General features: G+C 35.1%; 14 protein-coding genes and 4 long non-coding RNA genes across 48 annotated transcripts in view; 9 read left to right on the forward strand and 9 right to left on the reverse strand.

Moving 5' to 3' along the window:
• LOC125663824 (protein-glutamine gamma-glutamyltransferase K-like) overlaps nucleotides 1-8,157 on the reverse strand; it is a 62,457-nt gene extending 54,300 nt beyond the window's left edge. For 5 of the 6 annotated variants that reach the window (XM_056154167.1, XM_056154110.1, XM_056153912.1 and 2 more), the window contains exon 1: nucleotides 8,132-8,156. The gene's annotated coding sequence lies outside the window, so the exon portion shown is untranslated. Of the gene's footprint in view, nucleotides 1-8,131 lie in introns of all 6 variants that reach the window. The other variant, XM_056153936.1, reaches the window with a different exon arrangement.
• LOC125663827 (PH domain leucine-rich repeat-containing protein phosphatase 2-like) lies at nucleotides 1,580-39,851 on the reverse strand. 3 transcript variants are annotated; one of them, XM_048896216.2, is made up of 19 exons: nucleotides 39,528-39,851; nucleotides 39,310-39,374; nucleotides 35,726-35,838; nucleotides 20,287-20,945; nucleotides 13,038-13,172; nucleotides 11,967-12,148; nucleotides 11,404-11,579; nucleotides 10,721-10,867; nucleotides 9,861-10,312; nucleotides 9,178-9,238; nucleotides 8,972-9,067; nucleotides 8,234-8,392; nucleotides 7,943-8,137; nucleotides 7,569-7,731; nucleotides 7,127-7,257; nucleotides 6,631-6,765; nucleotides 5,636-5,830; nucleotides 4,817-5,036; nucleotides 1,580-3,870 (listed from the first exon to the last, which is right to left on the reverse strand). In XM_048896216.2, the coding sequence occupies exons 3-19, from the start codon at nucleotides 35,776-35,778 to the stop codon at nucleotides 1,873-1,875; spliced, it is 5,157 nt and encodes a 1,718-aa protein (XP_048752173.1). In that variant the 5' UTR covers nucleotides 35,779-35,838; nucleotides 39,310-39,374; nucleotides 39,528-39,851; the 3' UTR covers nucleotides 1,580-1,872. The 3 variants fall into 3 exon arrangements, with proteins under 3 accessions (XP_048752173.1, XP_048752174.1, XP_048752172.1); XM_048896217.2 differs by lacking the exons at nucleotides 39,310-39,374; nucleotides 39,528-39,851 and adding an exon at nucleotides 26,696-26,958; XM_048896215.2 differs by lacking the exons at nucleotides 35,726-35,838; nucleotides 39,310-39,374; nucleotides 39,528-39,851 and adding an exon at nucleotides 23,004-24,209.
• A 16,123-nt stretch (nucleotides 39,852-55,974) lies between these two features.
• Nucleotides 55,975-57,399, reverse strand: LOC125665637 (probable G-protein coupled receptor 45). The gene has a single exon (XM_048898390.2). It carries the CDS (start codon nucleotides 57,397-57,399, stop codon nucleotides 56,143-56,145), a length of 1,257 nt encoding a protein of 418 aa, XP_048754347.2. The 3' UTR covers nucleotides 55,975-56,142.
• Nucleotides 57,400-58,562: 1,163 nt separating this feature from the next.
• LOC125663830 (von Willebrand factor D and EGF domain-containing protein-like) lies at nucleotides 58,563-74,259 on the forward strand. Of its 2 annotated transcripts, XR_007365656.2 has the most exons (20): nucleotides 58,563-58,744; nucleotides 59,084-59,287; nucleotides 62,790-62,954; nucleotides 64,710-64,751; nucleotides 64,897-65,144; nucleotides 65,257-65,343; nucleotides 65,436-65,810; nucleotides 66,219-66,368; nucleotides 67,437-67,643; nucleotides 68,080-68,285; nucleotides 68,611-68,679; nucleotides 68,802-69,081; nucleotides 69,290-69,439; nucleotides 69,669-69,861; nucleotides 70,048-70,232; nucleotides 71,865-72,122; nucleotides 72,305-72,338; nucleotides 72,443-72,539; nucleotides 72,797-73,055; nucleotides 73,513-74,259. XR_007365656.2 is itself a non-coding variant. In XM_048896221.2 (19 exons), the coding sequence occupies exons 1-19, from the start codon at nucleotides 58,696-58,698 to the stop codon at nucleotides 72,990-72,992; spliced, it is 3,195 nt and encodes a 1,064-aa protein (XP_048752178.2). In that variant the 5' UTR covers nucleotides 58,563-58,695; the 3' UTR covers nucleotides 72,993-74,259. The 2 variants fall into 2 exon arrangements, 1 of the variants encoding a protein (XP_048752178.2); XM_048896221.2 differs by having other exon boundaries at nucleotides 72,797-74,259.
• On the reverse strand, nucleotides 62,976-65,583 carry LOC125663831 (uncharacterized). The gene is made up of 3 exons (XR_007365657.2): nucleotides 65,445-65,583; nucleotides 64,879-64,998; nucleotides 62,976-64,725 (listed from the first exon to the last, which is right to left on the reverse strand). It is a non-coding gene; the product is annotated as an uncharacterized LOC125663831 (long non-coding RNA).
• Nucleotides 67,978-68,935, reverse strand: LOC130052091 (uncharacterized). Its single transcript, XR_008800454.1, has 2 exons — nucleotides 68,791-68,935; nucleotides 67,978-68,233 (listed from the first exon to the last, which is right to left on the reverse strand). It is a non-coding gene; the product is annotated as an uncharacterized LOC130052091 (long non-coding RNA).
• LOC130046545 (von Willebrand factor D and EGF domain-containing protein-like) lies at nucleotides 74,202-91,329 on the forward strand. Of its 2 annotated transcripts, none has more exons than XM_056153153.1 (19): nucleotides 74,202-74,308; nucleotides 75,473-75,676; nucleotides 78,786-78,950; nucleotides 79,680-79,721; nucleotides 79,858-80,105; nucleotides 80,234-80,320; nucleotides 80,427-80,801; nucleotides 81,180-81,329; nucleotides 83,522-83,728; nucleotides 84,192-84,397; nucleotides 84,691-84,759; nucleotides 84,889-85,162; nucleotides 85,340-85,489; nucleotides 85,722-85,914; nucleotides 86,101-86,285; nucleotides 89,816-90,073; nucleotides 90,258-90,291; nucleotides 90,395-90,491; nucleotides 90,763-91,329. In XM_056153153.1, exons 2-19 carry the CDS (start codon nucleotides 75,568-75,570, stop codon nucleotides 90,956-90,958), a joined length of 3,045 nt encoding a protein of 1,014 aa, XP_056009128.1. In that variant the 5' UTR covers nucleotides 74,202-74,308; nucleotides 75,473-75,567; the 3' UTR covers nucleotides 90,959-91,329. The 2 variants fall into 2 exon arrangements, with proteins under 2 accessions (XP_056009128.1, XP_056009086.1); XM_056153111.1 differs by lacking the exon at nucleotides 74,202-74,308 and adding an exon at nucleotides 74,409-75,210.
• A 3,839-nt stretch (nucleotides 91,330-95,168) lies between these two features.
• On the forward strand, nucleotides 95,169-117,193 carry LOC125663828 (von Willebrand factor D and EGF domain-containing protein-like). The gene is made up of 19 exons (XM_048896220.2): nucleotides 95,169-95,428; nucleotides 102,390-102,587; nucleotides 104,964-105,122; nucleotides 105,235-105,276; nucleotides 105,513-105,760; nucleotides 106,279-106,365; nucleotides 106,459-106,836; nucleotides 108,600-108,749; nucleotides 109,014-109,220; nucleotides 109,729-109,934; nucleotides 111,196-111,264; nucleotides 111,427-111,706; nucleotides 112,704-112,853; nucleotides 113,322-113,514; nucleotides 113,706-113,890; nucleotides 114,423-114,680; nucleotides 114,863-114,902; nucleotides 115,533-115,629; nucleotides 116,110-117,193. Exons 1-19 carry the CDS (start codon nucleotides 95,383-95,385, stop codon nucleotides 116,312-116,314), a joined length of 3,198 nt encoding a protein of 1,065 aa, XP_048752177.2. The 5' UTR covers nucleotides 95,169-95,382; the 3' UTR covers nucleotides 116,315-117,193.
• Nucleotides 117,194-122,729: 5,536 nt separating this feature from the next.
• Nucleotides 122,730-128,389, forward strand: LOC130052108 (uncharacterized). The gene is made up of 2 exons (XR_008800475.1): nucleotides 122,730-123,802; nucleotides 127,119-128,389. It is a non-coding gene; the product is annotated as an uncharacterized LOC130052108 (long non-coding RNA).
• Nucleotides 128,390-130,938: 2,549 nt separating this feature from the next.
• On the forward strand, nucleotides 130,939-140,343 carry LOC130052026 (frizzled-7-like). The gene is made up of 2 exons (XM_056155846.1): nucleotides 130,939-131,083; nucleotides 139,423-140,343. Exons 1-2 carry the CDS (start codon nucleotides 130,989-130,991, stop codon nucleotides 139,853-139,855), a joined length of 528 nt encoding a protein of 175 aa, XP_056011821.1. The 5' UTR covers nucleotides 130,939-130,988; the 3' UTR covers nucleotides 139,856-140,343.
• Nucleotides 133,447-163,953, forward strand: LOC125663832 (uncharacterized). 5 transcript variants are annotated; one of them, XM_048896230.2, is made up of 11 exons: nucleotides 133,447-136,341; nucleotides 152,774-152,941; nucleotides 156,643-156,810; nucleotides 158,236-158,342; nucleotides 158,615-158,796; nucleotides 159,028-159,181; nucleotides 161,160-161,216; nucleotides 161,359-162,079; nucleotides 162,612-163,406; nucleotides 163,581-163,672; nucleotides 163,766-163,953. In XM_048896230.2, coding segments are annotated over exons 1-11 (2,565 nt in total). In that variant the 5' UTR covers nucleotides 133,447-136,339; the 3' UTR covers nucleotides 163,885-163,953. The 5 variants fall into 5 exon arrangements, with proteins under 5 accessions (XP_048752187.2, XP_048752185.2, XP_048752186.2 ...); XM_048896228.2 differs by lacking the exon at nucleotides 133,447-136,341 and adding an exon at nucleotides 144,155-144,354; XM_048896229.2 differs by lacking the exon at nucleotides 133,447-136,341 and adding an exon at nucleotides 150,606-150,694.
• A 7,448-nt stretch (nucleotides 163,954-171,401) lies between these two features.
• On the reverse strand, nucleotides 171,402-176,692 carry LOC125663834 (sphingomyelin phosphodiesterase 3-like). Of its 7 annotated transcripts, none has more exons than XM_048896233.2 (7): nucleotides 176,562-176,692; nucleotides 175,130-175,935; nucleotides 174,249-174,321; nucleotides 173,868-174,008; nucleotides 173,336-173,425; nucleotides 172,370-172,605; nucleotides 171,402-172,174 (listed from the first exon to the last, which is right to left on the reverse strand). In XM_048896233.2, the coding sequence occupies exons 2-7, from the start codon at nucleotides 175,910-175,912 to the stop codon at nucleotides 172,091-172,093; spliced, it is 1,407 nt and encodes a 468-aa protein (XP_048752190.2). In that variant the 5' UTR covers nucleotides 175,913-175,935; nucleotides 176,562-176,692; the 3' UTR covers nucleotides 171,402-172,090. The 7 variants fall into 7 exon arrangements, 5 of the variants coding, with proteins under 5 accessions (XP_048752190.2, XP_048752191.2, XP_048752193.2 ...); XM_048896234.2 differs by lacking the exon at nucleotides 176,562-176,692 and adding an exon at nucleotides 176,410-176,455; XM_048896236.2 differs by lacking the exon at nucleotides 176,562-176,692 and adding an exon at nucleotides 176,360-176,404.
• Nucleotides 176,693-176,721: 29 nt separating this feature from the next.
• On the forward strand, nucleotides 176,722-194,070 carry LOC125663833 (glutathione synthetase-like). The gene is made up of 13 exons (XM_048896232.2): nucleotides 176,722-176,753; nucleotides 176,879-176,989; nucleotides 179,773-179,959; nucleotides 181,015-181,090; nucleotides 182,898-183,073; nucleotides 184,108-184,150; nucleotides 185,001-185,074; nucleotides 185,373-185,537; nucleotides 186,140-186,209; nucleotides 187,180-187,371; nucleotides 188,049-188,130; nucleotides 189,885-190,074; nucleotides 192,435-194,070. Exons 2-13 carry the CDS (start codon nucleotides 176,902-176,904, stop codon nucleotides 192,559-192,561), a joined length of 1,470 nt encoding a protein of 489 aa, XP_048752189.2. The 5' UTR covers nucleotides 176,722-176,753; nucleotides 176,879-176,901; the 3' UTR covers nucleotides 192,562-194,070.
• Nucleotides 194,071-197,564: 3,494 nt separating this feature from the next.
• LOC125663836 (enhancer of filamentation 1-like) lies at nucleotides 197,565-231,167 on the reverse strand. 6 transcript variants are annotated; one of them, XM_056153308.1, is made up of 3 exons: nucleotides 230,793-231,167; nucleotides 212,460-212,738; nucleotides 197,565-200,954 (listed from the first exon to the last, which is right to left on the reverse strand). In XM_056153308.1, exons 1-3 carry the CDS (start codon nucleotides 230,805-230,807, stop codon nucleotides 198,483-198,485), a joined length of 2,766 nt encoding a protein of 921 aa, XP_056009283.1. In that variant the 5' UTR covers nucleotides 230,808-231,167; the 3' UTR covers nucleotides 197,565-198,482. The 6 variants fall into 6 exon arrangements, with proteins under 6 accessions (XP_056009283.1, XP_056009262.1, XP_048752195.2 ...); XM_056153287.1 differs by lacking the exon at nucleotides 230,793-231,167 and adding an exon at nucleotides 226,777-228,922; XM_048896238.2 differs by lacking the exon at nucleotides 230,793-231,167 and adding an exon at nucleotides 214,339-215,199.
• Nucleotides 215,083-225,522, forward strand: LOC125663838 (uncharacterized). The gene is made up of 4 exons (XR_007365661.2): nucleotides 215,083-215,118; nucleotides 221,876-221,972; nucleotides 224,370-224,440; nucleotides 224,581-225,522. It is a non-coding gene; the product is annotated as an uncharacterized LOC125663838 (long non-coding RNA).
• A 9,424-nt stretch (nucleotides 231,168-240,591) lies between the features above and the next one.
• LOC125663840 (polypyrimidine tract-binding protein 2-like) lies at nucleotides 240,592-265,167 on the reverse strand. Of its 2 annotated transcripts, XM_048896240.2 has the most exons (11): nucleotides 265,101-265,167; nucleotides 264,868-265,000; nucleotides 260,300-260,677; nucleotides 259,440-259,573; nucleotides 258,530-258,563; nucleotides 254,506-254,598; nucleotides 252,089-252,183; nucleotides 250,962-251,068; nucleotides 248,913-248,987; nucleotides 248,007-248,073; nucleotides 240,592-245,250 (listed from the first exon to the last, which is right to left on the reverse strand). In XM_048896240.2, the coding sequence occupies exons 3-11, from the start codon at nucleotides 260,664-260,666 to the stop codon at nucleotides 245,125-245,127; spliced, it is 1,098 nt and encodes a 365-aa protein (XP_048752197.1). In that variant the 5' UTR covers nucleotides 260,667-260,677; nucleotides 264,868-265,000; nucleotides 265,101-265,167; the 3' UTR covers nucleotides 240,592-245,124. The 2 variants fall into 2 exon arrangements, with proteins under 2 accessions (XP_048752197.1, XP_048752196.1); XM_048896239.2 differs by lacking the exon at nucleotides 265,101-265,167 and having other exon boundaries at nucleotides 264,868-265,047.
• Nucleotides 265,168-265,223: 56 nt separating this feature from the next.
• On the forward strand, nucleotides 265,224-283,870 carry LOC125663839 (ankyrin and armadillo repeat-containing protein-like). 6 transcript variants are annotated; one of them, XM_056153670.1, is made up of 12 exons: nucleotides 265,224-265,326; nucleotides 265,893-265,991; nucleotides 266,779-266,919; nucleotides 267,198-267,321; nucleotides 267,562-269,532; nucleotides 270,001-270,043; nucleotides 272,064-273,661; nucleotides 279,564-279,808; nucleotides 280,253-280,409; nucleotides 280,870-281,017; nucleotides 281,517-281,636; nucleotides 281,961-283,870. In XM_056153670.1, exons 6-12 carry the CDS (start codon nucleotides 270,021-270,023, stop codon nucleotides 282,259-282,261), a joined length of 2,592 nt encoding a protein of 863 aa, XP_056009645.1. In that variant the 5' UTR covers nucleotides 265,224-265,326; nucleotides 265,893-265,991; nucleotides 266,779-266,919; nucleotides 267,198-267,321; nucleotides 267,562-269,532; nucleotides 270,001-270,020; the 3' UTR covers nucleotides 282,262-283,870. The 6 variants fall into 6 exon arrangements, with proteins under 6 accessions (XP_056009645.1, XP_056009595.1, XP_056009692.1 ...); XM_056153620.1 differs by having other exon boundaries at nucleotides 266,783-266,919; XM_056153717.1 differs by lacking the exon at nucleotides 265,224-265,326 and having other exon boundaries at nucleotides 265,435-265,991.
• A 4,147-nt stretch (nucleotides 283,871-288,017) lies between these two features.
• The window catches only part of LOC125663841 (cytosolic iron-sulfur assembly component 2B-like), a 9,385-nt gene continuing 9,044 nt past the window's right edge, over nucleotides 288,018-288,358 (reverse strand). Inside the window, exon 5 of the mRNA XM_048896241.2 lies at nucleotides 288,018-288,358. This exon is cut by the window's right edge and continues 208 nt beyond it. The gene's annotated coding sequence lies outside the window, so the exon portion shown is untranslated.

A 288,358-nucleotide genomic window follows, 5' to 3' on the forward strand; every position in this document is an offset into this window, starting at 1 on the left:
TAATAGCTAAAAGGAAAACTAGAGTGCCAAAAACTGGAGCCAAATTCGTCCAAGGTTAAGAGCTACATGTATGTATGTATGTATGTATGAGGGAGATAATCCTTAATTTTGAAATGAATTTCCAAATTTTATCCCAGCAATTAAATATACACCCGTATTTCCAAGCTAGTAACGAAGTACTTAGCTACTGGGCTGTAGAGACCCTCGGGGACTAACAGTCCACCAGCAGAGGTCTCGACCCAGGGGTCGTAATGTAAAACTTATACGTATTTAATTTTCCCGCGCAACGCGTACGCCACCGAAAAGAAAGATATTTTATTCGAGACTACATGCAAGTAGGACAAACGTTGATTGTGTATGCATAGCATGCTGTTCTGTCTGACGTATTTCATACTTATTGTTAGGCCGTTTTTTCTTACCAATTTGGCACTCAAGCATGCACATTAGCTGCAAAAACGCTAACGTTTATACTACGCTAGCAATTACATCACATAATGGCATATCTGAAAATCTGTCAGAGATATCTTTTTGAGAGATATCTCTTACATCGATAAAGATATACTAGTGTCTCTTAACGGTAATGAGATATATCTAAAGGTTTAGAGATATCTATGTAAGTTAAAGAGATATCTCACTAGCATTACAATATACACTACAAGGGAAAACCCTTTTCAGAGACAGACGATGACTGACATTGATGGTTCTCTGTCAACTTATCAGTGGAATATGCGTAACCTTTGGTAACTTCTTAATTAATGTTTTGCTGATCATCACAGTCTAATACATGTATATGTGTCTATGGGTATGCAGCTGTTGCCAAACCAAAAAAATAAGCAGGTTGTAGCAAAGCTACAAGAGGTCACTGGACCAAATCACTCACAGGAGTCACCATGCTCATAATTTGGGACACTAGTTGAAACTTTAAACACTGTGGCATCGCCCAGACCAGGTTCCATGAAAATACATACAGTAAATTACGTGAGGACCTTAATGAATACAATATTAAAGAATACAAAATTAAGAGTAGGGCAAACACGGACCCCTGGACATACCAGAGATGGGATCAAACGCCTAAGAGGAGCAAGCATCCCGTGTCGACCGGTCACACCCGCCGTGAACCCTACATGTATATCTTAATGAGGAAAACGAGAGTTATCCTACTGGTAATACAAATGCTCTGTAAAATAAGAAGGCCCTAACTTAAAAACTGTGGGAGGAGTTAGACAGACAAATCATGTACCCTCCAATACATTTCAAATAAAGGGGCAAAACTCCTGCAAGAGAGGTCAAAATTGCAACAAGATCTAGAGTGATCCACAACGAAGCTACAAAGCAAGTTTCAGCTTGATATGTGATAGAGAAATGAAAACAAAACAAAACTCCAAACGGACATATAGAAATCGGTGTACCACAATATATCTTGTCTAAAGAAAAGCATATTACAAAAAACCGCAAAATTTGCAAACATGGAAATGAATGATGTTGATTTATTTGATCAACATTTACATGTAATAGTAATAATTATATAAGATCATCTTTCCATAATACATGTACATATCAAATAATGATAAAATGAGTATTTCCTTTTTTTACTTTTTTATTTGTCGATTTTCATCTTTTGCAAGAAAATCATATTGCACAAATTTTTCAATGATACAAAATAAACATATGTTAATAAAAACAAGCAACTTGTATGAATCAAAGCCAATTGCAACCCCAACCATTTCCAGCAGTTAATCTTTTACTTTTTATGCATATTAAAATTTTCCATCACTTTTCACCGTTTTCAGTTTAGAATGAATCAAGATCATTATGCATTTAAATGGCAACAGTCTGTTTGCGTAAATCCGAGATAAGATGGTGAACTCTTGGTCATAAGTATGTCTCTATCACACTCTGCTGGCTGAGAGTCGTGTGTAGGAGGGACTCCATGGATGGAGTGTTTAACGGATTACTAGCCTCATCAAGACACTGGCTGGTGGTGTGAGTTCCGTTTTGGAGAGCAAAGTAAAAGTTCTGGAGACTAGTCAAAGAGTTTGAGTTCATATCAGGCTCATGTTTCAGAAAACCCTTATCTTCACTCCTCTGTGTCTCCTCATCCTCCGACGTCAAAATATAGTCCACATTCCTCTCAGGAAGTTTTGAGGGTTCACTTTTACCTGCTTCAAATTTAGATATCTTGGCACGGATGTTTAACACATCGCCCCCTTTTAAGGCTAGAAGAGAATCAGTCAACTTCTTCATCTGAGCATTCTCCACTGGCTCAGACTTTGACAGATATGTCCTGGGAGGAACACATGGTTTAACAGTTGGAGGTGTTAACTTTAACTCATTCTCCTGACCATTCACTGTAGTTTCCTCTTGTGGTGTCCTATCAGTTGGAGGTGGGGGTGGAGCTCTCCTTTCTTTCTTTTGTGGTTTTGCATACAGATCATCCATTCTGGGTGGGAGGGGTGGGGGAGGTGGTGCTCTCTGTTTCTTTTCTTTAATTGTTGGGGATGTTTTGTAACCACTCACAATAGTTTCATCCTCATATATTTCTAAGTCTTCTTTCATTCCTTCATCAGAACCTTTCAATGATATGAGAGGTTCTTGGGAACCACTTTTTGCTTGAGTTTCAGTCTCAAACAAGTTGTTCATTGAAGCATCAAAATTCCTGTCCAGTTTATGAAGTGCTACGTGTTCCATCTCCACTGACTTTGTATTGGGACAGGAGCTAGGAACATCCCAGTCAAAGTCTTGTAGGGAAAGATTCCGCTGATGGTTTGGTAAGTAACTTGGCTGAGACCCACCTAGTCTTTCCTCCCATGATCCATGGAAGGGTTTGTGAATGAGGACCTCTATGCTGTGAGACGAACTCTTAGTTGCCACTGGAACATCCCTGAATGAGGAGCTACTTGCATTAGGAACAGACTGTATGGAATCCATGCTATCTGTACTTTTGCTTTTGGAGCGAGCTATTTGCATCTGATGAAACAACACAGCATCCCTGTCCACATTTGTAGAACCACTGTAGTCTTTTGTAAATTCCATGGACTCTAGAGAAGGACTAACATTGATCAAAGCATTTGGTTGATAGTTCACAGGACTGATAATGTTCACATTTGGATCTGGTGCATAGTGCTTTTTCTTATATTGTTTCTTGTTAGTGTCTTGTGTGTTCCCAGTGGAGTCTACACCGTTGTATCCCATCTCAAATGCTGCATTCATAGCATTGGTTTCTTTGTGCTGATCATCAAATAGGTGTCTCAGCTCTTTGCTCTTCACCTCCTCTGCAAGACGTTTCTGGAGAATTTCCTCCCAGTTTTCACCAGAAGAATTGGACGAAGTTCGAGCCAGACTCACATAATCACCCCCTTCTTCATGGAACACATCAAATGCCTGCATTCTCTTTTTCCCATGCTTCCTCAGCTTAAGGATGTCCATAGGTACATTATCTTCCTCAAGAGCGATTTCCTCCTTCTTTTTCCTCCTTTCTTCCTCACGAACTGCATCCCTCTCTTTAAGAACTGCCAGTAATTCCTGTTCTGCCTGAAACTGCTTCTGTAGAATGGACTTCATCTTGTTTCTTTCCTTCTCTGACAACAACAGTCTGATCACAAGAATCCCAATGCTTTCTTTTGATCCATAAGCTTGTGCCAAGTCTTGAAGGCGTTTGGCAGCAATGACAGGATCAGGAATATTTTTAATTTGACTGACAGCATCTTCGTAAGGTACATATTTCCAAAGACCATGATTGGCTATAATGATGAACTGGTCATCATGGTGGAGATTAAATTGAATCAGATGTGGGTCAGGAATAACATGGGGGTACAGAAAACTGCTTCCTAGGAGTCGAGTTTGTTGGGTCACACCATTTACTCTGCCATCCTGAAATAATAAAATAAAACCTGGTCAATGTCTGCTTTCACTGATACAAACATAGACAACAAAACTCTTGATACAAATACATTTCATGACTGTCTGATTCATTTTCAAAGAGATATTCTAGACATTCCGCCTATCTCCTTAAATGAAGAGTTCCAAAAAGAAATTATGTTAACAGGGAGCTGAAAAACACATATGCATGTAACGTTTAGTTTTTCATTTAAAAAGTTTCTATACTATTACAATGACCCACACTACAAGGAGTTCAGTTTTAATCTGTGCCTGTACAGCTGTGTACTTTTACCCTACTGCCAATAACTTTACGTTTATGAAAAGAAAATACGTTGTTTGCACTATAAAGTCTCTTGAAGCAATTATTCTACAAAAATTTTATTTTCAAAGAGAGATAACTCAAGCACTGTGCATTGAAAGCCTTAAAATCAGGAAATGCATGACAATATAATTTCAGTGTTATCCTCACATAATGCTGATCTATTTGGGTTTAGCATACCATACAATAGATATTTTCTGCAGCTGTCCATTTTTTGCAGAATTTTGTGCATGGGAAAAAATCACAACAATTACTGTACGGTAGCAAAATATATAAGATCATTTTTTTTTATCATATTAAGTATATAAATGCAAGCATAAAAACTGGAAACAATATAATTTTTCGACCTTTTAGAAATCAAATCACAAAACTAGCCACAGAAAATACCTATTCTATGGTATCACTTTTAAAAAATAAGCTATTTATTTTCTATTGAATTTTCTTTGAAGAACACTGCTACATTTTCAACACCTGAACAAGATCCATGTATCACACTATCACTTGATACGGGAAGTACCCAGGGGAAAATGTGCGACCTTAACACTAAAACTGGGGACTCCTGTTTTTCATGAATCTGAATAAAACATTTTGCACAAGCTTTTCTATGTATATATATACCTCTGTAATAATTCCGTCAGATTTGCAGATCCGGTGGCACTCATCTTGATCACTCTGTACAAGGAACCGCCTGGAAACAGGCACCACCTCCCCGCGGCGACAGATCACCACCTCCACGTCCCCGACGTTAGCCATACACATGCTGTAATGACTGCTCTCTTTCCTCAGATGACAAACGGCGGCAGCCGCTCCTACTTTCTGCCCTGTGGCCTGCAGTTTGCTAGAGAGACAAACAATCAGAGTTAACTGTTATTCTGGTCCAACAAATGACATGTAAAGCCTCTGTATTCAATATTTGCCTGTCAATATATTGTAACCTAAACACTCGCACAAGAATCTATTACTAATACAGATGAAACAAGATGTGTTTGTGAAACACTCATGCCCCTGTAAGACAGCAAAGTAATTACGGTACTAAAAGGAAGATCCTGTCACAAAGAATACACATGTGAAATATGAAAGCCATAGCACTCAGTGTTCAAAAGTTATGGCCATGGTTAAAGGTTTTGTGGACAAACATACAGACCAAAAACTATATGGCTCCAAATCTCTGATGGGGGTTGGGGGGGGGGGGGGCATAAAAATGCTTAGTTCTTTTCACTTGTGTGTATTGTACAAAGCTTAACTTAAAAACTGGATATTAAGATAACTATTTTTGTGATTTTCTTAAGAATCCATGACAAAATGTCAAATGATTCTGTCCACTTTCAAGTTGTTGGTAGTACATGTATGTATATTCATATCAAATAGTCTCTTCATTTGGCATTGCTTATGCTTGTTTAACTGTTTTTGATACTGTGGTGACTGACTCCTCCTTACCTGTGAACAGACAGCAGGGCATATTTCAGACTCTGCTGACTGGCTAAGCTCTGCTTGGATTCCTCCAGCAAAGTGTCACTAAACACGTCATCAATAATCTTGGTAACTTCATCGTTACGACCACCATCAAAAACTCCAAATAGACCCTCCACTTCATTAGTGAACTGGGGCTTGTTTAGGATAGATACACACAGTCTGCAAAGGACAGAATCACCAAATCAATAAACGAAAGTAGAGAATCACTGAATCTATAAACGATAGGTCTCGTCATCGAATCAATAAATAAAAGGTCTCGTCATCGAATCAATAAACGAAAGGTCTCGTCATCGAATCAATAAATGAAAGGTCTCGTCACCGAATCAATAAATGAAAGGTCTCGTCATCGAATCAATAAACGAAAGGTCTCGTCATCGAATCAATAAATGAAAGATCTCGTCACCGAATCAATAAACCAAAGGTCTTGGACTGATCACCGTCGCTTTACAAACACTGCCTTATAAGCCAAATGGAAAGGTAATCTGTCTTATTCATATTATGTGAATGTAAATACTACATCTTTTTTCACATTTCTATCAACAAACACACATACTTCATCATATACGCCCATAATTCATTGATAATGCTATGTTCATGATACAGTATATATATATATATTTGAATATAGCCCACATAAAAAAAGCAAAATTCCCACCCCCACCCACAAAAATAAGATGCAACTTAAGTAACAATTTTATTGATAAAATTTATAAACAAATGAGATTGCAGGTTGTTAACTATTCAAAATATTGATGATTTTGTCCATTTTAAAAGTAAATTAGTCAAATTAGCTATAATGACGTACTATAATAATGTCTAAATATAGACACTAAATCATAGTCACAAATCTTCAATCATATTATTCCCTCAAAATATCTCTCAAGTTAAAAAGTGGAATTTTATTGAAACTTTTTAAGTCCAAATAAGACACTACATCAACAAACACATGAAATATTTACTTGTTTCTCATTCCTGATGTCTGAGACAGTCCTGTTTGCCAGGGACATCCGCCACTCTCGAACGGAGCCTGCCTGAGGTCCAGTAGTGACCGATTCTGTCCACGCATGTCCACTGTGCAGATCTTTTTAATGGTGCTGAAAGAGACACAAAATGCCACTGATAAAATCCATCATAATGTAAATTTTGCTAAAGAAGTACAGTTGCCAGCAATAAATACAAACAGATGATCCTTCAGGACCATTTGGATATACAATATTGTATATATACTCCATTGCCAATTTTGGAAATTTTTTACAGTATGCAACTCACCTACGAAACTCTCATATGGTGTGATATCATTTGTTTAATCTAAATTGTACATCGTTGTATCATTGTTGTCTACTCACTCTCCACAATGCCATTTTTGTTTGTTTGTATAATTGTATTTATGTATATGATATCCAATGATCCTGGGGCTCACGGAAATAAAGAATCAGAATCCGCTGCTTTTATTACCTGAGTCCCTTTAGTTCACTGCTTTTGACCATTATGTCTGGATTTCCAGAAATATCCAGCAGCTGGACTTGGGAGCCCATTAAACTTGTAACAGACACATCAGACAAGCGATTTGATCCAATTTCAAGCACCTGCAAATAAATCCATATACATGTACAGTAAAACATGGTTACAGCAAACACACTTACAAATGAATTCATGCTTACAGTGAACTGATTTTCATTCCCTGTTGTTTTTAAAACACATTATGAACATCTTGGGATATAAAGATCAAATAACATCTATAACAAATCAAATTTGTTCATCCACAGCACTTCTTACTGTATACCTGTACAAATTCATTTATGGAGTTCAGCGTTTCAACTTTCAGTACTTGACCTCACAAAGAAAAGATTTGTATTCTACTTGACATCTATTGTAAAGGAAAACACTTTATACTAACCTTGAGATTGTTTGCCCTCTTGAAGTCTGGCAGTTCCTTGAGATAGTTGGCATTGGCGCGGATGACCTGTAGTTTGGTGTGTTTTCCGAGGTTGGAGGGCAGTGTTCGGAGGTCATTTCCGGACAGATTTATCTCCTGTAGGTTCTCCAGCTTAGAGATGTCTCTAAAGTTCAATACATCAAAATGTGGATCTTTGATGCCAACCATTGAAGAAGTGATGGTATATTGTTGGTTGTCATTATATAAATGCACTTATTCATTTTAAAACAATTCAACTAAATTTGATGGTTAAGTTATAAGTAAATAACATGATTGATCACAAGCTTACAAGTATCCTATAACCCTAACCTCTCAAAATGCACGACACAAATTACCTGCTCTTGATCTCAGTTATTCTGTTGTGGGCTATGTGTAAAACTCGGAGCTTCGTGAATGAACATACAAATGGAATACAGTCATCCTCCAGCTTGTTGTCAGAAAGGTACAGCTCAAAGAGTCGAGAATTGTGGGTAAAACTGAATTGTGGGACAGACTGGAGTTCATTTCCTGTCAGGTTCAAATACTTCAACCTACCAACAGAAAAACCAAAAAAATAAACCCTGCAATCGATCTGCTACAGCATCCAAAGTTAAGTAAAATAGAGTTTGTAGGATTGCTATACTGACTTGTTGGCCTGTAGCATGAGATGCCCTGGTAATAGTGTTAGCTGATTGTGTTCTATATGAAGCTCCTCCAACACACAATTTTGGGTGTCTGTGGGAAGTTCTGATATTTTATTGTGACTCAAATTCAGCACCTTCAGCTTCCGTGCATCACAAAACAACCTGGAATCATTAGATACATAATGTTTCAAATTTGCCTTCCCTGTTCCTAGTAAAAAGTCAAAACTTTTAAAACTCACTATAGCACATCAAAGTGCAAAAACATTCATTTAGAGGATTTGTGTAGTCATTGCACAATGAAATAATATTGAAAACTTAGAATTTTTTTTTAATTTGATGGAAAAAATTACTCATTATTAGTTTTTCTTTGCATACTTTGTATCATTCAATAGAACCATTGAAATTATATCAATTATCTTGATTTTAGAAAGAATTTTTTAAAAAAGAGATCTAAATTTTCAAAGGTTTCTGCATATTTTAGTCATAAAAGTTTATAGGATTAATTTTACATTTGGAAGAAAAGACATTGATAGTGAGATGTTCTGTTAGATCTCACAGTTTTATATCAATTATGAATAGATGAATTGAACAAGCCATGATGAATGTGAGGTCTTCAAATTGTAAGTGCACAGAGCTCTAAATTGGTAGTCATTATTTAATAAAAGCCCTCCCCCTTTTACCTCAATATTGTTAATATGCCTTATGAAAAAATGTGTTTTAAGGGAGACAACTTTCACTTACCTCGTGGGCAGTTCTGTGATTGCATTGTGACTAGCATCAAGTTTGACCATGAAGAAGCACTCAGAAGCCCATGAAGGGAGACTCGATAGTTTGCTCCTATCAGATACAAGAAGAGAGTACATTATTGTTCTTTAACACATCTATTTAACTGTTTCAATACTGAAATTAAGCTTAAGGTCCTTTTATTTGAAGTGTGTTGTCTTTACCTAGATATATCCAAATTGACTAGCCATTCAGGTTTGGGATTGATTGAGAAAGTTTCCAGTTCTAAATCAAAGACAAAAAAGGTATAGTATTTAATGCAATATTAAGGATAACATCCACTGGTTTGTAAACAAATCATACAGGCAATGAGATCATACATATGTCAGGCCTAAAAAATTAATTACTTGTTTCTGAGGCTCACTCGTATCTGTTTAAACAATGCACATTAACCATTCTTATCCTTAAATGAATGAAAGTCTTCTCATGCACTCATCAGATGCAAAAAGAATAAAATTCCAGAATCCCTGAATGCATTTTAAATACTCCTGTCTGTACAATGTTTGATAAAGTTTGGGTCATCCTGATGTTTGTGTATCGACAGCTAAAATTTTGCAAATGACCAACGGTGTTATGTAGTTCCAAATATTTCAATGCGATGGCATTATATCTGTACAGATAAGAAAAGACAATGGTTATGCTGCCATGGCACATTGTGGGAGGTTTTTCATTTCTTTTTGTAAAAAGTTATGAGTTTTGAATTTTAAATGAATTTCTTGTATGTTTTTTATGAGATAAAAAAAAAACCGCCCTTCCCATCTTATTTTGTTAAAACTAGTCCGAGAACCAAGTAATAAAATTTTTTGGCCTAAGAATACAACAATTTTCCTCATACTTGAAGACTTACCATTATCTGCAGCATACAAGTTTTTTAGGGATGACCCGTTGACCTGTAAACTCTGCATGGCGTTCCTCTCACAGTTGAGATACTCCAAGGATCTTAGTGATCGGACATCCAGGTCCTTGATTTGATTGTCTCTCACATCCAGATGAGTCACCAATTCCAGGAAGTGAAACTTGGCTGTCTCGCTTGGAAGCAGCGATAAACTATTCATTCTCAGATCTATTTTCTTTATGTGTTGCATTCTACATAGCACCTCATGTGGTAGTTTCTCAACTCTGTTTCCTGCCATGATAATGCTGTCCAAATTGGATTTGGAATTCTGGGATTGTAGTAGGATCTCTGGGATTGTGGTGAAATAGTTGAAGGCAAGAACAATGATTTTGAGAGAAGTCATCTCTGTCATTTCAGTCGGCAGTGAATGAAGATGGTTGTTATGGATGTGTAACATCTGAAGGCTAAAAAGAAATCGAACAAAGTTAGATCTTTTAATCAGAGAGTTTGATTAGATTGCACTAGTTATCTGAATTCATACATTCATATTTCCATGCTTTAACTGTAAACAATTATACTTAACACCAAATGTCATCTGAGCCAATCCATACACGTTTCCAGTCTAGTAAAATATTTCCGATGTCAATTTCTTTAAGCATCTTGGTCATACAAATTATTTCTTGTGGGAATTTTTTTTAACGTTCCTAGTCATGTGAACTATATCAGATGAGATTAATTAGACCTACCTGGTCATGTGAACTATATCGGATGAGATTAATTAGATCTACCTGGTCATGTGAACTATATCGGATGAGATTAATTAGATCTACCTGGTCATGTGAACTATATCAGATGAGATTAATTAGATCTACCTGGTCATGTGAACAATTTCTGAAGGGATTTCCTTGATTTTGTTGGTGGCTATGTTTAGTTCTGTCAAAGTCTTCATCTGGCAGATAGCAACAGGGAAGTTTGCTAGATTGTTGTCTGCAAGGTTCAAGCTGCACAGACTGTGGAACCTGTGAATATATATATAAAGTATATACACTCCTTACAATGAAAATATGAGGCAACATGGCATCCTGATAATAAATGTTCTCTCTTCTATTTGTGTTCTTTCCTATTCAATCGCTCTCTTCATCCTATTCATACCCTTTTTATTATTCATGCTCTCACTATGCTATTCATGCTCTCTCTATCCTATTCATGTCCTCTCTATCCTATCTTTGTCCTCTCTGTCCTATCCATGCTCTCTCTATCCTATTCATGTCCTCTCTATCCTATCTTTGTCCTCTCTGTCCTATCCATGCTCTCTCTATGCTATTCATGCTCTCATTCCTATTCATTCATGCTCTCTTTCTTTTTCATGTTCTCTCTGTCCTATTAATTCTCTCACTTATTCCTGCTCTCTCTCTCTCTCTCTCTCTCTCTCTCTCTCTCTCTCTCATTCATGAACACAAGTAAGCTAGTGTAAAAGGTATACATTTTCACACTTTACTCTTCGTCTTATGAAAGAATACAACTAAAATCAGGAGGCCATTGCTTCAGGACTTACTTAGGGAGGTCATCCAGCCAGCCGATGGTGTAGATGTCCTCCTCAATAGGTCGCTCTTTGAGGGCATTATGTCTCAGATTGAGACATTTCAGGTCCTCATTGATGAATACTGTTTCTGGCAAGAACTCCAGGTGACAGTTCGAGAGATCAGCCTTTGAGGGCAGCTTGGCAGTGGCCTGGAAAGGTGAACACCGAGGTAAAACTTTATGTAATACTCTCTGCCTACTTCAAACAAGAATTTACACAAATCTTAACCAATAATCCTAAAATTGTAAATAAAAATCATATAGCCTTGAATGGTCGCCACAAATTTGATAAACTTGATTTCAATTTAATACCATTTACTCTTTCTACAATGTACTGCATTGATGTAAGACATATCTACATGTATCAGTTAGATTTAATTAGCTACCATGTAGCCGGATGACAGATGAAAATATCAGGTCGTGAAAGCGTGCAATACCAGGATGAAAACTCTAATCTAAGAGCTATAATCAACCATCATCATCAATCTACAGCTAGTGCTACTAGATCATTATAATGTCTTTCAAAACATCCATCACCTTTTTGGCTTTCCTGAGCCACTTGGAGTAGTCATTGTCACTGTCAAAGGACAAATAAACTGACCGGTCCCCCTGCTGGGTGGAGGTCAGCTTCAGGCACCGTTCATGGCCTTTGACAGTCACCTCCTCCACTTCACCTTTGGCCAGCTGGACAACCGTGGGTTTGGTGGTCTTGTTTTTGTCTACAGAACAAAAGGAATAGAGAGTGTAACTATTGAGTTTTATTGTTGTCAGTTACAATGTATGTGTAGCAAAGATATCGCAGAATACTTTCAACATAAACTCAGCAGCTGTCATTAGCTTTTGTGATACTGTTAAATACTGTATGTCTAGAAGAGAGTATGTAATACCAATTGATGTCAATGCACATGCCATGCTTTGCTGTTCACAAGTCAACATGATTCAGGCAAGATTTACACAATACAATTCTGTATCACTAATAGCAGTTCATCTCAAAATTTACCAACTTAGTAGCACAAAATGTAGAATGCATTGGGTGATCTGTAAATGATTTCTCAACAATTACACACATTATTTGTCTATGAAACAAAATCCTTTATATTCAACTTTGATACACAAACAATCACTGTTTCTTCATAAAGTTCAGACTCCAAATCTAATCTATGATTTGATGCCCTATCTAAAATGGTTTTACATGTGTCCTTTCAGAAATTTGTCATTCTTCTTTGTCCTGGGTAGGAGTTATTCCCCTTACTAGTTTCCTTTACAGGAGTTATATCATTTACCAGTCTCCTATAGAAAAGTAAGTACCTCCCATCCCCCCATCCCTAAGGAGTTATTCCCCTTACCAGTACCCTACAGAAGTTATTCCCCTTACCTGTCCCCTTCACAAATCATATCCCTTAAGACGAGTTTCCTCCTACCTATAATACCTATAGAAATGCTATTCCCCTCACCAGCACCCTGTAAAATAGTTTTTACCAATCCTTTCTAGAAGAGTTATTCCCCTTACCATTCCCAAGTAAAAGAGTTGTTCCCCTTACCTATCTCATGTACACATTTTATACCCACTCCCCCCACCCCCCTGTGTAGGAATTATTGTTCCCTTACCTCTGTATATGAGGAGCCTTGTCCCTGACACCACACACAGTCGCCTCACCCACTGGTACAGGAGTTTACCCTTCCGTACGTAGACATACGACGTCAGCTGGTTCCTGGAGTATGTACCGTCTGATAAAGGCTTGCCTGGAAAATCAACAAATATTACATTATGTAAGTGCTGAGAAGGCTTGAATGTAGAATGCACTTTCCTGACTGGAAAAGATGGAATGAATGCAGAGGGCATTGTGATTTTAAGTGCTTGTCATGAATATTCATCACACACTGAAGTTTGATGGACAGGTGAGCTACACAGAGACAGGGGTCACTATGTAGTGACCTCATACATGCACTACACTTTACAGCAGATATGTAAAGAAAATGATGTTGACTCACTTTAACTACCTGTCCAATCAGACACCAATGTAACCCGCTTAAATGTCAATCACAAAGCTTTTCATTGTGAATTCTTTTGCCATATTTTATACACTTTGCAATCTGACATCTTGTCTAATCCAACATGTCAAAATCTATCTTCAGATTAGGCAGGTACCACTGTACTAAGAATTTGCTTGAATTTGTTTTTTCATCATTGGCAATATATCTGAGTTATTATTGAGAGGACAGTTACATGACGTATTTCATTACAAATTGTAATGATACAGACATTGTAGCCATTTCCTCATGAACCAGTAGTGACTATAAAATGTAATAGATTGTGCTTCATGAAGTCTGCTGGCGTACAGCAGCACAGTTCATCTTCACATTATCATGTATTAATTTTCAAAAATGAAATTATTTAGATATACCCCTCTTTTCAAATTCTAATCTGCATCATTCTTGTTACACTTTTAATATATTTTTTACAGAGTACAGTTTTTCTTACCAAGTGACCTCACATTAAAACAGCAGACACTGTGGACAATAATTACCAAGTCATTAATTAATTTGAAACAGACATATAACTGTTGAAAACACCATACATGTACTACAGTTTTTCATAAGTAAGAAAATTTGAATTTATTTCTCATATACAACAAATGTTAAGTGCAGTTTGAGGTTTCAAGGAAGGAATCATTAATGGTTTTAAAGCCCCAAGGTAAATTTTATTTCCTATATGCGAACGTAGGTTATTATCCATGCCTATATTTCTGGCCGATTAATGAACGCAGTTGATTAATAGATCCTTGGTATAGACCACTGCACACAGTCTGTTATAAGTCTGATCAACCATGCTGACCGATTTACGCCATATAAATCATAAAAGTCGCAGTTATGATTTTTCAATGTGGTTGGAAAGAATTAATGATATATACTTATTGTTTCACTGTTTACCTGTTGAAATCAGTCAAGTTTTAGGTTGAATTTCTGTTTTGGAATGGTTGAAAATGATGTGTGTATGGCATCATGGAAAGTAACTTTATCAAACTGTGTTGTTGTACTGTGAGGACGGAAGGGGTGTTGTTGTACTGAGAGGAGGGAGGGGGTGTTGTTGTACGGAGAGGAGGGAAGGGGTGTTGTTGTACTGAGAGGAGGGAGTGTTGTACTGAGACGAGGGAGGGAGTGTTGTTGTACTGAGAGGAGGGAGGGGGTGTTGTTGTAGTGAGAGGAGGGAGGGGGTGTTGTTGTAGTGAGAGGAGGGAGGGGGTGTTGTAGTGAGAGGAGGGAGGGGGTGTTGTAGTGAGAGGAGCGAGGGGGTGTTGTTGTACTGAGAGGAGGGAGGGGGTGTTGTTGTACTGAGAGGGAGAGGTGTTGTTGTACTGAGAGGAGGGAGGGGATGTTGTTGTACTGAGAGGAGGAAGGGGTGTTGTTGTACTGAGAGGGAGGAGATGTTGTTGTACAGGGTGGTTTGTGTATCTGCCCTCCTGTCTTTTACATTATTTTTTCAAACACTAAATATGATAGCCTTTTCCTGCATGTATATATACACTGTACATGTATCTGTGGTATCACAGTTCATTATTAAATAGGTACATATCATGTGACAAATTCCAGAACTTAAGCACATTATAGACGATCTCTCTGGCATACAGTATCAGTACACTATGTTTTGTACACTCATCTACTTGTGCCATCGTCCAGAGCATGATCTGTGTCTGATTCTTCCCTAAACTTATAAAAAGTAATAGTCGGGGTATTGTGTAAGTGAATCTTAGCTAATACATGTACTGCAATTAGACTAAGGTATTTGATTAAAATCAGCTGGTGAGGTCATTTCTTTAAGTCTACAAATAATCACAACATTGCGTTAGAAGTTAACATTATTCCTTATGGCAGTTTGACACATTTTTGATGCTGTATGATATGTATCTATGAATAAAATGTTGAACAAAACCACAAGTCTGATAAAATTTTTGTGTAGATCTTACTATCCATTATCCATGGTTAAAGTAACTTTTTTAAAATCAAAATATCAAATAAGACACATCTAGGTTCAACATATTTTCAGTACAAAGTTTAAATGAGTCACAAAACCTACCACAATGTTACTCATTTGAAAGAAATTCATTAAGTGTAAAAGAGAATTTGTAAAGTATCCCATATTTCTAAGGGCCAGATCATATTTGTAAAATAAATACAAATGCATATGTTCATATGAGTGATTGATGTAACAAAACTACTTTGCTTAACATATACTTTTTCTTCAATTCAGAGGCCATGGCAATTATTCTGCTCCAATGGTCTTTATGATCACCATTTAATTCTATCACAATTATAAAAGTTAAAATTTCGGCTGGGCTAACTCTTTAATATTCTAATGCATTGTGAAGGTTTCACAACAGCTCATGTATTCCATTGTTAAAGAAAATATCTGGTTTCTTAAAAGAATGCATATGGCATGAGAAAATTTTCAAAGGTCTGTTTTTAATTTTCATACAAACAATGTGTATGAACACCGAAGAATGATCCCAAAAGAATCGTTTTTACATCAATTCATTCAAAACATTAAATTACAACAGATTTTTTTTTCCATAAAGAAGATTGATAGAAAAAGCTTTATTGAACAATCTTTTTCAACACATTTCAATTTGTCAATTTTCAAAAACTAGATCAAAGGACAATATATATGATAATATTTTAAAGCTTAACAGGGACATCAAAATTTTTGCCATTTCTCAATACAATAACATTTTGTCAAAATGCTAATTTTTCCAAATATTTTTCTTTAAGAAAGCAGAGTGAAGCTTTGGACAAAAAAAACAATTTCTGTCACTTGAGCATACTGGAAAAATAAATCTATGGCATGGATATAAAGTTTGTCCCAGCCTGTATTTAATGTAATAGTTGCTTGAAAAATGAAATTCCACATTGTCAAAATTCTTTCCTAATGTCACATAATTCTAAATCTATGACAATTTGAGAACAAAGCCTGAGTTGCAAATGGAATATCTAAAACACACTTATTTCAAAAAAAAAAATTGAGTGTCAATTTTGGGGACCAAACAGAATCTTTATCAGTAGAATACACTTATATGGAGGTGCTGGGGGATGAACAATTTTGATTCATAAATATTAGAAACTAATCTAATAAGTTCATATGTTTTAATGTTACAGGGATTAAAATCACTTCACTGTAAGTGTAAATTCATTATAAATATGTTCGTTGTAATAATGTTTTACTGTAAGTGTGAATTCATTACAGTGGAACCCCGTTATTACGTTTTCCATTTTGTCACGATAAAATAACGTAATACCGGGGGCAACGTAATAAACGTTCCCAGTTAAATCCGTTAAAAATATCATTTGGAAATTGTATATCGTCCGTTGGTACTCTGTGAAGGGGTGTGTGAATATCTTTACTGTTTCTTTGTTTAAAAGACTATGATACTTTGTTTTATTTACATCTTATCTTTAATGTCCGTAATTCTTCATGTTCTTATCCCTTTTCTTTATTTCGGTGTAGGATACATAAGGATGTTTTGATAAACGTTGCTTTTTCTGCATTCGTTTGGACCGCCATTTTGTTCAACTTTAAAACAATGCGTTCATGTAAATTTCTTTCAATAACTCGTTCCGGTTCGTATTCAACATTCGTATTAAAAAATAACAAAACATCGTTTTTATTAAGTTCTCTAATTACACAATACACAACAGAATAAAAAAAATCCCACCCAAAAAACAACAAAACTATAGACACAAAACACACACGATACCCAACACTTGCACACTTCTCACCAACGATAAACATGCACGGAGAACAATTTAAGCGCAATCCACATAAAAAAATATATAATGATGCACGAAGATTTCATTTATAATGCTAAATGATGGCACTAAAATCACGTGCGCATCAAGGGATTTTAAAATATTCACTGAGGTAAATGCCGTGCACAAATCGGCCGATAGATTGGTGTATGTATGGACGAGATTTACGAACACCCAAGCTGCATGTCCACACAACGAACAATTTTTTTAATTGAACACCTTTAGTCACCTATGTCCAAGCAGTTACCCAAGCGGTTGTAACATTGCTACGATAAATTTTGTCTTTCTTGTTTGGTACCAAAGCTGTCCGTGAATAGAGTTTTAATAGCGAAGGTAATCACACTATGCTGAACACGCAGGTGGTTGAGAAATTATTTCTTTGATTATCAAAATATGAAAAATGAAGTAAATTTCATAGAGTACAATTTCTAAATAAACATTATTTAATTGTTTATCACTGGCTTCTATACGGGGTATTCACCAGTATTGATGTCGCTAGATCTATCGAAGCGTGATCAGTCAAGCGTCTCTAATCCCCAAACAGACCAGGAAATTTACGTGGTGACTGCCTCAGGCAGTCAAGGTGTGAATGGCTTATTATTTTGAGAATCACTATTGAATAATTAGGGGTTTATTACGTTTTTGTCGGAATATTTACAACATAATACCGAGTCCCGGCATTTTAGGACAACGTAATAACGAGGTCTATCTTATATAGGTTTGTTAAGAAATGGTTTTGTGCTTTGAAATTCCAACGTAATATGCGAACTAACGTAATAAAGGGGGAACGTAATAACGGGGTTCCACTGTATAAGTGTGTTCGCTGTAACCGTGTTTTACTGTAAGTGTGAATTCATTATAAGCGTGTTTGCTGTATTCGTGATTTACTGTACATGTATATATATATCTAGCACTTTCTGAAAATAATATAAGCTTCTCATGTAATCTTACCTTTTTATCAAAATTTATGGTGATATTCTTAACTCCTTACCATCAGTATTAATCATACATTAAAATATGTATATAGATTACTCTACAATTTTATTGTTCATTGGATTGTGGAAAATATCAATAAAATATATGTACGAAATCTCTTTATACTTTCAGTTTTACATTTATAGTAAATGAAATCTCTTTAAACTTTCAGTTCTAGTTCCACACTAAGTAGTAAGTGAACCTTTGAACCTTTTACATCTTTGTTTGTAAATATATATTAGAATCATTCCCATCCTTGCTAATATATAACCTTTCACAATATTTAAACGTTTAAATCATGTAGTCATGAAATCAATATTTCTATCTTAAAAGCAGCATACTTTAAAACATTTATATATTTATTTATATTAAAATCCACACTTCATTCAATAATCAGATTCTCTGTATCAGCTTAACAAATGTCCCTTTTCTTATAAACACAATAATTTGGTCAGATAAACACCTAAATGGACACACGGAGGACATAAATTTGACAACCCAGGAATGTCCCCCCAAAGTAGATATGGTTGGTGCCAGCATTTCACTGGAACACCCTTAAATCCAATAGATAACTTTCTACACTAAAACTCCATCCGCTCATATAGGAAAATGAACAGACCTTTATTTATCTGAATCACAATCTGTCTTGACCCTTCTTTAATGTACCATTTCCCTACAGATTTTAGCTAATGGACGGTAATGATTTTGCGTGTTTTTTCCCCAGAAGTGCTGATAAATGTTTATATACAGTCATGCTGCTATAATTAAAGAAGAAAGTTGGTCTTTTTCCTTATAGCTTTAATTTCTTGTCACATTAGGTATCCGTATTTACTCTAGACTAATATTATTCCATAATTATGATGATTCATGTTTTTCTAATATCATAAACCTGTTCAGTACCCGGACAGGTGGTTTTAATGGTCCATTATTACCATTGCATAATTGCATATATATATATGCATTTAAAATGCATTTGAATTTATTGTACAATAGAGGACTAAATTCAATTCAATGCAGGTGGGGAATGTGAACTGTTTATTAACAACAGTTGCTACAAACAAACTTTTTTCAAGAATGAAAACTGAATTTATGTTTTTGGAAGTAAAATTCATAAAATTTCACCACATAGAATGTAATTTATTCCCATTTCTCAATGAAGTCCAAAGCAGTGAGGAAATTCTGTATAGAGTTATATAGGAAGGGGCCGGTACATAATATACATGTAAATTCTGTATAGAGTTATGTAGGAAGGGGCCGGTACATAATATACATGTAAATTCTGTATAGAGTTATGTAGAAAGGGGCCGGTACATAATATACATGTAAATTCTGTATAGAGTTATGTAGAAAGGGGCCGGTACATAATATACATGTAAATTCTGTATAGAGTTATGTAGGAAGGGGCCGGTACATAATATACATGTAAATTCTGTATAGAGTTATGTAGGAAGGGGCCGGTACATAATATACATGTAAATTCTGTATAGAGTTATGTAGGAAGGGGCCGGTACATAATATACATGTAAATTCTGTATAGAGTTATGTAGGAAGGGGCCGGTACATAATATACATGTAAATTCTGTATAGAGTTATGTAGGAAGGGGCCGGTACATAATATACATGTAAATTCTGTATAGAGTTATGTAGGAAGGGGCCGGTACATAATATACATGTAAATTCTGTATAGAGTTATGTAGGAAGGGGCCGGTACATAATATACATGTAAATTCTGTATAGAGTTATATAGGAAGGGGCCGGTACATAATATACATGTATATATATATATATTTCAACTTTTGAACATCACAGAAAATTTACAAGTCCTTTATCTTTTTTAAAGAATCCAAACTAATCCAAAAATATATATATCAACCCATGCCTCCATTTTTTTGTTCGTATCAAGTACGTACCCTTAAATGATAAAACATCACTACACGTTGATCATGTCAGTGGGGACTGGTATAACCACTTCATAATGTAAAAAAAAAACTGTCTATACAAGATCTTGTGTACACTTAAAAGGGGTTTAAAAAACTTACAGCAATATCAACAAAAAACACCCACCCCTGAATCACTCTACCTGCATAGAACTTGACAAGCCAGGGGAGATCAGGACACAGCCCCATCTGTTGTATCTTCCTGTTGTCTTTGTAGCCCACATTTTGTAGATATTCATTCTGAACAGCTAATGGACAATCAAAAGGTTCCAGTCTCCTAATGATGTCCCCATTCAGTTGTATGTGCATTGAGTTTGGAGGTCTGCCACATTGTAAACAGAGTTTGTGAGCTGTGGTGGAGAAAGTACATGGGAACACTTTAGACACCTCAGAATCCGGCTGAAACACTCGTACAAATCCATTGTTTGTGTCTTTCTCTAACCATTTCTTGTCGATCTCAGTCTTGGAATCCTTCAGTTGTTCTGCTATTTTGTCTTTTTCTTGCTTTTCTCTTTCGGAAGCCTCCACGTAGAGATCGGCGATGGAGTCGCTCAGATCCCACGTGTCATCATCATTTTTTCCATGCAGGGACAACCCCACGCTCTGGTGAGTAATCCCCTGGTGTAGAAACTCGCCCACACTCCACCAGGCCTCCGCCCCGTGGTACTGCGCCCCGTACGAACTCGACCCAGACTCGCTCCGGGACTGAGTCTGCACGGTGCTATTACTGGAGAGAGAGCTCATACTCTGGTGCCCTGCGGTTGGCTGGTTTCCTTGTGGCACCTCCAGTGTGACATTAGATCTGAAATTCACAAAAGTAGATACTATTTACCTAGTAAGTAAAAGAAAAACAGATGATCAATCATACAACAAAAGACTTGCATAATAATGACAGTAATGATAAATTTTTATGCTGAAGATTCCCACCACTGTTAGGGTTCACTACATGAATCGTTCATTAGGGAGGAGTGCAGAAATCTACGCATTGTGCATCTAGTAGCACCTTATTCATCAGCAAGCCAGACGGAGCCTTCCACAACCTGACAGGGAAGTCATTTTATCATTTAAACACTTCACACTGTTTACCTATGTTCACAGACATGCCATTAATTTCTCAAAAATGATTAATCAACAAATTCATCTTAGAAACCTGAATTACAAATTTTGATTTATTACGCATTAAAGAAAGTAAGAGTTCTATTCTATAATTTAATGTACATGTACTTCATACGAAATCAATTCTTTTCTCATTTTGACGTTCTTTTTAAGGAAAATTAAATCTAGAATTCTACAAAAAGTATTGAAAAGTTACAACCAGCTTGAAGCATTTATCAGTGAAGACCAGTAAACGACATTCTTGAAATATTTCACAAATTATACAAATTATGAGTTATCCATCATTTATCATAGTTTTCGATTGTATGTACGCTAAATTATGATGTATAGTGTCCCAATTAGCATTTTATCACACAGCCAAATAATAGAAGAAGTGGGAGTCAAAAATGTATGAGTCATTTTTTCATCATCTAAATTTTCCTTTTTGATACAGTATATATCTTTAACACCTCATAAATTCTGAAAGAGACCAAGGTGGACTTTAGGATATATTTTGAATAAACAATTTTCTTCCTCGGTGAAAATGACAACTTTATAAATAACCAAGCCTTAATCTTAAAGTGTCAGGTATTTACTACTTATATACCTTTAATAAACATCTCAATCGATACTTCAAACATTAATTTGTCTATAACTTGTCTGTCGACTATTATGAAAACTTAGCAGTTTTACACCACAATAACACATTCATTGTCATTTAAAATCTTATTAACAGTGTCTGAATATGCACTGGAAAGAACTAACGTCTCCAAGTCCATATACATTGAGAGGTTTTTAATGATCTTCGACTGTATAATGAAAGTTTTTATCCTATCTTAAGAAAGCAAACATCTTGGTTATAATCATGTTGTCCAGCACACTAACACTGTGACTACACACCTCTTTAGTCAGGCCAGCGGACGAGTACACAAAGGCCCGGTAATACTACACCCTTTGAATTCAATGCCCGTCAAATGAACTCGCGTACTTCAATGACTAATTTTATTTTATATTTATACATTTTCTCACGAATTCATAAGAATGTTTGATTTATAAATAAAATTGTGCAAGTGGCAATCTGATCGACAGTGACTTCTTAAAACAATTCATAATATGACAGCTGTACCAGCACAGGGATTCTGTTCGACCTTCTGTATAAGACCAACATACTCAATAAAGATAATGTATCACACAATAAAACAAAAACCAGACTAAACTTTCAGAGATTGATCTGCCGGGTCTCGGAAGATTCTTGGGGTCTCTCTTCCTGGTTTAACTTGCACGCGACTTTTTAACTTGAAAGACAGCCTTTTCTACATAAATGTAAGTAGTCCAATTCGAATATCCAATCAAATATGGAGTGCCTATATGAATATTTTAAAAATAGTGAACATCTTAAAGTGACCCTTTTAAAAATTTTCAAGGAATACATCCTATCTGTATCATTCCTGGGGATTTTCAGTAAGGAACACAAAGAGCTCAGGACTAGTGGGTCCCCTTTTACTTAATGAATATCACCATCTAGTTCAAATCCTGGGTATAACCTAGATACGAAATGACTGTACAGCAACAAATGTATAACCAAACAGAAATATACATGTATACTTTATTATTCAAAACACGACACTATAGTCGACACAATGAAGTGACGCAAGTATAGTCTCAACACACCTGTACACACCAATCTAGTTTGAAAAAAAATGCAAAAATTCATTTCCTCTGTTTATGGAGTCTTCAAATCTAGATGAGACTCCAACTTACTTACTTTGGAAATGGGAAGACCATTTTGGAGAATTGAGGGGCTTGTCTAGGTACCTCATACCCAGGGTCCTCCGGTACCTCATCCATCAGATGAGCAGTCTCCGAATCCTCATTCATATCCTTACTATATCCAGGAAAGAAATGTCACTCTAATTAAGTCCACTCATTAAATATTCACCACACACACACCGAAAGTGTGCCTTTAATGAATGACGTGTCCCCTCTAAACTGGACGTTACGCAGACTAAAATATTCACAATAATCCTATTCCATGGCTGATCAGCTGGTACAATGGGACCAGGGTTATACCAATCACAACATAGGTGTTCTAAAGACTTGTCAAAAGTCTGTCACTGCATCTCAAGGTTTGACTATCACCCCTACACAGAAATTCCACCGGTAGGCTAATCTACCTCCAGGATAATCTGACGGAAATTATCTCCTTAGAATAACAAAGACAGAAAATTGTTCATCCATTGTTGAATGTGGATGGCTGTGGTCAATGGACAAGCTGAACATGTTCTGTTAGTAAAACCACTGTTGTGTGTATTTTGTCAAAGAAATACACAGTTCAAACAGCGTGTACTCTGTGATACAGAGAAGAATTGCTTCTGGTTGTGTCCAGGTACAGTGTGTGACAATGGCTAGAGACTCCATCAACAACAATAGCTTCACGTCAACTTCCAAGTATATATTCAAAACAGCAAAAACATCCAAATATAAAAAAAATAATAAAATCAGGTACTAATTCAAATGTTCCAGCTGACTTCACAGACCAGCGGATCATGAAGTCTGGGATAAAGTGACATCTTTGTGGATCTGTTTACACCGATTTCACTTCACTAACCTATCCACTCCTGTAACTGTATGTAAATTGACTCACTGCTCAAGTTTCTTTCATCAGAAAACACAGACAGGTGCTGAAATATCTCTTACAACAGGTAAGGATCCATCTACATGCATCTTAAGACCAGAAAAACTTTCACAATAACTGTCGATAGGAATCACTGATGCATACTTATTGATTACATTATCCCATGATATAAAGGAATTGTCAACATGGTCCTGTCTAATTTGTTCGTTAAGCTATTCACTTTGCATAACTTGGGCTCCATAAGGAACACCATTGGCATTTAAACCCAATTATCCAATCGTTTCTCACACTACAAAATACTACCCGAAAACCGACCCTCATGCACTTCCTTTACAGCTTTCTAAAAACATTTTCACTATATCTTTCATGTCTTTAAAATAATCCTTTTCATATGAACAATGACATTATATCTATTAAGCATATATGCACATTTTTAATACCTGGCAGAGAACCAAGCATATCCTCTAACAACAGTCCAATTATTTCCTCAAAACTCGACCCCAACTTAAAAATCCATGAAAGTTGTCAAATTAGAGATAAATTTTTTTTGCCAGAAGCCACAATTTAAAGCATTGTCTGTTGTCAAGAGCTACGGAAGGCATGCGATTAAATTGAATTTAGGACCCATAAGAGTTTATAATTTTGTCGTTCAATGTCCCTCCTCCATCTCAAGGACTTAAATAGCCCAGAAAAAAATAACCTTTGGGGTCATGTACTACTATCGTACTTGCTGCAAGATTGTAATTTTTTCAGCCTAAATAAACCTAAAATAAAACTAGCTAATAATGAATTTTATATATATTTATATCTACTGATTTACACCTAAATATATAATAGGCCAAATTTACATTTATTTTGTGTCACTGTACATTGATACTCTTGACTGTATGGTTGCGGTAGCTCAGTGATAGAGTGGTCGCTTCATCACCGGGAGGTTGATATGAATTCGAACCCCACTTGTGCCATGGCCGCGTCTGTTGGAAACCTTAGAGATGTCAACAAAGGTAGTGATTGCTCCTTTGTCAAACACTTGGTATTTAGAAGTGAAAAATCACAAGTCTCTTGGATATTAAAGTCTTAAAAAACGGATGTCCCTTGTCGCAGCAGGCGTTGGCAAGTTAAAGAACCATCACTGCTATGGACCTGAGCGCTAAGCATAGGTCTAAATTTGAGGAACTTCACCTAACAGCTATTGATGTCTCAATATGAGGGGGAAATTCTCGATGGGACGTAGAACAAACAATCAACACTAACACTCTAAAGTTATAATAAAGTCAAAGAGCATTCCACTGAAATACACTTTGGCATCATTGAAAATGACATATATTGGCATGCCATTTTTTAATGCTGTCTACATGTATGTATATTTTTAAACACAGAATAAATATTACATAGCATAATTATGTTATCCTCAGTATTTGTTTTATATTTAAAACTTATATTACAGTTCAAAATAAAAAAAATAAAAACGAGAGAGAAAATTGTATGCATGCACACATACATGTAGAAGTATAAAATATTAATATATACAGTGTATTCATTACTTGAATGTAATGTATTCTCTTAAAAATATTACATATACCTTAAATTAGGTCCCAGAAATCTCCATGCAGATCTTCAGCTTCAAACTGTCCTAATTGAAATATTGCAACTCTACCCTGAGTTCTTTAAAACTTTGATTACTATTTAAGATACATGACAGTTCCTTTATATACTTGCATATTTAAGATCAGATTTAAACATCAACAATTTTTTACTTTGACAATTTATAACCTGAAGTGCTATAGATCATAAAGTTCAAAAATCACTTGTACAAACCGGTAGGGATTAGACGAGAGGATTTAGGTGCGACAAGTAAAATATCAGCTGACAGTTACAATTAGGGGTGACAGTTATAGAACAATGGTTCCCCCAGGGTCTGCCTATCAGTACACAATCTTGGGAAAATATTGCGGGCCTTAAACAGGTATTAAATTAAATGTGTATATTAAGCTTGATCTGTAAATGGAGATTTATAATGTGTAGCTGGATTTATTACATTAGATTAGAACATAAACTAATGGTGTGTAATGGTCATTTAAATATATGTATGGTTGAGACTTACTTAAGAAATTTAATTTATATTATGTACCTGACATTTAAAAAAAATGGCCTTGGGATATATACATTGTACATTTTATTAATTGACCAAAAAAAAATTTCTCTTTTAAAATATACAATAGCTAGGCAAAATAAGACAACATTATCCATTGGTTTTAAATTAATTGACTTGCATGCTCAAGACTGAGTCACTGTCTACATATATATGTACACGTACATGTATGTACAATATATATTTTGTCATTGCCCAGCACCCCCATAATACAATCCAAATCTTTAGATCAAATTACATGTAATCATGTACCCTTACATATTTTTATAGTAAAAAGACAAACATACATTGAAATTATTATTTGTTGGTGCACTTTTGTCTGGTCGATATATCAATTATTCTCCACAAAAACGTACATAATTGATGCATTGTGACGTCATCAGTTTCAGAGAGATGAGATCTGGATTCAGATCATGACAGTGCAGTGATCCATAAAGTTGGATCACACTCAACAGGATGAAAACACGAATGGGTATATAATAAAATCCAAAAATTTACAATCAGGATCATCTCATTCAACACCTCTCCCTATTGATTGATTTGTATACTACTTGCTATACATATACATGTAGATGGAAATTCAAAATCTTATGAAAAGATTTAAATTATGCATTACCTACTTAAGATGTATTGTTCATCACCAGTTCGTCCCCAGTCACCAATAACTCACCAGTCAATCACTAATCAGCAACAAGTGACCACAGTCCAGCCCCCCTTAACAACACCAAAGGGAAAGATTGTCCAAACATTGCAAGATGCTCAAATGAACCCTGCCCTCTAAATTGGTCTCTCTATCTGATTACATTGGCTATTGTGTGTCCTTTTAGAATGGAGTCTCCATTAGATAATTCGCACATCAAAGTGGTGTAGCGGCAATAGAAAATGTCCTGCCCTCAGCTACGCCAGTGTTTTAGTGTGTTTGTTTTATCATCTCTGTCAAAAAGCAAGCTACATTCATTTGTATCCATTTAAAGAGTACTAGTGCTATCTTATCAAAGTACAAATGAAGCTGTCTCTAGAAAGTTGAGCAATTAATTTCAACACAAGTTTTGCTTCAGAAAAAGTAGAATGCACAAACAAATCAACATGAGCTGTAATATATCATAGTATACTGTTCATATTTTGGAAAATGCCAACAGTGCTCTCTATTTTTTAATTGAGAAACTTACCATACAAAGATCTGTATGTTTTTTTAACACTAATTTTGATTAAATTTAAAAAATATATATCTTTATGTACAAAATGTTCTAAAAGAACATGAGGTGATCCCTGGCATCAAGCAAAGAACATGAGCTGATCCCTGGGATCAAATGAAGAGCATGAAATGGATCAAACAAAAAACATGAGCTGATCCCAAAGATCAAACAATACATGAACTGATCCCTAGGATCAAATGAAGAGCATGAAATGGATCAAAGAGCATGAGCTGATCCCAGGGATCAAACAAAAGAGCATGAGCTGACTCCTGGGATTACACAAAAGAGCATGAGCTAATCCCTAGGATCATACAAGGAACATGAGCTGATCCCTGGCATCAAGCATAAAGCATAAGCTGATCCCAGGGATCAAACAAAGAGCATGAGCTGACTCCTGGGATCACACATAGCATGATATGATCCTTGGGATCAAACAAAACATGAGCTAATCCCTGGGATCTAACAAAGAAGAGGAGCTGATTCCTGGCATCAAAGCATGAGCTGATCCATGGGATCTAACAAAGAACACGGCCTGATCCCTTGCATCATTAATGAATAATACCGCTAGATGATTCTAGGGACCACTAAAGCAATATTTCATGATTTATGCCAGGTATAGTGATATGGCATGTAGATATGCTCTAGTCATGAAGTCTATCTACTTTCAATTGTCTCAGCCAATCAAAACCTATGGCAGCCATATTGGATTCAGAACACAAAACATAACTAAAAAATGCAACAAAACGATGTAATACTATGTAGGACCATACATGTATGAGGAGCAGTGCCTGCATATGCAGCAACTTTACTAAAGTCAATTTGTCTCACAACCATGTCTGCTCATATCAGAATGACACTGGATTGTTAAAAAAAATTAAAATAAAATAAAACTTTGATCTGTGGGACCAGTACAGGAATACCAATGTAACAAGTATGTTGACTGCGGGTGTTTATTGCAGTAACATTCTGAAGATATTAGTTCAAAATAATAATAGTTTATAGACACCACCAACAGAAATACCCACTGATGGTGATAGGTGAGAATGCTGACCTTTAGCCAGTTGAGCTAAAAATCAAATCATGAAATATCTGCACCTTGATACACAGAATTAACCATGCCTTCTTCACTGTGATAAATCTGCTGTAAATCCAGTAGATAATAACAGACTATTCTACCTTCATGGCTTCATTAAGTATAAAAATTGCCAAGATAAACACAAAATTGAAGCCTCTATAATTTAATGATAGTCTGCTATTAAGATTTCAAATGCATGTATGTTGTTCCAAAAATTATCTTTGATAAGTATCAAGGAAAATTTTTACAACCAGTCAGTTGTTGCATAATTATACCACAGACATAGATTCCGATATTGATAATATTTACAGACACAATCACCACGGAAATTTAAGCTTTAATTACGGCCAGTACAAATAATACGTTCAATACAATTTTTAGCAGTTTCCCCACAGCAATAAACTTTTACATGAACTTTAATACCAGATTGACTATATAATTATATGTAGAATATTTTGGACTAGGATTAGTGATTTTTAAAACTTTAAATAACTAAATATAATCAACAAACTTACCAGTTTTTATTAGACGGTACCGAAACTTTGAAGTGTTTGTAAGAAGTGAAAGTCATTAATTAATTAACAATTAATGATCTTGTCTGAAGTAGTAAATATTACAATATCCAATCAAATTGTGAATTATAATAATATACTCATAATCCACAGATCAACTTTTCCAATGTAATCTTCCAGTTTTAATCTCTGTATAAAGAGAGGCTTTCAGTGAGTATAAGACATTTTCTTTATGTCTAAAAGTCACAGAGCTGATTTACAGGAATCGGAGATTAAGGAATTTATTTGGGATCTGACCGAGAGTCAACAAAAGGTTGTTGGAACTGGTCATTTATATATTTGTCCCATGTCAGCGTTAATCCATGAGCAAATAACAGAATTCTTCTTCAGAGGAAAATGGAAATTAATTGTACTTTTATCAAAATATTTGAATCACTTGAAATTACCCAGGTATTTTAATAGTTCAGAGATATTTCAACAGTTGAGAAGACTTCTGCTCACATATTTCTATAGGGTACTGTATTTACATATGAGATCACTTAGTACAAAAGTTAAAATTGAAATTCCAGCAATATTAGCAAATAAACAGAGACATGCTTATTATTTGACAAATCTCACTATCTATTTTTTAACCTTTTTTTAATTCACAGCTTAAGGGTGCATCGACCTATCTACACTGTACATAAAAATTTACACACCACGTATCATATATTTCTGCAAACTATGACAACATTTGCACAATTTTTTTTTACAGCCATCTTCTGCAAATTTTTCTTTGTGTTTCTGCTAATTATTATTTTCAAACTCCTGATAGCAAAGTTATGTAAACATTATATCCACTGCCTTTTATTTAACTTGGGGTTACCACGCACTGCATCATAATAACATTATTACATCCGTCCACAATGTCATACAATATACTATATCACCAATACCTGATGATCAACAACCATTAATCAACAACAAATTTGGACAAGGTCCAATTTTGCTCAACGTGTTTAAATACCTAGTGCTTTGCACATATACTTTAAAAGAATCAACTCCATGAAAAAGTACTCAAATTCTTTTGAAGAAGTTCATAATGTGTATGAAGCAGTGACAGATATTGCATCAATGGAGACTTGAACCTGGGACCTCTGGTATGGTAGTCCAGTGCATTAGAAAACTAAAAAGGGTGAACTCACTAGCCTGACCTATAGAGAGGTCACGTCTCTAACACTCACTTCCACCTCATGTCGAGATCCACACTGTTAATTACCAGCTGCTACTCGATCATATATGTATTATAAACTTGTGGAAACGAAAAATTACCACATGTTACTTCATTTGCAAAAATGATTTTTTTCCTAAGCTAAATATACTGTTTATGTACTTCTTTTATCATGTTTGAAATTTCTTGCAACCTGAGTTCATTTGAAATAAACATGATTCAGCACTTCTTCTATGTGATTAATGGATGAATAGATATTTATTTTCATGTTTTGGTGCAACCATACATTAGCACTCTTGCTTCACTGTCAAAGGTGCTAAAATATGAATCCAATAAAGATAAATACATCTACAGTATTCTGCAATGAAGACTGCAGATCTAATATATAGATAATTAATATTAATTGTCAAAAAAATAACACACACCCCCCCCCCCCCCCAAAAAAAACCGGATTCTGTAAAATTGACACAATTAAATTATAATTAAATCATTTCATGTCATTTTGATATGACATATTGCATGGTATCACATGATAATTAAAATATTATACATGTAAATATACACAGAACTTCAGTGACAATATACATGTAATACTGCAATACGTCATGCACTCAGTGACCTGTAAAATTGTATTACTAAGATGGGATGATTAATCACTTGATCTTGTAAAATATCCAAGAAACAACTTTAAAAAATTGTGATAAATTAAATGTTCATGAAATTTGTTGCATCTATACATGGGCAATCTATTTTATTAGTCATAAAAAAAATCTTGACATCACTCAAAAATGCTTTAAACTTTGACGGATCTACCAAAATAATATGCTTATAACTACAATCATCTGTATTAAGGGAGACAACTACAACTTATACACGTACATAATATCATAGCCTTACCAAATCACTGTAGCATTCCTCTGAAATTTGCACACTAAATAAATTCCTTGTATATATCATCTTCAGTATGAATGTTCACAAAAATGAAGCTTTTATGCTCTAAAAATTCGAGGAGGTACAAACTTTACAAATGAAAAATTCACGCTTCATGGACACTTTCCATTTCCTTCACACAACAGATGGAGTGATTGTATATTGAGCCAGTAATGCAATGTTACACAGACCTCGGTAACAATATTATGAAATCTCCGCCACTGTTATTGTCTAATTTGTTATTGTTGATTTTAAACGTCCTCAAAACATGACCCTCGCCACCAGCTTTTTGAACACCCAACCACAAGAAACACAATCATCATTCCTCTGTTGTAAGCAAACTAAATTAATTCTCACACGGAGTAAGTTTGGGTGTATTTAACCAATAACATTCCAACAAAAAAACCTTAATACGTCTTCCTTCTCAGAATAAAAGGTATTTCTGAAACTTTATTTTATCTCTGACCTTCAAAAGACTCAATATGAGCCGTGTCAAAGTTTACATTTATAATACAGCTGTCAACCATTGAGATACCAGGCCAATCAAGTTGCTTTGTGACTGCATCACATAAAAATGTTTAAGTGTATGTAAAAATTCGATAAAAAATCTGGAGAAATGGAATTCAATTAAAATATTTGCTAGTATACCGTAGCAATGCGAACTGTGTCACTGAGACACGCAGGTCAACAAGTGGAATTTAGAATTACTGGGGTACTGTACTAAATTTATGACTGATTTGACCTAGTGCTTGAATCCAAGATATGTAGTAGGAATTGAGTCGTACTGCACATATAAGTATTATCCATTGTAATAGTCACTTTACGTCCACAAGAGACCTGTATCTCGTTCATATTGAATTAACAACGTCTATGGGTGAGCACGGGGACAAATTTCCCATCCTGTTATGTGAAATATGGCACATCATAATGTACGGCATTAATTTATTAACTTAAGGTTCATCTGAAAACTTTACAATTTTCACTACATTAAATGATGAGAATATATGTCAAAGGAATGGGTATATTCTATTGAAAGCCTCAGGTTTCTCAGACCTTATAGCCAAGATTTAAACTCAGTAACACTCAATCTCAAAGCCTAAAGGATCCAGACTCAACCAACATTCAAACTCAGTAACACTCAATCTCAAAGCCTAAAGGATCCAGACTCAACCAACATTCAAACCCAGGATCACTCTAAATGTCAAAGCCCTAGGATCCAGACCTATAATTAAACCACAAGCCTGGATTTCTCAAAAAGAATTTAGGTCCAAACTTGGACTTAAGTCTGAGGTTTTACTCAAATTTTGACTGCTCAAAATAACTCAAACTTAAGTTTGAAAATTTTTGAGAAATCAATCCAAGCCTGGGTAACTGAATCTTGGCAAGGTCTGAGACACAAGACTTTGAGATTAAGTGGTCCTGAGTTTGAGTCTTGGCTAGGTCTGGAACTCAAGGATTTGAAATTATCAGTCTTGGCTAGGTCTGGAACTCAAGGCTTTGAAATTATCAGTCTTGGCTAGGTCTGAGACTCAAGACTTTGTTTTTTTGTTTTGAGTTTGAGTCTTAATGGCTTGTATTTCTCAAAAAAATATCAAACTTAAGTTTGTGTTTTCTTTTATTGGACCACTCGATCAATCTCAAAGTCTTAGGATCCACACCTAGCCATGATTCAAACTCAGGATCACTCAATCTCAAAATGTAGATTCTAACACCTGTGCATGAGCAATAAAGGTGAGGAGACACGTAAAATATAATCTAAACCATGATCATGTTCTAAATAAAAGTTAAGCTGTAATAAAAGTCTGCATCAAAGATTGAAGAGTGAAAAATTTCATTTTAATTTAGTGAATGAAATTTTAATAATATGGTATTAAGCAATAAGATACGATCTTTAGCTCATTAAAAAGAAAGTACTCAAATCTCATCAGATGCACATTTTATTCCGAGCAATAGATATTTTGTGAATTGATTATACTGTACATTTGAAAGGTCCATGGGTACCATGAGATATAAGTAATAAAACTCAAAATGTCTAATTTTCAGGAACTTAGGGGGAAAACCTTATAAAATTCTGATAGAATTCTAACATCCTGCACTCTTGTATATCAACCCAACTCACAATGTCCAGGTTTTGTGATTACATACCCTCCACACAAACGTGTACGTAATAACAAAACCTTGACATTGTGAGATGCGAGTATCAACCTTGCATGATGACTTAATTTGTAGGGTAAAATATCTGTTGAGTGTTTGGCGGTCCAAAGCCCTGTTTTGTTTGAAAAATTTTCACTAAAAAGGTAGCATATTGTCTCAAGATTGGGGCTGCAGACCCTATTATGGGGAGAAAAAGTATATTTATATTATAAGATGCTGTCACTGCCCATCCTGAAATTTCTCTAGATTGATCCACCTTCACCCTTTAAGTAGAACTAGGATACACGTATCAACAAAGAGCCGCTGTTTCAATTAAGGCTTGCTTCTAGATTTGTCTCTAGATGTTGAAAATCAAACTTTATCTTTTTAATCTGAAAATCCACAATTTGAAATTCAAAAGCTAGGTGACAGGGTAAGCAAACTTGGTTGGCTGCAGGGCATGGTTAAGCAAACATGACTACATGGACAGATAGTTACAGAACAGGTTTAAACCCTATGGTTATAATTTGAATTTAAGATATTTCTGCTTGTGATAATAGCTTAATTGTCAAACCCTCAGGAAACAGAACTGACTGTCAAGGACAAATTCTGAAATGCAAATGTTTTATTTAAAGGTTGATCATGAACTTGTGAGGGTTGCAATTAAGTTATAGAAAATTATTACCCTCTATGATGTATTGTTGTTTTAGTATTGCATATTATGTACTGTAATTATGTCTCCTTACGCTTAAATTAATACAATATACTAGACAATATGTTAGGTACGTCATCATACATGTAGATATACACGCGCATCAGTTAAGCTCTAAATCAATATATCATAATATCATGCTTCTTACAATTTTCTGGAGTTAATTAAAGATTATAGTATATAGCATTCACAGCTGAATGTGTGGGCCCTTAAAAATGTCAGTTGGTATTTGACCTCTGACAAAAATTTGTCGACTTAATAGTCTGTGGCACACAAACTTATAAATACAGTATTTATTACTTCATTAAAGTCATGTCAAAATGTCAGCGATCTCTGATACATAAAAAAGGCTGAGTGTATAAGTAGTATTAGCTAGCCTTCAATCGAGGCATTGATGAAACATGGTCCCAATCTCGGGTGAAATATGCACTTTTTATCAGGTAATTTTTCATATTGCAATATCAAAGTCAATCTGGCATCTTGATTATCATCTGATAAAGCCAGAGAGGTGTTTTGCACAATAACAGCTGCCAGTAAGTTAACCTGCAGATTATAATGACACAGCCACTAAGACCATGTTATCTTTACAGATTGTAATAAAAGTATAATATTACAACAATCAAAAGATTTACCAATAATATTTATCAAAGCCATACTGTAGAGGTGACACATTTTATTAGCCATATATTTCAAACCCAGAATTTAAAAGGTTTGTCAGGGATAATTAGCCATCAGTCATTTTCTGAAATCTTGAAATATTAAAATCTTAACTGAAGGTGTTCTTCTAAATGTGTTCATTTTAAGTTAAATACCTTGATTGTGACAGAAGGATGTCTGACAAAGCAGTATTGCTCCAATAAGCTGCGACTATGATGGGCAGAAAAATGAAACAGCAATATATTAATGTGCTGATGTTATTGAAATGTTAGTTTTTGAAAGACTGATCAATGTACACTGTACATCTAGTTAATTTACACATGAACCCCCCCCCCCCCCCCCCCCAAAAAAAATAAATCCAAAAAGGCTCAAGTTATAATCATAAAAATACAGTCAACAGAAAATATCATAAGAACTTTTTTATAATAAATAATAATTTGAAATTCATAAACAAAGATGAAAATATTGCTATTAAATCATTAAAAACCACTTGTATTTGTCTAAAACAAATCACACATTAAATAATCAATTGATTATTAAATGAAATAAAAATTATGAGCTCTGGATCGACTCCTAAATCCAACACTTTGAACAAGTATTATAAATAATAAAATTGTATTATGTTTAATGCAAGTCAATTTTAACCTAGAAATCAATGTATTATGAAATCAACAATACATTACAACACATCAGCTAGGGTTTCACTACTTTATGATTTTAAGATGAATCAAGAGTTTCTGTTTCAGGCCATATCCAGTAAATGTTTGTCCATTAACCATCATCTAGATTGCCTTGCACGTTTGTAAAAAGTACCCATTTGCTACTATAAAACCTGACGACCACCTACATGCATTCTAGCCAGCAAAAGGGTCACTGTGTGCTGTACCTTTGATTATTTGAGTGTGAGGACATCAACTGAGGAATAGATGGCCACCACTAACTTTGTAAGCCCTGGTCAGACCTCAGCACAAACGGTGTCCTAACAGGACTAATACCCCCCCCCCCCCTTCCCAGTTTTTGTCTGACCTGTCACAGCATTCAAAATACTGTTAAAATAATGTTTCTTCAATAATCTCTTGAATAAAATGTTGAAAATTAAATTCTAGGGTAGGCAGTATAAGTTAGAGTTTGTTGGATTAATGGAAACACAACAATTTTTATGTTCAGTGCATTTCAAAAAAACTTAGCATATTATGTAATGTTTCAACAACAATCCTAAATTTCCTCTGATATATATAAAGAAAATTGTTGATGGTAATTAGTTATAATACATACAGTTCAATGGTGGACTCCGATCTCATTTCCTCATCAGCCAGTTTTTCATGCATATCTTGAAAATCTTGGGGACTCTTAGTGCCAGAGCAGGGTGGCTGTGATCAATTTTCTACCTACAACGTATCATCATGGAGTCAGTTTTCTAAAACTCAGTGAAATTCTACGCTTATCATCATTAGCAATCTTCTGAATTCTATAATAGAATGTAAACTGATGATGGCAATATACAATAGCTCTAGTGCCTGCAAATGAAAGTGTGTGCAGTGATAACATACACGATCCAGTTTTAGGAGAAAAGTATCAGGTTCAATTATTGTTGTCATTTTGCTGAAATTATTATAGATCAGCTAAATATGACTCAGTATAAGCACTAAGTAGGAAAACTTAACCTGGGCACATTGCCACTGTTGTAGATATATAGCAGTCATAATGTGTAGATAAGATTTCAGGATCTGAGCAGAAATTTCCAATGGTTTGCCTTTGATATCTTTACAAATTGTAATGATAGCCATATTCCCTTAAGGTATTCATTTTCCTCATGAATGTACTGCAGTTGTGAACAATGCAGAAATAAAAGTAAAAAAAGAATATAAAATTAATATAAGAAATAAACTTCATTATTGAAAATATATGAGAGTATAAACTGCAACACCTTATATGCTGCCAGTTAGGCCTACTTTTCACGAGTGCTAATGAAGTATGCCAGCATCACAGTTCATATACTCTCACTTATTTTCAAAAATGAAATTTGTTTCTTAAAATAACCAGTCACTTGAGTCACAACCTTTGACCTTAAAATGTGAATTTGAAAACCAGTGGGAGCCATCTACATGTACTTTTTTGGGGGGTGCCAGTGTACCAAGTTTAACGTATGTCATAGAAACAGTTCACATGATATTGAGCGGACAATATCTTCTTTCGTGTACATCAAGAGTGGCTTGACCCTTGACCTTTTAATTCTGTGACCTCAAAATCAAGTGCTGACATCTACTCCTTAGGATATACCAGTGTAGCAAGTTTGATGTCTGTCAAGCAAAGGGTTCTAAAGATATTGAGAAGACCATATCTTGCTACATCTAGTTTGACCCTTGACCTTGCGACCTCAAATCAATACTAGGGTACATCTATTATTTTTAAGAAGGAATCAGTGCATGAAGTTTGACATTTGTCAATCAGAGAGTACTGAGCAAGATATTGAGTGGACAATATCTTCTTATGTCCAGTGTAGATTGGCCCTTTGACCTTAAAATAAATGTCATCTACTCTTTAGGGCAAACCAGTTTAACAGGGTTGATATCTATCATACAAAGGATTTTTATTATCACATTATTGTCACATTGGGGTGCTTAAAGTGTGAACATGCAAAACTTCATCATAATTTGAAAAATTTGTCAGTGCTTGGATACACAAATTAATCAGTTTCTGTAGATTTCATGAAAACATACACACATATATATAGCAAATAGTCACATTCAGGGTCACCCAAGTACAACAGTGATGCAAATGAAGTGAGAACAAAACAGATTCATAGAGTCATAAAAAAGTCAATCAGTACCTAGACATTGTCACACGACGTGTCCATATATAAACGTGACCACTATCTGTACAGCGCATAATAATACACATCTTCACAATCTATATGTATCTCTTTACCATTCCGTCCCCCAGTTACACAAGATATAAAAAAATGTACTCAAAATCTATCCATGTGAAGTTTGACACTTGGGAATTAATAGATACAATCCTTGAAGATATATATGGATACCTATACAGTATATTTACCCTATGCACTGTTATTTTAACAAAAGATTTTTTTAAAAACTTGTGTAACTGAACACTTTCCAAAACATTTTTCTCGTGTTTTCTCAAGGTGATAGAATGACAATTCAACAGAGAAGTGTCTCAGACTTCCTCATAAATAGACAGAATGAAAACACTTGTCACACCTTTAAATTGTAGCAGCAGAAACCACGAATTATAAATATATAAACTAGTAAAACGAGAGTCAGTACTACTGTATAGTGAGGTCATAAATCTTAATTACTGGTATATTATAATTATCAAAATATTAATTACAGGTAGATTATCAGAAAATGTGTATTATGGGATTGAAATATAATTCGTAAGTCCCTGAATATGAAGTTTTTAATTTGAAACATCCTCAATTTAAGTTATAATCCTATTGACCTTGACCTTTAACCTTGCTTTCTCCAATTCTATTGGTGTCTTGATTGCTGACTATCATTAATTTACATATTGAATATAGTCTGCATATGATAATTAACAAAATACAGTGCAAGAAACAGGAACATTCAAACTAAATAATTCTAAAATTACCACACCTGGCACTCGACGTTTTAAATATCTATATTAAAATAAATTGTTTTCCTATACACAAAATATTCTAGGAAGACAATATTCTTTATAGATATTTAAAATGTTGAGTGCTGTGAAAATTACTGGTGAACTCTCACAAAAAGATAAAAGAATAAAACTGTTTATACATGTTAGTATTAATAAGGATTTATTTTGCAGTGCTTTAGTGAGAGTATTGATTGATTGATTGAATATTGTTTAACGTCTCTCTCGGGAATATTTCACTCATATGGAGACGTCGCCACTGCCGGTGAAGGGCTGCAAAATTTAGGCCTATGCGCGGTGCTTATGGCCATTGAGTAGGGAGGGATTTTTATCGTGCCACACCTGCTGTGACAAGGTACCTCGGTTTTTGCGGTTTCATCCGAAGGATCGCCCCATTTAGTCGCCTCTTATGACAAGCAAGGGGGTACTGAGGATGTATTCTAATCCGGATCCCCACGGGATTTAGTGAGAGTATTATTACAGAATTACTTGGTTTCGTATTCAATAGTATTCAGCAAACAGAAACTGCTGCTTCATTAAGAATAAACCAATAAGAAAATCAATTGTCAAATCACATAATTTCAAGGGGTCAAATTTTTTGTGGTTTTTGAAAAATTAGCACGTATATCAATTGACTAGACTTGCCCATTTGGATTCAGGAGATATATAAATACACTGTGAAATTACAAAGATAACATATTTGATCTCTCTGCATTAAAGCATGTCGCACTGCTTTCAATTCATCAAAATATTTAATTTTTTTTTATGTTCAAGGATGTGCAACTGATATACGAGAGAAAACATCAATTTCATTGAAGGTTTTTTCAAGTCAAGTACTCTAATAATTAATTGTTTTAAAGACCTGCAATGTATAGGCCCAGTCACCCACCCACACTTATCTGTGTGTGCATATGTGTCTATACAAGCTAGACTAACACGTGACAAACAGTCTAATTAAGAAAATATGTTGATGATCTATTACACAGTCACGTATATCCAGCAGAAAACACTTTTCCTAACATAGTTCTTTTAAAAGTCATGTTTTATGATTCATAGATTAGAATTCTAAAAAAAACCAATTACTCCTCATCTATGACCATGCAAGCATTTACTATAAATGAGCAAATGAAAGACAACAGTTGACCTGTGAGCTTTTATAATTTGTGCATCCACACACTCACACACACACAGAGAGAGAGAAAGAGATAGAGAGAGAGACTTACCAGTGTCAGTGTGTACCATTGGTCTCCTCCATTGACATGGCAGCCACTTGATGTCTTGTACTGTCCTGTTCAAATGATGAAGGATGATAAAATCAACTGATACAAAATGAAATCCTGCAAAATGAATCAAAAGTTACGACAAGCCCACAATAATAAATCCCGGGGCGCTGTATACAGATTAATCTTTTTGAAAAATATTTTTGTTGTTGAATACATACGTTCACCCCTCCAGGATTTTGATAACCAGATCCTTTTTGACAAAAATCACAAAAGATTTATTTTAAATTCCATGGCAATATAATGAATCTTTCAAGGTATTAATTCTCATACCACCACGGTGTTTCATATCCCCTCACTTTATAGTGCACATATATACATCTAGTCAGGCGTGGTGGCTGAAATCCTGAACTCACTCAGGCGTGAAAATGCACAGTTACATGGAAATAAACTGAAAAGCAAAAAAGCAATAAAACAGGTGCCTCATCCTCTTTTGAAATGATCCAGTTCAGTGGATTAGGTGCGGGTTCACATGTACGCAAGTTTGACAGCATATTGACATCATCTGTATATTCATTATTTAATCAATGTTCAATAATTTTAAAGAATTAACCCTTTAAATTATACACATCAATGTACATTTTAAAATTGCATTCTTGAATCATTTACTTAAGGTACTCGATGATACATCAAAATAATTGTTTATTGTTAAATATGGATGGAAGTGAAGTATATCAAATTCACATGTCTGGTATATAATTATAGAAATTGACCCTTTTGCACTTAAGAATTTTCGAAGAGTTATTCACTCTTGGTGAAAATAAGAAACATCTCCTATTTTCATAATGAGAAAGTGAATGTTATTTTTTACAAAGAGATATGTATAAAAATATAATTTCTTTAAAACATTTTTGTTTTAAACATTGCTCTTCCAACAGACTTTGATGCAGTGTGAAATTTTAAAGAATTTTGCAGACACAAATTTAAACTTTTAAATGTCACACTTTGCCTAAAGAATACTTAAAATGTGATATATATAATAAAGAAATATCTATAACTAAACATTTTCAGAACTTTGTAAACAATAACACACCCCAATCTTTGTTTATACACAACAAATAATAAACTCACTATAATGAGCACCTATCGTGACCTTAATATTTTTTGTGAAACCTTTCAAACACATATTAGACAGTAGATTTTGATTATTATAAGTGAAAAACAAAATTGCGTATCAGTCCCTTTAAGATGAAACTTACATATGTTTCATTATCATAATTAATTTATCATATATAGCAAGTGGACAATTTAATATTATTTTAAAAACCAAAGTCCCAATATGTATCCAGAATTTATAAACTGGGCCACTTGTTATTGGTTAAAACTAATAAAACCAATGAAGTTTTATAAATAATCATCGATAAATTAAACATCTTGATTTGTCAGAAAATTATCAAAATAACTTGTATGTTGTAATAATTAACACAATTTAATTGCACGCTTGTTAGCTCCATGCAATTAAGAAACACCTACAGCACAGCGAGGTATATAAAGATTTCCACATCACAATAGTCATGTGAACGTTTACACCTTTCTTGTTACTTTAATCTGGTTCTCATCTTCAGTTCCACTCTGGGACATGCACCAGCACATAAATGTAATGCTGTATTACTTTACAATGTCATTCATCACGCTGGTCTCACCAAAACACTGGCGTCTTCCTTGTACACTGATTGGCCTATGGACAGTTAAAATCAATGCAATGTTTATATCTCATTTTCCCTCATATTTCCTGTTTGCATGGTTACCAAAATTTTTTTTTATCAAGGTATATGACTATTAGAACTTCCTGAAAATTAGATTTTAAAGAAATCAACCTTATTATGATAAAAAAGGACTTTAAAGATTAAACGAATGGAAAGAAACCCTTAATTAACATTCTCCTCTAATTTTTAGCAATCAATAAAGAAATTCTATACTTTTCTTCACACAATTGAAATAAAAAGTTTCATCTGAAATTACATGCACATGAGTAGGTAAATATAATGCATGTTGGAATATATATATCAACACCAGAAAGTCGATTGTTTCAAATGTTTATTTTTTTTTTTTTTTTTTTACATCTAAAGTCGGACTTTTTATTAAAAACATAACAGACTCAGTGTAAAATATTATTTAGTAATCCAACAATTAATTAGGGAATAATCCAACAATTAATTAGGGAATAATCCAACAATTAATTAGGGAATATCATTGTTTTAAGCTATTATGGTATATATAAATAATGGAAGTATTTAGTAATTTATATAAACTGCATTTCATACCCACATAAAAATATGCATTGCATGTGAAATGCACATTTTCAATATAAAAACACATACAGCAAAATGCACATCATCAGTGCACATATATAAACTCTTGAGGTGCACATTTTCAATACCCACATAAACATTGTGAAATACACATCTTCAATGCCCACATACACACTTAATTGAGGTGCACATTTCCAATACCAACATAAACACTATATGAAAAGCAGATCTTCAATGCGCCAACATAAACACTGTGAAAAGCAGATCTTCAATGTCCATATAAACACTATGAAAAAAACTTTTCAAATACATACATAAACACTGTAAAATATGCTTCTTCAATACACACATATCATAAACACTAATATTTAATGCACACCTTGAATACACTCATAAACACTAAAGTTTTATACCACCTTAATAGTCCAGTCATTCTAGCCAAAAATGTTGCGTAACCTCAAACTAATTGCAACAGAAATGTTTTTGTCTTCAAACAGTGAGTCAAGGGATGCTCTAGCGTACAAAAAAAAATCGAGAGCACAGAACAAAGGGGAAACATGTATTTTTGGGGCAAAAACGTACGTTTTGATAAATAAAAAATCACCGAAAACCAGGAATTATCATTTATCTTAACACATGACAGAAATAAAAGAAACACAATTGCTATAATTATCGGGAACGGTGTTAACATTCACAAACTACTTTATTCATACCAAAATTTCAAATGAATGAATTTTTGATGAGGTGTAATGCCTTAATTTTGGACGAAAAATCAATGAAAATGAGAAGACTTAATATGAAACCCGTAAACATTTATTTTGGCACAAAATGAGATACTATTTATATGAGACAGTTAAAGAAGTGATAATTATAATTTATAAGAATTATTCAACAGTTTGAGATTTTAAGATCATGAGTGTGTATCTGAGTGGTGTATTTAAGTGATGTCCAGTTAGACTTATTATATTGATTCACACATGTTTAGTAATGTTGTTTACTAGCTGCGGTGACCTTTCTCAGCATTAGATATCTAAGACAAAAACATTGGAAATCAATAAATGAATACCAATATACATTGATGAAACCTAATTGCATGAACAAACTATTTTATTTTTCATGGTATTACTGGAGATTGAATTTTAGAATGTTCATCTGGGGCATTTCTTGCCAAGAAACTAATTCTATTAAGATGAAGGATGTGTTTCCAAATATAGATTTGTTTACAAACACATTTATTATACCTCATAAATATTTTGGACGTGAATCTATATTTTGCCCCCCTGCAGCAAAAAGGACAGACCACCGTCTACATTCTCCATAAAATTTGTTGTTTTTATGAGGACAAATTATTTGCAGTGTATTAAGTGCCCAGCATTTGCAAAACAAAATGGGGAAAACACTGGATTTATATCTATATCTGGATACTTACAGCTGCTCCGATAGAAAACACTCATTGTGTATATCCAGGTAAAACCTGAGATTACTGAAATAATCAATCAGTCCCTGAAAAATATGTATGTATTAGTCAAATATCACAATAGCAGAGCAATTGGGGGGGGGGGGGGGGGGCATTGTATTAATTTATCCTTTCTGATGCTACATGCACCTAATGGTTGGTTGGAGGGTTAACTGAGCTTGACATTAAAATGTCCTCATTTGTATATCTGTGTCCATTTCTTGTGTTCCTGAATGAGCAGCACTTAATAAGGTATTCTGTGTTGATGAATTAGGATATAACTGAACAACCAAACCAACTTCTTTAAATGTTATTACAGAGATACTGTTACATCAATTATACATTAATTTACAACTCATTATGACCCAATAAATTATGGAACTTTCCACCTACAAGATTTCTTTATATGCAAACTTTATTTCTGAGTTATTGACAGAATTTGCAATTCCCATAGATTGATAAAGCCATATATACACGTGCATTATCATAGGGAAAAGTCTTTATTTTAGTCTTATTTTTTCAAAAAAATTCTCCCAATAACTTCTTTTTATTTGTTAAAACCTTCCAAAGGATCCCATACTTGTAGCCATGTCATATTCAATTACTTTCAGCTGTTGCATTGGGCAACCCATTTACATTTCATTAGCCATTAGGATATTACTAGATTTAAATTCAGGTACCCAGTAGTTGTTGAATGACTCCTGAAGGGAAGTAACTCGATCAAGCTAAAATAAGTTTTGTATTCAATTAATTTGAATAAAGTAGTCATTAATTCATAATGCAGCACTCAGACCATTTCGATTACCATGCAGTTACAATGTATCAGATTGCTTAGATAGAAGGTAGAGCACCTGAACCAATCTGCTCCACTCTTCTCTTTCCATAACATCATGTGCACCAGGATGTGACACCTAAAAGTAAACATGAACTGGACACTAAAAGGGAAGCAATCATCATACCAGCTCGACTACTGAAAATCAATGACTACACCAAATTTAAAGCTCTCTGCTTGTTCTGATGCATTCATTATCTTGCATTGAAAAACACCACAAAAACTGTGTCTCATTATTTGTGCTATTATTTGATAATGACAGTTTGCACCTCTTACTTGTTTGGAGTGAGCTCTTCCAGAACAGACTTTCCATCAAATGTATAATGATAGTTATCCCATAGAATGCTGTGCAACTGAACCGTTATGCTAGACAAAAAGGCATTTACTTCTGTAAAGGGGGGAAACCCAGCCCATGTCTACCACTTATCACAGTTCACTTCACACCATAAACATGATAAATATTCCTTACACATATCCATGCATCCATTTTCATGCATTAGCATTTTGTGTTCACAGCTCTTCTTGACAGAGAGGCAATACCTATAAAAGGTCATTGAATGGAACAGTTAAAGCTTTGTTAAAAGTGATGCTAGGAGGAGGATGCTGGGAAAAAATGTTAATCACATACGGAAGCCATGCGTCACTTCCAACAGAACACCTTCCAGGAGATCACATCATATTCAAGAAATGCACATATTTATTATGTCCGATCAAGAATACGCTTATTCCATATTCTGTTGCCAACAATGATAATTTATTTTATCTCAAGCTTTTGCGGTAGCCTAGTGGTTAGGGTGCTCACTTCGCAACCAAGAGGTCAGAGTTCAATTTTTTTTTCATCCTGGCGCCATGTCAAACCTATGATGTTTAACATAGCTTTGTCTAGTGCCCAGTATAGCAAGGGAAAGTCACAAGGCTTTCAGATATACGACCTTGAAAATGATGGTCTGCAGATCCATTTACTGTTGCATTGAAGTGAACTGAAGAAGATAATACAGAGATAAAAAAAAACCCAATAATACCTCATGATTCACAAAAATTCAGGTTAAGGGGTAGGCTTTAAATTGATATTTAATTGCAACCTGGTAATTAACTCCGTATTTTTCAATCATTATTAACATTTTGGATTAAGAACGAAAGCAATAAAACAGCATAGCTTGTTACTAACACATATAGTATTGTACGTAAAAATAAGGACATAGTCTGTGAAATGTGCTTTCTCTGATTCTCAAAGTTTTCTTATAATGTTTGTTTACTTATAAAAGCTCACTTGATGTTTTGTTTGTTTGCTGTTTTTACTTTTCTGGGTATTATTGTGTTTGTTTGACAAGTATAATATTGGGCTAAGTTCCATTCAAGAATATTTCTTTGATATAGTCGAGACATCACCAACTTAATACTTTAAATATTGGTTGTTTGTTTTACACACCCTTGAGAATTTTCTCTTCTTATTTAGATACCGTAGGCCATAGGTGAAATGCCGAAAATATCAGCCTAAATGCATGCATTACACCTACGCCTGTTCTTTATCATGCCAACATCTACCATGACACCTGGCTTGGGATTTCTGGAGAAAAATAACTTAACCGAAACTCGGACTTCGTCTGATATTTTGATTGCTCAAATGAAAAAAATCTCAAAATCATGTATTAGACACATCAAAACAAAAGTTTATATTGTACATCTATCCTTCTGTGTTTAGCAAACCAAAAGTGATAAAAGAATTATGTAGGTTACATGAGGAATATGTTTTCATTTCTGCTGACAAAGCTTGTAACAACATTGTCTTTGTTTTTAGGGCTCTTTATTACAACTGTATTTTATTTTTAAATGAACCTGACATTAATTCCACATTGGTAATCCTATTCATACTCAAACTGCCCTTTGAAAAAATGAAATTCTTCAAAACCATGCTTCAGTTTTAGACACATTTAATATCCCAGTCAATGGGTCGGATGAATATGAGTTACCATACCTATACTGGACTCCTAAACTTCACAAAAACCATTACAAACAAAGATACATTGCTGGATCCAGTAAATGTTCTACCAAACCCCTATCTTTGCTCTTCACGAAAATATTAACAGCTGTGAAGGAGAAACTTCAAACATTGTGCCACAACATGTGCCAGAAGTGGAGTAAATCAATTGTGGATTCTAAAAATTTCTAAAGAATTTTTAGTAAATTTGAATTCACATACCTTTTCTGAAATCGACAACATCAAAATGTATGACTTTTCAACACATTACACAAACATTCCTCACGATAAATTAAAGACTAGACTTTTTGACATCATAGTCAGTTGCTTCTTCAACATAAACGGAAAAAGGAAATATTCATATCTATTGATCACTCATTCAAAAAAATTACTTTGTTAAATACCACTCTCATTCTAGGCACAAGTACTCTGAAGTTGATATTAAAAAGATGCTGGAGTTTCTCATTGACAATATCTTCGTAGTCTTTGGAGATCAAATTTTCCAACAGTCTGTTGGAATTCCCATGGGTACAAATTGTGCTCCTTTATTAGCTGACCTGTTTTTATGCTCTTATGAGGCAGAATTCATTCAAAAGTTTCTACTTGAGAAGAGTAAATCTCTTGTTGTGACCTTCAACTGAACATTCACATGTAGATATATCGACGTTTTACCTATTAGCAATAATCATTTTCATTCATATGTCAATTTGATATATTCTAGTGAACTCAACATAAAAGGCACCATTGAGTTTTCCACATCTGCTTTGTACTTAGATATTTCATTGAACATAGATGTCACAGCAAACTAACAACTCAACTTTATGACAAACAGGATGATTTCAGCTCCTCCATCACATCAATTTCCCATATTTATGCAGAAATATTCCATTACCACCTGCATATGGTGATTATGTCTCTCAACCAATCTAATTAAAATTAGATCCTTTGATCTGCTCGTGTATATCGCTACACTTGTATAGCGATATATGCAAGTGGATTAAAGGATTTATATTTAATTAGATTGGTCTCTCAACTGATTCGATACACAAGAGCTTGTTCTGCATATGATCAGTTTTCAAATTGAGGCAGGCTATTGACAAATAAGTTGATGCTATAGGGGTTTCAACAGTCTCATTTAAAGTCAGCATTTCACAAATTCTAAGATTATAATAATGACCTAGTTTCTCAATACAACCTGTCATTGAATCAAATGCTGTCTGATGTGTTTCATAACAATTGTTAGGCTGTTCTTTACACACTGATTTTGACTATATGGATTATTTTGTTTACCTGGTCATGATATAGAGCTCACTGCGGGTGAGACCAGTCGACAGGGGATGCTTACTCCTCCTAGGCACTTGATTCCATCTCTGAAATGTCCAGGGGTCCATGTTTGCCCAATTCTTAATTTTGTATCTCTTCATTCAGGAGTTATGAGATTGACCACTGATCCTTATCTTCATCTGTTCAGATACAACCTTCTGTAAAACACATGAGCTTACTTTTTAAAATTTACATTTTAACTTGCTACAGCCCGAAACTATCAAAATATGCTATCTCTTAAATACCCCAAGCTTTTTGCTTTTTTTGTAGAAACAAGATTGCAAGTGTACTGAAATGTCTCAAAAACCTATAAATTATATTGAGAAATGTTGTGTATGACCTAATAATTTACTGTAGCAATGTACATGTAGATTATAATGTATATAATAAAAACAGGATATTTTCCATTTCACATTTTATATGCCGTTTACACATGAAATACCTTCAGGGACATTATAAGTTAAAATATCAGGGATTTATTGAGATTCTTTTTACTACCGGTAATTAAAGGGTACCAAGTTCCCCCTTAAATTTACAACAAATGAATATTTCCCCTTACACATGTAAAAATTCCCCTTGAAATTGTACGGGAATTTTAACAAGACTCATTTTTATACGTGTATATTTTGGGTATTTTTCAATAATTATCAAAGTCTTACAATATGTACACAAGAATCATTAATCAATCATATTGATATGCATTAGCCTATCTGAGAATGTCCTAATCTCAGCGAGATTCGTCGAGGCTGGATATTTGGACTGACGCCTCTTCGTCAGTACAAATATTCACCCTCGACGAATCTCGCTGAGATTAAGAATGTCCCTCTGCACCGCCTCTCCTGGAAGCTCACGACTGCATTCTCAAGAATTTCCCTAAAATATATGAAAAGGGTAGTAACATCCAAAAGCTGGATAAATTCCTGAATATGCACATAAAGCTTTATATCCAAGCTTACTTCTACCGACTAACACGTAGGATAGAGCAAATTCGAGTACAACTCTATTGAGATTAATATCAGTGAGAAATAATTAATGACTCTAGATCTAGTGATTGCTTCCGCACTCACATATCGGTGCATCTCGTTGACATGAGGCGGCAAGATACATTTTACATATTTATAAACTGGATTTACCAATCCCTTTTCATTACACCAGAGACATATAACAGTTATATCTGTTATATGTCTATGATTACACCTCGAATCCGCTAGACATTTAAATCAGGGACCTATATATAGGTCCCTGATTTAAATATGCTGTTTTCTAATTTATCCTAATTTGGACAACTGACACAAAGTGGGGTGCCTCAGCAGAGCCTCTGACACGATCTATTTTAGTCGATCCCTCACTAAAGTTTTATCACCTCTACCAATCGAACTAAAAGCCACAGAAGGTTAACTCACTTGGCCCTAAACAGGCATTAGTATGTATGTCCAGGGGCGGATCCAGGAATTGCGGTTACGGGGGGGGGGGGCACTTTATGAGGCTGGGGGCCGCCTTGAGGCCCCTAGTGTGTCCAGGGCGAAGCCCTCGAAAGCTCCTGGAATTTACAGATTTCATAGGGCTTAAATATGTCTCCTATTTAGTCATTTGTACTAATTTCTATCATTTTTAATAAGGTGAAATTAATAAAATGACGCAAATTTTAAGGGTTTTTGAAAAAAATTATAAGTCCTCCCAATAAAGTAATTCCAGGAATTAAAAGATTTTGTCATTTATTTCTCCGGGAGTGGAAGAAATTATTGCTTCTTTTATCGTTTAGAACATTTTCTAAACAAGATACCACGATTTACCTTAAATTTGAGAATTTTAAATCCGCCACATGTAAATCCACTTTTTTTTTTTTTTACGGCTAATAAAACTAAGAACTATTTCATAAAATATCGGGAAAATGTAGGACAAGCAACTATTTGCAGATTTTTTTCCATTCTCCATGTACCTATGTATAGGCCTGGTGCAATAGAATTACCTAATATCTATGGAGCGCCAAATTAACATAAACTCAAATAATTGAAGATATCTTCAATAATTTGAAGATATCATCAATTCAATTATTGCTCTCTTTAATTGAATTAATGCGTGCATTAAATCAATTATTGCTCTCATCAAATGAACTAATGCGTGCTTCCATTCAATTATTGCTCTCATCAATTGAATTAATGCGCGCATCAATTGAATTAATGAGAGCAATAATTGATTTAATGCGCGCATTAATTCAATTATTGCTCTCTTCAATTCAATAGCACATTTTCGAGTTACTGCCAGAACACCGTTTTTATCCGAATTTTAAAATGATGCAAACAACTCCTTCAGTCGACTTTTTTTCAATGAAAGTACCAGAACTTAAGTGTTTTCTTTCAGATCGCGGCGTATCATGTTCGTTTTGTAGAAAACTTGATTTAGTTAAGTTGTGCGAGCTGGCAATCGAACTGAAACTTGAGGTAATATCTACTTCTGACTACGCCCATGGTGACTATAAAGTGCAGATGGACATTAATCGTCGAACTATCGAAGAAAACAGGATAAATACAGTCATTCCATCACCCACTGAAGGCATAACCTGGAACAAGAATCTCAATTCTTTGCCAGATGTTCAAACTTGCGATATTTTAATATTTTTTATGACTTACTGCAAGTGGGACAATCATCGTTTACAATCATACAAAAACGAAAATGGATTCAGATTATTTTCTTCGAATCATATTGAAAATGTACAGCTGTCTGAAATACTTCAGAATAATTACCTCTACATTAAATCAGACTGCATTCCAGAAACAAGACAAACATCGGATCCTTACAAAGTATGGGTGTTGGTACACCAGTCAGGACAAATTGTGTCTGGGGGTTAAGTTGTGTTGCGTAAGTTTTTCTCTTGTATAAAATTGGTCATATTTCATTATATCAGAAATAAATTATCAGTGTTTGAAATTGGTTTAAAAATTGGTATAGACCAAGGGTCTATGCCAAAAGAAGATGACAGAGACCTCATCGAATTGGCATAGATCGCAACATTGAAAAAAATAACACAAAATTAAAACATTGTTAATTACTTCTAATGTACTTAAAAAGCATATTTTCTTTAAATTTCCATAACAATGTCCTCCTTTCCTCATAATGTTTATCAGACGTCAACTTTCGGAATAACTCTATCGCTATAAACCTAGAAAATCAGCATAGACAATTTGGTCTATCCCTATTACAACTGGCATAGACCGGTGTCATTTGACATAGACTCGGTCTATCAGTCTATGGTTAATTTCGAACACTGAATTATATTAGTGGTAAGCAAAAATATATAGCACCATGAGAGATAAATTATTTTATTGCAGATATCATTCCTATTGTGGTATTATTTCATCCAATCATCCATTGTATATATTTCATTTTTGTTTTAATCTTTTGTTTTTAGCCATTTCTCATTTTCCACTTGCTGTTTAGTTCCTTTTGTTTTTGTAGTTGTTGATCAAAGTGCATAATATGTCTTGATATTTCAAAGCAAGCATTTTGTGTACTCTGGTTGGTGGCTATGTTTTTATCATCATCATCACTGTCATTTTCATGTTACGAATTGATCATGGATTGGTAATAATATCCAAGCAACTGATATTAAAGTAATCCAAGACGGCAAAGAGCTTCATCATAATTATTCCATGAAATAAACAAATCAAGTTAAATGGTGGACAATATATTTTATTTGAAATATTACAGTAGTACAATGTACTACTTTGCATTTGAAACTTTTAAAAAATAAAATTTTCCAGTGCAATATGTTTTAATAAAACATAGATGATAACATTCTATCAATAATTTATAATGCACAAATATAATTTAAAAACAAAACAAAATGCATTTTCATGAATATTCTCAAATCTTTTGTAGTGATAATGGAACATGCAAACATTGTGTTGCGCTTCTCTTTGCTGTCAATGGCTTTTGCACTTGACACAAAGATAGAGGAACTGAAGTAGGAACCGATATTGAATGTGTATGGGACAAACCCAGGAATGAATCTACCCCCATGGAAGTAAATGAAATTGACATAAGAACAGATACAAGTGTCACTGTGCCCAAAAAGATAGTCCCACCCATCTAAACTATAAATCAACCAAGAACATCCCATCTTCTAATGAAATCAAGATTAAACTAAAAAATATTTGTAAAGGTACAAATGCATTACTGCTACAAACATTATATGATGAAGGTGACCAATCTGATGATGAAAATTGTTTAAATATTCCAACAATTTTAGATGTGACAAAATCAAATCCTTCAAATATTTTTGATGCTTTGAAAAGTATTTTAACTAAGGATGTCATAAAGGAAATAGAAGAAAATACAAAGGATCAAAGTGACAATCCAGAGTGGTTCAATCATCGCAAAGGTAGAATTATGTACAGCATCAAAATTTTCTTCTATATTGAGTTTCAGATTTACTGAAAATGAGGAAAATTACATTTCAAAGAGAGTTATGGGCACAACAGCCCATTTTGATACACCATCAGTGAACTTTGGAAAACAATATGAAAATGTGACACGTCAATTATATTCTGTGAATTATAAAAAAAAAAGTCATCAAAAATCAAAGGTAGAACTCAGTGGATTACATGTTGATGAGTCACATCCATTTTTAGGGGCCTCTCCTGATGGTCTAGTTAGTTGTAAATGCTGCGGGGATGGACTAATTGAAATAAAATGTTCATACATGTATCAATTAATTCAATTATTGCTCTATTCAATTCATTTGATGAGAGCATTAATTTAGTATTACTCGCAAAAATTGATTTAGAGCTCGGTATAAATAATTTGATGATCTCTTTAATTCAATTGAAGATATCTTAAATTATTTACAATGTTTTTGTATAAGGAATTAATGCCCGAATCAATTCTTTTAAAGAGAGTAACGATTCAATTAAAGAGATCATTAATTCAATTGTGGATATGTTGAATTGAAGATATCTTTAATTATATAGTTGCTCTCTCTAAAAGAATTAATGCTCTCTTCAAATGAATTAAAGATATCATTAATTCAATTGAAGAGAGCAATAATTGAATTAATGCGCGCATTAAATCCATTATTACTCTCATCAAATGAATTAATGCGCGCATCAATTCAATTATTGCTCTCTTCAATGGAATTGTAGCGCGCATCAATTCAATTGTTGATATCATTAATTCATTCGAAGAGATCATTAATTCAATTAAAGCGCGCATCAATTCAGCAGAAGAATTAATGCTATCATCAATTCATTTAATGCGCACAATAATTCAGAATTGAAGATATCATTAATTATTTGAAGAGATCTTTAATTAAATTGTTGCGCGCATCAAATGAATTGATGATATCTTCAAATAATTGAAGATGTCTTCAATTATTTGAGTTTATGTTAATTTGGCGCTCCATAAATATCCACGTTTCAACCCAAATCAATGCTTCTTGTGTCACAAAAAGATTTGACATCTGCTCAATATTTATTTATTTACGTATATTTTTGTAACTGAAGTCAAAACCATACTTTATTTGAGCACACGTGCCACTTTACAAAATCTTGTAAAACCCTCGAGACGTTGACAGAGGTGCGAGTGTAAGGAACGATAACTCTGGGTAGAGATTGATGAAGAATAGTAATCTCAGCACAGAGATTCGTCGCGGCTGGATATTTGGACTGGTCACGCCTCTTCCGTCAGTCCAAATATTCAGCCTCGACGAATCTCGCTGATATTAGGAGAATAGTAGAACAGCGAAAAGGAAAGAGCTAGTTCAACTAAATCAAAGAGACAAAAAGATCAGCTCCAAGCAGAATACCGGGTCCAAGATAAGGAAGTAAAGAAGAGTGCAAGAGAAGACCCGGAAGGTATACACTAAAAAAAAAAAAAAAAAAAAAAAAAAAAAAAAAAAATCAAACTAGCTCATGAAGCGATACAAACTGCATCTAAACAAACAAGACATGCAGACCCTGTACCGAATAAGAAAAACAGATTGATCAGTTAGAGATAGGAAAGGGAATATATTATCAAAAGAAGAAGAATCCAGAAAACGAGGCACTGATAACACCAGCCATGGATACACCAGCCATTATTAATTCAGATCCACCCAGTGTAGAAGAGGTAAAAAAAAAAAAAAAAAAAACAATAGCAAAACTAAAAAATGGAAAAGCGATAGGTATAGACCAGATAAATGCAGGGCTTCTCCAGGACGAAGAATACTGGACACCTACCATCTTGACAAAATATTCTACAGATATGGAAATCGGAAGAGACACCAACTTTCTGGAAAACGGGCCTTTTATATTGTTAAACTACCAAAAAGGAGACCCCTCAAACTGCATCAACTATAGAGAAATAATGCTGCTCTAGGGCACCATGAAAGTTCTAAACAGAGTTATATTTTATAACAGAATCACAGAAATATATGTAACAGATCCCCTACTGCATAAAAAACAAGCAGGTTTTAGGAAGGGAAGGTCTATCCTCTTTAGAGAAGTCGAGAGGCATAGTCTTCGAAGGCTATGCCTCTCGAATTCTCTAAAGACAATAGGGAAGGTCATGTGCCGTCCAGAGTTCACTCTCAGACAAATACTAGAACAGAGCCATGAATGGAACTCTACAGTTACATAAATTTTACCGATTTTACGAAAGTCTCTGACAGTGTTAACCGCCTTGCCTTCGAAAGAATTCTCAGTCATTAAGGGGTCCCAGATAAACTCATCTCCATCATTAAGATATTGTACACAGACCTAGATGCCAGATTGAACTGTGGATCAAACCTCTCAAAAGAGTTCAAACTAAAAACGAGAGTAAAACAGGGATGTCTGCTCTCCCCTCTTCTCTTCACATTCTGCGTTGACATGTATCATGCGAGAAAGCACCAAAACAAGCGAACGGGAATCAGTTGAACTTTAACAGAAAGACCTAGATTTTGCAGATGATATAGCACTAATATCCCACCGACACTGTGACATACAAAAATCAACCAGCTTGTAAAACAGCAGAAAAAAATGGCCTGATAATCAATAACACCTAAACTGAGATCATGAAGGTCAACACTGAATAAAATGAACCTATCACCCTAGATGGTAAAAAAAGATTGAAGATGTCACAGACTTCGTATACCTAGGAAGTAAGCCCACTACAGATCGGAACTCAAAGGCAGATGTACTAGCTCGGATTTCCAAAGCCACAGGAGCGTATGCTGCTTTGCGAAATATCTGAAGGTCAACAAAGATCAGTATAAACACCAAAATTAGGATTTTTAAGAGTGATGTGCTTAGATCCCCGGCACTGGAAGAAAATGTCGGTTTATACCCACCATTTTATAGCTGTCTTTTTCAATCATCCTCACGTGTCGTCTGCATAACATTCAGTTTCATATATATATATATATATATATATATATATACATGTAGTATCATACTTGTACAATATCATCTGTTTTATTGATTATTGTGTCTTTGTATACGTGTAATTGTACACTCAAGGGTCAAAAGTATTTCTGCACTGCTAATTTTCACTATGTACATGTACATGTATATTCATTACAACTTTCATATTTTAAAAACTTCACCAAAATTTGATAATTAATGCTATCATTTATGAAATTTTCAGAATAAATGCAGAATTCACTCAAGGTTCACGACAAATGTTACTTTTATCGTTATCTTATATATCTGTGATGGGTTGATTATGAATTATGAGGTAGACCTTTTGAAATGCTAATTAATATAAAATGTGTAAGAATAATTTCAAATACAGTTCTTACAGCATGATTATCCTAGTGGGTGTTAAAAACTGTAACATAAATAGAAAAAATAACAAATACATTGAAATCTAGGTGATTATGCATGGTTTGTGAAATTTTTATGGTGATGGTTGCAGTAGAAATATTTTTATCTATGCTTTAAAAATTGTATAATTTAATGAATTATATACATGGAGTGAAAATTAGTAGTGCGGAAATACTTTTGAACCTTGAGTGTACTTTACATTGTGTTTGCTCAAAGGACTTCCGGCAATTTAAAGTCAAGAAGAGCCCGCGATTCTCAACTCCTAAATACAGAGAGAGTTTGGCGTGGGAGTTTGATACGGTCAGCAGTGGCGGTTCCAAGATTTCTGAAAGGGGGGGGGGGTATGAAAGTCAATATAATTTAAAAAAACCCAACAATTTGAGAATTTTTCAACATATGGCATGTATATTGTACCTGTGACCGTTTCCAATGCTGTAAGACTTGTATACTGTGTCTGTGATCGTTTAGTTTCCAATGATATATTTGCAAGTGCATATTCAAGATGGACTTCGGTTTTCATTGCATTATAGATATAATTCTATTTCGAATTACTCAGAATAGATTAAAGTTAGATTTCTATCTATCACATAAACAGAGTTTCTAACACCTTTCGCTGTCACACTTTAATCTTAGTTTTTACATCTACCCAGTAATAGCTGCCATGTTGTAATGTGTAGCTGTAGACACAAAAAAATTATGTTGTCATATTGTAATTTTTATATATACACCCACCCCGTAAATAATTTAAAAAAAAACAACCCAATATGTTTACGTTTAATTAGTTTGACCATGATCATGTACATGCATCCAATTTTTTCTCTCCCAAAAATGTGAAAGGATATCTTTAATTTTCATTCATTGCAGATACTTTCAACAGAGTTGTAGCTCTTTTTCTTTTGACTGTACATATAGGACAGCTGTAAATCGGAGCATGAAATTTTTCGTAGAACCCCCCCCCCCCCCCCCACACACACACCGTTGAATGGAGAAAAAAAGAGACGTTTACTGCGTAGAATACAAAATGCAAAAGAAATTGTTACAAATTCAAATTCCTCAACAAAAATACGCAATGTTAAAGACATTTAACAAGTCTGCACTTTAATTTATTGCTGGGAAGTTGGAAAACTAGATATACCGAAAATAAAATCAGTTCCTCACTGTTCGTCAGGCGTTTTCTTGTTTGTCTGACTGGAGAGTTTTTTTGAAAACGATTGCTGGAACGTGTCCTTAGTGATCGATGCCATGGAGGCGTTAAAATTCCTACTGAAGGATGCTCGCCGGGCCCCGTTTCTTTGAAGCATTCCTTTGAACATGGTAGAAAATCGATCATCAGATAGACCGTATATGAACGGGTTGGAAACATGGTTCAGGAAAATAGTCCACAGAAATATGTTATACAGAGCACCGCCATAGAAACCCATAGAACATTCCAGGTTTTCATGGATGTGCAGAACAAGTGCTAGGACATCATGAATCAGAGCGTTGATTAGGTACACAACAGAAATAATCAAAAATGTCATCGTTGTTTTCCCGATGTTGACGTTTTTCTTCTGCCCTTTTTGGCGGTTTTTTGTTCGGACTGTGGAGTATTTTGAGTGAATTCGGATTCTTCGCAGAATTAGAGAATACAGGACACAGAGAAAAAGAGTCACAATGACCAACATGGCTGTCAGGGCAATGTAGTTCCACTGGGCGATCGTGATGGTCAGGGGGTCGTTTTCTAGAAAACAGCGCGTTCCTTTGACATTGTTAATTTGAGTGTTAACTTTGGAATTCCCATACAGCAGAGGTGTAAACCAGGAGAAACCAAGAGCGAACACACAGACGAACAAACAGCTAAGTTTGGCCTGTTGCTCCGTTAGTTGTTTCTTCAGAGGTCTGCAGACTTTCTGGAAGCGATCAATGGCAATGAGGACTAAGACTAGCGATGACGCAATATATACGAAAAATCCCAGGAAATAGCCCGCCTTACAAATAAAGTTAGAAGGGAAATTAATAGGATAATGCAAGTAAAGAATCGCGAACGGCATCACAAAGAAACAGCTGATAAGGTCCAGCACCACCAGACACAGAACGTACACGCGGTAGTTGGATACCCTCGACTTCTGGCTGTACAACAAAAGAACAAACACATTTCCGATGAAGCTCAGCACCATCTGAAGACTGATAAAGTAGATCCCAGGAATATTCCTGCGCATGAATACATCATTAATATCCTTCAGTGTCGTTTGATTGTTCCATTCTCTGTTAACAAGCCACTGAGGACAGAAGAGGTTTTCTCTATGTCCATGGGTGTGGTTTGTGTGTGTGTTGGAGAATGGAGCGTTAGGCTGAGGACTGGGCAAGTGGTCAATAATTAGAGGTTGATCCGGCATTGGAGGGGGCATATCATGCAATCCGTCGGAATCCATGTTTAAAGGAAATTGCCCGGGCTGTTGATTTTCTCTGAATGTGTTTGACCACAAATAACTGCCTCCTCACCGAATATTTGGTGTTCGATCCGGGTGTTTGAAGTAGAACGACTGGGAAGGGAGCGGAGGAGACGTGAAAAGCTCGCACCCCTTCCGAAATGTTCCATGGAATTGTAATATTTTATTTCATTTTTACCGTCGTCTTTCCCGAGATAATATCGACATTACTCATTTTCTACTCTTAATGGAATACACAGTCATTAAAAATAAATATAAAATGATGGTGATTTAATTGATATGTATTACACGATGCCCTTTGGTCAGATGAACTGCGAATGACACATACACGAAGCTGGAGGCGAACGTATGGCCGTACTTATAGTAAATTAGCTGGGATACTAAATAGAGTACAGTAAATACACGTATGATAGATATCATTAAATATCTATCATTAAATATATTTTGGATTCCTTTTCACCTGATGTCTATTTTTGCTAACTGCTCCGTCATAAAATGGTAAACTTTGTACACTGTTCACTTTGATGTCGTCATGAGACAAACCACACTATCCACGTACGAGTTAATATCATCATATTGTTTTGAATAGTTTGTAAAACACAGGAAAATCATTTTCAATACAATATACAAAGAATAAATTCTATGTAGTTTTTTAATATTGTATTGTTAATGCAATTGTTTAAATTCTTCAATGTTCTTTTCTTGTCGTAATAATTTCTCAATTAGCGTTTAAATTTAAATGCTCACATGACAATTTATAAGAATTTTAAATTAAATATGCTTTGAATATTAACAATTTAAGTCTCGTCTGTCTGTATAAGTATTGATAAATAACAATTAAATAATACAGACAATACTTTTGCTCGTCTGTCGGTATAAGTATTGATAAATAACAATTAAATAATACAGACAATACTTTTGCTCAACAGATGTATATACGTAAATACCTAAATTTTCCAAATTCAAGTTTTTACCTGCAGTTGACAATAACACTTAAATCCCGCTATTGAATCTCATGTTAGAAATGTTTGGGAGTTCTGTGGAAAAATTTCAAAGTTACTTAGCTCTATTTATAGACAGTGTTGTGAAAAATGTCAATATATTTTACTTCCTGCTTTTAAAAATCCTTTATTGGAATCAATTCATTTGCGAAAAATTGGCATCCGCACTGCATGGGTTAGAATACTGAATAGAATATTCAAATGATTACCCGATCGATACGATTTAAAGAGTACTTCATTAGAATCTATCTGCATACTAACATAACATAACAACTTAATGAAAATGATTGGGCTCGTTTTCTTGCTTCTCCTCCAGGGATCTTATGGTATGTATAATATATATATATATATATATATATATATATATATATATATATATATAAAAGAAGATGTTGCTATTTTGTGTCGAATTTTAACAAATAATCTATTGGCACCAGTACGAAATGTTTTGGTTTTTCACATGCATGAATTAAATGCTGTTGGAAAAGCGCTTTCGTAATGATGTTAATTCAGAAACGTAATGACCATATTGTACAATGACAGGTTGAAAGTCAGTGCTTTTATCGAGATAAATATAAAAGAAACCAACCAAACTTTGAAACAGCAAAGGTTTATTACTGACCAAACATCGGTGCATCTTGATCAATACTGTGTTTTAATTTCAGGATGGCAAAGCTTGTTCGAACCCGATCCGTGCACGTCAGAGGATACATCTACAGTAATAATCGACGAAGAAGTGTCGTGTATCAAGATTGTTGACATGTCTAATTTGTCCTTCATCTGGATCCGCCCCCAGCTCTCAGATGGACGCCCACTTGTACTCTCTGATGAATGTGCCTGCTCCTCTGGTTGTTCCTTCGTCTTAAACGGTTAGTGTTGCAGCTGACTGATTCTTAAATCTACTGATCGTATGTCGATTTGCTGATAATAAATTGATCCGAAATGGTCAACAAGGTCAAAATTTCAGTATCTGAAAGTCTTAATGGACATTTCAACGCCCCTTCTAATGAAGTACTAGTTGTAAGACGTATGTCTGAAACTTCACGAAAGTTGACATTGAGTTCACTTGTCTTTCGTGGTCTGATGGATGAACGCAGTAAAATGAATTTAGAATAGCATTACCCACCCCTAGGATCCCGTGCAGAGAGCTTCTGTCCAACCACTTTCCCCGCTTCTCGTTGACCTGATAGTTATTGAGGCCAAATAGAAAATTAGTAACTACTTTTCACAGTGACATGCAGTTTTCAAGTTTTAAACTCGAATGTCACATATACCGTGGTTTTGACAGTCTGATTACCCCCCCCCCCCCCCCTTCTCCTATCGTCGTAGTTTTGAGAATATTCCTTGGATTGTGTCTATTGCACATTGATTTGTCAATATACATGTATCTCTTGAATTGTTCACATGACTACAGATATATTCCAAAACATATTTTCATTTTATTACATATATTTAGATATAATCTTTCACATGGTATGAATCAATTATTTTGGGTTGAACTAAAATTATACTCATTAATTAATCTTTAACTGAACAAATGTAATTGAGCTCTTTCTTATTAAATTCATCTCGGAATCTCCAGTTGAATTCTGAAACAACATTGCTTGCTCCCAAGGGACTAATAGAATCTTAATTGGACAGAAGTTAAACTGCTTCAAAGACCATCATCATTCCAATGAAACAATTCCTCTGTCTGTTCCGTGATGTACTTGTTTAGTCTTTACAAATTTTGTAGTTCAATACTGCTTATATTTACATCATTAATGTTAGAAACAAAATAAGTATTCATGTTAAATGTTATGTCGCTACATGTTATGGCAAAAATTGTATTGTATTTCTTGAAGTAATGATTATTAAACATTTACTGAAGTACATTGGTTGAACAGTCTGAATAAAATCAGACCCCATACTCAATATCATACATGTATCTAATAATGAGTATGGGTCTGATTTAAGCAGATTATTGGTTGAAATGCTGTTCTTCGCAAGGAAGATAGTTTAGTGCTGGTCTAATTTACATACAACTTTACGATCTTACAAGCTTTCTAATCTTTAAAATCTGGGGGGAGGGGGCAAAGTTCTTTTCTACTCCCATGTATATTTGAGAAAAATCCAAATGCATGTTTAAGATGTCCATGAAGCTTTCTACTCAAATTGGGAAATTCATGGCTCCTGGATCAGGGATTGAGGTCCTAGGGCGGGGCCAATATGGCCATGTAGTGAAAATACATCACATGTATCTTAAATCTTAGAAACATTTCTCTACTCTCATATATGTTTGAGGAAAAGTAAATACATGATAATTATGGCCACAAAGCTCTCTACTAATTGTGAAATCAGGGCTCCTGGATCGGTGGCTCAGGCCCTTGGGTAGGACTAATATGGCCACACATTAAAAATATAAAAATTATTTTTTCTTCACTATTTTAGAATTAAACTAAATGCATGGTCATGGTGATGTCCGTAATGTCCTCTTCTTAAATTGTGATATTCACAACCCAGAGGTCAGGGGTTCAAGAGGGGGAGTAGGAGGGGGTCAAAATGATTTATATATGTAACCTCTGTAAATTAATTATCATTAATCATTTATTTCTCATTGTTGCATAAGTGTAAATGTGTTTTTATTTCTGCGCTCAAGTGTGACAGACCACGTGTGTGTTTTTATAACTGACCACTGGACTTCCCTATACTTGTTTAACCGGTTTCTAATACTCACTCACTTTCCCGCTTTTACTAAACCAGGGACTGCACTCTCGGCGCTACCCTTAAAGGGAACAGACGTAAATAGCTACTTAGCATTGAGTTTTCATATTTCTTATTGAGAAAATATATGTACCGGTGTTTGGTAATTATTCATGATAACTTTAACTATATGTAATTGTGATATTCATTGTCATATTTAAACGTATTTCTAATTACTCATTTTATTTCAGGTTTTCACTTAATAGTTTTAATAAAACATATCCCTTAGACTGATGGTATTTGTCTCTCTAGTTGCATATACTTCAAACTTCCATTTTTCCTTCTTCTGTAAATGAATAGGAATTATATGTATATTTTGAAAGATCATAAACATGTGCACAAAAGACTCCATATTGAGGCTTAAAAGCAAATGTGAGATTCCCTGTGTGGGCTATGATACTCAGGTGATCGTTAAGGCCCGTTGGGCTCTTGTTGAAAATGATAGAATAATTGTTTATAAATACGACCTAACAGTAATATCTGTGGCTTCTTCAAATAACGTATGTAAAACTCTCAATGGAACAGAGTAAAGTTTTGTACGAATATGATGTGAACCTAATGATCTGTTAATGTAAGGTAAAAGTGAATCAAACGTGACATCATTTTTTTTTATATGAACAATGCCCATGACTGCGTTTTCGTCTTTAAGTATTGGGAAATAGTCCTATCACTTTCACGTTATTTCCTTGTCGACTAGTCAAATTCCCCACGTCATATACATTATCATTGCATACATATGGAAATGCAGTATCTAGGGACCTGATCCAATGATCTTCTCGTTGTATTTATACTGGGCGACGTGCAAGCCAGTATTGTAAACAGAAAATCCTTAATGGATCGACAGACAGTGCTGTACCATAATATGTCCCGTCTAAAGACGAGCATAAAAAAATATCAATCTTAAGTTTCTCAGGACAAAAATTTAGTATTTGATTTCATGAAACATTTATGTGTAAAATGGTTGAAAAATAAAACTGAGTTATTTTCAATGGTGATGAAAATGATTAATGTTGTGGTGTCTGAGAAACTAAAGACACTTCATTTTGATGAAGGAACATATATCGAGCGACAAGTATTGTCGGGTGAATAGGCAAATATTTCTGATATCTATGTTTTCATCCATGTTTTAAAAGGAAGTCAGCCATCATGACGACGTAGAGTACCTCCTTGATTAAAATTTTGCCTAATTTCTATATTTTAGAAAAAATATATCTATTCTCATTTCAACCTGATGATGGTACGAACTCTCTTCACCGGCGTCTGTATTGCTGGTGACGAAACAGCCATGTAATACCTGTACACTTCTATATTTAGAGATTGTTTATTCTTATTCTGTCTATTAGTGTATCATTTCTGTTAGCGAGGTAAATAAATATCACATACTACACCCTGCGAAAAAACGACATGTATTAATAATCGACATCGATAACAGAAATGATACACTACTAGACTGAATTAATGCGGTTAAATGTGTTAATTATACTTGTGAACAATTTCAAATTATACAAATATGTATAATAACGAAAACAAACATTCAATGATCAATACAATTTACATATATTTTCCTATTCCAAAGTTTGAAGTGACATGATATTGTTATTATTTCTCACATTCGAGTACATTTTTCAGACACTCTTCCAACCAATGGGACGCAACTAGTGAGCATTCGTTCGTCATGCTATGGGTATTGGTATTCGAGTGTTAGAAAATGTGACGGATTCTTCATCTTCTCCGTTGACGCCATTGCATATTTCGTGCGGTGGCTTTACTATGTCGAGATGGAAGCATGTTTTGGTAAAGATTAGCTCCTTAAAAGTCACTTCACATGGTGCTTTTTATTTCACCTATTATCAAATTACACTTTGCATTAATGATCGAATTATAAACAGAACTTGTAATAACATATTTCTAATATCACATTTTCCAATCATATCACATTCTCTTATCATACATACATCGCATTCTCATAACACATCACATTCTCATAACATATCACATTCTCTTATCATACATACATCACATTCTCACAACATATCACATTCTCATAACACATCACATTCTCTTATCATATCACATTCTCATAACATCACATTCTCATAACATATCACATGCTCACAACATATCACATTCTCATAACATATCACATTCTCTTATCATACATACATCACATTCTCACAACATATCACATTCTCATAACACATCACATTCTCTTATCATATCACATTCTCATAACATATATTTTAATAACATATCACATTTTCATAACATATCACATTCTCATATCATACATACATCACATTCTCTAATTGCTGTTATAAAATTTAGAAATTCATTTCAAAATTAAGGATTATCTCCCTTTAGACATTATTTGTTGAAATGTGCATCTGGTGCATCAAAATTGGTACCGTATAAGTTTTATATTATGACCCCTGGGTCGAGGCCTCTGCTGGTGGACTGTTAGTCCCCGAGGGTCTCTACAGCCCAGTAGCTAAGTACTTCGTTACTAGCTTGAAAATACGGATGTATATTTAATTGCTGTTATAAAATTTAGAAATTCATTTCAAAATTAAGGATTATCTCCCTCATGCATAGCTCTTATCCTTGGACGAATTTGGTTCCACCTTTTTTGGCACGCTGTTTTTGGCTATATTTAGCTCTAAAGCTTCATAGTTATTTCGGATTTCAAACATTTCGGTTGAGCATCACTGAAGAGACATTATTTGTTGAAATGTGCATCTGGTGCATCAAAATTGGTACCGTATAAGTTTTATATTCTCATAACATATCACATTCTCATAACATATCACATTCTCATAAAACATCATATTCTCATAATATATCACATTCTCATATAATATCACATTCTCTTATCATACATACATCACATTCTCATAACATATCACATTCTCATAACATCACATTCTCATAACATATCACATGCTCACAACATATCACATTCTCATAACATATCACATGCTCACAACATATCACATTCTCATAACATATCACATTCTCTTATTATACATACATCACATTCTCATAACATATCACATTCTCATAAAACATCATATTCTCATAATATATCACATTCTCATATAATATCACATTCTCTTATCATACATACATCACATTCTCATAACATATCACATTCTCATAACATCACATTCTCATAACATATCACATGCTCTTATTATACATACATCACATTCTCATAACATATCACATTCTCATAACACATCACATTCTCACAGCATATCACATTCAACATATCACATTCTCTTATCATGCATACATCACATTCTCTTATCATATCACATTATCATAACATATCACATTCTCTTATCATACATACATCACTTTCTCATAACATATCACATTCTCTTATCATATATACATCACATTCTCATAACATATCACATTCTCTTATCATATCACATTCTCTTATCATACATACATCACATTCTCATATCATATCACATTGTCTTATTATATAACATTCTCCTATCACATTCTCTTTATTACATGTATTATACGATATTGTTTCCACAGCTCCTTACCGCGGTTCCTGTCAGAAATCGTCGAATATAACAGGTGAGTGTTAGTTTGTAGAAATCAACAAAAGCAGAAACAAAGCAAACCATAATCTACTCAACATAGAGCAGTATATCATGAAAAATGAAGAAAATACTTTTGTAATTGAATATACATTCAAACTTACATTATAAATATAATCTAGATAGCGACCTCCACGTGTGTCCGGAAGTGAGAAGTTTCCACGAGGAGACCGAGGACGGATCAGCCATGGAGGCCATCTTTAAGTGTCTATTCCAACCAGTTCCTGGAAACGTAGAGTATGATGTAGACTGGTACATTGATGGGACACTGGTGAATAACGCCAGATTCTCTAGGGTCAGTTACAGCAACATAAACGACACCGCACTCCGCCCACGACACTGGACCAACAACTTCACTATGAGTTTCCAGGTAAGCAAATGTCGTAATAAAAACAAGTCAGATACCTCATTAGTCTCTTTGATTGCTACCTTCGACATTATATATTGAATTTTTCATTTCATGTTTGATATAACGTTTGCAGGTCTCTTGTGCTGTAAAGTCACGTGATACAATTTCTGGAAACCAAGGGGATTTTCAGGAAAGTTATCCATACTTTGCTGGCATTAAGGTATTTCTATGTCATGCCTTTCTCATCGTCAAGAATAGTACTATTTGTACAAAAAGACTAATAATCAAATTAAATACCATCCCCTTTTACAGTCAGATCACCTTCAGTATTCAGTGATTGAGGGGGAGACAATTCAAATCGGTCTCCAGGCAACAGTTCCATTCAGTTGTCCTCCAGTTTTGAGTGACGCAATGAAAGCCTCTCATTGTAATTTCCAATTCTACATCTGGACCCCAGGAGAGGGACAGTGTGTGAATGGACAGACCAACAACGGAGTTGCCTTCAAGGATAACCCCTGTGGAATTGTATTCGGCTACAAGGACAGAAGGACATCTCTCAGTGTTACCGGCTATATTGACGGATTGGTCAATTTCAGAGAGAGAAGATCAATCTTAAAAGTGGTCTCCACTCGAAATCCTATGGACTCATCTGGGATATGGGATGATGTGAAGATCCCGGAGATTACAGTAAGTTAAAGGTCTTGAGCTTTATTTGTAGCTGAAATGATCCTTTCTTTGATGTTTTGTCAGGTGATTTGTAGGAACGGGTGTGCGAATGATATTTAAATTTTGTTCTAAAGTTGAGGACTAAGTTAAGGAGTTCGTTAATCATTAAACTTCGATCTTTTTTCCGCGGCACGTTTAGTTTCATGTTTGCACATCTTTGGGAATAGAATTCGTCAGATTGTTATATACCTCCGTCATATTCCAGTTCTTTCTTTAAAACTTCTCAGACGCTACCAATACCTTTAGGTACATGCTGGTGTTTTACCTCCCCTTTTCTGGTTGAAATTATATCGTGTTGTGGAAAAACATTTTGGGCAGGTTGTACATAACATGTTTTTTAATTGATTTTGACCTCTATTCTAACAACAGGTTATTGTGAAAGACAAAGACATCCTAGTGTCTGGTAAATTCTGTGCTTCCTATACAGATCCACACCAGAGGACGTTTGACGGGAAGTACTTTTCCAATCAACGGGCTGGGGAATTCCTGCTGTACAGACACAAAACCTTACCTTACACGGTATTATATCCCGGTCGCATACAGGATAAAGAAATTACAAAATAGACATTAAGCGTCCATTAAGCTGAAAGTTTTCTATCTGTATCTTTTAAAATATATTATTTTTACCTGAAGTGAATACAGTATTGTGCACATGATAGGTTGTTCGGCTGTCGAAGTAAATCAAGCACTGCATATTGCATTGCCAGCATTTGATATACTGGGATTAGTGTTTACCCCTTTTTCTCTTGATGGTTACCAAGTATTCCAACAATAAGAACTATTTTTATCTGTCATGAAAGTAATGCTAATAATAGTATTACATCTTTGGTGTACTCAACATTGAACACAAAGGAAATAAAAATGGTGTTGTATTTCTTTTAACAAAAACCTTACTTGAAAACGTACTTTTAAAAAATAATTGATTAAGCACACACATCATACAAAACTGCAAATTTTATGATTTGCCGAGTGCAAGGCCCTTAAGACTTGGAAAAATAAAGATCGGACACCCATATATATATCTGAAATTCATTTCATTTCACAAATAAATTAATAGCTAAATTTGACATACGAATATCTTTGTTTGATGAAGTCTAAGAATCATAAACTCTTCATTTTTTATCCCAACATTCCCGTTTCTTCTCTTCTATCATTTTAACAATTTTCTCTTCAAGGTGTCAATTCAATATCAGTGACGTCCAATTTCTTCCTCTTTCTAAAGTAAAAAAAAATACACTTGTTGATAGAGAGATTAACACAATTATCACTGAAGTTACGTTATATCCACGTAGAGAGATATATAGATAGGCAGAGAAAAGTCCCGTTAAATCCATTACATGGGTCATATCCATCAGTTTTCTTATTTCACTTGTTACCTGAAGACATAGGTACAGGTATGTTACAGTTGCTTGTATCTTTCTGATGTCACATCCCTTCTTAAAATGAAACACGATTGTCATTAGAAATTATTTCCATATATGACCTACCATATTCGCTAGCCAAGGGTGACGCTCCACGGTGAAACACCGTGGAGCGTCACCTTTGGCTAGCGAAGAAAAGGACCTACATGTATCTGAATTTTGTTAGGTGCACGTGTTGTTTTCCGCATGTGTTTGGGGACGCGCCACGTGTAATTGTGGCATAGCCATCAGAAGTGGCGGAAGTCTCTTTTCAGTCCGCACTTGCACCGAAGTTTCTACAACTTGGACTAAGACGTTGTCAGTTCCAGAAGAGAAAAATGACATATGTAACGAGGATGATATGCGTATCCAGAAATACTGGCGCTATTATACGGTAAGGAAGAAGAGCCCTCCGAAACATTGATGTTGTATAAATGTCAAATCGCATTACACAAACCTAATTAACAAATGTGAATAAAATTTAAGTAGGTGTAGTTTCTGTGCTTTGCAGACAGAAATTAAATCACATTGTTAAGATCAATCGTAGTATAAAGGTTATGACAGAAATTAAAACCATTCTTGAAGGATATTGGTTATTGTTGAGGTTTGCCTCCATTGTATAACCTCTAAAAGAGCGACATAGAAATTGACTTGACCGTAGAAGCATTTACAACACATGATTAAATGGTTTACAGCCTATCACTATACATACAGTGTACCAGAAATCCTTTATCAAATCTTTTCCTTTTCATCGTAACCATGAAAATTCTCAGCTGGAATAATGCTTTTTACAAATCTTATTCATTCACTGGTTAAAATATATCATTCAGGTAACGTTTCCGAGCGGCACCGTGGTATCGTTTTCGGTGTCCTGGTGGAGTAGCTGGATCGGCAGTATTCGTATCCGAGCCTCTGTTTCTGACATCGGAAATACAGAGGGGCTGTGTGGACTTCTTAATGATGATGTCACCGATGACTTCATTCCTAAAAATGGACAAAGTGCGACTGATACGGATAGATTTGCAGAATCATGGAGGTATGTCTTTCTATTCTATGAAGTCCTCGTTTATTTTCATCAAATCTGATATTTGTAAGCGTGGATATTTCCGCGTGTTGTTTATTACGCGGATTTCCTTTGCAAAAAATACGTGTACGCGATATCTAATAATTTTGATATATGGAAATAATACACGTTGGGGTAATTTACACGAAAACTTTGTAATCACGTATTTAGTATAAATACCACCACGCGTAAATTTACAAGATTACAGTATTTGCAGGTACATTCAACCTTGGTAAATACTCTCGAATGCTGCCATAATTGGTCACATTATTACAACAACTTACATTTTCTACTGCAGAATTCCAATGAATTCTCTGGATGAAAGTCTATTTGTGAAGAATCCAAAAATCCTGAGCGAGTCATATTCGTAAGTAAGATTTTGATTTTGCATGTTAAGACCTAAATATGGAGAGCGTTGTCTTGAAAATTTCATTAACAATATGTATGCAATATGTTTGTGAACATCCAATACCAATACCTCATCCACAGCTACACTACAGACAGCAATACAGACAATGAGAACTACTGCACGTGTCCCTCCGATGAGCCTGTGAATTCTTATAGTCCGGACTTTGAGACACGTAATCAGGCCCACTGCAACCAGACGACACCAAGCTCTGTGTGCGGAAGTCAGGTTTCCATGGTGACGGATATATCATCGTGTACAACCTCTAAGCATCGACGGAAACGTTCGGTTGATTTGGACGATATTGGAGACGCCACGACGTTAACATATGCTACCGACTTCGATGAAACAGCCGTTTTCAATGTACTTTCTAAGCGCATCCTTTGTATCATTTTGAACTCTGAAAAATATATTCTGAGTTTCATTAACGTGGACTCGATTTGAATGCTATAAAATGTCAAATAATTTACAGATCATAATTCACTCATTTATCCTTGGTCCTTTTATTGTTGACCCTGTTCTATAGGTAGTACTTGTTTTAGTAAATCTTGATTTGTAAGATACTTTTCAGGCGAGTGACTGGATCAATGGTTGGAACGCAACATCGGCCAGGAAGTACTGTGAAGACGCTTTCACCTTTGACCCCGCCGTCCAGACCTGTAATGAACTTGTCAACATATCTGCAGAATCCTACATTGACAGCTGCGTAGAGGATATCAAGGTCATTTATATTTTTTCAGCTTCACTGGATTTTTTTCCTCCAAATAAATGATGCCATATACATAACATGAATTTAATCCACCGTACCATGTTAAAAAACTAACCTCCCTCTTCCTTGATATTCATTATTAGAATATGAATCTCCCAAACAAATACTAAATCTGTTTTTCGTACTTGATGTTTTTTGCTTTCGATGATGATTAATAGGCTACTAATAAATGTGTTGGTAGATGTCCGGTAACACAACTTGGGTTGAGGATACATTGGACACACTTAAAGGGGCGTGTCTTACAGAGGCCCAAAAGCAGGAGGTGTTTTATACTAACTCCTCCTCTAACTCCTCCGAAGAGCTGTCAATCATCCAACTGATCACGGCCCAACTTTGCCCCGCAAACTGTTCGGGAAACGGACAGTGTAAAGAAGGTAGGTTGATTTATGCTTATAAAATGCAATCATTAATAATAGAATTATTTAACATGAAGGCAAATTCAAAATTAGATTTACGGAATGACGGAATATCGTTCAACTGATTCTTATCATAATTGTATTTACTGTAAACATTTAAGACTCATACATTGAGTGAATCTGATTTTCTTGTATTACTGATAGCCATGTGTTCCTGCAATGATGGATTCATCGGAAGTGATTGCTCTGTCCGGGAGTTCATGCCTCCTACCGAATTTTTCTTGCCATCGAGTGGAGTGTGTGACACAAGACAACGGTTATGTCAGCATACCAATATTGCTGGGAAATTCTACTCCGAAAACGTGGTCGCCAACTTCACATATTTTAAGGTAAGACTTTTTTAAATATACTATACTAGTACATGAAACATATACCATCTGTTTACACATATACATGTATCATACAAAACAGTCGCGTTAGCTCAGTGGCAAAGCATTCGCAGCATCGCAACCGAGAGGTTAAACTTATCAACACTAAGACGTAGACATAAGGAATAATTACTTTTTCGTCAAATGCTCGGCATTTAGAAGATTCACGGGTCATTCGGATAAGACCCTAAAAACGGAGGCGCTGTGTCGCGGCAGGCGTTAACACGTTAAAGAACCCTCACTGCTACGGCCATAAGTGCTCAGTTGTGGTATTTCACCTATAACGGGTGATATTTCACCTAAAGCTGGTGGCGTTTGATTATAAGTTAAAAATTCTCGACGGGACGTAGATTAAAGAAACAACTAATCATATCTCATACAAAACCGACACCTTTATATACAAAAGGACCGATAGCCCAGCGGTTGATATTGGTCAAGGGTTGATATGGGGTGTAAATGACAATATGGTGTGTTTGTTTCTGTCTATTGTGTTTTATTTGATACGATATATAAAAGGGTCAGCCTACTACTTACTTTCAAGCAACGATATTTTTATCGCAGCCAAAAAAAAAAAAAAAAAAAAAGAAAAAAGAAACACAAACACTGAGGTGTTCCACATAAGGCCTACATGTAATAAGAAATATGTACCAAGTATGTTATGCATTCAATTATATAACCATTCATCACGACAAATTAAAGAGTAGGGTTTTTGATATTGTAGACAGCTGTTTCGTCAATAAAATTGGAACGCAGAAGTATTCATAATTTGTGTTCAGTCATCCAAAAAATACATTTTACTCTGATTCTACGTACAAGTACTCTGAAATTGATATTAAAGATGCTGAAGTTCCTCACTGACAATATTTACCTAGTCTTTGGTGATCTTCGGCTGCGTTCAAGGTCGTGGCGGCTAATCTTGGTGCTAGTTATGGTGGCTGATTATGCCTTTGTACAATTTGTCGTCTTTTCGCTATTTTGAGGTGAAAGTAAATAACATTTACAATTTGTCGTCTTTTTGTTATTTTGGGACAAAAAGTCTCTAAACATCATTTTGTTGTTTTTTCACCTCCAATTTACGAAAAGACGAAAAAACTGTAAAGTGACACAAATCAGCCACCATACCTAGACTAGTCGCTACGATCTTGAACGCAACCCAGGTCTTCCAACAGGAGTCCGTGTTTGCTCTTCTCTTAATTTTGCATTTTCTATTGGATTTATGGGGTTGATCCCTGTTCGTTATCTTCACGAGTTCATTCACCTTACAGATCTGTAAAACCTAGATACTAGATACCTATTTTAAGCATTTAAATAATCTATTACTGATGTATATATTTTAAAAAATTTCTATGTCCTTTATGTATCATGAATCACGAAAAGAAATTTGAATAATTGTATGCTATCTCCATCTCCTCAGATGATGACAAGTGTGAGTAAGTTATCTGGGTAATAAAATCTCAATAACATTACTCACCATATCTCTAGACTCCCTTCATACCAATAACTTATAACTCAACGTGGGATGGACTCGGTCGGTATTTCTGTGATATTTTTATATCACTATTCACAATGGTTACTTGTCATTTTACATTTAAGGTAGGAGAAACGGAATCTTCTAACCCTTTCTCCGTGATGCAGAATGCAACGTTTCGTCATTTTAACCTGATAACTGTGACGTTGCCGGAAATCCCTGTATCCTCTCGACGTCGACGCCGTTCGGTGATGGATGGTGTACACGGTTGGAATATCACGCTGAGTTATGATGGTAAAACCTTCAGTGATCACGTGACTCTACTAGTGTATGACAGTCAGCAATACTCCTGTGACACACAAACTCTGGTCTGTCAAAAATTGGTAAGTTTACAGAAGCTGATGTTAAAAATAGCTAATTACAGATAACTTATACTAAAGAATTTATCGTCATTCACAATCGTTAATTCTGGTACAACTGGATGAAACAAAATAAGCCATCAAAACAAAGAAGTTAAAATGTTAATATAAAATGATTTCTATCACACCATGTCTATTTATTCTAGATAAGTGAGAGCAATTCACCGTCCTCCACGTCAGGTACACCAAATTCTAAACATTGATTTTTTTTTAAATTCAAGCATGATTTAGAAAGATGTTACTAAAATGGCTACGTCACTGTGGGGGTTTATTTGCTGTTACAGATGCCGCTGTACAAGTCCCCGTTATTGCTGGGGTTGTTGTTGGAGTCGTTATAGTAGTTGTTATCGGGATCCTTATTGTGCTCATTAAAAAGAAAAGGTTCGTATATCTGCATCACATAGCATACACATTCATTAAATAATGATAAGTGTCATGCTAAAATTATTTTCCTTTTGATCATATACTGATGTAGATTACATGTGCAAGTTCAGCTGATATGAATGTAACACATTTTGTATAGTTTCATGCAGAAATGTTTGCTCATCGTTGGCGAAGTGCTGATCAAGCACTGAATACTTTAATGTCGTATTCCTGTTGTAAAAGCTTCATTTCATGTCTATGTATCGGTGTTTCAGAATTCCCGAGGGTCGAGCTCAATCTGTAATAGGGATACAGAAAGATGAACATAATACAAGCTACGACACAGGGACTGAATTCGTTGGAGATAGTGACTACGGACCGGTCATTCCGTCCTTACCTCCGATTCACTATGTACCCCAACAGAAACGGACTGGAACAAATATATCTCTGCATTTTGATAATAAAGATTAAATGAATTGTTCATATATGAAAATGAGATTAAAATTATTATCTCCGAAAGCGTTAGTAAATAGGGTAATTATATTATACGAACTCTTCATAGTGATTTTCACTCAAGACAATGCACTTATCATCTCATTTTATACTCAAATGTACATTACGATGAATGAACAATGAATTTCGCGTGTGACGGAAATAAAACTGTAGTATGCCATACTATACTCTACGTACATCCAGAGAGAGAGAGAGAGAGAGAGAGAGAGAGAGAGAGAATACAATACATAAACACTTAATTTGGAGAATATACATGTATATTCCAACATAATTTTACTATGAAAAGTAGCTAAGTACTTCGGTACTATCTTGAAAATACGGATGTATATTTAATTGCTGTTATAAAATTTAGAAATTCATTTCAAAATTAAGGATTATCTCCCTCACACATAGCTCTTATCCTTAAACGAATTTGACTCCACTTTTTTGGCACACCATTTTTCCCTATAATAGCTCTAAAACTTCATTCTTATTTCAGATTTCAAACATTTTGGTTGAGCATCAATGAAGAGACATTATTTGTCGAAATGCACATCTGGTGCATCAAAATTGGTACCGTATAAGTTTTACATGAGCTCGAAATAAACGACACCAGAGTCGTCCACTGCTGCTTCATACTTGGATATTTTATTGAAATTAGACATTAACGGCAAATTAACTGACAACTCAACTGTATGAAAAACGGGATGATTTCAGCTTCTCCATCGTCAACTTCCCATATTTATGTAGCAATATTCCATTATCACTTGCATATGGTGTTTATATCTCTCAACTGATTCGATACGCAAGAACTTGTTCAATCGGTATGAAACACGTCAGGCAGCATTTGACCCCATGATAGGTTGTATTGAGAAACTAGATCATTATATAACGACCATAGAATTTACAAAATGCTGACTTCAATCGAGACTGTTGAAACCCTTGTACCATCAACTTGTTTGTCAGTAGCTTGCCTCGATTCAAAAACTGATCATGCGCAGAACAAACTCTTGCGTATCGAATCTGTATAACATAATACAGTTTAATTAAAAGGTTAATGAAACACACACACACACACACACACACACACACACACACACATATATATATATATACTTTTCTATTTTGGTTATCATGTGTACACGTACCTAGTTTTTCTTGTTTGTATGTATCTCTTATTATATCGATGTCAATGTATTTTCTCTGTAATCTCCTAAGGGGGAAAATAAAGTATGAATGAAACGATGCCCTCTGGTCAGATGATAATCTACAGAGAATCACGAATGACACACGAGGTAAATGTTCAGACATATTTATAGTTAATCAGCTGGAGTACTAAATAGAATGCAATAAATACATCAATAATAGATATCTTCATTAAATATTTTTTATTCCTTTTTACCTGATGTCTATTTTTACCAATTGGTTTGTTATGAAATGTTGAATTTGATACACTGTTCACATTGATGCCGACATGTTCACAATAATGCCGACATGAAACAAACCAAACTATCGACGTACAGGTTAATATTAATCTATTATTTTTCATTTGAATAGTTTGTAAAGCACGGAAAGATCATTTTTAATATAATGTACAGAGGATTTATCCTATTTAGTTTTTACATATGATATTGTTGATGCAATTGTTAATTTTCAATGTTCTTTTCTTGTCGTAATAATTTCTAAATTAGCAATTTATATTAATTTTAAACATGTTTTGAATATGAAGAAACACTTATTAAGTCTCGTCTGTCTGTATAAGTATTGATAAATAACGATTAACTAATACAGACAATACTTTTGCTCAGCAGATGTATATGCGTAAATACCTAAGTTTTCCAAATTCAAGTTTTTACCTCCAGTTGACAATATACATTTAAATCCTGCTATTATGAGAAACGCTTGGTAGCTCCGTGGACAATTTTCAGTTATTTGTCTCTGTGTATAGATAATATTCTGAAAAATACCAATATATATACTTCCTGGTTTTAAAAATCCTTTGTTGTAATCAATTCATTTGTGAAAAATTTGCATCTGCACTGCATGGGAGAGAATACTGAATAGAATATTCAAATGATTCCCGATGGAAACAATTTAAAGACTACTTCATTAGACCTAACAAAACACACGTCTTCATTTCACATCACAAAAATGATAGGGCTGGCGGTTTCCTTGCTTCTCCTTCAGGGATCTTATGGTATGTATTTATATAATTCCTCCAGTACCTTATACATGTATATATAATGCAGACTTAATAATGCGGTTTTAGTCGAACTTTATTAATCTACTGGTACCAGTAAGGACGCTTTTGGTCTCCTCCTACATGAATTATGTTGTTGGAATAGGGTCAATATTTTTATCAGGAAATAAAAAAACACCTTTGAAATAGCAAAGGTTTACTTACAAAACATTGGTACATGTAGATGTAAATCTTGATCAATACTGTGTTTTAATTTCAGGCTGGAACAACTTGTACGACCCTGAACCGTGCACGTCAGAGAATACCTCTACAGTAATAATCAACGAAGAAGTGTCGTGTATCAAGGTTGTTGACATGTCTGATTTGCCCTATGTCTGGATCCGCCCCCAACTTTCAGATGGACGCCCACTTGTACTCTCTGATGAATGTGCCTGCTCATCTGGTTGTTCCTTTCACTTGAACGGTTAGTGTTTCTCGCGTAAAGACACAGCTGACTGATTCTTAAATCTACTGATTTTGTGTCGATTTACTGATTATAAATTTATCCGAAATTGTCAAAAAGCTGAAAATTTCAGTATATGAAAGTACTAATGGACTTTTCAACACCCCCTCTCATAAATTACTGGTTGTAAGACGTTTGTCTAAAACGTTGAGTTCAATTGTTTTTCGTAGTCTGATGGATGGACAGAATTAAAAGAATTTAGAATTGCATTACCCACCCCTAGAACCCCAAGCATGTTTCAAGATTGATGAAAAATTTGTTTTATTTCAACCTAGAAAAATAAGTCTTTGTTAGAAACACAGGGTTCACTGCAGTCCCTATTTTAAAGGGTAGTGACTTGTTTAATACTTCAAAGTCAAATCACACACACACACTCTCTCTCTCTCTCTCTCTCTCTCTCTCTCTCTCTCTCTCTCCAATCTTAAAACTGATGTTATTAAGAAGGCAGATTAAGGCCCCATTGCAGTCGTTATGTACAATGAAGATTATATAGAAGCAAACAGACAATTGTCAAATTGATTATGTTATTAAAAGAATTGATGTTAAAAGTTGTGGTCTTTTCCTTATTTTGAGGAGAAAAGTAGCTAAAAGTATGATTTCGTCGTCTTTTCGTTATTTCGGGAAGAAAATTCTTTAAATATCGTTTTAGTGTCTTTTCACCTCGAAATAACAAAAGACGTTAAAGTGTGAAATGGTGCAAATCAGCCACCATACCTAGCCCCAAGTCCAGTCGCAAGGATTTTGAACGCAGTCCTGAACAATTCTACCTTCTACTAAAAATACATAAAGAAGGAATTCCAGGCCCTATTATATTCGTCATCACTTTTGCAGTGTAAGGAGAAAACAAAAGGCTGTAGAGTACCTCTGGTCACCACTTACCACCAATCCTTTGAAGGACCTAAACAAAATCCTAAAGGATAACGTTCCTAAATCCTTCAGACAACACAGGAATATCAAGGATTTTGTGGTAAGGGCCAGAGTAGACAACCCTCTACCGAATGGAGGCTTTTCAACTTGTTCTGACAACCGCTGTTTGCTTCCCAAATTCAACAAGGATTCATAAACGTTTGAAAGCTTTACTAACAGCAAAAGTTATGAAATATTAGGGCAACTCTCTTGTAAAACCAACAATTGCATATACCTCATCAATTGCAAACAATGTGGCCAAATATATGTTGGGGAAACTACAAATATTATAGACCCACCAATCAACATCAAAACCAAACGCGTAAAAGAACGTATAGGAGAACACTTCAGCAAAGAAGGTCGCGTTTCGCAAGACATGCAAGTGGTTGTTGTTGATCATATCCAAATATGAACCAATGCAGAGAGGAAGAGCGCCACGGAAAAACCCTGGATGCATCGTTTGATGATAATCATTCCGTCCAGTCGGAATGAATAATTTGAATCAATTCACGTGCATGAATCTAGGATAAATCACCAGCCTAACCAGACTCCACAGCCCATTCACCAATGCTTACCCGACGAGATATTTGATGGAAAATACACTTTGTCTCCCTCCCTGCAAGGCTCTGACAATGAACTCCTTTTTTAAAACCACAATGAGTATTCCCAAAATTGCGACTATTTCAAACTTCTAATTATGTTAAAAACATTAATAGAAAAATTGTGAACTTGTGTGGATTTATATAACTCTGTTTTTTATGATTTTGATCTCAAGCTTGTGGCTTTAATTTCTTTGACCTCGAAAGGGGAAAAATAGTACACTATCTTCATTTTAGACTTATAATTTGTGTTATAACATTATTAGGATAATTATTCGAACGGATTTATATGGTTCTCTATTTGGAGCTTTAATTTGTTTGACCTTGAAAAAATAAAGGAAAAATATATTGACACACTATCTTTATTCTAGACTTCTCTACCACTGATTTTTGTGCGAGATTCCTTTGTTTATCAATTGGTTATCTTGATATTGTATTTCAATCCCACAGGAATCTCTTTGTCATTTGTCGGTGCATGTCAGAACAGTTCATCGTTCCGAATCACAGGCACTTATTTCTGTAAATAAGTTATGACGTCTGCATACTGATAATAACATGTGTTATTTAGAGAAACAAGTGCCTATGTTCCGAATCTACAATGACACTAATTACCAACGACATAATTCATTGTTACCTAAAGGAGGTATACTACACCAAAGTGATTTGGATGAAAAGTAGAGGATATGTACAACAATATTTTGAAATTGAAAACTTTCATATTTTCTTTATTTAATCACAAATTGCAGGTTTAGTACATCGTAATCTGAAACAAATTAAAAACCCCTGCTGAACTCAATCCCGCGATCTACAGTTCAGCAGTCGACGCACTAACCTATTAAGCTACTCAACTAGGGGATGGTTGTTTCAATGAATAGACAAATACTGCTGATATTTATATTTTCATCCATGTTTTAAAAGGAAGTCAGCCATTATGACGATGTAGAGTAAACCCTTAATTAATTACAATTATTATCATTATCTACCGTCATTTTTATTTCACAATCACATTGTTTTGTGATTCTTCTCCGTAATTTTGCCTAATGTCTATATTTTAGAAAAAATATATCTATTGTCATCCCAACCTGATGATGGTACGAACTCTCTTCACCGGCGTCTGTATTGCTGGTGACGAAACAGCCATGTAATACCAGTACACTTCTATATTTAGAGATTGTTTATTCTTATTCTGTCTATTAGTGTATCATATCTGTTCACGTTGTAAATAAGTATTACATACTACACCCTGCGAAAAAACGACATGTATTAATAATCGACATCGATAACAGAAATGATACACAACTAGACTGAATTATTGCGGTTCCAAGTGTACTGGAATTATTATCATGGCTGGTTCGACACCAGCAATACAGACGTATCTGATCAAATATAAGTGTAAATAATTCAATGTGGATCGTGCGAATCGTGTGCACTTAGTTATATATTTTTTCTACTTATTACTTATACCATGGACTTTCTGCAATCATATATCTATAGTTTCCTATTCCAAATTTTGAAGTGGCACGATATCGTAATTCTTTCTTATATCCGAGTACATTTTTTTCCAGACACTCTTCCGACCAATGGGACAAAGTCAGCCAGATTTGTTTCGTCATGCTTTGGATATGGGTATGCGAGTGTTAGGAAATGTGACGGTTTCTTCGTGTTCTACATTGACAGCACTGTATATACCTGGTGGATGTTTTACTCTATCGATATAGAAGCATGTTTTGGTAAAGATTAGCTCCTTTTAAGTCACTTCACATGGTGGTTTGTCTTTCACCTCTTATCAAATTACACTTTGTATTAATGATTGAATCATAAACATAACTTGTTATCACATATTTCTCATGACACATTCTCTTATCATACATACTCTTAACATATCACATTATCTTATCATATCACATTCTCATAACATATCACATTATCTTATCATATCACATTCTCATAACATATCACATTCTCTTATCATACATAGATAGCATTTTCTTATCATACGTACATCACATTCTCTTATCATACATACATCACATTCTCATAAAACATCATATTCTCATAACATATCACATTCTCATAACATCACATTCTCTTATCATACATATATCACATTCTCATAACATATCACATTCTCATAACATGTCACATTCTCTTATCATACATACATAACATTCTCATAACATATCACATTCTCTTATCACACATAGCATTCTCCTAACATATCACATTCTCTTATCACACATACATCACATTCTCATAATACATCACATTCTCTTATCACACATAGCATTCTCCTAACATATCACATTCTCTTATCACACATACATCACATTCTCATAACATATCACATTCTATTATCATACACACATCACATTCTCATAACATATAACATTTCCTTATTATATAACATTCTCCTATCACATTCTCTTTATTACATGTATTATACGATATTGTTTCCACAGCTCCTTACAGCAGTTCCTGTCAGAAAACATCGAACATAACAGGTGAGTGTTAGTATGTACAAATCAACAAAAACAGAAACAAAGCAAACTATAGTCTACTCAACAGAGATCAATATATCATAAAAAAGAAAATACTTTTGTAATTGAATATAAATTCTATATTATGAATTTAATCTAGATAGCGACCTCCACGTGTGTCCTGAAGTAAGAAGTTTCCACGAGGAGACCGAGGATGGATTAACCATGGAGGCAGTCTTTAAGTGTCTATTCCAACCAGTTCCTGGAAACATAGAGTATGATGTAGACTGGTACATTGATGGGACACTGGTGAATAACGCCAGATTCTCTAGGGTCAGTTACAGCAACATAAACGACACCACATTCCGCCCACGACACTGGACCAACAACTTCACTATGAGTTTCCAGGTAAGCAAGTACCGTAATAAAACAAGTCAGATACCTCATTAGTTGGGATATGTCCCATTGATTGCTACATTCGACAAGGAGAAATATATATTGAATCTCTCATTCGATATTTAATATAACCTTTGCAGGTGTCTTGTGCTGTAAAGTCACGTGATACAATCTCTGGCAACCAAGGGAATTTTCATAAAAGCCATCCATACTTTGCCGGCATTAAGGTATTTTTGTGTTGTGCTTTTCTCATTCCTCAATCATAGTACTATTTGCACACAAAAAACCTATAATCATATTTTTAAATTAAATATCACCCCCCCCCCTTTACAGTCAGATCATCTTCAGTATTCAGTTATTGAGGGGGAGACCATTCAGATTGGTCTCCAGGCAACAGTTCCATTCAGTTGTCCTTCAGTTTTGAGTGACGCAATGAAAGCCTCTCATTGTAATTTCCAATTCTACATCTGGACCCCAGGAGAGGGACAGTGTGTGAATGGACAGACCAGCAACGGAGTTGCCTTTAAGGATAACCCCTGTGGAATTTTGTTCGGTTACAAGGACAGAAGGACATCAATCAATGTTACCGGTTATATTGACGGATTGGTCAATTTTGGAGAGAGAAAATCAATCTTAAAAGTGGCCTCTACTCGAAATCCTATGGACTCGTCTGGGATATGGGATGATGTAAAGATTCCAGACATTATTGTAAGTATTTTTGAGATATTTTTCCTTTTGATTCTCTTGAAATTATCATTTCTTTCGTATTTGTCAGGGAATTTGTAGGAATGGATACGTGTAAATTTTGTTCGACAGTTGATGCCTACTTAGCGAATTCGTTATTCATCAAACTCTGACCTTTCTTTCCACTTTACATTTATTTTGCACATTTTTGGGGGAAATAATTCATCAAATTATTATAGCCAGCCAATTTTTTCTTCAGACTTCTCAGACGCTGTAAATACCTTTAGGTAGAGGCTAGTGTTTTACCTCTCTTTTCAAGGAGTTGAAATTTTACCGTCTTGTGGAAAAATATTTTGGGCAGGTTGAATGCAACATGCTTTTGACTTCTATATTGTACTACAGGTTATTGTGAAAGATAAAGACATCCTAGTGTCTGGTAAATTCTGTGCTTCCTACACAGATCCACACCAGAGGACGTTTGACGGGAAGCATTTTCCCAATCAACGGGCTGGAGAGTTCCTGCTGTACAGACACAAAACCTTACCCTACACGGTATTATATCGCATTCACATACATCCTAAAATTACTTTGTTAAATGCGTCTCTGGTTCCACGCCCAAGTACTCTGAAGTTGAAATTAAAAAATGCTGGAGTTCCTCATTGACAATATTTTCGTGTTCTTTGGTGATCAGGTCTTCCAACAGTCTATTAGAATACCCATGGGCACGAATTGTGCTCCTTTGTCAGTTGACCTGTTTCTATATTCATATGAAAATATGTTGCTTTGGCCTTCAATTCGACATTTAGATATATTGACGACATATTATCACGTCTCATATCCAGGACCTCTCGTTACAACCATATCACTCCAATACTTAGAGAACTACACTGGTTACCTGTGCAGTATAGGACACAATATAAGGTACTTACTTATACTTACAAAGCCTTACATGATGAGTGCCCAACTGATATCAAACAATTACTAGAGGTATATAAGCCTACCCGAAATCTTAGGTCTATAAAACAATCAGTCACTCTAGTTGTTCCAAAAAGTCGAACCGTAACGTACGGGAATCGGTGTTTCGGAACAATAGCTCCAAAACTGTGGAACGCCCTTCCAGAACATGTAAGGGACTGAAGAACACTGTGTGCGTTCAAGAAGTCACTGAAAATACATTTTTTCCATAAAGTTTTTCAGGACTAGTTTCTATCATTTCAGTCATTCGTGTAGGTTAGATTCTGTGAAAAACTGTGAAAACTAAAGACTGTGTGTCTTAGTTTTTGAGTATCATTTTGTGATGTTTTATTAAAAGAGAGAGAGAGAGAGAGAGAGAATTCTATGTTTTAATGTATTATACCTGAGACATTATATGCTGTGAGAGCGTGTGTGTATTTCATTATTATTATTATTATTTTAATACGCCCTGAAACTGATGTTTATTCTTATCTAGCATATTTATGGTGTCTTTTGTTTTCATGTTTTATATGTACATTCAGGATAGTTACAGCTTTTAATGTTTTATTCATTTTCTATGTATTATGTGTATAAAATTCTATTGTAAGGTATATATGCATTGTAAAGCACCTTTGAGCGTACATAGTGTATGAAAAGGGTGCTATATAAATATGGTATTATTATTTATTTTTATTATTCTCTATTAACAATGATGATTTTCATTCTTATGTCGATTCGATATATCCCAGTGAACTTGAAATAAAAGACACCAGTTGTCCACATCTGCTTTATACTTAGATATTTTATTGAATGTAGATATTAAAGGCAAAATAACAACTCAACTTTATGACAAACAGGGTTATTTCAGCTTCTCCATCGTCAACTTCCCATATATATGTAACAATATTCCATTATCACCTGCATATGGTGTTTATATCTCTCAACTGATTCGATACGCAAGAACTTGTTCTGCTTATGGTCGGTTTTTAAATCAAAGCAGCCTACTGAAAAACAAGTTGATGGTGCATGGGTTCCATCAATCTCGTTTAAAATCAGGGGTTTCAACAGTCTCGATTGAAATCAACATTTTGCAAATCCCATGGTCTTTATAACGATCTAATTTGCCAATACAACCTATCATTGCGTCAAATGCTCTCTGACGTGTTTCATACCGATTGTTAGGCCGTTCTTGGCATACTGATTTTGACTACGTATAACTCCGTTTACCTGATCAAGATATAGGGCTCACGGTTGGTGTGACAGGTTGACAGGGGATGCTTACTCCTCCTAGATATCTAATCCTACTTATGTTATATCCAAGGGTCTGAATGTCGAATTAAAGGCCACAGCGAATATTTTTATTTAATGAAATCTAAGAATCACAAAATCTTCATTTTTGTTCCTAACATTCCCATTTCTTCTATTCTATCATCTTACTTTCTCTAATTCATTTATATGTTAATTTAATATCAGTGACGTTCTAATTCTTTCTCTTTCTAATGTGTAAAAAATCTTGTTGATAGATAGATCGACACAATTTTGACTGAAATTACGTTTTCAATATTATATCCACATATATAGATAAATACATATCCAGGGAAAAGTCTTCTTAAATCCATTACATGGGGACTATTAATCTGTTTTCTTATTTCACTTGTTACCTGAAGAAGTAAAGTAGGTACAGTGCATGTTACAGTTGCATGCATCTTTCTCATGCCATATACCCTCTTAAAATGAAACTCGATTATCATTAGAAATTATTTTCATATATATGTATGTGAAATTTTTAGGTGCACGTGTTGTTTTCTGCATGTGTTTGGGGACGCGCCACGTGTAATTGTGGCATCGCCATCAGGAGTGGCGGAAGTCTCTTTTCCGTCCGCACTTGCGCCGAAGTTTCTACAACTTGGACTAAGACGTTGTCAGTTCCAGAAGAGAAAAATGACATATGTAACGAGGATGATATGCGTATTCAGAAATACTGGCGCTATTATACGGTAAGAAAAAACCCACGAAACATTGATTTTTGTATAAATGTCAAATCGCATTACACAAACCTAATTCACAAATTTGAAAACAATTTCAGTAAGTATTGTACAGTATGTGTAATTTCTGTAATTTGCTGGCAGAAATGAAATGACATTTGTGACGATAAATAGTAGTATAGAAGTTAAGACCAAAATTAAAAGCATTCTTGAAGGATACTGGTTATTGTTGAGATTTGCATTCATTACATAACCTCTAGAAGAACGACATAGAAATTGACGTGACCGTAGAAACATTTACAACACATGATTAAATGGTTTACAGCATATCACTATACATACAGTGTACCAGAAATCCTTCATCAAATCTTTTCCTTTTAATCGTAACCATGCAATCTCTCAGCTGGAATAATGCTTTTTTTTTTTTTTTTTTTTACAAATCTTATTCATTCACTGGTTAAAACATTTCATTCAGGTAACGTTTCCGAGCGGCACCGTGGTATCGTTTTCAGTGTCCTGGTGGGGTAGCTGGATCGGCAGTATTCGTATCCGGGCTTCTGTTTCTGACATCGGAAATACAGAGGGGTTGTGTGGACTTGTCAATGATGACGTCACCGATGACTTCATTCCTAAAAATGGACAAAGTGCGACGGATAAAAATAGATTTGCAGAATCATGGAGGTATGTCTTTCTCTGCTATGAAGACCTTGTTTATTTCCGCAAATCCGATAATGTAAGCGTGGATATTTTTGTTTATTTCGCGGATTTCCTCTGCAAAATATACCCGAAAGCGATATCTGATAAATTTCTGATATATGGAAAGACTGCACATTGGGGTAGTTTACACTAAAACTTTGTAATAGCGTATTTAGTATAAATACCACCACACGTAAATTTACAGGATTGCAGGTACAATCAACCTTGGTAAATACTCTCGAAAACACTATTACAGCATCTTACATTTTCTTGTGCAGAATTCCAATGAATTCTTTGGATGAAAGTCTATTTGTGAGGAATCCAAAAATCCTGAGCGAGTCATTTTCGTAAGTAAGATTTTGATTTTGCATATTAACATTTAAATACGGAGAGTGTTGTCTTGAAAATTTCATTAACAATATGTATGCAATATGTTGTGTGAAAATACAATACCAATATCTCATCCACATCTACAGTACAGACAGTAACACAGACAATGAGAACTACTGCACGTGTCCCTCTGATGAGCCTGTGAATTCTTATAGTCCGGACTTTGAGACACGTAATCAGGCCCACTGCAACCAGACGACACCAAGCTCCGTGTGCGGAAGTCAGGTTTCCATGGTGACAGATATATCATCGTGTACAACCTCTAAGCATCGACGAAAACGTTCGGTTAATTCGGACGATATTGGAGACGCCACGACGTTAACATATGCTACCGACTTCGATGAAACAGCCGTTTTCAATGTAGTTTCTAAGCGCATTCTTTGTATCATTTTGAACTTTAAAAATATATCCTGAGTTTCATTAACGTGTACTCGATTTGAATGCTATAAAATGTCAAATAATTTACAGATCATAAATGACTAATTTATCCTTGGTCCTTTTTTTGTAAGATAGTTTTCTTGGATATTTCTTTAACAGGTGAGTGACTGGATCAATGGTTGGAACGCAACATCGGCCAGGAAGTACTGTGAAGACGCTTTCACCTTTGACCCCGCCGTCGAGACCTGTAATGAACTTGTCAACATATCTGCAGAATCCTACATTGCCAGTTGCGTAGAGGATATCAAGGTTAATTCTATTTTTCAGCTTCACTGCGATCCCCCCCAAATGAATAATGTCATTTGCATAATATGAATTTGATCCACCGTACCGTATTAAAAAATTATACCTCCTCTTCCTTAATATTCAGTATTAGAAGAGTAATCTTCCAAACAAATACTAAATCTGTTTTTTGTACTTGATGTTTTTTGTTTTCAATGATAATCAATAGACTACTAATAGAAACTAAATATATTGGTAGATGTCCGGTAACACAACTTGGGTTGAAGATACATTGGACACACTTAAAGGGGCGTGTCTTACAGAGGCCCAAAAGCAGGAGGTGTTTTATACTAACTCATCCTCTAACTCCTCCGAGGAACTGTCAATCATCCAACTGATCACGGCCCAACTTTGCCCCGCAAACTGTTCGGGAAATGGACAGTGTAAAGAAGGTAGGCTGATTTGTGCTTATAAAATGCAATCATTAATGATGGAATTATTTAACATGAAGGCAAATTCAAATTTAAATGTACGGAATGATGGAATATCATTCAACTGGTTCTTATCATAATTGTATTTACTGTAAACATGTAATACTCATACATTAAGTTAATCTGATTTTCTTGTATTACTGATAGCCATGTGTTCCTGCAATGATGGATTCATCGGAAGTGATTGCTCTGTCCGGGAGTCCATGCCTCCTACCGAATTTTCCTTGCCATCGAGTGGAGTGTGTGACACAAGACAACGGTTATGTCAACATACCAATATTGCTGGGAAATTCTACTCCGAAAACGTGTTAGCCAACTTCAGTTATTTTAAGGTAAGACTTCTTAAAATATACTATACTAGTACATGAAATATTTACCATCTGTTTACACACATCATATAAAAAACCCTCACTGCTACAGCTGTAAGTGCTAAGTTGTGGTATTTCACCTGAAACGGGTGGTATTTCACCTATAAGGGGTGGTATTTCACATATAACGGGTGGTATTTCACCTATAACTGGTTGTGTCTCAATATAAATAAAAAATTCTCGTCGGGACGTAGAATAAAGAAACAACTATTCATATCTCATTTAAAACCGAAACTTCTATAGATAAAAAGACCGATAACCCAGCGGTTGATATTGGTCAAGGGTTGATATGGGGTGTAAATGACAATATGGTGTGTTTGTTTCTGACTATTGTGTTTTATTTGATAAGATACATAACAGGCTCTACTAATTACTTTTAAGCAACGATATTTTTATCCCAGCAAAAAAAAAAAAAAAAAAAAAAAAAAAGAAGAAACAATCACAAACAAGGTGTTCCACATAAGGAGCACATGCGATAAGAAATATGTACCAAGTATGTTATGCATATCAATTATATAACCATTCATCACGACAAATTAAAGAGCAGACTTTTTAATATCGTAGACAACTGTTCCATCAATAAAATTGGAACGCAGAAGTATTGATAATTTGTGTTCAGTCATCCAAAAAAAAAATACATTCTACTCTGATTCTACGCACAAATACTCTGAAATTGATATTAATGATGCTGAAGTTGCTCACTGACAATATTTACGTAGTCTTTGATGATCTGGACGGCTTTCAAGATCGTGGCGGCTAATCTTAGTGTTAGGTATGGTGGCTGATTGTGACCATGTACAATTTGTCGTCTTTTCGATATTTTGAGGTGAAAGTAGCTAACATTTACAATTTGTCGTCTTTTTGTTATTTTGGGACAAAAAGTCGCTAAATATAATTTTGTTGTTGTTTTCACCTCCAATTCACGAAAAGACGACAAACTGTAAAATGACACTAATCAGCCACCATACCTAGTCCCTAGACTAGTCGCTACGATCTTGAACGCAACCCAGGTCTTCCAACAGGATTCCGTGTTTGCCATTCTCTTAATTTTGCATTCTCTTCTGGATTTATGGGATTGATCACTGTTCGTTATCTTCACGAGTTCATTCACCTTACAGATCTGTAATAACTAGATACTAGATACCTATTTTAAGCATATAAATAATCTATTACTGATAGATGCCGTCAACATAAGCAACATTCTTCGTCATAAAAGGGTTCAGTCGTGTATTCCAACTTATTTCAAGTTCAAGTCTACACCCTGTATTTCCTACAGCTATACTTCTACTATTGCATCCAAACTTTTTAATTATAAACAAACTTTGCAGTGCTTAGATATAGACCATCTTATACGTAATCCACCAACATGTTCTTGTTCTTCATCTTCTTTCAACTACAGTCCAGCTGGGCATGTCATTACTGGTGATGTTGATATAGTTGAAAATGAGGACCTCAAATCACTTATTCTTAAAGGTCCTAAATACAGAGAACCTCGGTCTTTTAATTGGGGACAGAACTTCATCTCTATTATGAGTTCTGTCGAAGATTATGCCGGACGATGTGCTAAATATGAAAAAGAAGAACTTGATACATTGTCAGAATGGGTTAAAAGCATAAGAGGGATATTAAAATCCCGCATTAGACACATGAAAACAAAAGTACGTACCATCTATCCTTCTGTGTTTAGTAAACCAGAAGTGATAAAAGAATTAGATAGGTTACATGAGGAATATGTTTGGTTCCAGCTGACAAAGCTAATAACAACATTGTCTTTGTTTGTAAGGCTCATTATTACAACTGTATTTTAAACGAACTTGGCATTAATTCCACTTTTGGTAATCATACTTATACTCCAACTGCCCTTTCAAAAGACGAATTTCTTCAAAACCATGCTTCAGTTTTAGACACATTTAATATTCCAGTCAATGGGTCGAATGAATATGAGTTACCGTACCTATACTGGATTCCTAAACTACATAAAAACCCATACAAACAAAGATACATTGCTGGGATCCAGTAAGTGCTCTACCAAGCCCCTATCTTTGCTCCTCACGAAAATGTTAACAGCTGTGAAGGACAAACTTCAAACTTACTGTGCGACTACATATGCCAGAAGTGGTGTTAATCAAATGTGGATTCTAGAAAATTCTAAAGGACTTTTAGTAAACTTGAAATCACAGAATTTTTCCCAAATCAATAGCATTAAAACCTATAACTTTTCAACACTATACACGACCATTCCTCACGATAAATTAAAGAGTAGACTTTTTGAAATCATAGACAGTTGCTTCTTCAACAAAAACGGAAATATTCATGTCTAATGATCAGTCATTCAAAAACTTACTTTGTTAAACACCACTCTGATTCCACGCACAAGTACTCTGAAGTTGAAATAAAAAATATGCTAGAGTTCCTCATTGACAATATCTTCGTGGTCTTTGGTGATCAGGTCTTCCAACAGTCTGTTGGAATTCCCATGGGCACAAATTGTGCTCCTTTGTTAGCTGACCTGTTTTTATATTCATATGAAGCAGAATTTATTCAAAAACTTCTACGTGAGAAGAAAAAATCTCTCGCTGTGACCTTCAATTCGACTTTTAGATATATCGATGACGTTTTGTCTATTAACAATGATAGCTTTCATTCATATGTCGATTTGATATATCCCTGTGAGCTCGAAATAAAGGACACCATAGAGTCGTCCACTTCTGCTTCATACTTAGATATTTTATTGAAAGTAGACATTAACGGCAAACTGACAACTCAACTGTATGACAAACGGGATGATTTCAGCTTCTCCATCGTCAACTTCCCACATTTATGTAGCAGTATTCCATTATCACCTGCATATGGTGTTTATATATCTCGACTGATTCGATATGCAATAGCTTGTTCTGGGTATAGTCAGTTTTTAAATCGAGGTAAGCTACTGACAAACAAGTTGATGGTACAGGGATTTCAACAGTCTCGATTGGAGTCAGCATTTCGCAAATTCTACGGTCGTTATAACGATCTAGTCCGTCAATACAAGCTCACATTGGGACAAATGCTGTCTGACGTGTTTCATACCGATTGTTAAGCCGTTCTTGGCACACGAATTTTGACTGCGGATAACTCCGTTTACCTGATCAGGATATGGGGCTCACGGCGGGTGTGACCGGTCAACAGGGGATGCGTACTCCTCCTAGGCACCTGATCCCACCTCTGGTGTGTCCAGGGGTCCGTGTTTGCCCAACTATCTATTTTGTATTGCTTGTAGGAGTTATGAGATTGATCACTGTTCGTTATCTTCACCTTGCATTCAAGGATTCTCGGATGATGATAAGTGTGAATAAGTTATCTGGGTAATAACATCTAAATAACATTACTCACCATATCTCTGGACTCCCTTCATACCAATAACTTATAACTCAACGTGGGATGGGCTTAGTCGGTAGTTCTGTGATATTTTTATATCCCTATTCACAATGGTTACTTGTCATTTTACATTTAAGGTAGGAGAAACGGAATCTTCTAACCCTTTCTCCGTGATGCAGAATGCAACGTTTCGTCATTTTAACCTGATAACTGTGACGTTGCCGGAAATCCCTGTATCCTCTCGACGTCGACGCCGCTCGGTGATGGATGGTGTACACAGTTGGAATATCACGCTGAGTTATGATGGTAAAACCTTCAGTGGTCACGTGACTCTACTAGTGTATGACAGTCAGCAATACTCCTGTGACACACAAACTCTGGTCTGTCAAAAATTGGTAAGTTTACAGAAGCTGAAGGTAAAAATAGCTAATTACAGATAACTTATACTAAAGAGTTTATCGTCATTCACAATCGTTAATTCTGGTACAACTGGATGAAACAAAATAAGCCATCAAAACAAAGAAGTTAAAATGTACATATAAAATGATTTCTATAACACACCATCTCTATTTATTCTAGATAAGTGAGAGCAATTCACCGTCCCCCACGTCAGGTACATCAAATTCTAAATATTGATTCTTTTTAAATTCAAGCATGATTTAGAAAGATGTTACTAAAATGGCTACGTCACTGTGGGGGTTTATTTGCTGTTACAGATGCCGCTGTACAAGTCCCCGTTATTGCTGGGGTTGTTGTTGGAGTCGTTATAGTAGTTGTTATCGGGATCCTTATTGTCCTCATTAAAAAGAAAAGGTTCGTATATCTGCATCACATAGAATACACATTCATTAGATATTGATAAATGTCATGGTAAAATTATTTTCCTTTTGCTCTTATGCCGATGTAGATTTCATGTGCAAGTTCAGCTGTTATAAATGTAGCACGTTTGTATAGTTTCATACACAAATGTCTTAGGATTTGGACCTGCTCGTTTTTTGGTGAAGTGCTGATCAAGTACTGAATACTTTAATGTCGTATTCCTATTGTAAAAGCTTTGTTTCATGTTTATGTATCGGTGTTTCAGGATTCCCGAGGGTCGGGCCCAATCTGTAATAGGGATACAGAAAGATGACGAGAAAACAACCAACGACACAGGGACTGAATTCGTTGGAGATAGTGACTCCGGACCGGCCATTCCATCATTACCCCCCATTCACTATGTGTACCAAAAAAAACGGAGTGGAACAGATATATCTCTGCATTTTAACATTAAAGATTAAATTGATTTTTCATATATTAAAAAGCGTAAATAAATAGATACACCGCTTGTGAACATTGTTGTCAAACCGGAATTGAAAAAAACAACATTTTGAAGGCCTGCCAGCAGGATTTTTCTGTCTACTCCACTCAAATATTGTTGGTATACCGCAACAGGTTGGGGTCATATGACCTCCAACAAATTGTTTCCTCTTCATCGAACAACAAGTCAATCACCAAATGAGCTTGCGTTTGTACTCAGAATGTATATACCTACATGTATAAATGGGCGATAAAACTCAATTATGCTTCGGATGTTGACAGCTACAAGTGCAGCAAGAATTCATGTCTTGTATTCATTATATTCAATGTATTAAAATATTCTTGTCATGCTGCATGGCCTCTCCTCTTCTTAAATGTAGGTCCAGGTTTCTTAATCCAAATGAAAAACCCTCCTAATCACACTTTATGGCTCCACAGCAGTAGATGTCATTTTGTAGTCATGTTCTCAGGAGCGAAATTGTTGTGAAAAATCTGTGTAGTAGAATATTTTTACATCATGACCAGTATCAATGTATTTACGTTTGAATAAGTAAATCCATGAATATCTATATCGATCATTTGTCAATAAAAAAAAAAAATAGTGAAGTGGTTTATTTCTCCTTTTGCTCTAAAAACAGTTTTGAATGATAAACCAGATGTCTCAAATATGTCACCTGATTATTGTTCCACAGCTTATCTTTTGTGAAATTTGATTTTTTAGCTAGCACGTAGTTAGTTATGACAGTACCTTTCAAAGAAATCATGGTGTTGTTTGAATCTATTATCATCCGAATGACCTCCCCATTTTGTCGCTTTTTACGACCATCAAGGTGTACTGAGGACTTAGTCTAACCTGCATCCTCATGGGAAATAATATTAAGGATTGGAACACCCTTCCAAATGAAATTTAATCTATCAATAACAAATTTCAATTCAAAAAGGAAACACAGAAAAAGGGATTTAATGACAAATACTTATGAATATTGCTGATAACGAAGTTTTATACTATTAGTTGTTTATCATACTCATTATACACATCCATTCTTACTTTTTCAATTTAGAAAGTTTACTCAAGAATATCCTTGTAACTTAAGTTTTGGTAAATAGCAGGAAATAAGATGAATATGAAATAATAGGAAAGTTCAAATTAAGGTTTTCATATGTTACATGTATCCTTTAGTCAATGGCTCCATATATTATGTTGGCAGTCTAGGCTTATCTTAACTCAGGGGATCCTTACTCCTCCTGGGCACCTGCTCCCATCTCTAGTATATCCAGGGGTCCGTGTTTGTCCAACTCTCTATTCTGCATTGCTTATAGGAGGTATGAGATTGATCGCTGTTTGTTATCTTCATCTTTCATAGGCTTGTTTTATATATATATCAGCTTAATGCTACATGTAGTTTTAAAACACGTGATCATTTTATTGGTAACTTTAATGTATCAAGTGAATTCGAATTCAAAACTCACAACAAAATGTGCGACATGCATAGTTTTATTACTATTATGCATGAAATTAGCTTCCTAGAATATTGCATAAATTACTGTATGAAATGAAAACTGTACAGATTAATTAAAAGGACAAAAAATGTAAGATTTTTTTTAAAACTATAATTATAGTACATAACACAATTACGTAGCGTTACATTTAAAGACTCGCATATCAGCTCAAAATGACTTTCTGGAAAGTCTGGGCATGTCACCACGTAAATTAAATCACTTCATTGTTCACTAGGCTTCACCACATGTGTCTGGGTGTTTCCTATGTAAAACATTATTGGATAATGGCTCTGTGCATATCCAACTACCCTTTAATGTTTCATGCATGATCAAGCACATTGAAATTAGTGTGCTATGTCCTTATTCCTATATATACTCAATGAACGCAATGTGTTATGGTTCAGAATAAACTCAGCGGAAATCAATCACAAAGAATTCAAAGATTTAACAATTTATTTGCAATTAATTTCAGAAAAAAATATATCATTTAAAAAATGACTAACTTATCTTAGTTCACAAAATTGAGTGTCCGATGCTGGATTATCACCGAGCTGATTCACTCACGAGAATATAAACTGTCTCAAATCGACTGTTAAGTCCATTCAATCCACAGTCCAAATGTCCGCAGAATGCTTAAAGAGTGCTTAATACCACCAAATGTACAGTTTATGTATACTAAAATGATGATTCCAGGCCCTTTACGACTCCAAGAAACAGGGTTACATCAACACTGACAAAATAGAATCTTGTCTGTGTCACGTGTATCAATCAAGTACAATGTATTACACAACAAATGTTGCATTGTTTTCCTTCTGACCACGTCTGAAGTTTGCGCGTGCAATACATAATTATACAAAGAACAAAGTACAGTGTTGGCCAAAATTTGCCCTGTCAAGAAAATTCACCAAAATACTAAATGATATTTGAGAATGTGCAATTTAAAAAAAGGGTCATTATCTATTTTTATTCTCAATAGAAACTGTAATATATTAAATGAAAATCTTATATTAAATTGAGGTTAGTGTTTTGACGTACATTTACGAGAGTTTTCCCACAAACGTCGTAGTCAATCGGTTTTTTGAGACGTCCGATATCGTAGAAAAATAAAACTTGTACCACACATATAAGTAGAAAGTTTCATTGAACACATATCTAATTATTAGTTTTGCTCTGATATGAATTAGTGTAAATTGGGCATTAGAATAACAAATCAGGAACCAAAAATGTCCTAAAGAAGAATGTACTAAATTTCGTCTTATCGTTGAAATCAACCAGGTTAGAGTGCATAAGTTGTTATATAGCGTCACTGTACACTGCGTACATTAGTTTTGAAACAATTAATTCTTATTATTAGTACGTACCTTTACTGCATAGATCTAAAAATTAAAGTACATGTTAGAAAGACGAAAAACCCATTAAACATTAATTTTGATGCAGTATGACGAATACATATACATTGTATGTCCCAAGGGTAGGGTGCTACAGGGTTATTGAATTCATATAATGAATATTGGCGTGGTTGGGTTTCAATGTTTACGAACTGGTATGTGATTTTTAATAACCAACAAGTACCAATATGAGTTCAATAGCTCCTTTATTATATACATGTAGCTAAACTATATTATATACATGTAGCTAAACTAGATTTCAGTTGTGTTTTGTCAATATTTTGTTCATTTTCTCATCATTTTGAGAAACTGATGGTTTATTGGCACTGAATGCATGCAATCAACAGTTACGCACGTTCCTCCAATGCATCATCAATGATGGTGAAACGTTTCAAATCATAAAAAACTAAATTTCAAGTTATATTACCATTTACAGTGGTTTCATCAGTCTCGTTTAAAGTCTGAAATTTTGCAATTGATATGGTCGAAATAATAATCTCATTTGCAAATACAACCTGTCGTTAGGTCGAATGCTGTCTGACGTGTTATTTTGACTACGGATTACTCCGTTTACCTGATCAAGATGGAGGGATCACATCGGGTTTGACCGGTTCACAAGTGATACTTACTCCTCTTAGACACCTAATCCCACTTCTGGTGTGTCCAGGGGTACATGTTCGCCGAACATATAATTCTGCATTTTTATGGGATTTATAAGATATGATCACTGTTCGTTATCCTCACGTTTCCTTAACTGTAAACCAGGGTCAAAATATAGCAAAAATGAAGTGAAATTGATAGATAAAATATCAAAATCAGCTTTCAGAGCTAACCAAACGAGAACTGATCCGATCTTTGTTCACAACTTAGCATGCGATGATAGTAACTTGTACCGGGGCGTTTCGGCACAGATCCTGATATAAAAAGCGAAGCTGACATTCATAATGTGTCAGGTATTGTACTTTAAAATTCTCTATAACAAAGTAACATTTTACTGCTGAAATTCACTGTACTTATATATAATACAATGTAATAATTCAATCATGTCTCCCTAGAGTTCATGAACGTTTTGTAGTCAATTCAATAAATTATCGCTATGTTTTATAAAAAAAAACAAAAAAAAACAACCATATCAATATTTTCTTGATAGTAAGCTTTCGTACTCTAAATTTTGTATTTTTTAAAGGAATTATGAAATTGATAACTGTTCGTTATTTTAACTTTTTAATTCAGGAAAAAACTTTAAAATTTGATCGATAATAAAACTTGGTTTTCCCGTAAACATTTAGAATTAGTTGGCTCTATTATTAGATCATCAAACCTGTATTTTGCTTCCTGCTTGAATCTTTGATTTTAATGACATGCGTCTAAAGAACACCTGTCTTGCATGCAAAAGATCATTGGATATATTATTCATTAAGATTTATCTGATCGATGTGATTTAAAGACTATTTTGGAAATGTTCTGTGTATTAGAACACCTTGGTCTGCTGAACTGTCAGAACACATATACACACAATGATATTAGGGCTGGCTGTCTTGCTTCTCCTCCAGGAATCCCATGGTATGTAGTTATTTAAGAAATGAAAGTAAATATTCTTATTAATTTTATACGCTGTACGTTAACTGGGACAGTTTAGGTCTGCTTCATAATATGCGCAAATTAAATTGTCCCAACGTACTTTATATCGTATAGAATGAGCATAAAATATTATAGTTTAATTTTAAAGGACACTTTCAGTGCGATTTAACAGATGAATATCAAGAGAGAAAAAATAATTCTATGCGGAGCATTATTGTTCACGTGACAAAAACAGAGGAACCAATAACATTGAGACATCAGCTGTCATTCCCAGGACGACTTAAACGTAGCTGTAATGACTACTGATAAAGTCAAATGGAGCAATTGAATTGTCGACTTCATATTTCTGACATCTTCTCAAGAACCAAATGCAATTATCCAAATTCAGATATATTTGGAAGAAAAGATCATTGCGAAAGAAAATGTGTGATATCCCCTTACAAGAGAAAATCATTAAGAAATTGCGAAAATAGATTACATGTGTAAAAAAGTCTTTTTCTCAAGGATGACAGACAGGGCAATAATAGGTGTTTCATATTCTACCCAAAGTCGTAGGAATCACAAGGGAAAGATTCGTCTTATTGGTATGAAATCATCCTTAGGTAGTATACATTTAATTTTATATCTATAGAAACTCGCCCTTACTGACAAAATTTCAACAAATTAAAATCTACACTAAATTGCTTACATACTAGTCTCAAATTGCCAAATCTAATAGTACCTTTGTGAATTTTGAGATTTAAAAAAAGGTGGTCCCTGTCCAACTCTTAGAATGTCCGTCGGAAGGGACGTTAAAGGGTGTCCTGTGTCAAGGATCACAACCCCCTTGACACGCAAAAGATCGTTTCCCTGATGTTCGAAAAAGAGTAGGCTCACTGAGGGCCGTCAGGAAAACTCAAACACTCACAATCAAACATAATCCTATTACTTAACCGCTGTAAAATGACTCAAATATTGAGATCACTGTGAAAACTTGAAAATGGAAATCACGATTTTTTCAGTTTAGAAAAAATGAAGTATCTAGTAGTTAGACGATAAATCATATACACACAAAATAGTTTGTCGTCTGCCAGTGACTTTCATATATATTCATTAAATTTACAGTTTCTTAGTAACAAGTATTTATCCACCATGATTCTATCAGAAATTAATTTTATTAGTATAGATTATTTACCTGAAGGCTCTTTTGATATTTAAGAAAATAAGTTGTTTACAGCTAGCATTGCTAAATTCAGAAATCCATACATCTATATATCTTATTTACCAAAAACAACTTAAAGTCTGTCAAAATGTATCGGTGAAAGGAAAAGTGAAGATAACGAACAGTGATCAATCTCATAACTCCTATAAGCAATGCAAATTAGAGAGTTGGGCAAACACGAACCCTTGGATATACCAGATATGGGATCGGGTGCCTCGGAGGAGTAAGCATCAACTTTCAATTGGCCACACCCGTCATGAGCCCTATGTCTTGATCAGGTAAACGGAATTATCCGTAGTCACAATCAGAGTGCCAAGAACGGCCAACAATCGGTATGAAACAAGTCAGACAGCATTTGACTCAATGATAGTTTGTATTGGCAAACTAGGTCGTTATAATGACCATAGAATTTCCGGAATGCTGATATTAAACGAGACTGTCGAAACTCCTGCACCATCAACTTGATTGTAAGTAGCCTGTCTCGATTGAAATACTGACCACACGCAGAACAAGTTCTTGCGTATCAAATCATTAGAGAGACATATACACAATATACAGGTGCTAATGAAATATTGCTACATGTACATAAATATGGGAAGTTGACGATGGAGAAGCTGAAATCATCCCGTTTGTCATAAACTTGAATTGTTAGTTTGCTGGTAATCTCTACGCGTATTTCCAATAAAATATCTAAGTATGAAGCAGAAGTGAACGACTCGGTGGTGACCTTTATTTGGAGTTTACACGGATATATCGAATCAACATATGAATGAAAATTATTATTGTTAATAGCTAAAACGTCGTCAATAGATCTAAATGTATAATTGAAGGCCACAACAAGAGATTTTTTTCTTCTCACGTAGAAGTTTTGAAGAAATTCTGCTTCATAAGAATGTAAAAACAGGTCACCTAACAAAGGAGCACAATTCGCGTCCATGGGAATTCCAGCATACTGTTGGAAGACCTGATCACCAAAGACCACGGAGATATTGTCAATGAGGAACTCTATCCTATATTTTATTTCAAAGTACTACAAAGTACCTTTGCGTGGAATCAGCGTGGTGTTTAACAAAGTACATGTAGTATTTTGGATGACTGATCACTAGACGTAAAACTTATACGGTACCAATTTTGATGCACCAGATGCGCATTTCGACAAATAATGTCTCTTCAGTGATGCTCAACCGAAATGTTTGAAATCCGAAATAACAGTAAACTTGTAGGCCCTATTTTAGGGAAAAACAGTGTGCCAAAAAAGTGGAGTCAAATTCGTCCAAGGATAAGAGCTATGCATGAGGGAGATAATCCTTAAAGACCCAACTTTAAGTTAACGCCCCCAAATTTTACCTGTGTCGCGATCAATGATAAGCCGCTGGTCAATCAAACTTTTAACAATAGAGCTAAGGTTGATTGACATTTGCAGAGACCGTGGTCTATAGCTACCTGAGAAAGATGTTTTGATAACAATCATGGCTAATGATGACCGGAAGTCTTCAGATCTCGAGGAAAGTCCCAGTATACCTGAGTTTTGATAGCATTGACTCGCACCTAGAATATTTTAATTTCTAACGTCCCCTATACAATGCAATTTATCATCGTATTTTCTCTCTCCGTCTTTATACATGTATTATAGATTAAACAATCAGAAATCAAACAATAATAATAAAAAAAAACCAAACAAACATAAGTTATTGGAATATTTTCTATTAATGATTTATTGTGGCTTTATATTTATAAAAAACATGAACAATTCTTTATTGGCGCAGCACAGTAACATGTATAATGGTTATATTGCCCATGCGTAAAACTGTTACAGTAGTTTAAAAAAAAATGCTTCTGTTTGAGATACCACATGGATTATAAATTACACAATCAGAAATCAAACAATAGTAAAAAAGCATAAATAAGTTATTGAGATATTTCTATTTATAATTTATCACGGCTTTATATCTAGAGAGAGAGAGAGAGTTACTGAGATATTTCTATTTATAATTCATCACGGCTTTATATTTATAGAGAGAGAGAGTTATTGAGATATTTCTATTTATAATTTATCACAGTTTTATATTTATAAAGATAAAGAGAGAGAGAGAGAGAGAGTTATTGAGCTATTTATAATTTATCACGGTTTTATATTTATAGAGAGAGAGAGAGAGAGAAATGTGTAAAACTGTAGCAATAATATAGATGAAATGATATGGCATGGCAATAGTGTTGCATACTTATGACAATAATTACTCATTTAGTCAATGATTGAGAGTAAGGGAGAGAGAGAGAAAGGGGGGTTAGACTAGCTATGTGTCAGCTTCTGTTTGGGATACCATCGTTACACAAACACTACGTCCACAGAAACCCTAAAGAGAGAGAGAGGGGGGGGGGACTTCGTGTCAGATTCTGTTTGGGATACCACCATTACGCAAACACTACAGCTACAGAAACCCTACAGATGGCCCATATTGACGGGTATCTTGATCATTCTTCATTTGGTTGTACATGTACACAGATCTACTAGGATTTATTCATTCTCTCGAAACATGGATATTTTACCTACTACACCCACGACACCGCGAACTCGCAGGACACCAGGAAGTGCCCGGAAACGCCGTGTAATATTATATTTCGGAAATTATTTATATACGATATATAACAATTTAATTAGAAGTTTTAAAAAGCAAAGGTTTAGAAATGGGCTAAACCTGTCATTTGCAATATATAAATATGACCAAGTTTGAAGGTTTACGGGAAATATAAATGCGGTATGCATGTAGGTAGAAATTTTAATTATTTTTTTTGTTGTACAAATCAAGACACTAAGCATAATTTGTAATAACCTGAGAAATTTCCTGTGTATATCATAAAAATATACACAACAACCGATCTCTTGGCCAGGTAAATTCCAGGTAAATAACATTGACCATGGAGAAGCTCCACCCACATTCAGTCATCCGTGGAGCAACCGTACGGTGTTTTTTTTTAAATGAATTACTAAATTTTATCACAGCCATTAAATATACATCCGTATTTTCAAGCTAGTAACGAAGTAGTCAGCTACTGGACTGTAGAGACCCTCGGGGATTTCCGTTTTCCTTATTTTTGTTGAAGAAGCAACTGTCTATGATGTCAGAAAGTCTAGCCTTTTAATTCATCGGGGGGAATGATTGTATAAAATGTTGAAAAGTCATACGTTTTGATGTTGTTGATTTGAGAATAGTTTTACTAAACTTTCTTCAAAATGTTTTAGAATCCACATTTAATTTACACAACTTCTGGCATATGTAGTCGCGCAGAACGTTTGAAGTTTCTCCTTTACAGTTGTTAATATTTTCTTGAAGAGCAAAGATAGAGGCTTGGTAGAACATTTACTCAATCCAGCAATGTATCTTTGTTTGTAAGGGTTTTTATGAAGTTTAGGAATCCAGTATAGGTACGGTAACTCGTATTCATCCGACCTATTGATTGGGATATTAAATGTGTCTAAAAATGAAGCATGATTTTGAAGAATTTCATCTTTTGAAAGGGCAATTGGAGTATAAGTACGATTGTCAAAAGTGGAATCAATGCAAAGTCCGTTTAAAATACAGTTGTAATAATAAGCCTAACAAACAAATATAATATTACTACAAGCTTTGTCAGCTGGAACCAAAACAAGTTTCTCATGTAATCTATCTAATGCTTTTATCACTTCTGGTTTACTAAACACAGAAGGATAAATGATACGTATGTTTGTTTTGATGTGTCTAATGCGGGATTTTGATATTCCTCTTATACTTTTAATCCATTTTAACCATGTATCAAGTTCTTAAACTTGCTTAAATCATCTTTGATATACATTAGCTCTTTCACATGCCGGTAATAAAAATAGAACAAAACCAGATGACCATCTTACCCATAAAGTGCAAAATGGGGAGTATTTTATTTTAGTTGGGATTTAAAAATGGCAGGTTTGGAACATTCTTTGAAGTAATTGAAATTGTCACAAACGAAATTTAGACTCTTGTAACTTTTAAAGAGAAATTAAAAACTTTTTTTAAAATCTCAATCTCATAATTCCTATGAAAAATACCAATATAAGAGTAGAGCACACACGTACCTCTTGACACACCAGAGATGGGATCAGGTATATAAGAGGAGTAAGCATCCCCTGTTAAAAGGTTACACCCACCGTGAACTCTATTTTTACGTAGTAATAGTCTATTTTCACCTGCATGCGTGTTATGTCTCAACTGATTAGAGTATTTGTGCATGGTCAGTTTTAAAATCAAGGCAGGTTACTGGGTATTAAGTTGATTGTACTCGGGTTTCAAAAGTCATTTTCAAAGTCAGTATTTGCAAATTCTATGGTCGTGATAATGATCAACATGGGATGATTACTCCTTCTAGACACCTTATATCACCTCTGGCATGTCAAGGGGTCCATATTTACCCTTTACTTAATTTTGTATTCTTTATTGGATTTATGTTCGTTATCTTTACTTGTTCATTGTTTTATATAACATATGATTTCATTTTTAAAATCTCTGCTTGATATCATTGTTCTTTATCTTGATCATCATTTCTCTATCAGTGATAAGAAATAAAGCTTCTTACAGTGGGTAAAGCGTTTCAAGGTATCAAAATCGTAAAAATCGACTGACTTCATTCCACATAATTGACTTTTTTCCTACCATTTACAAAAATTCATATCAGAGTTTATCAACATGAAAAGCGATAAGAAATAATATATCGTAGCAACATATTGCATATCTTTTGTTACGTCATCCGTCCGCTATAACAATCAATGGTTAACGACATCACACGGTATATATAGTATTTCATTAAATTTATGACAGAAAAGTTTTTCTCATCTGATTAGCTAAAACATCACTTCTGGTGAGAAAACAAAATGTCTACCACGCAATTCTGCACAAAAATGAGCATATCAATTTATCACTGTGGTCATCTATTCTAATATAGAGGATTTACATGTTTTCCATGTGACGTCATTTAAATCCCCTATCTTCTGCTGTGACGGCAATGTCTAGAATACACTCCAAAAATTCATAATACTATCACTTTTTTGACAATACAAAACAGTACGTATATAAATGTAGAGTCATTTCATGAAAAAACTGTTGGATTTTTATATGGTAGATTGTCTCGGTAAATATCACTGCCCTGGGGTTGACAGAGGTGTCAATCTAACTCAAAGTCGATGATTGCACATAATCCCATGACTGAGAGTTTTCTCTGTCTTAATTAATTAAAACAACACACCTATTGTTACTAGAAAAATAAATATTCTACACGAGAGGTGAGCATTGAATTCATTCATCGTGTGACGTTCTAATTACCAATTTGGAATTATGACTTAAAAAACCTCCTGTCTCGCACTATCATGGCACATGTCTAGGATGGATTAAAAACTACGGTATTCTGCAAAACAGTTATTGATGAATCATATCATCTTGCCATTGTCACTTCCGTTGTTTGGGAAGACAAGGAAGCATTCTCACTTCTTCACATGTACAGAAAGCAATACTACCAATGTAAAGTCAATTTAATGAAAGAAATGTTACCTTTGGATAGCAATCGACAGCTCGATTTATAATATCTCAAAAAGTAATATGAAACTCGGCTATTGGCCTCAGAATATATTACTTTTTCACTGTCAATCTTATTGAAAGTAAACAATCGTATATTGGTGAATTCAAATCCAATCATGCTTTACAACTGCAATTAAACTACTGATTTCAAACATTTCAGGATTTCACAACGACCCCGAGCCCTGCACGTCAGAGAATACGTCTACAGTAATAATCAGCGAAGAAGTGTCTTGTATCAAGGTTCATGAACTTTCCAATATGTCTTACTTCTGGCTCCGCCCCCAGCTCCCTGATGGACGCCCACTAGTACTCTCTGATGAATGTGCCTGCACATTTGGTTGTCCCTCCTACCTTAACGGTTAGTGTATCTAGGAATAAACCTGATTGCATTAAAAGCTAGAATATGTAGATAGAGAGCTGCCTCCATATGATTTCTCGTTAAAGACCCACTTAAAGAAAGAAAGAAATCCGTCAACTGTGACTACCACAGGCAATTGCATCGCTTGGGGTCGATTTTACTATTAAATAGTACTCTTTAATAGTAAAGTCGACCCCAAGCGATGTTATTGCCAGTGGTGACTAAGAGAGAAAGAGGTATAGTGAATGGGAGGAGGAGGAAGAGATGGATCTTCTTCATGTCACAAAAAGGTTACTATTGTGCTTCGTTTATCTGGCCAATGCCGCGATGAATGGGAGAAATATCAAAAGAGCCTAATATTGATTTTGATGCATAATTGGTTGGCATGTCCCATGGAGAATCTTTAGAGGTATCAAAATTGTTCCTCACAAAGTTTGGGGTGTATAGGAATTACAAAGTTCGTATGTCCATTATTCATCCGTCCATCTTGACTGAACCTTAACTTTGTATTACAGGGATACATTAGAAGCACACACTTCACACAAATTGTGTTTATAACCCTATTAAAGAAAACAGAAATATATTTTCTACGCGATAACTTTGCAATAGAGAGTCTTAGTACAAGTTTTGCTTATCACCATTGGTTATAACCCCAAAAGGTCATTTGTCCAAGGTCAGGACCTGTCATACAATTTTGAAATATTTGCCTCTGTGGTTTCTTAGGTAATGATTAAGGCAAAACAGGATAATCAGATGGTATGTCAAGACCATGAACCAAGACATAATAATCACGTTCACCAGTAAACAAAATAGATGTTTATATATCAACTCTGTAATGGTAAGACATGAAGAGTATATTCTTCAGTCTTGACACAAAGATTACTTAGAAAGAGAGTGTGTATTGATCCTGAACCGAGTTCATTTGTACTTGTCTTGACCCTGAACATGATAATTGACAACTGGTCAAGATCGCAGAAATTCGAGTCTTGTCCATACTGTAATGAATATCCCTCTGTTTAGATGAACCTCATGGAGGTATTAGACCTGTTACATGTAACACAGGGATAGATAGAGGCCCAATTTATATAAACTCAAATACGTTCAAATATGATATTTAACGATATCTTCAATTCAATTATTCCGTGCAATAATTGAATTAATGCGCACTCATTCAATTGATGATAGAAATAATTGATTTGATGCGCACATCAATTAAGTTGTTGCTCTCATCAATGCAATTGATGTGTGCATGAATGTGGTGGAATTGTTGCTCACAAAATTGTATTTGGAGCTCGGTGTAAATTATTTGAAGATATTTTTGATTAATTACAACGCTTTTGTATAAGGATTGAATGCGCGCTTCAATTCTTTTACAAAGAGCAACAATTCAATTAAAAGGATTATTAATTCAATTTTCGATATGTTGAATTTAAGATATTTCTAATTATATATAGTTGCTCTCTCTTTTAAAAACTTCGAAAAGAGCAATGGTTCAAGTATTGCGCGTATTAATTGAATTCAAGGGAGCAATTATTCAATTATTGGGCACATTAACTGAATTGATGCATGAATTATTGATCTATTCATTTTAATTTTGATGCGCATCAATTCACTTGTTGGTATCAATTAATTTGATGAGAGCAGCAATTCAATTCTAGCGCGTATCAATTCAGCAAAATGGTCAATGCAATCAAAAATTGAATTCATGCCAGCAATAATTCAGAATTTAAGATATCATTAATCATTTAGAGAGACCTTTAATAGAATTGTTGCATGCATTAAAAGAGATGATGATATCTTCAAATATTTGAAGATGTCTTCAATTATTTGAGTTTATGTTAACTTGGCGTTCCATATAAACCAAGGTGATCTCATCATTATTTGGCATAAATACTCAACTAAAGGTCACATGAATTAGAAATTTCATCTTGTATTCATATATGTGGAATTTAGAATCCCCTGGGGTTGTTTTCCTGTTTGCTCTAGTTGAACCCCCTTTACACCCAGTGTCAAGAAACGTCAAACATTAAAGTGAAGCTCAGAGGAACCCGATTTTGTAAAAAAAAAAAAAAAAAAAAAAATATCAACACATTGACTTACGGAGAGTCATGACATAAGCAAAAAATCCTACATTGATTTTGGGGTTTAAACTTTAACCTTGGTGACAGATTTACACTGATTTTCTTCCAATGTAAATACATGTGGTAGTTAGAGATGCAGCATTTCAAATATACCGAAATTGTTAGGATGTCCTGTGGGAATCAGCTCAAATTGCCTTTGTAGGAGCCACAACAGAGTATCCACTGGTTGCTTTTAATGAGTTTATTTATAGATGATATTATCATTGTTGTAATAATAATTATTATTATTATCAAGACACTCTTCCTGCAAACGGTACTGAGAAGATCAAACTTTTTTCGACATGTTACTCACCTTGGAGGATGATGGTCAGGAAATGCGACGGTTTCTATGTGTTCTATGTGGATTCTATAACTCATTTCTATTCCGAATTCCGTCAGGAAACCATATGTCTAGGTAAAGACCTCAATGTTTTACTGTGTTTTGAAGGTTGTCTATTTTTGAAATGTAATGAATAATGTATCATTTATATTTTTCTTGTTGGTTTTAATGATCATGTTTTCTTCAGCTCCGTATCAAGAATCATGTAAGAAATCGAAGAATTCTACAGGTTAGTGAATATCTACAGTTGTAAAGTATTTCAGTAACCTTTTAATGTAATTGTAGGTTTAAAGTATCTTAAATACTTTTTACAAATAACGATGGAGTACGTTATCATTGTATGTTAATTGCACCCTCAACTAAATTATCAGATACATTTTATATTAATGGTTGTACCAAATATGACCTAAATGCTTACAACAGATATTAAGCTATGCCTTCAACGATTCTATCCTCAAAAATTAGATAGTGACCTCCACGTGTGTCCAGAAGTGAGAAGTTTCCACGAGGAGACCGAGGATGGATTGACCATGGAGGCAGTCTTTAAGTGTCTATTCCAACCAGTTCCTGGAAACATAGAGTATGATGTAGACTGGTACATTGATGGAACCCTGGTGAACAACGCCAGATTCTCTAGGGTCAGTTACAGCAACATAAACGATACTGTACTACGTCCACGACACTGGACCAACAACTTCACTATGAGTTTCCAGGTAGGTAAATATAGTGAGAGAAAACTTACCTCTCCGAATATTTCCCCTTTCTACTACTATCTACAACAGAGAGAGAGAGAGAGAGAGAGAGAGAGAGAGAGAGAGAGAGAGAGCAATAGAGAACTAATCTTTTCCCCGTCTACTCCCTGCAATGAATTACAGTTCACATATATAAAGAATGCATCCTTAAGGTTAAAGGATACCAGAATTTTAGCCACATCCAATGAAGTACGATTTTACTGTGCCCATATGGGATTTTTATCATTTGATCAAACAGCAACAATGTAATCCCGTCTTTGATATATAAAAGACGTTTGTGAAGGATTTCAATTTTGAAGCAGTGTTTTACCATTGAATTTACAGGTAAAAATGTGTTAACAATGCGAAAATAAAATGGTGTAATCGGACAATTTTGTGGTAAACTAGGGGTTTTAACAATAATAAAGCATTTGTAAATTGTCTCTTTTTTTGACATCCTGTCCATACAAATGTTTAGTGTTTTGCTGAACTCTTTACAGGTATCTTGTGCTGTACAGGCAAACGATATGTCGTCTGGAACTGAAGGGGATTTTCATGAAAGTTATACATATTTCGCTGGCGTTAAGGTATTGCTACATGTGTCTTTGTTATGTACATGCGTATGTATGAACAAATATCCTTTCAACATGTGCTCACGTCAAACCTCATCTCCATTTTAGTCGGATCGTATACAGTATTCAGTGATTGAGGGGGAGACCATTCAGATTGGTCTCCAGGCAACAGTTCCATTCAGTTGTCCGCCAGTTTTGAGTGACGCAATGAAAGCCTCTCATTGTAATTTCCAATTCTACATCTGGACCCCAGGAGAGGAGGGAAAGTGCGTGAATGGACAGATCAGCAACGGAGTTGCCTTCAAGGATAACCCCTGTGGAATTGTGTTCGGCTACAAAGACAGAAGGACATCTCTCAGTGTTACCGGCTATATTGACGGATTGGTCAACTTCAGAGAGAGAAGATCGATTTTGAAAGTGGCCTCTACTCGAAATCCTATGGACTCATCTGGGATATGGAATGGTGTTAATATTCCGGATATTACAGTAAGTCCTAATTATCTTGAGGTTTGGTCCCATGGGGATCTGGGTTATAATGGGTCCTCAATGCCCCTTTGCTTGTCGTAAAAGGCGACTCAATGGGACGGTCCTTCGGATGAGACCGCAAAAACCACAGCAGTTGTGGCACGACAAAGATCCCTTCCTGCTCAATGGTCATAAACGCCGAGCATAAGCCTAAATTTTGCATCCCTTCACCGGCAGTGGTGACGTCTCCATATGAGTGAAATATTCTCGAGAGGGACGTTAAACAATATTCAATCAATCAATCAATCTAGCAATTTGTTGGGGGAGGGGGCTGAAATTATTCAGGTGTGTCTATGGAAATTTGTTTAAGAGTTGAGCTTTGTTTAAATTTGAGATTTCGTTAATCATCAAACAAAGTTCGTTGTTCTCTGTACACTTACTTACTAGTACTAAAGCTTTCATGAAAGGTGAAGATAGCGAACAGTGATCAATCTCATAACTCCTATGAACAATGCAAAATAGAGAGTTGGGCAAACACGGACCCCTGGATATTCCAGAGATGGGTCAGGTGCCTAAGAGGAGTAAGCACCCCCTGTCGACAGGTCACACCCGCCGTGAAACCTACACTGTATATCTTGATCAGGTAAATAGAGTTATCTGTAATCAAAATCAATGTGCCAAGAACGCCTAACAATCGGTATGAAACACGTCAGACAGCATACTTTAAGACATTACTAAAATACGAAATACCTGAGGTATGGAAGACCTGAGCGGACATGTCCGTGGTCATAAAAAGCGAAAAGTTGTACGAGATATCGAACTACACAATCCGTTCCCGTGATTTACAAAATCGTGAGCACGAATTACTAATGCCTTCCTAAGGATTATCAAATCCTTGTCATGTATTGTCAATTCGACAAATCATTCCTTTGGATTATGAATCTTTCCTGATGAATTACCAATCCGTACCTACGGATTACCATCTCGTTACCAACGCTCTAAATTAACAGTTCCACTCGCAAAATGTGGAAAGGGAGCATCCCCCCAAAAGTAAAACGCATGAAAATAAAAATACGTATTTGTAATTACTTTATTTATCGTTCGCCATGATTTTTTGTATATACGGGTTGTTGAATTTAAGGAAACAAAGTATTAGATCAAAATTGGTACCGTATAAGTTTTACATCAAGGGAACGAATTGGGTTATCGTTGGTAATGGATTGTTAATCTGTGAAAATGATTTGATAATCCGTGATAATGATTTGATTATCCGTGATAATGATTTGACAATCCGTGATAATGATTTGATAATCCGTGTGAATGATTTGATAATCCGTGTGAATAATTTACTAATCCGTGGATACAGTTTATTCGAATTCAGACATGTTTCTAAAGGTCTGTTGTAGTACATACCGACATTTATCCCCATTTGCACGACAGAGAATTGTCACTGCTACTGTTTCTGTACGCCATGTATAAGTCTAAAATTGCGTTACTTCATCACATATGATAACATTTCATCATAAGGAAAATATTCTTGACGGTACCATTGAGTAATTTGTTTTATATAAGGCGCTATATAAATTGTATCATTATAATTATTATTAAAAGAAAAAACAAAGCCTAACGTTTCCTGTGTAACAGGTTTTAAGCACATATTGGTTTTTAAAAATTATTCCCGTTTTCCCCATAACGTGAAATATCATCGTCTTGTGGAGATATTCAATTTTAGGATTGCCGCGTACAAAGTATGACTTGATTTTGACCTTTATTCTGCACTACAGGTTATTGTGAAAGATAAAGACGTCCTAGTGTCGGGTAAATTCTGTGCTTCCTACACAGATCCACACCAGAGGACGTTTGACGGGAAGTACTTTTCCAATCAACGGGCTGGGGAATTCCTGCTGTACAGACACAAAACTCTACCTTACACGGTATTATCTCCGGGTAATATACATGTACATGACAAGGAAATTACAAAATAAACATTTAAAGGATATAAAAATGTCTAGCATGCTTATATGAAGATCAATATAAGCCTAATTTAAAAACAACTCACTTGTAACGAAGATATAAATCTTAAAGATCATTGAAGTCAAAATTACTTAAAGTCAATTTCTTTCTTGCGCTGTCTCCTAACTTAGCTATTCTTATTCTGAACCATGGTTGTTATAAATCACTGTTTCTGACAATTCTAGGTACATGTGTTATATTCCGCATGTATTTGGGGACGCGCTACATGCAATTGTGGCATCGCTATCAGAAGTGGTGGAAGTCTCTTTTCTGTCCGCACTTGTAAAGAAGTGTCCACAACTTGGACGAAGACCTTTCAAGTTCCAGAAGAGAAAAGTGAAATATGTAATGAAAACGATCTACGTATTCAGAAATACTGGCGTTATTATACGGTAAGAGAATGAAATATTCAGCGGAATGCTGACTGCCAATACAACCTATCATTGGGTCAAATGCTGTCTGATGTGTTTCATATCGATTGTTAAGCCGTTCTTGGGTTATAGGCTTTATATTGCTCATAGGCGTTAAGAGAATGATCACTATTCGTTATTTTCACCTTTCATCCATCCCAATTGTTATTCTATACGAAAACAGTAGGCATGATAACACAAGATATATGGTGTCTTTGAAACGTAATGATTTGTAATAATACTAATATCATGCACTTGATACTTCTAATATATACCGAGGAACTTGCAAACTTCATAATTGTTTACCAACATTATTTATTCAGGAACCATTTATTTCCTTAATTCAAAGGATTGAACGTCAAAGAATTGTAGAAATGTTTAGGACAATGTTGGAAAAGAATTGAAAAAAAACCCTGTTCAGCATTATTATTTTTCCTGATTTCTTTGGGTGGCATACCATGTACTAAATTGTTGAAGACGTTTCATTCAGGTAACATTTCCGAGCGGCACCGTGGTATCGTTTTCGGTGTCCTGGTGGAGTAGCTGGGTCGGCAGTATTCGTATCCGGGCCTCTGTTTCTGACATCGGAAATACAGAGGGGCTGTGTGGACTTGTCAATGATGACGTCACCGATGACTTCCTTCCTAAAAATGGACACAGTGCAACTGATATAGATAGATTTGCCGAATCATGGAGGTATATTTTTCCATTTTATCCAGAGAGAGAGAGAGAGAGAGAGAGAGAGAGACGTCAATATATATATATATATATATATATATATATATATATATATATATTTCATGTTCCTTTGAAAACATTTCACTCAACTTAAAACGTCTATAGCTGTTGATGTAGTGCCAAAGAATTTGAACTGTGCTTAGCGCTCAAGGCCGTAGTCTAAGTGAGAGTTCTTTATCGTATCAATGCCTGTCACGACACAAGACTTCCATTTTTAATGTCATACCCGAAAGACCTGTGACTGTCACTTCTGAATTTCGAGGGTTTGGCGAAGGAGCTATCACTACCTATGTTTACATCTTATGTTTGATATACCATGATACGAGTATAGGGCTCGAACTCAAGAAGCGAATGCTCTACCAGGGTTTTCGTTAGAACTCCTCTTAGGTTTTAAAGGATAGCAAACAATTCTCTTTGAATATATGTATGGTCTTTCTTTTAGTCCATAAATTAAATAGGGATCAAACGGGGTCTTATTCTAGTAAATGCTGAGTATTTTACCCCACGCCATTGAAAATTTAGTAACCTACCTTTGTGATATCATGATTGTGTTCAACAAGCTGTAGATATGCAATTTCATTTTCGGGCATTTCGTATGACTGTATTTTTCGGGGGAGTAACCAAATAAATTTATCAATGATAGATTCTATCCAATTACAAGTAATCATAATAATAATAATAATTGGTTTTATATAGCGCTTTTTCCAGCGTATGCTGATCAAAGCGCTTTACAATGCATTAGGGTCAAGAATAACATCAGGTCTGTAAGAATGAATTACAACAAACATGTTTAGAAACGGCGATGAACTTGTGCGTGTGATACCCATAGTTATTGCTTTATATACCGCAAATGGCCTGAAATATTCCGGATGAGAGAGAGAGAGAGAGAGAGAGAGAGAGAGAGAGATTTGGGATTCACGCTTGATTCATTGTAACTGTATATATTTTATGCCGTTGAAACATTCATGGGAGAAACATTGAATATTGAAGAATATCTTTGATCGGATGTTACCGTTGGTTTATGATTTTCAGAAAAATCACATTAATTTCTTTGCGCCAGATACACATATAGTACTGTATCCGGAAGATCGTCTCATCGAAGTTTAATTTTACTGTGTGGTTTTATCTTTTATTTTTTAGTTTCGTTACGTTAGTAAATACTCCATCAACTTGTCAACATTTCTTTCGTAACAAAAATGGTTTTCATTTCATTGTACAGAATACCAATGAACTCTGCAGACGACAGTTTATTTGTGGAGAATCCAAAAATTCTAAGCGAATCCTTCTCGTAAGTAACATTTCGGGTTTTTATATTCTGTATCTAGCATTTTAGAAATTGAACGTTTTTTTTTTAGAATTGTATTGTTCTTATTAACCCTAATGAAGTTTAAAAATACAATTTGCATGTAATGCATATTGTGAAGATCTCGTGTCATTTTCTCACCCACAGCTACACTATAGACGACAACACAGACAATGAGAACTACTGCACGTGTCCCTCCGATGAGCCTGTGAATTCTTATAGTCCGGACTTTGAGACACGTAATCAGGCCCACTGCAACCAGACAACTCCAAGCTCCGTGTGCGGAAGTCAGGTTTCCATGGTAACGCATACACCTTCCTGTGGCTCTGCCTTGCGTCGACGGAAGCGCTCTATTGAACCAGATGATGTTGTAGATACTACAGTGCTTACCTATGCTACTGACTTCGATGAAACAGCTGTTTTTAATGTACGTATAAAATTCAATTTTCCTCGTCAAAATCTAAAAACTAAACCCTGACATTCCACAACAGATACTCGGCTACAATGTATATCGAATCTTATGCAGTAAAGATTGTGGTTTTCATGCGGAGGTTTTCCCTAAAGAATGTTATGGATGAAAGGTGAAGATAACGAGCAATATCAATCTCATAAATCCCATAAGCAATACAAAATAGATAGTTGGGCAAACACGGAGCCCTGGACACACCAGAGGTGTAATAAGTAATACTCACGATTCCACCGCTGATGAAACAGCGTGCAGTAGTTCTCATTGTCTGTGTTGTCGTCTATAGTGTAGCTGTGGGTGAGAAAATGGCACGAGATGTTCACAATATGTATTACATGCAAATTGTATTTTTATATTAACCAACTGATAATAGGTTTCCTAATTAATACGCAAGATCGCGACTACTTTTTCCGTCTTGGTTTTAAATTTTACTTTCCGCTTTCAAAGTTTCGTGATACCCAGAATATACGAGAATTTGGGCATGTTGGTAAATAATACCAGTTCTTCAACTTATCGTGATCGATTCACCTGATTTTAACAATGGTGCACTATCACTGCATTGCAGTATACTGAAGTAATGATTCAAGAAAGAAACAAAATACGTAGAAATATCCACAAATAATAGATTTTAATGGAAATGTGGTGGATTTTCTCCCACTGCTGTCAGCCAGGATATTCCCAAAGCTGAGAAGAGCTTGCGTCAAAACATATATCTTCACGAGCTAAATTCAGGAGTTCGTTTTTCCTGTACCCAGACGTTTTTACACACCTTTCATTTAAAAATGCTTTTAATTGTGGAAAGCACGGGTTAAATCATCTTGCGATGCCATGTTTGAATAATATAAACACAAAATGCCAAAGATGGACATGCTTTTCCGGACTTCTTTACAAGAGAGTTGCGCTAACTCGATATTTACGATCTTGCGTATTGTTCTTGGGTATTACTGTATCCCAACAGGTGAGTGACTGGATCAATGGATGGAATGCCACATCGGCCAGAAAGTTTTGTGAGGACGCGTTCGCCTTTGACCCCGCTGTGGAGACCTGTAATGACCTTGTGAACATTTCTTCGGGATCCTATATTGATAGCTGCGTGGAGGACATCAAAGTACGCTTATTATGTTTGTTTATATATCTCACATTTCTTCATTTCTCACTGATCTCTATGCATATTAAATAGTGTTCTCCTTGAGTATTCATGTGTCGAAGATCCAGGTTCGATTTCAGGTCGAAACGACTTAAGTCGTTGAAATGGGTAATTACTGCTCATTTGGCAAACACTCGGGATCAAAAGTAAGAGTATTTGAATGGGGCCTCTTGTCATGGAAGGCATCAGCATAAAAAGAATATATTGAATAGCTCATAATGCCTAGCATATATCTTAATCTAAAGCAAGTGATGTCTCCTAATAAGCAAAATATTCTTGAAGAGACATTAAACTTCTACTAACCAAGTTCAATGTTATATACGCTTTTAATTGTAATTGTACACACATTTTAATATTGGCTTTACGTATTGTTGTCGACTGATCATGATTAATCAATCAATCACTGATGGACACTAAATATGTTGGTAGATGTCCGGTAATACGACTTGGGTTGAGGATACATTGGATACACTTAAAGGGGCGTGTCTTACAGAGGCCCAAAAGCAGGAGGTGTTTTATACTAACTCCTCCTCTAACTCCACCGAGGAGCTGTCGATCATCCAACTGATCACGGCTAAACTTTGCCCCGCCAATTGCTCTGGAAATGGAGAATGTAGAGAGGGTAAGAACTAGACATATTTACTAGATAAAGCAATATCTACTTTGACGACAAAGTCGGTTTCTAATAATGATGGCATGTCATTCAGCTGCTACTCTGCTGCTTTGAAAGGTTCATTCATTGGATGAAGTGAGGATAAGTGAGTGTAATAAAATGTGTGTACAATTATATATTTGTAATAATTTCATCAATAGCTGTGTGTTCCTGCAATGATGGGTTCATCGGAAGTGATTGTTCTGCCCGGAAGTCCATGCCCCCTACCGAATTTTCCTTGCCGTCAGGTGGAATTTGTGATACAAGTAAACGACTATGTCAGCGAACGAACATTGCAGGGACATTCTACTCGGAGGAAGTGTTTGCCAGATTTACTTATATTCAGGTAAGAAGTTTAGTTATTAATGCGTCACAAGAATCTGATATGAATTTTAACGTAGACGGTAAGAGAAATATATCAGAAATAGGGCTTAGACCATAAGGGTTTTAGGTCACCTGAGTCACTCACGTGACCTATTGCTATTGGTCTACGCCCCTCGTCATGCGTCAACAATTGAACATTTTAACTTCTTCTAGATATATTTCAACTCATGGCGTCGTACTTCTGATTCTGTGTACTCCAGTTAATTGATACATGCAATTTTTTCTGATATTTTCTCAACATCGATTGGAATTTTTAAATAATAAAATATCTCGAGTAAAATAGTTTTAAATCTCATATAGTATCAGTAGTAGTCCTGAAACATTACGTTTCTAGTTCTAACGCCAGCATCAACCTCAGTTTAGTGATATACGGTTTGGTTTTTAATTTGTCCCGTTCTAAGGCCATTATTTACGTCAGTGAATTTAATTATCGAGATGAATAGTTAGGAATCTCTGTTATGTTTATAAAACAGTTTTTCATCTTTCTTTTTAAGGTAGGAGAAACGGGGTTTGCAGATAACTTTACTGTGACGAAAAACGCAACCCTTCGGCATTTCAACCTTATAACGGTGTCATTGCCGGAAATTCCCGAATCTTCCCGACGTCTACGTCGTTCGGTGATGGATGGTGTTAACGGCTGGAATATCACACTGAGTTACGATGGTTTAACCTTCGGGGATCAAGTGACTCTATTGGTATACAATAGTCAGAAATACTCGTGTGAAACGCAGACTTTAACCTGCCAAAAACTGGTAAGCAAAGATATTAACCAAGCAATTAGAGACAATGTACAGTGTATATGTCAACTAAAACGGGTTTCAACAAATAATTAGTATATACCTATATATGCAAGTAGAAATTCAAATGGAATACGATTACAAAATGGTATCTACTAGTATATGTTATAATATACTACAATGTAATTCTATTGTAGAAAATCGGAACTGGAATTGATTCTTTATCTTCGAAATCAGGTATGTATATTGTTATAACCCTTAAAGAGTTTGAATTCTAGGTCGTGTGAACTAGACTAAACTCTAGTTTATAATTTACACTGATGAATATTGATGCCACTCTATGTTGCATTAATATAGAATCAATACTGACAGATATATGTGACACTATGTGTTGTATTAGTTTATAATCAATACTGACAGATATCTGTGACACTGTGTTGTATTGGTTTATAATCAATACTTACAGATATCTGTGACACTGTTTTATATTAGTTTATAATCAATACTGACAGATATCTGGGACACTGTGTGCTATTAGTTTATAATCGATACTGACAGATATCTGTGACATTGTGGGCGGTATTAGATTATAACAAATGCTGACAGATATATGTAAGAATGTGTGTTGTATTAGTTTATAATCAATACTGACAGATATCTGTGACACTGTGTGTTGAATTAGTTTATAATCAATACTGACAGATATCTGTGGCTCTGTGTTGTACGTATTAGTTTATAATCAATACTGACAGATATATTCATTGTATAAATGACAGAATGTGTGATACTATGTAACACTATGATTTAGTTTAGAATAAATACTAATGGGTTATTTTTGGCTCTTCCTGTTACACTTTGCCTTTGTAGGTCCCTCTGGGCATCTGGCCGCCATTGCTGGCGTTGTTTGTGGAGTTGTTGTTATAGTAACCCTCATGATCATCATTATCCTCGTGAAAAAGAAGAGGTTTGTAAGCTATATCTATAGTTAATTCATAGTGCTATTAAACTATATGAATGCACTAGTAAAATCGGGGATCGATAATTATATTTGGAAAAATTAAGTATATATTCCTCCCACAAGTTTTCCAGTTGCGGTAGCTCAGTGTTAGTGCGTTTTCGTCGTTACCGTGAGGTCTTAAGTTCGAGCCCTGTTCGTGCCAAGGTCTACGTAAACATACATAGTGATTGCTCCTTCGCCTAACGCTCGACATTTAGAAATGAGAATCACGAGTCTTTCAGATATAACTTTAAAAACGGGTGTCTCGTGTCACGGCAGGTGTAGACACGTTAACAAACCCTTACTGCTAGGACCGTAAGCGCTAAGCATAGGTCTATTTGTGGTACTTCACCTACATATGTTGACATCTTGCTATCTGTGAAAAATTCTACATTGCACATAAAACAAATAACCAACCCACAACAAGTTTCAATATTGATGTTTCAGGATTCCCAACGGTCGGAACCAGGCGGTGATAGGGATACAGAGAGATGACATAAAACAAACACCAACCAGTGACACAGGATTCGTTCTTGGTGGGAATGGTGACTATGGGCCGATCATTTCGTCTCTGCCCCCGATTCAGTATGTGTACCAACAAAAACGGGCAGGGACAGATATATCCCTACATTTCGATGATAAAGAGAATTAATATATCATTGAGACAGTTTTACGTCTTCAAAGGAAATCTAAAACACTATTGTAATAAAAATGGATCAATATAATGTTACTTATAGAATATCTCCGTTACCGAGATGTTTTTAGTAGCCACCTATTTGCATTTCAATCAGAATATAGGAAGAGACGTATGTTGTCATCAGTGTTAGTGATTGGTTTGTTTATATTTACTTGTTTCCTGCAAAATATGTACCCACTTGGAACTTCTTTTTGTTGTTGTTGTTGTTGTTAATTGACTTGTGGAAATCTGGGTATTGTGTTGTTTCAAGAGTTCCCTTGTCTACAACTTTAAGTCTTGTATCCACCAGTATATTAATCATTATTATGCATGTAGTATACTGGTGATACTGTTAGACGATATCTAAATGATGTTGGGGTATTTTACAATGTTTTAATTTGTTGTTTGAAGTACAGCATCAATTCCGATGTTATCCAGGGAAGAAAGAGACTATAACAAGAAGACCTCCACGATAATTGATTGCATAGCAACAAATCAAAAGAAAATATCCCCTTTTCTCCTTGCTGCCAATGATTTAACATTCAACTCAGTAGGGGAAAAAACCTTTCTTCAGCATCAAGATCTAGAAGGCGTAGGGAATTCCAGCACTTTTTTAAATCATCGTCAATACTACTGCTTGATTTTATATGACCTCGAGCTTATTATTTTTTCCGCATTTTGATAGCTATTTTCAGTTGCTACATTTGTGATGTTTTTATCGTAGTATATGCTAAAATAGACCAAGGTTTCGTCTGTTTGATTGGGATTATTGTTTTGTTTTTATTTGTCGAAGATTTTTCAGTGTTGGTGTTATAATTGTATGTTACCGTTTTTCAAAACATGATAGACAAATTCTCTGGATCTTTTTTATTTTTATTGAAATTAATGTATGCCATTGAAAGGTAATTGCAATTACAATAGAACTTTATATGTTCTTTGAATCATTCGATTACAAATACATGAATTCAATTATTTATACATGAAATTACTTAGCAAAAGATATTTCTACATGTATCTAATTCCTTCCCTTTTATGAATGACACACTTTAAGGTACCTCATTACACTAAAATTGTATTTAATGGCTCGTTAAAACATTTCTGATGAAGTATGGTTTCACCATCGAAAGAGTGACACCAGCTATCAATTATTTTATATGAATTTTTTGTGATTTTTTTTTACCGGAATGATAAAAGATGTGTTTTGTTTGTAAATAAGAGATTCTAGAGTCCAAATTTCGCTGTGACTAGGTGCATAATATGAATATCTTAAAAAACATGCCGAAAAGATTCAGATATAAACGTTCTAATTGTTTTAGAAAAAAAATATTTATGAAAATTGAAAACGTTATTTGTTCATATTGTTTTTTAATCTACGGATAAAATCTTCAGCAAACATGTCAGTTAGAAAACAGATATGTCGAAGAAATGTATTATTAAAAAAATTGAAACGAAATGGACAAATTTCAGATATAATTACTACATGTATATTTAAACGAGAAAAAAAAGTACTGATCCCGATCAAACTTGATAGAAATTACTAAAATTATCATATTTTTCCTATTTGTATCCACTGTTCATTAAGTAATTAGTTTTCTTTATAACTTCGTTTAATTTGTAAACCATTTTACACCAAGGAAATGTAGTTTTCTAATTATAATGTTCCCTATGAGTACTTCTTTATAATTCCGATCGGGCTTGGTTCAAATTCGAAAAATCGTAATATTTCTGAATTTTGATCATTTCAATTCAATTTCTTTTTAAAACATATTTCTTTGACATATCCTGTCTCTAATTCACTTGTTTTTTTAAAGATTATATCCTTAGATTTTAAAAATACTAGCAAATAACATTTTCAATTATCATAAACATTTCTTTATTTAAAAAATTAGAACGTCTATCTGAGTCATTTAGGCACATTTTCCTAGATATTCATATTATGCATCAAATCACAGCAAAATATGGACTCTAAAGTATCTTCTTTGCAATCAAAGTACCTTTTTCATTATTCCGGGATAAATCACAAAAATTCCTTAAAAATAATTGAAAGCTTGCATCACTCTTTCGATGGTGAAATCATACTTCATAAGAGACATTTTAACGAGCCATTAAATAAAAAAAATTTGTGTGATGAACTACCTTATATGCAAATAAACTTGACAACCGAAAGTTTCGTCAAGCATGGCGCATAATATGAATCGAAAAACTGGAGCATATCGAAATGATCAGAAACGGTAGAATAGAGTCTCACAAACTGTAAGCTGCAGGTTGTAAATTTATATATTGACTAAGAAACATAAGGCATCATTTGTATTTGCGTAAAGAAAGACAGCAAATGTTTGGAATGATCGAAAATGATGCGAGAGTGAATCACTTTCGCATCTGCACCATTAGGGAGATCCTGAGAAGTTCTACCCTTCTCCCAAAAATAAAAAGTTGGATATGGCTACATTATTGTAGCTATCCAGACATCAATGCTGGAAGCTACTATAATCTTGTGCGCCAAATTGCGCCCTTTTCATGCAAAGGAAATTATTCACAGACAACGCCTTTTCCCACCGCCTTGCTTAAATAGAAAAAAGAGATAACTCTAACAGAAAAAACATCTACAGTTTGCCAAAAATTAATTTATTTTAGAAAACCAATTTTTTGTCTTCATACTTTTGTTTAAGAAATAACAGATAATGAAATGCTCCCAATGGATATCTATCTATCTATCTATCTATCTATCTATCTATCTATACATTACAAAATAACACAATTCATTAGTATCATACTGCAGTCACAAAGGATCAAGTTTAGAGACTGAGTGACCTTAGCTAACAATTCTGTTGCTTTCCGACACAACCTTAAAGTTTGTCCTGAATACCAACTCAATATTACCGATCAAAATACCTCATTCAAGTTCGTGTACCAACATACTAACTGAAGGTGATAGGCTGGATTTCTGTGTATCCTCCGGGTTGATGAACACTGATTGGCTACTTATACTACGATTGTGATTGGATGACTGTACAATGCTAATTGGATTATATTGTTTCAATTCTACAATCTACAATAGTTTCATCACAATATCTCCTCAATATGAAGGGTTCTTGTTAGATTTCCAAAATAGGTTTAAATTTTGTATTGCAGTAATATTACTATATATTTCATATATGGGCCTTGTTAGCTCAGAAGTTAGATCACCTAACTAGAACTGCAGGAGTGCAAAGTTCAATCTCCGATTGACCCAAAGCTTTTTCTCCCCTTCTTACTTAGTACTGTCCATATATACAACCTTCTGTATTGCACACGAGGCCACAACCAGGAACTATCAAAATATACTAATTCTAAAACAGACCCTGATAATATACCCCAAGGTTGTTTTGCTTTTGTTTGAAAAAGAAGATAGGATATAATTAATTGACCCTGAAATATCACAAAAAATTATATATTGTTGAGAAACGTCGCGTTTGACCTTAAATAAGCATGCATATGCATGTGCATATTGACGATTTTGCTTGACGAAGGATATCGAGGCAAATACCTGTTTGCACACAAAATCAAAGGTTAAAGGTAGCTTATAGTTTGATTTAATCAATAACCAAAGTAAATATTTATGTTGCAACCTTTTAAAAGATATTCAACATACATAAACAGAATTATATATACATGTATAAACATCGGAAAATGTCAGAAGATAAGATACTTAAAGCTGACATGAATTATTTTTTTTGAAAGATGTAGTCTCATAACTACAACAGTGAGTTCAAACAAATTTTCAACAACAAAAAATTCATTGCTTAATTATTTTATCTTCTGACCCAATGTTCCCCCAATTATATAGTATATGTATACTTCGATCCTAGGTACCATCTGTTGCCAACCACGTGTTGGTCAGCTCTCAGCACATAATGCCTCCAGTGGCTATTTCTCACTGTTCGGTAATTTGTTTACGCCAGTAACATATTGGTCAGTTCTCTGCGGTCATTTGTCAATGTTCAGCATCTGGCCGGTTTCCATTTCGCAATGTCCGTGATTAGTACAAATACAATGGTTATTCCGGGTTAGTTAACATTGGAATGAATAGAAAGTACATACAATAAATGGAATAGCCAACTCCAATACATTATAACACAAATATCGTTCTACACAGATATCAACAGGCATTTTCAAGTATGTGCTTAGGAAGTTTATTAATGGCAAGGTACATAGAGGACGTTAGATTAAGAATGTATGCGTGAACTAAAACACAGTAATATCTAGATCCAAAGTATCACAGTCTTAGATAGCAGGTATTAATTACAGCCATGAACATCATTCTAATCTAGTTTTGAAATCATGGATCAACTTGACAACGTATCTGAGAAACTCTTCTCAAGAACATATAGAGACTATCTCATAATCTCAGCACTATGCATTTAAACAAGAATCAATCTTTTCCCAAAATTTCGTTTTTCGGGTTTTTTCTCTCCAAATATCCCAAAAGTCTACTTCCCTTAGTTTTCACTGCTAATCGAGCCTCTCGTTCATGTGAGGGGGGACCCAAAATTTGATATATGGTTCGCGACCACTATATCCTAACAGCTAAAACAAACCCCTTTGAAACACAAAATATGAAAAATGGATCCGAAGCTTTATTGTAATCATGGTTTCGAGTTGTGTAGTTTAACGATAGTATTGTCCCGTATTAGAAATACAACATTGCATCAATACTCTTTCATTTTTACATTTTTCCCAATTCAATTTCATAACAGATACATACAAATATACACGCCACAAACTGAACAATGCTTTTTCACCAACTCTACAACATTTGCTCTACTACATGAACCTAAATACAATAATAAAAATCGTTGAAATGTAAATTCTACAGGACGTTGAAATCTCCTATGACAAAAGTAATAAATTTCTCGAAAACTTTACTTCCAATATTTTTTCAATAACCTTATTTGATATTCTTTTTAAAGATGTGTTCCTAAAAAAGTAAATTAAAAGCAGCTCAGCACAATGTTGCTTTGAACAATCAGTGCAATCATTACTATATAAAAAACGTTTATGTGCAACCAGTATTAGCCTAGATCGATTGGTATGAAAATTTTACGGACTTGACCTACTTCGTATCGATCAATACAACATTTTATATGCACTGGTCATTCAAATAATCTCAGTAGATATCCTGTATAGTTTTCTTTAACAAAAACTTAATATTGATGGAGTGATTGAAAAGAAAGTTAAATACACTTTTTTCTTTATTAGAAATCATCTATTAAATACCTTTGTTAAATGATAACTTCGAAAATCTTTTAAAACTAGTGGCGATTTATGGCGTGGATCATGGTTGTAAACCCAACAGCGTGATGTAAATGAATATATGGAAAAGTAGAGCGATGTATCATGCAGTAGCTATGATCCAAACTATCTCAGCAAAAAATCTTCCCTGATACATGAAACTACCAAAATTCTAAACTGTGCCTAATTTAAGAAAATTGCACTTTTTGGCGTGCTTCACTACAACAAACTATATATTTGGTAGGAGTTATTTCACTGATTATCATATTGTCTTCACAGAAGCGCGAGAACAACGTTTTCTCCCAGAATTCTCTTTAAGATCAACAATAAACAAATACATATGCAGTGTAGTACAGTGCGTTCTAGTTATCGGATGAATATTTTCATTGCGTATCTAATGTAAATGAGTTTCAGTTTGGTATGGAATAACTCAAAAGCAATGCTGATAAACTGAGCTTTTATCTTAGTTAGATAAACATCTATTTGCAGAAGAAATAATTACATTCCCCATCAACTATGATTTTAGAGCAGATGGTTAAAAGTGAACAAATCAAAAATCGGTAATTTTCGACCCAATTTTCACTACTTACAGGGGCAAAGTTTTTAACAGATCTCAGTATTGTCTGTCATAATTCGGTGAGAGATAGTTTGTATGATGATGATAATTATAAAATTCATATTCATATTTTCTTGGCACACTGATTTTGACAACGAATACCGCCGTTTACCTGATCAGGATATAGGGCTCACGACGGGTGTGACCGGTCGACACTCGACAGGGGATGCTTACTCCTCCTAGGCACCTGATTCCACCTCTGGTGTGTCCAGGGGTCCATGTTTGCCCAACTATCTATTTGTATTGCTTATAGGAGTTATGAGATTGATCACTGTTCGTTATCTTCACCTTGCATTGAATTGCTTTGTTGTTGCATTATTCTTCTTACCCTTGTAAAGCGCCTTAGGGTAATTGGTTTTATATAAGGTGCTATATCAAAGGTGAAGATATCTAACATTGATCAATCTCATAACTCCCACAAACAATACAAAATAGGTAGTTGGGCAACCACGGACCCCTGGACACATCAAAGGTGGGATCAGGTGCCTAGGAGGAGTAAGCACCCTCTGTCGACCGGTCACACCCGCATGAGCCCTACATCTTGATCAGGTAAACGTACGTAGTTTGTGGGAGTTATTAGATTGATCATTGTTAGATATCTTCACCTTTGATATAGCGCCTTATATAAAACAAATTACTCTAAGGTGCTTTACAAGGGTAAGAATAATAATGCAACAATAAAGCAATTCAATGAAATTAAATGACAGTATGACATTATATCTTATATATGTAAAATTTTCTAAATAAAAAACTATTTTTAAGATTGATAGCTAAAAGGTTTTTAATATTTTTTGTTTGATAATTAAAACAGTTCAGCTTCAAGATATTTTGACTTTTTGATGTCATCTGGATGGTGTTTTTTTTTTTTTTTTTTTTTTCTGATTTTTGTCACCACAAGTCACGACTGCGATTCTGACCGTAATAGTCGAATTGGCTTGTATTCATTTAAAAGACTTGCGATGTATAACGGCGCATATCCGTAGAAGGAACAGTACACATTGGTCAAAAATATGCAGCCGTTCACCGGCAGGGTGGTGTCTCTGTATGAGTAAAAATTCTCTAGAGGGACGTTAAACAATATACAATCAATCATTCAATCATAAACGAGGTTGACTACGTCACCTTGTAATCAACACACAAACACCTTTGTGCCAGAAAAAACAAATCCAAGCACTCGTGTTCCAGATTAATTTATCTACAAACCAAGGTCAGAAGTGACGTCAGCTAAAACCAGGTAAAGGTGATCATTCACGCACATTTCAATCATAGATAGCACTAATGCTTTATTTGATACAAAAAATCTAAACTCTTTTCTTATTCATCTAACACATATTTGGGAATCTGTGTTCCGCCATTTTTCTATTATGCGACCAAATTAGTTCAGTGATTCACCGATTACTCCATTGACTGCTTACAAGGTAACTAGGGAAAAGGCCGAGTAGTTACATGTACGATTGACAAACAACACATGGGGAAAGGAATTTCCGGTGAGTGTCTGACGATATAAATTGCGGGAGCGGGACGTTGGGCGGCAGAAGCTCCAATTGTTCGTTCTCGCTCTCATTCAATTTACTCAGGTAAGAACTTAAAGGTCAAGTGTAATAAAAATAGATTTGAAAATAAAGTTTATAATTCATTAAAACCCGTTTTGGAAAGTTTATTGATGTGTTTATTTTTTTTTTAAATCCAGGTAAATGCGCAAAATACCTATTCCAAAATCGTTGTTTATAGAAACGAATGAAGGGATTGTCACCCTTTCTTATGACGTCATCTGAGACAATTGTAGTTGTTTACGCCTGTATATCATCGTTTTAATTTCTGTGAGAAATTGCCAGTTTTAGCAACACCGTGGATAGTGACGATGAAATACCGTAGATACACTTAAGTTTAGGGATTCAACCTTTATAATGTTTGTACCTACACCCGTTTCGAAACCATCAGATAATAATATTTATATGATATATGTAAAACTTATACGGTACCAATTTTGATGCACCGGATGCGCATTTCGACAAATAATGTCTCTTCAGTGATGCTCAACCGAAATGTTTGAAATCCGAAATAACTATGAAGTTTTAGATCTAAATATAGCCAAAAACAGCGTGCCAAACAAGTGGAGTCAAATTCGTCCAAGGAATATACATTTTTATGTTCGACAAATATCTCATTGGAATCTCATTTAGAAATTATTTACCGGGCCAGTCCATAGAAAATTGGGAATAATATTGAAACAAAATGTTCTATCAAAATATAACCTTTGTATTTTACACAATCGAGGCTAATCAAAATCAGACTTCATAGATACTCGCCGTATACTCTATTGTAGCGATTGTGAGCGTATTTAACTAGATTGATTCTCACGTTTGTATTTTTTTTATTATGGGATTTATTTGTATGAGATTGATCAGATTCAAATTATAATGTGTTTAGCTAGATATATATTTAACTGAAAAATGCCTTTTTGAAAAAAGAACAACAAAAGACAAAAGAAAAAAAATTATTGTGCACAACGTTATTTGTAACCCCCCCCCTTTTTTTTTTTTAAAAACACATCTACATGTAGATACAATATCATAAAATGTAAATTAGGCCTATTAGTACATGTAATTTCTTCACAACACACGTCAAATGCGAAATTGATATATTACGACACAAAGTTAACGAATTGTAGCATTTTGAGGTGTGAAATTTTGCCTTAATGATTCATGATATATATGTAGCACATTAGGAATGTAGCATATTAGGAAAAGGAAAAACTTGTACTTGTTTTCATAATGAACTTGAAAAAAAAAGCTTTGGAAATTGGACTGACCTCGCAATAAATAAGGTTTTATCAAAATGGGTTTTTAAAATTAAATTCATTTCCATTTTTACTATATTTTATTTTTTCAATATTATATATAGTGAAGAAATGAAATGATGACGATGAGTCCCTTATAAGTATAGTATGAGTACGACAATATTCGAAAGATATTTCATTTAATAAAAGAAATAAAATCAATTCGAACTAGGTAATGGGTGACATTAATTTTTATGTGCAATCGCAAACCCATTGAATACAATGTCGCATTAAAGCATTCAGTGGTGGATGTAGAGAGGGGTGGATTGCGTGCATCCCCCCTTTTTGGGTTGAACTTTTTATATAATTAAAATACATCCCTCCACTTGTTTTGTAGGATGTCCAGTTAATCATCACTTTTCACTTTGTTTGGAGTCAAACAGGATGATGGAAACCTGATCCTCGTTAATTAAAGTGTCACTCACTGATCCTTGTGGCTTGTCACAAATCTCAGTGTCTCTTTTCAGTTTCAGTATCCAAATTCTTCGAAATTTAGTATCGTTTGAGAAAAGAAATATACTTAATCCCTGTCCCGATTTCACATTGCAGTTCAAAGCAGCGCATTGTACCATAAATACAGGACTTTTCTATGTAAACACTATAAAACCCTATCAATGCAGTCGAAAGTTGTCTCAGATGACGTCATAAGCTACGAACTCTAACTCACGTCACAACACATTTATCGATCGCTCAGGTAAAAGTTTGATAGCGCCGTGTAATTCACGCCAAGTGATTTTTATCAAAATTGCCATGGAAATTAATCCATAAGTGTACGACAGACATTTTTCTGTATAAAACTCAAGTTTTAGGAAAATCACCGTACTTGACCTTTAAAAGTAGTAGGAGCGTAAGGTACAAAAAATTAAATGACTTTTAAAAAAAAAAAAGTATATTACACAGTTAGTATTTTGCGTATTGTCTATTATTGTTAACAAGGTAATGCCTTTGTTAATTAGTTTAGTAAAAATATTGTGAACCATATATGTTTAAAACTTATCATTACAGTATGTATGTCGTCATAAAACATTGATTTATTTAATGATTGATTGCAAAGCTAAGAAAAGAAAAGCCCCGAATGTTTGTTCTCGTTCTCGTTCAGTTTCCGTGTATAAAGATTGGGTACTGAGACTAAAAGCTATGATGCAGTTCAACCAGATCCACTCGTCGAAATTAAAAACTTAAGGAGTTTGAGACCTCTCACCAAGCCAAATTGATTTAGAAATTCCGAACAGAGATAGCTAAAGTTCTACATGATTTTCCCCCTCACCTATCAAGTATCATTGTGAGATATCACCTATCAAGTATCATTGTGAGATATCACCTATCAAGTATCATTGTGAGATATCACCTATCAAGTATCATTGTGAGATATCACCTATCAAGTATCATTGTGAGATATCGACGGTGTTCTATCAATTAACAATATTCCTTTTCATTTATATGTCGATTCGATATATCCCAGTAAATTCGAAGTAAAAGACATAACACAGTCTATTTTATTGAACATAATCATTAACGGCGAATTAACAATTCAACTTTATGACAAACGGTATGACTTCTGCTTCTCCATCGTCAACTTCCAATGTTTATATAGCAATATTTCATTCTCACCTGTATATGGTGTTTATATCCCTCATTTGATTCGATACCCGAACACATGTTCTGATCAATTTCTAAATCGAGGCAAGCTACTGACAAAAAAGTTGATGTTCAACAGTCTTGTTTAAAGTTAGCATTTCACGAGTTTTATGGACGTAATAATCATTTCATTTGCAAATGTAGCCATTCGTTAGGTTGAATGTTGTGTGAGATTTTTCATACCAATTCTTAGACCGTACTTTACATATTGAGTTTACTATGGATTATTCCGTTTACCTAATCAAGGCAGAGAGCTCACGGTGTGTGCGACCAGTTAAAAGCGATGCTTCTCCTAGACACATGATCCCACCTCTTGGGTGTCCAGGGGTCCTCGTTTGCTCTACTCTTAATTGTGTATTTTTTATGGATAATCCTACATCATTACCATTCAAACTGTTTTGTATCTTATTTTCCAGGTGACCGATAAAGATCATCAACCTGATATCGTGATAATCGCATAAAGACATCTAGATATTGCTTCAAAAATACTGGTTAAAACAATCCGACTAATTCCCTGCAATATCTTAGACACGATGTCTTCTAAAAGCACTCGTATTTTGGTATTTATTTTGTGGGCATCCATCTTTCATTTTGGACACCAAACACAACAACCCCACGAATCATGCGAGCCGATTAGGATTACTTTATGCAAAGACTTACCATATAACATGACTGTCATGCCGAACCTTTTGAACCATCGTAATCAAGAAGATGCCGGACTAGAGGTGCATCAGTTCTTTCCCCTTGTGAAAGTCAAGTGCAGCCAATATTTGAAATTGTTCCTATGTGCAGTATATGCTCCAGTATGCTCGGGCTCTGGGTACGCGATTCCACCATGTCGTCCCTTATGTAACGAAGCTAGAAATGGATGCGAGCCATCAATGAGAAGATTTGGGTTTCAATGGCCGGACAATTTAATGTGTGAACAGTTTCCACAGATGAACTGTGTCGAACCCTCAGGATCAACTACTGTTGGATTAGGAATGCTTTAAAACACTTTGTACGTTTCATATTGTAGTAATTTCAATAAAAATAACAATATACATATAATCAAATTATATCAAACCTGTAAAGCTTTAAATATGAGCCTCTCAGAGAGGAGGAAATTGTCGTTTGAAGGAAAAACATCTTGAAACACTGTAATTACGCTGTCATTATCGGTTTTAGTGTAAAGTTTTCCTGATATCTAGTTGGTTCGGGGTTTTTTTTTCGTATAGGAATATGGATGATTTCATGTACGGAAAAAGTCAAAAGTACAACAATTTCAATTAGTTCAATACGTGAAGATTAAAACTCAATGACGTATAGAATATATCTGGAGAAACATGATTCACATCTTTCGACCGCAAATAGTAATCTTTTTTTCACAACTCTTGTGCGTTACATCAAGTTGACCCAAACATCCGCCAAACGTCAAATAGAAACTTTCCCAAAACCACAGATAACAGGCAAACTAACTGATATGCTCGTATACGTGTACCCACACAATTATGTTATGTCATTCCAGCCAGGCATATACAGGTTCAACAACTCTTGATCGTTCTGCAACAAGAGTTCGCTATTTCATATTGTCTGCAACACAAGACTCAAGAGTTGGAATAAATAAGGTCAATAATGGACAAACGCTGCAAAACCTGTTACATTGATTTCACCCTTTCAGAATAACACAGTATAATCAAGTGAATATAATCACACGAGAGATATATACACTATAAAAAGGAAGAGGTGTAACATACAGCGGCAACGAGAGAGAAAGGCATGTCGTTAGGTGATTCATATATGCATACGTCAATAATTCTGTGTGTATTTTGCTTGGCCTAGATTGCGGAGAAAAATTTATTACGCCAAGGATTTTCGGACCCCTTAAAAGTCACCACGGGGTCAACGAGAACACCCTGGTAGCCACCTCAAAGAACCTTGGTTTTAGAATGGCAGGCAGTTTTCAGTACCGCTTCACAAAAGTTTAATCCTACATGGTTTAGAATATATGCCACGAGCGGATAGTTTTTCGACAAGGAGGTGCATCTGCATATCAGTAAATAAACTCGCAAAAGACATTTTTAGTTATATTCACGGAAATAGAAGTTCCGAGAATTTAACATACAGTGAATAGGTCTATAAAGAAAATTGAAATACTGCTGTTATCTGTCTACAAGATATGCTTTATATGAGTCTACTCTGCTGTAGACTGTTTGTTAGTTTATATATAGTTTAAGATTATTTTGTTCTAAAGAGTATTTATTAGAAAAACCAATATTACTAAAAACAATTGAATACTGTCAAATATGTTTCAGGTACATGTACCAATGGCCACTCCAGTAGTACATACATATATATATTAATGTATACATCTGCCAGATTTCCTACAGAGCAGCAGATAACGGAATTTCTGTTTAAAAGAGATGGGGTAAAACTTGAAAATATTGTATACTAAAACATTAATGCAAAAAATATGAGCTGAAACCTTCACGTCCATTGAATTGATACCACTTACAAACATTTGTAAAGTGATTGAAGAGCAAGTGTGTTAATACTTTTCTTTTAAAAATTAACTGATTCATCATGCCTGTAATTAATACAGAAATGGTGTAAATTCCTTTATCATTTCCAAAGTTATAAATATCTCCGCGTCACAAATCATGTAAACAAATAAGAATGTGTTTGCATATCGACGAAAAATATATGACGAGTAAGAGTTTCTTTAGTACTTCAGAACTCCAATTGCTGTCCATCGGTACAAGAAATGACATGGTCAAACATGGTACTGTGTCGTTTGGACATTCCAAGGGGAATATATTGAATATTCTCCCAGGTAACCATGTGTACAGAGGCATCGCACATGCAAAGGGAAGATAACGAACAGTGATCAATCTCATAACTCCTATAAGCAATACAAAATAGATATTTGGGCAAACACGGACCCCTGGACACATCAGAGGTGGGATCAGGTGCCTAGGAGGAGTAAGCATCCCCTGTTGACCGGTCACACCCGCCGTGAGCCCTATATCCTGATCAGGTAAACGGATTTATCCGCAGTCAAAATCAGTGTGCCAAGAACGGCTTAACAATCGGTATGAAATACGTCAGACAACATTTGACCCAATGACGAACTAGATCGTTATAACGACCATAGAATTTGCGAAACGCTGACGTTAATCGAGACATGTAATTTCCGTACAAAAGTTCAGATGTGCATTGACTCAATATTTATGATGATTAAACGATTTATAATAAACGACATTCAAATGATTGCTGAAGTCAGTATGTAAAGAACGGCTTAACAATTGATACAAAACGTGCCAGACAGCATTTGACCCAGTGATTGCTTGAATTCAAAATGATATAATTATAACAAAAGAATTTGCCAAATCCTGACTTTAAAGTGACTGTTAAAACCCATGCAACATTATTTGCATTGCACAATGGGTTGCCTAAAGGAAACTGAAAAAATATAGATTTCACGCCTCTCAATACACGGCAGTCGTTAAACATATGTAGAACATTATTTTCCTAGTCCTTAACTTTAATTAGAAATATTTCAAAAATGAATAAAACAAAAAACATCGCTAATAAAGTAAACGGTACATTATAGTTTCAATATCAATATCATTGTGGACATGGCGTTGCTATCACGTCAACAACTTTGCATATTCTCACTCACTGGAAAATAATTTTCCCCTTCCTACATTCTGTACATGGTATGGACATTTCACCCATCCCTTCTACAATGTCCACGTGCTCGAATTGCATAGCTGCTGTGAGTTTTCGTTACCAGTTGAATGTCTACTTTTAATTTCGTTTTCTCGTTTTCAGATATCCGTTTCTCATGAGATAACTTTGAAAATAAGCCTACCAGTCTGTTACCTCTTAAAGGGATATATGATAGGAGACCGATTTAGCCTGATGTCTTACGGATTTCAATGCCAGTTAAAGAGTGTCCCTGCTATTAACCATTTAGTTAAATAATACGGTACTATTTATGAATCGTGCAGTGAAATATTCCATGATAATGATAGCAGGAATTCTGAATAATGCATTATAAATGTCCCAACCTTTATGTACAACAACAAAAATATTTCGAAATACAACGAGATTATGTTTGTGTCCAATATTCTTTGTACATACTCAACAAAACTAATCGTCGACATTTATGTGACATTTCAAATAATGGTGCACATTTAGTTCGCATTTTACAGGAGAGATTATCACGACTACCATTCATTAGGAGTGCAAATTATGTGACAATTGAGCTACAATTATACAGTTTTAAGTGGTATGACGTTTGGATGAATTATATAGATGCATCGCATATAGCTGGTTTGAGGATTGTAGATGACTTTACTGAATTTCAACCAGATTTGAATACATCATCGAAGAAACCGTAAGTGTTTTCTCCTTGAATCTGTTTAAATAATTGATCATATTATACTTTTGTTATATCTTCATAGGCTAAATTGTATTGAGAAAGATGCTAATCTTGGGGAAGGTATCATATAAAAAAGATAAAAATAGATAGGAAACATAATATACTAGAAATTAATGTTGGAACTTCCAAGATATATAAACATTTGATTTTTAAAAACGTTGAATTGCGGAACAGAAGTGATTGGCATTTACAAATTTAACAATTACAAAAAGATTTCCCAGTCTGAACAAAGCAATGATACTGACCATTGGTCATTAGATAGATATACGTTATGATTACAAGGAAAATTATCCAGGTTATATAAAAAATAAAATACTTTTGGTAACGTTCAATAACTATTTAGGTTCTTTTAGGTTGAACACATTGATGATAAGGAAAAGTGATGAATCTCATAAATCCGATAAAGAATACAAAATTGAGGGAAGGGCAAATTTAATACGGGCCCCTGGAAACACGAATTGGTATCCATCGGTACAAGAACCATATCCCTGGGAGGAGTAAGGACTCCCTTTTGACCGGTCTAATCCTTCCTGTGACCTCCATTTTGATCAGGTTAACGGAGTAATTCATAGTCAAAAACAAAAGTAAAGAAAGGCCTACAATTGTTATAAAAACGTTAAACAGCATTTCACCCAATGACAGGTTGTATTTGCAGCTTTTATCCTTACACGAATTTGACTCCACTTTTTTTGGCAGACTGTTTTTCCCTAAAATAGCTCTAAAACTTCATTGTTATTTCGGATTTCAAACATTTCGGTTGAGCATCACTGAAGAGACATTATTTGTCGAAATGCGCATCTGGTGCATCAAAATTGGTACCGTATAAGTTTTACATTATGACCCCTGGGTTGAGGCCTCTGCTGGTGGACTGTTACTCCCCGAAGGTCTCTACAGCCCAGTAGCTAAGTACTTCGTTACTAGCTTGAAAATACGGATGTATATTTAATTTCTGTTATAAAATTTAGAAATTCATTTCAAAATTAAGGATTATCTCCCTTACGCATAGCTCTTATCCTTAGACGAATTTGACTCCACTTTTTTGGCAGACTGTTTTTCCCTAAAATAGCTCTAAAACTTCATAGTTATTTCGGATTTCAAACATTTCGGTTGATCATCACTGAAGAGACATTATTTGTCGAAATGCGCATCTGGTGCATCAAAATTGGTACCGTATAAATTTTTACATCCAGTTCGTCATGAAGTTGAGTTGTTATTTTGCTGGTAACATCCATGATCAGATCATATACCAATCCTCAATGCAAAATGAATAGCACATAAATTTACAATTAAGTATCATGTTACTGATATATCATCTTTAAAGAATCTACCTACAGTGTGTAATATTTTCTTTTCTTACATAATTACCAGTGTGAGACTGACATTACCCATGTAAGACAACTATTCAGGAAATTATGTCATACACTGCTGCGATGTCATTAATTATTACGTAATAGACTTACGTTACGAATTTAAAAATATGTATCGTTTTCTTTTAAATTCCGATTTAATATTGCTTCATGGGTTTCTTATTTCTGGAACAAGCCTTGTCCAGATCAAAGCTCCTCTTAGACTGTAGATTTTGTCCTTTCGGTGGATTCAGTCATACGTATACTAATGCAAGGTGAAGATAACGAACAGTGATCTATCTCATAGTAGTAACTAGTAGAATATTGATGGAGATTGATCACTGTTCGTTATCGTTAAAATCACTAGCATTCAATCCAGTAAAATTGTGTAACTCAAAAAGTTTAATTGAAGTGTAAAACCATATTGGGAATTAAAAATACAGTTAGGATCAAAACGTCAGGTGCCTGTGATCAATAACCAAGTTCGCCTAATCTACAAACAAGAAACAACATTAAACAGAGATGAATTGTTCCAACAACGATACAGAACTTTAACTTCTAGCGTTTCAAACTTGTCTTTCACATCGAAATATCAACACAAATTGCGACTTTGGGGGCGGTAAAATTTGGCTGTAACTATAATTCATATACTTTCTTTACGACTTATTAATACAACTGTTAAGTGGAATCAGAAAAAAGAACAACTTTCAGCTATCATAGTATTTTCATATTAACTAAATAGGCAAGATTCTGTTATATAAACATTGTATCACAGCCAGCCTGAGATCATATACATGCAATCTTAAGACCCGACGTGGGATTGCATGTATATGTTATACATTTGATCATTTTGTTTGTTACGTTTGCTTTAAAACGGGAGAAAGTAGGAACGTCTTCACCGATAATAGACCTATTCACTTCACTCCAAGATTTTATCATTCAAACTGTCGTGTATCTTATTTTCCAGGTCATTGATAAAAACACTCTCAAAACCACCACATGTATCCTGAAAATCACAAATAGAACCACAAGATATTGTTTCAAAAACACCTGCAAAACAATCATCTCTACAATACCTAAGACATGATGTCTTCTAAAAGCACTCACATTGTGGCATTTATTTTGTGGGCATGCATCTTTCATTTTGGGCGGCAAACACAACAGCCCCACGAATCATGCGAGCCGATTAGGATTCCTTTATGCAAAGACTTGCCATATAACATGACTGTCATGTCGAATCTTTTGAACCATCGTAATCAAGAAGATGCCGGACTAGAGGTGCATCAGTTCTTTCCCCTTGTGAAAGTCCAGTGCAGCCAATATTTGAAATTGTTCCTATGCACAGTATATGCTCCAGTATGCTCGGAATTTGGATACGCAATTCCACCCTGTCGTTTCTTGTGTGAGGAATCTAGAAATGGATGCGAGTCATTAATGAGAAGATTCGGATTTGAATGGCCGGACAATTTAAGTTGTGACCAGTTCCCAGACAATGATTGTATATCTTAAATCATAACTTTTCATTCTCTTACTAGTTACTGTTGGATGGCGATTGTTTAAAAACTCTTTGTATGTGTGTACCGTATCAATCCAGTAAATCAATATCAAAATCAAGTAAAATACGCATGTAATCAAATGACTTCAAACCTATGATATTAAATCTCTATTGTGGGCCTCTCAGGAAGGAGGAAATTGTAGCTTAAAGAAAAACATCATATACATCCATTCTTTGTTTTAATATATGTCTGTCCTGTTATTATAGTATTTATTTTTTCGTATACGAACATCCATGTGTACCCAAAAAAATTCGAAGCACAACAATTTTAATTATTTTAGTACAATTCAAGATTACATCTCAATAATATAGAGAATATCTTCGGAGAAACATGTTTTCACAATTTTCCACCGCAAATTAATTAGTAACTATTTTCTAAAGCTCTTATTACAGAGCTCGCTCTGTTTCTGATATCGGTTTTTAAACTATGTTTGTGTTTCTGCGGAATGGATGCCTTCGCTTCTGCGCCATTAAGGTGAATGAATTTTTAAAAACATATTTCAAAAAATTCATATCATACGTACATAATTGGGGGTTGGAAGTTATTGTCAATATTAGCCTTCAAATTGTATAATCTCTAGAAATAAATCAAGCGTATTAAGATGAAAAAATTAATAACCATTAGAGCTGTCAATCTGCACTCTGTATCGGTTTCTATATATTTTATTCATTATTTTCTATCTATTTATAGTGATACATAAAAAAAGTTCTTTAGTGTTTTGTGAATTCAAGACTATGTTTGCGGATTCACACAACTATGTATTCAAGTTGTATTCAAAGCATATTCAAGTAGTCTTGAGGTGATAAGGGGAGTTTAGTTCAAACAATTGAAAACACCAGTTTGAAAACATGTACTTTCAAAATCGTTATCCTCCTTAGAAATGTTTCTAGTAATTTTGTTTACTATTGTAAATTAAGACAGGGGATACTTACTCCTTTTGTGTTGATGTTGCTTTTTGTGTGGGTTTGCCCATATGAGTTACATTGTATTATTGAATGGCATCCCACAAATTCTTGCTTTATGCCAATACTCGCCAAATAAAGTTTAAACTGGTTTTGCCTGTCTTTTTCTCTGTATTATAAATAAAAGGAAATGAATATTCTTTAACTTCGGAAAAAGATGCTTAAATTGTATCGTCATGGACTATTTATTATTCAACTTTATTTATTCATTGCTCTATTAAATTCAATGAAAAAGTCGCGTCTGCATCGCTATTTTGTACATTCAATCTGAGTGTCGTTAAAAAACGTGTGCAAATTTGTATTTCACGACCTCTTTTCAAAGACAGATCTTGAATAAACCTATACATTTTTACATACGTGTATGACAACAGATAAAATGATTTTAAAAATATCGTAAGACTGGAACATATTCTCGGGCGGGAGGAGGGATGCATCTAGACATAGAATTAGCCAGTCGATAAGAACCTGTCACCTTGGATAAGAAGGGAAAATACAAAACCAAAAGGAAACAATCAAAATATGATTGAAATAGATTGAGAAATAAATCATATAACTATGAATAAATAAAACAATAATGACTAACTACAGTAATAATCAACAGATATGCGAGTGGATCTAACATACCATTTTAATTAGATTGTTGCATTTGCCTCAATTTTAAACCTATAGAAAACTGCATTCATGTTTTGAGAGACAGAAGATATAAACACCTTTTGTCATATTTCAATTGCCCCCGCCGATTTTCACACCTTCTGTGCGAATGTTAATTTCAAATACACTGATTAACTGACCTCTATTGTGGTAAAAAAAAAAAAAAAGAAGACCTTGGAAATTGCGTAGAATATACAAGTTATACACAGGTCAGTCTTTGCATTATGCAGATAGTTCCGATAAACAATTTTGATGAAAATATTTTTTATTTAAAAAGAGAAACTTGATCATACAAATGTAACAAGACAAATAAATTATTCCTATACAGGGGATGCTTACTCCTCCTAAGCACCTGATCCCACCTCTGGTGTGTCCAGGGGCCCGTGTTTCCCCAACTATCTATTTTGTATTGTTTATAGGAGTTATGAGATTGATCACTGTTCGTTATCTTCACTTTGCTATATACAAATATAATAAAGATAACGAGGGCAGAGATATACGTGTCTCTGCACTTCCTAAAAAATACCAAGGGTGAGAAAATGGTATCGGATTTCGCTCTGCCTAAAACTGTTTTCTTTCGATTATTTGCAGATTTTTACTGTTGAAAGCCCGTCTTAGAGACATTTTGAAATAACTGGTCAAATTCCCAACAATGTTTACCTGTCCTACAGCCCATGTCGAAATGATTTGCACGATATGTACGTTTCTAAGGGTGTGGTTTGAACGATCTGCACGTTTCTTTGGGCGTGGCTTGATCCTGCACGGAACGATTCTTGCACGAAACGATTTGCACGGAACGGTGAACGGTCTACACGGAACGGCGAACGGTTTGCACGGAACGAAACGAAACGCTTTGGGGGTTTAGTAGCACGCTTCAGGGTCTGTTTCCATTTTCTATTGCTTATAGGAGTTATGGGATTGATCACTTTTCGTTACCTTCACTTTTTATTTTACATCACGTATGACTTCACAATTATCCTTCGTCCTGAAAGGATGTACAAATTACCTATCATCAATGTTGTCTAATCTAAAAGAAAGGTGAAGATAACGAACAGTGATCAATCTCATAACTCCTATAAGCAATACAAAATAGACGGTTGGGCAAACACGGACCCTTGGACACACCAGAGGTGGGATCAGGTGCCTAGGAGGAGGAAGCATCCCCTGTCGACCGGTCAAACCCGCCGTGAGCCCTATATCCTGATCAAGTAAACGGAGTTATCCGTGGTCAAAATCAGTGTGCCAAGAACGGCCTAACAATCGGTATGCAACATGTCAGACAGCATTTGACCCAATCATATGTTGTATTGACGAACTAGATCGTTATATCGACCATAGAATTTGCGAAATGCTGACTTCAATCGAGATTGTTGAAACCCCTTTTCTAAAAGAAATAACAGAATAATTTGTTTCATTTTCTGAGGTCTAATATCTTTGACGCTTGCGTCAAGTTAAAATTTTTTTTTTAGGTTTGTCAGGTTGATGAAAAAAGAGCGACATTAAGCCAGTTGGAAGTAAATAGATATAAGATTTAGTTTCACTAACGGACATACTCATACACTTAATCCTTTTCGTATATGTCTACACCTAAGGCGGCTAAAAGGGCTCTGAATTGGCCCCTGTCTTGCGCTGCTTGTCCTATGGTGTTCGAGTTGTATCCAGTCTCTTTCATTTCTGTCTCTATACTTCTTTTCCAAGTCCCGTTCGGTCTCCAAGATCTTTTCTTTCCAGGTGGTGCCCACTTCATAGCTCTTCCAATGTTGTCTTCCTTCCTTCTAAGTACATGTCCCAGATATCTCCACCTTCTGTGCTTTATCTCCATGTTTACGTCTTCAGTTCTCGTTCTTTCCGCTACCTCCTTGTTGCTGAGCTGACTTACCACCTCACTCCAAAAATCGTTCTTAAGCATCTTTCTTCAAATATTTCAAATAGATAATTTATGCAAACGATTGACCTCTTTTCCTGACCAATTATATATTTACAAAATGTATGCAAAATAACCCCCAAGAGAGCCCCATTGCGGTGCAAACTTCTCACATTTGTTTACGAATTATTTTTATCCCTAGCGATTGTCTATGTATACGATGCTGCAATTTTTGTTTCACTGTCTGTTTTCATCGCGCAAACGCCCGAGTAGTTACGATTGACAAACTACATGTATATATATGGAAAGTAATTTCCGGCGAGTGTCTGGCGATATAAATTGAATGATTGGGATGTTGGGCGGCAGAAGCTCCACACGTTCGTTCTCGTTCTCATCCAATTTACATAGGTAAGAAGTCAAAGTAGTAGTGTAACGTATTTGCCGAAGTGCTAACTATACTTTAGATTCGTACCTGGTCAATTCCAGTGTTTGGTGTGAACTAAACAAATGTATTTGCGAACTATATCTACATGTATATATAATGATTTCCTATTGATTAGACTAATAATTTTAATGGCCTGCCAAAGTTTACAGATACTGGCGCCTAACCTTACCTCATCTTCACAAGTCAAGGTTTTGTGATTACGTAAAACATTGACTTGTGAGGATGGGGTCTGTGTGGAGAGTACGTAATCACAAAACCTTGACTTGTGAGGATGACCTTACCTAGGTTGTAATCAAATGTTTGATAATCACAATATTCAATTTATTGGGAGGTCTTAATTTCTAAATGAAATGCCGAGCCCTGCCGACCTCGGATTACCACATATACTGAGTGCTGCCTTGTTCAGGACGGACAGTATATGCGATAGCCCTTAACCCACTGCACTCACTGTAGATTGCCTTATTCAGTACGGACAGTGGGCATAGCAGCCTGGACAACGAGTTTGTTCAGTCAATGCAGACGTTAACTATGGCTAGCCTCTCTACTGATATCAGCCTCTCCGTGGCAGGCCTTATATAAATAACGAAATGGCCTTCGAATTTTCTCTCTAAACCGATGAACGGGCGAGGAATTATACTTTCTTTAATTGATAAAACTTACACTGTTTTCTTCGTCTTCTTCCCTCGGCTGAACGCTACCAACAATTGTCATATTATGTTTACACTTTTATCTGTACGCGTAATCTATTCTGAGTTGGGGAATCCGCATTCATTTGTATAAATACATTTTGCTTAGTGCGCATGCACAGTATTGTGTAACCAATCAAATTATTCAGCAGTATTAAATGTGGTACAGTTATGTCGACTTGTGTGTATTACAAGCATCACAACAATGACACATGTGATTGCTGATGTTCGGTATTTATACCCTTTTTATCACGTGGCATTATACATTGACTAATGAAAGAATCTATTTGAGTAGACCACAAAATTCCGGAATCATTACAGTAGGATGCGTAAGGTATAAGAAATTAAAATGACTTTTTTCAAATATATCTTTTATCTTGCACTTACACATAGAAATTAGCTGAACTATCAAATTCAAAGCCAAACTGAAACTTTATGTATCTTCAAGGGTTATTTTCTTTTCATCTATAAATGTAAGTAAAGTTAATGATTTAAGGTATAATAAAAAATTCAATTGCAGATTTGGAGAAAGAGGCGAAACTAATACCAGGTTCAATCAATGATATTGTTATTTAAGATGTTGCTAAATCACAAAAATTACTTCTAAATCTTTACCGAGCCCTAAACCAGACTCCTGGCCATTATTCTAGAAAATATACCTACAAAAGATCTTGCATATGTTAAGATATAGAGGACTAGATCTTGATATCGTTAAGATGCATTGGCATAGGTTCTATGAGCAATACTTTTAAATTGTTTCCATTCATATGATATACAATTTTAGAATGGCATCTTCAACAACTGATCGCCTACTGACATTTATTTCGGCGGTGTGTGTGCTGGGGATGGGAACACAAGTGGATCAGACCCACGCTTCATGCGAGGCGATTAGGATTCCTTTATGCAAAAACCTGCCATATAACATTACTATTATGCCGACTATTTTGAACCATCTTAATCAGGAAGATGCTGGATTAGAGTTGAGTAGGTTTTCATCACTTGCTGAATCCCAGTGCAGTCCTTATTTAAGATTTTTCCTCTGCGTAATTTATGCCCCAGTGTGCACAGTACTTGAGGAGGCCATACCGCCCTGTCGTTCTTTGTGTACTAAAGCCAGAGATGGATGCGAGTCATCAATGGAAAGACTGAGGATGGGATGGCCGGCCAGGTTAGCGTGTGAAAACTTCCCACCGGCAGGACTGTGTGTCGGAGAATAATCTCATCGTGTTCATCCCTACATTGATATATGGAATTGAAACTGTTGATGACCTTCCCAAACATGTTACAATTTAATGCTTGTATATTAATTTGAAGCAATATTGAAATGAACATGCATATATCACATATAGACTTCTGAACTCTAGCAAAAGATTTACATTCTCCTCTTCAGAAAGAGACTCATCACCCCCACAATAGCCAATGAATACTGATAATACAATTCTCCTCTTCAGAAAGAGACTCATCACCCCCACAATAGCCAATGAATACTGATAATACAATTCTCCTCTTCAGAAAGAGACTCATCACCCCCACAATAGCCAATGACTACTGATAAGACAAAAGTTTTTCACAATTGTTATCCGTCGTGAAAAATCTTGTATTTATTACAAACAAAAACGAAAGGATAAGTATCCTCTAGAATATCATAAATACAGTTTGGACTAGGAATGATATTGTATCTAAATAAATCATAATTCAATATACAGTTAGGCCTTAATTTCTTATGAATCATATTTGGAAGTCGCCTCTTTACAGCAAAGTAATTTGGGTGTTTCTTGGGTATGAGGGTCATTTTTCAAACTACTAATTGATGCTGTTTCTCTTATTGCACCACTTATTGAATTGTATCTGCGAACAGCTTGTGGTATGGATATTTTTCTTCAAATATTTCTAATTTATAAAAAGGTATATTGGCCTTTGGTTTTGGTGTGAATGTGATACTTGGTTACAATATTAGTTTGTGGCTCATACCCTATTTTTAAGTACAAGGCATTTCTTAATGCTGTTATTTCCACTTCCTCTATTTTTTCAGCATCTTGTACGGTGCAATCATACCAGAGTTCAACTGCAGATTCTAGTTGTGGTCTTATAAAAGCTATATCATATTTAGAAAACGTTTCTTATAGGCTTTGTTTACAATTTCATCAATATGGTTAGACCAGCATAGTTTCCAAGACAGATTGAAAAGTCATCATTTTAACAAGGGAAGTAAATGCAAGGTGAAGATAACGAACAGTGATCAATCTCATAACTCCTACAAGCAATACAAAATAGATAGTTGGGCAAACACGGACCCCTGGACACACCAGAGGTGGGATCAGGTGCCTAGGAGGAGTAAGCATCCCCTGTTGACCGGTCACACCCGCCGTGATCCCCATATCCTGATCAGGTAAACGGAGTTATCCGCAGTCAAATATGTAGTTTTCCAGTAACTCGGATACACTTTTAAAAGTAAGGATTTGTTAAACAACATAAAGGTTAACAGATTATTTCTTTGTAGGCTTCTATCATTTTGTGGCTGGTACAATCCGCTCCTGTTGCTCTAGTACCTGGGAGTACTGACAAAATATCAATAACTTCATTCTAATCAATTCCTACATCAGTAAGACTTTCTTCATATTTAGAATCTACATAAGGAATATAAGGTTGATGACCTATGTCATTAATATTTGAAAATGAAGTAAGAAAGGGTTATTAAGTAACTAAACTTTCTCCTAATCAGAGAATGCTGATGATAAACTGTCATTATCATCCGTGTATTGAATGGGAGGTATTTCATTCTTGGGTTTGGCATGGAAAATATCTTTCAACAATTTCCATTATAATTTTTTTTATTATTCGTACCGGTATCATTTAAGTATTTTTATATGTTGTCATAATAGTTAGAAATAGTATATTTCTTTATCGTGTTAACTATATTTCTGGTTTTCCTGAAAATTGCAATATCTGATTCTTTCCGTGGGACTTGAACCTTCTTTCTTAATCTATTGTGCATAGGTGTTTTTCGTAATTTTCGTGTCTTAAGATTATCAAAATCTGCATTCTTATAGACCCATGCTTTTATTTTATACATGTTTATTCAAACATTTTGTTGAATGTATATCTACGTTGCCTCGTTGTCCCTGACCAATGGCTCAACGCTCATAGTTTCTGAATTGTGTACCATTAAATCTTCAGTTAACAGAATGGGTTCGATAAGTGTTTCACTATTATTTGTAGTTATTGTGGGTCTTGTATTGGGTTTGAAAAGCCAATGCTGTTAATGATGTTAAATATAAACTTTAAAACGATCAACATTTAAATCGTCTAGGATTATATCATTACTTAATAAATCACTGACTTTCTCGACCGACTATGAAAATTGTTGCCAACAAATGATTGACAATGCCAGAAAAAACAGTTAATGTTTGGTAGTCATAATATGTCGGGTTTGTTTTAACTCTTGGAAGGAAAATTTCAAAGGCCAATCTAAGAGCACAAAACAAATTAAAACACCACTGAAAGATGCAAAGGAAATTTGGCCAGAATATAACCATTTACCCTCAGGTCATTACACTGGGAAACTTTCGTTACTATCATCTTCGCTGTTTTTTCAACGACGAATTTTCTGTTCATATGAGCCGTATAAAAGATAAAATAACACCTGATCGTAATTGTTACTAGTGTATGATATTTCTTACTTACATATCATTCGCAAATAAACAATACAAATAGATATGATAAGTAAATGTGGTCTTTCCGGAATTTCCTTCCACCATCTTGGGATGATAGTAACGATCGTTGCTATCATCAGTTTAATACCAGTGAATACAGAGTCTTCTGTATCTGCTTCATATTTGGATATTTTATTGATCATAAATGTCAACAGTTAATAAACAATACAACTTTATGACAAACTAGGTAAGTTTCTAGAGTTCAATTTGAATAAAAAGTTTCCAAGTGCACAGGGTGCAGATGATGTGAACTGGTGAGTTGCTGATATCTAAGTATATCTCATACACCTTTCAAGTTCAACTTGACGTCACTTTCAGTGAGTTTAGTAAATTTAAAATCAATCTTGGAACTAGTGTTCAAGGCCACAGCTCTCATACATCTTTCGAGATCCAAACTAGTAGACCTGTTCAGCAATGAGCTCTTGTTTGCTTTTATTTTTGACCATATATCTTTCTGAAATCGACCATCATCCAAATGGTGTTGTAAACATCCACGGCAGCTGGTATTTAAAAATTCCTGAAATGTTGTATTTTGTGGAACTACGACCAATTTTGTTCCTAGGCTACACTGTTATGTCGTTACAAAATTAGCATTTCGATTTGACTACATTCACTACAATGTATATTAACAATATTTAGTACAATATTTGTTAAGTTTCATTCAATGATCTTGAAAATACAGTCCGATTTGGACATTTTGTGGCGCTAGCTCTTCGTTTTCCTTTTTTCTTCTTTAGATTTCCGGTAAGGAAAGAGCTTGTATCTACACTAGTTAAGTTTATGCCTTAAGATAAAATGACGATACTTAATGTTGTTTTTCTTTTTCTTAATTAGGAACACATCTATTAAGAAATGAGAACATGCACTTTAAGAACAGATAGATGAGAAAATTAAGAACCGTTCAATAAGTGTCCAATAAAGCTATTCATTGTTAAAAGAAAGGGCAAAGATAACGAAGTGATCAATCTCATAACTTCTATAAGGAATGCAAAATTAAAAGTTGGGCAAACACGAACCCCTGGACATACATGTACCAAAGGTAGGATCCTATGCCCAGGAGGAGAGAAAGCAGCCCCCGTCGACCTGTCAAACCCAACACCCGTCGTGAGCCCTATATAATCATTCAAGCTCCTGGCATTAATTAAGAATCAAAGAAATTAAAGTCACAGATCTTTTGGTTATGCCATTAAAAACATAGGTACTGTGTCAGACATTGATACCTATAAAAACAACCCAAAATGTATAGCAACTTACCTAAAACTGATCACTACATGAGTGAAAAACAGTCATATTGAGATGTGAAACACATGCAAAACACACAGTTTAACGTTCTTTTAAGTGACGTCACAATATTTCACTATATTATCCAATGACACATTTCAAAATGTAAATGCCATTCCAGTTTATAAATGATGTCAGCATTCAATACAGTGTGTGAAAAAAATCATATTATAGTTTACAGTTAAATTGATATCTCTAGAAAATCTTGCAGCTATTTGAAATTTGCGTTTACCGTCAATCAATATTATGAGATACAAAGATTATGCTTGCTGTTTGATATATATATTCTATCATAACATATAAGTCACTTAGTCGTTGTGTCCGTCTAGACTGGAGGATTTTTTTTTAAAAATGGATTTCCATTTTTCACATTTATATACCGATTGTGCTTATAATGTTGAAACAATTGCAGATACCGGCGTTTGAACTGCTTATATCATTTAGTCGTCCCAGTGTAGACAGGCATGTGTTCTGTTGGCGAGTGTTCTACGCAAAACTCAGCATGGCAGCTATTAAGCAAATATGTCCTTTAAGCTGAATTCAGAGAAGTTAAAACTGAAGAGGTGTAATTACCCTCGGGAGGTCGAGATGTTACGTAGTGAGAAAAAGAAAAATGGGCGACATGCATCCACGTGGACAACCCTTTGGAAAGAGTTCGTGTCATCCACCACTCTTCATGGAATCCGATTTATATTCTACCAAGACACGTATATATTTCGAAGGTATTTCTTACTCTTCTACGTTCAGAACCGCGTGGTTACATTAATTTAATAATTAACGGATTTTTCTTTCCGAGGTAATGGTTAGCTGATGTAAAACATACACAGATAGATGGTAAGAAACAGAGGTTGGGTTCTTCTTGCGTTGATTGGTATTTTGATTGTTTGTTTTGAATATATTTTACTGATACTTTATCAAAGGGATCGAAAACACATTCTGATAACTTTCTAGATTTTCTTTCTAAATATAACAACGATAAATTAATTAATTAACATGCATGAAAATTATTACATAAAGCACATTTACACTCGTGTTGTATAAGATAGTACAAATATAAACTATTTGAATCTACATGATTTCTTCATGAAATTTATGTACAGCAGAAAGCATATCGTGATTGAGCATTAAAGATAAGTTTTCATAGCCCCAAAGTAAGAGGTAGGTATCGATAATGTTTAAATCAGGTCAAAATAGATTGTTGAAAAGATAGTTTCGGGCATTAGAATATTTTTTACATTCAGCAAAGTAGTGATCTTCAGATAAGATCAAAGGCGAGTATATTTTTTATGAACCAACACGAAAGGCAGAGTTGGAAGTGATCCGATGTTATAACAGAACGTCGGGAAGGGGAACATTTTCATTCCAGTCTTCGGATTGTTTGAGGTTGTTAGTTTTTTACTGCATACATTTATATACGAAATCTTGAAAAGTATGTGAGGATCACGATAAAGAAAATAACCAGCGAGAATCTCTATCTTACTACATTTAGACCATAACTTTGATAAAATGCTTGGCATTTTGAAACTAGTAGCAAGAATACGTCGGAAATATGTTTCATTACAATAACACGGTCATGTAATTACAATAAATTGAACCAACACCACATTCTCTCCATGTTATTATAACAATTCATCGGGTTAAATGTAAATATCGCAGAGTGTATGATATTTCTCGAAAATCAATTTTCGTTTTTGTTGTATAGGCCTAAATTTCAATTTCCCCACTTTTTAGAATATATAAAACGTCTTTTTTCGTTTATCGTGGTCTCTGTTTTTGAGAATTCATAGTCGAATATTTATGATGTGATGACGCGGTTAATATATTTCCAAATCACTTTTTCGAATTTACAGTTCAAGAAGAATGTGTGCTTGTTTGACCCTTAAAACTGGAAGGGTAATTTATATACGTGTACTTGTATTGGAATGCCTCTGTCTTGCCTTATCGACAGCTCCTGATCCATACACCAAAACAGATTTTACGTTGCTCTTATCTATTTTAGATTTAGCTGCGGTTTTGCAAGGGGTTTTTTTTACTTCCAGATTTTGTATTTTCCCATTATTTTTATATAAGAATTAAAGTGGTTGGGTTGATAAATTCTTCTACACTTTCTACAAGGTTGATATTGATAGCGATTAATTCTGAGAGTTTGGTCTTAATTAGCATGGATTTGGTCATACTGACCTTTTAAGAGATACGTTTTCTTTGCATATTCATTTCAGGCGTTAGTTTTCCTTCCTTGTACATGTATTTGTTTCTTTGTAGTTGGGGTTTCTATATGGTATTTCATGAAAGGTGAAGATAACGAACAGTTCCTATAGTGGGTTATTGAGATCAAACATATTTTTATAATCTTTTGCTCAAATTCACAATACAGTAAACATCTATCTAGTGAAATACACAAACCTCTTTTTTTTTAATATTTTCTAATCAGAACTTGACTACCTGTGCAATTCTAAGTTTATAAAAATTGTCACAATTAATTTTACAAACAGAATGAAAAAAGTTTTATAGAAAAAGGGCAGATACTGAAGATACATCAGATTAAGTTTATGGGTTACATTAAAGGTAATTTTAGCAACAATAGGCAGTCGTGTTATTACTAATTTCCACAGATTTTATGACGTGTTTTATTGAAAAATTGCAATGGAATTACGAACGCTAAAAGGCTACCGAACGCTCTCACGATTTATACAAACGAAACTGTAATGTTAAACCATTTTCTTTGGTATTTACATTATAGCTTTACCATACGTACTGGAATTAAGGCTAATTTCATAATGCAGTGTCATTGATTTAAATCTGTTCTCTTCTTTCTGAAACAAAAGTATGAAAGCACTTGTTGGACACCATAACTAGAAGACTGAATCAACAGTATGTAACCTGTGGTAACATTTACAATATGCCTCTCACTGAAGATGAAACTGATAACTCCTGTAGAATTACAACTCTAATAAAATATTCATGTTGTTATTTAATTATTGGTTGATTGACAGTGCCTGATGTAAATCAATTTGTCGATGTCTAAAACTTTGTGCTGCCGTTGAAGTTACTTCACATTAAATTAGGTCCAAGGGTCGAGTTGGTCCAATGTAGAAGGTGGTATAATGACTCCGAAATAGGAAAAACCGTTTGGTAACCATTTGGTTATATAATTATGATTTTGTAATTTTCATGACTGAATTCAGAAATGTAAAGTAGAATGCCCTGTAATATACACCATTATTTCTATCTTTTTGTGGAAGATTTGAAGTATCATAGAATGCTATGATTTTACCTCCATAATTGAAATCAATATGTAAAATTGGCTCATGCAAGACCAGTAACCTGGTAAAATGATATTTTGTTAATTTGTTTGTATATGAAAATTCATTTTCTCCTCAATCGATTTTTTCTGAGATTAAATCGCTTAATTGGTAACATTAATAAATCTCATGGGTAAAACAATCATAGGTTTTACACCCACCATTTCCTGTTATGATTTCTTGAGCAAAGCTCCATGTCAATTTAGACTACCACTACGGTGAATCATAGTATAAAAACAAAGCAGAAAATAAGGTTAGTAATGTCATGAACATTTCACTGCAAAAACCAGAAAATCAAGAACTTGTATTAATCACAGTTTAGAAATAGATTTCAGTTTTCAAAAATACTTGAAGGTATGAACTGCAGTACCACACGCCGACATACTTCATGGAGCTTGTTTTTAAGGTCATATCTGAAAGACCTGAGATTTTTTCTTAATTCCGGACAATTGGCGAAGGAACGGTGTCTTATTTAACGCATCGCCGAATCGAGAATAGAAGACGTCTTGCTCTGACACTTCGCCGGATCGAGAATAGAACTACATGTAAGACGTCTAGCTCTGACGCGTCACCGGATCGAGAATAGAACTAAGACGTCTAGCTCTGACGCGTCGCCAGATCGAGAATGGAGCTAAAACGTCTAGCTTTGATGCGTCGCCGGATCGAGAATGGAATTAAGACGTAACTTTATCACGTCATCGGATCGAGAATGGAACCAAGATGCCTTTTTATATACCAATCCCCCTTACCGCGAGGTTACCAAGACTGGTGTATATCAAAATATAAAGTTATCATTCCTTAAGAAAATTCGTATTCATTATATAAAACAAGATGAATTATATATTTGTTACCCATGGCGTGAGAATTGTCACATAATCGAATAATTGTTTGTCTTCTGCATTTGTATTTTGAATTGCAAGTACAGTTGTACGTACATGCATATAATTTTTAACTTGTTCTATTTGTCGAAAAAATCCTGATTTTAAAGATACATGTACATATTACGGCAAAGATTAAAATTATAATTGAAAATCAATTTTTTCTTCTTTCTGTCTTTTTTTTTTGTTTTTTTTTTTTTTGTTGGTTGTCCCTTCGAGAATTTTTCATTCAAGTTAATATGTAACCAGGTTTAGATGAAGTATGACAAATTTAAACCTATGCTTAAGCTTTCATTGAGGGTTCTCTTTAAAAACGTGCCAGCGCCTGTTACGACACAGGACCTCCGTTTTTAAGGTCGTATCCGAATGCCCCGTGATTCTCAATTCTAAATGTCGAGCGTTTGGTGAAGGAGCGATCACTACCTATGTTTCATTATGAGACATTTTTTATTATTCTTTTTCGGGCAACATGCGCTCTACATCTCTCTGTCAAAACCTGTAATATCTTGATCAATATGAATTCATTTATCAATAAGTTTACTGGACGACGTTTCTATACCACAACCTGTATTGTATACGCATTTCAGTGTAACCTTTATGGATATCGGGAACACTCTATATAGGATCACTAAATAAAAGAATTTCGGGGCATAGGTTTCAAATCAATAATGGGCGTAAGCAACATCTCCATACAAAAATATAGCAGTCATGGGCATTGTTCATGCATAATTGTTGTCTCAATTTATTCACTTTTACCTTACGTCAACAGATAATTGGGTCTACATCATATCTGCAAAAAACTCAGATGAGACCACAAAAAACCGAGACTACGTGTCACAGCAGGTGTGGTACAATAAAGATCCCTTTCTTTCCAAAGGCTGTATGCGCCGACCATAAGCTTAATGTTTGCATTCCTTCACCGGCAATGATGACGTCTCCATATGAGTGAAAAACTACACAATATACAACCAACCAATTGATGCCGATCTTTACGTATTAATTTTAGGTACGGATTACTCCGTTTACCCGATCGACATTTAGGGCACATGGCGGGTATGACCGGTCAACAGGGGATGCGTACTCCTCCTAGGCTGTTGATTTCACCCTTGGTATGTCCAGGGATCCGTCTTTACCCTACTTGTAACCCTGTGTTCTTTATAAGATTTATAAGATTGATCAATGTACATTATCTTCGCCTTTTCATTGACAATATATGCGTAGTCTTTGGTGATCAGGCCTTCCAACAGTCCCTTGGAATGTCCATAGGCACGAATTGTGCTTCTATATCTGCTGACCTGTTTGCATTCTTATGAGAAAGAATTTATTTAAAAACTTCTTTGTGAGAAAAATATGTCTTAATGTGGCCTTCAACTCGACATTTAGATATATATCCAATAACAATCTTCGCTTTCATTCATATGCCAACTCAATATATCCCCGTGAACTCGAAATAAAAGACACCAAGGAGTCTTCTACTTCTGCTTCATATTTGGATATCTTATTGCATATGGACAAACAACTCAACTTTATGACAAACAAGATGAATTCAGCACTTCTCACATTTATGTAGCAGAATTACATTATCACCTGCATGTGGTGTTTATAATTTAATTGATTCGATATGCCAGAGCATGTTTTGAGTATAATCTATTTTTAAATTGAGGCCGGATATTGAAAAAGAAGTCGATATAACCGGGTTTTTCGTCAATTTGTAATTACGAAACTTTTTCTAAATCTACAGCATCAAAATGCGCGACTTTTCAGCCCGACCACTTCTCACTATAAAATAAAGACCAGGCATTTTTGAACACGGAAATATTCAGATCTTGTGATCAGTTGTCCAAAATTACTTTGTTAAACACCACTCTGAATCTACGCACAAGTACTCTGAAGTTGATATCAAACAGATGCTGGAATTCCTTATTGACAATATCTATGTAGTCTTTGGTGATTAGGCCTTCCATCAGTTTATTGGAATTCCCAGTGACATAAATTCTGTATTCGTTTGAGGCAAGGTGAAGATAACGAACAGTGATCAATCTCATAACTCCTACAAGCAATACAAAATAAATAGTTGGGCAAACACGGACCCCTGGACACACCAGAGGTGGGATCAGGTGCCTAGGAGGGGTAAGCATCCCCTGTTGACCGGTCACACCCGCCGTGAGCCCTATATCCTGATCAGATAAACGGAGTTATCCGTAGTCAAAATTGAACTAGCTATCGAAATCGTAATAACGACCATAGAATTTGCGAAATGTTTACTTCAATTAAGAAACCCCTGTACCATCAATTTGTTTGTCAGTAGCTTACCACGATTTAAAAACTGACTATACGCAGAACAAGCTTTTGCATATCGAATCAGTTGAGATATATAAACACCATATGCAGGTGATAATGGAATATTGCTACATAAATATGGGAAGTTGACGATGGAGAAGCTGAAATCATCCCGTTTGTCGTACAGTTGAGTTGTCAATTTGCCGTTAATGTCTACTTTCAAAAAAAATATCTAAGTATGAAGCAGAAATGAACAACTCTGTGGTGTCCTTTCATTCGAGCTCACAGGGACATATCAAATCGACATATGAATGAAAGCTTTTATTGTTAATAGACAAAACGTCACCGATATATCTAAATGTCGAATTGAAGGTCACAGCGAGAGATATTTTCTGAAGTTTTTGAATAAATTCTGCTTCATATGAATATAAAAACAGGTCAGCTAACAAAGGAGCACAATTCGTGCCCATGGGAATTCCAACAGACTGTTGGAAGACCTGATCACCAAAGACCACGAAGATATTGTCAATGAGGAACTCTAGCATATTTTTTATTTCAACTTCAGAGTACTTGTGCGTGGAATCAGAGTGGTGTTTAACAAAGTAAGTTTTTGAATGACTGATCACTAGATATGAATATTTCCGTTTTCCGTTTTTGTTGAAGAAGCAACTGTCTATGATGTCAAAAAGTCTAGTCTTTAATTTATCGTGAGGAATGGTCGTGTATAGTGTTGAAAAGTGATAGATTTTAATGTTATCAATTTGGGGAAAATCCTGCGATTTCAAGTTTACTAAAAGTTCTTTAGAATTTTTTTAGAATCCACATTTGATTAACACCACTTCTGGCATATGTAGTCGCACATTAAGTTTGAAGTTCCCCCTTAACAGCTGTTGATATTTTCGTGAGGAGCAAAGATAGGGGCTTGGTAGAGCACTTACTGGATCCCAGCAATGTATCTTTGTTTGTAAGGGTTTTATGTAGTTTAGGAATCCAGTATAGGTACGGTAACTCATATTCATTCGACCCATTGACTGGGATATTAAATGTGTCTAAAACTGAAGCATGGTTTTGAAGAATTTCATCTTTTGAAAGGGCAGTTGGAGTATAAGTATGATTACCAAAAGTGGAATTAATGCCAAGTTCATTTAAAATACAGTTATAATAATGAGCGTTACAAACAAAAACAATGATGTTACTAGTTTGTCAGCTGGAACCAAAACATATTCCTCATGTAACCTATTAATTCTTTACTTCTGGTTTACTAAATACAGAAGGATAGATGGTACGTACTTGTGATTTCATGCGCCTGTTGCGAGATTCTAATATCCCTCTTACGCTTTTAACTCATTCTGACAATGTATCAAGTTTTTTTTTCATATTTAGCCCATCGTCTGGCATAATCTTCCACAGAATACATAATAGAGATGAAGTTCTGTCGCCAATTACAAGACCGATGTTATCTGTATTTAGGACCTTTTAGAATAAATTATTTGAGGTCCTCATTTTCAACTATATCAACATCACCAGTAATGACATGTCCAGCTGGACTATAGTTGAAAGAAGATGGAGAACATGTTGGTGGATTACGTATAAGATGGTCTATATCTAGGCACTGCAAAGTTTGTTTATAATTAAAAGGTTTGGATGCAATGGTAGAAATATAGCTGTAGGAAATACAGGGTGTAGACTTGAACTTAAAATAAGTTGGAATACACGACTGAACCCTTTTATGACGAAGAATGTTGCTTATGTTGACGGCATCTATTCCTTTGTTTGTAAATTTGAGCTTAAGGAACTGGCGGCTGAATTCATTCAAAACCTTCTACACGAGAAGAAAAATCTCTTTCTCTGGCTTCTAGCTCGACATTTAGTTACATGTATATCGACAACATTTTATCTATAAACAATACTCATTGTCTTTCATATACAGTCACAGAATCCTCCATATCTACTTCATATTTGAATATTTTATTTATCATAGATGTCAACGGCAAACTAGCAACAACATCTTATGATAAACGAGATGACTCCAGCTTCCATCGTTAACTTCCCATATTCGAGAAGCAAAATCCCATTATCAACTGCACATGGTGTTTATGTCTTTCAGCTGATTCAATTCGCGAGAGTATATTCTGCATGTGAACATTTAAATCGAGAAATAAGTTAAATTTCAACAGTGTCGTTTAAAGAGACAGCATTTTGCAAATTCTATGGTCGTTATAATGATTTAATTTGCAAATACAAGCTATCACTGGGTCGAATGATGTCTGACGTGTTTCATACCAAATGTTATGCTGGGTTTTTTACATACCGATTTTGACTACGGATTGCTCAGTTTACCTAATCAAGATCTAGCCTGATCAAGATCTAGGGCTCATGGTGAGTGTGACCGGTCGACAGGGGATGTTTTCTCCTCCAAGACACCTGATCCCACCTCTGGTATATCCAGGGTTCTGTATTTGCTCGTCTCTTAATTTTGTGTCTTTTATAGGTTTTATAAGATTGATCACTGTTCGTTAGCTTCACCTTTCATTGATCACTGTTCGTTATCTTCACTTCTTCGTGTACGTCTTCAGAAGGTTGATGAAAAGACTTTTTTTAAATATTCAAGTTCCTCATATCCTTAGTATAATTAGTACGGGCGTTTTCGTGTGTTGACAGATTTCATTATATTTCACTAGGCTGCTATGGACGGTATTGATGTTGGTCGGCATGACGGTTATGACGTATCAGATCATTGATAGAATCCTCTACTTCGCCAGCAACCCCATCAGCGTTAACGTCAGAATAAACCACAACCAATCGTTAGCATTCCCAGCTGTTACAATCTGCAATCAAAACGCCTTCAAGTAAGAAAATACAATTACCATTTTCTTTCTATTACCATTTTCTGACATTTGCATTAATGAATAATTTTCCACGTTGAAAAAAAACCTATCATAAATGATTTGCAGAATAACCAATTGGTATGTCTGAAAGTCGAAGGATGACCAAACCCTGAGGTTGTGCGTCATCACTTTTAACGGTTACTCAATACGTCTAACGAAAAATAGACATGTACGCATACGTTTGATCAGATTTTCTAATATTTGCATGTATGAATATTCAATTGATTTATCTATTAACGAATTTAAACTCGAAACATTGGGCATTATCTTTTTCTTCTGTGAAATGAATTCTTTACAAATGAATTCTTTACAAATAACTGGAAATTAGAAAGACATGCATCAGACACGAGCACACAGATGAATTCACACACTGATTTTAGCTACTCTACCGACGTTACTGAGATCGGATGCATGAAAGATACAGGTGTATAGTGTTTGGTACACATATAGTGTGAATTTCAGAGTAACATGCATGAAAGGTGAAGATAACAAACAGTGATCAATCTCATAACTCCACCAAGCATTACAAAATAGATAGTTAGGCAAACACGGACCCCTGGACACACCAGAGGTGGGATCAGGTGCCCAAGAGGAGTAAGCATCCCCTGTCGACCGGTCACACATATTTTAACATGAAGGAGGGCTGATGATATTAAGGTATGGAATATGAAACAAAACAAATGCACTACTCTTCACAAATAAGTAACCACATTTATCAATAAGTATCCACTTTAATTTAATTTCCTGACTTTAAGTAAATTGTATTATTCTCGAGAGGGGCGTAAAACAATATTCAATTTCTGAATAACACTTGCATGTTAGAGTATGAAGCAACATAAAACAGTCCTATTTCATTATTGAAACAAAATTGATCAAATCAAATGATTCAATCTCCTATGCGTTATCTCAATACTGTGTGCTATATTCAACGTGGTATTCTTTGTTTTAATCATTGAATTATCTCACTACATTTAATTATGCCCATTAATGCAACACAAAAGTTACAAAGAATTCCTTATAAAAGCTGCTATTTTCCCCCAAGATATTAAACCACCCATTAAAAGGTGAAGATAACGAACAATGATCAATCTCATAACTCCTATAAGCAATACAAAATAGAGAGTTGGGCAAACACGGAACCCTGGATATACCAGAGGTGGGATCAGGTGCCTAGGAGGAGTAAGCATCCCTGTTTGTATTGCACGAAAAGAAAACTTTTGAATATTTTGAGAACAAAACCATGAAAATTTTTCACTTTAAAAGAGAGTGTAATACTACTTTTAATTGTATTTATAAAAGGATGCAGCACTTGCCAAAATCGAAAATGAGTGTTTAATGATTCAGAATGTCTATGAAAAATTGTTTTAATTTATAGGCAAAATAAAAATCCAGTTGAAGTATTGATGGAATTATCAGATTATCCCTGATGTAAAACTTATACAGTACCAATTTTGATGCACCATAATGTAAAACTTATACGGTACCAATTTTGATGCACCATACATTACATTATTTTAGCAACACATTTAGGGAAAATTCTACACATTGCATTGAATTTATGTCAGTGATTAATTAAAATGAAAAAGTAAAGATAACGAAGTGATTGATTTTATAATACAAAAGAAAGAGTAGAGTAAACACGGTGCCCTGGACACGTCAGAGGAGAGATAAATATAATACAAAATAAAGAGTAGGGTAAACACAGTACCCTGGACACGCCAGAGGAGGAATCAATATAATACAAAATAAAGAGTAGGATAAACACGATCCCTTTACAACATATGGGAAATATTTAGTATGTATATCATTCCTTTAGAAATCATAGGACACGTGTATTTTCACAACGGTGAATACTGGCTGGTAGAAAACTTTGAAATTAGAGAAGAAATTACCTGTTTACTCTCATTGTACATATACAATGTAGGTACATTGTAACTGTCTCAGCTATTATTTCTAATGACAAGTGTTGAATGTTCAAATGAAATATTATCAAAGGGTTAGATATCTAAAAGATAAGTAATGATGCATGTAGAAAAGAAAATACGTGAACAATGCAATAAGCATCCATGGTAAAATTGCTATAGCTATGAATGTTTAAGAATACGATCGAGATTTTCCCCATCTCCTTTATCTATCATCATTTATCCTTATTGCACAGAAACCAAACTGGAAGAATTGATAAAGAAACAGTCCTAAAATCAATGATTAAAAAGTCTCAATAATTCTCAGTAACAGATCAATATCAGACAGGTCAGCGCCTCTCTGACGTCATACCGCATGATTCTGAACAGAGTTTACACGTCTTGTCAGCTCACGCTTTGAATTTGTAAAACTTTTTAAATAGCTTATCAAAGAAGGATTTGGAAATAGGAGTATTGTGCCATGTGTACTTTAAACTGCAAAATACCAAGTTTATTTATAAAGCCACTTGCTTTACAAACTATCACCTCTTTGGGGATCAACATTGATGCCTATATCCATTGCGTGTTGCAGCCCGATCATTGCATATAATCATATTCCTCCTCTGACCTTGAAACAAGAGACAACATTAGAACTATATTGTCTCTGTGTCTCGCTGTTGTCTTAACCAGATGTTACACAAAGCGACATTGCACTCGTGTTTTCGCAGATTGATTAATTACTCGCAGTTTGATAAAAAAAAAAATCAAACAAAAAAACAGCAGTTATTGTACATAGTCTATTTGGATTTTGACCTACATCTATGCTAAGACCAATCGGTCATTGTAGAGTGATTTTTTTTATACATGGAACCAGACTTCTGAATGAAAACGTTATAGGTGTTTGTTGGGGTTGCATGATTTAAGAAGACTATATTAACATTTACAACATTTAATGATTGAAAACGATTAACACTTATAAGTTTATTTATGACAATTTTAGACAAATTATAAGATATTTAATTGATCAATCTAATCGAAATTAGATCCTTTGATCCGCTCACGTATATTGCCACATATGCTGAAGAAAGGATCTAATTTTAACGAGATTGCCATAGTTGCGTCTTTTTTCGGATATGACCTTGAAAATTGATATTCCATGACGTACGTCATGCTATAGCAAGGCGTTGGCATTTCTCATGCTAAGACTATTTTAAACTATGCGTGACCATGAGCAGGTGATAATGAAATATTGCTACATGAATTTGAGAATTGACAAAAACTAAAGTCATCCCGCTTGACATAAAGTTGAATTGTAGGCTTGTCCTTAATGTCTACGATCAGTAAAGTATACAGATGAACAGACGTAGAAGACTCTATGGTGCCTTTTATTTCGTGTTCACTGAGATATATTAAATCAACATATGAATGAAAGTGAATGTTGTAAATATACAATAGATATAAAATGTAATCGACGTATCTAAATGTCGAGTTGAAGGCCACAGCAAGAAACTTTTTCTTCTCACAAAAAAATCTTTTGAATAAATTCCTAAATTCATTATCATCATCATATCCGAAAGACTCGCTTTTCAAGCCCCGTGAGTACCAACATTGATACAGAGCACATGTATGGTTAGAACTATAATAAATAAAGAAACAAGTTGCACAAATGATATAAATTCTTTTTCATAATTCAATGGTGATATGTAACTCTACCGGTATACGTTATAACTCAAGCTTTGCATTTATATTTTTTCCTTCCAGGGCTAGTACTGCAGCCCAAAAGGGCTGGTATCGCCTGATAGAAACCATGTACAATGGGAGCTCCAAGTCCTTATCACGTGAAGATATAAAAAGGTTCCAAATTTCCAACCTCACATTCAACCAGATTTTCCAGGAAGCCTCGCACAGAAAAGAGGACCTCATTGTAAGGTAGTGTGATAGATATGTCCCAATCCGACGGGAAATTAGTTAACGGAACGCAGTTACTTTGAGTTGGTAGTTTACCTTAGAAAAAGACTAGAGTGGGCTTTATTTGGTCATGTTTTTCCCGCGTTAACATTCCTGTCTAGAATAAACTTTTCACATTATCATCTTCTCAAGAACCACAAGGTCAATCAATTTCATCTGAACTGTCACTGTTGAAAAAGTCTTGTATGAAAACTTGATCATCTTTTGCTTGCTCAAACTAAGGTTCCATACCCAAGGCCAAAAGACAAAGGAATGTACATGTATACAGTGTGCAAATGTAAAAATGTTCCTTAATTTTCCACAAGAGTATCAGATGTCAAATTAAAATACAAGCAACCTCATGTAGCATAGAGTCACTTTTGACCCCTGGTGTTTGAATGGGGCCATCGGGGGGTTTTAAGTAAAGGGAAAATCACGATGACCGTCTCAGGAACGACGAAAGCACATTAAAAAGGCAAATCATATGCCATCTTTGCTAGCCAAGGGTTTACGATCCGCTCCGCTTCTCTACAAACCCTTGGCAGATTTAGTGCGATTTTCGTAGCTTTGAGTGGCGCCCTCTAGCGGATGGAGAAAACATCCCTGTTTGGATTACATCATACTTATCCAATGAAAATGCGTGTTTCAGCTACTGTTTAAAAGTTGTTTAGAAATGGCTGTGCTCGTTGTTTCGATATGGCTGCGCTCAGTGAGTAAAGCGATGTGGTATGCAAATCATTCAAAATATTAATAATGAATTTAACTATCTCTTAATTGCATACTTGAAAAAGAAATCAGTGAGAATATTATTTAGAATATAAACATGTGGTGAACCCATGAAATACATGTAGTCTCTAAAAATAACCTCACGCGTGTAAGGTGAATTCCAAATCCAGGAAAATAGCTCTGACGCAACTGTCTAAATCTGGGATAGATTAAACATAAAACAACAAATTACAAGAGATGTTTGATAATAAACTTATGGTACGGCACTGTAGTAAATAAAATGCACTTCTTTACGCAGATACGAGTCTGAACTGCGCACGTGACATCATTGGTTTGAATATGTATTTGATACACGGCCGAGTGACAGTTGTAGGTATTTAAATTCCTTTGTTTTGCACGTGATCTAACGTAACACGTTCTCTGATTGAGCAGTGGACTTTCCCTGTGTCCAATCATATGCTGAAAGTTGAGCGGATCGTTAACCCTTGACTAACGAAGATGATCATATGCAAGTCTCTCCTTGTTTGGTCCCTGGGCAAGCTAGGACCACAGTCGAGAGTTAATATCTTACATAGGAATTTTTTCAAATAAGCTGTTTCCCACTTTCCTCGTATCTGTCTTTTCCATATCCTTTTCTGTACCTTCTTCGATCAATCGTCCGTGTTTTTCTTTTCTTTCCAGTTGCCGTTGGTCCGGACTCCCATGCGGACCAGAAAATTTCACCGAGCAGTTGACGGATCATGGCAACTGTTACCAATTTGTGGCTCCCGAAAATGCCCGATCCACAGGTACATGTGTGAATGGACCGGAGTAACAGTCCATATGGACTGTATTGCATGGATAGAAATGTTCCTCCCTCACGCCATGTAAATTGTTCAGAACTTCATATCGATAAATATATATATAGGAAAGTATGCCCAGTTGTTCAGATTCTTTTAGATGTTGTTTAATCAGGATATGTTTCTATTCAAATATCTGTTTTAAACATTGAAATTTTCGAAGTGTGAAGTTCCTTCTTTGAAACTCTCTCTATACGTTAACCTCTTAAAACTTTTCATAGGTGCAGAAAATGGGTTAAATCTGCTTCTGAACGTAGAGCAATACGAATACATGCCGGGACCGAATGACGCGGCGGGTGTAAAAGTACTCACCCACCAGCAGAGTGACATCCCACGCGTGCGTGAGCTAGGAATCGCTGTTCCAACAGGGACACAAGCCTTCATAGGACTTCAAGTTATACTGGTGACTTCATTAAGTTGAAGAGTAACTGGGCTCAAAACTTCATGGGTGCTCAAAAAGATTTAAATGCTCAAAACATGTTTACTGAAACATTTGTTTGCATGTTTTGGTTTTACTAAGCTAGTTTCATTTCTATTCTGCTGAAGTTCGTTCAAGTAGCCTCTCTTGACACATTCTCACATTATTTAATTGCCAATTTTTTGACGCATTTTCAGATCAAATGCCTCTTTTTAGGTACACAATGTAGAAATCCCCCACGGCCAGTGTCGATTCAAATCTCTGAAGTTCTTTCCCCATTACTCGTACGACTCCTGTCTGACGGAGTGTTATGCAGACATGGCTGCCAAGAAGTGCGGATGTCGGGATTACTATATGCCTTATGTGAATGGTAACTAATGAATTTTAAATAGTACAAAGATACATGTATACACATGAAATGTGAAGATGACGAACAGTAATCAATTTCCTAACTCCTATAAGTAATACAAAATAGATAGTTAGGCAAACACGGACCCCTGGACACACCAGAGGTGGGATCAGGTGCCTAGGAGGAGTAAGCATCCCCTGTTGACCGGTCACATCCGCCGTGAGCCCTTTATCCGGATCAGGTAAACGGAGTTACCCGTAGTCAAAATCAGTGTGCCAAGAAGGCCTAACAATCGGTATGAAACACGTGAGACAGCATTTGATCCAATGATAGATTGTATTGACGAACTACATCGTTATAACGACCATAGAATTTGCGTAATGCTGACTTCAATCAAGACTGTTGAAACCCCTGTACCACCAACTTGTTTGTCAGTAGCTTACCTCGATTTAAAAACTGACCATACGCAGAACGTTGAGAGATATAAACACCATATGCAGGTGATAATGGAATATTGCTACATAAAAATATCAAATACTGAATCGTTACAACAAAAACAATTCGTATTCATTATGGACTATGCGGAATTGTTTTATTTGATAATAAACATTTCATCAGATTGTATCGGGTTACCAATTTCTCCCCACTTTTCACATTAGACAATAATTTGTCTTAAAAATAAAATCACTTAATTCTTCGTAAAACTTAATTAATTTGTAATGCATAAAGCAAATTCTGTAATATGAGAAATGAAATCAATAATTATGATTGGACATATGTAAAAAGAACTAATTAGTTCCATTATACTGATTAGTTGAATATATCACATATCGATTAACATTCTGCGTCTTCACTACCGCAAACAAAGATATTAGTAAGTGTTACATTCTGTTATGATATACAGTAGTGAATGGGGAAGGATATAACTTTTTGACTGAAGTACATATGTATATATGTCTGTCCGTAGACTTTTCACATTTTCATCTTCTCCACTAGGCCAACGTGATCTAAACTTGGCACAAAGTGTCCGAGTTATACTCTGAAGCGTAGTGGAAAGTAGGTTAGACATGCGCTGCACTACCAAGTTTGTTCATTTCAGAATATATGCCTCATTACAAGGGGAGATAGTTAGCAATTTGTTAGAATAGGGTGGGATAAGTAAAACTGTTCTTCTCAAGAGCATCTTTTCCAGAATAGATCACATTTATGGGAATTCTAGATTCAAAATTGTTCAAATAATCTCCCACCAAATCATGACCCCGGAGGGTAGGGTGGGGCCAGTTTCATAATGGAATTTATATAGGGTAAACCTTTTTTTAATTCTCAAGATCACAGGACCACCATTCGTTACATTAATACACAAGCATCCTCAAGTATAGCAGAGTCACGTTTGCTCAATTTTTGGCTTCCACGGGCTGGATGAGGCGACAATAGGGGATCAAAGTTTTACACGAGACTGTATGATAAAGTCTTCAAAATCTTCTTATGTACATCAAAGCTCCTGGAGTAGGGTGAAACCTCTGTAGAGGTTACATTGGAAATGTTCAATGCATGGGAATATACAGGGGGAAGTGAGGATGAAGAGAGTAAAAATCATTTGTTTAAAAAAAAACAAAAGCCTTCTGAAGAACATCAGGACCAGGTTGACTCCAGTCTATAGTTTTCCCACCCTCTCTATATTTTTCTTCCATGTGGCTTTTGGGCGCCGTCTTCTTCTTTGGTTGTCCACCTATATCCAACGTGTAGTTATCAGTACCAGTCTTCTCCTCAGGCTGTGGCCGATCCTGTTCCAGCTTCAAGCAGATCTAGACAATGATTCGATTTGATCTTTTATTTTCCACTTCCTGTGGATGCCATGTCCCCATAGGCCAGTATTTTCTCATCCATGAGAACAGCAAGCTATTTAACTTTTCTTCATTGCTAAGGATAGACTGACCAATGCGTCTTTTTAGCGATAATGGAATCTACTATTTTTAATACTTGTTTTCTTTATCTTCAGATTTCCCTCCTCCTTGCAATCTTGAGCAGTACTTCAGCTGTCTTAAACCGCTTCATGGTAAATGCTTTATGTAATGTGACAATTCATTTAAACTCAAATTAAAGCCGGAAATTAATTTGGTTACTATGATTTACTATTACTGCTGTTCCTTTAGATCTATATGTATTATTTCTTTTGGTACTTGTATCTGTTTATACAGATGACTTTTCGGCCTGGAAGGAGAGCTGCGATTGTCCCACCGCCTGTGATTACACCGTGTACGACCCGGTTCTGTCTTACGCTGCCACTTCCGAGTACGCAGGTCAGAGGTTAATGGACGACACAAACGTAACCACACTTAACACCAAGCTCAAACAAGCGCGGGAAATCACACATCGCATGGATGTGAGAAAACTAGCGCCATTTAAAAAGAAGGTGGACGATATGAATCGGACATTCACGGACGTGAAACAAATTATAGAAGAGACGGTACAAAAACAGATCATGTATCAAATTGGGAACGTCACAGATCAATATAATCGTGTCGTTAAAGTAATTAAGAAAAGAATACTCCTATTGAAGTATCAAATCTACAATGTCCAGAAAAACTTCATGAGAGGGCGCGATGCTATGGAGGAAAGAACCCTATCACACGTATGTAACAGTTTCCATGAGTTTGTTTTTGCGTTCGAGACGAACTTACGAAACCTTGTCGCCGAGAACGACACCAATGTCAGGAGAGTCTTCTACGTCAGTACGCTTAACATGGTAGACGTAAAAACAGAAAATGCCAAACGAGCACTCGCCAACTTCACGCTCTTATATAATGCTTATGTTACAGGAACGCCTATTTTTAATTACAAGTTCCAGAGATTTTCCAGAAAGAATAATAAATGGATTGTGCCCAGACCACTACTGAACGAGTCAACATACCACAACACGTAAGTCATACAAAATATACCTAGCTACGTAATAACTATGAGAGTCACGTGATGAAATATCAAATAAGTGCATTTATTATTTATGGATATCGAAATATAAACAGTGTAAAATACCGAAACTCTTAAAAATTAATCGGTCTTAAAGATATGCGCCCTATTTCTTGCAAAGAAAAATATTTGAAAATAAACCAGCTTTGACAATAAGCCCTATTTTAGCCATTTTAAAGGATTTATTTGACTGAAAACTCATTTCTTTTTCGTTCTTTTGGTAAAAATTGTTTAAAACTAGAGATTCATAACTTCTCCTTTTAGTTGATATTTGTAAGATAATTTAACACAATACTTTCTTTCAATTTAGTTCCGGACTGTAGATTTCTTTTTGCTTGGAAAATTGGCTAAGATTTGGAAATAAAACGGTTTTCAAAATAGGCCCCACTTTCTTACCAAAACCTCAGCTTATTTTCAAAATTTTAGGATATTTCAAAATTAGCCTATTCTTCATTGTGTAAGGAATTCCATTATAATATTACAGATATGCAACAAAGTACAGTGGGAAACTGGACAGCGACATACAGAATATTCTGGACACGCTCTCGTTCTATCGGGAAATGGCTACAGAGGTGTTTACAGACAAGAGTCTTAACATCACAGAAATGAACCGCGTCAGTGGGCGTTTCCTAAACTTCTGTGAGATGTATTACCACACAAAAAGTACTCTCTATTACGAAACAGTGGACAGACCGGAGCGAATTCTCCAACAAAGACTGGAGGCCACCAGGAGACAGGAAGCGGATCTGATCAGGATTAAATCCAGTATGCTAAACACTCTAGAAACCCTACAGAACGCATCCATGGCCGTAACAGATGGAGTTTTAATAAGAGTAAAGGCCATTCTTCGAAAGACGTTTGAGTATTTCACTAGCAGTGATCGTACAAAACTGTCCGTGAGCGAACTATTTCACTCCCTCGAGTTCATATCTGACGTCAGCAAAATACGAAAGTTTTTACAGGAGATAACATCACGTGGAGCCTTTTTATTTGACACTTGGTTGTCAATGGGAACCAGGGTGAGGCAAATTTGGGATGACATAATCAAGGATCGTGATCTAGAGGAATATTATGTGTATAAAAACTACACGAACTTTCTGAGGAACGCATCGGAAGTGAAAAACGAAATAGACAAAAACTTCGGGAAGATTCGCTCCCAGAATGATCTGCGATTCGTTGCTTGGAATAAGGACGTTTTGCTGTTTGAGGCAATAGACAACATGCAATCGGAATTGCTAAAATTCAATGAAAGCGCAATATTTGATGAAAACGTCTTAAAGTATGGCTTACAATAATTTGCAAGAAAGATACATCTTTAATCTCCGTAATTTCTTGATTGATAGCTAGATAGTGTAATACAAGATTTTGAGCAGCAGTCAAGACACTTTTTCAATGAGTACATGTTTCAGGTGCCCGTCGGATACTTATCTTTTTAAATCATATTTTTTTACAGGAACAACTTCCTGGAGCTCAAGATATTTTACAGACAGCTGAGTTATGAAGATATAACACAACAAGAGGCTTACGATATATTTGCTCTGCTTTGTAAGTCGGCTGTTGCTCTCAACGTAAGTCATCAATTTCCTTTGTTATATTAACTTGCATATAAAGACTTATATCTAAGTTTTATTTTTCTAGGTGACATTGGAGGGTCTCTGGGCCTGTTCATCGGAGCTAGTGTCGTGACGTTATTTGAGCTATTCGATCTCTTTGGAACATACTTTGCAGATAGGAAATTGAAGCGCACGAAGCAATAAATCCCAACAAATGTTTAACTATGTTTTTATTTTTGTATGAAAGAGGGAAAATAAAGTTTTTCAAAACAAGCTGGTTTTGTTTTACCGATTAAATACTAATGAGTCCTCTCTACCGAACATCTCGGTACCGCCCAGTTCGGCTTCAGGAAAAGAAAGGGGTGTACCGATGCCATCTCTGAACTCCGACAACTGTGTGAGAGGGCAATGAAATACGACCAAGATCACCATCTCGTATCCGTGGACCAGCCTTCGACAGCGACAAGCTGTGGAAGGTCTTTGAGCAGTATTACGTCAAGAGGAAACTATATGTACTAGACAATTTCCGGGCCATCGACGCCAACAGCAGAAGCACAGTCCGCACTACCAGTGGAACATCTCACTGGTTTCCAACTTTCCAATAACATCCGGAGTCAGGTAGAGCTGCAATCTTCCCTCCTCTGCTCTTCGTGACCTATGGACCAGATTAGAAAGGAAGCCAACCCAGACCCCGAGGCACTCGACGAGCTCATGTTTACAGACAACCAGGCAATGATAAACAACGACAAGGCACAGCTACAGGAGCATACAGACCAACTCAATACAAGCTGTGAGAAACATGACATGAAGATCAGTGTCAGCAAGACCGATGTCATGACAGTTAGTGAGTCAGCAGGAGACCGGACAAACTGTACATCAACACCAACGGATCCCAGCTGAACCAAGCCAGTGAATTTCAATACCTGGGCAGTATTTTAACATAAAACGGCAAACTAGATCGAGAAATAGAGACAAAATGTCAGAAAGTCAATGCTGTCAGCAATCAACTCGGCCCTCTCCTGAGACACCCAAACATCCCCATGAGCACCAAGGCGAAACTCGTCAATGCCGTTTTCTTACCAACACTCACATATCAGCACCAGACACGGTCCCTATAACAAAAGCCCTCGAGAGGAAACTGGTCACATGCGAAATGAATGTCTAAGAAGAGTGGTTACTAAGGCAAGACGAGACAACATCAGAAATGAAGTCATTAGAGACATGGTAGGAGCAACACCAGTCCTACAACACATCAAGCACCAGAGGATCAAGTGGTTCAGACACCTCAACGGATGCCTCCAGTTCAACCCGCTCTTCGGGCATATAAAACCAGATACTCTGGCAGAAGAGCCAGAAGAAGGCCAAGGCGACGCTGGATCGACTCCGTGGTAGACACCCTCAGGGCTCCCGGGATGTTCCTCCTCCAGGCCACTCGCCTTGTTGCAGACGACTGTTTCTCCACACGACGCCCACTAGTACAAGTGGAAGGGGAAAAGTAAAACTTATCCTCTCTACAAAGATCAGCAAGGTGCTCCCATACAGCTGCATGTACATAATATTGTATTCTCAAACAGCTACACAACACGGTACTCTCATACAGCTACACAACGCGGTACTCTCATACAGCTACACAACGCGGTACTCTCATAGAGCTACACAACGCGGTACTCTCATACAGCTACACAACGCGGTACTCTCATACAGCTACACAACACAGTACTCACATACAGCTACACAACACGGTACTCTCATAGAGCTACACAACACGGTACTCTCATAGAGCTATATACAGTCCATGAAACGGTCTACTTTCCCACTTGAACGGTGAACGCACGCAAAGCGAACGTACACAGAACGAACGGTGAGCGCAATTTGGTGAACGATGAGCGCACGGTGAACGCAATTTGGTGAACAGTGAGCGGTATATTTCGAATTTTTCCCTTTGTGCAAGTACTGGATGTATTCCCCATGATCGTCACATCAATGTACGGAGCAATCATGCACATACAAAATAAATTGTTTACAGTATTACATGTAAGATACATGTATACATCGAAAGTAGAAAAAATATTCTAATATATTTAGAATTCTTGACGTTTTCATAAATCATGAATATTGGTGCGTCATCTCGGTATGATGTAGGAAATTTGACTAGTCCACAGGAAATGACGTTAATGTGATGGAAACGCAGTCATGGACATCGTTCATATAAAAGACCTAGTATAAATGATGTCACGTTTGATTCACTTTTACCTTACGTCAACAGACAATTGAGCCCACATCATATTCGCACAAAACTTTACTCTGTTGAGAGTTTTACATACGTTATTTGAAGAAGGCATAGCTAGTCTATACTTGGATTTTTCAACACCTGAATATAGACTGTCAACACTTTGATTATGGATGTTGCAAATGACAGGCTCTTTAAACCACCACGGGTCATCGATGATATTCCTTCCGAATCATGCCGCCAATTCCTTAAGCTCAAATTTACAAACAAAGGAATAGATGCCGTCCAAATAAGCAACATTCTTCGTCATAAAAGAATCCAGTCGTGTATTCCAACTTATTTCAAGTTCAAATCTACATCCTGTATTTCCTACAAATATACTTCTACTATTGTATCCAAACGTTTTAATTATAAACAAACTTTGCAGTGCCTAGATAAAGACCATCTTACACTTATCCCACCTACCGTCTTCTTCGTCTTCTTTCACCTATAGTCCAGCAGGACATTTCATTACTGGTGATGTTGATATAGTTGAAAATGAGGACCTCAATCACTTATTCTGAAAGGTCCTAAATACAGAGAATCTCGGTCTTGTAATTGGCGACAGAACTTCATCTCTATTATGAATTCTGTCGAAGATTAATGCCAGACGATGGCCTAAATATGAAAAAGGAGAACTTGATACATTGTCAGAATGGATTAAAAGTATAAGAGGAATATCAAAATCCCGCATTAGACACATCAAAACAAAAGTACGTACCACTTATTCTTCTGGTTTAGTATACCAGAAGTAATGAAAGAATTGGATAGGTTACATGAGGAATATGTTTTGGTTCCAGCTGACAAAGCTTGTTACATCATTATCTTTGTTTGTAAGGCCCATTATTACCACTGTCTTTTAAACGAATTTGGCATTAATTCCACTTTTGGTAATCATACTTATACTCCAACTGCCCTTTCAAAAGACGAAATTCTTCAAAACCATGTTTCAGTTTTAGACACATTTAATATTCCAGTCAATGAGTCGAATGAATATGAGTTACCGTACCTATACTGGATTCCTAAACTACATAAAAACCCTTACAAACAAAGATACATTGCTGGATCCAGTAAGTGCTCTACCAAGCCCCTATCTTTCCTCCTCACGAAAATGTTAACAGCTGTGAAGGAGGAACTTCAAACTTACTGTGCGACTACATATGCCAGAAGTGGTGTTAATCAAATGTGGATTCTAAAAAATTCTAAAGAACTTTTAGTAAACTTGAAATCACAGAATTTTTCCCAAATCAATAGCATTAAAGCCTATGACTTTTCAACACTATACACGACCATTCCTCACGATAAATTAAAGACTAGACTTTTTGACATCATAGACAGTTGCTTCTTCAACAAAAACGGAAAACGGAAATACTCATATCTAGTGATCAGTCATTCAAAAACTTACTTTGTTAAACACCACTCTGATTCCACGCACAAGTACTCTGAAGTTGAAAAAAAATATGCTAGAGTTCCTCATTGACAATATCTTCGTGGTCTTTGGTGATCAGGTCTTTCAACAGTCTGTTGGAATTCCCATGGGCACGAATTGTGCTCCTTTGTTAGCTGACCTGTTTCTATATTCATATGAAGCAGAATTTATTCAAAAACTTCTACGTGAGAAGAAAAAATCTCTCGCTGTGACCTTCAATTCGACATTTAGATATATCGATGACGTTTTGTCTATTAACAATGATAGCTTTCATTCATATGTCGATTTGATATATCCCTGTGAGCTCGAAATAAAGGACACCACAGAGTCGTCCACTTCTGCTTCATACTTAGATATTTTATTGAAAGTAGACATTAACGGCAAACTGACAACTCAACTGTATGACAAACGGGGTGATTTCAGCTTCTCCATCGTCAACTTTCCACATTTATGTAGCAATATTCCATTATCACCTGCATATGGTGTTTATATATCTCAACTAATTCGATATGCAAGAGCTTGTTCTGGGTATAGTCAGTTTTTAAATCGAGATAAGCTACTGACAAACAAGTTGATGGTACAGGGATTTCAACAGTCTCGATTGAAGTAAGCATTTCGCAAATTCTATGGTCGTTATAACGATCTAGTTCGTCAATACGACCTCGCATTGGGTCAAATGCTGTCTCACGTGTTTCATACCGATTGTTAAGCCGTTCTTGGCACACTGATTTTGACTGCGTATAACTCCGTTTATCTGATCAGGATATGGGGCTCACGGCGGGTGTGACCGGTCAACAGGGGATGCTTACTCCTCCTAGGCACCTGATCCCACCTCTGGTGTGTCCAGGGGTCCGTGTTTGCCCAACAATCTATTTTGTATTGCTTGTAGGAGTTATGAGATTGATCACTGTTCGTTATCTTCACCTTGCATATAGACACATTTAATATCTGAGTCAATGGGTCGGATGAAGATGAGTTATCGTACCTATACTGGATTCCTAAACGTCATAAAAACCTTTACAAAATAAAGATACATTGCTGGATCCAGAAAGTGTTCTACCAAACCTCTGTATTTGCTCCTCACGAAAATATTAACAGCTGTGAAGGAGAAACTTCAAACGTACTGTGCCACTACATATGCCAGAAGTGTTGTAAATCAAATGAGGATTCTAAAAAAAAATTATAAAGAAAGCTTTTCTCAAATCAACATCAAAACGTATGACTTTTCAACACATTACACGACCATTCCTCACGATAAATTAAAGACTAGACTTTTGACATTACAGACAGTTGCTTCTTCAACAAAAATGGAAAACGGAAATATTCATATCTAGTGATTAGTCATCCAAAAAATTACTTTATTAAACACCATTCTGATTTCACACACAAGTACTCTGAAGCTGAAATTGAAGTTCCTAATTGACAATATCTTCGTAGTCTTTGGTGATCGGTCTTCCAACAGTCTATTGGAATTCCCATGGGCACGAATTGTGCTCCTTTGTTAACTGACCTGTTTTTATATTCATATGAAGCAGAATTTATTCAAAAATTTCTACGAAAGATGACAAAATTTCTTGCTGTGGCCTTCTATGCAACACTTAGATATATCGACGATGATTTATGTATCAACAATGCTAATTTTCATTCATATGTCAATTCGATATATATCCCTGTGAACTCGAAATAAAAGACACCACAAGAGTCGTCCACTTCTGCTTCATATTTAGATATTTTATTGAAAATAGATATTAACGGCAAACTAACAACTCAACTTTATAATAAACGGGATGATTTCAGCTTCTCCATTGTCAACTTCCCATATTTATGTAGCAATATTCCATTATCACTTGCATATGGTGTTTATATCTCTCAACTGATTCGATACACAAGAGCTTGTTCTGCATATGATGAGTTTTTCAATTGAGGTAGGCTACTGACAAACAAGTTGATGATGCAGGGGTTTCAACAGTCTCGTTTACAGTCAACATTTCGCAAATTCTATTGTCGTTATGACAATCTAGTTTCCCAATACAACCCATCATTGGGTCAAATGCTGTCCTACTTGTTTCATACTGATTGTTAGGCCGTTCTTGGCACACTGATTTTGATTACAGATTATTCCATTTACCTGATCACGACATAGCGCTCGCGGTGGGTGTGACCAGTCGACAGGGGATGCTTAATCCTCCTAGGCACCTGATCCCACCTCTGCTATATCCAGGTGTCCGTGTTTGCCCAACTCTCTATTTTGTATTGCTTACAGTAGTTATGAGATTGATGACTGTTCGTTATCTTCACCTTTCATGTATTACATTTTAACTAAGATATATAGTATTAATTTCTTAATACAAGGATATAAACAATGTATGTGAAATAAAGATAGCGTAGTAATTAGCACCGAGAATTTATAGGTGTACATGCATGACTTCAAAATTTACGAGCACGGTCGTTTGGATTACATTTAATTAAAAAACATTCCTGAAAGAAGTCAAGATAAATGCATTAAACAAACAACACGAGTAGTATAGGTACCTCGTGTTGACACCTGAATGCTTCCAAATAGTATAAAAGGTTTATTCTCGCATAGATTTTGCATAATTCACTTTATTGCAAATACATGTATAGTATATCGAACTGAGGAAATAATGCCAGAATTAAAGTACGTACAAAATAGTGTGACCACGAATTGGCATTTGGATTGTGCAATATTTGTATATTTTTGATGTGGACAAAATTGTTTATTGTACTAAACTATACGTATATTATATGTGGGGCAGAAATGTATGAGAAAAGTTACATCTTTATATTAGAGACAGATACAAAAGTTTCAATAAATTTGGGGAAAGGAGTAAATACATTTATTGACAATGTCGTCCATAAAAATATGCGTAACATAATCAGAAAAACTTGTCAAATCAGTTTGACATTCGGGTACAAATGTGCATTGACATGTAGCATCTGCTTTATTTTTAAGATGGGGGGGGGGGGCTTTAAAAATGACTCGTCTAAAATTCTTGTGAAGTGAGACAAAATAAAATATAATAAATTGTGTTTTTCCAAACTTGAAAGTGCTAAAATAAGGTGGGTGTCAAGGTATTCATTAACTGAAACTGCCTCAATTTTGTACATTTACCAGCGCTCGTTCTTCGCTACATGTACAATTGTTTATGGGTTGAATTCAATAACTGCCGGCTCCTACATTTTTCTCATTCAGAACTTCTTCCACTTTTTAACCAAATAATATTATGATTTGTAATAATAAAAATTATGTGTTCTATTCTTAGATATTGTTGAGTAATCTGCAGGTTTTCTTGAATTTTCGCAGTTGATAAATCCTGACATTTATACATAGAAATTGTACCACAATACTCATATGGCTACATATAGAGTTACATAACTTGGTATTCCAATACATACACACCGATTGCAAAGGCTGTCTTCACCATTTGTAGTTTTATGATATCATGACATGCCAAGGTCATTTGAACAAATTCAAGGTCACTTTGATAAAAGTATGTATTAAATTATATATTTTCACATTGTTCCTATTCCTTAGCATGACTTACACTTGTGACATGACAATCAACTAAGGTAAATTACTTGAAGACAGGGTCATAGGAACTGCATTCTTTTGTGAAATGTTAATTGTAGAGCATTTTGTAGAGATTCATAAAAAAAATTTCAATAAAAGAATAAGCAATACTTGATTTAAGAACCAGTTTCTATGTGTCATACTGAGGTTATAGGTCATAATTAAACAGTCCTAGTTTGTTTTTCTATGTAAATTTTGTGAAATATATTAACTACATTGTATCTCATTAAAAAAAAATGAGCTAAAGAGTCTTAACTTAACTTGGGGAGAAGCAGAGGCAAAAGCAAAAAACAGAGCTGAGTGGCGAAGTCTTGTATTGACCGTAATTATGCTCCGACTGAAGTGAAAAGGATAGAAAAAAAAAATTGTATCTCATAACACGATTTTCTTCATCCTTGTTTACTGCAATTTCTACATAACAAATAACACCATTTCTAAATTTCTTGTAAATTAACAATTTAATATCACAGATAATTTTTATCAAACAATCTAAGATATGTATGAATTCAGGCATTAGTAAAACTTCTCCTCAATGAATTCTCAACATCAACCATGTGTACATCATATCAAAACAAAACAATAATACAATTTTTTTCTTACTTTTCCATGGAACAGAGATAAAAAAAAAATTAATGTAATCTCTGTTAATAGAAGTCCAAAAACACAATTTCAATTTTTCGCACATAAGAGATGAATCTGGAGCATGATTCATTCTAGACAAGTACTATAGTCTAGCTATTTATGATTGTGAACATTCTGCCAAACAATTCCCCAAAATCAGAATGTTAACCCATGGGAGAGGGGGGGGGGGGGGGTGGGGGTGTACAGTATTGCTGCTTGTTAAATTCTTACTCTTTTAAAACTGTATTTGACACTGGTATCTCATTGAGGTACACATGTACATACATGTAGCTACAATGTCACTTTGACAATACTGAAGAAATTTGTATCATATAACCTGTTACTGCAATTGTTGACCTTTGACATTTTGCTCAGTAGGATAATACAGTGACAATGAATAAATGTAATCTGGATCCATATAGTTGAGAAAAATGATATGCTTACTAAGAAATTAACGAGTGCATGTGACTTTAGAAATAGTTGGGCTGTTGTTCAATTGTCATAAAGTGTTGAATGTTGCCGTGACTGGAATGTGGTCTGTTAGTTCAGCAAGTCTCGTCACAAAACTATACTGACTGATCATCTACAAAATAAAAAACACATCAGCTGTTTATTGTAAGACGTCATCTACACGAGATAACTGGCTGTTCTAATCAAAATTTAACCCTAAAAATTCATGAAACGCCAGTAATGTCTGTGATGCTGCAAATCACACAGAGGAAGAAGTTTGTGTTAATATCTTCCGAACAAAAGGTGGCCCTAAACCAGGATTACTCACAATGTCTACATCCTTGTTAAATAGAACATAGTCTATTCTCCGTTTTCCATCACTTTCCATATCAATTTCCCCTGTTTTAGGATGAGCATTATACACAAGACTGGAGAGTGTGGCCACTTTCACGTCAGCGTCCAAAATGTACCTTCGTCTCATGGCTGGGTTTTCTAGAGCACACTTCAGTTTTTCTGGGGATGAAATCGCATCCTCCCAAAAGCAAGACTGTCTCATTTCAGTTCCTATTTCATCAAAAAAGGGGGTTGTCCATAAATTAGTATGGTTGATAGAGATCAAATTTCATTTAAACTGGTTTTCTTGTTTAATTGGGTTACTTAGTGACATTTTAAAAGAATTCATCATAGTTATGAATTTGTGGATATGGGATAACCATAGAATTTCTAAAAGTTGACCAATCTTTAACATTGATGATTATATATGCACAATGAATTTAAAGTTTTACATTGTATTTCACTCCCTACACGTGTATAATCTGGTTTGGGGCAATGTTGTTATGGTCTGTCACAGTTGCCAACATTGACTATTTGAAAGATGAGGGTTGCAGCACCCATAACCCTCTCCTCTGGATCCGCCACTGTGATACTGTGCATTATTGAAACAATTTTTCTTTTTCACATATTTTTTACATATTCATAATATTTTATGCCTATAAAATTTGATATTTTGACCACAATATATCAATTCATCCACACTAATGTAAAGCAAATCAATATCCTTCATAGTGCCTGCATGATTGAAAATTTGAATTATAATACGATCGCCTACCGTCATATGGAGCAGCTCAATAGCATCCAAATTTATACTATTTAAATTGTTTCCATGAATACCAATTAAATTGCAACTGAATTTCATTACTATATTACAAGGAACTCAAACAAAAGACAAAATCAAGGAATTCCTCGATATTTATCTTGACCACCTGATTTACCGATGCACAAACTGATTACCTACCAACTGTCCAGTCCTGGTCCCGGCCTGTAGATTTGCGAGCCGGATCTATGTACACAGAAAACAATCTGTGATCTGACAGACATCTGTCACCTGAAACACACGTCTGAAATGTTAATCTAGCTTACAATAAGCTGCTGTCACACTATACAGTACAATAGGCTTATAACAAACATGCTTATAACGAAATCCAACTTACAGGTATTATGAGGCGATATCTATTACCGTACGAGAGGAAAATAACGAAAATTGTATTGGATATATCGAAGTTTGGTTTATACAATGTATATAATGAACTGTTTTTCGCCCACCCTGAAGGTTCGCTATAACCTTGTTTTATTGTACATCTCATTTTTCCTTTGACAGAAGTCATTAACACCTTTCGCTCTCCTTGATTGTAGCAAATGTGTACCAAGTGTCTTACAAAATACATATCAAATGTGATGCCAAAGATCCTGGAATGCTTCATGCCACAATAGCTACTTCTTGCTGTAACAAACGAAACTACACGACAATGCATGACAGTCAGATTTACCTGGGGACATGTTATCAAAGTTGAAGTCCCCACACAGGATGTCAAAGTTCACAATATCACCTGGAGCACTGGTTATCGCCCGGAATTCCTGTGTCCACAGAAGCACTTCATCCAGCTGTTTCTGTATAATAGGTGTCTCACCTACAACAAGATCAAATGTATCAATGATTTAACACTGACATACATTTCTACAAAATATACAAATTGAGAAAATAAATCTTTTTTTAAAATATTTACATGTAGTACAAATGAGAAAACCTTCACTATGGTGATTGATATATATATATCAATTGAATTCTATATTACCTGTAAAATATGAGTCATGTAAAAAGTATTTTCCACTCCAAATAATAAAAGAAAAGAATGTGTGTTTGATACTACCTTGGTAAGCTTGTAAGTGTGTGTTGTAGATGTAGCCAACCCTATTCTCCCCATTAGACTTCTCAAGTAATACCTGTAAATTAACCATACTCCAAACTGAAACACTATCCAACAACACATGGAGCCTTCACACAATACATGTAATTTCTTACCATAAATCTCGTTCTTTTCAAAGTAGATATTTTTTGTAATATTTATTAGGTCACTGCCCCAAGTCCTCGGGGTCATAAATTTCACAATTATATATATACATGCACTCAGTTTGTCTACTATTGATGTTCAGGAGTAGTGCCGAGGATTTTTAATGAGTTTTGAATTTTTAACTACAAGACATACCAATACTTAGCCCCAAACTTGGGGTCTGAACTTGTGGCCCAGGGACCATGAATTTCATATTTTTGATTGAGGTCTGTCTCCATATTCATTATAAAAGTAGAGAAAGAGAGTTTTACATATAACATTTCTCTTCAGGTTATGTGGCCCCATCTCCAAGACCCACAAGTATAGAAGAGGCACCCTGAAAATCACAATTTTTATTCTCCTATACCCAAAGATGCTTTACACAAAATTTAGCATAATTTGCTTCAATAATTTCAAAGAAGTTGAAAACGTTAAACGTTCTTTAAAGTTTTCGATGAAGGACACACAACCATGAAGACAAAAAATCACAGTCAGATATCGATATTGAATACACAATACGGGTATACAATGTACATGTAAATTAATGCTCAGCAAATGTTACAACTTTAATATTAAAAATGGACCAGGGATATACCTACCTCATCATTTATGATCGCGAAATATTTACCAATTAAGTGTGAACTGATTGGTTAGAATAATTTGACAAACTAAACTGTCATTTACTTAATAAGTTAAAGTACCTTGACCATCAGAAGTCCCTTCCCAGAAAATAAGCACTGTTTGCAGGAATGACTGTAAGTTTTAAAGCATGCATGGATGATTTCAAATTTGCTAACAAACATTAGTCCACTATTGAAAATAAAATAATTGTTAAATAGACTAGCATCTCCGACATCATACAGTATCCAGGGATAAACTTTATGAAGATTCTGGATGAGTCTCTTGCTGTGGTCTCTATCCCAAGCTTCTTGTATACACAGAAAATCTGTTTCCGGAAAGTTTGTCTGAATATCACCAATCTGTTTTGTCACATTAGAAGAACCTGCACTCTGTGTATGAATTTGATCTGCAACTATTCTTTGCCCCACTTGTTGTGCTCTTTGCGATGTATGCGACAGATTATTAAACCGAGACAGAAACTCGGGCATCAAGCAAATATTCAAAGTCGAGACATTAAATGACCTTTTCTGCAAAGCCGCATTATTGGCATACCCATTATACTCGTTTACGGAGAGTATGTAAGAATTCCTGAACAAATGTAGGATACACCGCAACACAAAAGCTACCAAAGCGGGGACCATGAAGCAGGTGAAGATGCTAACATAGAGGGGTACAAGTGGAAGGTTTTTAGCGTAATGCTTCGCCGTATTAGCCTGCTCTCTGGTCGTCGGAATGAAGACTGACAAAATCTCACTAAGGCTCCACAATGCAGGCCTAAGGATAAATTCTGCCGTTGTGAATACCCACTGTTGGTATGCGTGAGGGAATGGTGTTTTGTGCAACATTATCTGCCTCTTGTTCATCCGAATCTTCCCAAAATCACATTCTGAAAAGTAAAACGATTAAAAAATAATCAAAAGAATACATGTAATCAGATTATCCGAGACAGTGTTTTTTTCAAACATTTTGAAATAGATATTAGAAAAGATTGCGAACCCTAGGCGTACTTAATTTATTTATCTCGAGGTATTTTTGAGGAAATTCGACTGTGAACATTGATCCCGCAAATTTTGAAAAACCAAGCATATTCTTTTAATTAGATATCATACTTGATGCAACATTAAAAAAAAACTGAGATAATAATCTAACGAAGGTAAAGTGACAAACTTTTTTAAAAAAAACTTCAAGTCTACTTTCAGTTTCATTTTGAGTTGCATACGATAAAAATATCGGAGTTTAACCCATTCCAACACAATAAAGTTAAATTCTACAGTTTTACACTTGTATAACAATTCAGATAAAACACACACAATATCTTAATTATAAGCCTTTTGTGTCAACAATTTCAATTGAAAGTTACCATGCCCTACGTCCGTCAGGGTCTGTCTGTCTGTCTGTCGGGGATACCTGTCTCCATTCACGTGATCGCATACTTTTAATATTTCTAAGTTTTAGTCTCTATAAAATTGTATAAAATATTTGGACAAGGATCCATACCATAAACTCACAAACCTTTGTAGTAAACAGGCTTTTTCTCCAATTCGCCGGTGCTACTCGTTTCTGGAACAAGTTAACTTTTTTTACTTTCTTTTTTTACTTTCACTTTCACTGTCGTACGCATTCAATTGTGATAGGGTCCTCTTGTGTCTTGTACGGGTGAATTGAACAAATTTAAGAAATCTTGGCCACAACACAAATTCAAAGGTCTGTACACTATCGTAACTCTAACATGAAGATCTTTACAGCTGCCATGTACATTTGTAAATTATTGTAAGCACGATGTTCTATTTCTTAACTGTTCTATTTTATATTTATTATTGTTTTTCTAGTCGGTGTAAAAGAACGTTTCACTATGGCCACTGTTCTGGAGGGTACAAAAATTGAGGAAAAGAAGCTGCAGAGTCTGATTGAAAGTGCGATAGACAGAGCACTTATTGACGGTAAGGTGGACGGACTTCAACATCTTCTGGGTTAATCCGAGATTCCTCTGACTCTTACCCCCGCTTTTATATTTGACATGTGCGGGGGAGAGTCAGAGCGGACTCCATATTGAAAAGTGGGAATTCAGCGACACCAGCTGGTGTCGCTGCTTTACCTACCTCTTACAACTTTATTTCGCGGATCTATCTTCCAAGACGTGAGAATATTCAGTTTACGGAAGATAAATCTATAAATAGATCATGATTAATACGATGCTATCGCTGTTTAAACGGCCCTAACACCGACAAATGGAGCATCACTTGAATTAGGTCGCCACCTCGCCATTTGATTTCTTTGCGCATGACGTCAGCACATGTAAACACAAAATTCCATCGTTTAAACGGCGATAGCATCGTATTAATCATGATGTATTTGTAGAATAATCTTCCGATAACTGAATCCTCGCGTCTTGGAAGATGGGTCCGCGAAATAAAGTTGTAAGAGGTAGGTAAAGCAGCGACACCAGCTGGTGTCGCTGAATTCCCACTTTTCAATATGGAGTCCGCTCTGACTCTCCCCCGCACATGTCAAATATAAAAGCGGGGGTAAGAGTCAGAGGAATCTCGGATTACTTCTGGGTATATAATAACTCGGGTGATCTACTGCCGTTGATCGTCGTCCGACGTCTGTCATACGTTAACAATTTTACATTTTTAACGTCCTCTAAAGTTCTTGAAAAATACAAGGCCAATATTTAAAAAAATACCATTTCTCTAAAATAGGAGAAATTTAAATTGTGAACTTTATGACCTTACCACCATAAGGGCCTCATTGGTGGGGTCAAATTGATTAGCAGTGAGTTTAACATTGAATTTGGCTTACAAGTATTTAAAATCGGCCTGAGAATGCTGCCTCCAGCTGGAGCCGGCGAAATTTTCAGTTGACATAAAGGTGCCGGTTCTGACGTTTTCCTGGCACGTTAGATATCAAAATCATAAAAAGCCAGGAAAATGTCAGATATTTCGGAGTAGGGTCAAACATGCTTTTACTACGACCATATTTTCAGAAATCTTCTCTACTCGCACACATGTGGGAGAAAAACTAAATGCATGGTTAAGATGTGCCTTGAAGCTCACCTCTACCTAAATTGTGAAATTCATATGGGTCCTGGGTCAGCTATATAAGGGTTCAAGGCATGAAGCCCTTGGGTAGGGCCAATATGGCCATATAGTCAAAATTTATTAAATCTTAGAAGATATTCTTCTTTATTCCCCTATATACATGTATTTGATAAAAACTAAATGCATGATTATGATGTCCATGCATGAAGCTCTCTATTGAGGAATTGTGCAATTTATGGTTTCTAGGTCAGGGGTTCAAGCCCTTGGACAGGGCCAATCTGGCCACATAAAGAAAATGTTGGTTTTTTTTTTAAATTAGGGAATGTTAAAAATGATTTATATGCTTCAGACTTCTATTTTTCCTTCTTCTGTAATTGAATAGGATTTGTATGCATGTATTTTGAAAGATCATGTTAAACATGTGCACTAAAGAATTCATATTAAGGCATATATTCAAATATGAGACTCTCTGGGCTATGATACTCAGGTGACTGTTTAGGCCTGTGGGCCTCTTGTTTCTTTGCTGTATGATTAAAAGTTTGATCGTCAATTTTGAGGTGATATAATTGACTGCTAGTATATCAAATGCTATATTGTACTTGAATTCTTTTTACTTTCACTTTTTTTTTATTTGTCCATTATTTTGCATGGACCCTGAGGTCTACGCATAATGTAAGGAAAGTTAAACTGGATGCTATGGGGAAAAGTCAGATTATGCAAGCACAAGTGTACGTTTATTACTTAATTTGATAAGTACAATATTCACTTACCCTGGAGGACAAAGTGAATATTTTGCTTCTCAGGTAGCTAAAGCATCATATTGACCTCAGAAAAATAATGCAACTTCTAAATTTTTCTTTCCTTATATTATAAAACAGAGGTTGACCGATATATTTGTTCAAAGTTTAGTTGAACAAATTATTTGTTCTTGAAAGTCTATTATTTACAAACATGTTATTGATCATTTTCTTTATAGTATTACTTTTGTAAACCTATACCTAATATCATATGTATAAAAAGCACATATGTCGAGTCAGACTATCTTCTCACAATCTTGAAATTGAAACAGGCCGCCCTAACAATATACTTAGAGAAAATAGAGTATGTAAATTTTGCAAAAAAGACATAGAGGATGAATACTACTTTATATTGATTTGCCCTCATTACGAGGAATGTCATCATAAATTTATCAAAAAGTATTATTGGCAAAAACCATCTGTTTTCAAATTTGTACAATCATTATTAGTGTTCATAATGTATATGAACTTTGTAATTTAGGGAAATATCGATGTCTTGCACTTTTAGTTGCAAGAAAACCTTGTTTAACAGTTATTCTCCTTTTTTTGTCGATATGTATTTATGTATACATATTGTAACTGATGTGGTAAGATGTATGTCTTAAGCAATAAAGAGAGTATTATTGACCTAAGATATGCTAATCTAATTCTTCACAAATGAAATTAATTCCTCTTCAAAAAGGGGTGTGGTTTTGCAGTATGATGTATCTAATATTATATCATATAAGGTCAATAATTATTGACCTCAGAAATGTCAATAATTATTAACCTCAGAAATGTCAATAATTGTGTAATCACATATTTTGTGATATTGTTAATGAAGTTTTTAACTTTGTGTAAGCAATGGTGTGAGTTATTTTAAAACATATCCATGCTCTATTTCAGGTGCATTAATGAGGACAAAAGAAAACCCAGGGTCTTCTGTGGTGGTCAATCATTCTCCTTTTGCTTTGTTTCCATCTGTTGTACCTCAGAGTTTAATGGAAAAAGCCAAGGGTATCCAAAAGTCCTTCAACCTTCTGATGCATAGAGTTTCTCATGATCATCATTTTTTGGAACAGGCATTACAGAAGTAAACAATTCTTGTGAAATATATTCAGCTTTCAATTAGTATGTGGAATATTAGATACATCATACTGCAAAACCACACCCCTTTTTGAAGAGGAATTGTTTTCATTTGTGAAGAATTAGATTAGCATATCTTTGTTGGGGGGTCTTGATTTGTGAAAAAAATATTATGGGGTCTTGATTTGTGAAGAAGTAGCATTTTCATAAGGTCTTGATTTTGTGATTTACAGTGCTTGATTTTGTATCAGTATAAAATCTGTTTATCCTGCACCTATGATTATATACCGGTAGTTATCAGGGCAGATGTCTGTAGTCTACAGAGTATGGGAATGCTATATTTATTATGGTTGTATCTTACATAACTGTCATTCCATTTTTGTCATATTTTGCATTTCTGTCATGAATGTTTCCCCAGCTGTATAATTCGTGCTCTTCTTTATTCGCATGCTACCCTCAACCACTCTGTTTCCAAAACAAATTTTCTATTTTTTTCACTTGTATTAATTGCATCTTGTGGATTCAGTATAGCATAAATTGGTTAGCAAACATAATGTAAATGTTATACTCCCAAAGAGGTGTTATTACAGTTTGACTTATAGAGTTACTGTTCATCTGAAAATCTCAACATGGCTGCCATGACCTCCAATTAGTCTAGCTTTCCTCTCTCTCTCTCTCTCTCTCTCTCTCTCTCTCTCTCCTCTCCCTCTCTCTCCCCCCTTTCTCTCTCTCTCTCTCTCTCTCTGTGTATCCTACACAACATCAGGAGAGGGAGAGTCTGGGTAAAATGAGATTGACATTCCAGTCGTCTAGAACAAGTTTGACTTTCTTTGTAATGCTGCAGCATACTGATTCACTAGACTCAAAGTTTGATAATGTGGTCTTGGAAAATTACATGTAATGTGATTGTAATTACTTATCCTTTACTTAAGTATACAATGAAAGGAGATATTATCATGCAAGTTTAAATCATTTAGGATGTTGTGATTTCCTAGCAGCAAGACTCACAAGGTCCAACATTCTGATGAGTAAATAGTTCTCTTGTATTTCTAATTTTTTCAGTGTTATCAAAGTAGACGACTTCACAAGACGATTGTGGAACATATACAACACTGTAAGAGAAGAGGGATTTAAACAGGTAAGTTACCATGGTTACTGTAAACATCAATAAAACCTGCTAGTGAAAATACCATATGGTAAGCATTAACATTATACACAATTATCGTCGACTGCCCTATTTCGGTGACTGACCAGAATTGGTGACCTTTTGTTTATGTATGCATGTTGTCGTTTCCGGGTGTAGATTGCATCATCAATTTCGCCATAGTGTTTGCAAACAAATATAGAGTATGTCTTCATTTTTTTTTCGAAAATGAACTACTAGAAGGAGAGTATGCTAAAAATCAACACGAGCACCCAAAAAATAAGCCCATTTAATTATTACTTTTTCAAGCAAACCTTCAAATTGATATAAAGTATACCAAAAGTCTAGAATTCTACATTATGTTATTTTATTCATTGACGTTTAGTTGCACATTCCTCCTGTATATTCGTTTTAACAGTTACAAACTTTTGACAAACCTGTATTAACAATGGTCACTGAAATAGGTGACGTCACCGTTTTAGGAACACAAAGTGACATGTTTTTTATTACGAAAATATATTCAATTAACGTACCAATGGAGTTGGTATTTTTGGATGAAAGTAAAGGAATTTAATTACTTTAAAGGTAGGTGTATTATTTATTTATTTAATCCAAGTTATTAATGAGAAAATCGCGGTTTATCACTAAGGTCACTGAAACTGGTCAGTCGACGATACACCTGTTCAAGAATACTCTCATACAACGAGGGAGAAATTCTCATCCTTATTCTTAGGATCTCTGCATGCATATTAAAAAAAGAATTATTTTTGTCAGCTAGTGAAAAAATTATTGTAGAAACATATTTTTCAATTATTCCTGTTCATAAATAAGCATATCGGATATCCCCAAGTACACTGATTTGGTACCTTTTCCACACATGCTTTGGTTGAAAACAAATAAATATTTCTTTTAATGTAAAGAGACTGCCCCTTCAAAATCAGTGACTTTCCAGTACAGCTACATATAACACACGACTTACCAGCTAGGGGCCACAGATTTGTTTTTTCTTCCTGAGGTTGGCTTAATTATGATGTACCAGTGTTTCTATAATGATTTTTCCCTGTCACAAATCATTTAATGTATTGATTGTAATACAGTGCAGAATATCCTCTATATACATTGTACTGAGAATTACAGTATACTCTTCAGTGTAATGGCAAGAGTTATCTGCCCCTCATGACATTCATGGGACACTACAGCCAACACATTAACAAAGGTTAAGCATCGATATTTTCTTCATAACATTATATGAGTTTAAATTCAAACCTTATTTTGATTTCAAAGCGCAGCAGTTTTAGATAACTCATAATTATTATTACTGTACAGAGTAATTTTTTCGAGGTTTTGCAAAATATTGTGAAGTGCTTTTTGATGTAAAACGATAGACACTATCCGTTTAATGGACAGTTTGTGAATAAAAAAATGTCCAATATATTTTTGGAGTATATGACGGAGGATGATACACTGACTGAGCGTGTGATACTAGTAATTGTGATTTTCACATGTTGAGGTATTGTCTCCTATATACCCCCCCCCAAATAAAAGAACAAAAAACACCAGTGAATTCTTGAGTAAATATAATATGACCTAACTCTCTTATGTAAGTCATACTTAATCAATAGTGCTTGATTTTATCATTTTAAAATTTCTTTGATATTCATTTTGTTTCCCAATAGGGATTAAGTAAAATCAGTTTTTTGTATAGTTTTTAGTACATAATACAAGTAGTCTACATGATGCAAGAGAGTGAGAAAGGATGGACTCAGAGGTTTTTCTTAAACTATGGTATGGTTATTTTCAGCCAGTGTCTTTAGGCTTGTTCAGAAATGACTTCATGATGGATACTAAGAAGGTAGAGAGGAATGAGGACTGTTCACTGTCACAGATTGGGGAAAACGCTCAGCTGAAGCAGATTGAGTTTAACACCATAGCATCAAGCTTTGCTGGATTAGTGGGTGCACTGTCAGATGTACACAGGTATAATTCTACAGCTAAAATTCAGGTCAAGGCTGGGAATATTTTCAATTCGTCAAAGTTGGGGGAAACTATGTAATCAATGTTTCTGAAATATGATAGTGATGTTGGGAGGGTTATTATTGTTAGTAAGATTCTTGACTCTCACATTTAAAGCTGAATTAATAGTTAAGGGAAGGAGCAGAAATTTCATATCAAAACATGGAGTGATCGAATATTGAATATTGTTTAACGTCTCCCTCAAGAATATTTCACTCATATGGAGACACTGCCAGTGAAGGGCTGCAAAATTTAGGCTTATGCTCAGCGCTTATGGCCATTGAGCATCGTGCCACACCTGCTGTGACACAGGACCTCGGTTTATGCGGTCTCATCCAAAGGACCGCCCCATTTAGTCGCCTCTTACAAGCAAGGGGGTACTGACCTGGGGAAAAGTATTGAACACTAGGACTACAGAAACTGTAGCAAAAAGGAAGAGGCTATCACTAGGTAATCACTAGATACAGAAGCTGTAAAAGATTATCACTAAAACTACAGAAACTGTAAAAGACTATCACTAAAATGTTGCTAAAGAAAACAGAATATGAAACTATCACTAAAATATCACTAAAACTACAGAAGCTGTAAAAGACTATCACTAAAATGTTGCTAAAGAAAACAGAATATGAGACTATCACTAAAATATCACTAGAACTGCAGAAGCTGTAAAAGACTATCACTTAAATATCACTACAACTACAGATGCTGTAAAAGATTATCACTAAAATATTTCTAGAACTACAGAATCTGTAAAAGATTATCACTAATATATCATTAGAACTACACAAGCTGTAAATAACTATCACTAAAATATCACTAGAACTACAGAAGTTGTAGACACAGTGAGAGACTATCACTAAGATATCACTAGATCTGCAGAAGCTGTAGAACTTGTGAAAGACTTGGATACAGGTATTGGCTGACATTTATGTACATGTATATATTATGTTTTCATTGTTATATTGATCACTGTTGACTTTCAACTTTCTTTTTTGTAGATACACAATAGCCAAGTCTAAAGTAAAGTACACAAAAAATCAGGTAAATATACGCATGAAAGGTACTATAATTTTCTGAAATAGGGTCCATGTGGAGTTAGCCATTTTCTGAGAAAAGTTCTTAGATTGATCAATTCAGCAGATAGGGCAAAGACTCTAGTTCTGTTAAGAGGGCAATAGTTCATGGGTATCCTTACAAGTGCAAGTTATACATGTACCTGTTTAAATCTGAAAGATGTTACGGAAATCATCGATAAAGGCCATTTATTATGAAGATATGGTAAATGAAATGACCACTTTGCCAATCCAACTTTATACATTGTGCATTCAGATTGTTTACTGTATATCATCCGCCATGTTGGTTAATTTTGACGTATGGACCATTTTCAGCAAGTCCAGTAATGTTGTTTGAAAGTAAATATATAGTTTGTTGTGTTTTATTTGTTTTAAACAGTTTGTATGCAATATATTGATAATTAATTATCTCATTTATGCATGTAAAATATCTGAAATTATAAAATGTACCAGTCTGAGATCAGGAGCCCGCTTGTTTCTAAAAATGTGTTAGATGTCAGAGTTATCTTTCTTTCCCCTTAATTATCTGCTTCCTTATGAACCATTTGGATGGTTTTAAAAAGCAACTTTTTTATCATTTTCAGATGCAATTTTTTTTAAAACAAGGCCTTAGATAGGTCAGTTTGGTATAATAAGCAAGGCTAACAAGCTAGTGGGGAAAAATTTACCTTATTACCGAAAATTACAGTACAAAAATATGACTGATAGACAAACAGAATATAGAATTTTTTCTCTTCTTATCTATCACTTCGATAGTAAGAATTTTTCATAAGCATGCAATGACTACCTATTCACATTTACTACAAATATATTTTTAGTTACCTGGAAATGATCCAGCTCTTGGTCTCTGTCGGGGAATGGTTAAAGCCTGGCAACACTATGGAAACAAAAAGTATTGGTTTTTATTGTCAATGGAAATCAGAAGTTTGTTAATTGTCTCAAGTAATGTGCAAATGAAATATCAATCATACAAATAATATATGATATTGTGCAACCACTTTGCTCAAAACTGCAGCTAGCTTGGATTTGGGGGGAGTAGGGTGTATGAATTTTAATACTGTGGTTTGGGGTGGGGTTTTTTTGCATCCAGTTTTCTCTCTAAGATTTATATTTTGTATTTGTGAATTCCCATGACTAAATCTTTCACTGATTTTAATCTCAACCATAAACAAATGAGTTCCATTTTGCAGTGCGGCCATTCTGTTTGTCTCCAGTGTGCCAGAACGGAACCGCATGGACCACATATGGATGGAAAAGAAAATCTCGGATATAGATCTGTCAATAGATGTGGTGTATTGTAATTTATCGTCATTATCCAGTAATATGTCCTTGTCTCCTGATAAAAAACTCTTTGTGTAAGTATCCCTGTTACCAACAGGTACAAAATACAGCCAAACCTCATTATCTCGAACTCAATGGGACCGAGAAAAAACTTTGAGATATCCGAGGATTCGAGATATTGAGCCTCGGGTAAAACTCGTAAAGAATAAGTGGTTGGGACTTCCAAATCACTTTGACATATCCATGGTATTCAAGATAATAATAATAATGATTGGTTTTATATAGCGCCTTATCCAGCGTATGCTGCTCAAAGCACTTTACAATAATCAATGTACATTATTACCCCGGCAGACATTATATCAAGATATATCAAGTTATATCAAGATGTCGGAGTTCGAGATACTGAAGTTCAACTGTGTTGTTAAAATCTGTTCTTGTAGGTAAATGAATTCCAGTAGTGTGTTCGCTGTAACATGTATGTATGTAAATCATTATTATGTAAATTGCCAACAGGAATAAGTAATATAATATGATGGACTAATATTCTTGAGTAAGCCAACATGTACCTGTACCCGGTAAACCTATCCACTGGAAAGGGGTTCTCGAGAATTTTGCTGGATATTTTTCGTATACGATAATAAAAGTTTGTTCAATATTTTCATGTTTTTCTTGTTAGTAACAATGCAGAAATAGCTGTTGTCTACTACAGAGAAGGATACTCCCCAGACCATTATCCCAGTCAAAAGGTAACTATCATTTAATCCACACAAGGTAACGCAAGTGTTTTAAAATCCAAATTATTGTCCCTGCCAAAAGGTTATTGTCATTTCATCCACACAAGTAACTCAAATGTTCTTTAGTCTAAATCATTATCCCAGCCGAGTGGTAACTGTCATTTAATGCAAATCAGGTAAATTGTGTATTTAAGTCAGAACATTGTCCCTGTTGAATGGTAATTGTCATTAAATCCAGATCAGGTTACTGTAAATTCCAAAATATATGCGAGGAATTTATTATCATGTAATTTCAGGAGAAGCATCACTTGTGTATTAAAAATTACTAGCTTTTATTTTTATATTCTAAAATACATGTAAAGACTCTTGATCAACAGAGCATTTGGAAATTTAAGTTCTCGCGATTTGACGTATACGAGTCAATTCACGATATCAAGTACACACGTAAAATAACGAATCTACATTACTCAAATGTCCTTGAATCCAGATCATAATCCCTGCCAAAAGGTAACTCAGGGTCATTTAATCTACATCAGGTAACTCAGTGACATTTGATCAAAAGCATATTCCAGACAAAAGATATCTATCATTTAATCCAGATCAGGTTACTCAAGTGTCCTTGAATCAATATCAATACCAAACGGTAACTTCATATAATTTAATCCAGGTCAGACGTAAGCATTTATCAAAGACTTGAGGGAAATTGTCCTGTGTAAATATACAGTAGAATATGGTTATAGCAAACCTTGAGGGCCAGTGAAAAACAGATCATTATGATAACTAAAATTTGTTATATCCAAGAAAATTTTTGTTATTTTTCTCTGATGGGGAATGAATATCACTTTGCAATATAAAGTGTGAATTTGTTGTGAGTGTGTTCGTTAGAAGCATGTTGTACTGTAGTATAGGTTTGATATTTTTTCTTGCATTTTTTGTATCGTGTGTGCTCACTCATGAAGCTTTGACCTGATAATATTTTTAGGAATGGGATGCAAGACTTACCATAGAAAGGTCAAAGGCCATCAAATGTCCCACAATTCAATACCAGTTGGCAGGGACTAAAAAGATCCAGCAGGAACTGGCAAGACATGGGGCTGTGGAAAAATTCCTCAGTGATGAGAAGGAGGCTAACAAGATTCGAACAGTGTTTGCAGGACAGTACAGTCTGGATCTGGTAAGAGAAGAGAATATGTCTGCCTCAACAGTATGTATAAGGATAATTATGAATTCCATGTCACCAAACTTTAGACAAGTGAACCGACATTAAACCTCCAAAATTAATTACATGGTTCTCGTGCCAATGTTGTCAATTATAGATAAGGGAGAGTGTTTTTATCTTTTAAAAAATAAATGAGGACAAAGTTTTTTATTCTTAAACTCACAACTTTTAAACAGTTCCTACACAGAGCAAGCATTGGAAAAAAACTCCCCCAATATCTCATGGCAGAATTATCTTTCTGCCTTTTCATATCTGTACAGATATCGACTTCATTGTGATGAAATATTTAGAAGTAAATATCCCACTTGCCATTTGATAGATTTTAAATGTTTACGTAATTTAATGTCAGGATGACCCACACTTTGTAAAGTGTTTTACAGATGAGAGTATCTAAATTGTGGTCGGATTCCAGATTTTTATTTTCCTCTTTGGCATTGGAAGAACATATTTAAAAATAAATTTTGTCTTATTCATGTGAAGATAAAAATGGTAAATGCACATTGTTTAAATAGATGCAGGCAGGCCTGAACCAAGTAATTATATCTGATTGACTGTGTTTTTTTAAATGCTGCATTAAGATATGACTTTGTCACCAATTTTGTTGATTTTTATTTTTGAAATTCTTTTCTAAGAATCCTGATGGAGACAGAAATGCAGAAATGGCAATAAACAACCCTGGAGACTATGTGTTGAAACCACAACGGGAAGGCGGAGGTTTGAAATGTTCATTCTACAAATCTACAAAGTCAGTCTCACATGTGTTCATTTAATTGTGTAAATAGATGACTTTTGCTAGCATAGGATATTTACTAACCACGTATATTCCATTTTAGTCGAACTACACACTGTGTAATATTTGTAACATAGTTTGTAGTAAACTTTATATGGTTTGCGTGTGGTCAGTAAATTTCACACGGGGTGAGAGAAGTGGTCTCCACCCTTGTGGAATTATCAGACCATATATAAACCATACTAAGTCAAGGACAAATCATGTAACGAATATCTCTAACCGAATGCCTTTTTCTAAATAGCGTTGATAAAGCTTACATAATTTTGAGCAGTCATGTAGGATACACTGTGACCTGAAACAATTATGACATCACACACAAGTGATGTGGGAAACTGTGAAGTTTACGAATTTGTGTTCAGTGTATTGTCTGCATTCAGTTTTAACAGTTGGAAATTCATTTTTCTAACAGAGTTTTTAACTATGTTTCTGAGCAGTTTGCCGCTTTGAAACCAAAGCAAACTTGAGAAGGGAAATAACTTGTGTATAACGAGTAATGGCTACTACTGACGATGTATGGAATATACATGTATGTGGTCTTCACATGATCATTGTGAAATAATGATGATTTGCAGGAGGAAAGATATATAATGATATCCACCAAAGAACTTTATATGATAAAAGTCTTTGGGACTTTGTATGATGAGATCCTTTAGGACTTTGTATGATAAGATCCTTTAGGACTTTGTATGATGAGATCCTTTAGGACTTTGTATGATAAGAGTCTTTAGGACTTTGTATGAGAAGAGTCTTTAGGACTTTTTATGATGAGCTCCTGTAAGATTTTGTATGATGAGATCCCTTAGGACTTTGTATGATAAGAGTCTTTAGGACTTTTTATGATGAGCTCCTGTAAGATTTTGTATGATGAGATCCGTTAGGACTTTATATGATAAGAGTCTTTAAGACTTTGTATGATGAGCTCCTTTAAGATTTTGTATGATGAGATCCGTTAGGACTTTATATGATAAGAGTCTTTAGGACTTTGTATGATGAGCTCCTTTAAGATTTTGTATGATTGATAAGAATCTTTAGGATTATATGTATGATAACAGCCATTCTGAGCCCTGTAAAACTCAAAACTTTAAAGCTTAAATAAGGACTGAATCTTCTTTATATCTTATAAAGGAGATCATGTCCAGTTTCATGTAATTCTTATTTGATGTGTACAGTCATTTTAAGTACATAGCATCAAAAGTGACACAATTTCTCATTTTTGCTCCAATTCAGTTAAAATGTTAACATTTTCCTTTTAGGAAGTATAATATTTAACTTTGAATAAACGAAACTTTAATATCCTGTAGGTTCTGAAAATATTTAAATTCATGATGTAGATATGAAATGTGTTGAAGCCTGTATTTGATGTTTTCAGAAGAAAAAATGTGTTTAAAAAAATGGCAATTTCATGCCAAAAAATACTGAAAAGGTGGCAAAATATATTGTTTTTTACTACATAAATCTGGTTCCCCGTCAGTTTTATCAAACTGAGAATAATAACAAGGTTGCTTCAGGATTCAGGCACATGATATAACAGTTTTGAAACAAAAGCACAAATGTCAGTTTAGGAGGGCAAATAGAGTCCATAATTATCATACATAGTCCTTTCTTGGAACATTTCAATGTCTGAAAATATTGGTACAAAATTATGCACTCTTTTCACAAAGGGTATGTCTCTTTGTAGGAAATAACCACTATGATGATGAGATAAAGACCCTGCTGTCAGACTTAAAGAATGATGAGGCCCGGGCAGGATATATACTGATGGAGAAGATCTATCCGTGGGTCCAGAAAAATTATCTCATCAAGGTCGGAGAGAGTTCTGTACTGAGGGAAGTGGTCAGTGAAATTGGAGTCTATGGAACCATACTGGGGTAAATACAGTCTTATAGTACATGTAACTCCATGGGGAAACTTTCACTGGGGTAAATACAGTCTTATAGTACATGTAACTCCGTGGGGAAACTTTCACTGGGGTAAATACAATCTTATAGTAACTCCGTGGGCAAACTGTCATACTGGGGTAAATACAGTCTTATAGTAACTCTGTGGGCAAACTTTTACTTTAGCTAAAAACGATTTAAATTGCATAAATGATTCATTCATTTCTGTGCCAAATGTAGATTAGATATATTGTTTAATTGCTTTTTCCTGCACTTCATTTATAGTTATGGGTAGCATGTAGCAAATCACTTTCACTAAGTTTTCTATAAAGCATACGTTTACACTATAATTCAAGGCAACTTTAAACAAGTTTTCGTACATTTAAAGAAGAAAGAAGACAACTTTCTTTATCCCCTTTCTTTATGACATTTTTTCAAAGCTTTTCAGACACTGCAGACACAGTTTACACATTTCTTTTACAAGAAATTTAAAGTATATGTACCCTGATAAAGAATAAGTATTGGACATTCCATCTTGTTCGGAAATCGAGTGAGATTAGGTTTCAGAAGAATATGTCATGTCGCCTTGGCCTTGACTTTAAAGAGGTAATCAAGGTTGAATTAGTGTATATTTTTCCTTAAATTTTTTCCTCTTAGATGTACATTCTGAAATAATTCTTACTAGATAAAAGTTCTAAATAAGAAATTCATAAGGGTATGAACTGTGACACTTCATACCAGTAATCGACTTCATGAAGCGAGTTAGCGAATGTATAGTATGCATGTGTTGGAACCCACTTCCCTGGGGACTGGATCTCCTCATAAACATCAGCTGTGCTCACTCTAAGGGTAACTCCATCAACATACCCCAAAACCTTGAAAATTAGACACTTTTAATGTTTAGCCAGTTTTGAGAATAAGCCTTTTATTTCTTGCAGTGAAAAATACTTAGATATAAGCCAGTTTTCATAATAAGCCCTACTTTAAGCAATTTAAAAGGAGTTGTTTGAATGGAAAATGTTTTATTTTTTGTTCTATTTGTAAACATTGCTTGAAAATAAAGATTTATATCTTATCTTTTTTATTTGATATTTGTAAAATAAAATTTAACAGAATACTTTATTTCCATTCACTTTCATACTTTAGATGTTCTGCTTTGATGATTAGCCGCAATTTGAAATTAAGATGGCTTTGAAAATAAGCCCCCACTTTCTTACCAAAACTTAAGCCACAGCTTATTTTCAAGATTGTTGGGTTTTATGGAAAATATTTAGCAATTTAATATTGTATGGTCACAGCCTATTTGACACCAAATATTGATGAAAAATATCTAAAATAGTCCTTTGAAAGATGTAAATGTCAAATAATAGAATTTTTGGAGCTTTTTTTTTTTTTGTCCTCATGATTATAATATTTTTTGCCTTTTGACACAGGCCTTTGATATTTGGTATGTTGGCAAGTTACTATCATATGTTCACAACACTGTTCCTTGGTTGAAGCACATATACATATAGGTGAATGTCATGTACCATAAATCTTAGTCCACTTTAAAGTCTGAGGATTCCTAAAACATTATCTTAAACAAGATGTGTTTGTGAAACACAAATGCCCCCGATATTGGCCAATTCCGAAGATGGCCAAGGTCACAAGGGCAAATATCTTGGTACCAGTAGAAAGATCTTGTCAAAAGAAATGCTCATGTACAATATTAAAGCTCTAATATTTACCATTTAGAAGTTATGACCAATGTTAAAAAAAATTAAAAGTAGGTCAAATATCAAGGTCAAAAGGTTCAATACCAACGGAAAGGTCTTGTGACAAGGAATACTCATGTGAAATATCAAAGCTCTATCACTTATTGTTCAGAAGTTATTAGCAAGATTGAAGTTTTCAAAAAGTAGGTCAAACTCCAAGGTCAAGGTCACGGGGTCAAAAATGTTGGTATCCACGGAAAGGTCTTGTGACAAGGAATACTCATGTGAAATATCAAAGCTCTATCACTTATTGTTCAAAAGTTATTAGCAAGGTTAAAGTTTTCAAAAAGTAGGTCCAACTCCAAGGTCAAGGTCACGGGGTCAAAAATGTTGGTACCCACGGAAAGGTCTTGTCACAAGGAATACTCATGTGAAATATCAAAGCTCTATCACCTACTGTTCAAAAGTTATTAGCAAGGTTAAAGTTTCAGACAGAATTACAGAATGACAGACAGGACAAAAACAATATGCCCCCCGATCTTCGATCTCAGGGGCATAAAAATCTATGGAAAATGGAAGGGGAGACATCAGTTTTAGTGTGCTAAAACAATTCTTCCTAGTTCATGTTGTATAAGTGGTTTTTATTTCACCCTTTAGATCAGCAGATGACGTTTTGGAGAATGAGGAGGTTGGACACCTGATGCGGACCAAGTTCTTGGGTGTCAACGAGGGGGGCGTAAACACGGGTTATTCCTGTCTTGACACACCCTTCCTTATTGAATAAACATGGGGCATTAAATTTACTTTTAAAATTTTTCATGAGAAAATAATTTCTTTATTGGCTATAGTGAACCTCACATGTAAGATTGATGCATATAGCAATAGACATGAGAAGTCGATTTTGAACTACAGTATCAATATGCTGAAGTGAGTTGGATGTAACGAGGTTTGACTGTGTATATTACCTCATTTACATTATTTTAAGGGGTTTTTTTCTGTCTCTAATTTGAGTAACTAGATGTACTGTAACATAGTACACATATTTTACCTGATATAGCATACATGTAGTTACTATAACATTGTATATTAGTCATACCGTACCAACACTCCTAGGCAATATACCATCATTTTGTAAAAAAAAGAATTTCAAATTTGCACGTACAGTTTCAGGAAGGAATTGGATGATGTAATGGCCATCACTCCTATCAATTTAAATGCTCAATGGAGGAAATTGAAGTCATATATTTTTTATATTATCAAGAAAATTAAGGTTCTTGATTACAACACATTTTCAAATTCCTGATCTGTTCTGTATGATTTTACCAATGTAGTCTTTATGTATAACGTGAAAAGTTATAGTCATGTAAAAGCCATTTAGGTAACACATTGGAGACCAGCATTATTTTTCTTTGTGACAAAATTGCTAATGTCTGGCACCATTACTATAGAATTTTTAAAGGATACGATGAAAGCTTACAGTACCCATTCATCACATTGTATTTTACTTTGATATTATGCTTGATAGCCTGGTAGCTGTTATATCTGTATAATTTTGAGAATACTTGTGTTGATTTGATAACTTTAGATCAGAGGATATCCAACATTTCGGACTCTTCAAGTGAAGTAGGATTTTGCTGTGTTTATGGGGGATTTTCTATTATTTAATCAAACAACAATTAATTTAAATCATTTACACGCAATTCACCAATGAAAAGATGTTTTGAAAGGATTTCAATTTTGGGGTAATGTTGCATTTTCAAGATTTGTGAATATTGCAAAAATAAAGGTGGTTTGTTTCACAAGAAAATTTTGTGGTAGATATGGGTTTTTAGCAATATTAAAATGTTTATAAATAGTTTTACAAAATTCTATTATAATTTTGTATAGGTATCCAATGTCCTTTTAAATAATCCTTGTTCTTTTTAAGTAACATTGAATGTTAGATATTTGTACAGACTGTACATCGTCTTTATATGTCGTTATTGAATGGTTATTAGTTTTATGTTCAGTGTTTATACGACAGCTGTCATTATTTGTTAGATATTTATTTTATTGTGTTGAGGTGCTACACAACCTGTAACACATTTCATGCTGGGATATTTCATACATTTTGTTTCTATATTAATCGTAGTATGTATTCTAGAAAGCACAATACCTTTGTACTCATTATGCCTCCATGCCGTTACACGTATTAGATTTTCAGTCTTTTGTCAGTCTTTCAGATTTATGTACTATTTGATATATTGCATCACCTTCTTCAGATGCATTCAGAATAAACAGAAAATAATTGCCATTTCTTTTTGTGATATTGATTCCTATTCAGGTTTTGCCCTCCACCCAATAACTTTAATTTCCTTGTGTAAACACCAGCCAACAAATTCTGTCAGATTATTAATTTTTGTGTGGGATCTTTTAATTGCAGGAGTTGCACGTCTAAATGTTTACTGCAAACAAGGCAAACCTGTTACTCCGTTCTAAATGTTTGCTGTGTTGCTAGACTAAACTTACTTTTGTCATGACAACATCACAAAATCTGTCTTCATCTCTCTCATGAACTTTTGAACATTTTTAAGTTCTTTTCCGAAAACTGCTTGATCTTTTGTCACCAAAATCTTAATGAGTAGAATTCAATATTGTGAACTTCGTGATTACTGTTCTCTTGGGGCTCTAGAGGTGAGGTCAAAACTTTACGGAGGAATAACACTGGAGAAATCTGATAAGGATGGAAAGTGGAGGATAGATACAATAATAATTTTAAGACTGAAAAACTTTCAAATTTACCTCATTCGTTTTTGGGTTTTTTTAAGAATGCAGTTTTAGTAGAGTCATCTGGAAATAAAAACCTGCTACCCATCAAATGAATTTATAACCACTGCTAGACTTGGAACGCACAAACTACATGTACAAATCAGCAGTCGACACAATAATTACCTACTGAGCTACCAGCTAGGCAATGCATTAGATTTTCCCATAGTCCTGGGTATACAAATAATAAAATGTCTTTCTTTGGTTTGTGCCACAACGGCATACCACACGATCTGACAATCAGCATTCGCCATTCCTCTGCCCTCCTCAGGGTGTTGCTTAGTTCCAAACCCATCCACTCCTGGATATTATCTTCTCAGTTTTTCCTCTGTCTGACTCTCTACCAAGACTAAGAACTAAAAACCGAGTTGATGACTCATTAAGTATAGGTCATCCGTGTACGACCTTAAAGTTCAGAAATCAAACCCTGCGCACAGGTGCAGTAGTAGAGTGTTCACTTTGTAACCAGGAGGTTGTGAGTTTGAGTCCTACTCATGCCATGTATAAGTAGATATTGCTCCTACAAACTTTCAATTTTTAGAAATGAGAATCACGGGTCTTTGGGATATGACCAGCTATATGCTGTTGACCATGAATATCTAAGTAAGTACTCTTAGTCACTAAATGATGTAATAACCGAGTTCTCACTGTGATGACTGCATTTGAATGTTAATCGCAGTAACCAGGCTAGATTTCGTGCCTCTGGGAGCTGCCATTTTGTTCCATTTATAACCTAATCCGGAATGGAACATATGTTTTTTAATGGTATTTTCAAGCTCAACAAAAATTTTATCTATCTAACAAATAAGGACAAATGTACTTGGTTGATGATTAATGAAGACAAACCAGTAATTGTCAAATTGAGTGAATATTTAGTGCAAACTTTCAGAAAAAGAAGTGATGCTTTAAAACTGCAAAAATCATTATAGTTTATTATTCATATGTTGGTATAATACTGATACTGTCCATTTACTTGTGTATACACATGATTAGCAATTCATGTATGTATGTACTTGTTTCCCCAACATTCTGCATCCACATGCAGTTTGCAGTCTATGTAACTTGTAGTTAACGTTGTAAACTTTCTTTCTTTTTTGAATTACCTTCTTTATAAACTGTCTTATTGTTATGCCCTCTGGGCCCAAAATTGGAATAAACTTGTCTTATCTTTATCTTATCCTATTCCAATATGGAAATTTTTATTTTTTCAAAAATTTATTTGGAGAAAGTCCAGGTCAGCAGCTTAGAGTCCAAGTAGGTTGGGTAACAGCTTAGGCAACATTTTTTCTGACCTTACAAGCATTTCACTGCAATTGTGTTTTACTGTATATATGACTGATATTCTATAATGCATTTGTGATGTTCCTCCTTTAGAAAAATGATGAGATGCATTTACTGGTCTGTACTACTACTTGACTGAATTTTTTTTTCTGTACGTCGACGTCTAAATATTGTGGAATAATTCACATCACCATGTTCTCAGAGTTTCCAGTGATATCACAAATATAATGTTACAAGAATAGCTTTTTAGAAATTAAAAATTGATTTCACATAAAACGAGTTTCTACTGACTGAAGCATGAAAATTTTTCCTCAAAGGGTTTTGATTTTATTGACAATATCGCTTTTGCTTCATGGACAAAAATATTATGGTCAATGATGATTCCTTCCCCTCTCTCTTCCATACATGCACTGTACACCCCATTAATCATTTCTAAGAGTAATGATTATAGTCGCCCTCATTTCTAAACGTTGTCACCGTTGTCAAATACATTATATAAGCTTTTAATATCTCCATTACATTGTTGCTGTGTAGATGCAAGGTGGGAGTGAACACTGATATAATTCCTGTTCATCGCCTAAATATTCTGTGCAGGGCCGACCAGTATTACATGTGCTGTGGACTTTTAAAATTTCATTTAATCGCTGTGTGTTAAGAAAAACATTTTAAAAGATTTATTGGGTTTTATTTCCCACTGTATCATCTAAATAGCCTTGTCCTGGGGCTCAAAATTTTGACCTAGAGGGGACCCAAAATTTCACTTTTGGTAGGTGCCACCAACTCATTATACCCCCCGCAACAAGTTGTGGGGGGGTATACTGGAATCGGGTTGTCCGTCTGTCTGTCCGTCCGTCCGTAGACGCAATGGTTTCCGGGCTCTAAAGCATTATCCTTTCCACCTACCATCACCATATCATATATATGGACTACCCATGGGATGAAGATGTTCCCTATCGATTTTGGGGTCAAAAGGTCAAGCACACTGGACATCAAAGTAGCAATATGGTTTCTGGGCTCTAAAGCGTTATCCTTTCCACCTACAGTCACCATATCATATATATGGACTACCCATGGGATGAAGATGTTCCCTATCGATTTTGGGGTCCAAAGATCAAGAGCACTGGACATTGAAGTAGCAATATGGTTTCCGGGCTCTAAAGCGTTATCCTTTCCACCTACAGTCACCATATCATACATATGGACTACCCATGGGATGAAGATGTTCCCTATCGATTTTGGGGTCAAAGGTCATGCACACTGGACATCGAAGTAGCAATATGGTTCAGTTTGTCATGCCATTTGTTTTTTACACTCAGAAAAGAGGTAGTTTATACCTATTACCAACACCCTTTGGGAGATTGGGGTAAACGGGGGGTATTCTTAGTGAGCATTGCTCACAGTACCTCTTGTTATATCTTGCACTGTAAACGACCCAACTCGAAGTGGTGGGTGTAAGCTTCTCAAAGATCTACATCTTCAGTGTTTCAGCAAAGCATCAATTGTAACTACTCGGCCATTTCTGTGTTACAATTGAGCAAAGCATATCACAGGTGCATTTCACAGCCCAGCAGTCCACAAGCTTTGTGCAAGATGGTTTTTGGAAATCTTCAAATTTTGCTTGCAAATGTTCAAGCACAGTAAAAGTGTATAATTTTCAAGACCAATAGTGTACCATAGATTTATCTACAACTAAGACATGACTTGTAGAATATATATTTTTATTGCTTTGTAAGAATCACATACAGACAGGATTACAATGAATTTCCACACTAGTCTCCCTCGTTTCCCATGATGACTGTTACAAGGAGATGGTGTGTGTCGTCCTAGTAACCTACGTAATTATTCTGCTTGGCATTACTGCGATAAATGAGTGAGCAAGTTTCAATTTTGGACAAAATTGGTTCAAAAATATTAGATTTCTAGTTATACAAAATGATAGTGTATTACAGCTAATATACAGGTGTAATATTACACAACAAAATAAATCCTGTTACAGTCAAATAAAATATTCCTTAGAAAAAAAATACCAGGAGAAACTTGTTTTATATATGAGAAGAAAAAAAAATAGGTTGAACACAATTGACAAGTCATTGATGCTTTGATTCTACATCTATGTCTGTTAGTTTGCATAATTCTGAGAGGTTCTAATGCTGCATCTGTTTGGAGTGAAAGTAAGGCACATTTACAAATCTTGGTAGTATAGGGTGATATCAGAGTTATTTCCCTTTGAGTGTACAACAAATATGGAAAATAATACTTTACAAGATGTCACTGTGATTCATGGAAAATTAGATGATTTTGTTCTGAGCACCGTGCCTGTGAGGATGAGATCATTGAATAAAATTATAGTGCAAACACTTCTGAGAAGTGCTACCAAATTCACAATACAGCACAACCATATTTATTGTACATAGCATTCACCAATATTTTGCAGAACAAGACAAAACAATATTTCACCACCTTGTTATTGCTGCTGTGAAATCTGTACATCAGTAGCAAATTGACTCCTTATTTATGGCCCAAAGAATATTTTTCTGTCTATTATCAATGTAAAAGACATCAAAATAATAAATATATCAACAAAAAAATATATATAAAGCACTTATAAATAACAAAAGTTTACAATGCTGAAGCTTGTCCAATCACAGTTTTAAGTTCATATGCAGCATGTGAAACATCCACCACCCGGTCTACCATTTCCTGTACCACCGGCACAGAGGGGTACTGAAGGGCTGCTGTTTTTGTTGCTTTCACAGTCAACTTTAACGCTTCACACAAATGATTTGCACAGTGCATAATTTTAGTCTTGACTTCATTGTGCAGAATATTTCGGTGTAAATTATCACCAATGTACACAAGTTTGTGAGCTGACACCACCACAAATTTACTATGTGAAATAAATATTTTGGGTCCCTGGCCACATTCAATGCAGTTAAAGAAGGCATCTATTGCATTGTTAAGTAAAGTTGTATGAGTGTCCAATTGCCCTGAGTAGAAGTTCAACACTTGTTTGTCATTTGGGTCCAGTCTTAACATGTTGGGAATACAGTTCGCAGGATCAATCACAAATGTCCGATTAACAGGAGTTTTCACACTCTCCATTTCATCACAAATATCCTGGTCCTCACTGAGAGAATTCTGAATGTCTGTTAACGATTTTAAGGGACATAACTCAGATGCAGCTGATTCTTTCACTGGCTTGTCATCCAGGTCCTCATGAATCACAGCTTTTCTCTTCTCTTGCTCAATTTCCATCAACAGATTTTTCTGATGTTCCTCTGCATCTTTTGCTTCCAATGCCACATAGTCATATTCATCAGCGATGTCCTCATCATTGTAAGCCTTTTGTTCTTTTACATCAATGGACAGATTTTCCATCTCCTCGGATAACTGTTTGGTCTCGTTACTGTTATCAGGAACAGGCCTGGTCAATCCCTCCACAGAGTGAGCATAGTTCACTTTGAGAGGTGTAGGTGGTAGAGGCCTCTCTTTGCCTGGAGGTAGTGGTAATGGTCTCTGCTGGACATCAGAGACTCTTTCTGGAGTCATTGCGGATTTGGAAGGTGTGTTTGATTTCGGTCTCAATGGCGGTTTGGAGGAAGGAGTATTGCAAGCTTCGAGTTTTCCATCCCCTTTTAAAGGGGTGCCATCTTTAGCTCGTTTAAATAGAAGGGAAGAGTTGCCATGAATGATGGATACAAGTTTTCGGACATCTATTGTAAGATCTTTTGAAACATTGGCAATTTTTCCTAAGTCATCATTTTTAGCAGGATCATCAGATACTAGTCTTGAAACCTGCCAGTTATTTTCGTCCAGATTGGTAAGACAAATTTTGATTTGTAACAAAGTCTGCTGTAGAGGATTTAGCTGTTTATGAAGTTTGTGAATGAGTTTTCTGTCTGGAAGACGAGCTGAATTTGCAAGAGTTCCCTGTGCAAAATCAAGAAATTCATCGAAAGTCTGTTTCACACCATTACAGGCAATTTTTATGCCATAAAGTTTGGATTCCAAGTTTTCTCGTTTTCTCCAGTTGCTGCTTACAAAGCTGGATAATTTGGTCGTAGCCTTTTGAACATCCTGCTGAAGTTTCACCATGAGATCCATAGCAGCATCCAGATCCAGAGGAAGTTCATCGTAAATTGGAATATCCGAATCCCTGGATCCAAGACTACATCCAGACACTCTCTGTCCATCTGTGCTGTCTGATGAATCTGATTTGGAAGACAGAATTGAATCACGGGTAACTTGAGGAGGAATGTCATACACACCACCAAATCCTTCACATTTCCGCAACTCCAACTGGTCAGTTTTTGAATTATCCTCAGTGATACTCAAAATTGATTTTTCTCCTTTTCTCACAAGAGTATTATTTCTAGGAACATCATACACATCATCAATGTCATGTTCAACAGATTTTCCATCCGGAACGTCATATGCATTTTCACCGATTTGAATAAAGTTTCCATCAGAAGATCTCTGTTTTGGTACCACAGTATCAGATTTTGGCACATCGTAGTCTGGTAGGTCCTCTAGCACTGTTCTAACCTTTTGTGGAGAATCATACAGATCTAAACCAGAATCAGCCGAAGGCTGCTTCAAATGGTACACAGCTGAAGACTGTGAGGGTGGAACATCATAAAAGTCATGTGCGGTGATGTCCATACTTGACCGTGCGGAGTCACAAGTACTCTGGGGACCAGAATTTTTACCTCCACGGCTTCTGTTTGAAGCACTGCTGGTTGAAACTGTCATGGTAGATTCGTTTGACAAGTGAGAAATGTTGGACGCGATACTAGATCTATTGGAGGATGGTTGTGGAACATCATAAACCTCATCCTCTCCACAGGAATTGTAAGACATATTTCTCCCATCTTTTTGAGTGGAGGGTGGAGTATCATACACGGAGAATCCAGGCATGTTTATTTCCATACTGTTTTTCAATACAGGTGGGGTGTCATAGTTCATCTCCCCTTCTAGTACCGTACGGTCTATGGAATTCCCTCGACTGTGTCTGACAGGAGGAACATCGTAGTCATGCTGTGGTGGGGTGTTGAACTGGAAGATATCTCCCTGTCGCATCGGAGTCAGAACCTACAAGTAAATAAAGAAAAGTTGTATAGCTCAATCATGATCATCATCAGCTTAATTATCACCCAGTCAGAAAAGAATAAAATCCAAAATTATAGGAATGAATGACAAATTTATGGTCCTTCATCCTAGGTACGGATCAGATTTCACAATTTCATCCGATAATGAGATTAGCTAACAATGGTCACATTATGTAACTACGCATAATTGAAAAGAGGAGATATTAGCTTGCAATTTTGCCTTCTTTTCCATTGTCTAAATTGTATCCTTGGCACTTTCTTCAGAAAACAACAGAAACACTAAACTGTCAATCCAGTCCCGAGTTTACAACAATGAAAATTTGCTAACGAGTCATCTTAACGAACAATATACATTTCCTGTAATTTTCTGCATTTTACATCAGATACACAGTATGACTCAACCCTTTCACTTTGAAAGGTCACAAATGGTTTGGAATTTGCGAACAACCAATTTACAAAACACTGCACCAGTACATTTTGCCTTCGACTTTCCCTTTTCAAAACAGCCCTACATAGACTACTGCAGTTCATCCTTCACTGTGACACGTACTCGGCCTTCCAGACTCGGAGAGACTGTGGTATCAGCAGAGATCACAAGGAAATTCCACTGTCTCCAGTGTTTGGTGAGCAAACCGTGACTCACAAAAACAAAAGCCACAAACATCAATATATACCCAGATTGCTGCTACTATTAATCATTTTTATATCAATTACATAATTTCAAAATTATTACAATTATACTCTGGGCACTGCAACCAATGTATGCACATGTTTGTCTTAGTCTTAGCTCTGCACAGAAAATCTATAATTATGGCAATTGTCGATGAACCCTTTGGGTTGAGGAATCGTTTGAAATTCACGACTTCAATGAGAAATTGAGTGTCAATATTTCAGAATGGGCCCGGTAAAATGTAATTATTACCAAAGGGCTTTTAAAAACAGCTAACAATTTGACATTATGAATATAGCCATGAAAATTTATAGCAAAATTTTGAATGCAAGTACAATTAAATCATTCAATATGCTTGAAGCAACTTCAACTACTACAATATCATCTGTAATATATGGATTCAAACACAAATGAATGTGCAATTATTTAATATGTACTTTTCTTGTGTTTTATTTACTGAACTCTTCAGATTGCAAGACTTCCATTTGCAGCCTATAAAATAGTAACATCTGGCTTAATTTCACAAAGTTCAATGGCTCCAATCAAAGGAGCTTTATTGGAAAGGCATCTAAAAAATTCTCCAACAATAATTCTTTTCCACTCCAAAATTAAATTTCTAAAGCTATTTGTGAGATTAAGGAACACTGGTATCTGAAATGTGTTAATCTAATTAAAAGTTTCCTCTCATTTAGGAGAGAAATTTAACAACCATTCATTGTGCTCATTCAGCAAGATTGTTATTATCAGCAATCCAATGAGCATTGGCTAGACTGTCACCTTGCTCTATATATCTTATCATTGCTGTCCAAAGATAGAAAATATTCATGTTCAAATCAGCAAGAAATCCATTTTGTTCTCAGTGAGAAAACATGAATGAAGCAGCTGCCAAGCCCAGTTTTATCCTATATCTGCATGTTCTTTCATACAGACCCATATTGTAACCAGAAAACCCAAGCTGTGACCTTCTACTGAAAACACAATAAGATCTGTAAAATATCAGACAAAAATGAGGTCTCCCCACCCCAATACAATTTTGTCTATACAATGCATGTACTGATCTATCAAATTCCGTGATCTCGTGACCTCCATACTCCATACTCTTTTGTAATCAATGATAGCATTTTATGGCAATCCTGGAATAACAGAATTTTATTTCTTATAAATAGTTTGGATTGTAGATGAATCTTTTTGACATAAATATTTATTTTATTTTTTTTGGCATGTGGCATTTATTTGTAGTCACCGTAAATGCATTTAATGTCTGACAGATGAATTTACAATTGACCAAGTACAACTGTTACAAGCAGGCAACTTATTTGATTAATTAGCTTATACTTTAGAGACAATTATAAAGTATAAATTCATTAATACAGGATACATAAAAACCTAAGATGAGTTTATCTTGATGTACTGTGCCTATCTGCCATAACGTTTATCTCGGAGACCTCCGACAGTTTATGCATGCATTTAATTTTATGCTACATTTAGATCAAGTCTAAATTAAACACATGCACAGTTTGAATATCTAATATTCAATTTGGCAGGCCTTTTTTCAAAGAGCATCAAACCACCAAAAATAATTTTCAGTCTGAGTCATTTTGAATAGGTTTAATCACCGGATATGATGCTGTTATTATCTCTTCTCCAAAAATTTCATTGAACCAGGGCATCTCCTAATGATTCTCCTCATTCTGTCAGCCCTGAAGTAGGTTCATCTGGACCTTAAACTCATCCGCAAAACACAACATACAACCCTGGCAACTGGAATCAATCACTGAGACAATCTTCCAAATGTTTAAATTAAGAATGTAGAGTGAGTTCAAGAGCTGCATGTCTATGGAACTGATTTTTTTTTTCTCCTTTCACTACAGAAAAATGATTGCTATATAAATGATTGCTAAAATACTCTTTGTTGAAAGATATTATAGATATTTAGTTTCCATGTACTCACTAAATCATAAGAAACCCCAAAGATCATTACATGGAATGTACATTGTATGTAGGATTCATGGACTAACTCAAAAATTCAAAACTTCTGTTATCCACAGCAGTATAAACCTCATTTGACCATTATCAGAGAACTGTATATGTATAAACTACACAGTCTGTCCCTGTTGCAGTTGTCTGATGTAGTTCTAGAAATGAGGTCAAGGTCATCAGGTCAAGGTAATAAATTTTTGGCATGGTTCCTTCCATTGTTCACTGGATCAATCAAGCTATGTGTATGGAGTTCTACAAAGTCAATCTTTAAGGCATCTAAAAGCTAGAACTGATCTTTAAAAAAATACTTAGTTGAATATACTACAATGTAGGTCATGGTCGAATAGAAAAGCAAGGTCATCAAAGTTAAGCACTGTTGAAATGATGTATTTGTGTATTTTAGTTTCTGAAAGGTATCTTCGAACATGTTCTGGGATTCGAGGTAGTATAGTACAGACAGAAGATATTGAATCAACACTAGATTGATCAGCATATATTTCTCAGCCATACAAACCTGTGGCCAGTGTAATATTTCATCACACCCTTTGATGAGATAAATCTTTGGGTGCAACAACACCACACCTTGTCAAGCTTTCCAAAAATTCTTTGACATGGAATATTGAGAACAATCAATCAGGAAATAATACACTGATGGGTGGTTAATTGGCCCTTTCTAAACGTTGTCATTTCAATCTTTCTCACGGATGTCACTTCTTTTCAGTTTTTAAATTATTTGTTATAAATAATATGAAAATTGCTTGATTGCATTAAATGAAATGTCATTTACAAAATAAATTTACCAAAAACAAGTTACTTTGATGTAGACGACTTGTTGCCTGGCTGTCTGGAATTTAATGAAACATGCATGTCTTTAACAATATCATGTGTCTAATTGTCTAATGAGAAAGACTTGATGTGCACTTTTTTTTTTTTGTAAATTCTAAATTGTTTCACATAGTTTACAAGAAATTAATGACAAAACACTGTGACCTCAACTTAGTTTTTCTTCATGATCTCATCCTGCACTTGTTCTAAATCTCAAAAATATCATTTCTTTTCCCCGAGTGATTTAATTTACGTTCATTTCCAAATATATTTTTATTTCGATGGTGTCTGGCAGGGGGTCTGATATCGTGAATCTTCCCTATCACGATTTTTAAACTAGAACTCATCAATGAATATAGGCAATGTGGTATATTTTAACATAAACAAATCACAAAACATGAATGAAATTCCCCCATGTCCAAACAATAATCAAACAAGGCATCTGTACTGATAGTGGAGGAGTCAGAGAGCGCAGTAGTTGAGAAATAATTAATTTTGTTAGGGGAATACAAGAGGTGTGCTGGACAAGATACACCAAATGGGAAGGAAATATATAACACAATTTAATGCCAAACAGCTGTTTTACACACATCAGATGTCAGATATATGTCTACTTTTATAGATTTCAGTTCTTCTTAAAAAATAGCATCCACCATAACCCCCCTCCCCTCCCCCTTAAAAAACATTTTTTGAGATATAAGTTTTCACTTTTTTGTGGACTTTAAATTAGTTTTACAACAGATTGCATGACTGTTGCAGAACCACAGACCAGATGACAAATCACACCAGCATATAGTGTTGCCAAAGTTTCATGTCTACCCCGTGTAATAAAACACTATAAACAAAGTAAGAGTGCGTGATGTGATTCTCAGTAGTGGGGTGTTGAAATTGGATGAGTTATAAATTTATAAACATAGATGTTGGCAGGAGAGAAGTGACAGGATGGTGTATAAAAAGCTACTGAGGCAGACAAACACAGTCTCTTTTGTGTCAAGTCCCAAGAGCACCTGTCAGCTGTATTTTGTTTCTATACAATCAATCCATAACATATATATCTACTGACTTAGGTAATTTTAGGCCCATCCAAGACAGCCAAACGCACATATGAACAAGTCATCTACAAATCAGGGCCATCTGAAGCCACTCTGAATCGACAATCATAACTTCTGTCCTAAAAACGATCAGCTTGTAATATTAACCAAATCCTAAGATCATTTTTTGGTATATGTGATGTAATAATGTAAAAATAACATCTTCACTTGATCAGCATTTAAATTAATAGTCTGCAGTGAGCATGCATTAAGTTTAAAATCTATTATACGTATACATGATAAGCGCAAGATAGATTAAACAACTACTGAGAAAGTGCAGAAATACTTTATCACCTCTGTCAGGGCTACACCCATTTGTGCTTAAAACTGCAATCTTGGGACAACTGTGTGCATGTATGTGTGTGCATGTGTGCATGGTGTTAAGTGACATGTTCTGGGTCAAATAGATTAGTAAGAAACTGAATCAGATTGGGATGTCCTCTGCACACTTTGATACTTTAGACTACAATTCTCACAACAACAAAACTTTTATCTGTACATTGGGCATTGTGACACTGACCAATGAAATCAATGTCTGGAGATTGATATTATTACAGGTTTAATTGTCTGACTTTCTCTCTGACCTCCAATAAATCGTCTTCCTAATCTCATCAGAGGCTGAACAAAGGTATCAAAATTGCATTAAATGTCTGATTACCATGAAGACATGAGGCTATCTACAATGCTGCCCATGGAACAATCAATTTTTATCCACACACAAGAGTTTGTCAGGTCATTGCAAATGAAATGACAAGTTTACTGAAGGGGGCAGCCCATCTGTGTGGATAGAAGTCTTTTAGCTATTTCGCTCTTCTGAAGTGATCAATAGGTCTCCATCATTATAGGTCCAATCTGACCAATCATCAAATAGCCAATAGCAAGGATCAAGGCACTTTAGAGAACAAAAGTAACAAATGGGGCGCTCCCTGATTAAAAAGGCTGAAAGACTCCATTAAAGCTACTTATTTACACTTTCTGGATCTTTGTTAGGCAAACCAAATCTCACCCATTGTACCATTTAACTTATGTGGTGTTGGGCTAAATGAGTAGAATAGTAATAAACATCTACTGCCCTCAGTGACTAGGAACCTATTATAAAAGCCTACATGCTCCAGCATTCATCTAAGAAAAAATACAAGAGGTTGGTATGCATTTCATTAGCTTCTTTAAAAAAAATGCCATATCCCAGCTGCAGTCTAATAGTGTGAATTGGTCTGAATCCCAATTATCAGAAAACTGTCACCATAGAAATTGATATAGCCCTGTCTGTATGCTCCACCTAGATCTCTGGCATACCCTACATTAGTCATAGTCAGCTTTTTGTACCTCACTGTGATAGTGCTCTAGTGTCAGACACACATACCCTCCTACAAGTAAAAGCTTCTGTTAACTTCCCTACTCACCTAATTATATGCCTCAATCAGTATAATTTTTTTTTTTAAGAAACTGAAATATGATAAAAATAAAATATAAGATTATAAACAAAAGATTACATACTGCATACGTGATAACATAGACTAAAACCTCTAGTTGGCAAGGGTAAGACACACCTCACTATGTCAGGCCTCTGTAGCTTACAGTGATAGTCACCAAAGTTCTGACATATTGCCCAATTCTGTTTACAGGGTTCTTGAAAATCATCAGACCTCCAGTCCTGGCAGACATTTTTTCATTGGGACTACCACAGATCTTAATATCATAGTCTGTCCTAGGGTCTACTACAAAAATTTTATCGTTCTTTGATGTATTACGGAAATTCTTTATTTAGTTGTAATATATTCTTAATAAGACTGATTTAGTTTACCAAAGACGAACTTCTGGTTTGCATGTGCATCATAAGTTTTTAAGCATAATATCTAACTGGCCGATTAAATGGTTCGCTAAGCCTGCTGAAATAGGAAGAACTCCAATATTGGAAACAATGAACAGGATAAGAGACAATAATGGCACTTGAAAAAGAAAACCGGTCAAAACGTATTTTTCAGCATCAATGGAAAAAAGAGTTGATCTCAACTGTGTTTTGAAAGAAATATGAATAATAACAATAAAGGTGTTCACCTATGTAATTCAGTAATTTATTTTATTTAAGTTTTTTGTGGGTCCTGTTAGAAATATAAGGGTCCTGCAAAACTTTTCTCTTGGCAGTACCTATTGCCTTGCTTTTTGGTAAAAGATTTCAAAAACTCTTGCTCCAGTTGCTGTCAGCCCTCTTCATGCTTACTGTTGATGGTGTTTTATCAGGTCCAGAATTTCAGCAAAAGGACATGGATGTAATAAAAACAAATTCTCTCATTACACCTCTTTAAATTTGATTCAATCTTGGTGCAAGCTCAGCACCTTGGGCATTATCGTCAAAAATTGAGCAATGACAAATGACATCCAACATGTACAGTGAGCAAAATTGCAATGAATTCCACAAATTTTATTGATTTGCACTCAGTTAAACAGTAATTTTTTTGTCTATCCAATGGTTTAGGGTCATAAATTTTGAGATTAAATTCAAGATACCTTTATCAAATTAAAAAAAGGTGGAGAGTTTGTGTATGAATGATGGAATTGTGCAGATTTCATCCAAATCACCTCAAATCAGTGGGAAAATCCTTCATCAGCAGCAATAGTAGGCAACGTTATGAAAGATGAAATTATTTTTAGAATGTTTATAAAATCATAGGCATGATCTTCAAGTGAACATTCCAAGATTTGAATGGTACAAAGTCTCTTGTCATAAGATGCTCAGACTCAACTAGCAAAAATGAATGGACTATAGCTATGATGAAGAGGATACATGTAGTACAGAAAAGAATCAAGTTTTCATTGAATTAGCCAGCTCCTGCAGTATTCCAACTTCAAACCCATCACCGAGAGATAGAAGAATCAAACTCGTTCAATTGAATTCTCTTGCTTATTTGCCAAGTATAATGTTTTTTATTATGGACCAGATAACATCCCTCCTAAAAATGATTATTTGAAGAATATGACCTGGCTCTGTATGATTCATGTGTTCCGTTTAGTCATCCCGACTGGTAATGACCTCCAAGATACAACCATTTATTGGAACAATTGTGACTGATTATTTTGTGGAGTAAATCCAAAAAAAAATAAAAAAAATAATAGATGGATGATTTCATTAATGTCCTGCGGGACTTTCCATGAGCTAGCATATCACCTCTGATCTGTTGGATGGTTCATAAGATATCCAAAACCAGATCAATTACTGCAGGTGATGGACACAATGACAAGCAAGCAATGATTACAAGTTGTCAGTTACTGCCATCATCACGTAAATCATCAACCTACTTTCAACTGTTGCTTCTCTCTAATATTGTAATACTAATATAATATATTACCATCTAATATAACTTGTTTGGGCTTCTGACAATTTGTTATATGAAATACTTTCAGAAAATAAGAATTTTGTGACACTTTAATAAACAGTATTTATTGAAAACACATACGACATGTACTGATAAATTTGATTCTTGCACAGTAAATTTTTTTAATCTGATTTTCTAAAGTACATTCATTCTAAATGAAATTATCTTTTAATTTTCATTCTTTTTAAAATTCTATTTAAAACCGATCTTTGAATTCTATTTAAAAATATCATTACTATGGAACAGTTGAGTCTCTACAGAGATATCAAAGGATTTAATATAAAATGATATCATATACATCAGAATACAATATACAGCTCTTTATCTTTTATGTCTGTGTTCTGATTTTTCACACACCACTATGATGTAACAGTTTTAAGTGTGTCATGTAATACATATATTACTTCAGATATTATACTGAAGGCAGATCCTAAAATAATCTCAAATTCACCACCATCCAACAGATGCAAGAATTCAGCTGCCAAACACAAAATTTCACAACTATTCAAGGTTTTCCTACCCCTCAGAAACTTATAAACTTTATGGCCAACTATTTACTGCAGAGGTAAATAAACATGGTGATAGACAGGTACTTGCTTTGGAGTCTGACTGGAGCACCTGCTGGTGGACTTACAGAGCACCTGTTATGGAATACAAATTGATCAAGCTGAGGGAATACACATCGTTTGTGTGGGAGGTCAGAGGTGATGTTACATTGACTCAGAATCACTCCTCCTAACCACACACCTGAGATTTCAGGTTTACATCATCGCACAAATGCAATATATGAACCAGTCAGACACAACTTTAAATATCCCAGAACATGGACCAATTAACCATGTGTAGCCCAACCCTGCAGATATTGCATGACTAATGGGTGGATTGAATTAAAAAGTACACATGCAATATAATTCCTTTTCAATTTACACCTTTTACAGATTTTTTAAAACATGTATTATGCGAAACAGATGTCTTAAAATGTCTCTATTCCAGCTTTTAAATCTTTTTGTTTAATGACAATGTTGAATGTCAACTAGGTCCATCTGCCAAACAATTTTATCTTTTGCAGACATTCCTTGGTAATGCTGGTTGAGTGCCAATTTGATCACAAGCACATGTTGAACTCCTCTAAATGCACTGTAATTTTATTCTAATGGTTTCAGGTTAGTTCACATTTCTTGATATATTTCCTAGGGTCTAAATATGAAGTGCATTAACACATCTGTTTCAATCTACATATGATAGGTATTTTGAGAACACTACGATGTTTGTACGTCATAAAAAATACATGTAATTAAGCATTATTCTGTTGACACAATGATGTCTTTTCAAAAATGATGTTTCTATGACTTTTTTACGCTGTCATCAGTTTTGATATATACTTCTAATACAGTAATATAAAGACTCCTTTATCACTGCTGAGGCTTTAAGAACAGCCTTGTTTTTTGTTGGACTACCTGATTTAGAGGAATCATTTAAAAGAAATGGGTCAAGTCTTGTCAATAGAAGGAGACTGATTTTCAGGTCAACCCAGGTAGATTTATATCTACCCTCACAAGAGTCACAAAGAGCTGCCACAGAGAAGCTCAAAGTGTCATATCTACTGTAAACAATATCTGTAGTCTGTTCTTCCATCTGTAGTCAAAACCTGTTCCTTCAAACTATCTGAGGGAAACATTGGACAGATTAGGTACATGGCACATAAATTATAACAGATATATAATGGCAAATCTTCACATTCATCAGGAAATCCTTGTTTTTATATCATACACCTGTATGGTATAATTGAGTTCCTTCACAATAAAGTAATTCACTGTCAGAGATACAATTTTGGCAAATTTCTCTCTGCATATTAATAAAACGAATTTGACAATGAACCACAAACCACAGTATATTAAATCTATAACTACTACACAGCTACGGAGAGTTACTGTAGAGCTAATTCTTTGGCAATCCCTGTGCAAAAGTTCACACCTTCCTACGCACGCAGTATTCATAATTAATTCCATACCATTTTTTTCCTACCATAATACCATATTGCAAAATCATACCTATGTAATTGATGGACTGCTTACTGGACTTTATAATATTCATTGTCTTTCACACCTAGACTAATTAATACAAATAATGCACAGTGATGAATTTAAAATCAAGTCACACTGATTAGTGTCGGCTGAACAAATAATTGTCTGTCAAGACTAGGATTTGCTAATTTGTTTGTGTGGTCTCGGAATATTGCGTGAATGAATCCAAGCATAGAGGTCAGGTTCTTTTTTTTTCGACAATTCCTTGCCACTACCATGATATAGAGAGCTGACTTCATCTAAATCTCCTAACAAAAGGAAGAATGATTGTTTTAAACAAAGAGATCGCCTCCTCCTAATCTTATCTCCCTGATCAGATAACCATATACAATGTTCTTTTTACCAGGTTATAAAACAATGACACCTCCCTAACCAAACCTTAGAAAACTATATATAGTGACAGAAAATTATACAATTAATTCACAATAAAACTGAATGGGAATTGATAAAAAACACTCTATTACCTTAATCATTGACCTTCTAACAATTTTTTTTCTCAAACTGACAGCATCAGAAATCAATGAAAGCAGAAGCCACTACTTAAAAGCATATCAAAGAGGTAACATTGCCACTTCTGTTGAAATCTGATTCAATGTTATTCACTTGCAGTACACAAATTCAAAGATTACCCATAAAAGTGTTTATATCTACCACTAAACTTTTTAAATGAAGATGCAATTCTTTGCAAAGAAACTACTCAATCCCCTGGGATGGCACTATTAAGAATTTTGCTATTGTTTCCATCAGCCTCATCCTTAACAGATTCAAAGTACCGTAAATATAATTTTGAACAATGCTGAAAAAGCAAGGAAAAGACACCTTGTAATGCCAAATGGTACATGAAATTGACAACATTCCAAATTAAGACATACACCATTTTTTGGCAGCGGTTGCTCTTATAAAGCTGATATATGAACATGTTTTTGTTAACCTTTTCAACTAAACTGAGTTTATTTTGGCATTAGTTAATCTGCATCAAACATTAAATGTCTGTTACGGACTTTGATTGACTGTTTAAGAAACAGCACTATGATCAGTAAACAAGCAACAAAAGATTTTAGATTATAAACAAGGTTACAGATAATCTTAGCAAGCAGATGACCAAGTACATTTCAATATCAGAAGAACACAAATGCCATTTTTCTGCATATTAGGAACTGTGATAGTAGTCATGGACCAATACCCAATAGTTTATGAGTATACCATATCAGAATAAAGTACGGTAGATGACTTTTATTTCGTGATACCTTATTTTTATGTGGATATAATGATGTATTTATTCACCAGACATAATTTTCACAAATCTTTCACTGCTTATTCTTCTAAATGCGAGAGTTTATTTGTAAGAACAAATTTTTGAGAATGGCTACACTCGCAAAATTACGTGTGAATAATGTTCTTCGAATTAGATGTGATTTACAGTATACGTGTGCAGTAGAAATGACAGATCTCATTCCTAGTTACCTGATGGCTGCTGACATCCCAGCTCCTACGATTCCAGTTCTTGTTGGATGATGGTGGAGTCTGGTACACATTTTCAGGATGGCCATTTTCAGTCATTCCTGACAACAATTTGAGACGGTTTCCAGGGGCAATCCCCTGCCTACCCCTATAGGAACACAGCCACCACCCCTCCAAGCCATTGGCATCCTGTTCAATGACGGTCAGCACATCCCCACGTCTGAATGCCAGCTCATCAGGGGTCTCTGCTATGTTGTCATACAGAGCCTTTGCCAGTAATATCTGTAAAATTCAATGTACCATTTGTAGATATATGGAGTATGTATGATGAACTTATTCAATTCTAGGGTATTTTGCAGAAATCGCATTTCATACATTATTTGCATTTTTGAACATTATTGTGACACTTACGGGTCAATAATCATGCAATAAAATCTAAAACCGTCATTTTCAGCATGAAAATCTTCATGTATACCCTTGATCTACAAGTGTAATGTGAAGGACCCTCAGAATACAACAGCCACTTACTTAATATGACCCTTAGTAATACGATTTTAATCAAATGCCACACATTAATTTCTCTATATCATGGGCAATCTGCATATGTAAATTGATCTGGCAACTCTTTATGAGGTGTGTAGATCCCTATTAAATTCTATTCAAAGTATTTAAAAGAGTGAAGATTGAAAACATGTGTATATGGCATGAATGCATACTTAGCAATCGGTAATAAGGTCACAGACTTACCTAGTGTGAAGTCACTGAGGAATGCTTGTTTTGTTTTTCTGATGTGTAACATAGATAGAATGCCAATCACTTGTTGCACTAGGATGGGCATGAAATATCTGTTCTCATATAGATAGAACTCTCCACAGTTTTTACAAGGTTTATATTCTTGCAAAGAACACTGCGAAAATGAAGAGATCGATACTCAAAATTTTACTGTAAAACCTGAGAATATTAGTTTACATTATAGCGTACTTGTCTGTCTGGTCTGTAAGGTAAATGTGTTTACTTGCAACTGTCTAAGAATATATATGTTTTGTACACTGTACATATAAATTAAGGATCAGATCTATTTGGCATAATTTGTAATTAATTCAAAATCCTCTATGGATGTACATGTTTTATCTCATAAAACAATCAATGTATGAAATATCAGGTCTATATTCTGTCTAACAAGCTGACACTAGACTGTTACAAAATTGATTTTTAATGGTATTTTGAGAAGACTTTGGTCATTTACTCATTGGCTCATTTTCCGATAGCTTGAGCCTTGTAAATAACTTTTGTCATGCAATGTTAGAAAAGAACTTTAGTAGAAAGCTATTCGAGCAGATTTAACTCTAATTTCTAAAATCAATCAAAATATCACCAATTAATTTACTGAAGATATATATTCCTCCTTAAATTGAAATTCCCCCTTGCCCACCCCACCTACTTGCAGATGTGTACCCAATGAAGTGTTTGGACAAAGAGGGGATGAGAAAATTAACATATTGTTGTAACATCAAATATGTGCAGTTACATAAGGGTTATCTCATCTGTACTGTATAATTAATGATGGGTATAAATTGTCAGAAACAGGAGACTATAAATCCCTGTAGACAAACCTCAATCTGACAGAGAAACCTCCCGGGATTCATCGATTCTATTGTCATTGGTGTGATCCAATGTTTTATCATTTTGTCAATTTTATCGGCAGGTTGTCCATGCACTACACAATCAGAAATGATTGGTATGAGAAAGTAAACAAAATCAGTCATCCTACACCTAAGCAAAGGTTAATGTGGCCCTGCCTTCCAGTGATTACCAAGTTTTACTGATTCAACAAATTACAATTGTAACGAAACAAAATGACATGTAGATCAGTATAACTTACCTCTAGGTCAGATGACATTTTTAATCCCGAACAAAACACCAAGTTAGTCCCAAAATATGGTTCTACATTGTCAGGGTTAAATCATGTTTCCAAGTTTATACATAAAGAAGCTTTACAGCTCCACTAGCATTTACAGAGCAAGTCAGAGGCACAGCCAAATATACTTCTCTACAGTGATCTATATATAAATGTTTAACTCCAGACAAGACACTTCACATTCAGCCAGATAAATAATAGATAGATGTGTGGTACAGGTAAGAAGGTGAAACACTGGGGCAGATCAGCCGCTCTAAATCCAATTAGATCAGGTAACAACAGCAATGAAATGAACAACTGGCAGGGAACAGAGTCAGATCCTCACTATTACAGCAATTACACCACAGAGGGGTCCAAAAACTCTCCAGACGTTGATAAAATTATCTGTACAACACCTGATGTATACCAAAACATTTACAGGTTTTCTGTACAGGAAGTGGTCTTGAGAGTATGTACTCTATCCACCATTATGGTGTTTGCTAGGTCTTACCGAGTCCACATTCCACGGATAGTCAAGTATTTTTTAAATAAACGTTCGATAAACACCAATGTTTTCAACACAATGCTTGGCGCAATCTTCCTCCAGTCAAGATTATACGGCCCACTCTTTTACTCAAAAGACTCTCAACAAAGATATTTAAACATTTCACGGCAAGCTGCACACCCAGAGATATAAATATCCCCTAATGCTCTCTTTTCTTCTCCATGATCTCCAAAACGCATCTATGCAATACAGCTGTCATGGTAATATATCATATTTTTGAGTTTCTCTCCCACTCTGATTTTGGTCAGGTCTGTTGGTACCACAGTCTGATAACAATTCACACTTTGTGTGTGTAACTGGCCTATAATCAGAGACATTGTAGTGGGGCTCCCTAGGGAACAATGTCTGCTCTCAATGACCTATTGTTGGGACCAGGCTAAATGTCATCTTACAATTATTATTATGCTGGGATTAGGTGCACACAATGCATTGAGACAAATTGCCTAAATTTTTCTGCAGTTGTTTGAAATTTTCCAAGTAGAGTAATTTTGTTCTCCTAACAAACTGTTTACGAAAAATGAAATACCATATTTGGTTATGCCAAAAATAAAATGTGTGAAAGTTAATACATGCATAATTGTGGTTTAAACTCTTCATGAAAGTGCATAATTCCAGACATAATCTAATCATGCATATATGATAAAAACTATCTCTTATTTTTGTCAGTTAATTGTGAATTTTTATTAAACGGTTTATTTTAATTAAATTTTTCACAATACTTCCATTAGGTTAAACAATACTGATCCAATATTTCATCAATTAAACCTATAAAAGTGATATGATGAGGACAACGGAACTGTTCTCTTTGAAAATATTCCGATTCAGAAGTAATGATATTGATAATATTATATATCATTATAAGGAGTATACTTATTAACCTTTCATTAACTGTATCCCACAGGGACTATACATGTACTGGCTAGCTGAACAAAGAAAAGCTCCCTGTCTAAACAAACCACTGTTGACAGCTCCCTGAGACTGCACTGCCAGATGGCAGTTGACCAACAATACACTATATTGTCTCTCAGTTGGTCTTTCCAACAATAGTTTGTACAAGTCAGTAAGGTTAACTTAGGTACAGAATGAGTCTGAAGATGGATAACTTTTTAAAATGTTTACATGTAGAGACTATATAGCCAGAACAGACTAATCCTATTTTTACATAAAATTCTAGTCATCTATTTCATTATAAATTATATGTCTGAAACATATAATTTTTTTAATGCATTAAGCAACTTTATATATCACACCCTGCCAAAATTCCAATATTTATCTTGCATTGTTTATTATCTATTAATTATATTCATTGTGTAATTATAAGAACCTCATTGGAAATAAGCTAGTTTCAGCTTTAATGGGTTATCCTTTAGGGTATTCAAATCATTATATTTCATGTTGTCATGTTATTTCTCCTATAATTGTTATAACTGCATATAGTGCTATAGATTAACTGTCAGGTTTCATTTTATGATTTTAAAATTATAATCATGACATTCTAGGATATTTCATATCAGGGTCCCACCAAATGATTGTACAGGAAAATAATGAAACAAAGAACTTCCAGTTCTGAAGCCATCAATCATCCTTAACGAAAGCTGACCAAGCTGAGCATCTTAAAGCAGATTGCATCAATCCCAGATTTAACATCTTCTATTTTATCACACAGCTACAAAATGCTACCACATACCATGTCCCAAAAGAACTTCTGCACCAAATGTTTTACTGTTAGGAATGCAGAGGTGGTAATTTTATGAGCTAGCTATAAAAAATGTACTTTCATCAAAATCTTGAGCACTGTTCTCGGAGTAATTTCTTCTGACAAAATATTGACCAATACATGAAAAAGCAAGTATTGTCCAGTTTCAATAGCTTCTGATGTAACCTATAGTGCAATATTCATGTTTTGTGGCTTTTTAATGGCTGCACAAAATGGGCACTGCTATATTCATTCTACAGTATAGCATAGAAAATTCTCTGTTCTGGAGACCATATAAAACTTTTAAGCTTGAATGTGAATTTGTCATAGACCAACACTCAGGAAACATGTTGTGCCCAAAATATTTCACAACCATCATCCATGCATGGTCTAAAAAAATAACAGACTATAAAAAGGACCAAATAAAATATGATGTAGCTTCTACTTCCTCATGACACATCAGTAAATTACACTCTTTCTGTCATGAACCACGCACATAGGTAAATTTGAAAGATGACAAAAGGAAAAAACAAACAAATGGTAAAGCCAAAACAAGATATCCTTTTGGTTTTCAGTATTGAAAATGAAAATTGAATGAAGTTAATATCTATGACTTACATTACTGATTCAGTTAAAACTGTTCACTTTCTTTATGGGTTTATAAGCATCAACTAAGCTATTCTGCATCTTTTGTCAAATTGTTTTGTTTGTTTTGAACATATATATTTTATTGATCAAATCACAAGGATAAGGAACAAGTTGTAACAATTAACTTACAAGTCCCTCTCCTAACTTTGTTAACAGTAGTTTTCCAATTCAATTCTTAATTCTCACATATATGTATGTACAGTCATGCACAGGTATACATTTTTATATTACTATGCATAAAGTGGAGAAATGAACATTACCACAAGACCACGTTTGATCCTTTGATATAAATTTGATATAGTCACTTGATAGAGATATTTGATATCTTTCAATGGTTGTAAATATAAATCAACCAAGCTCAAATACAACCCACCCACCCCTCAATTTTCCGCGATGAATGGACACTAATGAAGACCCATCAATTATATTATTCTGAGTTCAGAAAGCTACTACTTATATTCTTAACTCTTCATACACCTGTCTTTTTCCAGTTCTGCATAACACTGCACACACACACAGCACACATCATGCAGAAACATCCTTTCTCAAGATGACAAGTTCATTCTTCTGCTTATTGTGAAAGGTTTTTGGAGTGAACAGTTGTGCTTCCTCTTAACATATGCTTTGGGAACCTGCATTGTCAATTATGTTTGTGAGCTCAGGAATACTTTACAGATCAGGAAGATTACAGCTTCCCTTTATTCCTTATTATCATGTGATGGTTGTCATTTTGTTGATATATATCTTAAAGCTGCACTTTAAAACACAAATGTACAATAAGATGAAATAGGACAGTCTTGGATCATCTATAGATACCAACCCAAAAAATATTCTATGTGTCAGAATGCTTAAGATATATATGTTTCTTGTTTTTCTCTGATATTCAAAATATAAAACAATATTATATATGAAGGTATATACAGGTGATTAGATAAACAACTTCATCATCCAATCATTTAAAAATGCATGCCAAACAGTAGCAAAACATGATTATAAAAAGATACACCTGCGAGATGGATGTAATCTGGAACCTAGACACTGATAACTCCCGGAGAGGGTTATGTTCTAAGTTACAGGTATATGTAAAGCAGGATTTTACAATGAATACTCTTTCAAGATTAGCTTCCACCACATAAATGCAATCAGTTTCTGATGAGTAGTTATTAAGCACATGCCAAATGTCCATGAGATACTGGAGATACAGATGTAATTTAAATGAAGAAGGATCTAACTTTGATTAATTAGATAAATATTGTATAAATATTTTCTTAAAGTTCAACAAGAAAAATAGAATCTTCAAAAAACATGACAAAATTAGTAACAAAATAAAAAAGATTGAATGACCTTTTAGAATCATGACCCTTTGATTTTGAGCCTATGTGAATCACAGGCTTGCAATTAGCCACACTGATAAAACCTTAATCACTGGTTAAGCTTATGCATATAAATCCCTATCATAACCTATCAGCTTAAACAGTGATTAAAGCTCCTCTTTCATATTATAAAACAGATAACAATTTAGCAAGAACACCACACAGGTTTTAACTCAACAGGGGATATAAATGAGGGGGAATGATCCCACTAAACCAGCAGTGATCGCCCCTGAACATTCAGCTCTCCCTAATCACCAATCCTTATAGTGAATGAAGGTTAATGCTCTCAAAGCTGTAGGAAGTGACAATATTTTGAAATTTTCCACAGGGGCTCACAAATCAATACAAGGTTTTCTATGTCACTATGTTATCAAATATTCGTAGTTATCTCCCTTTCAAACACACTTTTTATGACTGGGGGATGAATCCTATCACATGATTTTGTCAGCAAAATATGCTCACTTTCTCTCAATTCAATCATAACTGACAAAAACAAACCATCTTTGAAGGTGAAAGTTTCTGGAGTTAATTACAACTGATTAAATCAGAAGAGTTTACTGGGGCAATGCAAGTCAGAACATTTCCACAGAAAACATGGCATTTGGAGTGTTTACTACTGGTATAAGGTTGACAAATGCATTATGACAGTGAATTTTAGCAACTTCTTTTAGAATTAGAGTGATGCCACTTATCCGAGAGAGTGCAATAAGTCCTAGCCATATTATATTTGACAGAAACAATATTTAACATGGATATAAATGTCTTTGATGCAGTTCTGAAAATATCTTTAGAAAGATTGGTGTGTCTGAACAGACGGAGAAAGAGCAATGTTTTGGGCTCGATAGCAATCTATGCTATATGCAGGTTATGATTAAATGAAAATCCAAAACAAAACAAAATGTTTCTTGATGTCACTCTGAAACAACATACTCCTTCAGACAACACTGAGGGATAACTATTGCAATCCTACAATGATTTTTCTTGTAACTTTATAATACCCATGGTTGGTACATGTACACTTTATGGGAGTCTGAAAAATTCTGTCAGATGCCAGAGTCTTAAATCAGAAATGTTGCCAGACAATATTTGTATCAAAGATAAAGGTATTGAGATTAATTTACATTTTATAAATACCTAAAATAAAACAAAACCCATTATCCTGTGGGACTTTCTCAGGTGTGTGGTTGGGATAAATTTAGCAATGACCAACACATTTCCAATCTACTAATTGTATTACCTACCCGGGTATTTCTTTGAATGTTTTTTGTTGTTGTTGCTTTGAGAAATGAAATGAATTCAGGTGTCTTTGGTCTAAAGTTTGGCAGAACAATGAGGAAAGCAAACAATGGCAATGACCATAGAATGATAAAACTTAGGTATCTAATGACAAAGAGGTGATTAATTTGGCAAAGACAAAGAAGTATCAATGGTATTCAAGGGTATTATTATTTCAAGCTAATCATGAAATTACATAACACATGTTAAAACAGCCTTGTCTTTGAAGCTCAATCAAGACTATGCACAGCAAAAAATAAACACCAGAGCTCCTGAAATAGAGCACATAAAAGAAAGCAGGATCCAAAAAAAGACAATACAGTTCACTGCAGTTTTACAAAATGGCATTCATAAATTTCATGCCATCAATTTTGCCAAGATTTTAGAAATTTTTATTATGAATTTTTCAAAAGTTGCATCAATTAAAGAATTAAGTAAACTAAAAATATAACATGGAGACCCCAATTCTTTGCACCTGTTGTCATTTAAGGCAAAACAGGCCTGGACTTCTTAAAAAAGAAAACCCACTTGGACTTCAGTCTGAAATGTTGAAGGGTCTAAGATTTTATTCAAATTTTGACTGCTGAAATAAAAGAAAACTCAAACTTAAGTTTGAGATTTTTTTTTTGATTTTTTTTTAGAAATTCAAGCCAGGTAAATTAAGGGGGAATAACACACTAGAGAAATTTAATATGGATGAAGAGTGGAGGATACATATAATGTTCATACAATAATATTTTGAAATTGAAAACTTTCAAATTTACTTTAATTAGTCAAAAAAAAAATTGCAGTTTTAGTAAAAAGTAATCTGAAAAAGTTTAAAACCCCTGCTGGACTCAAACCTGTGATTCACAGATCAGCAGTGGACACATTAACTGAGCTACCCAGCTAGGCAATCACATTTAAGGGAATGTACAGATATTGCTGATAACTTATATTTTCATTCATGTTTCATCATGGTAAAAGGAAGTCAGGCATTTATACAACGTAGTATACCTCCTTAAAAAATTTCCATATACATCACACTATCATGTAGGAATATAAGCTTGGAATGTGAAGCTTGCTTTGAACATAGATCACCTGAGCAAGGTGTTATCCTGGTTATAAACTTGCACATCAGTTGCGTACCAGAACAAAAGCCCCTACAGGGCATGGATGACAAATGCAGAAAAGGGACCGTAAATAAGAAATGCACCTGTAGTTACCTGACAAAGGTTTGTGTGTGTGGATACAAGTCACATCAGTTAAAAACACAGACGTAAGGAAAAGATGGCATTACATGCAAAAAAAAGGCAGGGTTGGCATGTAGATTATTAATGCTTTTTTAGATGTTTATGATTTCAAAATGACTTGGAGCAAAGAAAATTGTAATAAATTTTTGAAATTGAGAACTGTGTGATATTTCAGTAGACATGTACTATGAAATCCTGAATGATAAAGCTTTATTCAGTCAGAAATTGTGCACCATTTGGAACAAATTATCTCTGTCCAACAAAAAAGTGTAGAATTTTAATTGGCTCCTTCCATGCTTATTGAAAATTCTCCCTCTGCAGTTGGGGAGAGCCTGCTGGGCAGAGTGTGTGCAGTGTGAACAGCCCACATCATCTTAACAACTGCCAGACAGAGGTGTTTTATCTGTCTTATTGCCACTCAGCCAGAAGATGTCCTGATGGGCAATTTCTGCTGCACTTGACAACCTTCTCAATGTTCTAAAATTCAGGCCAATTCAGGGCAACCTAAGATTCATTTTGTCCACAGAACCTCCAAAAGCCTATGTGCCCTGATATTTGGAGGACCAGTGTTTTGTGCCTTCCATGCCTCTGCATTTTTCTTTAGAATAGTTCTTTCAATACTCCTGTCATTTCAGGTGCATAAAAAAGTAGATCTTCAATCTTAAACTTCCAAAAAAGATGACAGTAAATCGGAACTAGTAGTGTATGACCTACATGTAAATCATTTTTGTAGGATAAGGTGAGTATCCGTTCTCCTTGACTGTTGGTAGTGTTGTCGAAATAGAAAAAGAAGTTTGAAGAACACTGACCCCACAATTCTTTGACATCAGGTAAATTGATACAGAGATTTGTAACATTTTATGGCTGGGTGTTACATTTTATGTACTCTTTAAATATACACTGTATGTCTTATGTACTCTTACTAGATCAAACTGACCTGGAAAATGATTAATTCTAAAGTTAAAGATTTTCATGCTAACCTAATATTTTTTTCCCCCTTTTTCTCATGGTTCCCTGGAGATGAACAACTGTGTAATTGACTTGTTAATCTGATAATTCACTGAATAATTCTTCAGCAAGTCACCTGTGGTAGGTACTGGGGGACAGGACACAATATGGAGGGATGTCTGACAGAGTTCATTGTAAGACCTATCATATCTTTACCTTATCAATCTCTCCATCTCTGCTATATCACACAACACAATCTAAGGTTGCTCTTTTAAAGAACTTGTTCCCCATATAACCCTAAGACAAGGAGACACTTTACTGGTAGATGAGTGACCCACTTTGAAATGTTTTATTACCCATTTGAACAGATAATTTTACCCACTGGATTTATTGATATCTTCATTACAATCCCTCACCCTTGACTCTTAATTTTCTACAACCATGTAAAGGACAAGGATTTGATGATTTTTATTTTTGTGTTTTAGTTCGAATATATATTATCTAAGAGCTCTGCAAATTGGGGCATCCCCTCGCAATGTAGGCAATCAGTAAATGTAAATTTTTCTCTATGAAGTCCCATAGTGACCTTTGATCTTTTGACCACAAAATCAATAGTTCTTCCTTTCTCTTTAACAAAGCTACATGAATTGAGCAAAATAATGTGGCCTGTAGGGTGTCTACAAGCTTTTTCCCATAATGACCTTGACCTTTTGACCCCAAAATTGAAAGGGTTCTTTCTCTCTTGATAACAAAGCTACATGTGATTCAATCCGGCAAAAAACAGACCTCAGTAGGGTGTGAGACAAGCTCAGTGTAACACACAGACACAAAGAGTCCTGCTACTATATCTCGATCTTCTCACAATAACTTAATTGCGAGGGAATGATAAAAAAAAGATATGCTCTTCCAAATACATGCATATAGAATATAGTAATATCAGTGTAAATTTAAAGTTCCATTTTACTTGTATAGATACTGGACAGGACTCTGTATTCCGACTGTTTAATGCGTTTTTCATGGTATAATTAAATTATAGCATTTTATGAAAGAATTACAGTTACTCTAATACAGACCATCCAAATTGCTTGTTCACAATGCAATCATGAATGATGTGTATACTAATGTAAACATTTTAGAGACAGTGCTCCACAGAATATAGCCCTGAGTATCTTATCTGTTTGACCTCTAAAACCATACATAATCAATTGTTACATGCATTGAGCCCTATCTAGAATCTTTTCAATCGGTTTTCACTCCATTTATTTACACTGTTAGGGAAAGTTTAAATATTTGGCTTGTGCTGTCTGTCTCTACATACTTTAAGCAATAGCTCCCTGAACAAGAAGCCTTAAGTAAACTTTAGATGTACATGAGAGTGGTCAGTTTTTGGTCACTTCCTCTCAATAATTGACAGATTTAAATACCATTCTCCGAGCGAATTTCACCCACATGAACCATTAAATGCAAATGATTTCCAATACTGATCAAACAGAAAACCCACAGGTTACCCAATGTAACTATTAAACACACTGCAATAAGCCTTCATGTACTATGTATTGGTGACACAGTCCAACTGTAAACTGTGTAATCCAATTGTGTTTGCATTCCTCTCTGTATTAACAGCTTGAAAATTGTAAAGATTTAAAAAGGGAAGGTTGCACTGGGTGTGCATTAGTGATTTTAATGTGAACTCGTCCTAGGTCTGCTTAGGCAATAATTATACTTCCGAACATTAAGTGGACTTCAGATGTGTTGACGTTTAACTCATAAGTTGATATAACTTAAACAGCCCCAGTGCGTAAGGGTTTAGGAAATGTCTACTAGACACCAGTTCTAGGTTATATGTATATACATGTAGGCGATGTGTAGAGATAGGATTTTATTACATAATAATTCTCTGGTAATTACTTTCAGATTCCATTTGAGCAAATTATGTCATTCTTAATTCTCTGTACTAGTATCGTGAAATTTCCCCCATAATTCAAAACCTTATAAATGTATGTAATTAACCCTCAGATTTTTTGTTAAAATAGAACTAGCTATGTGAGAATCACTTTTGAAAAATGTAGTCATAAAAACAAAAAAGCCTTTGATATGTCATACTGTCAATATATACAAATTCAACAGACAAAACCATTCCAGATTTTATAAAGGATTATATGATAATGTTGCCCCCCCCCCCCCCCCCCCCCAAAAAATGAAAATTGTTTTATCATAAAACTTTGAAAATTCAAAACTCAGTGCATTTTAAATTGTAAAAAATGTAGAGTTTTCTACAGAAAAGAAAGATTGGGCTTGCCTAATGGTGGATTGACTGTAATGTGTCTAATCATAATCTCATAGAAGTGAGGTGAGTAATTCTGTGTTGTGTTGTTTTTAAAATCAAACTCACCTATTGAAGCCTTTTTTTCAGTTTAACAAATGGTGGTATGCTTTCCTATTTCAATTACTATACTAAATAAAGATCAATGTGATTTTTTTTTAATTTAGAAAGGAATACGAAAAGAGAAGACAAACATGGGGCAAAAGACAGATTTGGATGAGTCGGTCACATTAAATGATTATATTAGCCTTGCATATTGCAACATGAAAAGATAACAGTGATCAATCCCACAACTCCTAACTCCCACATACAATACAAAATTCACAGCAGTGCAAACACAGACTCATGGACACACCAGAGGAGGGACCAGGCGCCAAGGAGGAGCAGCCATCTCCTGTCATCCAGTCACACCTGGTGCCCCACATGGTGCATGTATATCAGTACATAAAAAGATATTTGGAGACTCATTATAAACTTTTAAATTGCAATGCATTCTACAATTATTGTGCACACATTAATAAAGATATTGAACATCTGCTGTATGATTAAGTTAATGTATAAAACAAAATGTTTGGCTATAATGTTATATTACTGTAAAAGTGGTTATATTTACATATGGTAGTGATACTGCAAATACATGTCTTTGCATTCTACACATTTCCTTTACTTTACAATAGTAAGCAGTCTTGGTTACTGGGAGTGACAAGACCAACGGTCTGGTACAATAAATTCATTACCAGACTGTTAACAGGCACTGTCCCTTGGTGCTCCTTGTAATCAGGTCAACATATTGTGGGGGAGGGGGTTGTTTTGTTTTTTGTTTTGGTTTTTTTTTATTCTTTCATATAATGCTATTATTCTCTTTTATATAAGTATTCACACGACACTATCATCTGCTATCCCAGAAACTGTTATGTGAGGCAGTTGGGTTATTTTATTTATCATGTTGTTGATTTAAATCTTGTCTGTAATCAGTATTTCATATATAATTATATAGATATGTGCAGTGCAGAAGTGTGAACTCTGTCAGTATTACAGGTAGTACTTCTAAATGATTGTTATTTATTTTCATTGTTATAATTAATTGCCTGTTAACATGTACATGCCCCCCCCCCCCCCCCCCCCCCCCCAGGGCCCTTGATTGGTGAATAAACTATAAGGAAAATTTACACTATTTACGTGGTCATGTAATAAGTGCGTAAATCCTCCACACGTATAGTTATGAAATATTTGATATATCATATATTCACTTTTTACACATACCCCCCCTCCCCATGTGTAATGTCGGGTGTACAAAAAACGCGTACTTAACCCCCAACGTAAATAACCCATTTTACAGTAAGTTAAGTTCTGCAATTAGGCATACATTATGGAAACATGATATTGTGTCCTACAAATTTAAAAAGTCTTGTGGATTGAATAACTCATATTTAAAAGGATTACCATAATGCCCATATCTTGCCTACATTGTTCATCAGTTATGGCCAAGTGGTTAAGGCACTTGCTTCACAAATGGGAGGCCTGAGTTTGATTCTTAATCTCAACCTAAGATGTTTAACATAGGTAGTGACTTTTCCTTCACAAAGCATCTGAAATTAGAGGTGAAAGTCACAGTCTACCTCATGGATGCAATCCCAGACAAGCTTTTTATCAATCTAATCAAAATTAGCTGTTTTGAATCTGCTAATGCTTCTCAAACGTTTGAGAAGCAGTAGTGGATTCAAAACAGCTAATTTTAATTAGACTGGCTTTTTATCAGAGAACACCACAGAGCAAATATGAAAACCCCGAGTCCAAATCCCTTTCAAATAATTCCTGAGAATCAAAATATATATTCTTAGAAGAGACCATGTTCTTTGCACCCATGACACAGGAGGCACTCAAAGCCTGTTTTTATTAGACTTCTCTATCGTGCAAATATGAAGAGTCTATATATCTTGTAATTCAATTTCAAAAGTTAAAAGCAAAGCTAAAGAATTGTTGACAGAAAGACACACAGACATGTGCCTGGACCAAAAACAATATATATACCAACTGATGTTTCATCTTGGGGCATACAAAATTCATTTGAGGCTGCAACTTATATACTCAAAATTATTTCTCATCAATGAAAATTATGGAAATATTAAATCAGGTCTTAGTTACATATCAGTAAGATATTGCTTACACCTGGTTATCAGTCAAGAGTTTGCTTTGCTCAGCAAGTCTTCAAAACACAATTGTAACTTGATTTTGAAACATATTTATGAGCATGTATCATGGATCTTTTCACACAGCATACAGTCTGATAAAACAAAAATGATTGCAAAAGAAAAATCCTAGACAGGTATGCTGATACAGTTTGAACAAGTTCCTTCATTTACCTTGGTTATTTCTGAATTCTTCCTCACACCCATCATCTAATCATGCAACAGAGTGTCCAAAGCTAATGGAACCATCACCTTAAAAGATTTCTCATCAGGCCATGAGAAAAGCCACTGTCTCAAAAATCCTTCTGTTTCTTAGGAAATGAATAATGATATCAACAACGACAAGGACTATACAGAAACATGATACCGCCATCAGATATGTTAAATATTTACAAGTAGATCACGATTTCCTAGGACTGTCTACACTGGACCACTTAAAATTCATTGCCGCCTTCTTAAACTTTCTCACAGCTCAGTACAAAATGCTTCTCATAATACACTGAGCATTTTCCTGTATATGGTTTGCTTACAAATATGTAGGTGTGACCATGTTTCCTATGAAAAATTTTCTGAAAAAGCATGATGGTGCATATGAAACATTTCACTGCACTCAGGCAGGAATATTCAAACCGCAACATAAAACCCAAGTCCATTCACAAAATTATTGACTGATAATAAAATCTTCAAGAAGCAAAGTGTACTATGTACAAAGAGTACAAAGAGTTTGCGGTCTTTCTCACTAAGTAACTGCATGATGGTGACCCATCACCCTTTCCAGCAACTGTGAGTTGTACGTGCTATCCTAAATCAGCAGTGGGTTTCTTAAACTTCCTTAGAATTAATTAAAAATCATAAATGTATTGTCCACATTCTAGAAACCCTCTTGGATTACTGTGATGACCCAGTGTTTAAACCACAGTGACGTAAATCATTTGCATGATTATAGTACATGTGTTTACACCTCAAGTTTGAACACAAAAAGCTGTCAAAAGTCCTGTATACACAAATTGATGAGTAACTTGTTTGTCACTAGTATTAAAATGTACTACATATAGTATGAATACTAATAAATATACCTGTTCAGGTACCAAGGTGTGTTTTAGCACTTAATCAGGGGTGACAGATTACAGGATTATCTGTGCCAGCTCATGTAAACACAAGGTCTTGTATTCAATATATATAGCTGTTGCATTTCATAAACAGTTTATTTCAATAAGAAGGAGAATAATACCCCCACATTGTCATATAATATGTATACACTGAGGACGTTTTTATAAAGAATTTCTGTGTCAGCCTAAGTTATTTGATACTCTACTTTTAAATTTCTAAAGCAATAAACTATGCATTAGAATGTTCAAAGTATATCAATTTAACCTTAATACATAAGTAACTATATGAGTTACACAGACTATATCGGTTGGAATTTTAAAAAAAATTATTTTATGGGCTATATAAATCAGACTCATCATCACAGCCATCCCTACTTCAGTGCTTAATTTATCTGATTTTATGAAAGAAGAATTTTAGCTTTGGATGTATGCTATTTTTCATATTCTTTTTAAGATCTTCAAAGTAAATATTAGTATTTTTTGGTACATGTTGCCATTAGTGTGAATAATTGTTTTTGGTCTATGTACCTCAATCACTGACACAAAAATACCAGCATGCAGCTGCTTGCAAATAAATAAAAATATTTTTTACATATATCTAAGTTGTCACTAATAAATGGCTATGATGTTCAGAGGTACAGAATCTTTTAAATCATTGAAATTATCATGTAAGAATCTTATTGTTAACCTCTAACATAAAAATAACATAAATCATTGTAAACTAAAACATTAAATTTGTTTATGACATCTCTTTCAAGCTTTTTGAATTACCTTCATTTCCAGAAAATTTCCAGCTCAGCAGCTCACAGAGTTGGAAACAATAACAATTTTTTGGATCATCAATTCATCATCAACAGACAACAACTCAAATGACATATTTTGTTTATATATAGTGTATGCACATATATATTACATTAACAAAGTGAAAGGTTGGGAAACTTTAAATTAATTAACACAGCACAACATCCAAGGTCCAGTTGGTCAGCAAATGTCCACAAAATGACCACTTCCCTGCCTCTAGGCCAGTCCTGATTAATGTGCCGTATTTGTCACCTTTTGTTTGGCACACAACAAGTCATTAATGGAGCCGTCACCACTTTGTTTTGATGATTTTATCAATCAGATACAAAAGTTATAACAGATTTACACCCTGGACAAAAAGTGTGTAAAACCAACCCTTGATCTACATCAATATTCACATTGAACACTACCAAAAGCTATAAAATTTCATTACCTCACATATTGATGAATTTATGTCAATGATTTCTATTCTTTCACCATATAAATGAATGATAGAATTGTTTAAAATTTCACAGGATCTGTAATTGAATAACAAATCCTTACCCCACACAAGTGTCATTAATAGTAAACTTCATTTGGATCTAAACTACAAATAAATGTTGCAATATTAAAATAAATCTCTTAAATTCAGATATAAGTCATGATTCCCTGAATAATCCATTGAACTTTATGAGCACTTCCAAGAAACCCACTGAAAGGGGACATAATTGTCTACTAAAAATCCAATTAGGACGGTCAGTTTAGCATTCAGACCTGTCTATCTAATGCTGATTTATTGAAATTGTCAAATTAAACAAATGACATCTTGTAATTGAATAAGATCACCTCCAATATCATAATGGCCACATTAATGGACATTATGCCAGTGTCCCAAGGGAAATAACTCCAGGCACAAACATTGCTGTTCATTCATATTTATACAGCTACTAATTGTATTTTTTCTCTATTCCTTATGGGTATCATGTTTAGAACTTGTAAATTAATATTATACCATATATATATATACACACACATTTAACATCCCATTCAATCGGCTCAATACCAGGCTATGCCTATACTCATCAGCCCTATCCCTTCAAGTTAATTGAATAAATATTGTTTGAACTAAATACTCAATGTCAGTATTTCTTGGATCAATTATTATATAACACAGTTCATATAGATTTGTCAATAAAATACACCATGGTTCATGTATTTATAATCATCTTTGATTAAATAAAGATTGAATGCAACACCTACAGAGATGTTGAAGTATTTGAACAGTACAGCCTCCAGTCCTTCCAATAGTCAGGGCGTACTGCTTCCTCTCTTTAGAAATACATGAAGTGTGCTTACTTAACCGAATTTAAAAACCATGTCTGATATAATGATAAAAGTGCGTTTGATTTCTTTAATTTAGACTGTCAATTGTATATAAAGGACAGATTTAAAGTGAATTCAGATGATGTCAAATACAACCTTACAATGAATGTGAAAGGAAACTTCATAATTTGTTTGGTCTTGCAATGAATTCTAGTGCAGATCAATTGAAAAGAATATAAATCTAGCTTTCAGATTCATAATATTACAGAGTAAAGCAAAACTTAACAAAAAACTGCAATTTTGGTAAAATTACAGCACCTCATACTCCATATATCAGAATTACAAACAACTAATTCATGAAATCTGATAGGCATCACAACACTAAACTAATTGCTGTTTTCAGAACTCTTTGAAGTAGGTAAAATAAGTCATTTCCACATGTTTGTTTATATCAACAACTATTAAAGTACAACTGTTTCTTTATTCGCTGGTAAAGGAACATAAATTAGACTTTTCAAATACATTTAATGTGGACTATAAAAACTAGGAAACTACCAATAAATTGAAGGAGCCAATTCGACATATTTTGTAACGTTATTTTCATAAGGATCTACATGTAGATCTAATCTATATAAAAAAAAAATCAATAGTCAAGTTTTGAAAAAAAAAATTATTTATACCTTGAACTCAAACATATTATACTCTTGCCCCACATCTTATCTCAAAAATGGGAGGGGGTTTGTATCCCCACTGCCTCCAACCCCTGTGACTACACTTTAAGAGCAACGTGTGTGTGTGTCTGTGCAGTGTGCACAGTCATGAAGCATGTCGTCGCGGCCTTGGGGATGGTCAGAGGTGACCACGTTTTGCCCCCAGGGTCTTTTCGGAAGTACTTCTAGTTCTAAAATCTGTGTTGAAAAATATCATATATTACGAAAACTAATGTTCGATGAACTTGAAATGATAGATAAAACTCACCTGGTGAGCTGTCATTGCGTTCACTTGACAGACTGATTACCAAACTTCACAAGTCCCAAGGCTGTGAAACGTAAACATCGATGTGGCAGAAACACACGCGTCAGTAAAACTTTTACAACTCTGAAGTCTACCCACAACTGTCATAAAGTTTCATCAATGGACTTTTTCTTGGCCAAGACACATCTGTTCGACTGGGTCATCCTTCGTCCTGTCCCAGTCCGTCTTTGAAAACAAAATGAAATCGTACACCTGAGTGACGTCATGGCGTAGCAAGTGCGCGCGCTAATTCGAACCGTGCAAGAATATCAAAAGATAACAAAGGGCGAAATCCACTTTATTTTAGACAATCTGTCGCTACAAAAAAAATAAAAATGAAAATAATAAAGGAGCGGATCGAGGAGGTGATTTTAATCAGAAATAAATAGAGTGTTGATTTGAATATTGGAAGTGCAAAATTATAAATATCGGGGGTACATGCACGTTGAAAGGTTTATAATCAATACTTTATGACATATGAAAATATTTTCTCATTTTTAAAGCGTCTAGTTTCAATTTTTAAATTTTACTGGGTGGGTGTAAATACAAAAGCTACGTTGACAACAATCTAATTAAAATTATATCTTTGATCCGCTCGAATTTTAATTAGATTGCGTGGACAACTACATTTTACACCCACCGTACCCAGTAAATTCAAAATTTACAATATGGCAAAAGTATAAACTACAAAATTTTTGTTCTTTTAATTGTTTATAAATAAATTAATCAATCATATATTTAAAAAGTTATTTCATGTATTCCCGAAAAACAGTCAAAACCAGTGGCGTGGTTATATGTACATTAAAGTACTGTAAGCACGTGCTTACCAATACTTTTTGCAATTTTTTTAAATATGAAGTTTTTGGCTCGCCTGAGCTGAAAGTTGTCCATCGTCTGTCTGTCAGTCTGTAAACTTTTTACATTTTCAACTTCTTTTCCAGAACCACTGGACCAATTTCAACCAAACTTGGCAAAAAACCTCCTTGGGTGAAGTGCTTTCGAGTTTGTTCAAATGAAGGGTCATGACCTTCTTAAAAGGGGAGATAATCACAAAAATACAACAATAATAGGATGGGGTTGTTTAAAAAATCTTCCTCTCAAGAACCACTGGACCAGAAGAGCTGAAATTTACATGAAAGCTTCCTGACATAGTGCAAATTTAAGTTTCTTAAAATCATGACCCCCGGGAAGTAGGATGCAGCCACAATAGGGGATCAAAGTTTTACATACAAATATATAGAGGAAATCTACTTCTCAAGAACCACTGAACCAGAAAAAAGCTGAAATTTACATGAAAGATTCCTGACATAATGCAAATTCGTGTTTCTTAATATCATGACCCCCGGGGGTAGGATGAGGCCACAATAGGGGATCAAAGTTTTACATGCAAATAATAGGGAAAATCGTTAAAACTCTTCTTCTCAAGAACCACTGGGCTAGGAAAGTATGAACTTACAAAAAAGATTTCTGAAAAAGTGCAGATTCAATTTTGTAAAAATCATGACACCCGGGGGTAGGATAGAACCACAATTGGGGATCAAAGTTTTACATACAAATATATAGATGAAATCTTTAGAAGTCCTCTTCTCAAGAACCATTGGACCAAAGAAGTGTACATTCTCATGAAAGCTTCCTGGCCACAGGCATCTGAAGTATGGATATTACTACCCCCTTTTCTTTGATAGTTTTTTTTTTTTTTTTTTTTTTTTTTTTTGGTGACAATAATTTCTTTGAAATTGTTAATTCCCGGTCTATCTCATTCCTCTTTCGATTTGTGTAATTACATAATGATTACATAAATCGAAAGAGGGGTGAGATAGACCGAGAATTCACACATTTCAGAGAAATTATTGCCACAAAAATACTTATCATAAAGGGGGAGGGGGTAGTAATATCCATACTTCAGGTACAGGTCTATGTTCCTGACATAGTGCAGATTCAAGTTTGTAAAAATCATGGCCCCTAAGGGTAGGTCGGGGTCACAATAGGAGTCAACGTTTTATATGCGAATATATTGGGAAATCTTTAAATATGGGACAAGGTGACTCAGGTGAGCGATGTGGCCCATGGACCTCTTCTATTTTTTCCCCTAACAAATCCTGACAACGCTTTGCGTTCGTACCGGAGCTTTTTCTGGAGCGTTTTGAACTTGCTCCTTAACACTGTACTAAATATTAATCGCACGGTTTGATAAATTTGCATTTTGTTACAACCGTCCAAATCCCGTGGGGATCCAGGTTAGTATAGGTCCTCGGTACCCCTTGCTTGTCGTAAGAGGCGACTAAATGGGGTCGTCCTTCGAATGAGAGGTCCCGTGTCACAGTAGGTGTGGCACGTAAAGATCCCTCCCTGCGTAGGCCTAACTTTTGCAGCCCTTCATCGGCAATGGTGAGGTCTCCATATATGAGTGAAAAACTATCAATCAATCAAAAATCGTCCGATTGAATAGCATTCGTTTATTTGAGGGTACTTCAATCTGGATCAAAATGAAAAAGAGCCACACAGCCTCCTCAGAACACTATTTAGGAAAAGGGGAGAGTAAAAAAAAAAGAAGGATAAACAATTCTGGTTATTACTCCATATGGTTTGGGGTACGTGCATTTCTCGAAATTTCGAAATGTGGAGCTTCAATTCATTACTAAAACTTCAAACCTCTCTTCTATAATTGTCCAAGTTCCTGTGGACAACCTGAATCACATCCTTCCCCCATTTTGGGGGAAAATGTAGACATCACGAGGGACCGTATAAGCCTCCCATTGATAGGGTAGGGAAGGTACCTTCTAACCATATGTACAGTGTCACGAGGGACCGTATAAGCCTCCCATTGATAGGGTAGATGAAGTACCTTCTAACCATATGTACAGTGTCACAAACACAGCCCCTTGATTTTTTTTAAAAATCCGTCTCTGCATTATCTAAATTCATCTGTATACATTGAGTATTGAAATCAAATGTTGATTTTTACAAAAGAAAATGTTCATTTTAAGAGGGGAAGAGCCCGGGCTGTTGAACTACTAGCACGTGTATAGGCAGTGTCCAAAAGATGCATTGACCACTTTCCTCCTGGGAACAGACCGAATCACCTTACCCAGAATACATTCCAATATGTTACAAACGAATTAGATTTCATCGCATAAACGTATCAGTTATATTTTTTTACTCCAGCACATGTATAATGCATTGTATGAACCAGACTTAATTCATGTTTTCTGTTTCTCGACGTCCCCCACGATTGTAAACGTGTCGGTTACAGCCAGTGTTATACGAAAACATATCAACACATGAACATTCACTTATCTCTGGGTTATGAAATGACTGACAAAAAATCGATTCCATTGTTCTAGTACCAAAGCTCATAATGGATATGCAAAAAGATTAGGAAAGGCGTGAGGGGGGGGGGGTATTTTGCTAAAATAAGCATACAGTCACTGGAAATAAAGATAAGGTTGGGTGTGGGCAGATTGGGGAAATCAGGCAAGGGATCTTCTGTGTTTTAGCGTTATAAGAATTTCATTCATTGTAGGTTATACATTGTAGTCATTTCTTTTTCTTTTGGCGATTCAGTTACAAACACTGGGTGATCTGATATATAGATGTCTTGTGGGTAAAGCTTCTGAAAACCCCCGGATTTTTATCTGTTGAACATGTTTTATCTATTTTTTGCTTGATAAATGTATAATGTATGCTGCAGTCATTTTGGGAACTGGCATGACGTGTGGTTGCTGTGGCTCTGCCTGGTACAACAACTCTACGGTGCACACAATACAATGATGATATCATTAAACCTCAGGACCAACACGTGGTACTTGTACGCTAAGTCCACACTTACGTACTATATGCATACAAGTAACAGTAACCAGTTATAATTTAATTTTTATACAGGTAACACTGCTCGTGTTGGCTAAATTAAAATCATAGTCGCCATGAAGTTGATTTGTACGAAAGCCCATTGAGCTTATTTTCGTAGCTGGAAAAAAAATCGCGCTCTGACGTGAAACTTTCGCGTTATAACGCGAAAATTCCGCGAATTAACGCGAAACTTTCGCGAATCAATTGTCGCATTATAACACGAAACTTTCATGAATTAACGCGAACTTTTAGCGTGTTAACGCGAACTTTTAGCGTGTTAACGCGAAACCTGCATTTTAAAGTGAAACGTACAACCATCGCGAATTAACGTGTAACTTTCGCAAAAAGCGCGAATGTTTTGCTTTATAGCGCAAAGTATTCAACATAGATACAGTTATGTAAAACAGGAATCCGAGATTAGCAGTGACGTTTAGATGCATTTGCATGTAACCTTAGAATACAGAACTATACACACACACGTTAATACGCCTACGTTTTACACACTTTTGGCAAATATGCTACGTTATTGAAGTTTTATTGAATGCAAAGTAGAATTCATATTTGTAAATCATTAATACCAGTGTTGCTTAATTAACGACAGCTTTTATTACGCGTACGGGGGTATAAAATTTCGTCCATCGAAATCAAGCCTTAAATTGTCATGGAATTTTAAAGAACTATTGGATTGTCAACCACAAAATCTCTGAATTTATGTTATTTTCATTGAGTAAACAATACTTAACCTACAGTGTTTTTTTTATTCATTTGATAACCTGAAAAACTCGTTAGAATGTCTCTAGAAAGCACCTGGTGACCTGGGTCATTTTATTCCAGTATTGAATCCACACTTTTCAAAAGTTATGTCCCTTGGCTGCCATCTTCGGGAATACAACCTTTGTGACTTACTGTTTTATAACTTTGTCATTTGATATGCTTTTGGTTTGGTTTGAACGTATTTTATTGTCTTGAAAAATATCTCCCATGTTGCAATTAATAAAACAAAATGTGCTCCAAAACTTAAGTAAAATGGAATCAAAGGTCAATAAGATGATCGTCTTACATAAAGCAATCAAATTATATCAAGAGATATGCATATACAAAATCACAACGTACAGCTGAACAAGTCTACAACTATTCCTCTTCATTGTAATGAAAAAATATTCCATGCTACCTTTTTAAATACAGACCACATCTAATCGATAAATTGGGGTTTATGCCAACGTTTCGTGTTTGAAAAAGCAAACTACGTTTTACAGCGAAAATTTGTATTGGAGTGAGGAGGGGTGTATATTCCGTGTCTGGTTAGCTTTGTGTATCGGGGTGAGAAGGGGGCGGGTATTCTGTGTCTGGTTAGCTTAGTGTATTGGGGTGAGGAGGGGCGGGTATTCCGTGTCTGGTTAGCTTTGTGTATCGGGGTGAGGAGGGGGCGGGTATTCTGTGTCTGGTTAGCTCAGTATATTAGGGCGAGGAGGGGGCGGGTATTCCGTGTCTGGTTACTAATAGCTTAGTGTATTGAGGTGAGGAGGGGCGGGTATTCCGTGTCTGGTTAGCTTAGTGTATTGGGGTGAGGAGGGGCGGGTATTCTGTGTTTGGTTAGCTGAGTGTATTGGGGTGAGGAGGGGCGTATATTTAGTGTCTGGTTAGCTTTGTATATTGGAGTGAGGATGGGTGGGTATTCCGTGTCTGGTTAGCTTTGTGTATTGGGATGAGGAGGGGCGGGCATTCCGTGTCTGGTTAGCTTTGTGTATTAAAGTGGGGAGGGGCGGGTATTCCATGTCTGGTTAGCTTTGTGTATTTGGGGTGAGGAGGGGCGGGTATTCCGTGTCTGGTTAGCTGAGTGGAGTGTATTGGGGTGAGGAGGGGCGTATATTTAGTGTCTGGTTAGCTTTGTATATTGGAGTGAGGATGGGTGGGTATTCCGTGTCTGGTTAGCTTTGTGTATTGGGATGAGGAGGGGCGGGTATTCCGTGTCTGGTTAGCTGAGTGTATTGGGGCGAGGAGGGGCGGGTATTCCGTGTCTGGTTAGCTTAGTGTATCAGGAAGAGGAGGGGCAGGTATTCCGTGTCTGGTTAGCTTTGTGTATTAGGAAGAGGAGGGACAGGTATTCCGTGTCTGGTTAGCTTTGTGTATTGGGATGAGGGAGTGGGTATTCAGTCTCTGGTTAGCTTAGTGTATTGGAGTGAGGAGGGGATAGGTATTCCGTGTCTGGTTAGCTTAGTGTATTGGGGTGAGGAGGGGATAGGTATTCCGTGTCTGGTTAGCTTATCAGGATGAGAAGAACGGGTATTCCGCTGGAGATTACTCCATCTAGACGAGCTAAACTTTAATCACTACAGTGAAAATTCATTATTTCCCGGTGGCTGATGTCCGTCGATAGAAATAAAATCTGATGAATACGTTTATGATACAGTGGTTTCGAACGTCTCGTTTAAAGTCAGCATTTGCAAATTCTACGGCTGCTTTAATGATCTAATTTGCTAATGCAACCTGCAATTAGGTTGAGTGCTGTTTAACATGTTTCATACCAGTTGTTAGATAGTTCTTTACACACTGAATTTTAGTACAGGATTACTCCGTTTACCTGATTAAGATAATGGGATTCACGGAAGGTGTGAGCGGTCGACAGGAGATGCGTACTCCTCCTAGGCACCTGATCCCACCTCTGGTATCTTCAGGGGTCCGTGTTTACCTTTCTCTTAGTTTTGAATTCTTTACAGGATTTATGAAAATTAGAATTGTTTGTTACCTTCACTTGTTCATCCACTGTAAACAAGATGTTCAAGTACCATTGCCCAGTGGAAAACAGGAACACAACTAGACGACTATCTCCCGTTACTCTCAAGATCACCAATTAAAAGGTCAATGGAATAGAAATTCTGATACATTTTTTATCTTATTTAGTTCCTTCCATACAGATATTAGTTCCTACTGGTCTTCAAGGTGAAATGCAAAAGGTCAAGGTCATTGAAAGGGATATTCAAAACATGTTTTTGTACACGTTTTAAGCTAAATCTTTCATTCAAATGTTTTCAAATTTGTAGGAATATCTTTTATAATCTTTCTTCCAATCAATTTTCTGAAGATTACACGTGAGAATTGAAGATCAATGGAAGAGAAATTCCGAAATTTCCCACATTTTTTCATGCAAATTCTATGAGACTGGATGGTACCGTTTAGATGGATCTTAGTCCCTAGTAGTTTTCAAGGTTATATGGAAAAAGTCAATGCATCTGAAAGGAAAATTTTGAAAAATCCTTGTGCACAAGATTGAAGCCAAACTCTCATCCAATTTGATCAAACTTTCTTGGATGAAACCTTGGTCCCTAGAGGTTACTGACACTGGTTTTCACAGGACTGTAAAACAAACATACCAACGTCACTGGAAGGCTAAGTTCCTGTGACTTTGAATTCAAATATAATAGCAAAAATGTTATCCAACTCAGATTTTGATTCCTACTCATTAACATATTATACAAAAGGTCAAGGTCATTTACTTCAAGATGCTTTTTATTTCACTAGCGTGTGCATAACTACTATCCCATGATGTGCTATAGCTTTGTTTCAAAGACACAGCACAGTTTGCAGCACCTTGTTGCTAACAAACTGTCACTTCAAAAGATGTTTGTTTGCTAATTTTTATATGTATACCTAATTCAGTACAGTAATTTGTTAAAATCAAATATGCAATTTGTGAAATGGGAATTTTTTAAAGGAACTATCAGTAGATACATGCATATTCATACCTAATTTTCAATACTGTGCATGTAATGTCGGATTTTTATTATCATAAATTCATAATGTGAAGATTCCTCAAAGAAATTTTGCATACTGACGAATATCTTAACCCCTTGCAACAGAGTAGCGGTAGTATGTTTGTATAGTAACTTGCCTGCTATTTGGTTTTTGTCAGCCTTTCACTAATGATAAAGACTGGTATGGTTTTCAAGGTTACATATGATAAGTAAAGGTCACTGGAATGAAAATTTGACTTTCTTGTAGAAATGATTCAAGTTACAGTTCTTACTCAACATTTAACAAACTTTCAAAATGAAACTTAATTTATATAATAACCCGAGTCCTTGATTTTTCAGAAGAAAGGTCAAGATCACTGTTAGGTATAGTCTTTATTGAATAAAGAAGCTACTGTGCTGAACTTTTCCCAGCCATATTCTCAAATCTCCTGTTCAGAATATCTGACACCTTACAAATCAGCTGATTCAGAATGGAGGTCATTGCTACACACTTTGACAGTGCTAGAAATGAAAATAAAATATCTGGGGCTTTCAAAATGAATTGCAAGTATACATACAGACAAAAATCTAAAATTTGTGGGAGGAAATTGGACAGGTCAGACAAAGGGAGCAGCTGGGGGTCTTCATTGAGGTCACAATTGTGTGCAGGCTGCCTGTAAGGTACCGACCCCTAAAGCCTCTAATGCATTGTGTAAACAAAGAGGTTGCAAGGAGGATGGTCCGATGGTATTTGTTAAGAAGTTTATTTTTGGGATAGCCACATAGATTTATTTATTGAAAGAAATGCATGGGATGGGAGATAAGACCCATCTGTTTACATCAGTGTATCATGTATTTCATGATCTGGTCGCTTCAGAAATCAATTACATTTAAGTCATATAAAAGCTAGTTAAGTTCCAGTCATGGTCTTGCTGAAAAATCAGATTGCATGTTCAAGCAATAACATTCTACCAAAAAAATATACGAAAATGTTGATATTCATACACATGCACAAGTTCTAGACATGATAGCCATGCACATTTCTGATACTATGATCAAGTAAAAAAAAAAAAAGAAATAAAAGCCATCATTCCGTTTTCTTGACGTTAATTCTTGGCTCTCATTACGCTTTGCCTAGAATTGGGAATATTACAATACTGTAGATCACTTTTATTTTGCAAGACCTTATATTAGCATGGATACATCAAGTACGTATTTATTGCATATTGTGAATTAGTTTATTCTTCCATGTGCAAGACTTTAATGGTGAGAACTGAATTTTCGTGAATGGTTAGTCTCATTAGATAATGTTCTTCGAAATAAAATTTACAGTATATCATTTGCTCAGAAATCATAAATAAAGTAAAATGACTGGCTTTGAATTCTAAAATTTCCGAAAAAGTTAAGATGTGTATTTCTGTTACATAACAAACTGCACAACCTATGGATCCTGTTAGAAATATATAGAATTATGAGAAAAATGTCCAGAATATTAACGAAAACGAACTGAACAAAATTTTTATTTCCGATTTAAACTTCAAATCGATGTGTTTTCCGTTTTCTAATCCCGTGGGGATCCGGGTTAGAATAGGTCCTCAGTACCCCTCCCCCGGGATCTGGGTTAGAATAGGTCCTCAGTAAACCTTGCTTGTCTTATGAGGCGACTTAATGGGGCGGTCATTCGGATGAGACCACAAAAACCGAGGTCCTGTGTCACGATAAAGACCCCTACCTGCTCTAAGGCCGTAAGCGCCGAGCATAGGCCTAAATTTTGCAGCCCTTCACCAGCAATGGCGACGTCTCCATATAAATGAATTCTCGAGAGGGACGTTAAACAATATTTAATCAATCTTCTAATTGTCACATATCTTGTGTTAGGTTTACACTGCCCATCTAGAGTTCTTGATAATCATGGAGTTAACAGCACATCTCTAATTAATTTGCAATAATTCCAAGTAACTGTAATGTTTATCCAGGTTACGGCATACAGTGTCCAAATTACACAAAGGCGAACAGTTTAAATACAATTACTAATCAAACTGATGAAGCTTATTGATTTTTGAAAATAAAAAAATTATGCGGGAGAGTAATATTTGTATATGGTATATTTTCTACCCATGTCTGAAGAAATAGGTTCATGTAGGACATATCAGTAATCTTTCAGCTACATAAATGAGACAAGATATTTTATGACTTAGATTTATTGGTGAATATATCATAATATCTTTATACAGAGTATAAATGAAACTGTTTAACCCGAGGCCAGTACCTATGGCAAGATTGTTGTATATATACAAAACACTTAAACACAACCTTAAACAATAAAATCAACTGCGAAGAAATCTTTATGAAAACATTCAACATAAAGCTAATACAAAATATAAACAAAAAACAATAGCAAAAACAGCCTCCAGATTTTGTGAAACATGTTGTACACAGAGGATATATTCAATGTTCTGAGGGTTGGATATGGAATTTATTTCAATAACAAATCAGGATATTTTGATTATTTTCATGAGTTCAACACACAAACAATATAAAAGAGAATTCTGTCTTGATTGATTTTGAAACAATGTCATGATTGTGATTGAATTAAAAGTTTCTGCTGTGGTTAGTTTGACCATAATGTCCTTCTGAAGTACTGCTTTCAACATTGCTGAACTGTTATGTAAAATGAAGAGAATATACATTATTCTGTAGTTGGATCTGGTTTCACGAAACAGATTTAAGATTTTGAAATAAAAAAAGTTTAATAAAAGTGAAAATTTAAACTTTCTGCAAAGTACATTTTCCATAATAGTTTCCCCTACAGTCACAAACTATGGAGTCTACCAATATATATGTTTTATGAATGACTTTGCCTATCTAATGGTATATCCTTTTCTCCCATTGAAGCTTCAATGTTTTACATTTTGACTAAAATGTAAACAAACACCAATAAAAGGCCCGGTCATGAGGCATCTATATGTGGAGTATTAAAGCCCTACATCCTTTGGTAGAAAAGGTGGAGCTCAGGTTAAAGGTTTTTCCTTAAAGTGTGATGCCGACACTGGGGTCATGACAATTACTTTGTGGACATTCGTCCCAATGAGATAAAAAAGCAGTTTTTGTGTTATTTCATGCTAATGGACTCCTTCCTAATCCCTCATGATGTTTAAAGAGTGAACATGCACAAATTCCATTTCTTCCATCTTGCTAATAATGAACAATCACTGAAAAAGACAAGACCGGAGGTATATTCAAGGGGTTAATCTAACACATTACTGTGGTGTCAGTCAAGTTGCACAAAGTTGATTTAAGAAACACCATATTAAATCATCTTAGCCACTGAGGATGTATATACATGTATACTATACATGTATAGCAAAACAATAGGTATGAATAACAGGGAAAGAGGGCATCAGAGAGTGTAAAAAGTTCAGAGATTTTGAGTGGTGCAAACACAGAAAAGAGTCAGATTCTTACATAGGAGACTGGAATTCTCTAAAATGTGACGTAAATGATCTAAATGCTAGGTCAATGTCACAGGTTCAAGGTATGAAGTACAGAGACTGACTACAAAAGACAACTATTTCCAAAAACAGAGTCAGGTTAACAAAATCTATAGCAAGACAGAGGGTTTCAAGGTGAACTAACTTGGCACAAGTTAAAGATAACACTTGTCTCAACCAGAACAGGAAAGGACCAGGGCATTCAGAAATTCAACAACTCTGGATATAGACACAAGAACTAGTGTAATTTTAGAAACTACTAATATAATGTTAGATAGTACCAGTTTAATGTTAGAGAGTACCAGTTTAATGTCAGAGAGTACCAATATAACAATAGAGACTACCAGTATAATGTTAGAAAGTATCAGTATGGTATTACAAAGTAACAGTATAATTTTAGAGAGTACCAGTATAATTTTAGAGAGTATCAGTTTAATGTTACAGAATACCAGTTTAATGTTAGAGAGTATCAGTTTAATGTTACAGAATACCAGTTTAATGTTAGAGAGTATCAGTTTTATGTTAGAGAGTACCAGTATAATGTTACAGAGTACCAGTTTAATGTTATAGAGTATCAGTAGAATGTTAGAGACACAGAGTACCAGTATAATGTTAGAGAGTACCAATTTAATGTTACAGAGTACCAGTTTAATGTTAAGAGGGTATCAGTTCAATGTTAGAGAGTACCAGTATAATGTTAGAGAGTATCAGTATAATGTTAGAGAGTATCAGTTTAATGATAGAGAGTACCAGTATAGTGATAGAGAGTGCCAGTATAATGTTAGAGAGTATCAGTTTAATGTTACAGAATACCAGTTTAATGTTACAGAGTACCAGTATAGTGATAGAGAGTGCCAGTATAATGTTAGAGAGTATCAGTTTAATGTTACAGAGTATCAGTTTAATGTTAGAGAGTACCAGTATAATGTTAGAGAGTATCAGTACAATGATAGAGAGTACCAGTATAGTGATAGAGAGTACCAGTATAATGATGGAGAGTAACAGTATAATGACAGAAAGTAACAGTATAATGTAAGAGAGTACCAGTATAATGATGAGTACCAGTATAATGTTAGAGAGTACCAGTATAATGTTAAAGAGTACCAGTATAATGTTAGAGAGTACCAGTATAATGTTAAAGAGTACCAGCATAATGTTAGAGAGTACCAGTATAATGTTAAAGAGTACCAGTATAATGTTAAAGAGTACCAGTATAGTGATAGAGAGTACCAGTATAGTGATAGAGAGTACCAGTATAGTGACAGAGAGTACCAGTTTAATGTTATAGAGCTAGAGATGAGAAGGACTTCCAAATTGTTTCACTTCAACTCGTGAACAGATGTAACTTAATAGACTCGGGAACAAACATAACTTCCACACATGAACAGACGTAACTTTGACTTGAGAACCAATATGACTTAGATATTTGAACAAATGTAACTTAGATTCATAAACAGATGAAACTAACAGAATCTGTCATTTACCTAATGGTGAGCACAATCATTTCAATCAAGAATATGAAACAACAGTACTGGAAACTGCATGTACGTACATATTGTACTATACACCTTTTTTTATAAAGGAGAAATACATCTTTCACAGGAATTTTTTCATTGGATAAAATAAAAAATCCGTTAAACTATTGATAGTGAAATATTTTCCATAGATTATCAATAATTTACAATATATTTAGAAAATGTTGCTAAGGACAATAACTCCTATGCTGGTATTTCGTTTACTGTATGTCTATATTATACAATGTTTTCCCTAATATCCACAATTACTTTATACATATTTTTTAAATATGCAGTTTTTCTAAACTGTTGAAATTTAAAATTTGTCATTCTAATAAATTTTTATCTCGTTTTATTCTGTTTTATTAAAATGTGTGATTTTCTGATGTTGACCAATACTTCTGTTTTTGTATGTCTGACATCTTAAAAAAGGTGGCAACATGCACATTGTCTTTAGTTATTAATTAAATTAAACTATATTGAGTGGAAATTAATACAGTTTTTCCACTTTCAACCATCATTATTGATAAATCACATGAAAGTGGAACTTCCTTATGGTAGTATCAGTCATCATCAAGCTGTGACAGTTTACAGTTTATGAACTTCCTTATGGTAGTATCAGTCATCATCAAGCTGTGACAGTTTACAGTTTATGAACTTCCTTATGGTAGTATCAGTCATCATCAAGCTGTGACAGTTTACAGTTTATGAACTTCCTTATGGTAGTATCAGTCATCATCAAGCTGTGACAGTTTACAGTTTATGAACTTCCTTATGGTAGTATCAGTCATCATCAAGCTGTGACAGTTTACAGTTTATGTGTTGGATTAGATAGGATGTCAGATTGCACAGTATATAAAGACCACAAGAAGAAATGCTGGATTACACAGGTGATGGATAGGACAGTTTTTACTATAACACCCCCCCCCCTACAAACAATCTACATATTCAAAACATGGTGAATTTCTAGCCAATATCAAAATGAAAGGAAGATATCTGAATAACAATGTTAAATAAGGTATATTGAACACATCGTTGTATATTCTACATACATACAAATTAACGAACAAAAACATAAAAAAAAATTATAATGGCAGTGCCTTTGTGTACTACATCTTTATGTTCAGTAATGACAAAGTATTACGATACACAGTTACCACACTACATGAAAATATAATGTATGTCGTATATATAATAACATGAAATACACACTGAAATATGTGAAATAAAGCACAACCACATGAATACAATATTTCTGAACGATGATGTAGAAAAAATATACTTGCACCAATTTTACACAAGAACTGATATGAACACAATGTGGTGTTTACTTTGTTTGGGGAAGCATATATTCTGCTAGCTGTCGACCAGCATCACTTCATATTGATTAAATCCCCAATTTTTCATATGCTTTTTTATATAATTAGAAATCCTGAAAACTGATCACTGTATGATGAATTAAAAAAAACACTTTTCTATCAAAAATGAACACATTGTAGGTATGTCAAAACAACTTGATTATATATACTCGTGTAATGAACAAAAACATAACCCACAGTTATGTTAACATAATCACCTACTACTGCTTCCAAAACACAACAAATAAGTGCACATATTTTGTGCCTACTGTTCAGTAAAGAATCTATATCAATTTCAACATTATTTGGAAACATGGAACCATTCGTCATTTTACGCCCCAGTAACAAAACTTTTAAGCCTGCAGTGGATTGCGTTCTGTGTCACTTCCTCGATGGTTACCATGCATGTTCAAGGACTTATGGTGGGAAAATGAAACAATCAAATGGCTCTTGTCTGGCAAAGGGAAGTTGTGCATGGCCTGTGTGAAATCAAATGAAAATTATTCCTGGCAACAAATTCATAAACTATAAATGTACATGAACCTCTATTTACTACATACAGAATTATTTTTGCCCTGTATATTTTTTTTTTTACCTTTTGTACTTGCAGAAGGTTTTGACCTGTGTTAAATTTGCTAAAACACAGTTGTGTTAAGAGAGATAAGAGAAAAAACCCCAGTTTTGCCTAGTCTTAAATTCGCCCACTGACAAGGGCAAAAATAAAATGTGGCAATGTTTCCCAGTAGACAGTAATGTTGATCAGTCTTTTGTACATATTTCCCTACACTAGCCTTGTTTTAAATCATATAATACTTAGATTGTTATATGTCAGAACATTTACATTCACTCTGTTTTTTCTTTAATATTGTTAGCAATTTAAAAAAGCAAAGGCCAATTTTTCATATACGAACATTGATGAAGTTTTCCATCCAATTTTTTGTTTGAAACATGCATAAACAAGAGGCCCACAGACCTTATTGGTCACCTGAATACTAGTGAAAAAGTATCACTACTTCCATGGGCAATGAAATCTAGAAAAAATTCCTGTTCTGAATATCTAAGCTAAATTCTAATATTCAGCAACAGTATAAACAAGATGTGTTCTTAAAACTTCGCTGCCCTCAAAAGTGCATACACTGATGAAAGGTTTTAAATAATAGGTGTATTGACATTAAAATATCAAAGATATGACTAATTTGGACTCATCCTAAAGTCATAACCCTAGGTTATGAAATTCACCATTTTTTGTACATCCTTTTCTGCTATCTCTAAGTATGCATTTAGATTTTATACAGTATCAGCAGACTTACACATACATACTATATACTAAGTTTGGCCCCACCTTGGGGTCAGAACCCTTACTCTGGAGAAAATAAAATTTACAATTTTGGTACAAGACTACCTGCTCTATCCATTTAGCACTATATACCAAGTTTGGCCCCACTCTGGGATAAGAACCCTTACACCAGAATCATGAAATTTACAATCTATGTTCCCCTTGTTCCATACATGCTTCATACCAAATATGAAAAGAATTGGAAAGAATTATCAAGAAGAAGTTAAAAATGTCTATTGTTCACACATTTAATAACTGACCATTTGGTCCCACCCTGATACCAAAACCCCTACTCCTGGGATCATCAAATTTATAATTTTGGTAAAGGACTACCTGCTCTTTTAAAATATCTATTTAGTATCAATATATTATCAACCACACTAAAGAAGATGTTATTTGTTTTACACATAAACACTATATACCAAGTTTGGCCCCGCCTTGGGGTCAGAACCCCTACCCCCGGGGATCATGAAATTTACAATTTTGGTAGAGGCCTTCCTGCTCTCCATCACCATGCATTTAGTTTTTCTTACGCAAGTGCGGTTCTTGAGAAGAAGATTTTTGAAAATTTGTCAATTTTGGACACTTTTTGCCCCGCCCCAAAGGCCCTAGGGGTGCAGGAATCCTGAAATTTACAATTTATGTTCCCCTTGTTCCAAATATGTTTTATGCTAAATTTGAAAAGAATTTGAATGTTTTTTATGATCAAGAAGAAGTTAAAAATGTCTATTGTTCACACATTTAATAACTGACCATTTTGGCCCCACCCTGATACCAAAACCCCTACCCCTGGGGTCATCAAATTTATAATTTTGGTAAAGAACTACCTGTTCTTTCTAAATATCTATTTAGTGTCAATATAGTATCAACAGCACTAAAGAAGATGTTATTTAAGTGTTTTACACATAAACATAATATAACAAGTTTAGCCCCACACTGGAGTCAGAACCCCTACCCCGGGGATCATGAAATTTACAATTTTGGTAGAGGCCTTCCTGCTCTCCATCACCATGCATTTAGTTTTTCTTACACATGTGCGGTTCTTGAGAAGAATTTTTTTAAAAATTGGTCAATTTTGGGCAGTTTTTGCCCCACCCCTAGGGATGTTGGAGTCCTTAAATTTATAATTTATGTCCCCCTTGTCCAAATGATGCTTTATACCAAATTTGAAAAGAACTGGCCTGGCAGTTATTAAGAAGAAGTTAAAAATGTTCAATTGTTAACGAACGATGGACGACAACCAATTGCAATAGGTCACCTGAGTTTACTCAGGTGACCTAAAAAAGAATCATAAGTTTAATTTCTTAAATCAACCACATTGATCCCCTATTGTGAATACATCCTACCCCTGGGGATCATGATTTGAACAAACTTAAATCTGCACTACTTGGAAATGCCTGTATATTAATATGAGTAATCATGGCCTTGTTGTTCTTGAGAAGGAGATTTTAGAAGATTTATCGTATATGTTCCCATGAAAAACTGATCCCTTATTATGGCCCCACTCTACCCCTGGGGGCATTGATTAGCAGAAACTTGAATCAACACTATGTCAGGAAGTTTTCAAGCAAGTTTCAGCTCTTCTGGCCCAGTGGTTCTTGAGAAGAAAACTTTTAAATGAACCCACCCTATTTTTGAATTTTCTTGATTATCTCCCCTCTAGAGAGAGCATGGCCCTGCATTTGAATTAATTTCAATCCCCTTTACCCAAGAATAACTTTTGCCAAGTTTGTTTCAAATTTGCCTCACGGTTCTAGAGAAGATTTTTAAACAGGTGCAAACCAATATGCCCCTCTTCTTTGAAGGGGGGCATAAATATTGCCAGAAAATGGTATTCACCACCATAATGAGAAATGTCACAAATATCTACCACAACACTGAAAACGAGAAATTTTTTACCATAACGGCCAAGGCAGACTGTTCTACAGAGGAATACCTCACCAGGGCTGACTGCTTTCCATGCGATCTGAAATTAAAAAGATATCAGCTAAAACTCTCAGAAATGACATGTGTCGCATAAGCCACAACATTTTCCTGAGTCATCTTAATTTTCAGAGTTATGAATCTAAAAAAACCTTCAGGTCTTTACAGTAGTCCAAAACTAATGAACCCGTGCCATAAACAATGCATACCACAGTAAAACACAGCTAAGCGAACCTTCAGTGCCAGCAAACAACAGTTTGTTATATTAAATACAATTTTCATTATTTTCCTCTCATGGGGAAATAAATATAATTTTGCAACAAGCGTGAATTCGTTATAAGCATGTTCACTATAAAGTGTGTATTACTGTATAAGTATGTTAACATACAGTACAGATGTTGCAGCTCTATTGCCTTTGGAAAATAAATTTTATAAGATTCTTACAAGGAAACTTTGCATTGTTTCTTATCTATACAATTTTTTTTCCTATAAATCCTTAAAAAGTTAAAATTTTGATTACTTATATCTTAAGATTTATCTAGCATATGTTTAGAAAAAACCTGCAGGTTTATAAGAACATCAATGCGAATATATACTGAAAATCTTATTTGTTTATGAAAATTATTACAAAAAATAACTGGATTTGAAATTTAGACTCAAGTCTATTCTCAGTGTATGGTCTTGAAGCCAGGATAACCCATGAAAACTCCAGAGCTCATTTCAAATAGGGTTTTTGTTGTTGTTTGCTTGGAGGGAGGGGGGGGGGGGGGGCTGTCATTAGTGGATAGGAAACCAGAATTCTCCTGTTTAAATCTAATTTTAAATAAATGTTAAGCCTGAAATTCAATGTTGAATAAAATAAAAAAAACAAAAACAAATTACCTAAATACCAGTACCTCCAACACATTTCCATATTCCAAAAATACATCCATGATATCTTCTTTCGTGATGGTGTTCCTATTGCAAATAAAACAAGAGGCCCATGGGCCACATCGCTCACCTGAGTCACCTTGGCCCATATCTGAAGACTTTCTATATATATTTGCATGTAAAACCTTAGTCCCTATTATGGCCCCAACTTCCCCTGGAGGACACAATTTTTGCAACTTGAATCTACACTACGTCAGAAAGCTTTCATGTAAATGTCAACTTCTTTGGCCCAATGGTTCTTGAGAAGATTTTTAAAGATTTTCCCCATATTTGTATGTAAAACTGACCCCCCCCCCCTTGTGGCCCCATCCTACCCCTAGGGGGCCATGATTTGAACAAACTTGAATCTGCACTATGTCAGAAAGTTTTCTTGTAAATATCAGCTTTTCTGACTCAGTGGTTATTGAGAAGAAGATTTTAACTATATATTTGTATGTAAAACTTTGATCCCCCTTATGGCCCCATCCTACCCCAGGGGGTCATGATTTGAACAAACTTGAATCTGTACTATGTCAGAAAGTTTTCATGTAAAAATCAGCTTTTCTGGCTCAGTGGTACTTGAGAAGATTTTTAAAGTTTTCCCCTATATATTTGTATGTAAAACTTTGATCCCCCCTTGTGGCCCCATCCTACCCCCGGGGGCCATGATTTGAACAAACTTGAATCTGCACTATGTCAGGAAGTTTTCATGTAAAAATCAGCTTTTCTGGCTCAGTGGTTCTTGAGAAGAAGATTTTAAAAGATTTTTCCTATATATTTGTATGTAAAACTTTGATCCCCCTTTGTGGCCCCATCCTACCCCCGGGGGCCATGATTTGAACAAACTTGAATCTGTACTATGTCAGGAAGCTTTCAGGTAAATTTCAGCTTTTCTGGCCCAGTGGTTCTTGAGAATAAGATTTTTAAATGACCCCAACCTATTTTTGCATTTTTGTGATTATCTCCCCTTTGAAAGGGACATGGCCCTTCATTTGAATAAACATGAAAGCCCTTCACCCAAGGATGCTTTTCGCCAAGTTTTGTTTAAATTGGCCCAGTGGTTCTGGAGAAGAAGTTGAAAATGTGAAAAGTTTACAGACGGACAGACAGACAGACGGACGACGGACAAAATGTGATCAGAAAAGCTCACTTGAACCTTCGGTTCAGGTGAGCTAAAAACCAAACAACAATGCATTAGAATATCAATATCTAGTACGTTCATAAATCAACAATGTGTGTATTACACATTGAAAATTTTTTATAGCAAATTTACAAAGATATAGATAAAATGAAGAATGGTCCATATGGACCACATCCAAACTCCCCGTCGAGGCCTCATTATGTCACCTATGTATAGACCTCTCCTATGTGATGCAGTACAATATACGGATTTGTATATTATGAATCCGTGATTATCACGCGGGCAAATAACACTAGAAGAAGTAGTTTGTAGTTAAAAGTTTAAAGATATTGACATTAAGAGCATTAAGATAAAAGTATGGATTTTATTTTAGACATAAAATGATCAAAAGATCATTAAAAAGTAGGGAGACTCTGTTTAAATTATTGTGTAAAGTAATGAAATTGATGTTTACATTCTTGATTTGAAAGTTGTTTACGTTTGACGTTATGTTTTTTCGTCATTCTACAGCGACGTCACACAGTATACGCGGCCTAAGAAATCGCTATCCCATAATGCATAACTGGAAGAGTTTGGTTTGTGAGCAAACGAACTCTGGCAGAAGTTTGGGACCACATTGTTCACCTGTGTCATCTTGTTCATACATCGTTCACCCGAGATGAAGAAAAAATGAAAATCTAAAAGATGTGAAAAGTTTACAGGTAGATGGACAGACGACGGATAACAGGTGATCAGAAAATCTCACTTGAGCTTTCAGCTCAGGTGAGATAAAAACTTTAGGCTCAAAACATGCCAAAAAAAAATGAAATACTTCTGCTGATTTATGACCAAACAAGTATTCTATGTAATACTTTTCAATGTAATTGTCATTCACAACTTACAATAAATTGGCCAGATGGATTATAGGAGATGGTGCACAGGCTATCTTCACATACTTAAATGTTTCACCTCCCCGATGGATTCTACAGTTTCTGTAATCTTTTGTGAACTAAAATCAAAAGATCCTAGCAAGTAAATAATGTCTCTATGGAAGATTAGTCTATAATGAACTGACTGAGAATCACATTGGGAACTGAAAACCTATCCATTCTACAACAAAAAGTTGATACATTTTATAGCTTAAATCTGATACAAATTGCTTCCATAGTTTAGAAATGAAACCAGACTTTTTCCATATATTTTCTAACACTGCAGCTGTGTTTTCTAAATACTAATGGGACTAATATTCCCTACAGAGCAAATTGGATGGTGAGGAATAGTAAGTTTATGATCCTTGAATGTAAACAAATTTCTATAAAAATGACACGTGCACAACTTCATTATATACATAATATATACACAGAGTTTGAATAAAATCTGTTAATTGCTTTTCAAGATATAATCTGGACAACGACAACACCCCTCAAAGTGGAAAAAAATATCCATAACTTCCTTGAATGTTAACAAATCTCAATCAAAATAGCAGGAACACAACTTCATTAATCATATAAGATATACACAAAGTTTTAATCAGATTCGTTCATCTGTGTTAAAGATATCCTCTGTATCAAATGATGTCTACGGATGGACAGATGGACGAAGTGAGATTCCAGTACACCCCTCTAAACTTCATTTGCAGGGGGAATAATGATTTTAATTACTTTATAAAAACCTACTGGAGACTTAACCTGTTGTGAACTGACTTACCTGGGTATGGTCCTCTGGAGACTTAACCTGTTGTGGACTGACTTACCTGGGCATGGTCCTCTGGAGCCTTAACCTGTTGTGGACTGACTTACCTGGACATAGTCCTCTGGAGACTTAACCTGTTGTGGACTGACTTACCTGGGCATGGTCTTCTGGAGCCTTAACCTGTTGTGGACTGACTTACCTGGGCATGGTCCTTTGGAGCCTTAACCTGTTGTGGACTGACTTACCTGGGCATGGTCCTTTGGAGATTTAACCTATTGTGGACTGACTTACCTGGGCATGGTCCTCTGGAGCATTAACCTGTTGTAGACTGACTTACCTGGGCATGGTCCGCTACACTGATAGTCTTCACTCTAGAATACTGAATGTGCAAGGTGTTATTCCATAAAGTCAGTCTGTCCAAATTATTTAAGGCTGGAAAAAAAGTAAAACTCATATTTATAAGCAAGAGAGTACATGTAGAAGTTTGTAATGAAAACAAAGGGACCACAGCTAGGCCTTGTCAGCCACCTGATTATCAGTTAAAAGTATCACTAGCCCACTAGCCCTTTCACTAGCCCAAAGGGCTATGAAATCTATAATGATTTTCTTGTTCTGAGTATCTAAGCTAAATTGTAATATTCAGCAGCAGTATAAAACAAGATGTGTTCTTAAAACACAGATACCCCTGAAAGTATATCCATACCGATGATAGACTTTACATAATATAACATACATACGCTGTATTAAATTATCAACACTTTGATGTCATTACATAATTCGACTATAGCCAAATTTGCAACATATTTGGACTTGACAATGAGACAGTAATTTTGAGAATAGAATTCAGAGACATGTCAAGGAAATATTGTTATTATATAATAGTAGAATCTGTGCTTTGTGTAAAGTGACTGAAAATTCTGACGATTGTGCTTTGTGTAGTCAATAATTGCAAAATTTCATATTGTACGAGAAATTTGTTTTGTAAATGTATATGTACGTCTATCTTGATACGAGAAAAGAACAAACAAATACACAAACTTTAATTTTTTTCCAATCTATGCAAGTTAATGTTCCATGTTGTTGAAATCAAGCCAATTACCCAGAAAAATGGGCGTGTCAAAACAATTCCAGGATGTTGTAAATATGCGATCCGGTTACTATAAAATCTGAGCCATATTGGTTGGACCTTTAATTTTTGGATTTGACTTGACCTTCAATCTCTCAAAGTTTAATCGAGGTTCCTTGAACTTTGAGTTACAGTGTATTGAGAGTCACCTGTATTTGAGATTTGTGTATTGTATCAAGAAAAAAGCAAATCAATGTTGAATCCAAGGCATAGCACAATAGTAAGGCTCAACAATGATTTGCAATTTACTTTATACAAATACTTCAACTGTAATTTAACAAAAAATTCATTAATTATGGAATTTTATTGTTGATATCTTGTATAAACAAGATATTAATCATGAAAGTGTTTCATTTTTATTAGGTATGGAATTTGGGCCAGTCATTTTCATATTTTTTTGTCCAAAGGAACAGTAAAAGTTCTCGATTGACCAGTAAACATTTAAGTTAATAGCCCAAGTGACCAGTGACTAAAAATAATTATTTCTAGCCCTGTTTCACACAAGGATCCAATACTAGTGCTTACCATACATGTATATACTTGCCTATAAGTCAGTTCACCTATAAATTGGTTGTATAGTTTATAGGTTATTTTGGAGGGAAGTGCCATTGACTCATTTATAAGTCGGTCTAACTTTTTTCAAGAATCGGTTGACAATTTCAAATTAATGCTCTAATGTTTTTACCTGTGTTTCAAATAATATTTTGAGACATACGCCGATATTTGATATTTTTTTCCTAACAAATGAATTTCATATCAATACTCTTATGTATTTATCTGTGTTCCAATAATGTTTTGGGATATGACATCAATATTTCACTTTTTATTCTCAACAAATTAAACAGTTACTATTTTGTTTATTTCTTCCATGTGTTTGCTGTTTAAAAAATACCAGGCTATACATACACGTATCAACACTTCGCGCAAGTTACATCCCTTGTCCGCCATCTCCTGGATAAAAATCATATTTCCCTACGTTGGCCTTTGTAATTTTCCTATCTGTAGCTTTGACATCTGTTATTTTTCCATCAATTGCAGTCAACTACAATAATGCCCCAGATTGGGGCAACCCATTAACTTGTATGAAAACTTGGTAATTGGCTAAAATTCAAAGAAAGAACAGCTTACATTTGGTAAAGGTAAAGAAGGAAAACCTGGTTTTTCATCGATTGACATTTGGCTGACCCCGCAAAGGGACATAACTTGCAGCAAAGTGTTGATACGTGTATTACGTCATCCAGAAAAATACTAATCTTCTTAGGACACTCCTATAAGTCGGACATAGAGTTTTGGACCAAAATTTAACTCCCAAAAATCCGACTTATAGGCGAGTAAATACGGTAGTGCATCATTCAGAAATCTACCTAGTGGTTCTAGAGAAGTTGAAAATGTAAAAAGTTAACACAACCGACTAAACTAACAAAACTGACAAATTTTGATAAAAAAGTTTGCCTGAGCTTAAGACTTACATGTAGGTAGGCTATACACCACATCAAACCTTACATGCTATTTCATCTACCAAACACTTAAAACTCAAACCTAAAACAGCAAGTTGATGTGTCTACTAACTTGTTAAAAACTAAGATAGCAAGTTGATGTGTTCAATACTAACAAGCTGAAAATCAAACCTAGTGTTGCATGTTCCTCTGTGTTCATCTGTATAAGTCCGGAGCTCTTCCTGTTGTAGAACAACTTCACAATTTCTACTCGGCCATAAATACCTGAAAGTAAATAAACCAGAAGTGAAATTATTTGCCCTAGACTGTAGTCCACCTGAAACTGTGGTTCACCTGAATCTGTGGTCAACCTAAAACCATGGTCAACTTAAAACTGTGGTCAACCTGAATCTGGTCAACCTGAAACCATGGTCAACTTAAAACTGTGGTCAACCTGAAACTGGTCAACCTGAAACCGTGATCAACCTAAAACCATGGTCAACCTGAATCTGTGGTCAACCTAAAACCATGGTCAACTTAAAACTGTGGTCAACCTGAAACTGGTCAACCTGAAACCATGGTCAACTTAAAACTGTGGTCAACCTGAAACTGGTCAACCTGAAACCATTGTCAACCTAAAACCATGGTCAACCTGAATCTGTGGTCAACCTAAAACCATGGTCAACTTAAAACTGTGGTCAACCTGAAACTGGTCAACCTGAAACCATGGTCAACTTAAAACTGTGGTCAACCTGAAACTGGTCAACCTGAAACCGTGATCAACCTAAAACCATGGTCAACCTGAATCTGTGGTCAACCTAAAACCATGGTCAACTTAAAACTGTGGTCAACCTGAAACTGGTCAACCTGAAACCATGGTCAACTTAAAACTGTGGTCAACCTGAAACTGGTCAACCTGAAACCATGGTCAACCTAAAACCATGGTCAACCTGAATCTGTGGTCAACCTAAAACCATGGTCAACTTAAAACTGTGGTCAACCTGAAACTGGTCAACCTGAAACCATGGTCAACTTAAAACTGTGGTCAACCTGAAACTGGTCAACCTGAAACCATGGTCAACCTAAAACCATGGTCAACCTGAAACTGTGGTTACAACTGTAGTCAACCTGAAACTGTGGTTAACCTAAAACTGTGGCCCGTTGAGGCAATTCTAAACTAGACCTTAAAACATGATACCTTGTCCTCTGTCTAATATATAGCTATGACATTGACATTTAAGTTCAACAATGTGAAACCTCTTATCTTGTTTATATTAAACATGTGATGGAGGTGAACACTGCAGACAGATGAACAGACATCAAAATCAATATGCCTCAAATCCTCAAACTTTGAGTGTACATCATATTTGTAGAATCTGTATGAGTGACGAAACTAGATTTGTCCTAACAGGAATGATAACCTCGCAGACATTGGATGGTAGGAAATAATGAAATAGTGCTCAATGAAGAATAAATGGTTTCTAAGATATACATCTGGACAATAAGAATGGAAAAAATAGCCTAAACTTCCTTGAATGTTAAAAAAATTTCAATCAAAATAACAGATGCACAACTTCATTATTTATTCCTATAAGATATATACACAAAGCTTTAATAAACTTCGTTCATCGGTGATAAAGATACATTCTGGAGATATTACATCTACAGGTGGATGGACAGACATACAAGGTGATTCCAGTATAACCCCTCCCCCTTGCTAAACTTTGTTTGTGGGGAGGAGGGGGGGGGGGGGTGTGTGTGATAAATATACTGTACTTCAATATTCAGTTGTGCATATGATTTTGAACTTGAAATCACTATGATACTTTGAAGTGTATCTGAGTAAATTTGACAGCTGACAATATACAGGTAAAACAAGTTTATAATGAACATGCATGCTTATAACAAATTCACTCTTATTGAGAGTTGATATCTATTCCCCCATGAGAAAAAAAAATGTAAATTTTGGTTTTAACAAAGTTTGGATAGAATGTACTGCTTTTTGCTTGTTGTGGAGGTTACTAAAACTGTGTTTTACTGTATAATGAAGTTTTGATATAATGAACTGCTTTTTGTTGGTTGTGGAGGTTTGCTATAACCATGTTTTCCTGTATAATGAAGTTTGGATAAAATGAACTGCTTTTTGTTGGTTGTGGAGGTTTGCTACAACCGTGTTTTCCTGTATAATGAAGTTTGGATAAAATGAACTGCTTTTTGTTGGTTGTGGAGGTTTGCTACAACCGTGTTTTCCTGTATAATGAAGTTTTGATATAATGAACTGCTTTTTGTTGGTTGTGGAGGTTTGCTATAACCATGTTTTACTGTACAATGAAGTTTGATTATAATGAACTGCTTTTTCTAGCTGTGGAGGTTTGCTATAACCATGTTTTACTGTATAATGAAGTTTGGATATAATGAACTGCTCTTTGCTGGCGGTGGAGGTTTGCTATAACTGTTTTACTGTATAATGAAGTTTGGATATAATGAACTGCTCTTTGCTGGCGGTGGAGGTTTGCTATAACTGTGTTTTACTGTATAATGAAGTTTGGATATAATGAACTGCTCTTTGCTGGTGGTGGAGGTTTGCTATAACTGTGTTTTACTGTATAATGAAGTTTTGAATAAAATGAACTGCTTTTTGCTGGCTGTGGAGGTTTGCTATAACTGTGTTTTACTGTATAATGAAGTTTGGATATAATGAACTGCTCTTTGCTGGCTGTGGAGGTTTGCTATAACCATGTTATACTGTACGCCACAATAGAAGACGTCATTTGATTAACAATTAACAAGAGCAATGCTCATTGTTCAACACCTATATCCATCTATCTAATGTATTCAATTATGGAGCAATAATCAAATAAAGGATTAGCATCCCATAATACAACTTGTCTATGATGAGTGAATATGTATACATCAAGTTTGCTTATCCTAGCCTTACTTACACTGTTTCTATTTTGTTTTTACAGACAAAACTAACCATGCAAATTTGATCTTGACCTTGAAAAACAACATATCTTTTCCTCTATTCATTGGAAACACACTTACTAAGTTTGATGATTCTAGCCTTTTCAGTACTACATGTATTTTTTTTATCTGACACACAAGATGCTGACAGATGGAGAGACAGGTGCAATGTATTATACATCCAATAGAACATACTTATAACAAACATGCTTAATCTAATTTAAACAATATTTCATTCACTAATAAGTGAATGGGATTGGGCAACAGGCATAGCCTATTTCAGCCCTCTCCCTATAAGCAATGAACATGCTTATAATAAATTCACACTTATTGCAAAGTGATTTTCATTTCTCTGAGAGGAAATTAACAAAAACAGTACTGGATATAATGAAGTTTGGTTATAACGAACTTTTTTGTGACCCTGGGGCTTCACTATAACAGTGTTTTACTGTACTGCCATATGACCCGTTTAAGACGAGTGCATAAACAAGTACCCACATACAAATTAGTGATTAATCTCCATGCTCTGCTTGCTGTAGATAATATTGAATCAAAATGATGTGGCATCTATGGTGACAATTTATGACATATGTCAGCCATAAACTTCAGTGGGTTAATGGTTCAGAGCAATCCTGATGACCCTGATTTTATTAAAGGCACTTGCTACTTTCAAAATTTTATATCTCCCTTAAACAAGTTCCAATTTTTACAGTTTTTGAAAAAATTAAGGCATGTTTGAAAGTTTCCTTACTACAGACAATTTATTGATACCTATTCAACGAAATGTACCTGGAGCAATTTTTAAAGAATGTGTGAAAAGAGTTCAAGTGTCAGAGTGTCTCTATAAGGGAAAGCTCAGAAAAGAAACACCCAGTAAACACTAATAATTTGATCAACCTGACTTAATTCAGTTTGTAATGTTGCTATCTTTACAGGTTTTGTATATTCATTTATCCACATTTTGTACAGAATTATTTGAAAACTGAGAAGTTTGATTTCTTTATAGGAAATATCCTAAAGAACCTCAGAAACACAGAATAAACTATTTGAGTAAGATTGTCAACTTGTGCCAAATTTGAATATGTAAAACTTTCTCCCAATAAATTTTCTATGGTGGAATGCTTAAAATACCAGTAATACAAGTTTCAGAGATATAATTCTTCCATAATCAAATAAAAGTTTGTGAGCATGTAAACTGAAAGCTCTTGCTAAAAAAAACATTCTGAAATACATGTAATTCACAAAAACTTACCAAACAAATTGAACAGTCCCTCTACAGTTACTTTCTGAAAAACAAAATCAAAGCATTGAAAACATCTCGATCTCTATTAAAACTAGATATTTTTGTAATATCATCTCATTAATATCATTAAATGCGTAGTTACTTTGTCCTGATTGTGGATTTCTATCACATTTCTGAGAGAGCTTGTGTTTGTACCTAGACCGCCTGGAATGCAGTAAAAGGGGAGCTCAATCAAAGTTGAACAGGTTGAGAAATTTTTAACGAGATGCAGATATGCAGGCTCATGTATTACAATCAAACCTAGATAATCAATTATCATGATGCTGTGAATTTGTTTTTGACAAAATACTGAGCCGTCCTTTCTTCTGAGCTATTGATATCTTGGTGACACTCTTCTGAGCTACTGATATCTTTGTGACACTCTTGTTGTATATTTTTCATCATCAAAGAGCTTAATCCTCAAAAAACTTCATTGAAAAATATTTCCATTTCCAATGTTTTTGCCTTTGATGTCTTTACAAAGAGTAAGGATAGCCATTTCCTCATGAACACTCTGCAGTTGTCAACCATTCATGTATGAATCTTGATCAATGTAGTGTTTTTATTCCAATAGCTGGGAATTTCCAGAAATGAAAGTAGAATGCAAACACACACCTACACACACAACCCCCCCCCCCAAAAAAAACACCCCAACTTCATCTTTGAAAAAACATGAGGGTATTTACTTTACATTTTATATGAAGTGCTAACATGCCTCATAAAGTATGCTGGCATGAAGTTTTGCAGTTCATGCCCTCGTGTATTTCCAACCATGAAATTTATTTCTTAAGATTGAAATGATTTTGCTTTGGTAATTTTACATAATAAAGGAACACTACAGATGCATACATGTATAGATTAAATTCCTGTACTTTGTTACCTCTTCATTTAAGTTGTGAACAAACAGGATTCGTCCCTTGGTCACCTCTCTGCCCTCCCTTGGCGACAAAGAAGCTGAGTTTTCACTATTGCAGTAAGAACTTGCAGTATTGGGACTCTCCAAAGGGTTCATATCTGTAAAATCCCCAAACCAATGAAAATGCCATCAAGCATGTACTACTACAAAATATCTACATTCCCAAAAAGCAAATTTCAAGATCTGTCTGAGTTACTTCCCATTAGAGACCTCTCATACACAGTATGGCACAAAACAAATTATTTCTATGCGGGGATGGAACAAATGTCCATCACAGCATAAGTAATTATTTCCTTGCGGGATGGAACAAATGTCCATCACTGCATAAGTGAATGTATACAGTAAGTTTCTCATATGCAATTTCATTACTTAAAGTCAACTGATACACAAACCAAGTAAGTGAGAAGCATTCAGGGGGCAAATAAACACATGAAATGAAATTCTTATTATATCACGTTATTTCATTGCTCATACACGTGTACATACCATATCCAGGATATTACTTGCAAATATAACATATTGTTTTTATGTTTTCTTTTAGAAAAATATTTGTGTCGAGAGTATTTTGTATTTTCTACATTTACATTTTAAACAGAAGCTAGCTGCTTTTCATATTTTCATCATCACAGACTGTAATTGTACTCTGTTCCACTTAGGCAATCAGAGTAGCACTATATGCACCTCCTACACAGAAGAGCTCTTATCTCGAAACTTGTGCATTCCTCTCGATTTTAAAGTAACGTAATTTCTATTATGGCTACATGGAAAGGCACACTAAAATCTCATAACATCAGTAACAGCCACTTCATTTTTGTAACACATACCCTGAAATTGCAGTGAACAATCCTGTGGACGATCAGTTTGTTCTTTATTAAGTGTAATTTTCTTCATCTGAGTCTGAAGATTAACATATTCATTACATGACAGGTTTGAAGAGTCTGTGCTCTTCTGGGACCCGAAGAGGTCTTGGTTGACTTCCCATCCACACTGGTCGCAGAATATTTGACCTTTCTCTATCCATGTTCCACACTGCTCCTTGGAGGTCAGTGCAATGTTTGGACAAGAAATGGCCACCCTTTGGAAAATTTCAGGGTCTATTTTCCATCCACACATTTTGCAGTATTTACTTTTCTGTTCCAAAATATTTGTACATGGTCGGCCATTTTTTTTAAATCCAGGACAAAGCACCATGGTGTGCGAATCTAAAAGACAATAGGCATCGAAATGTATGTACATGTATGTATATTGTCCAGGGTTCGAAATTAACTTTTTCAAGCACTAGTCCGTACGGACTAGTCACTGTTGATGTTCACTAGTCCGCAAAGCATTTCACTAGTCCGTCCAGTATATCATAAAATGATCTTCATTTTAATCAAACCAAACACATCACAGTTGCAAACAATTCAATTTCTGACACCTACAGAAGAAAAAGAGACCACCATATTTTATTTCGCATTCAAAATCTTCAGAAGCATACAATATTAACCTCCGAGTTAATCCTTTTATAAACGTCCATAAGTGCGTTCGAGATCGATGTTCCTGTTCTTTTGGTGCTCAGATTTTAGAGTCACAGAAGTTCGAAATTTTATCAATAAAGTCCATAAAATTCACTCGATTGACCAAGTCATGAGCTAGAGTGTTATGAACTACTGTGTTAGAGTCGCGAATGACGAGAACATGTGTGCACAAACGTGCATGTTCTCAGACCACACTACTTGCAATTCTTACACCTAGAACACGTTCTCGTGATCTGTACTCGGCGTTCGGAATCGGCAGGAATTTGACAATTTGTGCACGTTCGAAGAACGGCAGCCTCGAACGCACTCCATGTGTTTGGAAGATGAGGATGTCATAGTCATGCAAACACTTGACCATGCAGGTAATCAACCATAAGTTCAAACATCTAAGAGACTCAGACAAATCTTCCTAAAAATCTTTACCACATTGAAGATTGACTTCCGGATTTTCACTAGTCCGTACAGACTAGTGCTATAGAGAGTTCACTAGTCCGACACGTTTTTTACTAGTCTAGGACTTACGGACATGAGTTAATTTCGAACCCTGTTGTCACATCATAGGGCTTTCATACAATATTATAAAATTTCCTGTATTGATATATTACAGTGAATATTTGTTGCTAATATCTGACACCATGTCCAAACCCATCAAAGAAAACATATAAACAAAGAGTATAGATGCAAACACCAAATCTAAAGAAATTACTCACTAAAGCCACATTTACATAACCTGAATTTGTACCAACTCCAATTGTGGCACCTGCCCATTTATCCAAGTGGGTTCAGATACCAGTTCCACGCCAATCAGAGCATGACAAACAAATAAAACAAGAGGTCCACAGGCCTTATTGGTCACCCGAGTATTAGTTAAAAGTATAGCTAGTCCCAAGGGCTACTAATAATTCCCTGTTCTGAATATCTAAGCTAAATTCTAATACTCAGCAAAAGTACACATATAAAACAAGATGTGTTCTTAAAAGTTAAATGCCCTCAAAAGAGTCTATACTGATGAAAGGCTTATATAATATATGTAACATTAACATGAAATGATTTTTTTGACCAGTCCTAAAAGTCAAAACCCTGGGGTTGCAAAATTCACAATATTGATATGTCTTTTCCTGCTTTTCCCATATTGCATTTAGTGTATGGCCCCACCCTGGAGTCAGAACCTCTATCCCGGGAATCAAAAAATTTCATTTAGTGTATGGCCCCACCCTGGAGTCAGAACCTCTATCCCGGGGATCATAAAATTTCATTTAGTGTATGGCCACCACCCTGGAGTCAGAACCTCTATCCCAGGGATCATAAAATTTCATTTAGTGTATGGCCCCACCCTGGAGTCAGAACCTATATCCCAGCCATTTAGTGTATGGTCACCACCCTGGAGTCAGAACCTCTATCCCGGTGATCATAAAATTTGCAATTTTGGTAGAAGCCTTCCTGTTTTACATCACAATGCATTTAGTTTTTCTTACACATGTGGGGTGCTAGAGAAGAAGATTTTTGAAAATTGGTCATTCTTTGGCAGTTTTTGCTCTGCCCCTAAGGCCCCAGGGATGCATTAGTCCCAAAATTTACAATTTATCTTCCCCTTGTCCTAAAGATCTTCTTACTAAATTTGAAAAGAATTGTAATGATAGTTATCAAGAAGTAAAACATGTTCAATTGTTAATGCACCACAATGGACACAGACAAATTGCATTAGGTCACCTGAGTTAATACACGATAAGCATCAATCAGGGGGAAACTTACATTGACCTGAGACTGGAAATAGACTGTGTGAGCTACCATAAACAACAAATAAGACAGTCCATGCAGATATCTCCTGTAGTGTCTGGTTCATCCAGTGTTGAGATACATAGACCTTTTGTATCTTAAAACATTGGATCCTGTCCTTTTTATCTTGATAAAAATTTCCTTTATGCCTTATCTAATCAATTATTGATGATGATTAACTATTATGAGTATCACTGTGGTAATATAGTTTTGGAGCATCTTAAGCCTTCACACTCATTCTCAAGCCAAGAATAATGCAAAAGATAAATGTTTTTAATTTCATAATTTCAGAAAAGCCTGTCCATAACACATTCATTGTTTTTCTAATTTTTCAATGACTGCAGAATCTGAGGGTGTTACAGGCATAGCAGTCCCACTTTTTCTCCAAAAAATTTAACTAAAGAGGCCCAATGGTTCTGGAGGAGAAGATTTTAAAAGATTTCTTTCTATATATTAGTATGCAAAACTTTGATCCCCTATTGTGGCTCCATCATACCTCCGAGGGCCATGATTTGAACAAACTTGAATCTGCACTATGTCAGAAAGCTTTCATATAAATTTCAGCTTTTCTGGTCCAATGGTTCTTGAGAAGATTTTTATCCTATATATTAGTATGTAAAATTTTGATCCCCAATTGTGACCCCAACCTACCCCCAGGGGCCATGATTTGAACAAACTATGTCAGGAAGCTTTCATGGAAATTTCAGCTTCTCTGGCCCAGTGGTTCTTGAGAAGATTTTTAAATGACTCCAACCTATTTCTGCATTTTTGTAATTATCTCCCCTTTGTAGGGGCATGGCCCCTCATTTGAACAAACTTGAAAGCCCTTCACCCAAGGATGCTTTGTGCCAAGTTTGGTTGAAATTGGCCCATTGGTTCTGGAGAAGAAGATGAAAATGTGAAAGGTTTACGCCACCGCCGACAGACAACAGACATGTGATTTCTTTCGTTAGAGGTACGAATTAGACAGAAAACAATATCTACTTGGTGTAATAATGAATTACTTGTTCGGAATTACAAGGTTTTCATTCGAATACCTGTTTGTATATGTGTTTGTCACGTGGTTCTTTAGAACCGGTTTCATAGCAAGGCTTTATAAAGGAATGCATAGGTGTTAAATACCAGTTTAGGACAACATGGGCAGCTAAACACATGAGTTTAAATTTTATGAAATGCATTCTTAAGTAAATTTATTTAATCCAACTTTATGATATATAATGTACAATTATGTATTTGTACATTTAATATGCCCAGTATTAAATAGTTGCAGCGTGTCGTTGCTAATTCCACACAGTGTGTTATTTATTAGTATTCTACTTTCATTAGGAAGTAATGAATGGACTCAAAGGAGAAAAACTCACTTGAGCCGTTGGCTCAGGTGAGCTAAAATGGGGTAGGCAGAAACAAATCAAGGTGACAAAGACTTTATATGTCTTGGTCAGAATTCCTATAGACAAGTCGACCAGTCCATCATCATTCTGATTGGTATAGACCTACGAGAAATTCTATAGACATTGACACGTTAAATGAATAGGCGGATCCTGTAGTTATCCTCATATATCCCCCCTTCAATATTCAGATGTTACTGGGCATTTAGTGCAAGGGGAATTTTATAAATAATATATATTTTTTAATTAATGAATTATAATTTAACGTACATAATGGAATTATGATTATCACTTGGGACATGCCAATGACCGTTTCATGCTTCGTTTGGTCCAACAGTCACACCGTATATACATTTTAATTTAGCTTTATTAGTTTAACAAAATTTGAATGGAATTGAGAAATTGTGTCACTTTTCATGATCTCTACTCCAAATGACTATGAATAGCAGACTCGAGACGAACTCTTTGATGAAAAAAGTTTCAATATTTGATTTTCAAAGGGGCCTAGCTATGATATGCAATGCTGTTCCTGGTTCCTGGAAATTTTCAGCTTGGAATACCTTGAGGATCATTGTATTATATCATGCACAGTATTATTGCACAATAAAAAGTAAAAAAAGAAAGGTGTAATTTTCGGTTAAAGAAATCCAAAAAATGATTATTCACTTTTATCATTGCAAATAATATATGTCAAAACTTCTATCAACTTACATGAATTATCAAGATATATGTATTCTTAGCTTCACATTTAAACTGTGCAAAAAGTTTTTCTTGGGACAGTCAGGTTCTTTGCGTCTTATCTTCTGCAGGAAATGCTAACTGGACGCTAAATGAAAAACTCAGCCTGTAATCAAAATACGGAATAAATATATTTGGTCGACATCAAATTTAAAATAAAAAAAACAAAAACAAAATCAAAACAGAGCATAGGGAGGAAAACCTACAAGTTTTAACACAAATGGTTTGAAAATAATGATATTTGATCCCGTGTCTTTTTTTTCTTTTCTTTCTTACACGGAATATCACTGAAGAACTTTATCTAGAGTTATCTTTTCCTGATAAGCTCCTAGCCTGGTTCCCGAGGCCTTCCGATGTGCAAGCACGAAGGCCAGGCACTCACTGTCGAATGGATTCTTCCACTGATCAAAATCCAATATGGCGGATTCAATGGTAAGTAATAGGAATGTACGTAAATGAGCGTATCATGGCTTAATTAGCTGTGTCACTTTCGATTTTATGTCATTAATTGCCAGAGACAGACCATAGGAAATATATAATACTTGGTTTTCCATGTGACACGCTTGTTTGATATAGTCTTATCCCTTTGTTTTCAAGCAAGTAGGTGATTCGTCAACTCGCATATTTTTCACGTGTGTTAAATTAAATCTAACCGTGTCACTTCGTTTTTTCTACTATTGTTGGGTTGCATAGGGTTGCTGGTGAAGATATAGACTGAGTTTTATAGATGACACGCACCAGTTTTCCTATTTCGAACCGGCAATTTCAGATCGAATTTCCTCCACTCATTTTTGGACAATTTTTGATTACATATAGATCTCATGATGTGCTTTACGTTGATAAGACTATATAGGCTATAGCTGAAGTTTAAACGATTACTTTTGTGTGTGATGATGGAGGTGTTTTAAGCTTTTATTGGACTTAAAGTGTACAATTTTACAGATTCTCGAAATTATATACATGTGTATCACTATGTATATTAATTGTTTTAATTTCAGATAATTTTCCATACATATGGAAAGAAGAAACATATGATAGTGGGTGAAAAAACACCCTCATATATAATGCTTCATGAATATGCAAAACCATGCCAACAGGTATAATAAGATGTATATATTGCTTGTGTAGGAGATAAGGCTATTTATGCATTTTATAATTCAGTATCATGGTCTCTGACAGTGTCAATTATTTAATTCTTATGTTGACCTGCCAACTTTATGCTTGATCCAATAGGCATGATTTAAAGTTTCTGTTGTTACTTTGGTTTACTGTGAATATTCTGCAGATTTCAGAGGGGATCACGAACAATTTCATTGTCAACAGTTACTATTCCTCTCTGACTCACAGTCCCGCTTGTCCAAAATTATATTTGTAGGTCGGCCCACAGTTTTTATATATTGCCAAATGTTATACATTGAGGTATTCTATATTTGTGTTAGCATTATATTTTGCATTTGTTTGTAACTCAAATTCTTTGTCTTCTTTATGAGAGAACTGAGTTCATACACTTCAATTTAAAAATATTATGTAGTAGCCAGGAATTCTGTATCTAACAACAAAAACAAATTTTACATAATTTGAAGTACATGATATGGCGCTATAGTAACATTCATTGTTATGCTTTTGCACAAACTCGTTGGTACTGCTTGGATTTGATACTAAATTCACACCTGCTAAATCTTCAAAGAAAAAAAATGTAGAAGATCACCATCTGGAGAAACCCTCATTCATTCCCCAAAACAAAGTTTTGCATTTATGTTCCTCTCACTGTATTGAAAATTTTGTCTAGTGGTACTTGTGTACCAAATTAATGATTCTTAATATAGTTTTGTGGAAAAAAGAAAAGAAAGATAACCAGATTGATCTCTTTATTTTACCATGTAGTTAGTCTACAGACTCCAGATGGAAAGAGATGGAGAAAGAATTTCTAAAGGGGTATTCAAGGACCCATCCTCCTCCACACTAATTCATATTGGAAGGAATTGACATCCAACTTGAATAAAGAATTACAGACTTCCAGAACAGGTTAACAACTAAATCAATTTGTTACAGTCTGTTATTTCAAGTTTCCCACCTCTTATAGCAATAATAAAAACAATTATTTCTGGCATCTAAAGGTGAGTTAAGAAGTTTATCATATTCTAAAATATGTTCCCTTTGTTAGTGGAAGAAATTCAATCCCAAATTGATTAAATTCAATACTGACATTTTCTGGTTTGATAAAACACAATAGTGACAAATGCATGATTTTTTTGTATATAATGAACTGACCTACCTTGTTTTATTTCGGGTGCATCATGCAGATCCTTTTAAAAAGGAGAGGCCAGATCTTCAGATGACTTTATTGAAAATGAGAAATTTCTGAGTGGAAGTGACGAATGTGGCATGCATACAAGCAGACATCAGCATTCCCTCCCTCTTGTTTGTGTAAGTAAAACCTGCATGAATATAAAACTTTAGAAGAAAAGGGAAATATATTGACATTCAAAATTCACAGTTGGTTGTTCATCTTCTACAAAAATTACAGACTTGTTTCATTATTTATCTATGATAAAATTATGACATAATTAATATTTATGATGTATGTGCATTGTGTATTTACTACTATTCCTGATACAAATCTTTACTGATTATACTGATGTTTGTGACATTGTTTATAATTTTTAGATCAGAGGTGAGCTTTTTGAGAAAGACTCATGGAGGAAGTTTGAGAGTGTCAGTTCTCATATCAAAAAGTTAGCTAGCAGTAGGAGGAGTAACAATTCATTCCACATTATGACATGAGAAATACGTGACTAGAAAGACCTTAAAAAGGAGATTTGGCATTGTTTCATGTGGAGATTAAAGAACCTTCAAAATATATAACACAGACATGTTTCAGTTACTTGGGGATAACACTTATGAGGAATTTTGCTAACTTTCAGATTGGAATGTGTTGCACAAGAAATGCTTGATCACAACCCTCTTCTGTTAAAAACCTTTTCTATGCAAATAATTAGTGTAAATGAAATTTAGCTATTTCATTAGTAAACATGTTTTCTGCGCAAGTGTGTGTCTTTGACATTAAATGCTATGATATTGTCGTATTCTTAAACAATGGAAGATCTCTACTAGTTCTTTCAAAGGAAAGCCAACAACAGGAATCGAACCTGTTCCTCCATCGTACAGATACGAAAGTGTGCACCATTACACCATGTTGGCATACATTAAGAACTGGTAGCCTTGGAGAGTAAATATTGCATTATTCTGTACAGTTGATACTGGTTTGTGTGATATATGTATATATATATATATATATATATATACAAGTATATATAATGTATGCCTCATGTTTGGTAGTCATCAATAAAGCATTTGAATTGAATATATTCCTTGTTCAAGAAGAAAGTCTAATATTCTGAAATTTAAATAAATCTAGCATTTCTGTATGTGAAATACCTTTAAAACTAGTTCAAAGAAATGTCTTTGTAACCCAGTGATTATCTGGGTCAGAATAGGTCCTCTGTACCTGATTGCATATTGTGAGAAAAGAGTGATCATTGAATAAGATTATAAACTGAAATCTTGTTTCACAAGTGTGACACAATTAATTAAGAACGATCTGACCCTTACTGCTGAAAAGACCAAAGTATCAAGTATAGGTCTAAATACAAGCAATTGATGGTGACCCTTGAATATGAATGAATTTTAAGAAATAGAGAAACAAATAATGACTAACTTACATATTAAAAACTGAACTAGCATAAGATTGCAACATAATAGGTCCTGAAAATCATTGGATGGAAGTTCTTGGGTCCATATGAGTGAAATATTCTCGAGAGGGACGTTAAACAATATACAGTCAATCAATCATAAGGCCAAATTAAAACTTTATTGTCCATTTTCACATTGTATGTGTTTACACAATTAGTGCATGTAGGTGTAACTTCTATCTTTCTAGGATAAAATGTTATGCCTTGCTTAATATCAATTATTTACAACATGTAAGGGAGACTCATAAACAGCTAGCAGTTGCAATAATATTTATACTGCTTTACAAGGATAACCAGTCAAAATGAGTGGAGGAAATTCGATCTGAAATTGCCGGTTCGAAATAGGAAAACTGGTGCGTGTCATCTATAAAACTCAGTCTATATCTTCACCAGCAACTCTATGCAACCCAACAATAGTAGAAAAAACGAAGTGACACGGTTAGATTTAATTTAACACACGTGAAAAATATGCGAGTTGACGAATCACCTACTTACTTGAAAACAAAGGGATAAGACTATATCAAACAAGCGTGTCACATGGAAAACCAAGTATTATATATTTCCTAAGGTCTGTCTCTGGCAATTAATGACATAAAATCGAAAGTGACACAGCTAATTAAGCCATGATACGCTCATTTACGTACATTCCCATTACTTACCAGTGAGTCCGCCATATTGGATTTTGATCAGTGGAAGAATCCATTCGACAGTGAGTGCCTGGCCTTCGTGCTTGCACATCGGAAGGCCTCGGGAACCAGGCTAGATAAGCTCCCTGCAGGTGCGCGCTTAGCAACCAATCACGGAAAAGGTTAGAAAACTGGGGAAGTGGCAGTGGACGTAAATATGTCGCAAAGAATGATGCTTGGACCTATTCACACGTAGCAAGGTACAGTTTTCATTTGTTGATGAACATTGCATTTTCCCTGTTTATTTGTTTTATGCCAGTGACTGGCAATGACCCGAACCTGATCAGTCTCTTAAATGTGTTGCGTATGTGTATGTTTACTAGCAATGCTAACATGTGCACTGAATTTGCACGGTCATTTTGGTACTGCAATATAATGTTTTATTTTTTAATTGAAATCTTTTGAAGAAAATTAAAAGATCAATGTCGAGAACATTTTAAGATTCAGTTAAAGGCCTAGATAGTTAATTGGATTGTATTCCAATAAGGTAACAATATTTTAATTATGAAACCAGCATATGGTACTTAATTAGGATTGGCAAGCAGTCATTTTCTATATTAGCTCTTTCTCAAACTCTATATTGTGTGAGAGATTCCCATTGTTGGTCATCACCTGACACATCATCATTAATGTTGTTACAATATATGTAATATGTGATACACTTTCAGAGTAACACGTTCTGATTGAGATGGGGAGTCGATCAGGATTCAAGTAAACGTTGCTTTATGAACATTTACCATGTGTATTTGAGCAAATATTATATTATTTTCGTGGATGGAATCATAAATGTGACTGTATGTGTACCTATCTTAGCGTATTTAAAATTTAGCGCTGTCGATCGAGCTGATATTGCGCTATTTAGCGTAATAATGAATTAGGCCTTCTTCTGTATATATGTTAATGGACTAATAAAGAATTCAAATTTTAATGCAACCATGAAATAGGGCTCTTGTTTCCCTGCCAAAAGCTGCTAATATTGGAATAACACTAAAATATGTACACGTGCAGTATACATCGTAACACTGCACAGATTTGAGCATTTTGATATTTGAATTTCAGAAAATTACATCACAAAAATGTTAATATCCATGATTGATAAATTGATTTTATGTATAAAAGATTATAATATTTAGGTATAAGATGTGAAGTCATTGTGCAGTGTTCAATGTGATATTGGTATATTATATCAAGTGTTCTGAGTAAAGTTCTATTTCTATTTTAAATTACACGTAGTAATGCAAAAGTTATTTAGGAGTAGAAAGAAAAATGCTGTGTGACTGCAGCAGAGTGTCAAACAATCTTGAACCATTAAAAAAATGTATAAAAGCAAAAATCATCAGTAATGTTTTATTTTCTTAAATAATGTAAATTGTTTTTTGAATTGCCCTTACCAAAATGAAATGTGTGCCACAAGTTTGCGGCAAACTGTGTGCCAGAAACTAATTTACATACGAAAAATGCACTTGCGGCAACTTTTCCTCCAATAGTTGCAGCAAACTTGTGGCTTTTATGTGCCCGAGGGCTTATATTTTGGTAAGGGTGTGAGTTTAAAAACTGGTAAATTTTTGGAACCAAATTATCTATTATATAATCTGATCTCTCTCTCTTTCTCCACTAGAAAGGTTTTGTTTTTGTTTGACAAATATTTGTTAGAAAATATTTGTTGAATGATGGAAGCTGAGCTATAATCTGCAAAGAATAGATATCTATATGCAATTTTGATTAACAAATGATTTAGTTTGATAATAATTCATGCCTATATCACTATACAATCTATCAAGAGCTTTGGTATGCACTGGTATTTAAATGATGCCTTGCCATTGACAGTAATTAAAGACTAGCAGTTTAAACATTCATGTGTGTGATAGTGTCAGAGCTTTGGTTTGTGATTCAGAAGGGATACATATTGCCTTACACTGTACCTTTAATTATTATCTTATCTCTACATCAGTGTTCAATAGCTGAGATATATTCATTAATTTAAGGTGCATGACTCAAGGATATGGAGGTCTAATTGTCTGCATGTGTATCATGCACACTTCTATTCGAAATATTATTTCTGAAAACACTGGTCAAACTGTTTAGAAAATATCTTTCCTCTTATTGTTAGACATGATAATCTGTCAATATTGACTTTTGATGCACATCCCCAATACTGAATAGAAATTGATTTTTTGTATGTTCATCATGAATTCTTAACAGTATGCTGTAATAAAAGGGACATATGTTTCTAAACTGATTTAATACACTACACATCCCTTATGAGTTAGACTATTTACTATTGATATTTTCAGCATTCTTTGAATCTAATTAATTGGGGCACAATCTATTTCCAAGCATGCCAATTAAACACATATCAATTTTTGATATGTATGACAAAAGATAAATCCTTCTCCTACAGAACTGTTATTGAGTAGTCTTGGCTGCAGGAATCAATCATAATAGATTGTAGATGTAAATGATTGAAATACAGGTGTAAATGTTTGGTTCCTTTACCAGATGAACTTTGATTTTACAGACAATCAATAAATTTGCATTTCCATCTACATTTTATCTAGAAAAGTGGAAGTTTTTGATCTGTACTACATGTATTATCATTTTCATATTCTGACTGAATATAGAATAAGACTACATAAAATCCAATAATTTTTATTTGGCAAGTCATTCTTTGAGAGAATTTGTCTTACAATGGACTAAAATAAAATTATAACTGCTAATTGCTTTACTGTAGGTCCAGTGGAATCAGCATGGCTGATGAATTTGATGCCTCTGGGTGGGCCCAGATCCACCAAGCTGCCAACAGGGGCTACCTAAAGTCCATCCAGTTTTTTGTCAAAGATGACCCCACCCTGTTGGAGCTGGAGACCACAGATGGCAAAAATCTCACACCATTTTTGTGTGCAGTGGACGGGGGGAAAATCGATGCTGTTCATCAGATGATAGAGCTGGGCTCCAAGATTGATACCATCAATTCTGAGAATCATGGGGCAGTGGAAATGTGTGCTATGAAGGGCTTCATTGATCTGCTAAATTATTTTATTGAGAAAGAATTTGAGAAAATTCCAGTATGGAAGAATTTGTTGAGATTTGTTACATCTGAGAGTGATGAGGAAGCAGAGGCTGCTGGGAGATCTCTGCGAACTTTGACCCAAGGTAGTCAAGCAGATGGTATCAATCCAAACTGGAAGCCTTTCTACGATCATGGTGGAATTCCTGTTATCATTAAGGTTGCCAAGTCTACCATTGGAGAGGAAGCTAAAATCCCATCATTCCAGACTCTATTGAACATCATAGAGAAGGATGAAATAAAAGAGCAAGTTTTAAGTTCTGGGGGAATTCCCACCTTCATCAGACTTCTGAAGTCCACCAACCATCATCTAATTCAGCTCTCAGCAGAAATCCTCAAGGAAATGGCAACAGTAAAAGACTATGCTGAGGCTGAGTCCCAGAATAATGGAATACCAAGCTTGATCAAGGTGATGCAGACAATTCATAATCCGGAGGTGCTGGTCCAAGTGATAGACTGCCTGGGAAACATTGCAGAGCATGAGAAGAGATATCAAGACTTGGTGGGGCAACAACAGGGATGTGTGCAGATCCTAGTCCAGCTGCTGGAGGACCAGAAAGACAAGGACTTCCTAAACTCAGCCTGTCGAACTGTTGGTAAGATCTGCTACAATCACGAGGTCAACCAGAATAGCTTTGTGGACTCAGGCGTGATCCCTCATGTTCTAGCAGTGACACGGCTTCGAAACAAGGACATTCAAGTGACGGCTGTCGAGTGTATTCGTAAAATGGCAGCAAGCAATCCATACTCACAAAAACAAATGTTATCTGACCAAGTGCAAGAACTTCTTTTGAAGCTGCTTGGCACCACTCGAGCAGAAGTTGTGAAGGAAAAGACAGCATTAGCCTTGTGGGCCATTGCAGGGAGAGAGTTTGATGTGAAAAGGTTCATATCAGAACGCATGGGTGTAGGAACTCTAGTAGAATTTATTAACAGTTTGTCGGAGGACTTGAATTTTATTGGCTCAGAAGGACTTGGGGTTCTAGCTCAGGGCCCATTGAGCTACCAGTCTGATATTGCCAATGCTAATGGTATAGCACCGTTGGGTAGGCTGATACGGTCAGAGAAAGAGTACATTGTGTTAAGTGTGATACGTGCCATCAGATTCTTGTGTCTTGGAGTGGGGTATGTGCCACATAAGAAGAATCAAAATACCATCATGACCATTCGAGGAATTAAGCTGATTGTGGCCCTGATGGTGCATTCTAGAAACCAGATGATCCAAGTGGAGTCGGCCCTGACATTAGCATGCGTTTCACTTGGTGAGATATTTATTTTTAGGTGTAAAATAGAGATAAACAGTAAAACACACTTATAACAAACGCACTTATAACAAACGCATGCTCATCCCCAATAAGAGAAAAAGTAATGGACATTTTAATTGGATGTAACAAAGTTTGGTTATAACGAAATATAGTTTGTTATTATGACTGTCATGCATTATATATATATATAATGTACCGGTATGTCTGATATTCTGGTAATTATAGTTGATGACAAGGAAATCCTTTCTTAGTGGGTCATTGTCTTATTTCTATGCCTACATGCAATGCTTTACTGACCTAAGGCATTTTAAGCACCACATGGGCTGACAGACCTACATGTAGTATATAGATACTGACAATTTTCAAAGAAAAAATGTCAAAAAGCTATCAATTTATATAGCTGTTGTACCTGGTGAAAAGTAAAGTCTTTATAGGGAATGGGTCACCATCTTGAGCTTGTAATTAATGTATACAGTGATCCCCCGTTGTACCTCGGCAACTTTGGCATTATAAGGGGGGGGGGGGGGTAACGATGTGTACAGCTGTCATAAGAAATCAAACAAATTTTATTTACTACATTTGTGCTTTGAATGCCTGGATAATCCCGGGGTCCAGTGGTCGTAAATGACTCGTAATGGTAGGGGTATTTAATGATTTCCAGTTTTTGTTTTATATCCAACACGCTTAGACTTCGGTGTGTCCCTCACAATCAGATTTCAAAAACAATTCTGCATATTTGAACTCAGTTGATTATAATTTACGTAACTTATTATATGCTCCAAACTTTGATAACTTGAGGACTAACGGCGGATAATTGCAAGAACACATCTTTTTGGATGTAATTTTTCTAACTGAAAATTTATGTACAATGCAGTCCAGCATTTTTGGCCCATCTGAGCTTATAAATTTCTGATAAGTAATAGTCTTAATTGTATGAGAAATTTTTCTACATTTAAAACTTTTGACCCTGTGGATCTTCAGAAGAACACTACTATGGCTCCTGGGTTGCAGATGCTCTGCAAAAGGTACACTATATCAAATTGACATGTTAGATTGATTTAAATTTATTCACTCTAAGACCCCATCAGGTCAATAGGGATTTAATGTTTTAAATGGTAAACTGCATTCCTCATGTGAGTGATATGGCCTTTGAACCTCTTTTAAAAGAACCAATTTTTGTTGAAAGTTACAGTGGGTATGAAATAAGGTTTCCAGAACAAGTGCATGTTTTGTTACTTTTAAATATTGATTTGAAAAACACATTATGAAAAATTAATTTACTGTGTTACATGAAATATGTCTTAATTTATTACCCTATGAATTTTATTTATTTGCTCACACTTAAAGGGTGCAATTGAATTTTTCATTTAGCATAATATATCATTCCGTTTTCCAAAGAGTACATTAAAGATTGAGAGCTAGTCCATATTTTTTGTGATAAACATGTACTTGAACCATACAGAAAATAGAAAACCATAAAGAGTTCCCTTTTAGAACCTCTAACTGGATATAATTATGTTGATTGATGAATGTCAATTTAAAGTTTGAATTTGACATTTATAATTGCCAAAGTTTAAGGTAATGATGTAGATCAGAGTGCACCTTGTTCATTTCACTAAATTGAGTCGAACATTTATATGTGTCTATTTTATTGGGAAATTATAGGCCAGGGTACTTATAGGATATGCATACATACATGTGTATCCCCACACATTAAATCACAGTGATATATCAATGTACCGTTCTTTGAAGACAAAATGACAAAGAGCTTTAATGTCCAATAAAAACATTAGAAGTATAAAGGTTTCATCGTTTGTACAACCTCCTAGCAATCTGAATTAAATCCTAGCTGTCAGAATTGTTCCATGGTGTGAATTTCAAATATCAGTTACAGTTAAAAGACTTTAAAAGACTTGGGGTTCATGATAACATTATTTTCACGAGGAATTGGGTTTTGAATGTTTAGACAGAAAATGAACAAGAAATGTAAATTATTGACAGTGTTCAATACTGTGATACTTTTAAATTGAGTCTTATCTTTCAGATCTGACTTTGAATTCTTTTCACAAATGTATGACACACAAGGATGAATTGAAACACTGTCAAGTGCAGATCCCTGCAATTGACATAAACTTTTTATGAGAATGACAAGGGAACTTTCCAATAAAGGATTAAGAATTCAGTGTTGATTGATATGTTTACTGGCCCTGGGAGGTTTCTTTTATAGACTGAACAATAGAGGTGATCTTTAACATTAGTGTTACATCATACTATACATGATAAACCATGGTAGATGTTAAACCTCTGCCCATGTGGTAGAAGGGTGATTATTATAAAATTGAAACTTTAATCCTAAATACACTTATGTGATTGTTGCATATCTTAAGCAGAATTGGGTCACCTGTCAAGGTTCCAAATATTTGATACTTTTCGCAGTTTAAACTCAAACTATTAGAAAGCTGGGCTGTTCTTATAAGGACATCAACAATTCTCTCACCAGAGGGCGCGCTACCAAGCTTCACTTTCACCTCTGTTATCGTCTGATAAATAGTTCGGCTAACCATATGATCTCGCACGGACAAAATGACGTCCTTGACTCCAACAGAAAGGCACGTTTCTGTTCTTTGTGCAATGTCAGATTTTCATCATTATAATCTCGCTAGTTTTTTTTAATGTAGAGTCCATAGTTACTAAGTGAAAGTGAAATAATACATTTGACAAGACAAAATAGTTCCATAAATATGGAGGTTGCACTATCGTAATACAGCGTTCGATACCTACCAATGTGTTTTTAACTCATAAATGTATGTTTTATTTATGAAAATAATGCAGATTTATTTTATTTTCAAAGACGCTCTGTTTTACAAAATTCTTGTAAATTAGACGATAACAGAGGTGTTGTGGAGCGTAGCATAACGCCCTCTGGTGAGAGATTGGGACATCAAATGTCATAAACAAAAAATGGAAGAATGGGTTGATATATGTATATTTGATTGTTATAATTTTTATGAAATTCCTTAGGGACTTATAGATTTTCAATAATCTTCAAAAGATATTTTCCCTCCCTATATAACTCTACATGCAACCCCCCTCCCCCCTCCCCCACCCCCCCCCACACACTGTTTTTGGACTAAAATGAAAAATCGTGGGAATAAATATTTAAATTTCATGTGATAAATTGTTTTAATTTCACTTATAAAAACATAAATTTAGTTTTCTTTTTCATAATTTTGAAAAATGTTGTAGCAAATGTCATTAAAGGAGATACTTTAACAATTGAGTTTACTAATGTGTGAAAACTATGTAAACAAATTAAGCTTATAATTTCATTCAAATTAAATTTATAGTCTAAGATGAATTGCTTACCATATTCTTATTGTTTAAAGTGAGAATTGAACACATTTTTAACAAACAACATTGCAAATGCTGTCAGACTGAGGGTGTAATGGATAATAAATCGTTGGAGTTTGTCTCCCCCCTCCCGGTATCAAAGATTCAGTGTATGGTATATTGTTTGCCCTTCTTTTGTCCTGTCTATGTACGTGAAAGGTTACCCTTCTTTCCAATGATGTCATGTTGACAATATTACTTTTGAGCAATTTTAGAAGTTGTGTAATTCGTTTGGATGTATATATTAATTTGTGAAAAGACTTTTTTAATATGGTACTTTTACATTATACTAGGTCTAAATATAGATTTCAATTTGCCACCAATACATTGTATTGACAATTAGGCTGTCTATCATATTGGGGGCCAAGGTCATTCATATATGTCATTTAATTTTCTTTTATTCATTAAACCCGTAATTAGCAAAGGTCTATGAGGTACATGTTGAGTCATGCATCGTTTGTTATTGTACAGGTTACAGGTTCTGTATTATTATGAGAGAGAAAATGATGTAGAGTATAGGTAAACATAAAAAACACTGTTATTTATAGAAAAATCAATCAATCCCAGTAAATAGATTGATATTTGAATCTAACTGATCAATTTAAGACTGTAGAAGCCCACTACATGTGTCTCTGTTAGATTGTAGTATCATTAACCAACTCTTTCTGTACCATTAAGGGACATTCTGAGTAAGAGAACTCTGATACAGTGGCAGTCAGGCATGTTTAATTGCTGGTGTGCATAGAGCTCAGTTGGTAGAGTACCTGACTAGAGATTCAGGGGGCCCGGGTTCCAATCCCGGTCTGGTCCGTCGCATTTTTCTCCCTCTCCTGTTACAATTTGGTGCCGTGATCATGCCCAGGAAGTGACAGGTGACAGACCAGCCAGGGAAGAGCCAGTGTTGGTGTTTTTTGAGGGTGAAGACCTCTAAGGAGGGAGGAGTGTGGTGGTCAGGCAGGTGTCCAGATAGTTCAGTTGGTAGCTTCTGCACTTCTAGCACCTGACTAGTAATTCCGAAGGCCTGGGCTTGAATCCTGGTCTGGTCCATTTCATTTTATTCCTTTTCCTATTACGAACAAAAAAACAACAACCCCAAAACAAACAGTGACTACTTGTATATTGGAATGGAGGATGTGATAAACAATAATTTGTTTCAGTTGAACATCACAACATTTTTCAGAAATCAGCACTTTGCACATGACTGTGGCAGTCAAATGGGTGCAATCGCTGATGGCCAGATAGCTCAGAAATGGTAGAGCACCTGACTAGAGATTCAGGGGGTCCACGGTTTGAATCCTGATCTGTTCCAGTGCATTTTCTCCCTTCCTATTACACACATAACAAGAGAGGGGTTTAAAAGTCTCTGACAGATATTTTTGTGCAATGACATGTTCAAAATAATCGACCAATGTTAATAATGTAACCTTCAAAAGCTTTCATTCTTAACAAATTTATAACCGTTCATAGAAATTCACCTAATTCTGAAGTGGTCTGAGAACCCACCTTTTCATACAAAAAAGTGTGTAATGACTATTGTAACAGAAAGTTCATATACTGTACATGTATTTAAAGATTTTCAAACAGTACACAGACAGAATGTTTGGTGTTTAGACAGTAGAATGTGTGTACCTTAACATGATTAATCTCAGTCAACAACCAGCTTTTGAAATTAAATGTGTTAAGTAGTTTCCAGAAGGATTATAAATTTTTTCATACAGAAACGTGCTGTAATGCCAAGTTGGCCCTTGGTGATATGAATTGTAAAGAGAACTTTACCGAAAAGTTTAATTTACTAATAAGTACCTAATTTGACTTTCTTTATGATACATGTATCTACGTTAAGACATTATTCGAGCAGAAGAAAAATTTGTCTTTGTTTATTGTGGTGTATTATTGTTAAGTGGGCTTTGATTTGTCAGGTCCGTCTATGATCTATTACAGAGTCAGTGGCACTCGTGGTTTTAGTGTTGTATTGAGCTTACAGCATACTATAACAGAATGATAAATAAAGGTTGCAGGACAGTCAAAAGAACAAGTTATTATATATAAATGATCAAGAAGAATACATGTATATAAAAGACTATAATGATAGTGAAATGCTGGGGGCAAAACATTTATTAACATAATTTGTCGTATCCAATAAATTCATATTATGCTTCAAAATTACTGGGAATCAATATCGCTTTGCTGTAAACATGTTTTACTGTATATGCTGAAACTGCAAATTAAAGCTTATTACTAAAAAAGATTGGAGAATGTAGAAATTTGTAGATCGATCACCACCCATGGCCAGCAGCAGCATGCAGGACCCCCCCCCCCACCCCCCCACCACCACCACCCCCCCACCACCACCACCACCACCATGCCCATGAACATAAAACAATGAAATAACATACTATGACCTAGTGAGGAACTGTGAAAAGCTTGGTTAATTAGAATTGCTACATCCATCTGCATCAAACACAACATGTAATTATACTAAAGTGCAACTTGATTTCCATTATTTCAGGTAACCAGTCTATATTAGATGACATACACTCCAACATTGACTTTAGCTATGTCAGAATTCTGAAGATGATGTACTCCATGGACCCGGATGTTCGTCTCCTCGCCGGGCTGGCGCTGGCCACATTTGCCTACAATAATGTGAACCAGCAGAAGGAGATTGCGGATCAGGGTGGTGTCCGATTTAACTGCTTCTGTCCATTCCTACAGTCTCCGGATGAATATTACAGGTGCTTGGCAGCTTTCCAGGTAAGTTTGGGAAGACTGAAAATAAAGGGGAAAATTTACTCAGAAATTCAAATTTCATACATGTACCTCAAAATATTTTATTTTAATTTATGACTGGATCGATTTAAATGTGTACATATGTAAAACTGAAACCATGAAAGAGGCTTTAGCTGCCAAAGCCATGTTTGCAGATTATCACCAAAATGACTCAAACAGCTTATGAATACATTAAATCACCTCTGATATATTAAAATCTATACATTCTGCAAGCTTTCATTGCAGTCTTTTTTTTATATGGAAATAATGGCTGAAACATTATTGTATCAAAGTAAATGATTGAAATTTGCACTTTTTTTTTACTCTGACGTTTATTTTTCTTAAGCTTATTGCAGCATTTTGACTGTTCAGAATTAAAAACCCTTTACTTATCCTAGTTGACAACTAATGTCCGGTGACTTTTAACAGGTGGTGGTCTTGGCCAGAATTATACCTGATGAGGAGCAGGCTTTATCGTCTGCGGCAGGAATCAAGCTCCTGGTGGACCTTCTCCAGGATTCCTCTTCCAGTGAAACCCTCTCTCTGGCTGCTGACTGCATTGCTAGACTCGCTCACACCAGGGCAGGTGAGTAAGAATTTACAACTGCTTGTAACAACTACACTTAGATATGTTTTCCAGTGTTTGTAATTTAGTTGGTTGGTTGCATATTGTTTAACGTCCCACTTGAGAATCTTTCACTCATATGGAGACGTCACCATGGTCGATGAAGGGCTTCAAAATCTAGGTATATATATGCTCGGCGCTTACGGCCTTTGAGTAGGGAGAAATCTTTATTGTGCCATACATACTGTGACATGGGGCCTCGGTTTTTGTGGTCTCATCCGAAGGATTGCCCCATTTAGCTGCCTTTTATAGCAAGCAAGTTTTACTGAGGACCTATTCTAACCCGGATCCCCACTGGACTGTAATTTGGGAAATAAATTATATAGTATGTGTACTGTATATGTGTCCTGTGTACATTTTATATTTAGAGAATACATATGGCGTGTATATTTATGATTTTATAATCTTTTCTGCTCAATAGGAGTGCCAGCTGCCATGATATCCATTCATGCGATAGAGCATCTGTGTAAACTGCTAGTATCTTCCGCGGAACAAGTCCGAGGGTCAGCTGCTATTGCCCTTGGGTACCTCTCCTACAATCATACTGGTGAAAGACAGCTGCTCAACAAGTAAGTCATTCCAAACAAACAACCAATCACATTCACTGAAATCACTCCAAACAACCAATCGCATTCACTGAAGTCACTCCAAACAACCAATCGCATTCACTGAAATCACTCCAAGCAACCAATCACATTCACTGAAATCATTCCAAACAATCAATCGCATTCACTGAAATCACTCCAAACAACCAATCGCATTCATTGAAGTAACTCCAAACAAACAATCTCATTCACTGAAATCACTCCAAGCAACCAATCACATTCACTGAAGACACTCCAAACAGAAAATGTCACAAGAAATGCACATGTGAAATATGAAAGCCAAGTATCACCATCCATTCAAAATTTATGGCTAAGGTTAAAGCTTCTTCAGACATATGCATATAGACGGAATCTTGGATTACAGGGAACTAAACATGTAGAAATCAGAAATTATCTAGAAAAGATAAATTTACAAACAGATATCTGAAGTTACTCTCCACCTAACCTGTGTGTTTGTCTGTAGATGCCGTACTGATCCATACCTGATGAGGATACTGCTGCATTATACCAAGAAGAGCAAGATGAGTCCTGCCTTTCTAGAGGCGTGGCAACACTACAAGAAAGTGGGACTACCTCCAATACCGTGAGTATACCCAACAGATATAGGGAGCAGTGAAAATATCAATACATGCACAACGTGTATATTAATGTACATATCGTTGATAACATGTAATTGCTCCCCCCCCCCCCTTCACAACAGGGTTGTGGATGGGTTTTAACAGTACAGTGACTCAGTATGAAAGGGTTGCATGCTCACACATTACTGTCCTGTTTTATGGTACATGTACTTGTTAAATAAGTTTGAGAAACTGAAATCTATAAACTTATTTTTGAATATTTATTTAAATATTCATACTATATCTTTGAAATATGAGAAATTGAACTTGCATTTTTAATTTTGTTTCAGTGAGGGAAGAACAAACTTAATAGGAAATCGTCCAATGGGGATTGATGATAATCGCCCCGTTACATTTATCAGTATCGAGGGAGAGAGTAATACAAGAAGTTCCACATCAAACATTGGGGGTGAGGATGGCCGAATCACGGGGAGGTCCTCCCGAGCCTCAGGTTCACGACAGGCAACCACGCCCAGACAGTCGGGGACACCACTAAATTCTGGGACACCTCTCAATGCCAGTCAGATTTCTTTGGATTCCCAGCATTCCTCACGTTCTCTACTTCCTGTAGCAGCAGAAGCAGAAAGTTAATACTGTGTGTCTGATGTAGGGCACTCTTAATTGTTGTCAGTATAACGTTACCTCGGGAGGCAACAAGTCTTTCACTAGTCATTGTGTTTAATCATTTGATAATAGAACAATTGTACATATTCTTTTTTAAATCTCAATTCATCTTCATTAACTTTTGTGTTTATATGTGTTTTGGACGTACTAGCTGTGTGCACATGACATGTAACATATTACTTATGTTCGTCTTTTTTCACAATCTCTGATGCTATTCCCTGTGTTTATAATCTCTAAGCAATATTTAGTTATTTACCTGTGTGATTTTTTTTTAACTTCCTGGTGGATCTTCTCACTGAAGTAGTGCCTCGATATTTCTCGTCTATGACCGAATTTTAAATGAGTGCAATGTAAAGCAGCGTATTATCTTTTTATCATATTTAATAGCATTTAATAATGATATTATCTATAGGAACTATATTGCCAGTAAATAATTCTTGAGTTATTAGCAAGGGCAGATCCAGGAATTTTTGAAAGGGGGTTAATTTTGGTTTTCAAAAGGGGAGTTCCACCCTCAAACTGTGTTATTTTTTACTGTTTTTAACAAAATTTTCTGACGAAAGGAGGGTTCAAACCCCTGGAACCCCCCCCCCCCCCCCCCCCCCTCTGAGCCGCCACTGACTAGTATTTGATATTTGATTTTCCCCTATAACTATTAGAATTTTCTACAGTCTTACTCTGTACTCATGGTTGTGGTGATTTGTTATGGTTGAGTGAATGTAGTGCTGGTGGCTGCAGTAGTACTAGTAGTGTTTGTTAGTTTTACATGTATATTTATTGTCATACATGGTATGACATCTACAAGCAGATCTGTGATAAATTCCTATAACTATGTTTGGTTTGAGGTTGGTATTAAGATTAATACTTGTTTGTTTGATTTGAGAATGCAATATTTAATGCATTATGTTTATTTCATCTAATACATGCTATCAATACACCTTATCTAACATACAAACTTGACAAAGTTTATTTCTATAAATCCAATATTAAATCATGATATTTTTGTCACCAATTTTTTTCACCTCCAGATTCATTTGACATTTTTTAAATGTGATTACATTGAAAAACATTTTTTTAAGATAAAATTTAATAGATAGATGCTAATTTGCTCTGTCCTGTGCATTTCATAGTGTGCCAAATGACGACAGCTAAATGTGCAAACGCTGTTCTATTTCGGAAATGAGTCTTTGCATTAGAAATAGTGTCACGCATGACTGAATCATTTCAGATTATTTTTGTACACGTTTTCAAATCTGTTTTATTGTGTGATGGGTATCTGTGTTGATCGTATATGTCGTGAACATTTTGTGTCCAAATTACGTCCACAGTTCAAAGCTGCACCACACAATTTTTATTTTTTGTACAACTTGCTCAGGATTTGCCATTATGTGATTTTGAATATAAATCTTGGATCTACTGACATGAATAATACTTAGTTAAAAACACTATCAAAAACAAACATTTAACATTTCGAAACAACAGGTACATGTACTTTAAATGTCATACATTTGGACTGTACTGTCACTTGTGAATGCTTTACATGTTTACCATAATAAAAATCTTAATATTCTGGAAATGGCTTAGATTTGGTTTTTTTATTTCATGAGTCTTCAGCAAGCAGACAATTATCTAAGACATAAGAACAACTAGCTGTTTCCAGTGCCATAGGAAAAATAACCTGTTTCTCTACCTACACAATACAGTAAAACATGGTTACAGTGAACACACTTATAATGAATCCATGCTTACAGTAAAACATGGTTATAGCGAACACACTTATAATGAATTCATGCTTACAGTAAAACACGGGTTACAGCGAACACACTTATAATGAATACAAGCTTACTGTAAAACATGGTTACAGTGAACACACTTGTACTGAATATATGCTTACTGTAAAACATGGTTACAGCGAACACACTTGTACTGAATTTATGCTTACTGTAAAACATGGTTACAGCGAACACACTTGTACTGAATTTATGCTTACTGTAAAACATGGTTACAGTGAACACACTTATAATGAATCCATGCTTACAGTAAAACATGGTTACAGCGAACACACTTATGAAAGATGAAGACAATAAACAGTGATCAATCCCACAACTCCTATAAGCAATACAAAATAGATAGTTGGGCAAACACGGACCCCTGGACACACCAGAGGTGGTACATGTACCAGGTGCCCAGGAGGAGCAAGCACCCCCTGTCGACTGGTCATACCCGCCATATGAACCCTATATCCTGATCAGGTAAACGGAGTTATCCGTAGTCAAAATCAGTGTGCCAAGAAAGGTATAATAATCGGTATGAAACACGTCAGACAGCACTTGACCCAATGATAGATTGTTTTGGCAAACTAGATCGTTATAATGACCATAGAATTTGCGAAATGCTGACTTTAAACGAGGCTGTTGAAACCCCTGTACCATTAACTTATTTGTCAGTAGCTTGCCTCAATTTAAAAACTGACCATACTCAAAACAAGCTCTTGTCTATCGAATCAGTCGAGAGATATCAACACCATATGCAGGTGATAATGGAATATTGCTACATAAATATGGGAAGTTGATGATCGAGAAGTTGAAATCATCCCGTTTGTCATAAAGTTGAGTTGTTAATTTGCCGTTAATATCTACTTTCAATAGAATATCGCAAGTATGAAGCAGAAGTGGACGACTGTGGTGTATTTTATTTCGAACTCACAGGGATATATCAAATCGACATATGAATGAAAGTTATTATTGTTTACTTAATAGATAAAATGTCGTCGATATATCCAATTGTCGAATTGAAGGCCACAGCAAGAGATTTTTTTCTCGCGTAGAGGTTTTTGAATAAATTTTGCTTCATATGAATATAATAACAAGCCAACTAACAAAGGAGCACAATTCATGCCCAAGAGAATTCCAACACTGTTGGAATACCTGATTACCATAGACCACGAAGATACTGTCAATGAGGAACTCTAGCATATTTTTAACTTCAGCTTCAGAGTACTTGTGCGTAGAATCAGAGTGGTGTTTAACAAAGTAATTTTTTGGATGACTGATCACTGGATATGAATATTTGCATTTTCTATTTTCAAATAGTCTAGTCTTTAATTTATCATGAGGAATGGTTGTGTAAAGTGTTGAAAAGTCATAAGTTTTGATGTTGTTAATTTGAGAAAAGTTTTGCGATTTCAAGTTTATTAAAAGTTCTTTGGAATTTTTTAAAATCCACATTTGATTTACACCACTTCTGGCATATGTAGTCACACAGCAAGTTTGAAGTTTCTCCTTCACAGCTGTTGATATTTTCGTGAGGAGCAAAGATAGGGGCTTGGTAGAGTACTTACTGGATCCAGCAATGTATTTTTGTAAGGGTTTTAATGTAGTTTAGGAATCCAGTATAGGTACAGTAATTCATATTCTTTCGACCCATTGACTGGGATATTAAATGAGTTTAAAACTGAAGCATGGTTTTGAAGAATTTCATCTTTTGAAGGGGCAGTAGGAGTATAAGTGTGATTGCCAAAAGTGGTATCAATGCCAAGTTCGTTTAAAATACAATTGTAATAATTAATGAGCCTTATACAAAGACAATGCTGTTACAAGTTTTGTTAGCTGGAACCAAAACATATTCCTCATGTAAGCTATCTGATTCTTTGATCACTTCTGGTTTACTAAACACAGAAGGATATATGGTATGTACTTTTGTTTTAATATGTCTATGGATTTTGATATTTTTATACTTTTAATCCATTCTGACAATGTATTAAGCTCTTTTTCATATTTAGCCTATCGTCTGGCGTAATCTTCGACAGAATTCATAATTGAGATGAAGTTCTTTCGCCAATTGAAAGACCAAGGCTCTCTGTATCTAGGACCTTTTAGAATAAGTGATTTGAGGTCCTCATTTTCAACTATATCAACATCACCAGTAATGACATGTCCAGCTGGACTATATCAACATCATCAGTAATGACATGTCCAGCTGGACTATATCAACATCATCAGTAATGACATGTCCAGCTGGACTATATCAACATCACCAGTAATGACATGTCCAGCTGGACTATATCAACATCATCAGTAATGACATGTCCAGCTGGACTATATATCAACACCAGTAATGACATGTCCAGCTGGACTATAGTTGAAAGAAGATGAAGAACAACAACACGTTGGTGGATTAAGTATAAGATGGTCTATATCTAGTCACTGCAAAGTTTGTTATTAATTAAAAAGTTTGGATGCAATAGTAGAAGTATATTTGTAGGAAATACTGGGTGTAGACTTGAACTTGAAAGAAGTTGGAATACACGACTGAACTCTTTCATGACAAACTTTAAGAATGTTGCTTATGTTGACGGCATCTATTCCTTTGTTTGTAAATTTAAGCTTATGGAACTGGCAGCATGATTTGGAAGGAATATCATCCATGACTCGTGGTGGTATAATGAATTCATGCATGCTTACAGTAAAACATGGTTACAGCAAACACACTTATAATGAATTCATGCTTACAGTGAATCCTTGTAGTTTTAAAACCCTGGTGTTACATAATGAATTAGAATGAACTTTCCACATCTATAACCAAAGAGATGTGACACTGTTAGACTTTTTCTAGCAAGAAAATTAAATTCTAAAAATTCCATAACACAGACATGTATATGTTAACTTGGTCTGATAAAATATTGCATCTTTCATCTCCAAGTATTAGACTAATCCTGAAACGGGTTTTTAATATGGCCAGTACATTTCATAGATTTATAGAGAATGGCAGCATTAAGTTTACACCCAAAATTTCATCATATTAAGTATGTGCGACATATTTTGTATATCAAAAATGTCATTTACAAAACCATGATAGATTTCTATGACCTTGCAATGTCTGTAATTTTCAATACAACATGCAAAACTTTCCTTGAAATATTGACATTACTACTCAAAAAGTGACAAAAGTAATACAATTATTACCAGCATTCATAACAATGCTCCCTAAATTAGACAAACTCATTTCAGAGAAAGTTTAACAGAATTATGACGCAATTTAGTGATTTTCAGGGGAGGTAACTCTTCCATGCCCATAATTTTCTTTTACCTCATTTGATTTGGGCATATTTTATTGATGGTCCCCTAAATTTACTATGGGGAAAATTCATTGACAAGTAATGTTTTTACACCTCTGTCCAGCTACCCTTAAGCTATAATTACAAACTACAATTAAAGCTGAATATGAATTTAAAAAAATATATTTTTCAGTGCATTATTATAAGAAACCTAAAAGATATGAGCTTCTGATTTTTCTGCCAATCAAAGAATCATTTGAGCTGTTCCAGTTAGTATTCCCCCTTTAAGTATCATGGCTGTAAATGTGAATATTGTAGACCTAACACCATATTCTACAGCGAGTTCAATTGATATAAATATAAGCAATGTAATGTGATTTTGATATTAATTATCATTGGGGAGATAATAGTCACCAGCATTGTAGGAAAATTTATGTGCATCAGTTAAATTTCATTTCATGCTGGTAGCCATCATATCCCCCGTAACAACAATTCACAGTTTCATAACTCTAATGGGGCAGGTGAAATATAATCTACAGATAGCTTGCTTTGATCGACTCTTGCCAGTCTATGAATTAACCTGTAGTTTTTATGCAATATTATATAGTCCACATGTAAACGCATGCATGCACTCACACACACATGCACAGATGTAAGCTCCTTCATGTAGCTTTCTTTTTACATTTTTTATTCATTGATAGCAATTGCATGGTTTACAAATGTGTGTACATGAACATAGTTAAATAGTCTGTCATTAAGAACTTCAGTTCAAAACAATTATGTATTAATATTCTTAAACATCAATTAACAATCGCACAAGATGTTCTGTTAAAATATAATGCATTTTCTATTTTATAGTTCTCAGACATCATCATATGTATTCTGACACAATGCCTTGTTTTAAAAACGTTATTGCTGTGATTCAGAACTGTAGTAAAACTGTCAAAACCTCATTTCCACATAAATCTGCCCGAGACGAATTTTAAAACAGAGTAAACACACATTAAA

Source organism: Ostrea edulis, chromosome 1 (genome assembly GCF_947568905.1).
Source record: "Ostrea edulis chromosome 1, xbOstEdul1.1, whole genome shotgun sequence".
In the NCBI taxonomy this organism is placed as follows: domain Eukaryota; kingdom Metazoa; phylum Mollusca; class Bivalvia; order Ostreida; family Ostreidae; genus Ostrea; species Ostrea edulis.

Coding starts and splice junctions, on each gene's coding strand:
- LOC125663827 (XM_048896215.2), bottom strand. CDS start 23,116: ATGAATGAGGATTCGGAGACTGCTCATCTGATGGATGAGGTACCGGAG. Junction 7,732..7,942: donor ATAACTGAGATCAAGAGCAG/GTAATTTGTGTC, acceptor ATTGAACTTTAG/AGACATCTCTAAGCTGGAGA. Junction 6,766..7,126: donor AGTGAACTAAAGGGACTCAG/GTAATAAAAGCA, acceptor TGTCTCTTTCAG/CACCATTAAAAAGATCTGCA.
- LOC125665637 (XM_048898390.2), bottom strand. CDS start 57,399: ATGGATTCCGACGGATTGCATGATATGCCCCCTCCAATGCCGGATCAA.
- LOC125663830 (XM_048896221.2), top strand. CDS start 58,696: ATGAAAATGATTGGGCTCGTTTTCTTGCTTCTCCTCCAGGGATCTTAT. Junction 62,955..64,709: donor CGAGATGGAAGCATGTTTTG/GTAAAGATTAGC, acceptor TTGTTTCCACAG/CTCCTTACCGCGGTTCCTGT. Junction 72,123..72,304: donor CTCTGGTCTGTCAAAAATTG/GTAAGTTTACAG, acceptor TATTTATTCTAG/ATAAGTGAGAGCAATTCACC.
- LOC130046545 (XM_056153111.1), top strand. CDS start 75,087: ATGATTCCCGATGGAAACAATTTAAAGACTACTTCATTAGACCTAACA. Junction 80,321..80,426: donor CATACTTTGCCGGCATTAAG/GTATTTTTGTGT, acceptor CCCCCTTTACAG/TCAGATCATCTTCAGTATTC. Junction 84,760..84,888: donor ATCCTGAGCGAGTCATTTTC/GTAAGTAAGATT, acceptor CCACATCTACAG/TACAGACAGTAACACAGACA.
- LOC125663828 (XM_048896220.2), top strand. CDS start 95,383: ATGATATTAGGGCTGGCTGTCTTGCTTCTCCTCCAGGAATCCCATG. Junction 109,935..111,195: donor AGATTTGCCGAATCATGGAG/GTATATTTTTCC, acceptor TTCATTGTACAG/AATACCAATGAACTCTGCAG. Junction 111,707..112,703: donor ATGAAACAGCTGTTTTTAAT/GTACGTATAAAA, acceptor GTATCCCAACAG/GTGAGTGACTGGATCAATGG.
- LOC130052026 (XM_056155846.1), top strand. CDS start 130,989: ATGAATTATATAGATGCATCGCATATAGCTGGTTTGAGGATTGTAGAT. Junction 131,084..139,422: donor AATACATCATCGAAGAAACC/GTAAGTGTTTTC, acceptor ATACAATTTTAG/AATGGCATCTTCAACAACTG.
- LOC125663832 (XM_048896228.2), top strand. CDS start 144,155: ATGTCCTTTAAGCTGAATTCAGAGAAGTTAAAACTGAAGAGGTGTAAT. Junction 144,355..152,773: donor GACACGTATATATTTCGAAG/GTATTTCTTACT, acceptor ATATTTCACTAG/GCTGCTATGGACGGTATTGA. Junction 158,797..159,027: donor TAGGACTTCAAGTTATACTG/GTGACTTCATTA, acceptor GCCTCTTTTTAG/GTACACAATGTAGAAATCCC.
- LOC125663834 (XM_048896235.2), bottom strand. CDS start 176,135: ATGCTTGGTTTTTCAAAATTTGCGGGATCAATGTTCACAGTCGAATTT. Junction 174,322..175,129: donor AGGGACTTCTGATGGTCAAG/GTACTTTAACTT, acceptor GTTAATTTACAG/GTATTACTTGAGAAGTCTAA. Junction 173,426..173,867: donor CTTTGATAACATGTCCCCAG/GTAAATCTGACT, acceptor CGTGTGTTTCAG/GTGACAGATGTCTGTCAGAT.
- LOC125663833 (XM_048896232.2), top strand. CDS start 176,902: ATGGCCACTGTTCTGGAGGGTACAAAAATTGAGGAAAAGAAGCTGCAG. Junction 184,151..185,000: donor TAAAGTACACAAAAAATCAG/GTAAATATACGC, acceptor ATATATTTTTAG/TTACCTGGAAATGATCCAGC. Junction 185,075..185,372: donor CAACACTATGGAAACAAAAA/GTATTGGTTTTT, acceptor TCCATTTTGCAG/TGCGGCCATTCTGTTTGTCT.
- LOC125663836 (XM_056153287.1), bottom strand. CDS start 226,812: ATGATGGGTGTGAGGAAGAATTCAGAAATAACCAAG. Junction 212,739..226,776: donor AGAATTCAGAAATAACCAAG/GTAAATGAAGGA, acceptor TGAATTTTACAG/ATATTACTGGCAAAGGCTCT. Junction 200,955..212,459: donor GGGATGTCAGCAGCCATCAG/GTAACTAGGAAT, acceptor ATTTACTTGTAG/GTTCTGACTCCGATGCGACA.
- LOC125663840 (XM_048896240.2), bottom strand. CDS start 260,666: ATGGTGCTTTGTCCTGGATTTAAAAAAAATGGCCGACCATGTACAAAT. Junction 251,069..252,088: donor GTGTAGCGGACCATGCCCAG/GTAAGTCAGTCT, acceptor TTTTGATTTTAG/TTCACAAAAGATTACAGAAA. Junction 248,074..248,912: donor TTGGAGGTACTGGTATTTAG/GTAATTTGTTTT, acceptor TTTTAATTTCAG/ATCGCATGGAAAGCAGTCAG.
- LOC125663839 (XM_056153670.1), top strand. CDS start 270,021: ATGGGGAGTCGATCAGGATTCAA. Junction 273,662..279,563: donor ATTAGCATGCGTTTCACTTG/GTGAGATATTTA, acceptor CCATTATTTCAG/GTAACCAGTCTATATTAGAT. Junction 280,410..280,869: donor ACTCGCTCACACCAGGGCAG/GTGAGTAAGAAT, acceptor TCTGCTCAATAG/GAGTGCCAGCTGCCATGATA.